Source organism: Python bivittatus, unplaced genomic scaffold, assembly GCF_059951505.1.
Source record: "Python bivittatus isolate LINGU-HERP-01145 unplaced genomic scaffold, Pbiv_v1 ctg000700_np1212, whole genome shotgun sequence".
NCBI lineage: Eukaryota > Metazoa > Chordata > Lepidosauria > Squamata > Pythonidae > Python > Python bivittatus.
Genome location: NW_028277098.1, coordinates 30,811,987 through 31,100,344, shown reverse-complemented (window position 1 = coordinate 31,100,344; position 288,358 = coordinate 30,811,987). Strand labels below are relative to the sequence as shown.

Below are 288,358 nucleotides of genomic sequence, written 5' to 3'. Positions count from 1 at the left end.
GTCATTAAAAAGGAATTAACTTAGGGGTAAAGTTGATTGTGGCTGATAGTTATCCGTATCTGTTGATGCACAGCATTCAGACAGAATAGCCCCAGCTCACATTCCGCACTGACATTCTTGCAGGGTGACTGGAAAACAAATGCTTAAGGGGATGTCTCTATTACCCATAAAAGCCACAAGAAATGTTTGGAAATATTCCAGGAAGAATTAGCTATGCCACCATCCTGTTTGAAACACACTAGTTTGTGCTGAGTTCGCTTTAGCATTGCGTTTTAAATAGGGTTGAGCTTCAACAGAAAGACATAATAAACTCTACTGGATTGAGATGTAGCCATCATTTGCTTACCCAACCCAATGTGTTATTTACTTATTTGTTTCATTTCTTTCAACCATTTGTGCCCCTCTCTTCACCTAGAAAACTGCCCCAAGTAGTTTACAGATAGATAAAGACAAAACACACACTGTTTTTTTAGGTTGATAGCCTAAAAAAAAAATCACAGCATGAACACAAACACTGAAAAGGAAAGAAAACATTGAAAAGAAAAGGAAACATTAAAAGGGAGATTGAAAAGGAAAATGAGAAAACTTAGACCCCAGTTATTTTACTATCTAGTGTGATTGAAACAAAGTGTTCAGTAAGCAATCAAACAAGATTCAGTGGGCCTCCAGAAAGTAACCTCAAAATTCTCCCCTTCTGTCCCTGAAGGGACAGTAATGCAGGTAGAAATAATTGGAATTACAGGGTGAGATTTCAGGTGCCCAGACTGTATGCTGATTTGCAATGTAACATTTTTGCATAATGATCATGAACATTTGATCATCACTAAATGCAGGAATAAAATAGAAAAAAAAAAACAAAGAAAACAGAGTTGCTTTGGATTTTATTGCTGTTGTTTTTTTCCCAGTAAAAGAGGAATGGAGGGGGAAAGGATGAATCTCTGTCTTGATCTCTAGCTATTTAAAGCAATATACAAATAGTGCCATCATATATACTTTTACCCTGGGCAGTGTTTTGATCCAAGATTTACTTCTGGGGATTTAAATGCTCTCAGAAGGCAAAGGAGCAGGCTGCTAATACCATGGTGTGTTGCTATGAATATTCTTAAACATGCATGGCTAATATCCAAATGTGGGTGACAGACTATGTATGACTGTGTCTTAAATAGCAAAACAAGTCCAGTTCTTACATATTCTGTTTTGGTGCAGTATTTTTGTATGTGTTAATATCTAACTTGTATAGCTGGAAGAATAAAGAATAAATATTAAAATGTTTATTGAAATCTTGTGGGTTTTTTAATGCATTCTCTAATTAAATGTAAGCCAAGGTTCTCATCCTGAAGGTCTGTATGGTTGCTAAGAGCCACGATTCAACATAAGAAGTAATGGGAGATTAGTAGATTGCTGTTTTACATACTTGATAATATGTATTGACACAAATAACAGAGAAGGGCATATACATCGTGTCATATATGCACATATGCATTTGCCTCATGCCCTCCCCTTTGGTTAAGCAACATTATGCAGAACACAGAAAAGGAATAGGAAATACCAAGCCAAGAAAATAAAGGCATTAGATAAGAAAAAGAAAAGAAAATATAAACTCATCTTCACCAACAGCATTCACTATATTTCTCTATAATTTTCTATCCTTGCTTCTGCCATATCCTTACACTAATTCATACATTGCCTTTTGTTCTTTAAAGCTCTCATTTCTCTCTCTGAGGATCTTATCAATGGTATCCAACCACATTTTTCTTTCAGTCTTTCCCTTCCTCTTCACACATTTGTTCTTCCTTCACATGTATGAATTCATTCTCTTAATATGACCAAACCATCAACTCAATGTACTTTTTTCATAGTGGACACTCACTTTTACAGTTGGTATATTCTCAGACTAGAAGCTAGTTTGCTTTAGGTTCTGTCTTGTGAGGCCTACAATATCTAGGCCTTGCAAGAAAAGGTTAATTTCTGAAATATATTTTTCTTTGCAAAGCTCAGTAATCATAGAGCCTGCTTAATTTAAAATCTTTCTCTAATATTTTTATTTCTGCACTGGGAATTCTCTGGTTCATAGATGTTTGAAGATCAGGGTCTTTTAAGAAACTGGAAGTGAATGTAACATCAGCAACTTGGAATAGACAGGCAAGTGGAGAGTTGCATGTAGACACCAGTAAAGCGTTATACCAAAAGCCTTTAGGACTTTCTTGGCTGGGAATACTGGGAGCTATAGAGGACATGAGTCTGCGAAGGCTGCTCTAAAACTAACCACTTACTACTACTTTCAAAAGTGAATTCATTTGTGTCCTGTAACCATCTGACATGTTCACGCAGGGGATTGTGCTTTTCTAACATATATGGAAGGCCCAGGAAAGCAATGTTAATAAATCAGTACTATGCAGTTCTGAATAAATTATACAACTATCCTGCTTCCAGATTTTTCCAGACCCTTTGGGAGTCTAAAACAAACAAAACAAAAACAAAAAGATGAAGCTGGCAAGCAAAGCAGAAGCAGCTGTTTGCCATGCCTTGCCAAATATGTACCTATCTCCTCTGTGATCAATGGCTGAACACTGAACAACTCAAGTCATTGATCACTGTACAGTGCTTCCAGATGCTACAAAGTTTATCACGCTTCAGTGAAAGCTGATGGGGAGTGGACAACAGAAGAGATGGAAGAACCCCCACAAAGAAAAATAGAAGACAAAGAAGTAAGCATATGACAATCACAGTGATTGTTTGGAGCATTTTAAGAAATGCCTAGTTCCTGTTGATCACAAAATATTCTGGATACCATACTGTCTAATCAAAATGTAAAAAAAAAAAAATTCCTCTTGCTTCTCAGATGAGGAAAAGCTTCCTTATTTCCCTCCTCCCTTAGAACTGTTTAAAGCAGGCTCCTCCACCCTGGCATCCTCCAGATATGTTGCAAACACATCCTATTATCCCCACCCACCATCTCCTTTAGTTAAGCTCTTTCTCTGAGAACAACATGAAAGATCTGGGGTTGAGGAATTGAGGATCTGGATCTGAGGGAAGGAAAAGATTAGAAGGAAGCGGCAGGAAAAAAGGGAAACAAAGTGAGATGATGATGGAAAGATGTCTATATGTTTCTGTGTATGATAAATGGAGAAGGATATATGTTTGCAAGATGGTGGTTAGAGAAGTGAGTTTGCACATGTGTGGAAAGGAAATATCATACTGAAAGAAAGAATGCGTTAGGATGATCCTAAGAGAAATAAGCAATTTTGTTTAACCCTGAGGACAGTGAGTTGCAGGTGATCTAGAAAGACCAAAAGCAAGTGAAGGAGAAATTGGAAGTGATCTTTAGAGAAGAGAGAGAGAGAAAGAGAGCAGGAGGTGTAAATGGCTGCCAAAATACCTATAGTTTGGAGACCTCTGGTGTATTCTGACTATCAACAAACTACCAAGATTTCCAGCACTATGGTAACAACTTTTGTTACCATATTCTTCTTTATTTTCAACTAGCAAGATAGTTGAACCTACTTTCAAGTCAGTTTTGTTAACCAATTTTGGACACATTATGTGAAGACCTAACTCTCTGTAAAAGCTTCTAATGCTGGCAAAGGTTGAAGGGAAGAGAAGAAGAGGATGACCAGCAGCAAGGTGATTGGACTTGTTTACTGTGGCAATGAGTGCATCATTGGGAGACTTGAAAGAACAGCTTAAGGATAGAGCATCATGGCGAAAATTATCTATGTGGTTGCTAGGAGTCGAAAATGACTTGATGGCGCATAATTTTTAGTCAGTGAATTAACAATCCTTGCAATTATTGGCATGCAGCCTGCTGAAGAATTTATTATTTTTGTTGCTTCCCAGATGGAAAAGTGCTGCATCCCAAAAAGCTGCATCCTAAAAGGCTTTTTGATGTCACCATAATTAGGGAGTAGGGTGTCTAGCCAAAACCAAAAAGACAGCAGGAGAGTCAGTTACAAGTCTGAAACCCTGGAGAGCTGAGCTCAAGCAGCTGTATTAAGCTACTGTGGACCAAGATTTTATTCAGTATCGAGGAGTTCCCCATGCTGCTATTCCAGAACACTGGATCCTTTTCCTGACAAATTATGTGGCATTGTAACATTTATGAAAAAGGTGATGTTGCTTAAAAATACCATAGCCATGTAAGTCATTTAAATAAATACATATTGACAAAATGGCTCGTACAAAGGTATAGGTGCTATAGGTGGAAAATACGATCACATCCTTCATATTAACTTGGTCCCCCATCACTAGAACTCTGTGGTTATTGGATTTTTGCAGTCCACATCTGGTAGTCCTACCCAGTATTGTTCAAAAGGCAAAGTGAAGAGCTTAACATTATTTTTTTCTTGCTATTGGCACTCTCACTGCAAAAAGTCTTCTATAGCCTACATTTGCAGTAGAGGTAACAGATCCTAAGAAGCTCTTAGATACTCACAGTAGGAATTATTCCTGCTGCTCACTGTGGTCCTTACCTGTAGGCATGTTTAAACAGTTTTCATTTCAAATGTACCTTTCCTTCTTTTTAAATTTTAATTTATCTAACAACTTAATAACCTCCTCAGGGAATATTTGTGGTATAATAAAAATATGCATAAAATCCATAAATATATATCCACATAGAAGTTTCTAACAAGTTCCTCTTCAGTATTTAATGCTTATGCAATAATCCATAATACTTTCAGGGGTGAAAAAGGAAAACTTGGGAGAAGTCCATTAAGTCTGCTGATTTCCTCTTCTTAAATAAGAGATATAATTTAATAATTGAGAAACAAGGGGTAGTTCTGCAGAGATTTTGAGAATATTCATTACCGTTAACTGTCTGAAATGTGTTAGGTTTTAAAACCTGTGGACAGAGGAATTGTACACACACTTCCATTTCATTCCAAATACACTTAAAAGAATGGTGTGAGCTTCAGACTTTCCTAACTTTAGAAATGGTACTAAATCTCTCTTACAGAGTTCTAGATGCATGCTTATCCTAATAAACCAGCTGGAACTTAAATTAAGTATATTTCTCATTAGCTTTTGAGGGAAAAGTAGAAGCAAAGCACTTTGTGCACAACCACCCTTTCTTTGTGGTGCTACCATTTAGAACAGCTGCCCCAATCAGGCATCTTCTAGAGGTGATGAATGGGAAATCCCATAACAAATTGGAAAAGACTAGAATGACTATGATTGCATGGTAATGAAATTTCTCGTCCAGCACAAACTGGATCACTGTGATATATAGTTGGGTGATAGAATCTACACACTGACTGGTTGTAGTTCATTAATAATGCTTTTCACTTGTATAATTCCAGCTTTGTGTTCTTTTCATCGCAAGTATAGATGAGAAACCTACTTAACAATGGAGAGCCACTGCCAGTCCATGTAGAGATAAGGAACCTGTAACTCTTCAGATATTGAAGTACAGTTCCTAGCAACCCTTGCTAGCATGAGCAATGATGAGTGATGCTAGGAGTTGTAATTCAGCATATCAAAAGGGCCACATTGGCTGATCTTTTATATTACCAAGGTTATACCTAGACCACTACAATTAATCTTTCTTGAGGCTCAAACCAATACTCAAGAGAAGTCAAGGACAAAGTTTGATAATTAAGTAGCTATTTATTTATTAATGTGTTTATTTATGAAGTTTGTCTGCTGCCTGAAACCCAAATAATCTAGGCAGTTTATAGAACTTACAAAATAAAACACCATACAAAAATCAATATTATAATTAATTAAAATAATAAAATCCAAAATCTATTTTCCCAAATTAGATACTAAAAGTAATGACCTAAACTTTATTTGGTATGGTACTTCTGGTTATAATGATATCCTTTGTCTTGGATGGTGGTTGAGCCCCTGTACGATGTTTTGTTGGTTATATATAGTTTATTTTTTCTTTATTTTTTAAATTTGTGTTACTTTTTAAAAAAGTATAAGCTGTCCAGAGTCCTTTGGAGTTGTCTAAATTGTATAAAATAATCAATCAATCAATCAATCAATCAATCCCAAAAGGCCTTCTGGAACTGCCAAGTTTTCAATTGTTTCCAGAAGGCCCTGAGGGTAGGAACATTCCTTCTTCAGGGGGAAAGGGGAGATATAACAGAGAATGGCTGCCACTGGGCCAATTCCTGCTGTACCTCTTGCAGGTGGGGACCCTTAGCTGGCGCTCCCTGGTTGTTCAGGTAGAAACTATAGGAGAAAGGTGATCTGTAAGATACCAGGCCCTGATTCATATTGGGCTTTCTAGGTAGTGACCAGCAACTTGAATTGCATTTGGAAAATTATTGACCAGTGCAACTCCTGCAGCAAAAGTGTAAGGTGGCAGTATCATGACTGACCACTAAGCACATATGCCATTGCATTCTAGACCAGCTGAAGTTTCCATGTGGTACTCAAGGGAAGCTCTGTGTAAAGCAAATTACAGTAATCTAATAACCTTGAACACTATCTTCAGTGCATCCTGTTCCAGATAAGGCCACAACTGGCATACCTGTTGAATCTGTCCAAAAGCCTTCCTGGCAAGAATCTTCATCTGCACTTCAAGCAGGGACCATGAGTCCACAAGGACCCCCAGATTCTGAGCTTGCTCTCTCTGGGGGAGCACAATCCCGCCAAAAGCCAAAGATGATTCAGTTCTGGAATCAGTCTCTTGATCAACAGCCACTTCATCTTGCTTGGGTTGAATCTGATCCAACTTTCCCCTATCTAGACTCCAACAGCTTCCTGACATCAGGTCATGATTTCCATTGCATGTCCCACTGGGCTTTGTTGAGATACAAAGTACCACCTTCTATATGAACCACTAGGGCAGTGTACAACAACTAAAAAGTAAAGAAAGAAAACTAGCACCATAAAAACATAAATTGATTATATATACAGTTATGGGTGAGTGATACGTAGAAAAGTGATGCATACAGTGGCCAGGTGTACAAGAATTTTAGAAAAGTCAGTGATTAACTCAACTTCACACATTTGGACAATCCTGTTTAAAGCAAGCAACCTCTATGTAAAGATTAACTACAGATGTTTTCCAATCCCATTAAATTCTTCATGTTGATCCACTGGGTGCAGCATGGGAAAAATTAGGCAAATCTAAGAGTTAAGTGCTTCATTTTGGTTTCCTGCCCCCTTCCCCCTTAAGAAGTCCCATTGGTTTGAAGGGAACATAAGTGCAACAGTCTTTTTCCAGGCTATATCTATGGAATTGGTAAACTAATTTATGTCAATACAATTATGTACATACAATAGGATTATGAATGCATATCTGCCTGAAGTAATTATGGTAATTTATAACTACTTTCCTGTTTTTCACTTTGTTGATATGTTTACATTTGAGAGTCACTGCATTATGTAGGACATGTTCATAAAGAAAAGTTTAATGGGAATGAAGTAATTGTGTTATTTATTTATTTATTTATTTATTTATTTATTTTCTTTATGGCAAATCTTTTCCCTTACTTGACAAATCTTTGTCTATGGCTCTTCTTTTTTTCAACATGACATTCATTTTTTTGCTCCTAATTACCACTTTGAAAGAAAGCAAAGATCTTATGTTAAAGTCAGATTCAGAGAATCATTTTCAGAGCTATTAGGCAACTCAGCAGGGGGAGAAAAATCAATATTCTCTCTGATAGAAATTATGTGAGAGAATGGTAACACTGCATATTATAGGTGGAAATTGCAAACAGATCATTTTTTATATTTTTCTCACTCTTGATTCTGTTTTCTTCACTCTGTGCAAACATCTTCCCTGAAGTTTCCTTTATTTTCTTCAAGTGCAGCCAAGAATGTATGAGCCAGTTCAATCTTCCTTCTTCTTCAAGAAAGTTCTGTATTCTTAACTAATTGCTAATGATGCAATAACCGGATATGCTTGCCTTGTGCTACAGAATATAATGGTGTCCACAGAAAACCATGATAATGCCAAAATGACAATTGTTGTGCAGCGACATCATCATGCAAATGTAGCTCTTACGTACATGTGTCCTGAGATCCGATGCAAGTTCATAAGTCATGCAATTTGCTAATGGTGCCATCATACCCTTTCATCATTTGTCCTCCTTGGCATCCCACCACTCATGGATTCCCATGCATGAGTGCGGTCTTCTTTCATGTAGCTCTTACATGTATGTAAAAGCAGTCAGTCTGATACTAATTCATTACAATTCCGACATTAATCATTAGCCAGGAATAGATTTCATTTGATCAAAAAGTACTCACAATGATATACAAAAAATTAGGTATATAAAACTGCTATGATGACTGAGCTGAGAGAGTTACAAGAATATTATGTTAACATCTCTTTCCAGCTTTTTTGAACCTTTCACCATTGTAGTAGTTGCCCTTTGTGGCCTGGGTGGGGAAAATGGCTTCCTTTCCAAGAAACAGGCTGATTAACTGTCAGTTCCTCTTCTCACATAAAACTGATTTGGGAGAGCCATATAGATGCTGGAGACTAGACGTTAGTAGGGTGAAATTAATAGTTTTACACATAAGTAGCATCAAGGAACAAATGCATACTCATGAAACTCAAAAAAATGCACAAGTTAACCTAGAAGTTAAAAAAAATTATATTATTGTATGTTATAGATTTTTATTCTGCCTTTTATTTTATTGCTATTACTGATTGATTAAGCATACATGTAATCTAATATTGCTGCTCAATTACCTTGGCCTGCCTACATATGTTATAATTCTTGCAAACTCAGTGGAGTTAGTTTTCTGCAAGTTTCAGCAAATCAAGCAGTAGAAAAGTTTGCTCTAAACTTGAATGTCTTATATTTGATCAGTAGGAAAGACACAGTGAACATAATTACTAATTCCAGTACTATAAGGTCCAGACTTACCATCTGTGCATTTAATAGATGGTCTGAGACATATGAAATAGCCACAGAGACACATTATGAATGGGCAACTTGCCATTATTCCTACCTATCCCACATGCAAAGATTTTTACCTTAGCTTCATTTCTCTAATAATTGCCCCTAAGACTGGATGCCAAGACTGCTTTCATTATGAGTTAGCCTAAATAGTTTCCATCATGTGACACCTTGTGAGTACAAGTCACTGTGCCAGGCTTTTTGCACACCAGAAACACATACTGTAAATAAATACATGATGCAGTTTTGCAGAACCCTTCTCTGCTGACACATGAGGAGGCTAGTTGCAAAAGTTGATAGTAAAAGTGAGAAATGATCCAGGTGAAGACAGTCAGGGATCCCTTTGCAAGGATGGTCCATCTAGGTTCTTCTCTAGTGAACTTCAGCTGGCAAGTAAAGACTGTAGGTATTATTACTATTAGCATAAGCTTGTATTCAACCCAGTTCATTCTAGATTGTTTACAATCAACAAAAGAAAATACAAATTAAAAACAGTTACAGCCTCCAATCAGCAGTTTTGCCCTTGCTCAAAAGACTCTTTTGAAATATACTGTTTAACACTCTTCTAAAAGGACAATAGGGAATGGGTTAACCTGACCTTGCGGGACATGCAATTCCAGAGTGAGGAGGCTATTATTGAGAAGGCCAGCTTCCAAGTCTCTAGTCGTCAGAATATATTGGATGGGTAGATTCTACTTGGAGCAGACACTTGTGAAGGTATAAGGACCCAAGCCATAAAGGTTTCTGTGGATTTTCATTCAGACATTACTTCAGCTGTGTAAGCCAATTTGTTATAGCCACTAATATCTTGCACTGGTTTAGCTGGCAGTTTTGTTTTCTTTTTCTTTATCTTTTTAAATGACGATGTGTCCTACCTGATCTTTCTAAGTTTTGTGTGTACTGTGTTTTATTGTGCTAAGGATATTTGGAGAAAGCCCAGTCATCAACAAGGGCTGAAAGTCAGATTATAATCTGAGACATAATTTCATTCATACATACATATATTTTCCTATTATTATTCGGAAAAATTAATTTAGCCTCTTTCTTCAATCAGTGAGATGGTGCTTGTGGCTTTAACCAATGAACCAAGAGGACAGATCTGTCAGAGGCATTAGAAAGGATAAACAGGGAAGGAAAGCAGTTGGACAGTTTCAAGTGTCAACTCTCAGGAGGAAGACCTTTCAAAATGTTTCTGTCATCCTGATACTGTTTTCTCCTAAGAAGGGTGCAGTTTTGATGACATCTCCATGATGTCATTTGAAGTGTAGCAGGAAGCCTGGGAGGGAAGTGTTGCATCTTATCCTGTTGTACACCCTGCCAGTGGATGAATAAGACTTTTGTCACCTTTCAGTGTTCAATAGAGCCCTTTCTCCGCCTGGCCATTCTATAATTGTAAGTTGTTTTGGATTAGACTCTAGCTTGGATTGTCCTGTACAATTTTCTTCTCTAAAGGAGACATTAGCTAATTTAAATAGGGCAAGGAAGAGTGGCCAAAGATGTTTCTTTAGTCCATAGCCTTAATCTAAATAATCATTGGCACCAATATTAGTCATGGAAGGGAAAGTATACAGACAGAACGAATACTACTACAGCTCTCTTCCCTTAAGTGTATCAGTGATGGGGCGGGGGAAGACACGGAATTATTTGGATTAGAAAGGGAAAAGATCTCCCCATCTTTCCTCCATGGTTCCAATCAAAAGCTGTACCTGTTCCACATTTTCTTTTCATCGAACAAAATAATGTGACGGACCCCAGTGTAATATCTACGTTAGCTCTTTTTTAAATATGGAGAAGGAAACAGGATTGATGTGTCTTCTGTTCCCATCTTTGAATAGTAATATATTCAGGAACTAGCCTAGGTGGGGGCCTTTTCAACACAGACATTATGCATGCATTATGCATTATGTTCTGTATAGGGGTGGGGGGCAATTATTTTTTTAAAAAGCTCTTATAAAATAACATAAAGCATGGTCATATTTTATTTATTTATTTATTTATTTACTTATGGTATTCATACACTACTTCTTACTTTAGAAAAACCTCCAGTGTATAGTAATTATAAAAAGCATACCATAAAAACAGGATTTTTTAAAAACAACAACAGTATAAATAATATGTTCAAAGGTAAATATTAGGGGGAAGTAATGTATTGTGATCAGCAGGACCATACGGAGAAGAAGGTATGGACAGAACCAAGCTTAATGATAAACAAAATGATATGCATCCATTATTTCATTCAGAATTAAGTGGCTGACCTTGAGCATGCTACTAAGTCCTGAATGATCTTGCATAATTCAAGTTTTGCAATACTTTTCTCCTGTGCACCTCACACAGACGATTGGTTTTCAAAGACCGTTCTAATACCATTATCATGGCCCTGATTGTGTTATTCCAATACATACAGCTAAGCAGCAAAGAATCATGATAATTGCCAACAAAAAAAATAGAATTCCTATGTCAGAAAAGGGGATCCTTCTGATACTACAAGTATTCACAGTATTATTGGAATAAAACTATGTACAAAATGGAAAGGACTTTAGTTTTCTACAACAAGCAATTCAAATGGCATTAATTTGGGGAACTACAGAATCTAATATGCTAATGTTTTCATAAACAAAGCAAAACAAAAAATGCCATCAGTTCAATTCTCAGAGGTGTGCATACAAACACATGTGTGAAACATAAACATCTCATGTACTTCATGCCCAATTGCTTGTATTTCCCCCCCCCCCCCGGATGCATATTTGAATATACCACACATTCCTATAATCAGACGGCATGCACATTTTTGTAGTTTTTTGAATGATTGCGTTGTCTGCTTTTTGAATTGTACTTCTGCTGTTGGTTCACTGCCCCTAATTATTTTTGTGTTAGCATTTGTCCCTGATTTCTCCATCAGGCAGTTGAACAAGGCCATGTCATCTGCTCAGAGGTGTCTAATCAAGGAATGAGTAATCAAACAAAAAGCTTTTGGGGGAGAGTGGAAATGGAGCAAATGATACTGTCGAGCTAGTTATGATGTTTTCTGTTCTCACTTAAATAGAGTTGCTGCAGAAACTAGAAGGGCTACCCATTAGCTTGCAGGGCTGAGCTGCTGAATACGGGATGGATGCCTTGTAAAGAGGGAGTTGTAAAGGAAACAACCTAAAAATCAGGGAAGTAGAAATGTCTTTCAAACTACATATACTTATTTTATCCTATAATCTGGTGCCAAACTCTCTGAAAATGTTTGAGTAGGTGGCCCACGTTTGGATATTTATGGATGCCCATGTTTGGAATGCCAGGATGGAAACAGGGAATGACATTCATTCCTGTAAAGTCCTGCAATATCTACCAGGGCTTGGCTATAAATTTCATTGCATAGCTGTGGTGCACAGCAATGAAATGAGTGAGGAAATATCTGATTAAAGTGTGCATTGCTGCTGAGGCAACTGCATGTTGCCATAGCAATCGAGATGAAATGTGCAAGGAGTGAGATAATTAAATCTAACCCCTTTAGAAGTTTTTGTGACAGTCTGTGCACTGCCAATAAGGAAAAAGTTATCTCCCCTATTAAATATAAAACATTCCTCATGGAAGTATTTCTTGTTGATATTTTGTTGCTCTCTCTACTAAATACATTGCTCCAGATACCTTATTTAAATGTTCCCTTTAATAATCTCATGCAGTTTTGACCTTGACTTGTAACTGACAAGAGAATGAACTGGTTTATTCTTCCACAGAAGCTGCTGTGTGAATATCCAGCTATCTGTCTTTATATATCTACCTGCACTCTCTTTCCCCCACCCCAATACAGTAAAGCCAGACTGTCTTAGATTATGATTCAATAACAACTAGAACGTGCTGCCCTCTTCAGGAACTGATGATAAAAAAAGGGGGAAAAAACTTGAATATGTGAATATTGTTTTAGAAATTTGGATGAGTAAATGTGACGTAAAAGATACCGTGAGATCATAGCATTAGTGATGCAAGCTTACACTGAATGGTCAAACTGAAGTTTTATAGGAAGAAGGACAAAATAATATTTCTGTATCACACACTCAGTTAAGGAGCCAAAGATCAAAGAAGTTGATACCTAGAATTCACAACAGAAGTTAGTAAGCTGTTTGATGTCAGGAACATTTATTTATTAAAGCTTATTTTACCACTGCGGTGTGGTTGGTGCTTTAGCACAGGCTTCCTAAACTTGGCAACCTCCCAAAATGTTGGATTCAAAGATTCTCAGTCAGCTGCCCAACAGTGTCCTCAGGCATTTGGCACTTTCAGCAGAATGACAGAAGCAGCACCATGGCTTTGTGCCACAAGTCCCACACCTTTTGTACAGGCATGTGATTATGTTGGCTTTTAATCCTATGCTTGCCACCCACTGTTGCAATTTGTGAAATGGACAGCGATATGAGGAGCATGTACAAAAAGGCAGGGCTTGCCTTGTCTCACCATGCTGCTGCTTTCATCGTTCCCTCTACTCCTACCCTCCCGTGGAGGCCACTGCATCTCCCTGATAATTTTGAGAATTATCCAAATTCTTGGGAGGCTGTAGAATATGAATGGCTACTGCGGTGTGATCAGATGATGGATTAGTAATATTTTGAGACTGGTCAGAAAACTAGCTTATTTCAGGTCAGGCTGTTTATTTAACCCACCATTGCCTGGTCTAATGGGCAATCCAAGGCCTGCAGGCTGCACTCAGATCAGCCCCGTATGTTTAGATTACTGAAATTTGCTAACAAATCTCCGAAAGGCTTGCAAGCCAGGGCATGATTTTTCACATTTGGGGGGAAGAATGAAACAAGTTTGTTAACCCTCTGTGAGATTCCATACACCTATTTTGCATTAAAAAAAAAAAAAGTTTCCCAAACTAATACAAGGAGGAGGAGGGAGCAAACGTTTCAGTCCTGTTGAAACCTCTTGGCCATCAGAAACACTTCTGAGGGGGAAAAGTGAAACTAACCCTGATCCACTTTGTTGGTAACTGCTCCCTTGGGTTTCAGAAGCACGTCACATGACTTGTTTTGTGGATGTCTTTATTAGAAATACCAGGGATTGAACTTGAGGCTTCCTGCAGGCAAATACTTTAGCTATATGCTACAATAGCTCTCAGGAATGGCCTGTAGATATGTAACATTCACATACACACATACACACACACACACACTGAGGACTTTCTGATTTGACCAGGGTGGCCTAGGCAGATGTGACTTTTATGACATACTCTGCAAAGCTTGCTTTGTATTTTTAGTCATTGATTTGTTTCATTTTTTTTGTGTGGCTGCTGATCCATTATGTTGAGAATCCCCGTGGATAAGGGCATAATAACTAATAACGTTTCTTTGCTTTCCAGGGTATTTTTGGCACAATGATGAATTTCATCTTTCCCAGAATGGTAAGCAGAAATCTATTTTCTGTATCTGACACCAATAAATGCAATGAGAACAAGCAAATTGTCATTTTAAAATAATGAAAATTCACTTAAAATAAATATGCAAGCTGATAAGGATAGTATTAATATAGCTGTAAGTATTTGCATATTTAGACCCTACAAAGCCATCTTTAAAACTCCCACTGAATTTTTGTTGAGTATTTTTGGTGGTTGTTTCTAAAGAAATCAAAAGATTTACCACCTCTGCTGGAAATGCTTTGGAAACCTGGGGTGTTCACCAATGCATTTTGCTACATAATTTATTGTAATATATACATACCCACACACATAAATATAGTTTACGTTCTATCAGTAGAGAAAAGAATTGTATCTCTCCCTTAGATTGAAAGAGGGTTAGTCCTATATAATGTTTTACTGTGTTGAATTGTATAAAAATTGATCCTTATTTATGTTCCACCAGGGTTTTGCTGCATATGTGAATTTAAAATGGTATACTTTCTGAATATAGACACTACATCTTCAGCAAGAGCTGCATGCTACTGTGTTGTTTAGGGAACAAACATACACACTAAGAGATAGTTGCAAAGTTTTTCCTCTTTCAAGACTAAATAAAAAGATGTTGACTTTATCTTTTGATTGAAACATCTTTGCAAGCAAATAAATGAAAGTTCACCATACTATACACGCAGAGTTCATTATAAAATGAAACTTTATAGAAAAGTAACCTGGATAAGATGTGTCAGTTGTCCAGGAGAGTTGTATTTAACCATTCTCTCTTCCACATCACACTGTTTTTCCACCTTCTCATTCCTTAAAGATCTAGTCTGAAATAAACATAAAGCCATTGTATAATTGAACTATTTTGACACTGGGGAAAAATACTGCTGAAAACTGTAATTACAGGACAGATACATGTGTGCGTGTTTGTGTGTGTATGCAGTTATTCAAAATTGTTAACACAAAGAAGCATAAATACAACAGAAGGTTGAAAAATGAGTGCCATGGAAGTTTTCTGTTGTCTGTAAAACAGCAAAGGTATGCTTCAAATTGAAGAAAACATAATATGAGCCATAGTTTCAAATCAAAGGTTTAACTATGATGTCCAAGATCCAAGACCGTACATGTATTTTTCAGCTAGTATATTCTTACTGACCTACTGGGAGTTCTGATTTGGCTGGCCCAAGACATTTGTATTCAGCCTGATCTGTTTCAACATTTTCAGACCCAGTGGTTGAGATGCACACAATTGTACAAGTAGAACACTGTACCCTAATAATGTATGCTCCAGGGACTCTTGAAGATACTTGAAATTGCATATAGATTCATAGTCAGTTACTGCTGTACTGATTCATTTACTCCATGAAGACTTGGGGAAAGGGGGAGGAAGAGGTTCAAAACTGACAGCAGGGAAGAGAGGGAATTGGAATTTATAGGAGTGGAGAGACATGGTCACTTTATCTTATTTTTAACGTCCTTTTATTCTCTGTTTTATTTTGCTTTTTATATTTTATTTATTGACTGTTTTTAGCTTTGTTATATGCCACTCAGAGCTGCCTGTAGTGAGATGGGTGGCTATATACATTGGTTTAATAAATAAATAAATAAATAAATAAATAAATAAATAAATAAATAAATAAATAAATAAATAATAAAAGTAGCTGACTGTTCTTCCCATGCCCATTCACTTGTTTCTTGCCTCCTGTTCTACCTTTAGATAGTTAGCTGACCACACTATGTTGTATGATCAGGCAAAAAGAATCAGAAAGAAGTTGGAAATAACTGCTCACAGTATGCCCAGAGATTCTTTTAGAAATGAAAACAAAAAAGGATTCATCAGTGCTGATCCATAGTCAGTGAACTCTGCTTCTTAATTCTTCAGAAAATCATGTACTCCAGGCAAAGCAGGCAGAAACAAACAAACCCTGAGTGTTTCACAGTCTTTAGTGTGGACTAATGATGTTATCTAGTTGGTAATGAAACATCTGCAAGCAAACAACCAAACTCAGAGCGCACCAAGAACTCCACAGTTCAACCCTGAGCTACAGATATTCTCTTCTATTAGAACAATCTTTAGTCTAATGTGAATAGAAGCAGTGCAACCCAATATGGGTTGCTTTTGTCCTCAGATATGTCCTGCAAAGAAGGTGAAAAACAATGTCTAAAAGCTAATCTACAGCTTCTTTGTGAGTAGTGTTAACTAATGTTGAGTTAAATCAACACCTTGTTTCCCAAAAATGTTATCCTCATATGAAAAGACTTCACTTTTTCATCTCATTCTCATGTGCTTTAGAATTTTCGTTGGTGAAGTTCTGAAATTACTTTATATTTTGTATGAAAAAAAACCACTTTTTTTTTGCTTGGAAAGTTATTAATGTGTGGGAAACCAATAAGGCTGAAGATTGTTGGAAAGATGGCTATACAATTAAAGAATGAATACTCCTACGCATGTCTCAGCAACTGATAAATTAAAAACCCTGCACTCCACCTATGAGAATTAACCTATTTTTTCCTTCTTTCTTGAAGAAACAAAACCCCCAAAACACAATCTGAAGCCATTTCTTTCCCAGAAGACAATATTTTCAACACAGCAGTAGCATAACTCTAGATAACTCTATTCATTCCAAAAAGTGTTGTATCAAGCTAGTTTCCATCATTTCATTTTAAACATTGAATTCAGTGTTTGAAAGCTGGAAGCAAATCAAAACAAAGAAACAAATCAGCAACCAGTTTCAAATAAAATGATGGAATCTATGACAATAACATATGTCTGAAGCCAAAATGCTCATAACCTCTGTGTACTATGTACCTATCAGCATGAGGTAATTGACAGTCCTGTGAAGGCTTTGTCTCTAAGCAAACCTCATTGTCAACACACTGCACATTACGCAAAAACATTGTGCATCTCTATTTAGAAGCAGTCTATTCTGATTTTGGCAATGCAGAAGATTCTGGGGGTGGGCAGCAAAAAGAACCATTTTCTTTAAGTGCAAAATGAATCACTTTTATCAGTGTCATTATTAAACATTGTATATAACAATGAGCTGGCTCTCGTTATAAAAAAGACCTTTTGGTTTTCTTGAAAAGGTTTTTGGAAGACAAGGGGAATGGAGAAACTGGGTCAGTAGGAAGTATTGACTTTGGTAGAGACAGGTTTCACTTAAGCATTCTTTCTGTAAGCCTAACAGAGAACATCATATGAATTAGCAGAGATGCATCTAGTGGCACTATAAACAAGTAACAGTATAAACCAATAGTTTGGCCCTTTTGAGATAGAGAGGTCATGTTCTATGGAATGCTTATCGGTTGATTTATTACATCACTGACATGTGTTTCATACAAGAACTTTGAAATGGAATGTGTGTGCGCAAAATATTTCAAATTTGAAATGCTCATTTCAAATACAAAACAAATTGTTCTGGCCACTCCAGAGGTGTTTTGAGCCTGAAAAAGCTCTGATTCTCGTTTGGAGCAAGCATTTAGAACTCAAAACAAGAATGTTTCGAGCTTTAGGTGCTTCCAAATAGTCATAAAATCACATTTCAAACTTAGAACACATGTTTTGATATATTCATACCCCTATTAGAATAGCCTTCACAGCCTCTGCTTAAACTTCGTGTTGTTTTTTTTTAAGTGAAAAGTAGTTTTAGAGATAGCAGTTGTGAGTAGAAAGAATGGTTAATATTTTACTTCTGTTTGTTCGCTCAAACTCACTACTTCAAGCTTCTTTGTTGGAGTTGGGGAAATAAGAAATGGCAACTTGTTACTTGCTCTTGAGCTTCAGATCATAAACTAACAATCTCCCTGGCCTCACCATACTTTTCAGTGTTCTTTTTTTTTTCCTAACTTTTTCTCTCACAGACTTAAGCACAAAACAAATTCTCTAACCAGAGCACTGAATGTTGTTTCAGTGCCAGGGTTTACCTCTGGTAGGTATGTAGTAAATGTGGGTGTGAGAACAAGTTGGTTGTCTTTCTCACATCAGTGAGTAAATCACAACATGCAATCTTCTATTGTACAAATACATCTACACCCTGGTATCTTTTAATTGAGCACTTCCTAAAACTGGCCGTACTGGTGAAAACTGGATCCTTCTCTCTGGGTCAACCACATCAACTTTTTTGTAATATGACTTACCTCTGCCAAATTTATTTTAACATACTACAGAAGTCATGCTGTAATGCAGTTCAAGACTTCCCAAGAATAATAAGATTATGTACTGGAATTGCTGTTTGCCCTGAGTTAATTTAGACCAGTAAGGACGTTCTTTGATTGTTTTCATTAATCACATTTTAAACATTACAGGTTTAGTCAGAGGAACAGAAAAACTGGCTTTGGGAGTAGTGTTTAATTTTTGTTTGTTTCTATCAACAAAGAAAGGTGTGTCCAAGGAGTTCATTTCAAGTTAGGGAGAGAAAATAGGATTCAGTTGACAGTTCTTGTTCTTCCATTTAGTACTTCCCAGACAAACACCCACTTTGATTTTGGCTTTGATTTCTGGTTTGTATCATAATTATCATCATTGTAATAATTTATTGTGGTATTTGCAAAATTTTAATATGTCGTAATAACTGTTCACCCTTAAAAATTAAATTCAAAGCTAGTTTAGAATCACAATAATAGAGTTGGAAGAATAGAAAGTGGTGATCTAGCCCAAATCCTGCTTAGTGAAGGATCTGCTAAAGCGTTTTGGACAGATAGCTATTCAGCTTCTGTTTGAAGACTTCCACTGAAGGGAAACATACTACTTCATAAGGCAACCTATTCTACTGGTTGAAAGCTCTTACTGTCAAGACATTCTTCCTAATATTAAACTTAAAATTTACTTCACTATGGTTTTAACCCATTGGCTCTGGTCCCAGGTCTCCAGGGTGACAGAGAAAAAAAATCCATTCTCTCCTCTACATGCCAGTCCTTTAGATATCTCATGTTAGCCACCATATCTCCCCTCAGTCTTCTCTTCTGCAAACTAAACATATCCAGTTCCTTTAACAGTTCCTCATAAGGGTTGGTTTCCTGTTCCCTTATCATCTTACTATGATTCCTCTGGACACCATCTGTAGTAAAAAAATAAAATACAATTATGAGACTTTCTCAAGGCAAAGTATATAGATGTTTCTGCCTTTTCCCCGTTTTATCTTCAGAAAAATTCTATGAGGTAGGTTAAGCTAAAAGGAAGTGAAGGCTGAAGGTCACTACTGGCCTAACACAAACATAACATAAACATAAGTTTATGTTTGAGTGGGGATTTGATTCCTCTCCAATAACATGCCAACCCTAAAACTTTAACCAGAAATGCCTTTTTGTAAAAAATAAAAAAGGTACAACAGGGAGAAAGGTAGAATGGAATGCTGTCTTACAAAGGTGTGTGTTCCCAATAGCAGCACTGGTAACCAGCCACAGTGATATCAAAATGGCATGAGTTATGAGATCACTATGCAAATGGTACACTATAATGATGTCGTGCCATCTGATAGAAGTACATACAGTATGTCACATCATTTGCATGATGATGTCATGATGCATATGTTATTTGCCCCCACCTGCCCATGCTACTCAAGCTTACTTCTCTTGGGAAATTAACCTCCAGTGTGTGTGGTGTGACAAGTCCTTTGCTCCATTCTTGTCTTCTGGTTCTTTCCTACAAATGTCCCTAGGACTAATTCCTTCCTTTCCCATTGGATTTACCTCTTCAGAACCCAATAAGAGAAAATAACATGGGGGATAAGAAGGTCATAAACTCAATTAAGCACCTCTTCTTTCATTCATGTTACCTTATCAAGTTTTGATAAGTTTTGGAATGTACAGGTGGGGGAGAGACCAGCACAACAATAGACTTCTCTGATAGTTTGGGCAAAAGAAAAGGAAGAAATAGGGTAAACAACCTTTTTCAATATATCATCTTTCCAAACTTCAAAGTAGTTACATTGGGCTCCAAAACAAGTTTAAAGTATATCTTAATCAAAATACTCCTGTTTCCAACTAATTTGGCCCTAAACTGGTAAGCTCAAGAGCATCATTATCCACCATTATATTTATTAGCACAGAATGGGAAGTGAAAGAAGATTTTTTTTTTCCTTTGAGTACTAAACAACATACAAATACAAAACCCTTCAGCTTCAGATGTTCATGATAAAGAATATTCAAGTGGGCTTATCAGTAAATTGCCTATACTGCTTAGCTCCAAATGTGTTTTCACTGTCATTAACTGAAACATAAATATCATTCTGCACTAGATGTTTTGCACATAATAAAAACTGAAGCTGAACTTACCCATATCATTTTCATCAATATAGTTAAGAGTGTGGGTTTGTGTGTGTGTGTGTGTGTGTGAGAGAGAGAGAGAGAGAGAGAGAGACCATATGTATTTAAATCACATGTAGAAGCGATAAATGTCAGATAGCCAAAGAAAATAACTTGTTGAATATAATTAATCTGCACCTTAACAACACACTTTCTCATTTCCACCTCTAGCTGTGCTTAATGAATAAAGATTAAATGCACATTACAGTGAATACTCACGTTGCATTCTAGATTTAATTCAAAGCAATTCTCCTGCACTTTTTATGCTAATAAATGATCTGATACCTGTTAACTTTTTTCTTTAAGGTTAAAAACCTTAATTCATATTCCATTCTATTCATAGTGCTATACCCTTAGTTACATGAGAGGACTTCTGCTCACGTAGCAAGGAAGAATTCCTTTTGCTCTTTCTCCTCTTTATATATACAACTATACATGGCCAAATCATCTGCAGAACAGATTTAGAGATTTTTTTAAAAAAAATATTTATTTAAACAATTTATATGGCTGCCCATTTCACTAATGTGCCTTGGCATTGCTAATAATAATAAAACAAACCACAACAAAAAAGCAGCCATCCAAAATAATTAAAAATAATTACAGTGACAATCAATATACAGTGCATCAGAGGACTAACATTTTTCTTCCATCCATCACATAGAAGACAAGCAGCTACCTAGTAGGGCCCACATATCTACCCGGTCCAAACACTTGAGGGAAAAGCCACATCTTTAATGCCTTACAGTTGTCCAACAGGGTCAGGCCCATCTGAATCTCAGGGGTGGGGGGGATGCTGTTCCACAGGGCAGGTGCCTCAAATGAGAAAGCACATTTCTTGGGTCGTGTAAGTCGGTATACTTGATAGAAGGGACATGGAGAATGCCCGCCCTTTCAGTTTTGGGAGAGCAAGCAGAAACAATTTAGACAGGTGGCCCCACAAATAACCTGACCCGTAGGACTTGAGTTGCATCCAGAAACTCATCAGAAGCCAGTGCAGCTTATGGACAGTGGTGTTTTGTGGACATATTATGTCATGCTACACCCATTTGTGGGAGGTAGCATGGAATCTTCCCCTGGTAGATTCCATTTTGCCAGTAGAATTACACCATTGGATACAACACATTGAATATATACACTTGGATGCAACTCATTTAGTAAAATTTTCAAGGCAGAGTTGATCTATTCTGTTTGTTTGCTTGTCTTTTTGCTTACACAGTTATAGAAAAGATAGTCAATCAAACTTTCAGGTGGATGTAATTAACTAAAAACCATGACTGCATTTAGATTAGGCTTTTCTTGTGCAATTGTCCTTTCTTGTTCCAGATTTTTGCAGCATTTCAGACATTAGTGTCTTCCATTTGTAACCCTCCAGTGTTTCCCAGTTCTTACTTTTTTTTTTTTTTTAATATTACAAAGTAAATAGATCTGCACTGAAGAGAAGATAGAATAGATGCCCAGTGTCTTCTAATTGGTAGTGTTGGTGCTGGAAGCTCTTCTTGTTACACTACTATTTTTACTTCTTAGGGAAATGAAAAATCTCTATCAGATTCTTATTACAATTAAAATGTCATACAATCATCCCTGTCTAATGGAGATAATTTTGGGGGTACTGAGATCACTTGACATTTTAGTTGATTTTACAGGAATAGTAGTCCCCTTAATTAAGCAAAAGCCATCAGGTGCAGAATAGGTGGAAATATCTTCCACCTATTTTACAAGACATTTTTTTTTCATTGTTCTACTTAACAGCTCCAGATGATTCTGATAAACAGCTGAGTAAGTTCTTTCTTCATCTTTGAATCCTTTTTGCCAGACATCACCTTGTTCAATCAAGCAGCTTACTGGAAGAGTAGCTTCCCAGTTCTCCGGCAGTCTAGGACAACTAGGCTAAGTGCTAACTTGAGTTCTGTAACTATTTATGGCTGTGCATGCAAAATCAGAACTATTTTGAAAAAGGGAGCACTGTACATTTGTTTTTGGAATGTATTATGAGCTTACAAGGTATAATAATTTGTTTTCTCTGCAGTAAAATACAGTCTTGTCAGTAATGATTGAACAGATCATCACCTTTTAATTTTTTTTAAATAAAAGTGGAGTTAAATTGAATGTAAGCATCTCTTTGCTTCTATACTAGAAAATAATCATATGGAGCATTTTGACAGTACAGGCAAGAGAGGGAGACAGAATGAAAATAAGATGACATGCATAATTTTTTGTAGTCATAATGAAATAATTGAAAAGAAGAACATAGAAGCTTTGAAGACTATAGTAATTAAAAAAAAATAAAACTAAATTTAAAAATTCAACTAGTCCTGGCAAGGCTCAGGTTGAAATCCCCATCAGAAATGAACCTCCCTGAGATCTCAGCCTAACCTACCCCACAAGCTTGAGTATAGAAATATCATCCTCTGTCTTCAGCTTTTTGAAGGAAAGGTGTGATATAAATGGAACAAATATAATCCCAAGATGCAAAATAACATATTACATACTCATTTATGGTTACCAGCTTCTTTTGTGGCTGGTCTCCTGCAAGTAACAGCTGCCTGACTGATAGACTTTCAGTAGATGAAAATTGTCTTGTGAGTAGGGATAGAAAAAAGTTTTATTGCTGAATTGTTGCTTATCTTGAAAGGATAAAATTCACAGGAAAATCTGCTGCAAAGGGAGAAAAGCTAAACTAGCAACTCTACTTGCCATGCTAGCTAAGTAGGCTACAAGGCAGTGTTTTTAAACTGTTTGACCCAATTACCCATTTTTGCAGTACTGAAATTGGCCCCCTCCCCCCAAAATCCCCAGGCTCTGTTGTTTTACGCAAGTGTCTCAGCAGTAGCAACCCCAAACTGGATCCTTGATCGACAAACAAGCAATTACAAATTGCTCCATAACCTCCAGGATATGCCCAAATTTCCCCTTGGGTAATTACCCCTAGTTTAAGACTACTGCCATAAGGTGTCCCAGACATTTTTTATCTTGATTATTTTTCCTACAATGCATCACAATGGATACTGAGTGACTGGATTAATTAATATGCTTTGATTTGTTTTTGGCTTAGCACAGTAGGTGAACCCAGACCTTATAGTTTCTCAATTATGAATTATGGCTCAACTTTATGCATGAATTATGGCTTGTTCAACAAACCATGATTAAATCAAACTAAAATTAGTTGATATTTGAATTGATCACGGTAGAAGTATGTAGAAGGCCACAAGGTATGCTCATACTGTTAATCTTCCCAGATGGATTCTAGTAAATATTGTTCTTGATTTAGTCCAGAAATTAGAATGCTAAAACCATTCTCCAAAACAATGTCCCAAAAGAATCAGAGTGATTGTTTTTATAAGGAGGTGCTTGAGGAGAATCATCTCTTTTAATATGATTAGCTTTTCTGAACCATTGTCTTTAGAGACTTTGAACTGAGATATAGGGTAGAGTGTAGTCAGTGTATAGAACTGGTATTGTATTTAAACAATACTTATCCTGGTTGGACTCATGTAATACACTCTGTGTGGGGCAGTTGGTATAGGATGCAGCAGCCAGACTGTTGGCAAGAAAACCCACACTGCAGAATAACATCAATCTTCAGGCTACTACATTGTTTATCTATAGACTTCTGTTCAGAGTTCATAGTACTGGTCACTACCCATAAAACTTTATACGGCATAGCACCAGGATACAATAGGCTCCACCTTGCCAGAATTGAATACTACTGCCTGGTCTGAACATCTTGAGAGGGTCTACTAAGAGTAACCCCCCACCCCAAGAGGTACTTGGAGTGTGGACAAGGCAGCAGGCCTTTTAGTAGCTTCTGGAATGTATGTTTGGTCTCATCACTCCTTGCATTTCCACAATCTCTTAATATTGTTCCTTCGGCCTTAGTTGACTGTATCCATCATAGGTAAGCAGGGACTGTTATAATTGTTCATTATATTTCTTTTACTATGTCCTATTGTTTTTACTCCTGCTTTGCTGTTCCTGTCCCAGAGTCTTTGAAGACTGGGTTGACTTACAAATATTGTAAATAAATAAGAGGGGTTATGAAAGAGCCCTTTTTGAGACCCTCACTAGTCTGAGATAATACAAGGCTTGTTCTCACATTATGGTCACATCTCTTTTTTTCCCTTGGACCTTGGCTTCCATAGGAAAAAATCTGATGCACTGAGCGCCAATATTTTGATTTAGATGTATTCTGAGGGGCTCATGAGAGGGTTCATGTCCTTTCTTCTTTAATCAAAGTTGAGGCTTATTTTACAGAACATAGTAAGTAGCTCTAAGCTCAACCAACTTTTTCTTTACACTGAGCTACTTTACCATCTTCTGTGCCACTGAAGGAATTCTGTTCTCTGTTTAAGTTTCTATACCACACCCTTCTAGCTTGGTGGCCAGACGGCGCCCTAAATGAAAATGTAAACATTGCACAACTGTGAAGAAAGAATAAAGTACACAAGATCACGGAGTCTGCCACTTAGTCTGTGTTTGAGGGCACCTTATCGTTTGGAGTTTGATGCCAGCTGGAATATAACAGGCTGTCAAAAATACTAATAGGACACACTGTTTTCCTTGCCAGTAAACCTGAAGAAATACATTTGTGGCTCTGGTTACCTCATCTGCTTTCATGCTAGCATAGTCTTTTCAAACACAGATATTTTCTTCATATATGGGTCCATTTTTTCCAACTTGGTACCTACAGGATGCAATTTCAGCATTCCCAGCCAGCTCTTCAGATGCATTGACAGTATATGTCCCAACAATCATGATGGTTGAGAGCAAAGGAATTGTAATAACAACACATCCAGAAGCCTTTAGTTAGGAATGGCTGACATAGGTGAATATAGCTGCTGGCATGGTAAGAATTGCATTAGTCTAGCAAGTACAAATAAAATCAGGGAATTTGCAAAATGTGAATATGATAGTAAAATGTGAGAGATTTAAACGGAATAACAACAGTGCAGCTTTCATCTCAGGCCCCTCTAATTTAAAATGTTCCAGGCACTGGGTCTGAATATGCTGCTGATCAGAACAAATGAGATTGGGCTAAACGGATCGGAAGACAGCATCCATACACACGCATGCACACAAACATTAAACAATCATCCATACAAGACAGCTCCATATATGATAAGAAGCAAACCAGAGGACCTTTATTTTGTGGAGTACAAATAGCAGTCAAACTCTGTTGGTGAATTAAAGGTCTGTTTATATGCCTTTTTTAAAAAAAGGTGTTACACTTAGTCAGCTAAATTCAACTTCCTCTGAAAGTTCATATGCATAACTATCACAAGGATCTACCAGTGGGCTCTTTGTTCAGCTGGCTGGACAGGAGTTTTCATAAAAACCAAACAGTTAGCATTCCATTCAGTCAGCTTCATCCTGGAAATAAGGGGAACAGTTGTTCCCAAGTTAGATACACTTTTTGCATGAATGTCTTAAAAGAAGTGGCTTAGGAGCCACATCATCTGTCTCGGCTTTGAGTTAAGACAGCAGCCTGGAGAATGAATGAAAAGGAGGGGGAAAAGTCAATTTAACCAAATGCTAAAAGCGTAGACTGTGAATCTTTATTAATGCCTAAAAGCTATGGAATGTACTAAGTGTTAAATGACAGACCTTTACTTAATTCACTGGGGGAAAAAAATCCAGCCTCTTTAAAAAAAAACAAAAAAACAGCCAGAGAACAAGGTAGAGTAAATACATCCAGAAACCTGTATTGCTCAAACAACGCTAAACAGTATTTAAATACCTACATTGAAAACATTACTTTGTATAACGTTCGCATTTATGTTCAAGGGCACTAACTAGAAATGCAATGTCACTCATTTGGTATAATGTTCACTTTAGAAAGAAAGACAAACAAAAATGATCCATCTTCAGAAAAAGCTTTCCCAAATTTATTCTAGCAATCTTCACCACAGAGGCTGGACCTTTTAAAAATGGAATACAGTTTTAATGTTTAAAGGTTATTCTCAACTCCCCTCTGCGCTGTAGTTTTCATATATAACTCAAGTAAGGACAACTCGTTATTAAAGAAGCCAGCAGGTGTTCTTCTCTCCGAAACATACTAAATAAAGAACTTTAACTGATTGTATTGGCTACACGCTCTGGAGGAGAAAAAGAAAAATTAAATAATGAAGACAGAAACTTTTCCATAGAGATCACATCAATATTAGCAAAAACAAACAAAAACAAAAAACAAAACTCAGGAGATGGAAAATTCAGTAACAATTCTGTTGGAGAGCATGTTTGTGTGCGTGCATGTATGTGTGCATTGCGCATGAATGTGTGTGTGCTAATATGGACAGATGAGACAATACTGTAGAATCTAGATGATAAGGAGTGTATAGTTCATTTGGCTATACGAGACCTTTCCTGGATTCACAGATTGCACTTCTAGCCATCATGTGATTTGGATAGTTTAGGCTTAATATGATATTTATTTATTTATTCATTCATTCATTCATTCATTCATTCATTCATTCATTCATTCATTCATTCATTCAATTTATAGGGTGTGTGAACTTGGTATCTATGGCTTAGATGTATGTATTAAGCTATTTTGGCTTGTTTAATAAACTATGGCTAAGCAAGATGTTGATTCCAGACTTTAATTGACTTTAAATGAAGAACATTCTTAGAGCAGGGCTGAGCAATATTTCTAGAACACAGGACTCTATCAGAGGCATGATTAGGGACCATGGGCCATAGTTATATCAGTGCTAGACACACAACACACACGGACACACCTCTATAGAAAAAACAGTGGGAGAGACAGGGAAAGCTCAGTGGTTGCCCCTTCTTCCCGAACCTGATGCAGACTTTTTCCTGTCATGGAGGCATGAAAAGTTCTTATGTCAACTCTGGAAGGAGCATGTCAGAAGTATTAGTCAAGGGGGAAAGAGCTCCTCATGTTCTAAAGCTCAGGGACACTTTACTTCTCTAATGAGTAGAATTATGTTTTCTGCCTTATTTAGAGGTAACGGAAAAATAAACATTTATATTGGGCTCTGCCATTTCCAGCACCAAAGGACATGAGTATAAATATGTGATTATGAAAATGTTCTAATTACATAAATGTTATACAACATAAATAAAACCACTAAATTCTATGCTTGGAAAACTGTCAAATCTCTGCTAGGAAGAAAGATCACTACTTATTCAGTAGTGGCTAGCTACTATGCCATTAATAAAACCTTGAGTTCAAACCATGGACATTATAATGTACAGAATCTGTGGTCAGTTATGGATCCAGCCAGAATGGATATCCAACTTTACCTAGGAGAAACGACTATTTGTACCTATTCTAGTGCGTCTAGTTGAAATCTGGATTAAAGTTAAAACAAAACAAAACATTATGACATGGGGGCCTTGAACTTGCCAAACAACAGTTAATACCTGACAATGAACAGGTATGAAGTTTGGAGTCTTCCCTCCTACAATGAGGCATATGATATTATTATTTTAAATATCTAAGTAATGCATATATTTGAAATATATACATTATTTCTAATTTTGCATTTGTAAATACATATTATCATTATGCAAATTTATATCAATTACATCATCTTTTTCCCTCTTTTTACAGTGGTGTCCCATTCTTGTCTTTATTGTGGGTTAATGGTCTATTTATCTGACTTGCTTTCAAAATCTATAGGCTTTTTTTCCCAAAAGTTCAAGGCTCTATTGTCTCTAACAAACAACAGAAATATTCATTAAAACATTTTTTTTAAAGGAAAAGCAGAATAGAAATGATCTCATTTTCTTTATTATAAGCATTCCTAACATTAAGTTCAGGCAACAGATTAAACTGGTATGATATTATAATAATAAGCAGTGGTATATGTGTTAATCCATACTCTCTTCCATTGGATTTGGTTAGCTTGGCACCCAAAGGATAAGGTAGGTTAGAAAAATCTAAATAAATGTCATTCAGTTGGAAAAGGGCAACAAATGAGTTTCATCTGGCTTGATCTACAATTCAGTTAAGTAGAAAAAGGTAGATATACGCTTATTTGCCAGTTCCATTAAGCTGATTTAGTCAGCTTAACTGTCTTGTGGATAAGGAAGTTCTTTAGTTAGTGTGTATTATAGCAAAAAAGAAAAGAAAAGAAAGAGGACTTCAACTCTGCAGACTGACTCACGCTTTAAATTTAAATGTAGTTGGATTCAAATGATTCCTTTTTAGAAGTGAGGCTTTAATAATAATTTGACTGTACTCACCCACATGAACTAAGATCAACTGTTAAGTGCAATTTTGCTTTTCCATCTCTTTCTTAATTGTTGAACAATGGCATAAAAATGTTTTAAAACAGACCTTTATAATAATGTACGCTATCAATGTCCCTCTTTTATTAGAAACGCGCTGTCTGCTTTTTGAAAAAGATAATTGACAGTTAACATCAAATATTTAATGAAAAACTTTCCTTGCCTTGCTAAACCAAGCCCATCTTCCTCTGATGTTTGTGGAATTTCAATAGGAGTAGGATTGAGTCACAGGGCTTATTGGAAAATAAATTATGTAAATTGTATCCATGTTAATAAGGAACCTCTTTAAGATCATATGCAACTCAGCACACTCACAATGAAGTCAATAATATGGTGCCAACAGCTTTTTAGTGTCTTCTAACAGAATGTTAACTGAAAACAATATGGAGTTTTTTGCCTACAGAAAATTCTCTATGAACAACTTAGAAACACAAATATGAAAATCCATGTTGGACATTGCTATTCCTGTTACACAATGGGAAACATATGAAAAAAAAAATTCTTACAGTGAAATCCTGATTTGGTTGTTACCATTCAACTGAGCAAAGGATTGCATGCACAGGGAATATAACAAGTTTCATTCCCTAGGATTCCCTAGTATTTTTAGAAGACACATTAGCAGGTGATGAAAAATACTGCTCCATATCCTAGATTTTAGAGAGCCATAGCTTGTCTTGATGACAAATAATCTGACTTGACATAAGACATCTTATGTTCTCATTCTGTTATTTGGCATAATCTCCAATGATTATTAATTCAGTATAGAAAGAAAATGAGAAATGAATGTATGTTCCAAGAATTGCCATAAATTTTGAAAAAAACTTTAATTCTTGATGGATCCCAGAGACCATGAATAAAAAGGATGTAACTACTGGCATTATTTCAAGAACTTCTGGAAGAGTTTGTCCTAATGATATTCTGCGAAAGAATATTGCCCCTTTTGGATTTTCCAAATTGTTGCATGCCTTTGCCACTGAATGTTATCAGAGCTTTATCTGGGTATAAAAACACAATCTGAGTGGAGAAGTAATACCAAAATTTGGTGGCTTTATTTATTTCATAGTCAGGCAACATGTGATATGCCAGTGTGAAAATAATGTTCCCAATTCAATCAATTCATTCAAAGAGATAAAGAGCCTATTGTGTGAGTATTTCATTAAAAAAAAAAAAAAAGGGCTGATTTAGGACAGGCCTGCCTCATATAAATCTCACAAAAATCTCTTCATCAAAGTGAACCACACAGATTCTAGAGGACCATCACATTCTGCTCAATATAAATTTCTGAAGATCTTCATAAATCATAAAAGAGTCATTGATGCTTATTGGTCTGAAAAGGTTACAAATGCATTTCTTGAAGATATGGGGCACCACTGATTTATAGCCAGAGTGCTTTTCCATCCCACAGTGTTCATCCACTTGTCTCCCATGGGTAAACCAGCTGGAAATTAAGTTGGCCAAAGAAATTATTTTCCAGATTTCAACCTCTTCTGCTTTGGCTATAAACACCTGGCCCGGTATTCTGTCCAGACAGAACACAATAAAATACACAATTGGTGGATTCCCCTGCTTCTTCCCCCCACCTGTGCTAGGAGAGTAAGTGCCAACTGCTTTCCTTTTTGTGGACATGTTTTTTTGAGGATTGGGGAGGAGGGGGATGCAGAATATCAAGAGTTTTTCAGTTCTTCCCATTATTTGAGCTAGAAGGAGAAACTGGCAGAGCACTTGTCAATTTCAGAAGAAAGAAAGAAAGAAAGAAAGAAAGAAAGAAAGAAAGAAAGAAAGAAAGAAAGAAAGAAAGAAAGAAAGAAAGAGGGAGGGAGGGAGGGAGGGAGGGAAAGAAAGAGCCAGCATTTTATCATTAATCTGCTGCATCCCTCTCCCACCCCCCACCCCCAAAAAACTCAAGTCACCCTTTCATAGCAGGGTACCTAGCAGTCAGTACAAAATGGCCATTGAAGACAGAGAGTGGGAATAGAGGGCAGGGTATGTGCCATTTGAAACAGACATTTGTATCAGATAGAATAAGGTGCAGCAGGCAAACAGGGCTGCCCTGCTTGCTCCATTGGAGAGGGAAATACATTACCTTTGATGAAAAGAAAGAAAACTTGGCTGGAGGTAATCTCAACAGCCTAAATATGGGCTAAAAATGATATTATTCATTCCTTCTCCCCCAAAATGGTAGGTGGAACATCCTCATATTGAGATAGGCAGGAAGTGTGGACCAGTCCAGGGACCCAATCTTGAAATGGAAATGATTTGGGACAATAGTGCAATTTCCCAAAAGTGGCTGTCCTGTCAATATCACTCTAAATAAAACAGTTCAGGAAGTCACAAACAACCCCAGAAAAACATTGAAGGATCTTCAGGCCTGTCACAACTTGGCTAAAGTAAGTGTTCATAACTACACCATTAGAAAAAAATAGATAAATATAGGATCCACAGGAGAGTAACAAGATGTCATTGCTCATTAAGAAGGACCTTAATGCTTACCTCAAGTTTGCCAAAAAGCACCTGGATGATCTTCCGGACTTCTGGCAGAATGTTCTATGGGTAAATGAGTCTAAAGTGGAACTTAATTAACCCATTTAGAAAAATAGGGAGTCAAAAACATCCTTACTTATAAAACATTCTTGTTTTAGCAATTCTGAAAATGCAAAGATCATTTGGACAGCATGCTAACAAAGTTTCCTGTCACATTATAATAAATCGACAAAACTTTGATCAATTATATTGACTGCAGACTGTGTATCATGAGTCTAATAAACTGCTTTAGTTTGCAACTTGCCTAAGATTTCATATATTGGAGAAAGGGGTTGCAAAAAGGCCACTGAATATCTGTTTGGCTTGTGGACTTTATTTAGCTTGGAGGATCACAATTGATGCAGACCTGTTTTATAACAAACATGGGGAAAAGGAATTTATTTATTTATTTGATTTCTACAATTATTAAATCAAAGATGTCAAGTTTTAATTATGTTTCTGTATATAATTGAAATGGGAAGATTACTTTTCTTAAACTTAATTAATTAATATAACCTTAAACAAAAGAATAGTTTTAATTAAAACTTAGTTATGAGATCATAGTTTCTGACCAGTCTTTAGAAAATCTAAAGGCCCAAGTCTATCATGAGTTGCACAGCACTATAATTACATTTCCAAATAGTAATTGTTTTGCAAAGTCCAACCCACAGACTAGAGCTTCTTCTTATGACAGACTACTCTGATTATCTGGGTCAGTATGTCCTTGAATGACATCTGCTTCATATTCTAATATAAAATATAATCAGTTTGTTGCTGTAAAGTTTAGCATTATCCTATCTTGAAGATATAAAGGCAAAGAAAGAAACTGTTGCAGTGCTTTATTTCAGAATTAAACTTCATGGAAAGAGGAATTACAAGGAAGTTACTTTTTTCTCCCTTTTCTCCATGTGGTCTGAAATAAAACTGACACATCTCCTTCGCTTGAAGGAGATGAAAGTATTAATCTGGATAAAATGGAGATTCCAAAGTGTTCTATTCCACATATCATCCTGCCAAGGATGACTAGCTAAAGATATCTGGACATACAATCCTTCTCTGTCTGGAAAATTGCTTATCTTGTTTCTTTACTGTTCTACTGTTCTACTGTTAAATACATGGAAGCTGATTTTTATATATAGATGTAAAAAAAATGGAAGCAAACAAACATATTACCACTTCCTGAACTGTGATGGAGAAAAACATAAGAACGCTGCTGAATCAGGTTAAGAGCCCATCTACTACAATGATTTATGCATTAAATGGCCAACCCAGATATATTCAGGAAGCAAACCATCAAGGGTGGGAGGGTTAACTTCCACTGTTGCTGTCTTGCATCTCATATTGTTATATTTATTTATTCACATGTCTATACAATCACTGGATTGCATCCATTGCTGTGTTAGAGGAAGACACCCTTATACAAATGAATACTGCTACACTTACCACTCCACTGCCTTCCCTTATTCCCTAAAGATACAAAGTCTTTGGATATAAAATGGAGCTACTGCCTTATCCAAAAATCAATATGGTTTGGACAGAAATATTGTCTTCACCAGCAGGTACTGGCCAACAACTCAGGTCCTTAGAGATGGTTTTTTAATTTTCCCAAGAGATATTTTCCAGGGACTCAAAAACTCCTTAGCATGGGTATCTCTTCCATTAGTATGTATGTATGTATGTATGTATGTATGTATGTATGTATACACACACACACACACACACACACACACACATTTAAGCAGAACTGGAATCCTTTTTTCTCTTGTCCTTGGGAGAAGGCATTCAGGGCCCTGATACTTTGGTAGTTGTAGAAAATGTGATTTAATAAAGGAAAATACTGTGTATTATGATTTTTTTTTCTAGTGCTACAGAATGTATGTAAGTTCCAAATGTGCAATTCTAAGGTAGCACTGAGTCAGTTTTATTTGATGGAGCTACAGCTTACATTTACTTGGGAATCAACCTTCTCAAGTGTAAGATTAAGCTCTGAAAAAAACAACCAGCCAACTAACAACATATAATATATATATATATAAAAAAATAATAATTAAAAGGGTAATTTTATACATACAAGTTCTTGACACCAAACACTAACTTTTCTTTCTCTTTTTAATGAAACCTGCTATTCATTTGAGAGCTGGCTTTTAGCACTGTATCAGATACAATGGGCTGGTTTATTTTAAAATTAGGAAAAAGTGGCAAAAAATGTAATGTTCATATGTATAAAAGAAACATCCATGAACAAAGAAAGATTTTCTAAATTTTTGTCATTAACAAAGACAACTGCATTTTTAATCAAACAAAATGTAATAGCTTTCTAATGTTGTTTAAAGTGTTGCAGTTCTTACACAAGCCAGATCAGGTTATTGTAAACCCAGAGCAAATTAAAATCATTGGCCTCTGTTGATGTGTTCAAGGGTACTATGTAAATCATAAATTTAATGGCATACTAAGACACACATCTGTTTCTATTTTGCAAAAGTTAATAATCTAACTACAAGGTATTTAAATAAAACTTTCATCAACTGGAACATTGGAAAAAATAGAGTCTTTCCTATAAATTGTGCATTGTTGTTAGTTACATTATGCACAAATTATGCCAACAGATTGCAAATCTCAGGAGTTAATAACAATATATCATGTGATTTTTGCTACCATCTATTGCTCATTAGTCGATTCCATGTTTAACAAATCTTTGCAGCATCACTAACTGGACTTACAGATGTTTATTGTTTTACTAACAGAAGTATCATGCACAATAGGTTAGGGGGAAAAAGGTGAGTGTTTCTTAACAAATATGATGATGAATATGTGGCTTTAATTATATGTATATGTATGCCAGAATAGTTTTGCTAATGGGATTAAATGTATACATATATACATATACATGTATGTGCCTGCATACACACATACACATGTACAAACTGATAAGAAAAGAAAAGAAAAGAAAAGAAAAGAAAAGAAAAGAAAAGAAAAGAAAAGAAAAGAAAAGAAAAGAAAAGAAAAGAAAGCAATATGCCAGCACCAATTAACTATTGTAAGAGATGAAATTGCAAGTAGTCATCGGGGGCATATTTACATTAATACACATGATTACTACTTTGGCTTGGTACAAATATAACATTTACCACTGATTAATGCTAGGTTTTCTTTATATATCTGATTAAGTCCCCACATGTTCTGATACCTCTCTTTCTTACTACTTCACAGAATTACTGTGAAGAAAAATCCTGCTTTAAAAGCCTATACGAATTCCAATACCATGCATAATTATATACAGTATAATGTTAAGACTACTGTGAGTGAAATGATAGAGGGGAAAAATGCCCACAACTTAGTTCAGGATTGACATCTATCAGCCAATATGATGTGAGAAAATGAATGATTTTCCCCATCTCTGCTTCAAATCACAATTTGGTATGGAAACTCTAATTGGTTTATTTCCCTTTTGTCCATTTGCTATTTTTAACACAGGTTCATGGTTGTAAAAGGGAGTATCTGTAGGAATCCCCTCTTTTAATTTTTTGAAGAAAATAATAGATCAAGAATCCACCACATTCTATTTGCCAGTTTTACTTTACTTCTATTTATTTTCTATGTCACTTTTTTTTCTTTTTCATGCAGCGATTTCCTTTCCTTTTCCCCACAAAAACTATCTGGCCAGTTCTATCAAAAATATATTGTAGAAAATCTTAGGAATTCCTTTGTATCTTTGCAAGTACCACATGGATAAGAGAACTGATCATAAAGGAAAGTTTACTGTTGCACTGGAAGTTAAAACAGACAAATCATGGTAAAATAAATCCGTTTCCAATTGAAATCATTTGATTCAATTGAATTATATTATAAACTCAATACACTCAGCATAAATTATATAGACTTCATATATTTAATCCAATAAAATAAATTTTTGTTCCAGTATTTTTCTTGCATAGTTTTCATCCATCTGGCTAAGTCTCCAACAGATGTTGGAGACATAGGTAATTCTATAGAATATAAGGATGAAGGTTGAGAATATTGATGAGTGTTGGACTGTTCTAATATGATTGGAGATTATTTATTTCCTGATTTGAAATAATTTTCCTGTTGGTAGTTGCAATGATAGGGAATATATTTTTATGAGTTCTTGGAATGGTTTGAATTTTTCAGGAGTTGGGACTGGGATTTGAGGTGAGATAATAGCATCTTTTGGATCCCACACCATCACCTGACCATATCTCTTTTGAGGGTTTCTGGGGGGGGGCGCTATTTATAAAAGCTGGCATGGAACTTTTGACTTTGGACAGGATAACCTAACTACAGTAGTCCCATGAACCCCAGTATTATGTCCCAGGGACAAAGAACTGCAGATTAGAAGAAATAGTATTTCAAGTACTCATAAATGGGATAATACTGGATAATATTCTGGCAGCAGAATTTTAAATCAGTTGAAATTTTGACACTGTTTCAAAAGCAACCCCACATAGAACACACTGTAATTTTACTTAAATGTATTGATAAATGAATGACTGTCACCACTTCTGATTTCTTATGGAAAGATTACAGCTGGATGAAGCTGTTCAAAGTTCCTCCTAGCCTGAGGAAGAACTTTTACAATGTGAACCTTATATTTTTCATGCTGCAACACCATGTAGAATAGACCAGATGACATTTATCAGATCACCAGAATATATTTGTTTATACCATTTTTAAAATAATAAGTAATAGGGTAATGTGTATCCTAATTAAAGTCTGTAAACTTGCATTGGTATTGGCTGAGCTGCTTACTTTCCTTCCACTGAATCAAACGTAATAGATCCTATTCTAGTTAGTTATTAATTTTACTTCAGATTGAACATAATCTGAACAAATTGTGAGAGTTAAATTGGGCTCCTTTAGTTCAGCATGTAGGGCAGTAATAAAACACTTGGTATCCACATTGCTGACAACAAGATAAACCACTGTTTGATGTCAGAAATCCAATGATTAATGCTGCAGTAAACTCAGAACACAATTGCAGCAAAGTGCCAAGGTTAAAGCTTGTTGCAAATTAATTTAAATGGCCATTCATGAAAATGATAATGATCAGCATTTTGATAGGTCATGAACAGTGATCTGATTTCAAACAAAATGGTTCTTATGAGTGAAGATTCAAGCCATGAATCAGTTCTTCACTAGTTACAGATACAACTCACTTTATTATTCTGTATATGGATATGACAGAGAGAGATAAAGAAATACCACAAAAGTGTACTGACCACTCATTTCTGAGCTATGATTCTTATTCTTATGTGTCTGCTTTTTTATCCATCTCTTATCCATGTGTTAGATATACTCATATATGCATATGATCAACAATCAAATGAGACAATTTGTATACAATTTCCCTAAAACAAGAATACTACAATAATAGTATTTGTTGTAATTACTTCAGTTTTGTAGCTTCTTTCTTTGGGAACTTATCAAGGCCTCAAGTCTTTTTCCCTGCAGCACTTTAAACCAGCATCCAGCAGCTAAGAACTAAATCATTATGGGCTTGCTTTCTTTATTGTAATTTATATTTTAGTGAATGTTTATTTATATTATTTATTAATATATTATAACATTGTATATCAGTGGTTGTCATTGTAGGAGACAAGAATCCACATCATTTAAAAAATGAAACTGAAAACAATAATAAAACATAAAAATAGTGCCATTAAAATAGACTGTACAGAATAATAAAAAGAGGGTGAGTTAAGACTGAGCTATGTTTCTTTAGGCTCCAAATAGTTTTCTTTTTAATTATATAACCCCAATAATTATAGGAAATAATATTGGATAAAAATCCTTAGCAAACATTATTTTTATTAGCAATAATAACTCCCAACAAGAAACATTGAAACAGTGTGACCTGGATTCTTAAAAGAAGCTTAGTGTGTTTATTTGTTAGATTTATATCCCAGCTTTCTTTTGGGAGCTCAAAGCGGCATACATATCATTCCAATTTTCTCCAATTTGTGAAGTAGGTTGCATTGAGAGAAAGGGAGTGACTGGTCCCAGAACCATTATTTCTCCTATGACTTCTTTATAAAATTACAGCATTTGGGTGATAAATTAGAAGGTGCTTTGGTAATTTTTGAAGCAGAAATCTTCAATAGCATCTTAATGAACAATTTCATGTGAGTACTGTATATACAGTAATTATAACTATTACTAGGTGAATGACTGATGCTCTTTGAACTGACATGGCATTGGTATCACTCTTTTGACTGCTGTTTTTAAAAAGGCATAACCAAGCACATTGGAATAGTTTTGGTCAAAAACAAGAATGTTTAAAAGTAAATGCTCATTTAGAGTGAGGGAGGAAGTGACAGGAGATGTATTATTTTGGGCCTTCTATACTTAAGTGATATTAATACCCTTCTATATTAGGCATTTGTAATGTAGGAAAATAATTATGGGAACAGAAGTCTTTATAACTGGTAAAACAAAAATATGACAGGTCTTGCGGCAGTTAGATTCACACTGGGTAGTTTGAGAGAACTATGGTAAATGTAGTTTAGATGACTTTTTGCTCCAAAGTAGGAATGGATCTTTCTCCATTTGATCGCATGAAGACTTTATATCAGTGAAGCGTCTGCATGATGGCATGTATAGATTAATATTGTTGAATCCATTTTATTTCTTAAGAAATAAGTAGTTAAATACAGTATGTGGTCAAAGAACTATTACTGATAAACAACAGATAATAAAATAAAAGGCAGTCTTAAAAACATCACTGCATAAATACAAATACTGTAGAAGAAATTAATAAATTGGGACTATATGAAGGACTCCAGAACTCAGGAGAATGATAATAATCTGCCTTATCTGGTAACTGAAGAAAATCTAATGAAGAGCTTAGAGCTCAGGTACATAGATTTGTGAAAAGATGTTCTTTTAGTATAAGGTGGTATGCTTTTTAAAGTTATGGATTTAAATCCAAAGGTAGATACTGAAACATTGTGTGGCCTCAAAGTAGTAAAGGATATTGCAATGGACAGAAAGAATGAACAGGAGGAAGAGCTGCAACCAAGACAATGGTCAGATAAAAGAAATCTGAGTCTGGGGCAGAAAAAAATAAAGGGAGGGAAGGGGAAGTGCATTCAGACTTGCAAGAATCTGTTATTATAATCTTATAAATACAAGTAGTATTAGCTTGCATGTCTTTGGTGTCTTTCTTTTTCTTTCTTTCTTTCTTTCTTTCTTTCTTTCTTTCTTTCTTTCTTTCTTTCTTTCTTTTTTTGTTATAACTTTATTAATTTTTTAAACATGAAAGATAAAAACTAACAAGAACTAATATTTAAGATAAAGGAAGAAAAGAAAATACAGAAAGAAAGAAGGAACAAAGCCAAAAGTGCAGAAAGAAAAGAAAGAAAAAAGAAGTATAAGGAAATGACTTCTGATTTTCTTTTATAACAGCTATAGATATAGATTTAAACTGAACTGTTACTCTAGGGTTACAACTTCATTTTCATTTTTTCTGTCATCTAATATTTTCTCTAATCATCAAACCTATATATAATTTCATTTTTTTTCTGTTGCGTGCAAAAAGTGCAAAAGAGGTTTCCAATCAGCATTACATGTTTTTGGTTTCCATGTTTGGCCTACCTTGGAGGGCTGACATCAATCTTGCAAGTCTGAATGCGCTTTCCCTCTCCTTCCCTTTATCTTCATGACAACTAGAGAGGGTCAAGGCTTAGACACTTTCTCAAATTACATTTCTGCCCTGGACTCAAATTTCTTTTATCTGATCATTGTCTTGGTTGTGGCTCTTTCCCCTGTTCCTCAAAGTTATTTCTTCTGCCCATTACAGATATGGGGACTAAAATCTAAGAACATCCATAGGGTCATATATACCCCATTCTTATTTAAATCCATAATAATCTAAAATATTGTGCTTAAGAGAAAGATTTACCAATGTCTTAACTTTATCCTGCTTAATGGTCCCCAAAGCTGGCTTGCTTTAGCTGGCATCATAGTTAGGATGCCTCTGCAAAAGTGCCAAAAACTATTATTTTGTTACTTTACTTCTTGAATGTAAAACCAAATATAACAAGGTAGACTCATTGAGTCCAGCAATGTTATATATTAAGTGGGTTGAAGGGATCTTATATTCAATAACTAGAGCTAGGTATTATGTGGAAGAAAAATGTTGAATTGTTTTACATTTTTTATACCCAGTCAATCTTAATTTTCTAGTTCCATACTATACAAAATAAGGAATTTGGCATGGGGAATAGGATTCAGTGTTTGTCTCTCATGTGCTTTTTTTACTGTTAAAGTAAGTCAAATTTGTCCCTTATTACTGTACTGTCTATCCTTTGTCTTTTTAAGCAAGGTTCTTTTTGAATATTAGTTAATTAAAATAGTAAACTTAATTTTTGTCCAAGGAACAAGGCCTATGCTCAATAAAATTATCTTCATTCTCCTAAATCTATTTAAATTAAAAACACCAGCCTCTAGCACTGGAAAAAGAAAATAAAAAGTCTCCATCCATGGTTAAAGTGTTTGAAGCCCATCAATCTCTCTAACCACAAAGCTAATGTGTTCCTTCTGTTTTCTTTGAATGAAATCACCAGAGTGGTTAGATGTTGATTTAACATAAAACAAATGGAAATGGGTGTTTCCTTAGTCATGTATAGAATTTGCAAAGGGCGGGGGGGAGGGTAAAGAAAGAAAATAATTAGTAAGTATTATAAGTAAGTCAATGATTTTGCCAGTTATTAAATAATATTTTAGACTGGGAGTCATTAAGATAGACTTGTATAGCTAACCATGTTACACATAATGAAAAATATTAGTTGTTAGGAAATTGTACTGTACCTGTTGCTTTAAATAAATAAATAAAACCAACCACAGGATTTCAAGGAATCCTGCTGGGTGACTTCATTTGAGTGAGCAATGTAGGCTATGACTTGTGAGCTTAGAAATCACAGCCATAGCAGATTTGATCACTTCTGAATACTCTGGAGAGGATGAAAATTTGCCATGCCAGAGATCCCAGCTCACAACTTGCACTATCATGTGATTCTAATATTAAGAAGGCACATGAGAAGGGGAGGATGGAAAAAAGAAGCCATGTGCAGCATAAGAATCAGTCCTAAATTAAAAGAGTTACACTAGAGAATTTCGAAAACTCAGTAACAATAAAAATAATTTTGTTTTAATTAGGTAGTCCCTGCAGTGTTTGCAAATAAGATAAGAGCCTCTTTACACATTGCAATAAGAAGAGAAATATACCACATAAAAAAAGGCCAGTCAATGATACCAACATAGGCAGTAATATTAGAGTCCTGCCAATGGGCTATACTACATATATGTAAAAACTAAACATGACTGTTTATGAAGTTTATGAAGAACAGGGCTGAGGACTGGATCAGGTGCAAACAGCAAGCAAGAAGGATAGATGACATAGAAGCCCCATCACACTGAAATCAGGAAATCTTTAACCATTACATAAAATTATAACAATGGTAGTAAAACAATGGGGTGAGGGGAAATATGAATAGGTAATCTCCTACAATTGCCATCCTTGTTAGCTTATAAAAATAAATTTAAAATGCACTATTTTGTTTATCTTAAAACTTGTATAATAAGTTTATTATTATTTTTTTAATATTAGACATTTTAAAAGTATAGGTCTGTAGAGGAGAAGAAACAGAAATTAAATAAATGTGGAGAAAAGTATGAAATAAAGGCCTGAAAAAAAAAATCAAGAGAGTCTCCAGGAGAACATATGGCTAAAGATGGAGAAGAAATGTACCTGTAACCTGCACTTCCCAAATTGGACAATTATATTTCAATATTCACATTTATCCACATTCTGCTATAGAGTTCATCAGTAAAAATACATGTACATAGTATACACATGTAGTATACAAATTATAGCATACACGCAAAATATACATTTTGTATTTTAAATGAAGGGCTGTAAAAAACTTTTGAAAGAAGTGCTTTCCAGTATCCAGGACGGCAAAGGTAACATCTTCAGTCACTAAAGCAGCCATGTGCAAGGTCCGCACACCTGCTTCTAAAATTGTTCTTGCTTGTTCATGTTCTTGCAGCCACTTTAACCATTTGAAATATAAGGTGCCGTGTTTGCGTTCCTGCAAGTTCAACATATATCTTTCAAATGTTTGCACAAATATATTAAAATGCATATTATATAGAAATGAAAAATGTGTATATTAAATAAGAAATATATTAAATTGTATATGAATCTTATGCATTTTTTTTAAATTGATGTGGAAATGAGGAGGAATGAAAACAGACAATCAAAATGAATAGATTCAGAATAACTGTAACAAGACATTGTATTCTGCACGAGGGAACCAAAACAATATCAATATTTAACTAAAATAGGCCAGAACCATGACTCCACTGAATTCTTTGCAGCCATTAAATACTAAAAGATATGATTTTTCAGATGGAGTATTGTATCCATGACCAAACAGCTTAAGTCTGTCATTCAGAATTTGGTAGGCAGATTTTAAAAAGCTCGATATAAAGACAGAATGGAAAAAGTTTCCTGAAAATATTATACTCTCAGTTTTAAACAGAACCCTAACACTTAGAATATAAATACGTAATAAAATATATATCTGAAGTAGTAAAGAAGGGGGGAAAAGCTATTATTATTTCTTTTGCAGTTACAGAATCAGGGCTCTTTGAATCTCCAAATAATGTTCTGTGCATATCCCTAATCACTCTCTCATTTCCCCTTCCATTTCCATTCCCCTCCCCTCCCCTTTCCTGTTTTTCAGAATTTGGGCTAGAGATATGGTTTATAAAAGTAAAAAAAAAAAAAAAAGTAGACTTGGGTCTACTATAAATACCCAATTAGAGTATATAGTGGTACCTCGGTTCACGAACTTAATTTGTTCCGCAACTCTGGTCGCGAATCGAATTGGTCGTGAACCGAATCAAATTTTCCCATAAGGTTCAATGTAAATACGGTTAATCCGTTCTGAGCCCTCCGAATTTGGTCTCGACCCGATTTTTGATTGTGTCCCGAATCAAATTTCCCCATAAGATTCAATGTAATTATGGTTAATCCGTTCTGAACCATATATATATTTTTTTTTAAACCGCAAAAATATGACACAAAGTACAGTACGAAGAGAGAGAAAGCTAACCTTGCTCTACGTGACTTCTGGCGTGGAGGACAGGAAGGCGGGTGGGGAGGCGGTTACTGCTTGGAGGGAGAGTCCCCCTCCCTACAGGAAGCCGTGACCACGTGTCATGGGAGGGAAACTGGCTGCGGATCCTGTTCGTCACCCGATGCGGAGTTCGCGAACGGAGGCAAAATTTTGCAACCGGAGCTGTTCGTGAACCGAATTGTTCATGAACAGAAGCGTTCGTGAACCGAGGTACCACTATAATTGGTTTCCCTGGCCCATATCTCAATGGTAAAGTACAGCCCACTCCCCTGCCATAAAATTGCATATCACTTCTGTAATGGGACATAGATAGTCGGTGACAGCAGACAAAGGGCACTGGTTCCCTTCTTCAAGAGGGAACCTGCCCAAGGCCCCATAATGGAGGACAGCATGTATACTTAAGCCAGTTGAATCAACATGATGTCATTCAAGTTGTGTTGAGTCTTTGAGTTTCTTTGAGTGGTTCATTTCCATTAGCATTTTCAAAAACTGAGTTAACAAGAACATGCATGTATGTATGTAGTTAGAGTATAGAAAAACGATTTCTTTGTCTGAAAACAAAAAGCATAAAATATTCAATCAGACCAGACTGAAGCCAGACATAGTGGCCTATTGGGAAGATCTTTTGCCAGAAAAAGACCCTTACATTTGGTTCTGAGCCTAAATGTATTAAAATGTGATTCAATGTTTATTCTACCTTAGTAAGCAGAAATGCATCATGCAGGTCAGTTATTTACTTCAAAATAGAGCTAGGAGGTATTGTAAACTTTTACAGTTTATTGTAAGACAGGAGACTTAAAAAAATGAATGGGCTAGTTCTTCCACTAGAATAACATAGCCCAAATCCTATAAAAGTTATGGTCCAAATAGCATTGTCCAAAGTTCAGCAGGAAATATAGGCTTACCATGCTATCATGGAATCCTCAAGGCAGCAATGCCTGAAGCAAAAAAAGAAAAAGAAAAAGAAAAAGTGGAAGCATGGGGATAAGCCAAACATATCAAGTCAGATAAGCTCATGGTAGCAAGAATTAACCATGAAGTTGTAAGAACACTTGTTAGGCCAATTCTGTCTGAGACAGCTAAACTTATGGTAATTTTTCCTCATTGTTTGGAAAGAAGAAGTAGAATGTCTTTTCCTAAATAAAAACCTAAATAGATTTCCAAATATTGTGCAGCGTTTGCCATCTCTGCTGATATTTTTTTCTGCAATGCACAAATTCAGGAGAGTGTTGGGCATTATTATAGGGCAGCGAGATCAACAAACTGGTTGGTACTGGAGATAAACTGTGTTCACTCTAATGAGCCTCAGACTTCATAACATTGTTCAGAGTTCAGACCCTCAGGAATACATCTGCAAGCCTAGAAAATGTTTCCTGCAGGTATAAAGTTTCAAGATTCCTGCCTGTATCTTAAGAAAGAAGTGGTTATGTTGATCTGTGCAGTGCAGTAAAATAAGGTAATGTGGTAAGAGGACCAGAAATAAAGGCTGAACTTAGAAGATTTCAAGAATGACACAATGGAGAATATGGCACTATGAATGGGTTGTATAAAAATGCAGTTCTATATCTCAGAATCTATTGTCAAATATACTGGGAGATGAGAAATTGAGATGGAACCTGAAATGCCTACTCCCATGATATGGTTTATCAATAAATCTCTAGAATACTCTTTAACCTGTACATGACAGATCCTATCATCTGATTTTGTGTTTCACTTCTAAAAGCATTATTTAAATGGTATGTTCAAGCTGAGAAGAGATTGTTTTGTGACACATTTTTAAGCTTTTATGTAGGATATACCTGGGCTTCCTGGAGCTGTTTGTAAGCATTTTATGTAGGTTCTCCCACAAATCCCATTTTTACTTAGTGCTTTTCTGATGGTGGAGTCCTGAATGCTGATTTTCAGAGAGGCCTGTAGATCCCCTGATGTTGTTCTGGGGTTCTTTGTGACCTCCTGTTGCCCTCTTGGAGTGATTTTGACAAGACAGCCACTCCATTTCAAGACAATGCATCTGACTGTGGATTGGTGGAGCCTCAAGGCTTTAGAAGTGGTTTTGTGAACTTTTCTAGACCTATAGGCTTCAATGAGTTTTTTAATGCTGCCTTCAGAAATTTCTTTCAGTTGGGACATGACATGCCTTTGGAATCTGTAGATGAGTCCCCATGAGGAAAGCCAAAGTTTGTGAGATGTATATATGGTTAGGCTGCCCCAAATCAGGCCTGATTGGTTAATGACATCCTTGCACATCTTTAACTGACGTGATTGAACTGAGGGGGGAGGGGAAATTACTTTTATACACTTGCACATTGCATGTTGCATTACTTTTTTTTAATGAAATAAATGAAACAAGCACCAGACTTTAGTATTATTTGTTCACTCAGACTGCTAAAATTCAGAAAATTGGAAAGGAGGTAAATACTTTTTCACAGAACTGTATATCATGTACCAAGATATGCTCTCACATGGTAGTTGGGTATTCTCAACAATTTCTCTGTGTAGCAGAGGAAACAGCATTGTATGGCTCTAACTGGAAGGGCAATTTAACCCATTTTGTCAGATAGGTTCAATCTCCTTTTGGAAATGTACTCTCCCCAAGAATGCAGCTGTCAGGACAATTGGCTAAAAGTGTTGTCGGGAACCCTTTCATTAGAGCCTATATACAGTGAAGCTGTACACAATTCCTTAAGAGACATTGCAATAATCCATAATGGCTGGCCATTAGTCTTCAAGTGCCTTATCCAGTAGGTATATGAATAGTTCCTACTGGCTTGACTAGAACTGCATGTATAACAGATATGAAGGCAAAAGAAAAACCTAATATTTAATAGAAGTGTATTAGAGAAGGTGATTTGCTGCTTTTTTTCTTTAAATACTAACACAAGCATCCCAATTGTTCCAAATTATTTTGGTGCTATGGTCTGAAAATCAGTGGTCCCCACTCTACACATTTGGTGTGATTTTATTTCTATGCAACTTTTTCCCTGTTTGTGAGACAGTCTCCAATCAATGCAGATGATATGTACACTGCAGTGTTCCGCTGTGCTGTGACAATCCCAAGAACTTCAACAGATGAAAGCGGAATTCATACAACAGAACAGTCATGAAAATGTTGCATTATTCACACTTGCATGGACTATGATAGCATAAAGATGTGCGTCATATGAGAAAGTTGTTAGTGAAATTCAAATTTCATCATTTGATCAAATATGACCAAGGTATTACCAATGAAAATCAGGCAAGGAGTGAAAATGATACGCTGCTGATTTATCAATCACTTTGCTTACTTTGTTAGTATATGAATTTAGGGACCAATACTCAATTAAACTCTAAAATAATATTTCTGGCTGGCATATTTTTTAAAGTATCAGAAATAATAGGTCTTGCTAAAAATGAAATCTGTTCAGTGCCAAATGGTCTGTTTTACTGATTAAAAATCAGGTACATTTACATGAGTGGAGGAAAAATGGCAAGCAGCTTTAAGACAAGACATAAATCACTTTTAACATGAAGCCCAAGTGAAACAAAAAGAGGGGTGGGTGATAAATATGATACAAACCTTTTCATTTTCTGATAGGATATAAGCAAAGATAGTATATAGACATATACATGGTAAGGACTATGCATATAACCTTATGTAAGAGCACATTCAAGATAGATATAAGCTCTATCATATATCTTTTATTCTATTTTTCACATACAGAAATAAAAGATTGTGATAACACAAAAGTAGAATTAATGTTGGGCTGAACATTTTACAATACTAACAAAATACTTCTGGCTGAAATCAGAGAAAAAAACTAAATATTTGTATAATTTTCTTAGTATGAAAATAGTGGGGTTGTAAAAGTAGTGAAATATATAATTAGTGGCATGCTTTTAAAATCAGTATTGTGAGACAGCTGTCTTGTTGTTGTTCTGATCCCCTTAATTAGGATTTAATCTACATTAAGAAACACAATGAAGATCTGTGGATATTTCAGCCCAATTACATTACATGAAGCAATCCAGCCCAAATCACACCCTTTTAGGTTGCATTGATTGCACATGCTTAATTCCCCTACTAAGATCAATAAGACTATCAACGTTTAGCTACAGCTGGATTGTGCCCTATATTATAAACAATTGCTTCAATTTATGTAAGGTTACAGAGAGAGAGAGAGAGAAATGTTTTCTGACCTACAAATACTTGTCCTCTGGGCAAAACAAACAAAACACAGAATGTCTGTAAGGCATACTGAAGTGCAAAACTTTCACTCACATGTGAGTTTTCTGTAATTCCCTGTCCCACACATCTCTGTCTCTCTTTCTTTCCTGACAACTAATAGATAAGAAGGAATTTTTCTTCTTTCTCCTAGCAAAAGAAAAGCAAACACAATAATCCCTGTTTATTGTTGCAAGGTTTGTGACCCAGTCTTGCTCCCAGTCTCTGACTGCACAAAGGTCAGCAGCAGTCCCTATGTCAGGGTACTCCCTGTGCAAGTTTCTCATTTGCACTGGAATCTACCTTTGAATTACAGAGATATATTTTATGTAATAAGATATAGGTCAATGTGTAACTTAATGTATTTGATCACTTTATATATACCAACTTTGTTTTTTTTAAAAAACAAAACAAAACAAAACTCTGTAAGGATAATACTTCACAGCCCAAAGGAATTTAAGTTAAAGGATCAGAACCAGCTTGTTTCAGTTTTCAGTCAGTTGATTAAATAATCTAGTTCTGGTATATAACATTCACTTTCATGTTGCTTTTAAACAATTGGGGGTGGGGGTGGGGACTGACCCTTTAGTTTTCTTTTAAGAGATCAGTGAGGTTCTCTTTGAAAAGCAAGAGGGTAGTATAAACACTGTTGTACCTGTAGTAAAACTGATTATACCTAGGGAAAACTTAGCCGCATGTAGCAATTTCGTCCTATAGCACAGAATCAAGAAAGATTCAGTGATCTTTCCCAGAGATAAACCATGTCTTTTAGATCTCAAGGTTGTCCGATCTAATATTATTTTTCTGTTAGCTTTTTGGAATTCCATGTGAATCAACTAATAGTCAATGAATTGTGGAGCTCCCTCTTCTTCAATTATGGTGCATATTCTTATTTTCCAATACGTGAATTCCTTGTCCTATAGACTCTTCCCCCCCCCCCCCGAAGAAAGCTTCACACATTCTGGGATAGGGTCATTGGATAACACAAGACCAGAAAAGGCCAAATCTGTACATCATGGGATTCTTTTATAGTGCCCATCTTTTTTCATAAAATCCAGGCAATGAGATGGTTTTTCTTCTCCAAAGCACATTTTCTTTCTGTTTGAACAACATTTTGCTTCCAACTGTTCTAGACTTAGAACAGAGTTTTTAAATTCAGAAAGTAAACATAGAAAGACCATAGCATTTATAAAAAAAACCTTGACAAATGTCTGACATATATTCTTCACTCCGATTTTCCATTGCTCTCTTAACATTAATGCATTAATCCTATATTAATTGGTTATCAAAAAGCCTCTGAAATGGATCCCCAAAATAAAAATGACCATGTTGTTTATCAGGAAAAAAAATACAACCTTTATCAGGCCTCCTCAATGGTCACAAGGTATGTGAGAATTTCTCCACCTGGTATGTTGTTATAAGAAACAAATAGGAGGGGAAAATAAGTCTGACTTCATGTTGAAGTCATAAACCTTGTATGGTCAGATTCTCAGAATGGAATTAGTGTGAACATATTAAAATTAAAGTTTATTAGGTGTGAGTGTCTCAGGTTGAATTTAGGATTTTCCCTCAGGCTGATGGGATAAGGAACAAATAAGCAATGGCTGATTCCCTTATGATGAAGAATATAAAATCCAGCAGAACTGTCTCTAGTATCAGGTGAAAACACAGGTTATTTATTAGACAGAAAACAGAATTGGATAAATTAATTAAATTTTTTATAAAACCCTATGATTATTTATACACAAGGAGTCAACTCATTTCTGTATTAGCATGCTATGACAGAAGAGAGGATCATGGTCTGCACAATGTTTTACAAGAATAATGAACAATATTACTGCCTTTTAAGGCCTCATGGATTATTTTGGAGAAAAAAAAAAAGACTAATTTTCAAGGTACAGGTTATTTAGAGCATTGAATCACTTTAATCGCTTTAAATTACATTTAAGACCACTATTTTTATGTTATGAAGGGTAATTATATTCTTAAAGCAGTTTTTGTTAAAAATTTTAGCAAAAATTGTTGTGCCAACAGATCCAAAGGTTATTATAACTTTGATAGTTTGCAAAGTTAAAATGCTGCATATCTGTTTTTCTATGCAGCTTCCCAGAATGTAAAGGACTCCATTTTTTTCAGGTGTGGACTGCATGAGTCACCCAAGGAGAATAACTCTAGGACGATTTGAGGTAGCACGGTGGAGCTAATACAGGAGGACTGGCCCTTGACATAATTCATTTCAGAAGACTGATCCTAAGGCAATTAATGGTGGCAAACAGAGCTAATACAGGAGGCTTTTGAACACCAATCTGGGCTTTGTAGTAAATACAGCAGGAAGGGGGGGGGGAGGCATGGCTAGACAATCAGGATATGGGTGTGTTATGGTTGTATCATATATGCAAAGCTGCAATTATTTTGTATCTGTAACATTTATACCTGTAAACACATAGTATCTTTGAAGTTAACATATATTGTACTTCTAAGGCTGCTTTAAAAACCAAAATATTTTTGTAACAGTTCATACCACCCAAGTTTTGTCTTTTAGGATTTACTGTATGACTTAGTGTCCTTTTATATTATTTTTTATGGGATGGAAGTAGACCAACTGAAACTTGAATTATGTCATATTATATTGGTACACTCACTTATCCTTTTTCTACAACTACAATGACATCAGTGACCTGAAGCTTTCCACATCATTGTCTATCAGGGCAGAGGAAACAGAAACACATGGCAAAAGGGTGGATAATCTAATTTCTATCCCAGATTCTACGGGTAGGGGAAAAAATGATGAGACATGTGGTGGCCAATTTTGAAAGCAATAGCCAGAGGGTGTGTGGGTAATAATGTATGGGTCACATCTATTCACTGATCCAAGACTTTCTTCGTGTGTTACAGTTATACAACCTGGACTGAAAGATACAATTATGTTGTACAGATAGTCCCCAGTTTAAGAATGAGTTCTATTCCCAAGGTCTGTCCTTAAGTAGAATTTGGGGGGAGATAGGCAGGGACAAATGTAATAAATAAATAAATAAATAAATAAATAAATAAATAACATCGTATAAGTAGTATTGTGTAATTAACTTGAACAATTGTGTATTTAACTCAAATCATTGTGTATTTACTTGAATTTTGCTACAATAGACTCTCTTCTTAATTATGAGTTGTCCTTAAACCAGGCATTCTTAACCTGGCGACTACCTCTACCTATGGTCTGAACACAGGGTATCTGTATTATAAGCCATAAATTTTATAACTATGCAACCAAACTTTTGCTGTTGTAAAAGTCTGCACTGTCCAGAGTCTTTTGCATCTGCACCTCAATGTCAGGGCATTTAAGTTTTATCCATGTGAAAAATGAATCATGTTCAGTGCTTATGCATATTCAGGCTAGTAAATGGTCTGCAATATAACAAACTACCTCACAAAGTTATTTGATGCCTTGAAATTTCATAGGGAAGGTGAAAGAGTAACCATACAAAATACTTACAACTAATAGACAATATAATCTCTGGTATCTACCTCATATGAGCAATAGCTAAAACAGTAATTCTTTCCTTTTTAAATAATCATTTAATGTAGAATGGGCAGACTTCAGGCTTATTGGATCTACAAAGAATCAAGAATAACTAATGAGAATGAGACAAAACGCTTACATAACAAATTAAATAATATTATGAGTCTAGGATTCCTCCTCCTGTCAGAATTGAACTGGGCTTGCATTTCTTCACACAAAAATCCATTCTTGGTGAACTCAAAGTTTCTTAATTCCAATAAACTAATCTCAGTGGTGAAATGCCTGTAGTTATGATTATTATATGATTCAGAAACTGTTTCCAATATATTACAGATAAATGAGATACACCTTTTGTATTACTGATGAAATGTGTAAATTTCTTTCCTTTATAACATCTTTAAAAGTGTGATCAATGTACGTTATGCAGGGCATCAGATCCACACGTGCCATGAGGTACATGGAATCGGATGTGTGAACAAATCATAGACCAGCATTTTAAAAACATCGGGTTTTCAGACCAAATAGCACTTCCTGAAATGAAGTTTGTGCCTGTGTCAAAGTCAGCGAGAGAGAGAGACCCTTTTTATCTCCGAAAGAATTTACTGAGGAAATAAAAAAGTAGTCCACCCCCTCACATTATTTCGTGAAAAGTACACCTTCCTGAAATTATTTACAAGGTTTATCTTGCGCTGGCACACATATTTGCACACTGACACGAAGAAGTGTTCTGGAAGGAAGAAATCTGGGGCTCAGCGAGAGTCGTTGTTAGTTACGATTTTCTCTTGACCTCCCAGTTGCTTTCGCTCAGAATCAGTGCTGCAAGTTGGCAACTTCTCAAGCCCTCTCTCGCTGTCCCCCAACGTGAAGTGCACGAGAGCAGGCGGGCCAAACCGTCAGAGTGAAGAATGGCGGACAGGCTCGGCGTTTGGAAACTACTGGCGGATACTCGTCTGCACGACTAGGACTTCGCGAGTTGAACTTTCAAAGCCTCCCGCCGCCTCCTCCTTTCCCACGGCGTTCATTTAACCTTCCTCCGTTTGGAACCCTGGTCTTGCCGCTTCATCTCCCCCAAAGCTGCCACGCGATTGTCTCGGATTGTTGGCTAGCTTTCCGACCGGGTCGGGTGGGATGGGCTGGAGTGGCGTGGGGAAAAGAAGGAAGCCGGCGACTAAAGTTTGAGGTGCCCGACGCTCGCTGCCACCCGCCCGCCCTGTGCACAGAAACGGAGAGGGCCGGGGAAGCGACGGCCGAGGCGTCTGTGAGTCTGCAGCGCCGCGACCGGCTGGAAGGTACCCCGGCCGTCAACGAGCCTTTCCAGTCGGGACCCCGAGATGCGCTCTCGCTTCGAGGTTGCCCCAGAGCTTGCAGGCTCCATTGGCTGAGGGGATCCAGCGTCTCCTACTGCTACCAGATCGGCTCAAGCCAACACCGACGCCGCTTCCTCCTCCTCCTCCTCCCTGGATTCGTGTGCGTTTCTCTCTCTTTCTCTCTCTCACTCCAGCCCACTTTCTTTCCCTCTCCCCCAAGCGGTGCAGCCGCAAGCAGCTGAAATGGACTGGAAAATGGCCAGTGGTGGCAGATCGAGCTTTTAGATTATCCGTTTCACGTTTGGTACTTAGCTGCCTCTAATCTCTTTTTATTTGCCAGAACTCCTAGTTTTGGCGGGAGAGGAGGGGAAAAGGGGGAAGCGGGATAGAGGGGGAGGCTGCCGCTGTCGCCGTTTCTCTACACGATAATATGTTTATATGATTAGCTGAGCCCAGGGGTGGAGAAAAGAGAAAGAGAGAGGGGGGTGGAGATTGGAAGAGGTGGAGGCTGGAGGTGGCTCCAGTTCAGAGCTAGTGGAGAGTCTGTGTCAGGACTTCGCAATCCCCAGTCACACACGGAGAGGTGCATGAACGAAAAGGAGCTGGCAGTACAATTCATTGCCCCCCCCCCCTTTCCATTCCTTTCCTTCTTTGTGGCGATTTCATGCCCCTTCTTTCCTCTCCCCGTTGCTTTAAGCGCGGCCAGTTTGGCTCTTGATCTCTGTTCATGGGGCAGTAGCAGAGCATCTGAGGAAAAAGCGAAGCTTCAAGAAGGGCTGGAACTGGATCCTGCCAGAAGCCAGAATGTCATCAAGGGTGATGCAAAGAAGATGGAAGAAAAGGACGGAGAAAGAGAGGCTGCCTTTTTAAAAAAAAAGATTTGTGTTTTTTAATGCCTGTGTCTCTCTGCGCATTGCAATTGCATCCCCCTTCTCTACTTCGCCTCCTCCCTGAAGAAGAAGAAAAAAACCCGAATTGATTCTCCTGTTGGCATCGTGGTTTTGTTTTCTGTTTTTTTCTTCTTCTTTCCAATCGTTCCAGTTGCTTAGAGAAAAGAGAGAAAGATAGGACTCTTGGGCTGGTCACATCCAAAGGATTTTGCACCTAGCTCTCTTTTGTTGTGGTGCTTTTAGAGTACCGGAAGAATTGTTTCGATTTTCCTTTCTGGCTTGCGCCGTTTCTTTCCCCCTCTCCCGAATAATTTTCCTTCCTTCCTCGCTTTTTTTTTTTTTTTGGAGAGAAAGCAGCGCGCGTTGGGAACTGCGGGGGGGGAAATGTTGACTTAACCCCTCCAAAAGCCCCTCGGCTGGCTGGGTTTGCTAGGAGAAAGGGAGGAGGACGAGGAAGAAGAGAACCCGCCTTTTGTACGTTTTGTCCCAGCTCAGCGAGCTGCAAAGCCAGCTGTTTCCCCGGCTTTCTTCACTTCTACCCAGCCCAGCTATTTTGCCTGCCCGGCGATCCTCCTGCCCGATCTGGCTTTCTTCTTCTGCCGCTTCCCAGGCCCAAGCCCTCGTGATCAGAAAGGGACTCATCCTGCGCCTCCTTTCTGGGGCACCCAGATGCAAGAGAAACCCTGCCCCGCAATTGGCTGCAAATCCAAAGGTAAGCGAGGTTGGGGAAGATGAGCTTTTCTGTACTTATAGTACCTGTTTGCTTGCTTCGGTTGCCCCTCGTTTTGCAAGCCATTTGCACGCGAGGGGGCGGCTTAATTGGAGAGCGGGGGTGCGCTGTAGAGATTCGTTGCTAGTCCTTTGTTTTCCCTGTGGGAAGTGAACCCCTCCAATACACCCGTAAGATGCCTGGAACTCTTTTCTGTCCCACTCGTTTCTTATTCGCATTCATTCAAATATTTCTCTTGTCTCATACCTTAAAAAAATCTGTGCACTACATAAATCAGAGTATAATTATGACAAGGGAAGGAGAAGCAAAGAAGTGAGACCTTGGACCTGAGGCCGATGTAGGGGTGAGAGTGGAAGAAGATTGTCATGGCCACTTCTTCCAATATCTACCCACTTCCGTCCTCTGGCAAAGGTGAGGGTTAATGCCAAGGGGGCTTCCCCAGATCCATGAAACACAGGGACGGGGAGAGAAGGCTGACCTGAAAATGCAATTAGATACGAACCAAGGCAAGTAGATGTGGCAGTCCTTAGGACCAAAGCATCTTGGAAAAAACTCAGAGTCCTGCTGGAGGAGGGCCAGAGGTGTTTTTAAGACTTTGGGAGGGTCAGGCATATCAGATCCAAGCCACGGGAACTGTCCTGGATGAAGAATGCACTGATAGGGAACTGTCCTGGATGAAGAATGCACTGATACCGCTTAGCAAAGAAGCTCTTGTCAAAGAAGCTTGGAAGAACACCTTCATATGGGGATGGTGGGGGTGGTCTTTCTCCTTGTTTTGCCTGTTCTTCTGGACATCTGGCATCAGATTCTGGATTTGTTGGGTGGGTTGAAGGAGAGGGATCTGACTGACTTGATAAACTTTGTCCAACCCTTACAAACTCATTTGATCTGGCAGTATTTATCATCAATTTCAGTGGAACTTTATTTTCACTTAAAAAAAAGTGCTGCATAATTGTCAGCTTGTTAGAGCTGTTCTTAAGTTCCTGTGATACTTCACTATAAGGAGGCATTAGGTGTTCCACTGATTTTAAGTAGCTTCACTTGCAAACAAGCCTGCCAAAGTGAGCAGGTATAGTACTGAACAAGAAATACTGTATATGGAAGGAGGTACAAAACTTTCCAGCCATCTTTTTCTAACTATTTTCTTTAAGTTGGCAGCTCTTATTTCGCCATGGAAAGAAATTGGTGTTTGTGGGTGTGTGTGTGAGTGAGTGTAAGGGAGTTCCTTTAGTAATCCTTCTTGCTTCAGAGATGGCAGAAAAAGCTTCAAAAGCAGCCTTACAAGTTTCGTAGTAACAGCAAGAGCCATCTGGATCCTGTTACTGTAAGATATTTTCTCCTCTCTGTTTTTGGTTTGCTCCTCCAACATTCTTTAGTGGAAGTACAGATTCCCCAACTCAGGGATTCTTTTCAAGGAAAACGCCTGGCAGTTGATTTCATTAATCTGGCTGCGTGAATGCCTAAGCAGGCCTTGCCGGCTCTTGTTCCTCCTCCTGCATTTAAATTGTACTATACATTGAAAAGGAAAAGTTGCAGTCCTTGAGTAAAAGATCACTTGTTGCACACATATTTTCACCTATCACACAAGGAAGCAGAAGGGATATATCTGTGTTTGCATGTCTCCTGCAAAGGCTTCCACTTAGCAATAAATAACAGTCCTTTCCCGTTGTGGCCTAAAGACTGGTTTCCTCTTTGCCTGTACTGTAGAAAGAAGTCTAGGGCCACCTGGAGACAATGCAAAGAAAGTGTGTGGCATGCTAGAGATGTCTGAAAGGATATTTGCTTTTTCTTTTCTTTTTAGTGCTAGAATACTAAAAATAAATGTAATGAAATTTAGGGGAAGGTGATACTGGATATAGTTCTTCAGTCAAGAAAAAACTACCTTTTCTAAGGCTTCAGGTATGGGGAGATTTCTTGCTTGCTCGCTCATATGTTGGAGATAATTAATAGCTTCTGATAATACTAGTGATGGTGTTAGTAGATGCACATATAATTGGTATGGCAGAAAGGAAAGTTAGCTTATTTGGGGCTTCAGGTGTGTTTTTCTTTTCCTCCAGAAATTATTCTCGTTAGAAAGAATCCTGCAGAACAAATGCTCTGTTGTTTGGTTTCTTCAGATACTCAGATTCCCTCTCTTTTGTTACTTGCTACTAAAAGAGGTGCCATTTCACATCATTCTGCACAAATTGTTTGAATTAATGCAAGTGTGAATTCTTACCCTTTGAAGGAGCCCATTAGCATATCAAAGGTTTCTTAGCTTTCAGCTCAATTGAGAAAACTTCAGTCTGTCTTCCATTTGCTTCCAAAGCAGAGGCCCAAAGGGCAGTGAGGAATTGTAAAGGGGTAAAAAGGGGAGGTAGAATTGGGTTATATTTCTGAACTTTTACTGTTTTGTAATTATGCCAGGGAAGAACATAGTCTGTATGCTGCTGGCCCTTGTAAGCAGCCAAACAATTATATTCCATTGATTAATGGTTTATACTAAGAAAAAGAGTGACCTTTTTCTATGGTGGCCACTGTTGCATAGTTTCTGGTATCTGCTAGTTATTCTGTTAGTGGGATTTGCAAGGCCTTTTCTTCCTGCCTCAGCTTTGGATATGGTCTACATATTAGTGCATTGGGAGGCTCAATGGGAAAGAACTTTTAATTACTTAAAATGCACACATACACACAAATCAATCTTTAAAATAAAATACCATTCTGTTCACAGCCTTTGAAACAAGCATACATTTCTTTCAATACATGTACTAGGAAATGCATTGTTTTTCCATAGAACTGATGCAGAATTTTATTTTCTAAACTATTTATATTTTTGGCAAATTTATTGACAAATTTCCCAAGATAATAATACTTAGGTGGTTTCTTGATTAATAATGATGATGATCCCCAATATATGTGTACTGATAGGTACTGGTTTTTGTTTTGTTGCTGTTACTGCCATTCTCAAAAATTGTGAAAGTAGTATAATCAATATTCTTCAAATAGTTATAGCAAGGACTGCCTGTGTCATCCGCTTGTAGAATATTCATTATTGTATTTTAAGATAGTTTGTATTGCTGTTGCATCTACACCCTTTTATTCATTTGTTAAGTACTGGTTATCCTGTGTAATTAAAAGAGATAGCTCATTTTACTTCTTCACTATCTTTAAAAATCAATATTCACAATCTGGCGGACATGGAGAGAAGCAGAATGCGGTTCTCCTTCAGTAGATCATTCATAGGAAACCAAAATTTAGGAGATTTCATACTAGGCTTCTCAAAAATAACTTTCCTGTCATCTCTAAGTTCTCTTGGAGACTTATTTTTGTTTCTTCAGTTTATCAAGTCTATATACAGGTCATTTGATACGACTTCTGAAGCTTGGTTTTAAATACAGTTATTTTATAATAAGACAGATTTCTGCTACAGAATTGTTTCTTCACAAAAAACCAGGGCTGCCTAGAAGTAAAATGAGCAGAACAAAATCTAATGTAAGATGTTTTGAGACTTCTGCTATTTTGAAATAGTCAAAATATTTCAAAATTGTATAGTGGATATCTTTTAGCATAATGTGAAATTACATAGAGATAGTTTTCTGAAGTTGCCTTTAGTTGCATTTGTCAGTTACTTTTTTGGTGGTATAGGAGCATATTGATCACTCTATTATTAATTACTGTATTATAATTACTGTATGACACTTAAGTTGCTTTTAACTTTTCTGTTTTGGATATAAACTGTTGTAGAGGAAGTAGATTATCCTGTAGTCATTAGAGATAATTTAAAACTTGTCTTGATATCTTGCACTTTGGCTTTGATTTCAAGATTTGACAAATTTCAAACACTGGAGAATGTCACAGAATGAAAACTTTCAGCATTTCATAGAGCAAAATTAGGCCACATAGACAGAAATTAATGTGCTACAGCAGTGTTTAAGCTGCCATTTTTAATCATAGTGGGTTACATTGTGTTGGCAACAGAAATTGTACATAGATTTTAGGTTGCTCTGAAGTCTAGCAGCTGGAGAAATCAGCCTATTGCATCAATATGGGGTAGAACAAACCAATTATTTAAGGTTTTGATTTGAAAGATTCCACTAAACTTTCATTCATTCACATTCTCTCTCCCTCTCTCTCCCTTACATGCATACACACACATTTACATATTTAGCTTCCATATTCATTATCAGAACATCAAAGCAAGTAGCCCATTTTGTGAATGTTTTAAAAAAATACACAGATAGTGATCTTGCAAGTCTTAATTTAAGACAACAATGGGAGGCTTTTGGATGTTTCCTTCCTTAAAATAAGCAAAGGAAAATATATATATATATATATATATATATATATATATATATATATATATAAAATGAAAATCTGCCTAGCAATCCATAATTTGTACTTCAGAATTATGTGGCTTCAAGTTTCCTATGCCAGGAATGGGAATTACTAAAATGGGGTACCAAAGAAATACTAAGAAAAGTTTGCTGAAATCATAGTAAAAGATAGATATAGATATATATAATATATATACACACACATACATACATACGTATATATATACACACATATACATAAACACATATATATATAATAAATAAAACATCTCAATAAACTGGTTTTCAATCATATCAGTATCTATCATTTAATCTGTCACTTATTGTATTCTTAAGTGACAAAAATGCATATTCCAAATGAAATATGTAATTTATAGTATTTTGCGCCTACTTGCAAAAGAATGAATGTATGTACCATTTGGGGTTCCTAATGACAAATAGAAGCATATATTATAATAGATGCTACCTAAAAGAAAGTTAAGAAAAATATGAATTGATATTTAAAATAACAAACCTTCCATTTCCATAATGTGTATTCCATAATACATGTCACAAATATAACTGAACTTACTGTCATACTGAGATATTTTACCCTTTAATGTCTTTTGTTTTTTTAATGAACTGTTTCACAGTACATATTTCACTTAATCTCGGGATTTTAAATTTATTTGGGATTAATAATTTCAAATAAATTTTGGAACCCATTATTATTCTACCAGATGAAGGCTAGGAAGGAATAATCTGGGATAGAGTTATAATTTTTAATCCATGCTCAGAAGAATAGTTATGGGACAGTACAGTTAGACTTCATGTCACTCTTAATGGAATTAATGGAATTACTTTACCCCTAATAGTTATGTATAACATATTGCATATAACTGTTGTCTGAGTATTTCATAGAGCTAACAAGGCATGTATGAGGGAAAAAAACTAGTACAGGTCATTTGATAGTACATTTAAAAAACAAACACACCCTAAAGTTAAAGGATATAAAATATTATAACTCTGCATAAAAAAAATGGAAACCCAAAATTTTATGTTACATTGATTCTCAAAAACATTTCCTACTGTTGTTTTCCTGTTTGGGAAAAAAAAATGCATTTAGTTCTGTAGATTGCTTAAAATAAGAAAGTGACCCATTCTGAATGGATAGGAGCCAGTGATGTTAATGTTATGTTATGTTATGTTATGTTCATAAACCTGCATGAAGTAGTTAATTTGCTCAGTTCTTTCTGCAATTGGATATTAGCTGAACTTCCGGGAAAGATATATTTTTAAAAAGATCTATTAAAGATGTTAGCCTTGTATCAATTTAGTGAAATAGAATTTGTTACTTCTTACTGCTTGTTTCTTTATTTCTGATGAAGATGACTTGTGAAGTGTTTCTGCATGTGCATATTTACTGATAAAGACATGACAGTTCTTTAATGGGAATTGAAACATGAAGTGTAACTTGATCCATTTAAGATTGATTTTAGAAGAAATTGTTCTTGATCAGATTTTGAATTACACTGCAAGAAAGATTATGGACCATTATCACAAAGGCTGCATTTTATAAGTTGAAGAAACAGTACATAATTAGCATCTGCCGTTATTTTCCCTCTTGTGTGGCATTTGTATCAGTGACTTCTTCAGAAGTCTGCTATTCTCTCATACACGGACACACACACACAAATTTTATTTAGAAAGGTATAATAATCAAAAACATAGTTGACTGCAGTAAATACAGAGCTAACACCTGCAGGGAAAGTGCAGCCTACACCAGCAACAGAATGGCTATTGATTGTTTTGGTGGCAGAAACAAGTTTAAATGCAACTTGTTTAATTATACAGATAAAGTTTTATGAGTAATATACTTCATCTTTGTAGAAGATTTTATATGTTGTGTGCTGGTAAGTAAAATACCATCATGGTTGTATAATTTTGTTCAATTATCAGAACAGCTAAGAAGGAAAAATCAATTTACACTGAAAAACCACAGAAATGAGATTACCTTGTTAAGCAGGAACTTACCCACAGTGTCTAAATTGCTTAGGATGATCAAGAATAGCAGTATTTAATGCACTAAGAAGAATATAGAGTAGTCTGCACATTCAACCATAGCTGTTTTCTTTCTCCATAGAAGAACCCTAGTAGATGCAAATTTATACTGCTTTAACTTCCTCCAAGTGCAATAATATGTTTCACACTATACATATGTTATCTATGTATCTGAGATGTTTTGTATGTGTAACTATAGATGTAGATATGAATATCAATACAGTATTTAACTTGTTTTTGAAATGGATAGACAGAAAACCATCATATGTTTCAAGCAAACATAAAGTCTAAAGATAAATTGTATTTCACAGAGTGCTCTTAATAATATACACATTTATGCTGGCAGTGTAGGAAAACACTGTTTATTACTCCAGAAATTATTGTTCAGCTTTAGTAAAATATATATTTGAGAATGCGATAGTGTTTTTGGTGGTCTTGAACATGCAAATTTTGTCTGTTGATTATATGTTTTGTATTTCAGTAGTCTGAAAATATTGCCTCTGTAGAGGAAGCTAGAATTTTTAGGTTTTGCGATCTCATTGAACACCTGCCTTAGTTTCCTAAAGTACATAAACTCCTGCTTCACTGAATCACTAGAACTGTCTCAGCTAAAAGGGGAAGGCAACATAACAATGTAATTCGTGGGAGTCCTTTGTGAATCACAAAGTTATCTCACTAGAATTCCTGAATAAAATAGCTGAAAAGGGAAGACAAATGCCAACTGAATAAAGATGTTAAACCAGATCTTTGCCTCAGGTTAAAATTGAGGTAAGCTCTAGTCCAGAGGTAATGTCTCCCTCTACAGAGCACAAAAATAATCAATGGCATGACAGTGGAGCAGCATGTCTTGAGAGGCAAAGAGGGATCTTTGGATGGTAACATCTTAGAATAAAGAGATTAGAAATATTAAAATATATTCAGGAATTTAAATGACTGATAATGAAATAAACTTCTTTTACGCTGCGTCTTACAACTGTTCTTCAGCTGAAGGCATATGAATAAAGAGTATACAACTTAATTGTGAATTGTGGTGAGTGTGTTATAGACAGGAATTATTCTCTGCAAGGTATTTGAAAGCAATTGCAGGAATGAAGCAGGCACCCACTGTTTTAATATTTAAAATATGGACAAGAATTTGACATCACTGCAACTCTTGCAACATGCAAGAGAGATCTTTCTTTCTTTCTTTCTTTCTTTCTTTCTTTCTTTCTTTCTTTCTTTCTTTCTTTCTTTCTCTCTCTCTCTCTCTCTCTCTCTCTCTCTCTCTCTCTCTCTCTCTCTTTCTTTCTTTCTTTCTTTCTTTCTTTCTTTCTTGTTATATAAACAGAAAATGTATTGCAAGAAGTGTCCCTTTGTTTTCTCTTAGGTGAAGGACTAACTAACCTTTAACTAGATTTGTGCAGCTAAATGTGACTCATGATTTATAAACATTTCTGCTTTAATAGTTCAGTATTACATTGTGATTTCCAATTTTTAACCATTTTCACAAGAAGCACATAGAAAATGAATTGTACGCAAATGAAAGACTGAGATCCAAATCTTGTGTTTTAGACATTACACTGTGTAATTCACTTGTTTTGCCAACAATTTGCACAAAGGTTAATTCAAATAAAATATGAATTAGGGTCCTAACTCAAATGTATCAAATGGATTGTCATTAGCTTAGAGGGTTTGTGGCTAAAACATACTTTTTATATCTAATTTAATTTTTATATCATTTTTGCTAATTTTGCAATTGTATATTAATTTTTTTCATCTATTTAAAAAAAACGAGATCTTAGGCTGAGTTTGCACTAAATGTCTTCAGTTAAGAAAATACTCGCTATCCCTGCTGTCACCTTCAGCTTCTTCTTACGTTATTGTGAAGGTTGGTAAATGTTTCCATTTCTTTTGTGAATATTCTAGTTTTTTCAAAACAGGGAAAGCCATGTCACAGTAATAATGATTCTACGATCAGCATTTGTTTGTTTGTGGATGTACTACTAATTCAGTGTATAGGTATTCATTTTAAACAAAAGATATCGCATCCTGTTATGTGATCATAGAGAGGTAATATGTGTAAAAAACAGGGACAAGAGATATACATTTATTGCTATTACCAGTTTGATTCATGATTTGTAAAAGTTTAGTTTTATAAGGTTTAAGTGTAACTTCTGTAAAGATTTGGAGAATACTTACTGAAACTTTTCAGCATGTTACTATCCACTGTGTTTTAAAGCCTTTACCCTTCAGTTTTTTTCTATGATGCAACATTAAGCCTCATATCCACCCTGTCTTAGAACACCATATTGCGTCTGCTGCATTTTTGTATCAGTCAGGGCTGCCTTATGATTATTATTTTGTTCATTTGACAGAATACCTAAAGTTCCATTACTGCTAAAATTGTTCTTTGCTGTTAGGTAAATGAAGAAATAAGACTGATCTTATTTTGGCTATTTTGATTTCTCCTTGCTTGCTAATATTGGTGATAATTAAATTGGGGTGGAGTTTAGGGTTGATTTTGGAGCAAGGTTTAATATAACTTACAGTAGGTAGTCATAACAGTCCCTCTGAAGAGGGAAAGAATTCTTTGTTTTCACCCCTAAGTAATCATAATTCACCCCATAGTTAAGTAGTAGGCTAATGGTTTACTAGACATCAAAAATTCTTTGAGCCTACAACTACAAGTACGATCTGCAACAAAATGTTGTGGTATGAAGTGCAGGTGTTCAGGAATTGAGCCATTATCCCCTCTCATTGATTTCCCATTTTCCCTGTGAATCAGGCAGCACTTTCTAGCCACTGAGCAGTCTTAGTTTTCCCTGAGCTGTTTTTTAGATCTCTTGCTCCCCCCGCCTGCCTCCCACCTTAAGGATTTTATTCTAAAGAATTTTGTGCATTACTACAAATCTCAGGATTTCCTCAAGTCTGCTGTTATTCTGTTGTGTACTTGATTGTATTATTTTGCCTAGATAAGCAGTGGCTCTCATAGCTAGAATGTTAGAGGGAATGATATTTTTACTGGCATGCCAAGAATTTTTGACATCCACTCCCACCCACCCCTTTTAGTGAGTGAGTTCCACCAAATTTGTTTGTACAAGAACACACACAAGACGCACAACACACACGCAGTGAAAGTAATTCTAAACCAGTTCAGATTCTGCTGCTGTTCTGTTTAAAGTGTTTTTGGGTGGCATTTTTTTGGCAAGTTGCTCAGTCTGATTTCATGATAGAACATGATTGTTGGTATGACTCAGCCATTGTCTTTGCCATTTTCAACATGTCATAGCTTGATGCGAACTCCTTCCCTTTTTGTCAGGTTTGAAAGGAAGGGTCTTGTTGGCAAAATGCAAATAATGATACAGGGACCTTTTGAACTAGGTAAATAAAATGGGTCCCCAAAGACATACTTTCTCTAAGAGGTATTTTTGTTTCAGTAGCATGGAAGGCTCAGCAACAATTGTGATTGCATTTTAATGCTGATGAAATATTCTTTACTAACTGACAAGACCTGATTCCCTTTGTGTTCAGCGCTGGTGCATATCTGGACTAGATGGATGTCTTTCGAAATCATTGTCGCTACGTTAGTATACATGGAAGAAATAACTGGGTTCTAATTTGCCTGGTGTTTTAAAGTTAATCTTGCTCACCTTCAGAAAAGCAACTAAAAGAAAATACATCGTTGCTGATGGACAAAATAAAAAGACTAGGAAAGAAAGACAGAATTTCTATAGTGAATGGTCCATTTCTCTTTTGGTTTATATTGGTTGAGCGTGGGAGATTAGTTTTCCAACTTAATATTTCAAGATACTCAGTTTTTCAAAATTGCTACCTGATTCATTTGTTTTTGAAATAGCTGTTCTATATTCTCTTCCTCATTACTTTGTCCTTCTTTCCTGATCTGTGTGTTGGATTGTAAATCTTATCCTGTAATTTTGATTCAGTGTTCTGACTTGGAATTATGTGATTGCAGTCCAACATATCTGGCTCTGCCTAGGTTTGGTTAAGATCCTCAAGATCACATCATTTGGAAATAAAAGAAAAGAATCAGTATATGACTAATAACCAAAATAACTGCTAGAAATATTCCTGTGTATATGTGCTTAAATCTCTTTCTATAACTACTTTGTTTTTATTTTTTTTATAACTTGACCCATAAAAGCCCTTATGAATTTGTTTTAACAATTTTATTTAACTGTCTTTCCTATACTATATTCTTCATAAATAAAATGTAGATCTCTCTTTCTCTTGGTCTGTGTCATTTTATATAAACTTGATTATGGCTTTCATTTTTCTCCCCTTTGGTAACATTGTCTACATTACCATCCATATTAGAGTTTGGTCCTTATTCCTGTAATTTACATGCTGATCCTGACTGCTGGGGTTGAAATTTTATAAGCAAGGAAGTGAATTTTAAGTGGAGACTGCAAGTGATTTCCTGATTAATAGAGAAATGTATGCCAAAAAGGTAAACTAAGCTTGAATGTCTAAAGTCAATATTCTAAACCAGAAATCTGGTCTGGTTTATATGAGTAGTCTTTCAGATTATGAAGCCTACACATTTATCTCATGGAAAGCCTTATTGAACTCAATAGAAATACATAAAATTGTATTGAGAAATAAGAACTGACTCTTTCAGAAAGGCAATTAAATATTCTTCCATCTGGGAAAAGTTATACTATAGTTTTCCAGTAAAACATTAGCTTCTTCAGATTGGTTACTAACCATAGTTGGCGTGTCTAGCACTTTTGGCACAGCATGATTGAATTTTATTGAGATTATACTGATCATTTGATGGGGACAATACTTATATATATCTCAAACAAAATAAAACTATTTTCCCCCCTGTGGAAAAGAACAGAACTATTTCCTCTGTAAGGAAAAAAAAAAAAAGTTTATGAGAATGAGTAACTTTTTCCAAAAATACTATTCTCATTTCAGATTATGTGCTTATTTTTCTTAAAATGCTCACTCTTGTATTCAGTAAAATTGATGCTAAACTTTGAGCCAGCGAGTTAATCCCAAATGGAATCAGTTCTGGTTTAGGTGGCAGAGGGACATTAAACAGAGCCATAGTGCTGGATTTGTTTATTTTGGATAAGAAGATGATTTAGCCTGGAAGTAATGACTTGTTTTGGGTGGGCCCTCTACTTTAGGATGGTCCGGTGTTGGTTTACTTTTAGCCATAAAAGCCTTTATGAGGCTTTGGAAAAGAGACTTTTGCATCTTGGTATGCAGAAGTTGAAGCAGCTTAGCTGCTTTGAACTGTATAGAGTCACCAAGAGGGCAAAGAAATCAGGATGCCTCCTTCGGGAACTATTGATGTCAGGTAATGCTTATGGAAATGAGATATCCTTCAGCATTTTTTAAAATATTGTCAATTTGTTTGAATTCTTTTGCTAAACTTTGCATTTCCTACGTAGTTTTTTGCCAACTCTTCACATTACCTGCAGAGGGAGCTTGTATATATGATAATCTAAATAATCATGGTATTTCAGGAATAAAAGTGTTCCCTCCCCCTTTCCCAAGCATAAATGCAGTTTCTGTTTGTTAATAGCATTCCTTGTTAGATTACTCAAAATATAACTGTTTATGTGGAAACATGCTAGAGAGTGAGAGACTATATTTTGGTGAAGGCATATCTTTAATGGTGCACAGCCTCTTGCCAAATATAATCTTAAATAAAAGATTATCACATTACCTCTAACTCAATGCAAAGGCTGCTCTCTCAGGTGTTGTAAGTTGTTTTAAAATGTAATTTTATTAACTCTTCAGTTGTCTTACAATAAGTGTCAATAATTGTAAATAGTATTTGGAAAAATATTATTAGGCAGGGTACTATTGTTAAATAATTTTTTATCTTCATTAAAAACACATAATTTTATTACCTTAATTTAGTGTTATATTTTTTGTGTTTTGTAAACTCAGTTTCTTTTTCATTAGATTTATTGCAGTACAAATGCAAAATTAACTCCTCATATTTCATTTGTAATTAAAATATAACTGACAAATTAATGTAAACCATAATTAAACATGACATCCAATTGCTAAACATTTAGAATGCAGCAGTAAACCTTTTATTATTGCTTTAAATACTGAAATTAAAGATAACAGAACAACTAATAATATTCAGTTATGACTAATAAGCATATTTCTATAAATATTGACTGTTCCATCTGGTACAAGGAACTAAATCAATCAAATATTCCTCTTTTATAAATTAATATAACTTTTTTTAAATGCACAAATGGATTGTTTGTACTTGCTTTGGTATTTGAACACTGTTCTAAATCTAGCAAGTCTTAGGTGATAAATCCATCATATCATCCATGACATAGAAGAAATATTAGTAAGACAAATAAATATGACTCCTTATCTTACTTGTTGATCGAGGAGGAAAATAGTGAAGGCATTTCAAATAAGTATTGCTGAGGCAGAAAAATGGTGGCATTCTTTTTCATTTAAAATATTTGTAAAGATGATCTGTTGTTCAGTATGATGTTGATGCAAAGTAGTTTGCATAGTTTCAAATTCCATAAAACAGAAACAGCATTCGGCAATATCCTTTCTTGAAATAAATCCTTCCAGAAAATTGGTTTGACAGTTCCTTTTTCTATAGCTTTTCTTACCTTGTGCTAGATTTCAGATGTCAAATGTTCAGGAGAATACAGTAGAGTATTACTGTATTTTGGATTATAAATACAGTATTATTGTATTTTGGATTATAAAAAGCAGGTTTTTCGATGTTGAGAAAATATACCAGCCTAATATTGATTCACTATTTGAATTGACTAATCTTTCCTAATATAAAAATCAGCTTATTATAACACCAAATGGCCATTTAAGTAGAAAACAGTGAACACTTGCAATAGGTCATTGTCTAATAAAGAGTTTTACAGTATTATATAAGGGCTATTGTATAGGAATTACCCTTTCACAGCATGTTTATGTATTATTGTAGCAATATGGTATCATATTTACATGGAACATTTTCCTAAGAGAGTAAGAATATTAGCCACAGCAATTACACTCCAATAGGATTATGGTAGTAAGATTTATTACAGATCCAGAAATACTAATAGAGTTTTTGGAGTAGTGGATCTTAGAAAGTTTGATCCATCCTTTCTTTTTATTAAGCAGATGAATATAAGTAATACATTTCTTACATGTATTGGCTGTTCATATTCATGTCCTGTATAGAAAATGTGTTCTTTTGCAGTTGTGTGTACAGAAGGATTTTTCAGAATGTTCCATGGAGCGCTAGGGTTTCATGAGATCTTGAAGGGATTGTGTGAAAGACAAGGAGCAAAAAAAAAAAAAAAAAAAGCTATCAGGGGAATCCATAGCAATTTTTCTGCGGTACCACAGAAAAGGCAGGCCTTGTCCTTAGATAAAAAAACGCCCTGGCTGCCATTTTGCAGTTCAGGGGTTCCGGAAATTCTAACTAACAGTTTCCACAGCTTAAAAAAGTTTGGAAACTCCTGCTCTAGAAGTTTGTTAGTCAAAGAGAAGGTGAGATATAAGGTTTATTACTTCTTTTTGGGACTAACATTTCAATATATTTTTCCCCCACATTGGTAAATGAAGGACATTATCTTAGGGAGATTGCTTTCAGTCTTAAAGGGCTGTGTAGTCCCAATATTGTGGTAGCAAAAATATTAAAATTCAGATTTATTTGTTTGTCTTGTTTCTTTTGTGTGTGTATGTGTGTGTGTGTGTGAGAGAGAGAACTGCTTCCTCAAAGCTCTGCCTAACCCAGAAAGATTATAATGAATAGTAGGATTTGAATACTGTATTATATTGTTATAGATAATAATAATAATAATAATAATAATAATAATAATAATAGCAGCAACAGCAGCAGCTTCCTCTTCCTAAATGTAAAATAACAATACTAATACAAATCCCCACAATATACAAAATTTGTAAAGACTCGGTTCAAAATTGAGTCTTTGCCATAACATCCTTTCCTTTCTCTGATTTCCTATTGCTGTCTTTCTTGATGGGTACAAACATTATGAAATAGTTTTTTTGAGGGCTTAGCTGGAATAAAGAATTGGCAGAAACCTGATATCTCCCTTTTGCAAAAGTGGAAGAAACTTACAACGAGTTTTCACTGGATCTTAGCTATTGTTATATATATTTGTCTGTATTGTATTATTATATATGTATTTTATCTTTATGCATGCTATTTTTAATATGTTGTCATTTTATTGATTTCTTAATTTGGTAGAATTTATAGGTAAATGTTTTAAATAAAACTGACGAGTCAGCTGAAATTGCCACCTTCCTGACTGTTCACTGATTTACATAGGAGGAAATCTTGTATTCTTTCCATTGTTCATGGAAATCTGCTTTCTAGAAGTCCTTGCAAGACTTTCTTGTTTGTGCTGGAGCATCAAGCTAGTTTGGAGTATATTTAGTTTACAGATGTGTATTTTATTTTGATGATGATTGGGTATGGTTGAATCTAGGATGACATAGTAGAATTCTGTTTATATTGGAAGAAAGGCACAGTCTCTTTGTCTCCTGAAGAGAAGTTTTGGAGAGTTGAGTTCTTCACAGTTCTTACTTCCTGCAGATGCCTGTATGACTTCACATGTTAACAGGGACTACAAAAGGAAAAAGTATTGTAAAGACCATTTGCCTGGCCCCTGCAAGATCACATTGGTTTCTGTGAACAGAAAAGTCTGTTCCATTCACAGAATACCAAATCATACGTTGATACTTTATTTTGATAGATCTAATGTATTTGTAGATAGCTGAATATCTCAATTATTAGAATGATTTCTGATAAATTAATCATAATTACATAACTAAGATATTTCTGCATGCATTGATAGCAAATATAATGGCACACTTCAGGTATGAGGTCACATAAGACAAATGTTGGGCTCAAAGTGTTCTGTTTATAGTATCAGCAGTAACAGGTAGAGTTGTGCAAATTATTTGATAAAGTGCTTTACTTGTGAGTGAAGTGCCCCTCTGGATCTCTATGAAACTGAATTAGCCACAGCTGTTTGATATAGCTACTTTGAAGTTCTCCTGATGCATTAATCAGCAATCTCAGTAGAAGGAACTTTGGTGTATGTATACATGTACCAAATACCCAGAAGATTTTGAGAACATTTCAAAGTAACTTTATTGTACCTTTGGCTGGCTGGGGCTGCTTCATAACCCTAAGGAGTGAATTCGGAGAAGTGGTTCACTCGCATGCAAAATGCCTATTAGATTACTTACACAGGCCTACTAATGGATTCAGATGCATGCACTTTATGCATTTCTCTAGTATAGAAAACAGAATTACTTTCCAAACTTTTGCTATTGTAATAACTTCTGCATACAATGACCTGTTCCTCAAATCTGTATAAGTTATTTTCTCCCTATCCCTTTCCTCTTAGGTAATGGGTTAACTTGCAGTGGCCATTCGTTAGAATACGTAGGTAGAGGAGTTTCCCTGCACAAAATAATTCAGCAAATTCACCGACCCAGTTTGAGCATCTCTGCTTGTGTATTCCCTGCTCCCTACTTCTGCAATGTAGGAGAAGAGTAGAAGCGTCTGCTTCCTGGACTGACCTTGTTTTCTCCAAATTTGGGAGGAACTCGCTTGAGCAGTAGCTTCTTAAAACAAATCAAGATCCAATTTAAGGGTGATTTTTGTTTGTTAAAAAATATAGTTTAACTATATCTTGACCAGAAGGACTTCTCTCCCCTTCTTCGGTATTTTTTAAAATTTTATTTTAAAGATTGACCTGTAGAAAATTAAGAAATGAGTTAAAATATAAGAACGTATATGCAGAAAGGTTTTCTTCAATAAAAAGAAGAATACTATGCCTCTCAGCTCAAAATCTGAATATACTAGAAGGACAGGAACAAAAGTATAAATGGATTTTATAAATAGCTATGCCTGGCTTTAACATAAAATTTGTACAATTGTTAAAAATCATAACAATTTGGGGTTTACTTGTCCTACCCTCCTTGGCATATCCTCCAAATTTTCTTCATGAAAATGTGGCCTAGAGCAGTGTTTGTTAAAGTGTGGTCCTAGGACACCTGGGACCTCTCAGGAGTCCGCAAAATCAAAATTATTTGCCAACCTATGTTGAAAAATAATACAATATTAAAATCCTATCAAACAATTGTGAGAAGCGGTAGCGGCAGCGAATGCGTCAATTTTAATTTTTAATATAGTAAATATCAATAAATATAACCCATACAAACTAAAGCTCTTTTGGGCTCCTCTATAATTTTTAAAAGTGGGAAGCGGTCCTGAGAGAAAAACGTTAAAGAAACACTGGCCTAGAGGGTTGCAGGATCCACTTAATGGAAGAGGCCTAGTGCATGGCACTGAAGGGGAAGGATTGATGCCTGACAGGAGTGGAAAAACCCATTCTCTTTAGCATTTTTAAAGCTGTTTCCCCACTGAAAACCTAAATTTAAATCCAGCACAAGCTGTAGTTCCATTCAGATCTTTGTGTTTGGGGGCTATAACAAGGTAGAGAATGGGCTTGAGTGTGCAGTTCTGCCTCTTCTTTCTGTGACCTGCACATTCTTCCAGAGGTGTGAAGGAATACTGCATTCAACATTTCCTAGAGTTAAAGTACAGCCTTTTTTTGGTAAAACCAGGATCCAAATTGTACAGAGTTTGGGTTTAGACAAACTCAGGATTGCTCTCCTTAAGAATGTCATTTGAATGCATGGAAATTGGGGCATGCCCACCCATTTTCTCTCTGGCTTAAAGCAAAAGTCTTTCTGGAATCCTAGCAAAAAAATGGCTTTTTATAGTACCCCCTCACTGCTGTTCATTATAATTGTATCTGTTTTACATTGAGAGTGGTAATATGTTTTGAGATCATTCTGATAGCTTTTACCTTTTGCACATGTTGTCAGTAATTAATAGAGTGCCTGTACACACACCATAATTTTTGGAGCACTTTAAGGTTTCAGAATGTTGAGATTAACAAATGCAACTTTGAAAAAAGAATTTCATTTGGAGGTGGGAAAGCTATTGAAATAAAGATTATTGGATTTTAGAGATAGAATTACTTCTCTGAAACAGGGGTTTTTATAGAGCTCTCTGTTGGGAAGGGGTATCAGTGCTATAACTCCTGCAGCCTGATGACACAGATATTTGCTCAAAAAAAGAAGTCCATTGTATTCAGTGTGGCTTTATCCCAAGTAAATAAGAATATAAAACATAAGATCACACTTTTTCATAAACATGTTATAAACATGTAAGAGACAGTAAGGAAACATAATAAATAGGTGAATCCTGATTAAAATCCTGTACCATGGGATTATTTTTTATATAGCCATTTTTAATACCTGCTCACAGAGAGAGAGAGAGAGAGAGAGAGAAGGGGGGGGGGGCTTATTCCATATCTTTCATTTAGATTCAACATGTGCACCTTTGAAGCCACTGGAATCTTACTTGTTTACAAACTTTGCAACTGAAGTATAAGGGGAAAACAAAAGAATGCTTTGTGGCAATTTTAAAAGTTGCATGCTATTATCTACTTTCTTCAATTGATGCATGTATAATTTCTACATAATAAATATATTGCCAAAACTGAAGTTTCCTTCAGTTGCTTTTTTATGTTGTGTGATGTGCAACTACTGAACTGGACTGTGTGTTAAGTGTGTGTGTGTGTGTGTGTGTAATGCTATATATATGTGTGTGTAGCATTTTCCTGTTCAGTGAGATCATAAATTCAGTCATGAGCCTGCGCTGTAGCCCTTTTGCTGGCCATGCTCATTTTAAATGATGATGCTCTACCAGCGAATCACGATGGGAAAGCGTTTCTGCTTATTATGTATAGAGGAGTGATTTTTGTTCTTTGTTTTCTTTGGGAGTTTCTTCTCTGCCTTTGGAAGCATGCCACGAGTATGACTAATAAAATCTTTACTATTTGGCAAATGGAATGTAAGTGACAGGAGTGATTGGTTGAGGAATGAAAACCCTGCTGCAGAGTCTACATCAAAGCCGTGGAACCTTTGAAATGTACCTGTAGATGGAAAAATTTCATTTTAACTTGTCAGCAGCATAGAATTCAAATTTCTCTATTACACAGCAAGATATTTTGTTAACAGCATTTTTTTAACAATATGTCCAGACTGTGATATTTCCAATCAGGTTAGTATTATGGCACTGTATTAATGGGTTATAACATTTTCTAGATTAATCAAGATTAATGAGATGTTTAAAATGACGACTAACATTTATACTTTAAGAAGACTGGCTATTGTTTTTACCTTAACATGGACCTTACATGACTATGTTTTATTTTGCCTCTTTTAGGCAATGTATAATAGATTCTGTGTAATTTCTTGTTCTTAGAATGTTTTCACTGTTTGTGACATTCAGAAAGTATGCTATTTTCCTTGCATCTGAATAGAGCATTGGCTATATTTCTAAAAGTGAAATTCAGTACACAGGTTAGCTCAAAGTCAGAATATTTTTCCATTTTCATTGAATTAATTTTGCCAGTGTTTTCACAGTAATTAAATTCATAAATGAATACCATTTTTAAGAAATAAGTTCATTATTTGGATCTAATGATTTTTAGTACAGGAACATGTAGATTTTTCTTCCTTTTAATTATTTTTCTTTAATTTGCAAATTAATCAATATAGCTTAACATGCTAATATGAAACATCAAGGTTTATAAAATTAGTTAATTTTGTTTTCAGGCAAATATGTATCTTTCAAATAAAAATTGTCTGTGAAACATGAAGAATTATAAGGCTGTGATTTTAGAATCAAGAATTGTGCTAATGACTATATATTTACAGATGAACCAGACCTTAATTTCTAGGAAATAAATGCTTAGAATTGCAAAATATGAGCAAAAACCATTAGTTGTTTCAGAATTTCATACCGTGTGTAAATACTGATTTGTTACATGATTTTTATTGAGTGGCCTTTTTTCAAAAATGAAAGACTAACATTAATTTCATTACTTTTCTATAAGTACCTTTAAAGGAATAATACAGCCTCAGTAATGTTTTGTGGGGTTTTTTTCAAAAAAAGAAAAAAAATGATAGTGAATATTTTATGCAAATGTTTTATGCAGAGAAATCTTATGCATGACCACTCAAAAGTCACTACCAAGGAGAACAGTGGGATTTAAGTCCTGATTAGCTTGTATGGGAAAACTGCCTAAAATGTAATAACTTTTCTAATTTAAAACAAAAACAAAAATATTTCTGTTAATTTTCATTCATGCAATAATTCTGCTAATTTTGGTTGTTTTCAGTGTAACAAAGATAGAATTGGTTTTGTTCTGTTTGGTAAAAAAAGAAGCAAATGTAACAATCCCCAACAACACTTTATGGGGAAAACGATTATTTATGAAACACTGGATTCTGAGAATGTCCTAGTTCTAATAGCCATTTCTGTACTCCTTTGTAGCATTTTTATAACGTTACCAAGTCATCACTAAAGTGATTAAAAAGACTGTCCCTACTATAGTTCTTTTGGCATAATAATTGTTGGATAATGTTATAAATTGCTAGTGAAGAAATAATCTGAAAGAATATTCTGAGAATTTAAATTTTTGTTTGTTATCATTTGCAGTAAAAATGTCAAATACAATAAAATAGTAGTATTTAGAAATAATTTGCAAATAACTTCTGTTTCTTTCCGCTCTCCTCCCCACTGCTGCCCCAATCTTTTCCATTAACTTTAGCTGAGTTTACTGGTACTAGCTTTTAACAATTAAAAACCATCACTACATAATATATTCTTGGAACATCATTAACATTAAAACCACTTCCCCACCAAGGGAAGCTGGAAACTCTAGCACTGAGTCTTAGATAAAAGAAAGTTAAAATGGCAAAAAGTAGAATTTTTAGGAATTAAGAGGGGAAAAAAAGGTGTAAATTCTTGTCAAATATTTTTTGACTTCAGGGACTGCATTGGGGATGCAGAGATTAGAAATTATAGTAGCTGTGGTCCAAAGAATTATCTAATGGAAGAAGCTTTGGATGTACATACAATTTCAGAAGTGGACTACCATATTATGTGACATAACTTTTTTACAAATGAATTTTCAAAAATCTGTTCTTTCATTTAATAATAATAATAATAATAATAATAATAATAATAATAATATGTCTTCTTTTCAGGAATGATTCCAAGGGATAACGGGTGCTCCCCTGAAATATTTCTTGCTCCCTTATTTTTGTCTGCTTTCAATCACATCAAAATGACATGGAATAGCATGCACCTTTCTACCTTAATAATGGCTGTGTCATCCTTTTTTCCATCAACTAGTTTTTCTTAAAACGTCCCTTCTTCTTTTTACCCTTCTTTTTTACACACAGGTGTCCTCAGTAGGATCACTCTGACCAACATAGTGACCACACGTGTATGCACTGATATATTTCAACTAAATGTTGTTGAATCAATGCTGCTGCTGCTTCTCCTTCTCCTTCTCCTCATTATCATTATTATTTTGCTCTTTGCATAAAAAAAATGCACTCTTGTAAATAATCAAATGAAATTATCCTGAGATGAACATTTGTTTCATGTTCACTAAACAAAATCCTATTAATGTGGAACAATTCTTAGTATTAGAGAGACTTGTTTTTCTGCTTTTAAAGTTGGAAGCAACTCTGTCAGTAGGTCCAGGAATTGAAACCTCACATTGGAATGTCACTAATGTATCCCCAGATTTTCTGACTATGTATTCTTTGCAGTATTCTTTATTCACAGTAGCAGTAGTCTGTAGGTTTTCTACATGAAAACATTCTCCAATATATTTAATGACTACTGCGCTCCCAATGCTAATAACTATGTTTCTCATGTCAACACATTTGATAAGAATTAGTAACACTGTTGGAATATCTACACGTCTATAACTACTGCAAAATTATTTTGTTTATGAATCTTTATTAATAAGTTTCTGTTGTAAGGAAAGTCTGAAATTAAAACTTTCTAAAACAATAACAGAATAACTGCAGTATTAAGTGTTTGAGACAAGTTGGTAGTCTACTTTCAGATATTGCATAATTCTGCCTTTCTTATCTGCAGGGAATATCTGACAACAGCATCTGAGCCAAGGTTGCACTTTCCCCAGTTTGATGCTGTGCAGTTGTAGTGGGTTTATGATTCCCACACTTTCCAGGCAGTATGGCCAGCTCGTATAGCTTGCACACATCTAGAAAGTTCCAGGTTGAATAGCTGTTGTCTTAATTCGTCAGACCAGACTGGAGAATTGTAGACCCAACCCTTAGGAAGTGTACCAGATAGTATAAAAAATGATTGGTGGATTCAGACTTTTCACTAAGTTAAATGTGATTGGCTGCCTATATAGTTTTATTCTTTTGAACCATTAGTGATTTGGGCCAGTCACTCTCTCTCTGCCCAATCTACCTCACAAGGTGGTGATTGTGAAAATCACAAATACAGGAAGAAAAAACACTATGTATACTGTCTTGAGCTCCTGAATCAAAATCTAAAATATAATAATGTAATATAACATATCATAACATAATAAATACATAATGTATGTCCCCCTTATTTTTATTTACTTGATTTACACAATCACCCACCTTACTGTAGGAACACCAGGAAGCTAACAATATAGAAAGTGCAATACAAAATAAATATCAAAACAACAATGTTTAACACTTATACTGACACGCAAGGTAAAACCCAATCTACAAACACACACACACAAACACACACACACCTCCAACTAACTTCCTGACCTCCATGCCTCAGAATACACCCAAATCTTTAAGGCTTTCTGAAGAACTGGAAGGGTTAGGACCAGTCAAATTTTGGGAGGAACGGTGTTCCAAAGGGCAAGTGCTGCAATAGAAAAGGTCCACTTTCTCAGTTCTGCAAGGTGACATCCTTTAATTGGCAGCCCCTGCAGTTTTCTTCTCCTGCCAGACCAAGACCTCCTGTTTCTAGTCCATGTGAAGATTAAGGTATCAGTTATTGTAATTCATTTGGGAAACACAATTCAAGGAATTAATTTTTAAGAATGCTGGACTAGACTTGAATTGTGTTTCCCAAATAAATTAGAATAACTGATACCTTAATCTTCACAAGAAGTATGATTTTACTTCTGTTTCCCTACAATAGCATTTTTATTTAATTTTAATTGGTGCAAATTTAATTAGCTTCTTAATTAGAAAAGAACAGTGAAAAACAAAAAAGACTAACTTGTTTGTTTAATGTACCTGTATTTGAAAAATAGGTAGCATAATACTTAGGCAAAGACTAGATCCAAGATTATTGATAGTTTATTGCAAAAAAGTAATTAAGAAAGACATTGTTCAATATTGGATGGAATAATTATATTCCGCACTCAGTCGTTACCAATTCTGCGGCGACTGCCTGGACGAGTCCCTGCAGTTTTCAAAAGCAGGGTGTTTCAGAAGTGGTTTGCCATTGCCTCCTTCCTAGAGCAGAGCCCAGCTGGCGAGCGCAGGAGGCGGGGTTTCCGTTGCTTCGTGCCTTTTTCGGGCGTGCGAGGCTTCCACGTTACCGGCAACTGCTCCCATCTCCCGTGCAAGCGCTGTCAGCATTTTTTCTCCCACAGGGGTGAGAGTCCCCATTTATCTACTCATGTAAGTTTTTGAGCTGCTGGGTTGGCAGGAGCTGGGAAGGAAGCAGGAGCTCGCTCTGCTGCGCGGAGCTGGGCTTGAACCGCTGAAGTCTCGACCGTTTCTGGCTGGCAACTTTCAGCATCATTAAGCCGCTACACCACTGCATCCCCCATATACACACACACACACACACACACACACACACACACACATAAACAAACTATTTCATCCAACACATACAAACATATTCAAAGATGAACATAACATTTACTGTTTTATCGATACAGCTGAAAAGACCTGTTTCTTTGAAAAAATTAATTTTGAAATTGGGATAAAATAAGGCAAAAATTCAAATTATGCTGTAATAAGTCCTTGTAGATTGTTATATTATGTGCATCTATATGTGCGTATGCAGTATTATAGAAATTATGTAATGTGGGAATCCATAAATTTTCTGGAAAGCCAGCAGCATTGGGCCATCTCATCTCAGGGCTGTGGTCAGTGGTGCAGTGGTAAACGTGAAGAACCAGCTCTGCTGGCTCCATTGCTGCCGCCACACCATGCTGCTCGCCGCTGAACTGCTGATTGGTGCGCTAGGCATAGCAGTTACGCTTTGTTCTCAAACAGCTCACAAAATTCCAGAAAATTTAACAATTGCCCCCTGTGAGCGGGTGTATGCCGGCTTCAGCATATCACTTGGTATCATGTTCTAAAGGGCAGGTGCTGCGACTGAAAAGGCCCATTTTCTGGGTCCTGCAGAATGACATTCTGGAATGTTTCACTGTCATCCACGGTATAGTAGAACACAAAACAATCAGGATGACGGCTTCAAGGTAGCTTGTGTCAAGAAACCACATGTAACACTACCCAGGTTTGTCTGTCTAAATGAAACAGTTAAGCAAAGGTAGAAAAGAGAAAGCTACAATAATGATAGACCTCCCTAATGATGTCACTAAACTATAGTTTAAGTTTATGTTTCAGATTGCTATATCTATAACACTAGATGGAAAGACTGAAATCAAGGGACATAATTATTCTACTGAATCTTTTTAGTATGCCACCATCTTATTTCAACATTGTAGATTGTAGTGTGCACAGTTCTCCAATTCACTTCAAAGGAGAGATGGATTTTCATGTGGAAAGGAATGCTTGAATAATGCTACTCTTTCTTCTGTGGAAAGCCTGTGAACACAGAAATGTTTCTATTTGCTAGGCTGCCCGGGGAGCTCTATGTCATGTCAGAAGTTTTTGCCAGTAAAAAAATATTATAGCCACATTTCCGTTGTCCTTCCAGTATCTTATTTAGATAAGCTTTTAGAAGCATTATTGCTTCTCCCTCCCCTTCCTCATTGTATGAAAAATAGTGAAATTGTGCTATTTGCTAGAAGAAGCTAGATTGGTATTATGTACTATTAATTGTTTCATATGCTTTCGTTTTGCTTTTGAAAACTGCTTCAAACACTGCAGATGAGGTAAGGTAACATTTTTAAAAACTACATAAGTAAATGTTCTGAGAAAAGGCAAGAAGCAATGTGTGACTGATGCAGATGACCTTTAAAAGGAGAACTTGCACATTGCTTCCCAGAAGAAGAGAATGTTGCATATGTGTTTTGAAGCAGTGCATGGGAGTTTTCATAACAGGTATGCACAAATCTTTGCATGTAATTTGAAAGTTTAGTTGTCACTTGCTCTGTGCCATTTCTCAAAAGTTTGAAGAGCCTCTTGGCTAGCTATGTACATTTACTTGTATGTCCTGTTGAACACATTATTTCTGAATAAATGTGAAATTGTGAGATATATAGATGTTGGGAAGCATAGTGGAGGGGCCCTATCATCTTCCAGTCTGGGCTTTAACCTTCCCAAATGCATTCTATTAGCCACTAGCAATAGATACTCTTCAAGGGCTGCTCTTATTTCCCATTTGAGATATTCAGATAATCTGATGTTTCAAAGGACCAGAGTAAACTAAAGTCCTGGGCTGTGAGCCTTAATTTGTTACCTGGTGAAACTCTATTGGTGTTTTCTTTATTTTCTTTATCAAATTTATATGGCCACCCATCTATCCAAAGAAACTCTGGGCAGCAAACAAAAACAAGGCAACAAACAAAACTTTCCATTAAAACCAAACCAAAGCAAGTTGAGCTCCAATACAATATCTGTAATCACCAATCACATACAGTACAGGTAGTCCTCACTTAGCGACCACTTGTTCAGCGACTGTTCGAAGTTATGACAACACTGTGCCAAGAGACTTATGACTGGTCCTCAAAGTGGTGGCCATTGCAGTGTCCCCACGGTCACATAATCACAATTTGAGTACTTGGCAAACAGTGCACAATTATGATGGTTGCAGCGTCCCGTAGTCATGTGATCACCATTTGCAACCTTCACTGCCGGCTTCTGACAAGCAGAGTTAATAGGGAAGCTGGCAGTAATCTGCAAGTAGAGGTCACATGACATTCTGCTTAACCACCACACATGAATTTGCTTAACGAGTATAGCTGGAACTGCTGTCATAGGTTGGTGCGATCATGTGATTTTTTGCTTTACAAGCGTGTTACATAGTGATGGAGTTGCTAGTTTCAGTTACGGTCATTAACTGAGGACTACCTGTACATCCATGCCAGAGCTCCATCACTAACATCCTGGCCCCATTGTCTGGGGAACAAGCCAGATCTTCACAGCTTTCCGAAAGGCCAATATAAAATTAGAACCATGCAGATCTACGCAGGCTGTTCTTATAAGGTAGGCACCACGGCAGAGAAAGCACACTTCTTGGGTCCCACCAGGTGACACTTTTCACCAAGGGTACCCAGAGAATACTCATTTTTTCAGTTCTGGTGGGATGAACAGAAATCACTGGGGAGAGGTGGTCCCACAGGTAACCTGGTCCCATGCCATGTAGGGCTTTAAAGGTTCAACTAACATCTTGAATTGTACCCAGAAGCCAACTGGGAGCCAGTGCAGCTCACATAGCAGCAGTGTTGCATAGGCATACATGGTGCAGATTTATACTTTTGGTTTCTTTATCATACTGTACTAATGAGCAGTGTTGGTTTGCTATTGGAATATTATGAAGTGATAGTTGCAAATTTTGAATATATTGAATAAACAGTTAAAAAAAAAACCCATAAAAGAAAATGGCTTCAGGTCAAGAAGCATTGCATGAACTCCTGACCAATTACACTTTTTAAAAATAGATCAGAAAAGCCTTTTTTGAGACAAGGTATATTGACACATGCAGGAGTTGTGCAAAGAGGCGTAATAAGAGCTGACATATGAAAATGTAAGATCTATTTTTGTATCTTATTACAGCTCAGATTTATTGAACAGAGGATCTTTAAAAGCTTTTTTTTTCCTAATGTCTCCTGCATCCTATAAAAACAGCACCCTCAGCCAAGTATAAGCTAGGATTTTTTACTACAGTTTTTGCACTGCGGTGTGAGTTTCTGCAACAAATCTTTCTTCTACAACTAATATCAGTCCTGCTAGATTGTAGAACTATATGACATATACGATAGAAATGTTCAAAAATAAACATGGGATGATCCAGATGTAAATAAGATAAGTGTAAATTGCTATTCAAATGCACTATTTGTTCATGTATATATCTAGGTAGTGTAGTGATGAGGACAATGACACAGGAAGGAAGAGCACATAATGCGCATCTCATGCTCTTTCAGTTCCAGAACTATATAACTTTACTAATGATGTGATGGAAGGGTCCCTCCTTGCTAAGTTTCAGCTACCTCCTCCATACTAAGAATGTGGATAACTGTCTTGAGCAATCTTCTTTTTTCGTGTACCTCTTTATTCTGCCAGGTGGTGTTAAAAAAAAGTTTGTCAATTTTTGATTGGATACTCTACTGCATTATCAAATCTGGGTAAACTGTAGTGAATTTTAACCATGTTTTCTTGAAAAATTCCTATATCCAATTATAACTCAGAGATAAGCCCTTTAGAAGTTGTGGGTGTCAACACTCATCCACCTGAATTAGCATGGCCATTGTCAAGGAACTGTGGGAGTTGCAGGCTGAAATATTTAAAGGACACTAACTGTTACTAATTCTAGCTCAATACTAGAGAAAAGCTCAATATTTCCTCTCCTACTAGTTAATGATTGAAATTTGTTAAAATGGATTATCTTTTGCTATCCTATTCCTTAATTTTTGTTTGGTTTCGCATATTAGCTATAAATGAATAGATTATGAGCGTCTTGCTGGAATGATCATTATAATGTAACCTTAATTACATTGATTATGGGAAAAGAAAATGTGTGGTCAATCAATACTTTTCAAACGATTCAGTAACAAGCTTTGGTTTTGACTGGCAATCATTGAAAAAGTTTAAGTCTAAAGTTTCTTGCAGAAGGGAAACAGCATTTTTTATTCATTTATTCAAGTACTTTATTATCCTGATTCTGAGGAAAAGGTAGGCTTAGTAGACATGAATAGTGTTTGCTTTGACATGGTTTGCTGAAAACATTTGTAATGCCTTACAATTGCATGTATTTATGTGTGGGTTAAATCTCAATGAGATCAGTTGTCCAACAATATAACTTGATTTTTACATACATTTTTCTACTGTGAAAGAGATTTTGTTGCCTAAAACTTCTGTCAAGCTGACAGGAGTTCAGTAATGGTATAGATCTTCTCTGAGGCATATAAAGTAAAAGTAAGGGTGTTCCTGTCCATATGCAGTATTCAACAGCCGGCTCCAGCTAGTAGGAATTGAATTACATTGAGTATGAATTCAGGTCTGGTTTTTTAACATTTAAAAATTTTGTGGTGGTTGCAGAGTACTCTTTGTCGTCCCTGTATAAGGTTATTGTAGATTTCATTATGCAAAGCTGAATAATAGTTTGATTTAAGACATTAATAAACTCTATATATGCACATTCTTGCAGTGGGAATCCAGGATTCTAATTAAATGAAATGCCAGAACAGGTCTTTTGTGTTCTGTTTTGAAGAGTGTTATGTGCAAATTCTAACCTTCTAAATTATGCCCAGAAGTATATACTACATCATTTGGTAACCCTGATTATTAAACAAGTTTAATATTTTTGAGTGTTCAAACAACTTTGTGCAAAATGGGTAGCTTGTATTTATGACCTCCTGTATTAAGGCTGATTAAATATAAAAAGTTAACCAATGTAACTATGGTCACTTGGATTTTGCACTTGAAAATAGTAGTAAGTCAAGCCCAAATCCTAAACAAACCGGCTTAGAAGTAACTGCCCCCCTCCCAAATCACATTCTTGACTAAATTTTATTAGAATCCTCTTCTTCTGTAAGCAGCAAGTTTATCTGTACTTCATCCCACAGATTTCATTTTTCCTGCCCTTATTTTGTGACCTCTGGTTGACCTTGCTGATGGTGGCTGATCTTAAAAAGCTAAGCAGGGAAAACTTGGTCAGTATTTGGAAGTTGGCTGAATGCTTCCTTGATGGCATTCTGTTCTTAAATGATGTACTCAAGGGGACTGTTTGGTGTGTTTCATGGTAGACTCTGCGTTCTTGAAATGAAAAGCACTAGAACTGGTATGTGTATGCCAAAATTGTGGGTTAAAATCAAATTCGTACATTTATCCATTCAGATATAGACCCACCTGTATGCCCCACATATGCTACTCTTTATACTCACACGTAAGCCCATCTGCATATAAGCCAACCCTCAAATTAGGCTTAAAATGGCTTTGGCAGCTATCACATTTTGACCCTGGTTGTCAGTTCCTGCAAGGCAGTGCAACTCTTGGCTTTTCTTTTTTAATAAAAGCTGTTCAACCCTATTATATTAATAATTAATAAGACCTGGTTACTTGAGGAACCACCCATCTCCAATAGTATTTGCTCGCTGATTCGATCTTGCAGGGTTGGTATGCTGCAGGTTCCTTCGATTAAACAATGTCATATGTTGGGACCTTGGAAGTATGCCCCCTCTGTAACAGCATCAGCCACCCCAAGGTCTGGATGGTTCCCATTCTGGTGCTGTTTAGAAGAGTCATGAAAACCTGGCTCTTCACCCAGGCTTTTCGCGAGAAAGAGCGAGACCCCTTGCTTCATTCATTTGGTCTCTCATACTCGCCATCTTCTATCTTTTATTGGTTTTACTGTAGTTTCTTTGTTTGATTGTTGTGAACCAGCCAGAGTCAGGAAAGCAACAATGCGGAAGGGTTCACCTGGAAGGAGTAAGACCCTCCAGCTGTTGTGTGCCCACCTGGCCATCCCCAGCTGGTTTGCTGTCTGGCTGTCTGCAACAGTCATATATAAAATAACATTTGACTTGGGCCTGGCATGGTGCATTAAGTAGACAAATAATACCAAGTGCTTGTGTGTTCTCTCTCTTTTGAACCTGAACACAGTGGAATTATAACTTTGTCATTTCAGAACCTTTGAAAGACAAACCAAGTATTGAAACAGAGTTTTTTTAGCATCCCCATTTTCAATCCTATTTTACTATGGGATATTACAGATAGTTTGTGATATTCCATTGGTTTGAATGAAAGCAGCAGAGGTTGGGTTATTTTGGCAATACAGAGCAAAGACATTTGGGCAGTGTATGTCAATAAATAGTATTTTTGGAGTTGTGTTAGAACTTACCATTCCAGATCTCTCAGGACTTTCCAACTTGACTAAGGGCTTTGCTTCTCAAATCCTTGATGTGGAATGTATTGCTTTAATTCTTTTCATAGAGGCAGGCACACATACAAAACTGAAACACATATCCTTAGGCAATCATTTTTTTTTTTAATCGTCTCATAACCTAGCACTGTAGAAATTAGTTTCTCTAAAGTAATCTCCCTGATGTTAGTGGGAAAGCACCAAATACCTTTACTATGTTGATGATCATAAAATGATATCATTACTGAATCCTACTTTTGTTCCAATTACATTAACAAGAAGATTGTATCAGGAACAATATTGATATTGGCATGTTGCTTAGAAAATCAGTCCAATTTATTAATAAGATCTTAAAGCATAAATAAGCATTTTAAAGAGAAGTTGTCACTCAAATATTAATCCAAAGTATATTTCTATAGCTGAAAAAAAAGTTTGTTGAAAACATGTTGGTGATTACGAATCTGACTGGAAATGCTTAGCATTTGGCGTATAATTTACTTTTTCAGTGTTTGGAACATTGCCATACTGGAAAATAATAGTTCTGTCTAGCATATATTTTCATTCTGGAGTTGCTGTATAGTAATACTTTGCATTGTTGTCATAAAGTAAAATCACCAATCAAATGATAAAACTATGATTTATACTAAACTGGTGCCATTTTTTCCCTCTCAGAGCCCTGCAGTTCAGTAAAAACTGCTTTTTATACTTACAACTATACAAAATGCTTATTAATGGTAGCAGATGTTGCACTTTAATCCCCTAAAATGATTGTTTGGTACCAGCAGGAAATTTATTAAGCTTGAGTTGTGTGAAATTGTGTGTGCATAAGCTGCTATTTAGATTGTAAAAATGCTGTTGAAAATTGTTGAAAAGTTCTGCCTGTAATTGGCAGAAAGGTATTAGCTGCTCCCAAAGAAGTCTGTGTCGAATACTGCCCTTGTGCTCCTGCCGCTTTATCATTTATCTTCTTGTATTAATGTCACTGAATTATTAATTTATACATTGGGTTGGATGGGGTGAAGGCACCATTTAAACGTGTGGCAAATGTATCCTTATCGCAGGAGACATGAAAGGAGTCATTTTGTGTTATCTATAAAATGGAAAGGACATTTTAAAATTTCATTTACAGTAATCCACTTTGCTTCCAGTAAAACACCTAGATTAGTGTTACCATAATATAATGTTCTTATTAAAATTTTGTAATCTTCTTTACTTCTTTCACATATGCACACATTCTCTCTTCATTTGCACATTAAAAAAAAACACCAATGTTTTTTTACTATCTGATTGTTAGTAGGCAAATTGAGTGTGCTGTTAATTGCAGTTCAAAAATGTAATTCGTATTAGTGGCATGTTGCAGCAAGCAAGGCTAAAATTATGAGTGTACTTATTAAGCCAAGCATTCGGAGTAGACAGAATGAATTTTGTATATTGTGAAATATTTATCTCTAAAATACGAAATGGCCAAATAACAGTCTTATCAAATTCCGAAAGATTTTAAGAATGTGAAAAATCACAACATGAACAAAATGAACTTTAAAAAAAAAATAATGAGGGCAACCAAAATCTATGAATGCTTGAATAAAGACCCTCCAGCTAGTCTTGAATTTATGTTGGCTATACTACTAGGATTTCATTTTATGGTCAAGAACTTTTGAGTTGAGAGTTTTAAAGTTGGTCTGAATTATGGGAAGCTAGAATCCATGAAGAATGGATAAGCAAGTAATACATATTTGTAGCACTTACTTTATAGTACCTGTAATGTTACCCATAGCCAGTGTACAATAATGCAAATTTAAATTTAAAAAATGTAATTTAAAATGTGCCCATCAACTCTAAATTGAATAAAAAAAAAAGTGTCAAAAATGGTTTAAACTTAAGTTGCAAGACCTTTGTAATTTCCTTAGATGCCTTTGGGATAGTGCCATTCCTGTATGCACAATTATTTCCAGGCAACCTTAATCTTTTTTCATGATAATAGTCTTAACTTCGATCATATTGGCATCTTCACTGGATTGCCAGACCTTAGGCCAGGCAATCCTTATTTAAAGAAGAGCTATGGTTGGCTTTTGAATTATATGAAATATGAGTGGAGCCAGGAGAGGCTCATTGGAATCTACACAAGGTTTTGGAAGCTGCAAGTTGTTTAATGCAGCCTTAGAGATTTTGTGCCCAAATAAAATTTGTGTAGAAAAGCCCATCTGCCTTCCTGTGATCACCTTCAAGGCAAGAAGCTGTATATGTACCCTCAGTGAAGCTCCAGTGCTGTTTCCATTATAGGCCTCTTCCCTCCATCTGCTGAGCAGTCTTGGTACTGTTTTTGCCCTCCACACCATGGGGCAATGCTAGGTAGTATGGCTGCAGTTAAAAACTAGTACATAAGATTCAGTCAGCATCGGTGTTTTGCCACTTCTTAATGTTGGGTGGGGGGAATGCTTAACTGTGCAGCTTTCTATCCTGCTATTTGTGAAATCTTCTAATGGTCTAGAAAGAGAATGAGAACAAACTGGAAAGCCAGAGAGTTGATTCTCCCCCTCCATTATTTAAAAAACATAATTATTATAAAGCTTCCTAAATGTGCAGCTCCCCTGCTGTGTAAAGTGGTATGTCTGGAAAATCACTTTATGTCAGTGACTGGCAATAGGCACTGCTTTTTCTGCTGATGATATGCATAGTAGTGGGGTTAGGTGAAAAGCTAGCTGATAGTGTTCCTTTCATAAACTAGGCTTGCCCCTATGGATTCTCTTGCTTTGTTTTGGTGGTAATTTAAAGATCCCAAGAAATTGATTTTTTTTTTCCACTAAGTAATGTATCTCAGCCAACATTTTTCTCTTATTAGAGATTAAAATAGCACCATAGCCCACATCTGGGATACTAGAGAGAGATAGAAAGAGCTCAGTAGCTTTCACGTTTGTCTGCAGAGAGGCGTTCCACTACCTTGAGATAATTAAATGGTCTGTAAAGCATTTGGGGAATAAGGCTTCACGGAAAGCACTCTAATAGTTTATTTTATTTTTTGTTGTTGGTTTTTAATGGGACTAATCTTTGTTCCACTGGGACTTTGGGGCTATCGGAATGAGAGTAAGGAGTTGAGGAATTCTCTTTACAGATGTACTAATGGTGCTTTTAAAAGACAAAGAGAGGATATAGAAGAGAGGAGGGGGATTCAGAACGAGACAAGATAGCATTTAACGATCGTATGTTTACAGTCTAATTAAATATATTTAGTATCAGCAGTGTCACAAAAGCTGACTTTTCCTTAAATGTAAATTTTCCATAAACTATCAAGCAGGTAAATGGGTTTAGGACTGTGCTTATGAACATATTCATGCCGTATGGGGAGTTAATTTTTTTCCTTTTACAGATTTTTTTTTTTTAAATCACATTTGTTTTATCTTCAATTACCTCATTGTTGCCAAGAAATCTCTGTTGGTGGTATTGATGACCTAATATATGACAGACCTTGGGTCATTATTATTTCATTTAGTGGTTGTATGTATAGACCAAGAGGGAATCTGAATATTGATTCTCTGAATGGCTAGTAACAATGATTTATGAGCTAGGAATTCAGCACAGTGAGCCAAATAGAGTAGCAAGATTACGTCTTATGAGTTACAATTGATTTTGTTTCATATTTCGCTGCACAGTGATTAGACCATGATATCACAAATATTAGTTTTGAAGCTGTGTTATTTGTTGAAGAATCAGAATGTAGAATTAATTATCAATAATGCAGATACTTGTTCATCTGCACAGCTTTGAGAGTTGCTACTAAGAATGGTTAGCCTAAGCTGTTCTTTCTTATTCTATTTGTGCTGTTATCATTTTAGGTTGTTTTCTGTATCTTCTGTCCCAACTTGATGTGAAACTGATTTCTTAATACAGTGCAAAACTTTACAGTCTGTCTTGCACATTTAGCAGAAAAAACATGGTTGGGTATTTTTGACTGTATCAAAGGTAATAGTAAAGACTAAGGTAATACCTATGCATAGAATATTAATATATCAGTTACATTCTGGGTTTTTCTTCTCCCTGATATACATTAGTCTTTCCCCAGTCCCTGTTTTATGTATGAAAAAAAGTTGTGCATGGAGATACATTATATCTGCTCAGTTTTAAAGTATAATAGGTGCGTGTAGAGTTTCATGAGAAAACATTTTGTAACTGAATAGGCTGGGCTCTTTCATTCGTTCACCACCATAGAGAAGACCTTTAATTATTACCTTAGTGTATGGACAGGTTAAACCTGAACTAGGCAACACAGGTTTCATAGTATTTCCATTTTGGCACTGAACGTTTCCCTGTTGAGTCAGAGAGTCCACCAATACTGCTCCTCCTTCTCTTCCTTCAGGATTAAAAAATGATAATTTTTAAGGAATAACTTTATATTAATCACACTTCTTTAGTCACTGACAAAAGGCATAGAAGGACATCAGCACTGGGGTAGAACAAAGAAAATAACTAGTTGAATAGTGTGTATGTGATCCTTACAGAAAATAAATAGTTGATATATATAATTAACCTGGAAACTAAGGACTGAAAAAACCTTACTCATGTAGACTATTAAAAAATTGCTTTTGTGCATAATATATTTCCAGACTCATGGTATTATTCTAATATAAAGTATTTAATTGCCAGTTTGATTTCATTAGTTGTTAAAAAATTAAATGACTTTATTTTTTTCTGCATGACCCACATAACTCCACAGTTATATGGGGGGTGGGGGGGTGGGTAATCCTTTTGCAGTGTGATTGGTCCCAGGCCTATATAATCTACAGTTGCAACTTGCAGTACCTTGAATATAAGACTTTATTTAACCCAATTAATCAATAGGGTTAAATAATCAAGGTGCTATTTGTAACCCACAAAGGTATTTGTTGTCAAATCTCCATGCTTGGTTTTACTTTGCCAGGTGGAAGTTGGATATTGGGGAGATGACTATTTACACTGGGATTGTCAGGTATGAATGACGTGTGTACTCAGTTTTTCTCTTAACTCACTTATTCTTTCTATTTCTGTTTTTTTTTTTTTTATAGTAAGAGGAAGGTCATAAAGTGTATCAAGTACATTCACATAATATTTCATCCAGAGCTGTTGGCATGTCTCATCATAGTCTCAGTATGTTTGTCTACTTATTCTTCTAATAAATTCTCTGTCTTGCATAGAGAAAACAGACACTCACTTAAATTAGATTGTAATCCTATGTCCTCTTGATTGATTATGTGCCATCAATTCGGTATCAACTCTTAGTGACCACATAGGTATATTTTCTCCAGGGCAATCTGTCCCAACGTGGTAGTTGAGGTCTTCCAGTGGTCTCCTGCCCCAAACGTAAATGAGTCCATTGACCTTGCCACTGGACATCCTCTTGTTCTCTTTCTTTCCACCTTTCTCAGCATTACAGACTTCTCTGGAGAGCTAGGTATTTGCATAATGCGTCTAAAGTATGATAATTTGAACCTGGTCATCTGCCTTGAGTGAGAAGTCTGGACTGATGTCTGGATTGCTGTCTACTTATCTAGGAGTTAATGCTATTGAATTAATGGCTACTTTTCTTCTTAACAGTAAGCCTAGTTTTTTTAGGGGGACGTGGTGGCGCAGCGGCTTAATGACGCTGAAAGTTGCCGGCCAGAAATGGTTGACACTTCAGTGGTTCAAGCCCAGCCTTCACGTAGCAGAGTGAGCTCCTGCTTCCTCCCCCAGTTCCTGCCAACCCAACAGTTTGAAAACTTACGTGAGTAGATAAATGGGTACTTTCACTCCCCAGGGAGGAAAAATGCTGGTGGCGCCTTGCAAAAAGGAGTCGGGAGCAGTTGCCGGTAAGCGCGGAAGCTGAGCTCGCCCGAAAAAAGGCACGAAGCAATGGAAACCCTGCCTCCTGCGGTTGCCAGCTGGGCTCTGCTCTAGGAAGGAGGCACTGGCAAACCACTTCCGAAACACCTTGCCTTGAAAACTGCAAAGGACTCGTCCAAAAGCAGTCACTGCAGAGTCGGTAACAACTGAGTGCAGATTAAAAAAAAAGCCTAGTTTTAACTATGGTTTGTTGAACAAGCCATAACGGCCTGGCTTGTACAAAATATAAGCAGGAGTGGGAAAACTGTGACCCAGAAGCTGCAGGCAGACCCTGATCCCCCTTTTTGCAGCCTCTAGAATATTTCTGATCGTACTTCCAAAATTCAGTTTCCCAGTATTCAAAAGCTTGAATAGGTTAAACCTACTGACCATCTACAAAGGTAAAGAGGAAAACAAAACCGCATGGAAATTAGATGACTGAAGAGATAACTAGACAAAGAAAGAAAGAAAGAAAAAAAGCAATATTCAGTAATATTTATTTATTTTACAATAAAATGAACTTCAGACAAGCAGAAGAGATTACCGTCACTCTTCCCAAGGGTGGTGATCTAATCTTCTAAGGCTTCCATACTTACAGCAGCTTCCACCAGCAGCTTCTGAAAAGTTGTCATCTGTACTGTTTGAGTAGTGACTTTTAACTGTTTTTGTAATGCTTGAACAGGATCTAGGGAATATCTGCAGCGAAGCAAAAGAGAGGGAGAAGCCACTGCCATTGGTTCTGTCATTCTGTTCATAACTTCATTTTTCCAGGGCCATTTTTCCAGAGTCCGCAGAGGCATCTCCCATTTGACAGTGTTCACCATTAAGCCTCATTGTTTTTTCAGGTAGCGGTGTACAAAATATTATGAATTTAAAATCCCTATTTTGGGATGTTATTGGTTATGCTGCATGCATACTATTTTGTCTTCCCTTCCCTTCCCTTCCCTTCCCTTCCCTTCCCTTCCCTTCCCTTCCCTTCCCTTCCCTTCCCTTCCCTTCCCTTCCCTTCCCTTCCCTTCCCTTCCCTTGGATAACCATGAAATTTAGCATACATAACATTTGAAATGAGACCTATGTATTTTGTAGTTCTTGCACAGACTTAGGAGTGTTTAATGAACAGAATGGTAAACGTTTTCAGATTGTGCCTCTGGTGTCCAAAGTATCAGCATATTTAACATGCTCAGCATGAGGTTAAGATATTACAGTTGATAATAGTGGTAATTGACTTTCTTGTGCATTCTCTTTCCTCTCTCCCCCTCCAATACAAAGAGTCATCATGAGGGCAAACTGAATGGCTGGTTAGCACACACAGGACATCCCAACCGTGTCTTTTTTTTAAAAAGTCTGGGAGATCACTCTGAGTTAATATGACATGCAGTGAATTGGAGCAAAAGTGTAATGAACATTGGTAATGCTCATGATATTGATAATCTAGAAGGCATAGAAAGAAAAGGAATATTGGCAATGGAGCATTATTGTTGCCTCATTAGCTCAAGCAGAGTTTACTTTGCTAAATTGTTAATTTGAGATACCATTTTGTATGAACAAGAAGACTAAATCTGTGAGGGATTGGGGAGATGTTCTGTGTGGAAATGATCTCTTAGAAAAAGAAGCTCAGCTCTACTGGCACGGTGTTTGACAGTGACAGTCATTCTTTTTTCCCATTTCTCTTCTCTTGCCCTCTCTTTTCCTGGAAGTAACTGAGGTAGACTTCAGTGCCAATGTGAATGGAGAGGATAAATTATAAAGCTTGAAACACTTGTGTTTAGTGTTTTGCTTGTTTGGCAGTAAATTCTCCTTTGTAAGTAAACTGTTGTAATGATTAACATAGGATCCAGTCTGTTGGGACTCAAGCTTTGTGATCTCACTTTCAGCTTAGATTCAGGGTGCATATGTATTTATCTCATACTGTTTCAGGCATTGCTAAAACATTGATCTATCACTTCAGAGCATATAGTACCTGAGTTCATAAATATGTCTTTCTTACTGTAATATAGGGTCTCTTGGTCAAGTCTCATACTATGCTATTCCCTGATATGTATTCTTTCTATATGACTTGCACGGAAATTCAGTGTGTTAATTAATTGAAACAGTTGAGATATAGCTTCCTCCCTGTTCCTTGTTAGCCTTGAACAGGGCAGTATTTTTAATGAAACACCAATTTCAGGTTTTTCCGTTTCCTTTTTCTTTTCTTTTTTCACTAATCTAAGATCTTTATACTTAGATCTGACATATGACTTTAAAAAAGGTTCTTATGAGATTACCCCACTTCAAAATGCAGGGAAGTGTTAATTCTTCTGAAAAGCTAATCAGTCAGGAATAATTTCGCACCAAGACTTTTTATTAATATGGATTTTACACAAGATTTTTTCCAGTGTCAATCTGTGCATACTAAGTTCAGTCACCTTGATTTAATGGATTCTCTGTTTAACTGACCTCAGATAATATGGACAAATTTGGAGAAGGGGACATTTGTGGAAAATAATGGATTAATCCTTTTGTTTCTAAAGTAGTCCAGATGATTCATATACATTTATATCATTTGTGTAAATTTACATATATTGTATAATTATGCAAATGACATAAATTGATGCAATGACATTTAATGAACACTAGGTATAACGGACATCTCCTTACCCCAAATAGTCTGTTAAATTGAGAGTATACTCTATAGGTCTTTATTATGTGACTTTTATGACTATGTGGATTAATCTTTAACCTGTTTATCCTTGAGTAGATTTTTACCATATTCACAAAGCAGGTACATAAAATGATGAGAATATTAATTACAAATATTTTCCATAGTGAGATTGTTTGAATACTTAATTAAGATATGTAAGTTATTCTAGCTATATTAAAAGTGAGGTAAAAGGCTGCATTGTTATCACTATGCCATGCAGTTAGATTTTACTATTTACTTTTGGAATGTGGCCTAATTTGTAAAGTATAAACTAAACTGTTAACTGATTGTAGTTTATCAGTGTTTTATATATTTTTTTTGGTTTTTGTATTTTTTACGTTGTTTTTATATTTGTTTTTTATCTGATTGTTGTACGTCACCCAGAGTCGCTTTTGGTGAGATGGGCAGTTATATAAATTAGCTTAATAATAATAATAATAATAATAAATAATAATAATAAATAAAGGAAATAAAAATATCACAGCTCCTTTATTACTTCTTAGTCTTCCTTTGTAATGAGGACTATCAAGGTTGATATCTTGATTCAATTTTAACTGCTGCTTTGTAATGATATGTGGGAATGACCTTGGGAGACAGGGAAGAGATGCTGCCTAGGGAACAATCAGATAAGAGGGAAGGGCGCCTGTAGCTGCATAACAGGCAGAGAAAGAAACTCAGAAAGAATCCCCTCTAACTTATCAGGCTATAAAAAGACAGCAGAAAATTTGACTTTCAGTCTTGCAAGATTCTGTTAATGTAGCCTTACAATAAAGTAGAATTCGCTCATCTGGTTGTGTTTCCTGTCTGATCTACCTGGGAAGGCTGACATGTTCTTATTTAACCTTTAGAAATAGTGATGCATATGTAGTGAAAGAAGGTGGCAATATATATTGCTGGTCCCAATTTATTTGTTAATTAATTTTATATGTAGATTTTTATATGTAGTGTTACATAAAACATTTGCTTATAGTATGTTACAGAGTTAACATAAAGATGCCAAGTCCCTTTCATTGGATATTCCCAAATGAATGTGGATATTGAGGTATAGCCTGCTAGCACTGTCTTGCTTTCCTCATATGGGGCATCCAAGGGTGTGTGTGTGTGTGTAAAAAAATCAAGTTGGTGGTTGTGACTGCACAAAACCCCACCCCTTTTTTACATGCATGTAATGTTGACACAGGTAGAAAAGAGGTAGGATTTCAATTACACAATCATGACCAGCATCTTGATTTCTCTGATCCTCTCTGTGGATCCCCCTGTACCCATCATGTTGGAATCTGAATGAACCTGCTTCCTTGCTGTCAGGACTGGAAAGCTTGTCTAACAGGAGACTAACTATAGAGGACTAGGCATTTCTGTCTAGGTTATCCTAACTCGTCTTGGAACATAATAAAGCCTGCTGCCTTGAAGGCTGCTTTGTGGAGAAATTGTAGCTGGTTCACATCAACCTAAGCCTCAGGTTCTCAAAATGTGTATCATGACCCTCTAGAGGGGGTTCAGCAAATTTGAGGAGGTTTGCACTGGCTCTCATCCTTCCTGGACACTAGCAGCCTTCACTGAGTTTCTGGCATTGGACCAGATTGTGTGCAAGATCTAGGCACTGAGTGTCTCCTTTGTGGCTTTTGCACTCATAGCAACAGCTCCTGAAATAGCCCCAAGCAACTCCTGAGTGCTGCAGAAGCCAGTTCAGCCAGGATTAATTGTACTTGCCTAGACTCATATTTTCTCTTTATGAAAGATAGCTTTTCCTGACTTCTGGCGTTTACACTCAGTTCTGGCACTGAGTCTGTGAGCCTGCTGTAAGTAGCCCAAGCAAAGTGGTCTCCTAGTTTGGGTTGTCACCATCATACCCAAAGTAGAAGCGCAGCATTTGGGCAAAGGCCACTGAATCAAAGACCTGGTTCTGAAAGTGATTTTGGACAGCGATCCAGCTTTGGGTATGCAAGACTAGCTTACCCTTGCTACCAATCTATCCTGACAGTGAGAAATATATTACAGTACTACAATTATTTTTATACTACTTTTAATTTTATAGATTTTGAGAGATTTGGGGATAGAATAAAATGTTTATTTTAAAGCTATAGATGCACTCTTAAAAGTACTTATTCTACAAATGACTCTGTGCTTGAAGAAGGGGTTGGCTGTTCAGTCTTTGAGTGTAAATAAAGACAATGATGATGATGATGATGAATCTTTGTTGATTCATTGTTCTTCTGTAGACTCTTAGTAACCAATCAGTATGATGCAATGGCTTCCAGGGCCTCCAAGGACAGCACCTAAGGAGACATTCTGAGATTATTGGCCTATGCTTTAGCTTAATTCTAATTGAGATCCAGTCCTCAGATTGGAATTAAAATACTGCAGTTTTATGAACAGTTTAACAGATAGTTATATCTAACATTAAGCTGAAATTTAATTTTAAGGGGATTTTTGTTTGTCCCTAAAAATCCTTCCTTCCTCCCCCTTCCCTCCCTCCCTCTCTGTTTTTACTATTTGTATTCCTTGTTTGTTTGTTTTAAAAGTGCTTAGGATATAGCCTCTAATATTCCAAAGTAAAATGTTTCTGATGGCAGACCAGGCTGTTTCCCAGAGGGAAGGATTTAAGTTACAAGTGAAGTTTTCCAGGCTGCTTTGGTTGCATTGAAACCTAATCTGCTTTTTGGCTCTAAAGGCTGTCTCCCTTCCCCACTGTTAGGCCCAGCTATGTATGAGGTGTTTTTTTTTTTTTTAAAGTCTGAAGGGAAATGGGCTATTTGCAAAGAATGACCACTTACTATGATCTACATTTTCTGTATGCATAGAGGTAACTTGATATAGCTTTTCCTGCTGGTGTTTGGCTGTTTTGGGTTTTGTTGATGCAAGATTCTAATGATTGTGTCTCCTTATCTGTGCAATTACATGGTCTGAAAGACTAGGCTGTCAGCAACATCCTTGGTTCCAAGTATTTTCTGGCTCCAAGATTTATACCTGCTAATGTTTGTGGGGGGTGGGGGGGGGGACTGGAATAGAGGGTAGATAAGGCATGCTGCTATGCTATAGTAAAATTATTCGTAAATTGCAATAGAAAGGAAACTCTTCTGTTCTTTGAGACACATTAGCCAATTCTTTGAAAAAGTAAGGAATTACGGTTCTCATTCATATTTGAAGGTTTTTCTTTTGTTTTTTAATAGGTATCTATGTATAGATAATAGGTGTACAAAAAAAAATTGAAAACTTGTTGAACCAATTTTACCTAAAATCATTGTATTTTAATACCGATGGTTAGATGTGCATTCCTTGGTGTTAATGCAAGAGAGAAATAGTCCAATAAATACTAATTGCTGGTTTTAAGGTTTGCCATTATATACAGGAGACAAGAATCAAGATATATTTTGCTCTTGCCAACCTCATTCCAAATACCTCATTCCACACAGTCATACCTGCTTGTGTTACACTCCAGCCCGAAGCTGCTGCTGTAATTTCTGCATTGTACCTGATGTAGCTTCCTGTTATTTTACATATTCCAACAATTCAGATGGGGCCAAACCTTACCATAAATCTATCCATATTGCCACCTTAAAACAGCAACAACAACACACTCTGGAAAACTGCCCCCCCCCCCGAAAAGTGGTCTTAAGCCTTCCAGGTTTTTTAAATATTTGCTTTCTTTCCTTGTTTCTTCAAACACCTTACAGTAGTGAAGTGACATGCAAAAAAAAAAAAAATCACTTAGGCTTTTCAATGTCCATCCCTTCAGTGCCTTTCTCATCTTTGGATGTGTGCAGTTAAGCACTGTGCTTTAAATCCAAACAAAAACAAAAAACAAAACCACAAACAAATCTCAAGAAATCTAAAGATCTTGTGAATCTTTCAGTAGTAATCAAATGTTAGCTTTATTTCTCTTGCAATTATTAGTGTGTCTCAGCCATGCGCTCATATTACTCTAATGATTGCATTTGTTCACCTTGTATTGTCCAGAAAGTGTGTGAAGTGAGTCTGCAATTATTATCCAGGGTTTTGTCAGATAAAGAATTAATCCTAAATGTGCGTTATTCTGCATCTGCCCGTCCATGTATGTGTGCTGTGTGTATAAATGCAGGTCAGTCCACCATTCTTTGCTTAATAGGTTTATCTAATTGGGAATAGTTTTTGCAAAGGAGAAAGAAAAATAAAAAGACAAACCATCCTTTCAGCGATACATGCAGCTTGTTCTTTGCAGATGCTATAGATTTTTTTCACCAGAGAATGCTCTTTGTGCTGTGGGTGTAAGACTTCAAGATGTAACATAACTATTCCTTTGTGTCAGCTTCAGGAAACTCCTGCAGCAGCTGATGTGCCACCTCTAGATTACCTAGCAATAGATTTTTTTTTTACCTCTAAATATCTGCTATGAACCTCTTCTGTCACACCTTTGAAAATAGCTGGAGAGTTGTCCATTTGGGGGGAAAAAAAGAAATGATCCTACTGTCAGAACCTTTGCTTTGGTGCCCATCAAAAGTAATTTTCTCATATCTCACTAGTATATTAAAGTGGGAAAAGCTGAATCTAAGTTTGGAGCTAGCCTGATACTACTTCTGAAATTGAACTGACAACATGAATAATTTCTGGATGATCTCTGAGGAAGCATCCTGTCTTCCAAGTCAGCCTGAACTTTGACCTATTCAGAATTTTCCTTTTCAGTGCTAGACAGGGTGGCTATGGCATAATCAAATATAATAGTATAAAATTAATAAAATGGATTATACAGGGGAGTTAGAAAATAGTGAGGATTTGGGAAACTCCTCCTTTTTCCTGTTTTCAGTTTCATTACAACTGTCTTCAGAATTGCAGGGCATACACATGTGATTAGCCCACTTGTTTTCTTCATTTTAAAAGGGGTATTTGTTAATGTGGAGCAGTGATTAACAGCAATGCAAACCATCACGTTAAACAACAAACAACAGTTTACTACTTTCCTCAAAGGAACTGTTACAGTGAAATTCTAGGCAAGCATGTATTTCTCAAAACATTCAGGAAACAGACAACAGTGATTCTCTAGTCCTAAGCATACTTCAGAAATAAAGAACATTGAAATAATTTCTGAGCATTATCTTTAGGATCAGACAGAACCTCTATTATGATAGATTTTCTAATCCCATTAGGCACAAATGTTACGTTGAGTGAATTTGATCATTTAGAAGCCCAAGTAACAGTAGACTGGATTTGGCATGATCCATATTTTCCCGGCTACTTGCAAAAGAGCAAGTTTGGAACTGACATTGTTGGTTTGACTCTTCTGTTCTTTGGCAAAATAGTGAGCCAAACAAAGGCTATGAGAGCAGTTTTAAGAGTTCACAGCATTGTACTTATTTGTTTTCATTTCCAAAGTAACTTTTGCAGCCTTAGCTGTAGGCAGTGTTTTGAAAGAGAGATTAAAATTCACAGAAATGCACAGTGCCTGGCCTCCTGCTGTGCTGTAGAATGCAGTTTGCTTCTTAGTATGGAGAAGATCCATGGATGTATAGCAGTTTCTTGTTCCTGGGTGGAGCTGGGTAATAGTTTTGGACAGAAACATTCAATAGTAGTGGAGAAGTACATGTGGCATGTTCTTGTCATATTAATGTGGAAGGTCTTTGGGGATGAGGGAAGGTGGCCTAGTAATTGGTGGCCTAGTAATTAGTAATTGGTAATAACAGGTTTAATGAAAAAAATAATGCATAGTTGCATGAAAGCCCTGTCTAAGTTCAGTTTGCATACACTTGGTCTATAATTACTGATTGGGAATGGTACATTCTGCACATCCTCAAAGGCATGCTTTTGCTGTTATTATTTCAGTAATATCCTGGCATGCCTGGCAGCCATTAGTCCCCTTGGGATAAAAGCTGCAACCCTGTTTCTGTTACTGGAAAAGAATGTGAAGACAAAGCACTTTGCTCCAAGAAGTAGTGTCTTCACAAAATACAGATTTTAGATTTAACCCAGGAGGGGGAAACCCGCTACCTCAGAAAAGCCTGTACCATTTCAGTTCCTGCTCTTCGTCTGAGCAGATATAGAGCTGCACATTACCCAAAGGATGGCACTGCTCCTGCAGATGTGAAAGCAAGGGGGCCCTGAAGTATTGTCTTCCTATTTTGTTTCTTTAGGCAACTGCCCTGCTTTCTTTCTGCCAGTATTGTTAGATGTCTCTTGGCCTTACAGTGTTTTAGCTTGAGAGTTCCTAGAAATCCTGGAATTCTTGCAAGTATGTGCCATCACCCTTCACACTGCATGTTTCTTTCTCATGGTTTTCTATTTGAGGTCTCCCTTCAGATATTAACTGGAGGCAGACGATTGTCTGTCTTCCCTCACTGCCAGTTTTCTCATCAGCATAGAATCTGATCTCTACTGTGTCATTTAATAGTGAACATGAGTTGATAATTTTCATTTTCATTTCTCTCCCCAGTTATGAAGATGAATGATGTAGACCACCCTCTTGAATGACGCTGGGCATTTTATATCTGGGATCGTTAAGGAATAAAAAGAAAACACTTTTAAAGGGGGGTCAATAATGGTGGCTTCTGATTGCAGAATGAAAAGGTTTTGGCTGCTTCTGATAGTCAGCTTCCTGCAGTGTTCAGAAGGTAAGATATGTTAATGTGTAATTTGTAAGAATAAAGAATAATTCAAATTTGAGATTCATCCTTGTCTGAAAGGGCAATATAATTCATTTTGGAAATGATGCTTCATATTTCTGCTGCATGTATCCACTGGAGGAATGCTATTCAGTCATATTTTGGCACACATTGATGCATCTTGGAACTTTTAAGTTTATTTTTTGTCATGTCATGTTGCTGTTATTACTGTTATTTTTGACATATTTTGGGGTTATTCTTTCTTACGTTTTTCTACTCTTTTTGGGGAAGCAGTTTCCCTTTTTTTAGAATATCTATCTATCTATATTCTAAAATATCTATATTTAGAATTTCTATATCCATCTAATTTAAACTTACCATTATATGATTCAAATGTTAAGTATTTGCCATGTATTGTACAGCTATGTTTTATTGTTTTACTTAAGTGTTTATAATGAATAGTCTCCAATATTATATGTTGTAGTGAGATACATTAGAATGGAACATTGTGTAGCAAATGAAATGTCAGTCTGACTATCCTTGAATGGCAGTTGGTATATTACTTGACTCCCCTTCTCAGTTCCAACATAAATTGTTATTCAAGGAGGACGTATATGATGGAGCTAAGAAAAGAAATTAAGAAATAGAAATTTTATAAAAATATATATAAGATTAAGATAGTATAGGTTTAAATATACTTGATCCAGTGTAAAAAAATGCAAGGGTGAATATATATATACTCAGAGACATGCACAGACATAAGCACATCTATGCATATATTGGTTTTTAGGTTTTGCTTGCAGAAGTATAGTAAGTTGAAAATGAGCATAATTCATTTCAGAGTTGGGTCCCTGAAATTGAAAATCAGCTATGGTCAGACTATATCCTGTTCCCACTTAAAAATTATTTTCCAACTTGCACATGCAATATTTAAATTAGAGAAAGGAATAAGCTACTTTTTCTCTTTTAGAACATTGTACCCGTTGTAAACACCTATGAACAGATGACAAACTGTATGGTAGTGTCATGACATGAATCCTGTAGCTGACATACTTGGATCCAACATCAGGAAGCAAATCTGAAAGGCCAGAGTTTGAGTCATGAGAATCCTAAGCACACTGTGGTTTCTACTGGACACTTATGTCTGTTCAGTTTCCCTAGCTTCACAGACCTAGGATATTTCACTGCAAATCTAGCAGACTATAAGCACAGCAGTGTTACAATGTTCTACTTGTACAGTAGCTTAAAAGTACTGTACAAAACATCATTTATCCATTTTAAGTCCCACTGAAATGAATGGAGGTTTCATGTTTGTGTCATTAAGCAATTTGAATTCCATAAAGAATAGTATCATATACCTTACTGAAAAAGCAGGAAATCAGATGCAGTTTATAGCAGCACTTAAAAGAAGATGATTCACAAACTGGTTAATGATGCAATTTTATATTCATGTCTTCTCAGAGGTAAATCCCACGGAATTCTATGGAACTTAATTCCAGTGTGACCAAAGGTGCAATTTTTCTGGCTTTTTAAAATTTATTTCTTTTAAAAATGATTTTATTGCCAAAGAAACCTTAGCCAAAAGATGTCAGATTAAAGAATAGAGTGATATATAACCAGAAATTAAGTGCAGTGAGTAGGTGTTGGACTTGAACTAGAGACCAGAGTTTGCTTTCCTTCTCTGTCAGGTAATTCATCTTGGGTTAGTTATCCTTTCTTCTTGCACAGTCTTATCAGGGTAAAATACAGTAACCCTGTTAAGCTAAAGAAAGGACAAGATAATCAAAATGTATATTTTTAACTCTCTGAATTTGTTGTACTGAATTGGGTATGCATAGAATTGTAGCTAAAACATAGGAAGTAGCGTTCAGTTTTTATTTGTTTAAATTAAGGACACTATGGGATCGTCCATAGAACCTCCTTGCCCAGGCATAAAGATGTCCCACTTACTTTTGGCTGAGGGCAAGTTTTCACAGGGGAGATTCTATCTTGTAGCTAGCATGCTGCCAAGATAGGCTGAAACCACTCCAAGCTATTTCAGAATTAGTATTTTCCCTGGAAAAAAACAAAAGAAAATTTCCTGTGCACATACCTGTGTTTCATGGAGGAAGAATCCTTGGAGGTTGATAAACTGCTGGACTCCAGTTGCCCCACTGTCGTATCACCCCTACTTGTCCTGTTGTGGGTCTTTGTGCCATGATGACCATTTATGCTTTGGCCGCTGGAGAGAATAGAACTTTCCCCAGCAGCTCTTTCTCTTGTTTGTATGACTTTTCTGGAAGAGGAAATGCAGCGGTTTCATGAGGCCAATATTCCCTTCAGTAATAGGAAAATAAGATCATCAATTTGTTCAATTCCTTTTTCATATCCCTGTTTGTAAGTAGCAAGCAATAGAATTCTTGGCAGAATTAGAGAACTATAGTGGCCTTGACTATATTTTGAGTTCTTCTGTGAAACAAAGAACGAACTTTGTTTTGGGCAATTTCACCCTATTCTCACTGGTGATTGATCTTCTATTATACAAAAGAACTCAAACAAGGAGGAAATGATGAAATTGACCAGACTGGAATGTGGAAGGAATTTCTGTGTGCAGGCAGCAGTACTGATCAGCCTTGTTGTTGAGAATGGTAAGGCAGGCTATACAGACGTACTTTCCTCCCATATTAAGAATAGGAGGAAAGCATATTGGTATGGCTATGGGAATGAGCCCTAAGTTTTTCAAATTTTATTACAGTTTTCAAGGTCCCTTCCAGCTTGTAAGTCTTACAGGGCCACTCTATTAGAGATCTGGAAAGGCAATATATCCAGTTTACGTACAGAATTCTTCCATTTTATTTTCTGAAAACATATTTATTACCCATTATTGCACTTGGACTCTCATGATAATTACTTGTGGACAGAGGGAGGCAGATTTGAGAGCATCTTGTGTTTTTAATTCTATAGGTAAGGAAATGCAAGGAGTTCCATGCACTGATTGTAAGATATGGTTTGGACCATAGTTTGATAAAAACATCCCGATTTACCCTGGGCAAATTTGGAGGTCTATTGGTATGACTTGGCTGAATCCAAGCAATGATTAAAACAAAAACAAAAAAAACCTTTATGTGTCCCTTTGAGTATTATTGGAAATAATAATAATAATAATAATAATAATAATAATAATAATAATAATAATAAGCAGCTATGATTTGTGTTGTGTTTGAAACCATTAGATGAAATCGTTCCTAACTGTAATGGTTCCTAATGAAGAGATGAATCCTGCCAATGCAAAGTATATTTTTTTCCTCCCAAGATCAGGCTGGGTTCATTGACCTATTTTTTTCCCTTCAATTATTATGAAAATGACATATAACATAGAGACGGCTCAGTTACGATACTTGAAAATGTTCCAAAGGTTAGATCTAGTAGTATTTATGGAAAAAAAGAAACATCAGAACCTTCTATGAGGGGGAAGTACAGATTTGCTTTCTTTTCTTTTCCCTCCATCTAATTTTACATTCAATATGGTACTGCAATTGGGATTTGGCTAAAAGTCTATATTAAGGACATGAAATGTGAAATAATATATTCCCATTCACTTCTTCCTGAAGCCTGCTGAATGATAAACAAACTGTTTACTCCATGAATATCCTGCAAAAAGCTTTTACATGCAATATCTATTTAGTTTAATGTTGGCTCTGTTCTAAGACACGGCTCATGGGCTTGAATTGAAAAAAAAAAAGTATAGTAGGAACTCTAATTTAGATTTCACGGAATGAAGACCAGCAATCTCTCTCAGGGGATATTGCCCTTCAAAAGCCTGGTTTGCCTGACCAACTTTTAAGACTGCTTTTCCCCTCCCCTATTGGGTTGATAAAGTATTGAAGGCCAATTCTGACCAGAAAAAAACACATTTCTCACATGTGGTTTGTTAAAAAATCATTGGGATTTGTTAGAGATAATTATCTACATATGTTCTTGGTGGTCTTTACAAACCAATATTGAATGAAACTTTATTTTTCTGGGGAAGTGCAGTTTACAAATGAGAAGGGATGTACTGAGTTCTTTGTAAAAAGCTAAATTTCTCACTTGAAAGAAAACTGGGGAGGAAATTGGAAAGAGTAGACGGAAGGGAGCCACACTAATTAAACATTATTAAAATAAATCAAATACTGTGGTTCTCTATCCTGGAAAGGAATACTGATGTGGAGGTAGCTTCAAGCCAAAACAGATAAATTAATCTTATTTTATTGGACATTCTTGCAAGATACCTGTCTTCTTTTGGTTTAATAGATATATAATAGGGCTTAGATGTAGATGTTTTCATAGCTGGCAAAAGTCTGTGAGAAACCAACCTCAACAGAGCTGGGCTTAGCTTTCAGCTTGAGTAAGGAATGTATAATCCCATCGTCCTTGAATATGTGAGGCCTTGAATAGTAGAAATTATGAATAGAAATGGTAAAAGTGTTCCTATACCAAATTAGAGCAATCCTGACTTGGATAGTTGCTTAACCTTCTAGCCATGCTTGTGTGCATCCATTTTATCAATGGATGCCAACACTAGAAAACTTTAGTGGCTCTTAAAACTGAAAAGATTTTGCATTCTCCTATAAATTCTTAAATACTGCATCCTGCTTTTTTTTATTTTTTTATAATAGGATCGGGGAAAAGGTGGATGTGGGAGTTTTTCTATTAACGGGGAGATGTGTCTTGCAGCCTGGGAGAATCTGAAGTACGGTGTTGGGCGTGGAAGATATATAAAACTTTATTAATCATATTATTTGAGAGAATTAACATATATAGGTATTGGTAATATTCATATAGCTAAAAACATATTGCATTCATTTATGCTTGACTACAAGAAGATGTGGCCTTGTAGGCATAGATTTGCTAGCTGGGACAAAACTGGATTATTTGTAAGAAAGAGTGACAATCTGTGTATTCTACCCAAAAGCCACTTTCTCAGCAAGGGCACAGCGGAGGCTTTTGTTGTGTGACCTACTCCATCAAAACAGACATTATTTCCTAATATGTCAAGTAAAACAAGCTGTACATAAGACACAGTGGCTAGAAGAAGAAAACACAATACTTTCTGTAATTTATTGATAAATATTGGTAGGAATTTGTTATAGATTAGCTGTTGGGTAGGACTTTGTGGCTATTGTAATTATTTATTGATATCTGAAGATAAATCAACAAGGCTTTCCACAACCAGATTAAATGAAAAGAGAATACTTCAGCGTTCTCAGGTTTAGAAATCTCCCTGTTGCTTTTTAAAAGAGTAATAACAGGTTTTTATATTGGAAAATTGTAGGCTTTGTAATCAATTACATAAAATAGGAACTATCTAACCTGAAAAAAAAGTGGAATGAACTATACTGTACTGTTTTACTTAGCTTTCAGAAATGATACATCTCAAATACTAAGGAGATGTTTTGCCACTGATGTAGTTGTTTCCACAACAGCTTTGTGAAGCAAATTGGCTTGAGTATGTATGGGACTGCCTACTGATATGAAGCCTGTCCTCTCCACAAGATCTGTATTTCTTTTTTTAGGAAAGGAGTTTAACTCCTTTCTCTTTGGCCAGATTGTTCTCATTAAATTTGTTTAATAGTATTTTATCAGATTTTTATTCTTTATGTTTTATTGTGAAATATGTTCTTTGAGTGGCCTTTGAGTTGAAATCTGGTATATATATATCAACATTGTAAGAGTAAGTTTTGCTTGACCAGGGTATTGGAACTGAGTTCCTCCATTCAACATTTCCTACATTATGCTCTAAACATTTTTGTATCAAATTTCCTGGCAAAATTATCAAAGCATTAACCAAAATTACTGTTTTGGATATTTCCTATATAGGAGTAAAAAAAATTGAAATGTTGGTTATAAATGCTAAAAATAAATTTAAAAAGAGAGTCTGAATATATATTTGTATATTTCTGAAGGCATAAAATAATATAATTTTGTAGACTCGTTTTATATGACACTCTTCTTCCAGCAAAGCTTAAAATATCTTTATTTATTTATATTTAAGGTCTGTGTGTGCATGTGTGTGTGGTTCCCTGAAGCAAATGTTGCTTAGGGATTTATTAACAAAACCTTGTCTTTAACCAACAAACTATTCAGTATTATAACTTTTCTCATACATTAAGTTAGATATTCAAAATTTTGAATTGAAAGGAACAGTGCAACTTCCTGGTAAGAGTTATAACCATTCACTTAAGCCTTTTATGAGAACAAAGATACATTGAAGTCTAAGGGACTCTTTACAGAACAGACATACTTTAAAGAAAAATGCTAATCATAGCTTCTTAATGTTAGGTTCAGTATTAGGTTTTGTTTTGTTTTGTTTTGTTTTGTCCTGTATAACATTGTGTCAGTTTCAATTGTAATAACCTTGTTCAGGATTTTAAAGAACAGCTTCATGATTGGTCACAAAGATGAGACTGTACTGGCTGTATTACCTTGGTTAGACAATTGTGGATGGTTCAGAAATGATTTGAAATGTGAAAGAGTGCAAATGCAGTGCTTCTTTAAAACAGACTTCCATGTGAATGTAAAAAAAAAGCTGTTTTAATGAGTTCCTTTAAAGATGTGGCTGCTTTAATAAATTGCATTTATAAATGTGGTTGTTTTAATGACTGGACTTATTAAAACAGCTATATGTTTTTCTAGGGTCATACAAAAACTTGGGAAAAAGGGTAGCTGCTTGTGCTCCCACATGTTCTGAAACACTTTTCCTGAATAATTTTTGATGTATGGATACTATTCTGTTTAGACAAATTTGGATCCTATTTTAAATTATCTGAGGTTTTCAGACAGTGACCTGCAGCAAGCTGTCATATAAAAAAGGGAACATTATTTAAAAAAAAAAGATTAAAGTGTTTTGTACACAAAGTTAGACAAATGAAATATGTAAAAGAAAGGAATTATATACTGACTTTAAATTGGGCAGTCAGCACTGTGATCCTCCCAGATAATATAGTATGACAGTCTACAGAAAAAGAAATAGACAAACTAAATGTTTCTTTAGTATTCTGCTAGGAGCACAGTTTGTATTTGTGTGTTGTGTGTTGAAATGTTATGCTTCAGATCAAATTCTTAAAAGGAATAAAAATTCATCTCATCAAAGTCAGTTATTCTTTCTTATCTACTGTTCTCCACCGCTTTATATAGCATTAGTTTATCCCCGTATAATCTTATCGAGTTCTGCAGATTCATTGAGTGGCCAGGTGTTGCTGACCTTTGGAATGCTGTATAAAGATCTCAATAGCTATTCTTATGTTCAGCATCTTATGTCATTTTTAAACCCTTTTGCTAGAAAAAGGCATAGTTTAGATCCTGTAATTCTTATAAGCAAATCAGCAGTAATCCAGAAACTCTTAAAGCCAAACAAAAACCCTGTGGACTAAAATAAAACAAACCAGCTCAGTTCTATGCTAGCTCTGAAATTTTTATTCTGCTAAAGCTTTTTGTAATTTCTTTATCAACAATTTTTTTTTTTATTAGAGTTGTAGCGCTTTTGACTTACTTGATGTGGCCCCTTTTTCAGTACCCCTAGATCAGTGTTTCTTAAACTGTGGCCCTAAATCAAAATTATTTGCCAGCCTATGTTGAAAAATAATACAATATTACAATCCCATCAAAGAATTGTGAGAAGTGGTAGTGGGAGCGATTGCATCAATTTTAATTTTTAATATGGTAAATATAACCCATACAAACAAAAGCTCTTTTGGGGTCCTCCATTATTTTTAAAAGGGGGAAGGGATCCAGAGGAAAAAAGTTTAAGAGACACTGTCCTATATCATTTCTTTTTGACCAAGTCCAAATCACCTCTTGAACACTGCTTAATATAGAAATACATTCAGGCCTTTATATGAGTATTCACAGTTAAGAGTGATATGAATGCATATTGTCAATTAATCTTGACCACTTACACTTGAGTTTAAGATTAATAAATAAATTGGAGATCCATTGTAGTTTAAGAAGATGGGAAAATAATGTTTACCATTAAATATAGACAAAATTCCTGTGCAAGAATCTCTCTATCTGAATTTTGCATTTAATTGAATTACCAGGAATGTTCTGTTTCTTATGTATAAGTTGTGTCCCTTTGATTTTCTGTCTTCTAAATTTTATTTTGCAAATAAAATTTTGGGCTAAAACTTCATAATTCCCAATTATATGTTGCCATTTGAAGTTCACCATATTGGTCAAATTTATTCAGCCACTGATGAATGGAAACTAATCTTTCCCCTGTAACATTTCCAAATACCTGTATTTTTATCCTGTCTTCTTCAGTGGAAATGAAGAATTGTTCTTATGTTTGTATCATGAATAAGGTAGATATAGAAATAAAACGATACAAATGTATACATATGTACATACATGGATATACGCTTTTTTCTGCCTCAGTTGTCAAATGATAATGTTACTGGAACAAGATGTTTCTAAAATGAATTTCAGTCATATAGTCCAAATTCACATGTGTATTCAGTATCATAATTCTGTTTGGGAAAATGGGGTTTTGTGGCCATTTAGAATTGATTACGCATTTCAGTGTGTTTGAGATAAATCTGGTCTTTGTAAACAGTAATGTACTGTTTGTTTCTTGCCTTTTTCATTAGTTAATTTATAACAGATGAAGTTGGCATGCAACATGGAAAGGAATAAGGAACAAACTAATGATTTGTCCCATTCAAGTTGATGGGAGTTTTGAAAATGTGTGTGTGTGCATGTATGTAGGGGGATATGTGTGTGTATTTCTGCCTTTCTTAGTGATTCACAGTAAATGATTACATAAAAAGTCATAAAATAGTGTTAGCTTGATACCGTGCTTAAGAAAGGCTAGTTAGGGTAGACTTAATGAGCTGTAAAACCTGCTGTAAAATGTATTACAAGTAAACTAGTAACCTTCAAATTCCACTTTGAATAATTTCCTTGAGGGACACATTATTTAGATGTATTATTAAAGAGAGAACGTAAGAATGCAATTAAAAAGAAAAAGCTGAAGTTAGATTGTATCTACTGTAACTCTGAAATTAAGATGCCTTGCAGTATTGTCAAGTTGTAGGCTATCTAGTTTAAAAATCTTGTCTTCTGGTATATAACTGCATCTCAAAATTTTCTAAATTACAGTGCATATTTCAAGGATTCCCAAGCCTGCTGACTGTTACTTTGACGAATGGTTGGTAATGTGGCATTTGCAGAATACTTTAAATTCCCTTTTTTTAAAAATGACAAACATGCAAGCACCAGATCTTTCAAGATTTCAGTGTTCTTGCATGACAAACTCAGCTTTCCACACAGAAACCATAGATATATATATAGGTCTGAAATTTCATAAATTAGTAAATATTGTAATATTTTAGTATTCTTATATGAAATCTTGCAATATTTTGAGAATGACTACACAGAAATCTTGTGATATTTGGTACAGTGACATTTCAGACTTCCTATTATCATTTGTGTTATATAGTCTTTTCTGAAGAATACTCAGCAAATGCTTTTAATGTAGGGTCAATTCATGTTTTGTCCCAAAGCAAAGAATTGTTCAGATATTGCCATAATATATATGTGGTTCCAAGCAAAAAAGGGGGGGGGAGGAGTTGGTAAATGAAATGTTGTGAGGTCAAATAATTCTAATTGTTTCAGCTGTTTTGACAATTTCTTTGTTATAATTTCTAATGCTCCAATAAGCTTTGTCAGTTTATTCCATAATCTATTTCAGTCCTGATATTTTACAGCCTTCTCTAACTCATTATGAACAACTTTAATGTTATTTAGTATTGTCACATGATTCAAATTCTCTCCCCCCTCTCTTTCTCTCCCCCCCCCCCCTTAGTGCGTCATGTAACCCTTGTGTTCCACTGAAAATAGTTTGGAAAACCCTGTTCTACATGTTGGCCTGTCTGAATTTGGAAATCCCATAACAGTTTTACATGGCAATACTGGAGAACTTTTTCAACATTATGACCATACAAATATGTATTAAACATATATTAGTATACTACTGTTTCACATTTGTTAGTTTTAAGTTCAGCACAAATAGGGTAATGCATTTGTATAACACAAGAGCAGGCTAACAGTGTTTTTAGTGAATCCAGTAAAGAAGTAGCAAATATAGTTTACTGGCCATTCTCCTATCAACAATAGTAGTAGGAATGAAAGCAGGAAAAAAAGCCTACCTGTTGAGTTCTATTGAGCTGTGCAAGGGTTTGTACAATGGCTTGTGGAACAACTTGTGGAATTGCTTATATCCTGCTTTATGCATGAGTTCTAGAATAGCTCTACAACAACTTGTGTATCACTTTGCACGGTTATTGGTTTTGCACTTGTTAAAGTACAAAAGGGAAGAACAAATCCATCTATCAGTATTAAATTATAAAACTTCAGAATTAATCATTGTAACAGAAAGCAAAACAAGAAATAAGAGAAAAAGTCTAGAAATTGTGTTACAAATAGAAATCTTTTGCCTATATTGCACAAATGTAATCTTCCTTGCCCCTTTGCAAAGCAAACAAACCACCCTAATTCAAATATTAATAAATGCCAGATCAGCAGGCATTTTCTTATGCCACTTAATAGAAGTCAGGAAGCATATTTAATTATTAGCTTTTGTTTAGTATAGTTTGAAGTTAGAAACTTTCAAAATAGACCATTGTGTTTTTATTTTTTGTCTGATGCAGTCAGATGTTACTTGATCAGTGTCAGTTTTATTTACCTCAATACAGCTGTATTTCATTTGCTCTGTAGAATTATAAATTGGCTTATTGAAAAGCTCATTTGACAATAAATGGTGAGACTTTTATGAAAATGGACTTCATCTGAGTGAGGCCCAAGCAATGAAAGAGTAAATCCTTAAGATGCCAAGCAACAAGCAAGGTCCATTTTGAAGACATTCAGATACGTTAAGCAACAGTAATACCCCGTAACCATTTAAATGACAGCAGCTGACTGTTTGAATTAAATTTCTATTTGGCTTAATTTGGGTTCCTAATTATTCTTAACTTACGTGAGTAGATTTCAATTATAGTATACTATGGGGATTTGTAGCTAAGGCAACTGAAGGAATCATTTTACCTAAAGTACTTTTGTTAACAGATTAAGGCAGGTTAAAATGGAAGGATAGAAAATTGAAACTGCTTTCTAAGACCGACAACGTTCTTTCAAATGATATCAATGGAGGGAAATGGTAAAAGAGGAAGTCTGTGTCTGCCCAGCCTCTATTCTAATAATTCAACGAATTTTTCTAATGTACCACATCTATAATCCCTGTTACCTTATTCTTTTCCCTACATACATACACACACAGATACATGTGTATGCATGTATGTATATGTCTTTGTGTCTATGTCTATGTATATTTATCTGTGTATGAGTATATATGTATGTGTGTTGTGTGTGTGTGTGTAAAAAGATTATATATATCTTAATTAAATAAAGCTGATGGCTCTTTATGTTTCTGTTTGTTTGCTCTACCTGTTGCTAAATTATAGAAATCTTAGGCTGTGGTCAGAATACTCTGGCATTAGGTGACTTTGAAAAGTTCCCAAATACTGCCATGAATGATTACGAGGGGCAAAAAAGAATAATTAAACTTCTCTACTCTTTCAGGGTTTGCTTGGAAAAAGTGAGAAAAAACATCTATTCCCTTTGTTAGCAATGAGAAGGAATTTATTATGTCAGCTAAATAACTGATTAAGTATTTCCATCGGCTAGAGGCATCAAATGGAATTGGGTGGATTTCGAGTTGACAGTTGCAAAGCTTCACTCATCCACAATTACCCAGCTGCTGGCATGCCCTCTTTTACGGAGTTCCAGGATTAGGATTTTCTCACTTCAGAAAGTGGCAGTGATGAAGATTGATAGGAAGAGAGGGACACTCATGACCACCTGTGCTGTCCACAGCTGCAGCCTTGTCTGATTTTGGAAAGGAGCAACTGAGGAAACCAATGTCTTAGAATGCAATTTCTGGGACTGCAGAATTCTTTTTAAGACTGCTAGTATAAGCCACAGAGATGGATAAGATACTAAGTACTGAGATGTTTTTATAGCACCAAGATCTTTTCCAGGAGTTGCTAAGATAAAGAAACAAGCAAGGTTGTTTACTCACTTTTTATCAGCAGACTTAGTTCCATGCATTCATTCACATATGCACACTGTACGAACAAATGCAGTATAGTACCTATGCCACTGCAGTTTTAAATTTAGTGTGTAATTAATTAGTGAGTACTAGCTACATTTGAAAGTAGAAAAAGGCTTAAGGGATGAAAAAGATTGTCCCGTTCCATCCTCCAGTTGGTGTTTTTGGTTTTCTCCTTTCATAATATTCAAGATAATTTCTATGTTTATACCAGAAGGTAGGAACAGTAAATCACCAGATATTGTTACAAAAGAAGATAGGAAGCAGTCAGATACCTTTGAAGATTTGCATTGTTTACATAATTTTAAAAATATTGGATTCTTTTGATCATCCTATTTCTGACCTTTCACACTTCCAGTCTTCTAAGAATTTTTTTATTTGGTTAATGATTAATATTATACTCTGCAACTATAACCATGATAATTTATGGAATTTTTCCACTTACAAATCAAAGGAAAAGAGAATATAGAGATTTTCAAAAACATAATGACCGCTCTTAGCAATTCCTCATCTCCTAGTTTTTTTAGGTGTGTACTATAGATGTCTAGCATTTTTCCATGTACTTGCTTATATGCTCTAAATTCCTAGGTTTATCATATTGTTGTTGTTCAGTCGTTAAGTCGTGTCCGACTCTTCATGACCCCATGAACCATATTGCGCCAGGCCTTCCTGTCCTTCACTGCCTCCCTGAGTTTGCTCAGTTTCATGCTCATTATCATATTAGTTATTTCTTTTAGTATCCAATTTAAAATAAATCACAATTGTTTTTATGAAGGTTTTGGACCATCCTTTGATTGACAGCTTGCTTGCTGTTTTTGTTAGTTCATGTATTTTTAAAGCCCGTTCTTCCCTGATTTCTTATTTCAATAGAGAAGCCATTCTAATCATGTAAGCAAAAAAAAAAAAAGCATTTGTAGCTGGTGTCTGCTTTGTTCAGGGAATCTCCATGTCAGCAATTGGACACGGTATTGTTTCAGGGTATCTGTGTTATCACTGAATATGAAACTGTTTCCCAATGACAGGCAGATGGAATGTTGTGCTGAATGTGTAAATTGGAATTATCGCATCTAGCATTTCTCTTTGCCAGGTGCCAGCTTGCTGCTGTGGCTCGACACTAATGCTGAAGGGCTGCCAGGAGTGGTTTTATTTGCTAATTATCTCATAGCATCTCGGGCAAACATCTTGCCCAGGTGTTCTCTGAAATACCTAGCAGGACAGTGCAAGGCAGCAGATGGCTCATGTAGTGAGAGGACAGCATATAGAATACTACTAGTATTTACATTCATCTGTGTAATTAAAAAACAAACTCAAATTTCTTTGAGGCTAGAAATATACTTGAATGTCAGACTTGTACTGATATTATTGAGGCCCCTGTTTGGGAATTGTGTTGGTTGTGTCCTGTCCTTTTCTTCTTTGGAAAATAAATGAAATATTTTTGAGGATGAGCAAATCAACAGGTAAATTTCCTCTTTGGGGCTGCTGTTGTTAGGGAACTGCAACATGTTTTTATGTAACCAAAAAGTGAAAAAGAATCCCATATATGTATTGTGAATATGAAGGTTTTGATAGAGGACTTTCAGCTCACATTTGAGAAACATCTGGGTACATCCTGTGGGATAATTCATCATATTAGTGAAATATGTCAAGGATTTGAAGAGTGGTAGGAGTAATGAATTAATCTGTTCTTTCTAATACCTAATACCCGGAAACGTAGTTTTAAAATAATGATGAGGGTAATATAATGAAAAATGTGTTATATTATGTAGAAATATGCTAAAAAATGATAGCTGAAATGTAGCAACTGAAGAACATATTTATATATGTTATGATCCATGCCAAAGTATAATCTAATTCTAGGCAATGATTATTATCTATATAGAGTTGTTACATTACTGGGTACATATTTCTCTTGAACCCACTTATTTTTCTGGATTCCTTAGAGAAAGGGAATATTAGAAATACTGTTTTTTTAGTAGTCTGGTTACAAATAGTTCTGTGATGGAAAATATCTCTACATGTATATTAAGACAGGGATCCCTAAGCTTTTTGGTTAGAGGCACATTTGGAATTTTGAGAATATATTGTACATACATCTCCCAAAATGGTTGCTGGGGAGGGGCTTGCTGATTCACAAGATGGTAACTAAGCACTGATTTCCTAACATTTCCCCTGTGATCCCTGTAGTTCCTCCTCTTGCAGGATATTCAGAACTACTTATCAGTATTTTTGACCTTTATCTGTGGTTATAGGCATCCTCCCACATTAAGGACCCATCATTTTTAATTTCTAAGAAATCCTGTGGGGCCCATTTTGGATTCAGAGGTGTTCTTGGGATTAAAGAAAATGCTGGAGACTAGTGCTTTGTTTTACATTGTTAAAATGTGCAATATGCTACTCCCCATATTTTTAAAGTATTTTCTTTAAATAACCAGTTGACTCTGAAAAGAAAATATGAAAGTAAAAAATTGATGGGTTTTGTCTGCAATGAGTAGCTAATGACATATTGATTAATATACTGCACTCTTCTAATTACGTCTTTAAAAAAGTAGTTTAAGCGGCACAGTCTAGTAAAGAAAAGAAACACAATGCAAGTGGAACAACACCTGGATTTCTTTTTCTTTTTTAACCCTCCTACTCCTCTTTCAACATCACATTTAAAGAGATTACATAATTCTAGTAATGCTGCTTTGATCTGCCATTGGCATAAAGAAGTCTTTCTGAGGTTCTTGCCATGCCAGTTCTTTGTGGTCTGTAGGTAATCACTAGCAGAACACAATTGAATTGATTTTTTAAAAAATGCTTCTTTTTTTAAAAGTGCTATTACAGATTATTTTTAAATGGCACTGGTATGATAAGAGAGAATCATTTTGAGCATTTGGGGGAAAAGGTATCTTGTTTATAAACTAATAATGCAGAAAAATGGATGAACTCTTCCTATGTCTATTAATTAATGAGACCCAGCTCATAAATGCACATCCCAGCATCTGTCTGCTATCTGTTATCCAAAGTATGTGATACATAATTTGGCTTTGTTGTGGGAAGATAAGAAATATGTTCCTTTGTACTTTTTTTTAAGTGTCCATATCAGGAGTATTGTTTCTGTTACTTTCAGGAGACAATCTATTGCCACAATTATTAAAATGTTATTTCAAATTAGCACGCATAATTTGAAATTCAGTTTATGGTTTGAACTTCTAAACATTTAGGCAAAGCAAAATTAATTTGTTAAGAAATCCAACCTTTTCATTATACCATACTATGCTTCAGCTCTATATTTTATAGATGTTACTAAAATTTTTACTGAGGGGTTAGTCTCACAAAGAACTTAGACTTATATGCTGTTGCATTATCACTGGCCAAATAAGTTTGTCTAAAGGCTAGCTATACATGCTCTTTTAAGCTTGTATTTCTGTATCTCTCTCTTTGTTCTTTCCTTGATTTTTTCTTTTTGTGGAGGGATAATGTTTTTCCACAACTTTCATGCTCTAAAGGAGAGACAGGTGAACTAGAGTTCATGGGCATTTCTCTTGATGCCTGCCAGACTCTCTTCTCCATCTTGAAGACCACCAGACTCACTTCCCCATCTAAATTTAATATGGCCATTTAGCACCTTTCGGCCTAGGTGAAAGCACATAGCTGGTTTCTTGTATGGGGACAAAATGGTACTTGTCCCCATTGTACTTGAATGGGGACAAAAATGATACGCCAAGGCTGTAGACTAGGCTGGAAAATTGGGAGTGTGGAAACCAAAAGAAAGACAATGACAAATAACTTCTGTATTGTTTTTTTAAGGAACAACATGGTAATATTCGTGCAATTATCAGGAGCAGAGCTTATCTTGAGGGAGGTTATATTTTTTATGATGCTGCTAAGTAAATTACCAGCCTAACATCTGCTTTATTTACAAGAATAACCATGACCCATGTAGGTCCCATAGGCATTCTTAAAAATGAGGTAAAGACAAACTGGAATAGGCCTTTGTGCTTGTTTGAAATTATTTCCACTAGTCCAGAAGAAGTGTCAAAAAGGTAGGAAACGTCAGAGAACATCTGAGAACGAAGGGGTAGTAAAATGTGCAATCTTACCAGTTTGCCTTGTCCCCAAAGGTCTTCAAAGACTTAAATCACAAGGCAAATTCTGTTCAGCTGCTTACCAAGCATGTTACCATTGCAAAGAAAAACAAAACATGGTGATGGTGTTGATTATAATGTGCATGTGTATATGCTATCAAGTCAGTGTTGATTCTTAGTGACCACATAGGTTTTCTCCAGGACTATCTGTACCCAACCTGGTCCTTCAGGTTTCCAATGGTGCATCCATAGCCACTGCAATTTAATCCACCCATCTTGCTGTTGGTCTTCCTCTTCTTTCCTTTCCTTTCACCTTTCTCAGAATTACAGATTTATCAAGGAAGCTAGGTCTTCACATGTGTCCATAGTATGATAATTTGAGCCTGGTCATTTGTTTGGGTTCATGTGTTTGATGATCCATTTGTTTTATGATCAGTTTGTTTGTTTGTTTGTTTTGGTTGTCCACTGTATTCTCAGGAGGTTTCTTCAACACCAAAGTTAAACAATGTCAATACTCTTCCTTTCCTGCTTCTTCAAAGACCAACTTTCACTTCCATAAAGTGTGACAGGAAAATTATTGCTGGTACCATTCTGATCTCTGTAGGTATAGACATAGATTAAAATCAGAAAGGTCTTCCGTGCTTGTCTACACCATATTTCTTGACTGCTTGTTCCTTTACTGTTGATGGTCAAGCATGAAAGGCAGAAGCTATCCATCACTTCATCTTCAAGGTTGGTACACAAAGTGTAGGAAGATAGAAATCAAAAGCCTTGCTTTTTTATCATGGAATATTATTGTATTTCATATTGATTTTATGAAATTTTATGTAACTAGTCTGTCTTTGATTTTATTTTATTATCTGACACAATGTAATGAATCTTTGATGCTGGTCTGAGACTGCAATAAAATTTGTTGATCAATTGATAAAAACACTATAAATTTTAAACATTTCCTGATACATTTCACCTCCCTTCTGTTCTCAGGGAATAGTGTAGCAAGGCAAATTTATCAAGTAGGGAAGAAATCCTTGGGCACTATTAGCTGACCATTGTGGGGTGTGTCTTGGTGGGAATTCAAATAATGGCCAAATGGTGTTTGAAATGAAATGCACAAATTCGTTTGGTTTGTTTAGAATAAAACAACCAATCAGAAAGTTGGAATTACACTGTTTGGGGTACAGTGTCCCTGATTCAGAATTTATATAAAAATAATGTAAAATCAAAGGTGTTTCAGTCACTTTGTGAGAAGGGAAGAAAAGTGGGGTATAGACTGCTACTAAAATGTATACACGAAAGGGACTAAGACTTTGGGTTTTGTTGTTGTTTTCTCCCCAGTAATTTCCATGGCTGTTTTACCATTCAGCCATCTAGACATTTGGTACATAAGTGGGCTTGGGTTGGGCAACATGAAATATACAGCTTAGCATTTTACAGGGCAGACCAAGCTGCTGATAGTGTGTTAAGACATGTTGTGAAGGGGAAGAATAGTGTGTGGTCTGACTAGACATTAATTGTGTTAAAATTCTTGTTGATTTTATAAAAAATGAAATACATGGTTTACTGTGTTTGTTTGTTTTTCTGGAGGGGTGATATCTGACACCAATCATAATTTACAAAACTACTTTAAAGTGGAGCTTCAGATTCTTGTTTGCCTGCTGACTGCCTGGTGTGGTTTGTCAGCCTGAAAATAGCACATAAACTTTGTTTCCCAAACAATGCCATGCCCTGGGATGATATCTGAACTAAGCAGCTAGCGGGTTTCTTTGTGAAAAGAAGTATTTCTTCCCATAATCGATATAAACAGCAAAATAAAAGAACATGGTTCTCTCTTCATTACAATTTATACGTTTATATGCTTGCAGCATAAAGCATTTCTTTCTTCAAATGACATCAACACCAAGTATTTATTGTTTGCCTTAAAAATGCATTTTTCATGTTTGCTTCTACATTAATGACAATTAATCACATAAATAACTCTTAAATGTTGGAGAAATAAGCCTCTGATACTACAAACACCTTTAACTGAAGTTGTCTTATTTTGCACGAGTTACATCTCAGTACTAAAAGGCCATAAATGTGTAATCAAGAAATGCCATTTATGTTCCAGTAATTCAGATGTCTTTGACCTGGTTTATTGAGAGCTACAGAGTGAATCTCCTATGATGTGAGCAAGGGACTCCTAAGTTCAGTGCCCAGAAGACAAAAGAAAAGCAAACACTCAAATTTCTTTTGTTAATGAGAATTAAGGATTTTGTGGGGAAAAAGTGCCATGTGCGTGCATTGTGCTGCAAACATTGCTTCTGCCAGCAGTTGCTGTTTGTTTTCCTTTTAATGATGTGTGTTTGGAATCAGCAATCTATAAAAAATGTATGCATATTTGCATTTAAAATTGTAAATATAGAACACCTTTAAATTAGAAACAGCTTAATTAGCACAGAACACATGGTAGCAATTTGCTTATAATTTATGTTGTTTGTAAAGATAGCTGACAAATTAAACAAGCTAAAACCAGGAACACAAAAACATTTGATTTGATCCATTGAAGGAATTCTTTTTCAGCAGTAGTTCGTGACACTTCTTGTGCAATATAGATATTAGTACGGTGAGAGGTGTTTTTGGAATTGCTAGTTAAAGGTTCTTATAATGCCTACTATAAATACAGCTAGATAAGTTAGGAAGAAATTTAATGACTTTGTGATGCATGGAATATTAATATGTGACTACTGCTATTTATTTGAAACTTTTTTTTTTTAGTTTCACTGTAAACAGCACTGTCTTTTTCTACAATACTCTTTGGAAAAGTTCCCTATACAATACTACCGTAATAACCTATTCTGCTCTGTTGCTATCATTAGGTTTGTACCAATGGCAGGAGAGATTTTGCCAGGTACCGTTTAGTCAATAAGATGTCTCATCCTATTTCTGTATTGCTTTGACATTAATCTCCTCTCTTTTTTTGGTTTTTTAAAAGAACTTAATCTGTTATTATGAGCATCTGGGTCAGAGACCAACTTTGTCAACTGAGAAGAACATCCTTATGGTATATAGTCCCTGAAAGCCTAGTAAATTTGTTAGTATCAGGTAGTGTAAGATTGTTTTTCCTGGTAGCTTGGAATTATTAATGAACTGTTTTGATAAGGGATAATTTTTTAAAATAGGTATCTGTTATGCAATTGTTTTGAGCTGGCTTTTGTCAGGAGTTGGTATAGGTGATTTTTTTTTTTTTTACTATACTGCCTTGTGAATCACTTTGTGTATGATTTATAGAAAAGACAGTATAAAATTATAATCTTATTCAGTGCAGCCTTAGCCAAGATAGAATCTGTGGTCTTCATTTTTATCCTTCTCATACAAAGCAGGAAATTCCTAAGAAAGGTGCTATGCTTGCTTATCTGATTGTGAGTCAAAACTTTTGTTTGACTAGGAATCCTGGTAAAGCAGTGTGTATTTGAAATCCCCATCTGAATTCCCTGCTCTGTATGGATTGAGGACAGGGCCAGCATACCTGGCTTTACGTCCTTCAGTCAGTACATTTCTTTGTTTTAAGCATATTTCCTGAACAGGGGTCAAGTTTATTAGTGGGATTAAAATTCATCCTAATAATCCAAATATCTATTTATTATTTTTAAAGTAATTTTATCTCAATTTTATGTCGAAGCTAAACTTCGAAATGCTAGGTTTTTTTTCCCCATAGCTCCTGTCTTTCCTCATGTCTAGTAGAAACAGACTCAACTATACAGAATAGATAAGGGTGTCTGAATGTTTCTTTTTTTCTTTTCTCTTTCTTTTTTTAAAACCCAGAATCCTGCTTTTCTTGGCACAATATTTGGCTTACTTTGGCATAGAATTTTATAATGTAGAGAAGATAGATTCTGGGAGAGTTTTCCACCAAGATTTGAAATGATTCAAGCATTACTATATTTTAAGTAATTTCCTATGTCTGTTAATGGTTTTAGATATGTAAAATAGAAGAAGTCATTTTCAATAATTATTCTTCTTTTACCTATTCAGGTAATTTGTAGTTTCTCCATGATTTTATCTGAGCAATTAAACCAGAGAAGTAATTGCATAAAGCAATATGAGAAAGAGAAAAAGTGACAAAGTAGTGGGGGCAGGCAATGTTAACAGACAGAATTTCTGTAGCTTTATATGATTTTTAAGCCACGGCATCATCATCATCTTTATAGCATTATTATTTTAATCATTGCCATTAAAAAGAAGACCTAATCATATACACATTTCCAGCTTTGTGAAAAAAAGACCACATTCTTTAAATGAAACACTGCATTTTTGTCAGCTTTTGAAAAGTGAGCTCTCAAATTAGTCTGGCTGCAGCCGTATGAATTACGCATTGAAGTCAAGTCTTTAGCATAAGACAACTGCAGCCCAGGCATCATCTTTCATCTTCTTTCCCCTCCGTCTCCTTGCATTCCCACGCTTGTGCCTGCATTTTCCAAAGGTCATGCCTGTTGGGGATGGCCTTGTAAACCAAGCTCAGTATTAATGTAGCAAAGCACTACTGATTTTGTGTAGTATGAATAGAATGATCCAGGGCTGTTGCTGTGCTTTTATGTTTGTTATAACAAGTAGTGATGATTTCCCCCTCTGCCCACAAGAACTGTTTTACCCATTTCCCTCAGAATAATAATTCTTCACCTTCAAAAGCATTCTTGATGTAAGAAATAAAGCTCAGTCCAGTTTTCTTTAATATGTTGGTTTTGACATTACAGAGCGGGAATGTAACTTTTTCATTGTTACTCATGATATGTTATTAAAGAATATGGTCGGTTGAACACTACTTTAATTGTACATTTAAAACTTGGGTAACTAATTGCCAACCGCTGGTAAAAAGGTAATCAATGTTGATGGGCTTGCTACAAACAAGTAATGATTATTCTATAAATGGGTGGTTTGTAGTTCCTTTATTTAGTTAGTCAAGAGACAATTTTATTCTTAATTAAGCATTGTAACTTTCCCATTAATGAGAATCTTGAATATTTGTTTGAATGAGTTATGGGACCAAAAAGTTTCAGGCATCCAGATTTCCAAAATGGAAGACTTGAGGAGCTTAGGATTCCTACATTGGGTTAAGTTCAGGTGGAAACTTTTCATTCATTCCTTCAATCCCAGCTTCATTTTACTTAAAAAATAGCTTAAAACAGATTGCAGAATTAAGTGCAAAGAAAATAAAACAGTTCAATAATTTGAGCCAAACACTCATATATATTTAAATTGGCATGAATGTTTTGAGTTCATATGAGAAAAGATGCTTGGAAATCCTGTTTTGTGGAGTCCTTGGTGGTCTCTGAGCTTGGTTGTTTGCTTGCAGACGTGTCATTACCCGACTAGGTAACATCTAGCATCTAACATTGATGTTACCTAGTCAGGTAATGAAACGTCTGCAAGCAAACAACCAAGCTCAGAGACCACCAAGGACTCCACAGTTCAACCTTGAGCTACATATATTGTGTATATATTCTCTTCTATTGAAAGCCTGTTTTGCTGAAACGTCCAGCACCAGCATTATGTCAGGACTTAACAGGCAACTGGTGAAGATGCTTCATGTATTTGTGAGTGATTTTTAAGGTCAGTTGAAGCAGCAATTACTAAGAAAATAGAATTAAGTTATTGTACACATTTTAATGAATGCAAAAGCACAATGCAAATAAGAATGCTACACCTATCAGTTGTCATGACTAAAACAGGACATTTCAACTTTTGTCACTGCTGGATACATTTGGAATTTTGAAAATATGCTGTCAATTTTTATGCTGTTGTGGAAGAGGAGTTTATCTCTTTACAAAATAGCTGTCATGAAAAAATACCACTCCTTTAGTTTTAAGAAAATATATGGAAGCTATTTGGAGCTCAGTGAAAGCTGGTGCTTTGCAGCATGCCAGCTTTGCATTGTTTCAAATTAAATTAGGTGGAAGAAGCAGCAAGATGGGTGCCAAGAGAAGTATCTGTAAGTATCCTGGTTCCCTTAGATACTATATTAGACTCTTCAATTTTATTACTTTGCAACTCTAAATGAAGGTTTATTAAAAGTTTATTCTAGTAGCTGATCTTCAGTACAGGTAGCCCTTGACTTACAATCACTTGTTCGGCAACTGTTCAAAATTACAGTGGCGCTGAACTGGGAGGACTTGCAACTGGTCTTCGAAGTTGCAGCTGTTGCAGCATCCCCATGGTCACGTGATTGCAATCTGGGCACCTGGGTGCCTGCCTTGCAATTAGGATGTCACAGTAAGCCTTGGTCACACGGCCATCACCATTTGCGACCTTCCCTGCTGGCTTCCCACAAGGAAAGTCAATGGGGAAGCCAGCAGGGAAGGTTGCAAGTCGCTCCCACTGCTTTTTCTCCTGAAGACTCCCACTACTTCCTTAGAACCTGCTAGATTAGATGTGGGGAGAGGAATTGCTCTCTAGGAAATGAGCCTCTGCTTTCAAAGAAGCTGCCTCTGCAGAAGGTATACCTGGGTCTTTAGAAGTTAAAAAACATACAACCACATACAGAAGAGACATACTTAATTCAGAACATAGATATAACACCCATAAGACTCCAGTGAACAGTCAAATAACAAAGCCAATGATATATGTTATTTTATTTGCCAGTTATTTGTTAGTTTTTCAGCATTTTATACTGCCCACTTGCAAGCCACTGGCAGCTATACGATAAACGTTGTCTGAGCTAGGATACTGGAGAAATCCAGCACTTCGTTCCTCTTGCTGTCCTGGCAGAAATGTCATGGGTATACATATGCAACCTTTGAGCAGTTGTGGCAACTTTGTGGAACAGATCCAAAAAGGCACTTTGCCTTGCTGAATGATTTGCACAGCCTTCCTGAAGAACATATATCAAGCAGAAGTTTGCTACAATTTGAATAATCAACTGGCAAATTTATATTATCCCTTCAAGCTTTAATGGAATATTGCCATATAGATGCAGATTTGTGAGAGAAGGATTGTGTGCATCCATTCAGAGCGCACCAGTTTCCCTGAAATATACCTTTATTTCATTGCAATAAACCTTTTCTTTCCAAAAAGAGATTTTAGAAAAAAAATACTCTTGTAATTTTTAATTAAAACAAAAGGAAAGAATGGAGTTCTGACTGTATTGATTATAATGTTTGATGAGCATGTTATTTGTTTGCTTTTTCAAACCTGGTCTAAACTTTAATGTGTTTCTGACTGATGGTAATGCTGTTTCCTCTTGTATTCTGGCAATTCCCTGAAGCATTTGGATGATTTAAATTAAAGGGCTACAAAGCAGCTGGCATAACATGCATATTAAAATGGAAGTTTTACAAGAGTGATAAAGTTTTACGCTGGTCTTTATCCTGACATTTCTGGGCAGCCAGGTTTAATTATTTGGCTCAAGTTGTTAATTCTGTTCAGTTGAAGTAGTAGTAGTAGTAGTAGTAGTAGTAGTAGTATCTGGATGATAGATGTAGATGTCAGAATGCCACAGAGGGTTCTTCATCTTTGATTAAAGGTGTTATTGTGATCTTAAACCCAATTTATAAGGGCATCTTAAATTCTCTTGGTTCTGCCAGCTTTGTTTTTAATGTGTTACTTAAAAGTCATGTTGTAAAATACACAAACTGAGGAGAGAAAAAGAAGCTTTGAATGTCATTGGGCTTCCCCCAAAGTGCCAATTTCTCTTATACTTCCTGAGAAACTATCTGTGTCTATCATGCAAGAACTCTGTGAAGCAGGAATTTTGGTTGACTTCAGCTGTCTTTTTTTAACTTCCATTGTTTGGTTATACATGTTTCAGTCTTGTCAGGGCAATGTATCAGAGCCTGTTCCTGGGGGTATATGCAGCTGTCAAGCATTATTCAAGATAAAGCTGTAGTTGCAGTATTGCTTTTTCTCCTTAGTGTAATTGTCTCATACATAGTTATCATGTCACAAAAGGAGTTTGGACCATGAACTATACTGAACATTTTTTCTACTCATTTAAATTCTGAAATGGTCATTACCTACTTCTGGTGTTTTGTTGCCCTGTTGTTATGACCCAGGACAGATAGTTGCTCCCCCATTCCTTTCCACTATCTGCAGCCTCCATGGAATTCTGCTGTTCTCAGTGCTTTAATATGTAACAATTCCAGGATTCAGATCACAATGAGTCCCATTTAGGTATTTTATCTTCCTCTCCTCTCCTCCTCCCCCCTCCCTCTCCCCCCCTCCCCTTCCCACCTGCCCGCTTGCTTGCCTGCCTGCCTGCCAGTGAGAGAAACAACCATGCTGTAAGCACTGTAACAATACTGGGGTTATGATGTTGAGAAAATTCTGTACTGGTATATAAGGAAGAAGCTTCCTAAGGCATTTGTGTGTGTGTGTTTGGAGAGAAACCTGTAATTGCTGAGAATGAGTAGATTTAAATGTGAAGCATGTAAAAGACAACCGTCCCTTATACAGGCAGTCCTCTACTTATGAATTTTCAAGTTATGAACTTTTGTCAATACAAACAAACCTCCAACAACTCCAACAATAAAGATCCTGGAAGGAAAGTCCCAGAGGTTTATGGCACACATGCATACGTACACCTGGAAGTGTACTTATGTGGCACGCCGTAAAGTTCCGGGCGTATATATGTGGTGCACTGTGGTTGGACTTACAGACAAAATGGACTTACAAACAGCCTCTTGGAATGTAACCTATTTGTAAGTGCAGGACTGTCTGCAGTTTCAGGCCTTAGTATATGTTGGGAGAAAAATGATTAAGCCAATTATTTTTTTGGAAATCAAGATGAATTCTTTAGTTTTTACATAAATTTTATTAAAAGTTTTAAAAAGAAGATAAAAACTACCAAAAACTAATATAAAGTAAAGAAAGAAGAGAAAAGAAAAGAAAAGAGAAAGAAGACAAGAGTGCAGAAAGAAAAGGTGACAAGAAATATAAAGAAGATGCTTCTGATTTTCTTTGCAGCAAATATGAGTATGATTGCAAAATTATCTCTTACTCCATGGTTACAAAAAGAAAAGCTCTCTTTTTTCTATTATCTAGGGTCCCCCCCCCCCGAATCATCAAAACCAAAAATCATCAGTTCATTTTTTTGTCTCATGCAAAAAGTCTCTAAGTCCAGTCAGCAATAAATGTAGATACTTTTCTCTAATCAGGGAAGTTTAGCTATCTCTGCAAGTTCCATCATTGTTGAATTCTGAGCCATTATCTGGTGGTGTTTTGTTTTGTTTTGTTTTGTTTTTTGGGGTGCAAAATATGCTGTTGGCAGCCAGACAAATATAGATTTTCCATAGAGAGGCATTCCATAATGTTGGTATAGCTGAGTTTAAAGTATAAAGGGAACACTTTCTCCTTGTGCTAGCCTACATTTTAGACCTTGCTGTGAAACAGAGCATAGGATTCTACTCAAAGAAATTATCACTTAGAATGCTTTTGGCACGAACTGCCTTTTCAGATTTTTCGGTCTGTTTTTCTGTGAATTGTTTTATCCACTATAAACAAATTTCCATTTAGCTATCATTCAACAAAGTCTTGTAAGCCTTGTTTGATTTGAGAAATGAAGGCGTTTCAGAAATTACTCAAAATTTATGTTCTAGCATGCCAAGTTCTCTACATTTCAGCAAGTGAGAAGCAACTGCAAACTGAAATACAAGTGGAGTACTTATAAAGCTCCAGGATTGGGCTAATTATCTGAAATGTTTCTTGAGCAGAAATGAAGGAATGAATTTATTAAAGTTGAGCTATATAGAAAGTAAACGTAATGACAGCAATATTGATTGCAATATTTAAAACAAAAACATGTTCTCTATCTTATAAAACAAATACCCATTAAAAAAATTCTAAAATAAGTGTTAAAGAAATACACTCTATTAGTCCAACAGGAATTCACAAAAAAAGTATGGATATTTTTGAATTTATATAATTTTTAAAATTAGAGAATAGATGTAATTCAAAAATGTAAATTGTGGCTGTTGGTCTCTATGAATTTAATATTTCATTTTTATGGAAAGGTAACTCAACATCTTTCATAACTCAGGTGCTTGCTTAAATCCATCCAGCATATCAAATAGAATTTAAAACCTGTTTTTTAAAAAATGATGTGTCTGATTTTCCTTATGCATTTTTGTGGAAATATATATATAAATTAAAAGTAGTTAACATATGTGATTTTAATCTTAATACATTGTTTTGCAAAGTGTACATCTGGAAGAGGACAGATAAATAGAGAATAGGAGGGGGAAGAGAATAAAAGATTCCCTCCCTTCTCCTCATGCTTTTAAGTAGCTGCTGGGAAAGAGGGAATAGTTTGAAAACATCTTGTAATCATGAATTAAAATGAATTATGTCACATAGCTGTGGAGGCCATTTAGTATTTCAAAAACACAGCAGGGGACCTTTTTTAAACACATAATTAAAAACAACAGAAGATATAGACCGTTATGGATCTTAAATTTCAGGCTTCCAGAATAATTTCAGCTCTTCTGAAATACCCCTTGTTGCTGTCATACAGAATGAGTGTGATGTTTTCCTGTGGTCATTGCAAAAATAGGGCAAAAAGTTAATAGGTCATGACTACATTTTGGTCAGCATTGAGAGAATTTTGGTGAAATGCTATTTGCTTAATTTTAGATGAAAAGGCACTTGAAAAGAGAAAATTTGAATAATATAAGATATTCACTGCTGCAAAATAATTTATCTTTAACAAGAAAAGACTTTGTCAGTTTGGTTGATACATGTATATTGGTGTAAATAAATGAAAAGGGTTAGGTGGGAGCTTTATCTAAGGAAATTTCTGTGAGGAGCCTACTTACATTGTTGGACAATTAAAGTTTGCATGTGATAGTTTTGGCTATTCTATGAAATGGATTAATTTTACTATCATCTCTCTAAATGTGTTTTCTACTTAATTTCCATGTGCCTAAAAAGAAAAGAAAAGAAAAACGAAAGGAAAAAATGTTGGGAGCATTCCCATTCTATGGTAAACCCTTCATATGACTCAGATATGTGTATCGTGACATTTTCAGATGTCTAGACTGAAAAAAATATTTTCTTTCCAATAATGTCTCTGTCTTAATGGCTGTGATTATGTCTGGCAAATAATATATCTACAGACATTAAAGGTTTTGATATCTATGATTTGATTTCCAAATTAAATTTATTTCTCAAACATAGGAAGTATTCTTATACCATTTCAGATCTGTTTCAGTATTGTCTACCTGAGTCTTCCTCAGTCTGGTGCTAACTAATGTTTGGACCCAGGTTCCATAATTTTCAATCTGTATGACTTTTGGCTAGCACTAGTTTTTCAAAGTTTTACAATGGAGCCTTTTGTTTGTTTGCTTATTTGTTTGATCCTACCAATGATGTCAGGGATTAAGCCTGCAATCTCTGGTTTGCAAAGCATGTGCTTAATTCCTGTCAGCCCTTCTATAGTTCCTGACCTACAGCTTTCCCATGATAAAGTGTGAAAGTCTTGAAACTTAAGCTTATCAGGAAAGGCCCTTATGAAATAACTTATTTCACACAAACTAATTTACATGTTATTATTTTGGCTATAACTTTCTTTGGTTCACCATTTTTTATGGTGTTGACAAATGGTTACCTGCTGTCTTCTGAAATCAAGTGGCATAGTCCCAACCTACTAATGAGTCAGCTATGTAGGACTGTAGCCATTGGCATCTTTAAGCAGAATATTGTCTAATACAGTTTATAGTGTCATTCTTTGCACACACTCAATGCTTTATTTATGTAATGGTGCATCAGTGCCATTAAGCATGAATACCCTGGTGGACTGGGAATTAAATGCCAAGTAGGGGTCAGAAGCTATGAAAGCTGAATAACACTCAGCAAATATTAGGTAAGATACACTTCCCTGATGCAGAAGAAATTGAATAAGCACCTTGCAATCTCTAGATGGGACATAAAGACCTCTTTTGTTTGTCTCAATAACTTCCACTAGGTCATCAGAATATTCCCTCACTGAGTGAGTTGGAGGGTGGCTTATTAAGGTGAAAGAGATATTTTGCTTTTCCAGATTCTTTGATGATACTAGTATATTCCATTAAAGTTATTTATTTTCTTGACTGGATTGTCTGAAGTGTAACTTCTTAATAGGTATTTTTGTGCTGTCAAAAATAAATGTAATTCAGATGTTTAGTCCATGTTTTCTTCATTTATATGTATGAAATCATGTTCCTTTCAAGCATGATCTCAAAAATTTGAGATTTATATAAAAATTAGATCTACATTTTTAATTAATATGTTATGAATATATCCTTAGATTTAGCGCCCACTTTTCTAATTAAAAACAAGTGCTTAAATGAACTAATAAGCTAAAAGATATGACAAGATGAAAAGGTGATGGGAGGAAGAGAAAAGCAAACAAATCCAAGTACCAGGTAATAAACTTCTTATGGTAATAACCTTGAATAAAAATCTCTCAGAGAGAGGATAAGTCAAATAAAACTATTTCTCAATAAAAATAATGGAGTGGGCTTCTGTTGTTGTAGTGAGGCACAGTCAGTAAGTCAGACCCGTAATGTATTTAACTATACTTTGCTTGAATGCTAAAATGTCAGTGATTTTTACATGGTGACTCTAAAATGACATAATAATGAGCCTATTTAATAGTTGGCAGGCTACCAACATATAGGACTTATCTTAGAATAAAAGGACATGAGAATTGCCAAACAAATCCTGAGGATATGTATGTATGTATGTATGTATGTATGTATGTATGTATGTATGTATGTATTTTCTGGTCCAACCTATTTATTTTTATCCCATATATATTCTCACTGTTCTTAATGGAGACTCATAATCATTTTTCCATTTCTAAATCTACAAAAAATTAAAAGAATTCTGAAATAGAAAATGACCCAGTTTTCCAGACTTCAGTCCTATTAAATCAGACTTCAGTATTAGATGGATAATGTCTTAAATACTGACAAAATAGTGCCTTTTTGGTGTTTTTACCTCTCTTTTTTATTTTGAATTAATTTTGTGATACATCAGACTTTTAAAGCAATTAACTTTATACTTGTCTTAATTGGAACTGCTTTTTTAAACATAATATATGCACCTGTGTCCCAAAGTTACAATATAAATATAAGATTAAAATTGAGGAGTAAATAATTCACAGTAAAATTGTATAGGAAGATATCAAGAATACAACATGTGCTTGTCTCAATTTTTAAATGGAAAACAAAGCATGACTCCAAAAAAGCCAAAAGTAAATTAAATAAAATTATTGAGAATTAGTTTTTTGAGAATAGGCCTTGAGAACCAGTGGTCCAACTATCTTATTTTTAAGTTACGGTGCTGAAGATAATGTCTTTGGGGGGCATTCACAGGTAGCTGTAATTGAACATTCCTGGCAATTATTCATCCAAAGGAATAATTATCCCTTGATTTAGTTTTCTGAAGTAAGTCACCTATTAAATTTCACTCTTAACATAGCCTTCTTAATAAAGATTTTTGTCTTTTCATTTTGGTTGCTCATAAGAACATCTGTAGAAATAGCAAAAATAATCTTAAGGTAATAACCGGAATAAATTATTTTATGCACTTGTACAGGTTTTATACATCTTTATTATTTTGAAAGACAACACTAGCCCATGGCTAAGGTTTTTTAAAGTAACTTTTGTATTTTCATCAATTCTTTGACATTTTTTCATTTGTATATATCGCTCCTGTCCAGTTGACAGAGGTAAAATAACATAGCTTGGCATTTGTTTTGGATAATGTTGGCTTATTTTTAAGTCCAGGTTGATCTGTATATATCCCGCCTGATTTGATGCTGTTGTCAATCCTTAGGAAAAACTGCCATGAGCTTACTTAGGCCACACAAATCTTTATACTTTATACAAAACTGTTGGACAATAGTAATATGTTGCCTCTTAAACCAACTCCAGGATGCAGTAAGTATCTCAGCATCTCTTTATCTGTGGGCTATATATCAGCTAGCTTTAATACACAGTTTAATTTTGATAGTTTCACTGAATAGCTATCATTGATTCTACATTATTCAGGCCAGTTGTATTTGCTTCTTACCCTTGCAGATAATTAATGAAATTAAACATTTTGGATCATCTTAAGATCTCTCCAAAAGTTATAATGGAAGTTAGTGCTTGGAATAATGGACACCCTCAACTGTGCTTTTGTAGCATACAGGTAGTCCTCAACATATGACCACAGTTGGAACCGGAATTTCCGTCACTAACCAGTGGCAATCTCCCTTGCCGCATGTTAAGCAAATTTCACCAGTTGTTAGCCCCCCCAAATCCAAGCCATTACGGACTTGGTAACTCCCAGCCCTGAACCTCAGTAAGGTAAGGGACTGCCTCCAACTCCCCAACCTGTGTCTCCCCCCCATCTTTGCCCTTTTGGCCACCCTGCCTTGTGGCTCTGGGGCTGCTTGCCATGCTGTGGCTTAGAGGCTTCTTGGTGCACCACAGATCTGGGGATGCAAGAAACCCCTGAATTGCATGAAAGCCGCAGATGCCCCTGGAAGCCCCAGACGCACCAGCCCAGCTGAGCAAGTGCCAGCAAGCTGCAATACCCAGGAAGCCCCAACAAGCGCCAGCAAGCATTTGTTCGCCCAGCTACCTTCTCTTCCAGTTCCCCACACCAACCTTTTGCTTTTTGTGTCCAGCTGCCATGGCCGAAGCAGAAGCAGGGCGCTTCAGCTTGCTGGCACTTGTTCGGGTGGCTGCGGCTTCCAGGGGCGGCTGCGGTTTTGCACTGCAGCTTAGGGGCTTCTTGCAGCCCCAGAACCATGGCGCACCAAGAAGCCCGTGAGCCACAGTGTGGCAAGCAGCCCCAAAGCCGTGCGGTTCTGGGGCTGCTTGCCACCCCGCAAGGCAGGGTGCAGGGCAGCCAATGGTGATGGGCGGCAAGGTAGGTGGGTGGGGGGAGTTGAAGTGCCCCTACAGTGCTAAGTGCGGGAAGGCTGCTTAGAGCCCAAATTTTGATCATATGCCCACGGGGGCGCTGCAGTGGCTGTAACTTTGGGGACCAGTCGTAAGTCCATTTTTTCAGCACTGTCATAACTTTGAACAGTCGCTGGACACATGGTTGTAAGTCGAGGACTATTTGTAATCCTTAGTTCAAATAATCTGCAATCTCTACATTATACTGACAAGATTTTGACTTTCTTTGAAATTATTGTGATTAATTGGGCTATTAAACAGAAGACATATCACACAGCCATGAGGGCAATCTACTCGTCAGATTTTAGATGTACATCATGGTAACCTGGGGCCAAAATAAATACTCAAAGAACCTTATCTGATGAAAGCGAATATATTTGCTTTGTTCCCTAATGAACAATGGTAAGAATGATGCAGTAACGCATCATTAAAAGTAGCAAAAGTTATTTTTAGTTCTAAAACATAAATTGGCATATTCAGTTACAAATCAATTGCATGGTTACTTAAAAACTAGCATTGTGAACGTTCAGTCTTTGTTTTTCTGTGTTCCTAACAAGAGTGAGGAAAATGCTCCCACAGAGTCTTCTTATAGATAGAAATGTATCTTTCCCTCTTAGATTTATCTTTAAATTTTGGTCCAAAATTATACAATTATACAATAATTTTTGAATAGATAGATATAGGAAGTGCAGGGGTGTTCTTCATAGTTTATCTGTGTTACATTATTTGATACCATAGATGTGAATTCAGTTATCATGACTATGCTTGTTTAACTGTGTTTCCAATTTAATGTTATACTAACTTGTTTTTATTGATTGATAGTGACATTTGTTTGGGAAACAAGTTTTCCAATTAGCTTCAGCTGCATAAAGTATTTCGTGTTTTACTTTCATTCACACTTTACAGAAAGCCAAAGCTTGGTCTTTTTTTTTTTCAGAACAGAAAAGAAAATGTATTATGTAGCTGAGTCATAAATCTTGTCTTTGGATGCTAGCAGGTAGAATTTGAAATCCAAAGTGCATTATATACTTTTAGTTCTCACTAATTTTGCTAGGGTATAAGAACAACTTTCTGGGAATAGTGCCTGTAATAATGTCTGCGTATAATAAATGTATTTAGCAAAATATAACAAAAAGCATTAGTTTATAAAGACTTGATGGAATTGCTTAAGTCACAGATTTAAAAAATAATATATTCAACCATATTTGGGACCAAAGTACAGGTGTTGTATAGTAGAAAAGACAGTACTGCAAGGAAATCCAACAGTCACAGACATGCAATAAAGTTTACATCCTTTGCTGATTTCTCATAACAGCCCTATGATGGTGTGTGCTTAACTGAAATGTATTTGGTCTTTCAAACAGTATAGCCAATGAGATTCAATGCAAATTGGAACCGAATTTCTGAAGTAGTAGGCATATTGTTAAGTAGAGAAACTGGCTGGTATAGCTGTAATGGGCTGTAAGAGTAACCTTGAGGAACATGAGGAAGGGCTGCAGCCAAGGTAGCAGCCAGACAAAAGAAATTTGAGTCTCAGGCTTGTAATTTGATGTAATTTGAAAAAAACATCTCAGGCTTGATCCTCCCTAGTTCTCTTGAAGATAAAGGGAGAGAGGCGGGAGGCGCATTTAGACTTGCGAGATTCTGTTACTGTAACCTTATAATAAAATTAGTATTAGCATTCATAATTTTGGTTTCCTAGTCTGGTCTACCTTGAAGGGCTGACAGTAAGATATCATAAACAAGCTTAGTTTGCCCTGGTGAAATCTAATTTCACCAAGAAATAAATTATTGACATTTATAATGGACCTGAACACACTTTGAAAATTTTGGGTGTACAAATAGATGTGCTCTAGGATCTACTGCCAGACTGTAGTTTTTAAATTGTGCACCAATAGTTAGAGTGAATTATCTCTTTTATTTTTCCCTTAGGAAGACCTCTCATATTTCTATATTGACTGGTCATTCATTAATATTAATAAATGTAATGTGATAGTGAAATGAATAACCAATTTAGAGCCAGTTTTGCGTAGTGCTTAAGGTGCTGGCCTAGAAATCAGGACACTGTGAGTTCTAGTGCTGCCTTAGGCATGAAAGCTGGCTGGGTGACTTTGGGCTAGTCACACTTTCAGCCCAACCCACCTTGCAGGGCTGTTGTTGTGCAGAAAATAGGAGGCAGGAGTATTAGGTATGTTCACCGTCTTGAGTTGATTCTTTCTATAAATAAATAAAGGCAGGATAAACATCTAATAACAATTTTAAAAATTTGCCTTTTCATTTTCATAAAATTGAAAATCAGTTAAATTTAATGAAATCAAATTTATTTTTTGTTCTAGCCTCAAATATTTTTTTGGAGTATGGCCTCCAATATACTACTTAAAGACTCTGGATCCCAACTCAGAATAACTAGTTTATCCTTGTAAGAGTTGGTGAAGATGAGTTCACATGACCTTGTTTTCATCTGAATGATTCAAACCCCATTGCCTATGATGGTATATAAAGGAAACCAGGATAATACATAACTAAATGTATTACTTGTAGGTTTATGCCAAAATCATATATTACTTCACCTTCCTTTTATATCTTGAAAAGAGATTTGGTCGTATGGGGTCAGTATAAAAACATCGGTATGTTAGAATTAAAATAGTTTATCATCTTACTCTGTGATCATGCTTTTAAATTTGGTAATGCTTTTCAAAGCTTGTAATATGTTTAGCTACAAACTTAGTGTGACCATGCAAGGCATCACAAGATTGCATCAATTTTAGTTCTGCTTACTCAGTTTTATTTTAGTGGATTCATGTTACAGATTGCTTTGACTATACTGTTTCATAAAACTGAATGCACATAAAAATCCAAGGCTTGTGTGGCCAGCTAATATAACAGTGTGCTTTCTCACCTACAACTGACCCTGAAGAAGTGCAGTGTGGCACTCTAAACTCTTTTGATTTTGGTCTTGCTGGAATATAAATCAATAAAGTATAATTGCTAAATAAAATTGAAATTAAAATCAAGAAATAAGCAGTTTAATGTGAGCATATTATCTCCAAGGCCATGTTAATTCACCCAGCCCATTTCATTTACCATTTATCCAGTCATATTCATTGTTTCCTGTTGACTGTTGTGGTATGTGATTTTCTGAGAAAGTGACCATGGTGAACAAAATATATTTAGAAAGGTATAGGCAATCCAGTGCTTACCAGAAATTTTTTACTTCAGTTCCCATCACTTCCTGCCAGAAATGTCAATGACAGTATTATAGGATTATAGTCTAAAACTTCTAAGGGTATCAGATTGCTTGTTGTACATTTAGATAACATTTGCATATATTGATCTCAAACTATATGTTTTCAACAACTTTTATTCACTAGGACTTGCACTGCTTGTAGTTTGTCAGTGCCTCCTGGATTTTGATCCTGCTATACACTCTCCACATCAGATGAGGAATCATCCAGCCTTTCCCAACCTGGGATCCCAGTTACTTTAGTGGGGATCGATGAGAGTTGTAGATCATAACACATGCAAAGACTTCAGTTGAGGAAGGCTGGTCTGTAGTGGCTGGCAATGGCCCTTCAGTACAAGCTTTTCAAGCACTTGCTAAATATTCCCAGCTCACATGTCAGTTTATCAGAGCTTTATTTCGGATTATCTACTTCCTGCATTTGGATACACTGACCCAAGTCATTTCTGAGTTAAGATCTGCTAAGAAATTTTAGTTATTGTTTGTAGAAAAATAGGTATATAAAAGGGAAACTCCTGGAACTCAAAGGAAATGTATCCCAGGGACGGTTGCTGCAACTTTTGAAGTCAGAGGAAAAAGGCAGGCTACCTGTTTATCCTGTGCCCTCTCATGGCAGTCTTTAGCAAGGCAGTGGATTCTGAAGTTTATAGTGGAGTCAGCTACTGCATTGGTTTCTCACAAACTGCTGTTGAAAACCATTTGACTTAAATGCAAGTCAAATGCAATGTTGAATAACCAGCCCAATGTTACTGTCCCTGAAACAAGTGTAATAGTAATAGTAATTCCTTTTGTTATTGCATATAATGTATTCTTTTCATTATTACATATGTTAAATTAATTCAGTGACTGTGATCCTGCAATGGTCTCAATATACATATTATTTTCAGGAATTACTAAGTATGCCTGTTTGAGGCCAGCATGGAAAGGAAAAAGGGTACCTTGGATACTTTGGGGATATGGAATGAAAGGCGGGTGGAAAGGGAATATATCTCTCTCCTCATACATTTTGATCCTTCAGAGTCTTCTATAATCTTCCTGGACTGACAGAGACCTGTTGTGGATATTAAACTTTACAATTTGCACTGTTTTTACACACACACACTTCATGTAACAAACCAGCAATGAAGTGTTATAAGGTCAAGGTTTCTTGAATAGTTAATTGCAGCTGGAGTATTAAGCTACTTAATATGTTTGAGAATAAAAATATATTGAGTGCAGAATTGCAGTGAGCAGTTCTAATGTACAATCAGGTTGTTTAGATGAGACTTTTCCCTTCATGTATTCAAGGAACCCAAGTAGGAGATATGGCTACTCAGCTGGTTCCATACCCTTTCCATGCCTCTTGCTGTATGTTGAACATTACTGAAAAAATGCACATGAAGCTGACTGGGATTCTAACCAAACATGAGGAAACAGGATTGTGTGTGTCTGTGCCTGAGTGCGCACACATCTATAGCAGTAGTATTGAATGCATGGAAGGAATGGACAGTAAACTCATAGGCATTTTTATAGAAAATGAATGTTAAAGGCATTTGGGGAGGGTGATTCTGTAGTTGATTCCTTTCTAAGCTGGGCAGAATAAAAGAACATTTCCTTTTGAGAAGGATGATTTCTGTTGCTTGCAAATATATTATGCTCTTATTTCACATTAGCTGAATAGTATGGTCTTTATTCCCCAAATTTATTAAGTAGATTTTTCTGACAGGAAACACTGGGTGTTTGTCTCTTTTGGCCTACTATTAGTTCAAATATTAATGGGACACATGTATCCTTGGAATTGTACAATGATTTTAATCTCACTCAGTTTGTAGTTCTCAACTGGACAACAAGATTGCACTGCAGAATGTTTCTAGTTTGAAAGATTTAATTAGGAGCTAAAATCAGTTTAATGAACTAGCAAACTTTAAGAAATCTTTGGTGCGGTTCCTAAATTTTTAAAGGATTTTCTCAGAACTTTGCAAGCAATGCTCTTATTACAAAGGGAATGTAATTTAGCTGCAGATTTGGTCTTTAATCCTGAATCCAACACTCTCCTTCTGTTGTTAACCCACAATTCATCATTTTTACAGGCATTCCAAATAAGTTCATCCAGTGTGTTAGCCAAGGGGAGGGTGAGAGGAGAGAGAAGGTTGCTTTTTCTCATTTAAGAAACATATTTTGCCAGCTGTCCCACATGATAAGACCTGTAATGAGTTTAATCTACATCTCCCTTTGCTAACCTACAAGATTATGTTGGCTAAATTCATGGTGCAGAACCACCTGTGGCATTGTGATTAAGGTTATGCTCAAAATCCTACAAGCTAGGCTTCAGCAATATATGAACCGAGAACTACCGGATGTACAAGCTGGGTTTCGAAGAGGCAGAGGAACTAGAGATCAAATCGCCAACATTCGCTGGATCATGGAGAAAGCACGAGAGTTCCAGAAAAATATCTACTTCTGCTTCATTGACTATGCAAAAGCCTTTGATTGTGTGGATCACAACAAACTGTGGCAAATTCTTAAAGAGATGGGAATACCAGACCACCTTACCTGTCTCCTGAGAAATCTGTATGCGGGCCAAGAAGCAACAGTTAGAACCGGTCATGGAACAACCGATTGGTTCAAAATAGGGAAAGGTGTACGACAAGGCTGTATACTGTCACCCTGCTTATTTAACCTATATGCAGAGTACATCATGAGAAATGCCAGGCTGGAAGAATCACAAGCCGGAATTAAGATTGCAGGGAGAATCATCAACAACCTCAGATATGCAGACGATACCACCCTAATGGCAGAAAGTGAAGAAGAACTAAAGAGCCTCTTGATGAGGGTGAAAGAGGAGAGTGCAAAAGCTGGCTTGAAACTCAACATTAAAAAAACTAAGATCATGGCATCTGGACCCATCAATTCCTGGCAGATAGAAGGGGTAGAAATGGAAGCAGTAACAGACTTCATTTATTTGGGCTCCAAGATCACCGCAGACGGAGACTGCAGCCATGAAATTAAAAGACGCTTGCTCCTTGGGAGGAAAGCTATGGCAAGCCTAGATAGCATATTAAAAAGCAGAGACGTCACCTTGCCGACAAAGATCCGCATAGTCAAAGCTATGGTTTTTCCAGTAGTAATGTATGGCTGTGAGAGCTGGACCATAAAAAGGCCGAGCGCCGAAGAATTGATGCCTTTGAACTGTGGTGCTGGAGAAGACTCTTAAGAGTTCCCTGGACTGCTAGGAGGTCAAACCAGTCAATCTTAAAGGAAATCAACCCTGATTGCTCATTGGAAGGATCGATAATGAAGCTCAAGCTCAGATATTTTGGCCACCTAATGCGAAGAGAGATCTCTTTGGAGAAGACCCTGATGCTGGGAAAGATTGAAGGCAAAAGGAGAAGAGGACGGCAGAGGATGAGATGGTTAGATAGCATCACTGAAGCAATGAGCATGAAACTGAGCAAACTCAGGGAGGCAGTGAAGGACAGGAAGGCCTGGCGCAATATGGTTCATGGGGTCACGAAGAGTCGGACACGACTTAACGACTAAACAACAACATGTAAGGACAAAACAAAAGGCTTGTATGTGTTGTGTAATTTGCAGTGTTTAACTGAAATACATAGACCTCTCTCTATATTTTAAACTAATTTTTTCAAAGAATAGATCAACAGCCCACCTGCTGTCAACTCTTAGAAAAGAATAAGCTAAATATAGATGAATTTTATTAGATTACTTCCTTAGAATATAAATAACCCAAACAGGCTCTCTGACCTTTATTTGTGACTTGCATAAAAGAGAATATGTGTTCAGTAGATTTTTCTTGGAATGTGAGTTCCTACACCATAAATGATAATTAGGCTCTTACTTATTGAAGTAATAATAGACTTAAGGGTCAACACATTGGAATACAAGGTTTATTCCTGTCAGCAAGGAAGTTGACAGAAAGGAAGTGAAAATTATTTCAACTGGATCTTTTCTTTTATACAGAAATGAATTTCAATACTTATATAATCAAAACAGTAAAGAAACAATATAAGGGAGGAGTAAAATTCTTTAGAGGTGGTTCCAATGAATATTAAGCATGTGAAGCCAAAACCAGTTTAATTAAGAGGACCTGGATCATGTCCACTTCAGCTGACCTCATCAGATGTGCAGAAACATGGAAAAAGGTTGTCCTTCAAGTCTTCAACCCTTTTTTAAATAACAGGAAGTTGAGAGCATCCTGCATCTCCAGAGGGAGGTGATCCAGAGACCAGGGAATGTGAGGCATGGTTTCGTACTCATATCATTGCACACAGATCAGGAACCCTAGGCATATCCTCTCTCAGAGAATGACAGGGAGTGCCAGACCTAGCTAGGAGAGGCAGTCCTGCAGGGTGCTGAGCCATGTGTCATGTAAGTGGCTTTAAAGGTAATTACTAGCACTTTGGATTCAATCAGCAAGCAGTGCAGCAAAAGTAGCATAGTGTGATGGAATGTGAAGGTGGCCTTGGAAGATGGGGGAAAGAGATGCCACCTAGGGAAAGATCAGATAAAAGAGAAAGGAGTCTGCAACAGGATAATGGTCAAAGAAAGAAACTTAGGAAAGATCCGCCCTAACTACTCAGGTGGTAAATAGGAGGGTGGGAGATTTGTGCTTTCAGACTTGCAAGATTCTGTTAATGTAGCCTTACAATAAAGTAGAATTAGTTCATCTTGTCAGTTTTGTTTTCTGTCTGATTTACCTGGGAGGGCTGACACATAGCTATAGCATGGCTGTCTACAGTTAGGAGCCAGATTTTGGACAAGCTCAAGCTTTTGTCTAAAGATTGAAGGGCAGCCCCATGTAGAATCGATATAAGAATTACTCTTGGAGAAAACAACTATGTTAATTTAACCAGAGTGGACAGTAGCACGTATATCCTTCCATCCCAAAAGAGAGCAAAGAGAATATTTCAGTTCCTTCTATGCTTTTGTTAAATTTGAAACATTTTTTAAATGTAAATTGCAGATTTTGTGAAACTAATATTTCCCCTATTTTGGAATAATATAGTTTTGTGATATTTCCATTGCATAGAAATATTCAAATATTCATGTTTGTATATTGAATGAAATATTCAGTATACATACATAGAATGTGTAAAGCGAAACTCTGATTTACAACTCTATCGCTTTATTGTTCAGAAGTATACTACAGGTTGTAATCAGGATGCAGTGGACAGAGTATTTTCTAAAAGCCCGGTAGTATCATCCACTGCCTCTATGCTTGTTTTGCTGGTTGGATTGAAAATGGAACTCAAGAACCTGGCAGTGTAATGGATTCTTAGCTGCTGTTACTTTGCTGAGAGAGGAATTTATGGGAGCTCTGCCAATGTTAGAATTTAGAGTTAGATATTCTTAGCTGGAATTCCCAGTCAAAATCAAGTCCCTCAGGTTTCCTTCCATACCAGTCTAGTTCCTTAACAGCAGGCAGAAATTTCATGCCTTTGTTCTTAAAAGAAAAAAAATAATATGATGATGATGAAAGCCTACAGTTAAAGCTTAAATTTCATTTTATTGTTTTGTTTTGTCAATTACCTCAGACAGAGGTACAGGGAAGAACACACACTATAATATTCTGTCATGGAGCCTATAAAATAGAGCCAAGCTTAATTCCTAGTAATTTCATGGACATATATTTGCTCTCTCTCACTCTCTCTCTCTCTTTCTCTCTCTGTGTGTGTGTGTGTGAGAGAGAGAGAGAGAGAGAGTGTTCCGCTGTTTTTGTGTAGTTTTTTTTTTCCTTTCTACATTAACTGGCATTGCACAAGAAAGACTAATAGTATATTATAAAGAGCTGAAATGTTATTCAGCTTGAGATATAGAATAGGATAATAGTGGTCTTTTGGAGTTATGTAGGTAGTGACTGAAAGAGATCTTTAAGAATTATCTCTATTCATTGTTTTGAATGGTCAGTGATGAAGAAGTCAAAAGAATGCTTAAAGTAGCCCCTCCCTATTCTTTTATTTGTGTGAATGTTGAAAATGGGCTACTCAAACCCATTCATGCAAATTCCACAGGATGTCTCCCAGTATCATATCTTCCATTGCTTAGAATACCTTCCATTCATTCTTGGCTTCATGCCTGGCTTCAAAGGCAATGTTCAAACAAAGGGATTGTGTACCATAATGTCCATTTATTTTTTTGTCCATCCTGAGATCATAGGTCAAACTCTGGTGGGAACAAGAATCTAATAAGGTCTAGTTCTATATATAACATCTGTACATTTTCGGTGTCATTGGCTGGAGTCTTAGTTATCTCAAGAACAGACTCAAGAAGTACACATTTTCCATCCCTTGAAAAGTCTGTCTGCAATCCATTTAAAAGTCAACTAGTATAATAATTTTTGTTTATGAGAGTCTTGTCCCAAAATTATCTAGGGAGCTAGTTTTTCTGAACAAAATTGGCCCAGTCTTAAAACAAACAAAACATTAAAGCATTTTTTTAATCTAGAAAAAAATACTTCACATTGTTTGCTATGGTTGCTATTAGGTAGAATCATGTGTTACAGTGACAACCAAATGAATAATATTACATTAATATTTCTTGTTAATCCTGTTTAACAATTAAATCCATCTTTTATCAAACTTTCATTTGAAAGTTTTATTTGAAAGAGGATTTATGAAAATATGGTTTGCTTTTTATACAATAGTTGTTAGAATTATGAAATCAGTATTAGGAAGAGGAAAATTGTGTGACTTGCTCAGAGAGAGATTTTGTCTTCATTATTCTCACTTTGCTGATGCATTAAGGGAAATATTTTAACTGGGTTGTCTATAGTTTAAATGTAATTCCATAGACTCCTTTTCCTTAAAATCCCCTCAGCAAGTGACCTTGTCAAACAAAAGCAGGGCATAATGGGAGCCAGCTCAGAGACAGTGGTTCATTTACAAGCAGCTGTTTGCTGCTGACAGAACAAAGGGAAGTCAAAGTTTCATTAATGGGGTATGACAGGCAGCTCCTCAGTAGTTAACATGGTTATGGACTTGGAACTTTTAAGAAAAATGTAGGCAAGGGGCTAGCTCCAGGTTTCTGTGAGAGCCTTTCAAAATGTACAGATTATCTCATAAATCGATTGAGTTGAATATGCATACTATATGTTCAAAGCAGTACAAGATGGTATGATTTGCATTTGGAAATGACTGCCAAGCAGAATCCTTTAATGTAATAGTTTATGATGTCAGGCAGGCAACCTGACATTTTATTTCATATTGAAAGGAACAAATATGGCTTCTTTAATGAGTAACCAACAGGTGCTGTATTCTTACACTTATGCTCCAAAGCAGCTTTTTAGGAATGAATTGGATGCATTATAAGGCCTTGCTGTTGTATTTCCAAAACTTTCAATTTGCATGCAGTTCAGTTTTATTTACCTTATTGTGCTATGACTTTTTTTAAGGGTATGATACTAAAATTAGTCATTAAACTGCATCTTTTATCAAACTTAATATATATAAACAACTCAGTATATAAAATTATTGGGTGAATGAACGTAGTGAAACAGGAAATATTTTTGAGAGATCAAATCTTGATGCTGTTATTAATATCTGTCCCCACTGGATTTGGAGATAAATAAAGTTGGTTGTCATACAGTATATTCTGTCAATCCCAAAACTGAACATCAGTTTTATTGCTGATAATTGACACAATATGTTTGTTTCATAAAAGTGGATGTATTGAAACAAACTGATGGAAGCAGTCATATTATCTATCTGAAACAACTCCAGTACCAAGCCTAAGAGATCTGTCCAGTTCAATAGAAGCTATCCTATGATATCAGTAGTATTTCATTATTCAACCTCCTCCTTTGTGTCGATTATTGATATCATAGTTTACATCATGTATTTGTTTGAATTTTCCAAAGTTTATTGATGCTGGTTTGGATATGTTTAAACAGTAAGTTCTTTTCTTAATGAAAGAAGAGCAATTTACTTGGGAGTAAGCAGCGTATATGAAGACACATAGCAAACATCATGCATCCTAGCATATATTGCATCTCATGCAGAGTTACAAGGCTGAATGAAGGCAGAGTGACTTTATCAGTCCCAGAAGGGCTATATTCCCTGAGAAATACATGATAGAAAGTGCCTTATTGCTGTTACAAAATGTAGTTTAAAAGGAGCAAGGGAAAAGCAGTGACATCCAGGCACTTATCAGACATCTGGATGTATGTATCATTTCATTAATGGTTAGTCAGCAATATTCAGTAGTGCCTAAAAATTCTAGCATCATTTCATGAATAAAGTACACTTGGTTATTAGAGTTATGGGGGTGATTCAGTAATCACTTCTAGTAGCATAGTTCTCTTGGCTTTAGTGGGACTGTACATCTAAAAGTTGCCATTGAGTTTGCTTCTTATTCTGATGTGTTTGGTTCAGAAATATGCCACCAATAATGTAACTTTAACTATATTACTAAAATGTGAATGTTTTAGTATTTAGAAGTAATAATTTACTTTATTCTGGAAGTTGTGTCAAAATTGATCCCTTGGATCATAATAATCTTAAAAATTTTATGATACTGCTATTCAAAGTCTTTCCAACTGAAGCATGTTTAACTTGGTATACTAGCTTGTTGCGTTATTACTGCTAGTGCTCCTTGTTCAAAGTTCCTGTTTGTGGGACCTCACCATGAAATGGTTTATATGTTGGTACATCTTGGTTATTAAGTACTATGCAGTTGGTAATATACAATATGGAATATTGTTACATGCAGATTAATCGGTACTGGTATCATATTTACTAAGGACACAGTTGGAGTTGTCAAAGGGAGAAGGGCAATACATTTTATTTATATATATATATATATATATATATATATATATATATATATATACATACACACACATACATACATACATACATACATACATATATATATAAAATTAAAAAAAAAATAACATAGGACTTTAAATAGCATACTGCTATATTATCTTAAAAACTGATGTTTCACAGGCTCCAAAACGCTTCATTTCCATTTTTAGGAGCATTATAATGACTCTGAAGGCTGTTGAACTGAAACAGCTTTGGTTTCCTTGATGGATAATATACGCTGACAAGTAGGCCATTGGTTCTGTTAGAGCTCTCAGTGGCTTTAACCATGACATTTGCTGGACCACTTAGTGATGATGAGTCTAAACAACACCGTTCCACGTGTTCTGATTTTATGGTTTAGGTTTCTGGTATAGTGCCTTGGGAAGGGTGGGGGGGTGACCGTATGCCCACTGTCACATGTCTGAGATTCTTTTAATTAAAAGAAAATAGTAGAAAAGTAGTATGCTTTAAAACAAAGCACTAGCCTCAAGCACAAGTCTATTTCTAACAGTTCCATTCTTTATTTCACACCTGCAGGGGTCTTTTAAGAAGGCTACCTAGGTGAGCACACATGTGGCTGGATACTATATAAATACCTAAAAATATACACTATAATATGGGTTCTCCATCCTCTAATAGCCAAAAGAGATCTCTTCTCCTGTGTTCTGCCCTGGCTGAACTTATGCTTAACAAAACCAGGCCCATATCAATAGCTATGTAGATATTTTTGGAGCACCAAGCTTTGAGATTCAACCCTCCTGTTGTGAAACAAGACACTTCTGGTCTGCTGGTTTTTACTTGCTAAGTTTGTGCTTTATTGAAAAGCTGTTTTGTTATTATTTTGCCTCTATTTTATTGTCCTTTTAAAAAATTGTATTGTATTGTATCTCATATTTGTATTATATTATAGCTTAGAATTCTCGTGAACTAACTACTTTGACTGGTGAACAGGCATTAGAAGGGCTGGATATGAATATCTATATAAACAACAGAAAGAAAAGTGTTTCCCAGAAGAATTTGAGGTTTTAAATTACAGCATGCATAGTGCAGCTGCTACAAGCAGTGATAGTTGAGCTGCTACCATTCAATGTTTAAATAAAATCTTATCACCATAGGCAACACTCAGCAGTGATTTACCAGGATGTAGAAATAAGATAAAAAGGCAAGAAAGTGTATGTAAAAGTTAAAACCAATATATTATTATATAACATTTCCTATTATTATCTTCAGTTATATATAAAATTATATGTTATCAGCAGGTAAGATCTAATAGTTTCATTCTGCTGGTGTATACCTTTGAACTAATAGGACAAATTCTTATTAACGCCTACCTATAGACCGCAGATCTGCTCCAGTTATTTGGGAGGTGCACCTGGGCTGATTTGATGTGTGGAAGAAATGGAGGACGACAATAATGAGAAGTCCTGTTGTGCAGAGTGTTGCACTTGCTTAACATTGCTTGTAGCCTGCTGCCAACTGTAGTCCTCGTATTCAGAGTTTTTGACCTTAGTAGTTCACCTCCTAGTTAATTGCTCACAATTGCATAACACACTTATAGCTATACATTGTATATGACTTTAAAAAGATGATTTTGCCTAGTTTCACCACTGCCTATGTTGTCTGAAGGCACTCTCATGGGTTTCTCAGAAAGTCTTTCCTGAGCAAGAGAGAGAGTGACTCTCTGATTTTCAGATTACTCTGAAGAAACTGAAAGGCATGGCAGAATATTATTAGATTAAATTCAGAATATGAATGGTAGGCTAGATTGGAGACATAGGTCTTTAGCAACCAGCCCAGTTTATCCTGAGGTTGCTTTTCTTAGAGACAAAGATGTGTAGAACAATTTTAGTCTTTTTTAACAGCCTTGTGCAATGTTTTGGATTAACTAAATAAAAGAACAGGATAATAATCTGCTGGTCACTTTTTCTCATAACAGAACCAACCCAAATGTTCATATTCTCTCTCTGGAATTCAGTTGAGAGGATGAGATAAGGATACAGTTGAACAATGACCTGAAGACTGATTAAGAGTAGAATCTGTCTGAACTATAAACTGAATAGGAGCTGACTTGCATTATCTATTTTTTCTGGTAGTATTTTTATATCTATCTATCTCTCTTTCCATCCATCTATCCATCCACCCATCCATCTATCCCTACATCAATATACACACACATTTAAGCTCCTTGATACTAAGGAATAAACAAGTAACACAGGGTTGGAATCATCCAAAACAATTTCCTTTGGAGAGACAAACAGAATATAGTTTCTTATCAAACAATTATTGACACATAACTGACAATCCAAATGATGAATGAAAGCTTCAGGGGACTTTGATTTAGACATGTCTAACTTTTGTTCAGCTGAGAATACCAGTAAACTGTATAATTTTATTCAGAGAATTATGGCCACCAAAACGTTGCTTATGTTTCATCTTTTCGTCATATGTTACCCATAAATGTAACAATAGTCAAAGAAATGGAAGTGTAATTTTGTGGGCAATGGGGAATCAATCAGTTCACCTCATGTTTTTGTTTTAGAAATTCCTTTCACTTAATGGGCCTTCTCTTCCCGAAAATGGAGGGCATTTTGTTCATTATTTTCCTTGAATAGTACTTGCTCGCTAGCAGATGGTCACTTTCCAACTGATTTGTCTTGAAAAAAGGAGATTAAATTGTTATAGCGCCAAGGAGAGATGTTATAATGTGTCCCTTTCAAATTAACAGGTCGTTTTTTAAACTACTTCATGAGTATTAAATAGCTCAATGTTACATAAAAGGTTAAAAGCTGGTGTAAATGGTATCATGGGAATTAAAAAAAAAAAACAGGGTCTCCAATGGTTATGGGTCTATACTTCGCTACACAAGGAATATAATTATTCTTTTGAAGAAGGCATTTTATTAGGGCTTGTCATGTGGTCCATGATATCAACAGCTTCTAATTAAAATACTTTAAAGCTGAAATAATACTCACATTTATCTGGGGGTAATACTCACTAAATTCAATAAGACTTTCTTTTCAGTAGACATGCATAGGAATGCACTGAAAGAATGTAATTATTTGCATTCTTACATGGAACTAAGTCCAGTGAACCAAGTAAAATTTGCTTCTGAGTTCACATGGAAGAGTTTAAACTGATAATTCACAAAATATTTTTTTTAATTCGAGAATAACATACTGCAAAAAAGATTTTTCTATACATTTATGAAAGTAGTATAGGGGAAGGGATAATTCCAAAATGTAAATATTATCATAGAAATATTTTTAATTGATTGTATTATTCTTATTCTATCTGGGTGATTGCATTCTGAAAAATTGAAATATGTAATTCCAGGTTTCCCAAATATAAAGTATTACTGTATCAACATTCTTCTAATATACAGTAATTCAAAATAATAATGATTAGTGATGTGAAAGAATCTGATTATGCTTTGAGGGAAATATAAATTTAAGTGCAGTAATATTTGGCAGACCAAATATAGAAGTACAGTGCGTGCTTTAAATAAAACCCAAATATGTTTTCTGCATTTCCCTCCTTTTTTTGGTTTATCTCAAGTACAGGCCTGTCTGATTTTGATACCATGGTATCAAGAAATGATTTTGCCCTATCAAATATTCTAACATTTGTCTGTAAAGCTCAATGAATATTAGTACATGGTTAGAGGCAATTCAGGCTCAAGTGTTAACATGGAGAGAAAGCTTGAAAGCTTATGTTCAAGATTGCAGTGGGGGAGAAAAAAAACCTGAAGACTTAAGAGACAATGATTGATGGCTTGACTGCTAGTCTAACAGATGATATACTAAAGATTTTAAAGCAATGACAAATTAAATTGGCCACCTGGAAAACTGTTCAGATTAAGAAATACCAGGTTTGCTGGGTCTGCTACTACCAGGTAAAGCTGAACTACTTTTTTCACAGTGGATTATGAAAATGCTGGTATAGATAATTTTGAACTCATTCTGTAGCACATTGTGCCTAGGAAACCAATAAGATGGTGCTTGGTATAGTGGCTATGGAATATGAAGCTTTGGAAGAGAGAGAAAAAATAAAACATGAAAATCTAAGTGGTCTTCTGGGTTCAAGTATATGAAGGGAATCAAGAAGGAGGAAAATATGAGTATAGTTCTAAATTTCCAGACAGATATTCTTAGAACACAGTTGTGACTCTTATCTTCTATGAAGTGTACAGATTAGATTATGTTGTCTGCAGTAGACCCCAACCACAAGAGAAGAATGTAGCATGTTTATATCTCTAAAATAGGCTGAATTATTTCTGAGGATGCTTCTGTAGTACACTGTTTAATCACCTTCTCTTTTTGTAGAACTTACCAGCACTCACAATTTGGAGGTGAATTTAATAACAGAAGTACAAGCATTTACCACACAGTTACCTATATTATACAAACATACTTGTTAATGTTGTTTTAATCAATAGGGTTTTTTTCCCTCTTTCCTAATACTTTTTTATATATTAAATTTCTGCAGAAGAGGTTAGTGAATCAGCTGTATTTTGACATGTATATAATCAATAAATATAAATAAATCCAAATTCTTTTCTTGTTCCTATTCCATATCATCTAAACAGATGGCAGCACCTGGCTGGCCTTGTCTAAGTCATCTTGGTTAATACTTACATGGGAGACATCCAAGTTGTCCCAGTGCTGAAAGTTAGATTGTGAAGTTGAAAAACATCCTGGAAAAAAATAGTGGCAAACTGCATCTATATTTCTGCCAAGGAAATTACATGGATGTGACCATGATATCATCATGAATTGCCCTCATCTTGAACAATGAAAGTCTCCCTCATTGTGGCCATTTAATTTTCATGTTTCAGAACTGGCCATCTGTTCTATCAGCAATCTGGTTGAGACATGGAATGCTGAAGTCTTCTTGGTGCTTGATATTGTGACTTCTAACACCCACTACCCTGTAACAGACCCGTAGCATTCTGTGGTTTATGGAACTTTTGTAAGTGATGAAATACAAGAGCAAAAGACCTTAATGACTGTGGTACAGCATAAGAGATAAATATGAGTGAGTAGAAGGCAGCTTCACTGCACCAGCAGTCAGAGAAAAGAAGCAGCATTGGATCCCCTTCTTGATTACATCTAAGGAGAATCACCAAAGGAACTCTTTCAAGTTGTTAGAAGATATCCAAGGCCAAAGGCAAATTTCCATCTGAGCCCCATTGTGAGAAGTTTAGGGGGTGCTTTATAAATAATAAGTCTACTAGTCTGCTTAGACCTGGGTTTGGCATGGAAGAAGCATTGTTTTTTTTATCTGTGCGTGTGTGTGCGTGCGCGCGCACTCACATGCACTCATGGTCAGGGTGGGGGGAAATCTCCAGGAAGAGACAGAAGAAATGAGAACCTATTGATATTTCTGGATGACTGTCTCAGTGACTGTTGATATAATTTAGAATAGTGTCTTGTTCAAGTCCTTCAGGGAGCTGGGGATTGCAGGTACTGTTAGTAGTGGTTCTGTTCCTTTATTTGCAGCCACTATCAGAAAATAATATTAGAAGACTTTTGCTGGATTCTCTGGGGATTATCCTATGAAGTTCCACATAAGAGTTACGGTTCTGCTTATCTCTTATGGTATTTAACATCTGTATGAAACCCCTTGAAAGGATTCATAGATTTGAAGGTAGTACAAGTGGTTAAGGTGTGTTGTACTGGCACCAGAAGTACCTAGGTTCAAGCCTCACCATTAGTCATGGAAGCTCGCCCAGTGGTTGTGGTAGTCATCTATTCTCACCCCAATCTACCTCACTGTAGCTGCTGTTGAAGGGAAAATGGGAAGAGAGATTACTATGTATGAATGAAAGGTAGGATATAAAAATATCACATACTAATAAATTAGCTCATCCAACCCTCCCTCCCTCCCTCCCTCCCTTCTTTCCCTGCACAGTCAGAGTTGGATGACTCTAGGCATCTGAATGTCTTCAGGCTGTAAGGGACTGAATGTGAGAGAACAAAACTGAAACTCAGTATGAGTAAGTTGTTACTGATGATTATGGGGCGCGGACTTCAGGATTTGGGAGAAATATCTGTTCTAATGGGGTTGCCATCCCTTATAAGAATCAGGTTTTCAGATCCTCAATTCACAGAATAACCACATAAAACCCCTTCCTTGCTATTCGTGTTATCAGCTTTTGCTGGTAAGCTAATTGTGTGCCTACCTTGAGGAGAGATACCTACCATTAGTAACCTCATAACATGTTCTTTATTGGGACACCCCTCCAAAACCCTTTTGCAGCTGGTTCAGTAATGCTTTAAGATCTGTTTTAAATGTACTGTACATCTGCTGTTTTAACTCTATTCCTATAGATTGCCCTGAAATGTTAAGGAGTAGGTAGTATACAAATACCCTAAATTAATACATATTTTTCAAGAGGATATAAAGTACTTTAGTCACCTGTACATTAGTGATAAAAGCTTGATATACATACAACGGATATATTCTTGATTGGTACTCATTATTTGTGTACTGCAGTGTCTTTTGCTAGAAGATATTCCCCTAATTATTATCCCTAAAATATATTGTATTATAGTTAAAGTTCCATTTCTGTTTTTATCATACATATTAAATATGTTCCGTTCTTACAGTCTTAGTGTTCTCTTGTCATATTGCAGTAGAATCCATTGCCCTAACAATGGAACTGGTATATTATTCAGAAGTTACTGTAAAATGTCAAAGAAGTAAGTTTTGAGGATCTAAGAGATTCTAAGTGATCCCACCATCTGGGCCTAATTCAGACACTGTGGATGACTAGTTTGTTCAACTTTCCAGTGGCTCTGCAGCTTGAAAGACACTGTTTCAATATCAGCCACAATATAAATTCTTTCAGCCATATCTTATAATGAAGATGAAATGATGATTGACAGTTTACCTAGCTGTGCTTATTGTTGTCTTTGATTTGAGGCCAATTGAATAAAAAGGAAATACATGAAGAGATTGCCCTGGGACTGTGTAGAATGTCAAAGGTTGAATGCAGAAATTCAATGTAAAAAAGACTTTTTATGTGTGTCTGTGCCCCCCTTACCCTTATGCTATTATTAAAAAAACAATAATTGCCTTTCTTATTTCCATGTTTGAGAATGTATTATGTAGTAACGGTGACTGCCAATAATTTGGAGGAGTACGTGCATATTATTTTCTGAATTTTATGTACACTGTTTGGCCAATTGGTTTGAAACTGCCAATTTAGTAGTCCTCATTTCTGATCGGCAGTGAAAAAAAATTGAGATAGATTTTTCCTTATTCTCTGCTAATTTCATTGAGCATGTGGTTTGTTCACCTTTCAGGGGGAAAAAAAATTAGGAGATATAAAAGAACTATCCCAGCAGGTACATGTAATTAGCTACTTATCAAATGCTTTTCAGGAAGCTAATAGAATGAAACACTACAACAACAAATATTAATAAATTAATATGTCACTAATAATAAACAATGCAAAACAAACCCAATGTGTCTTGGGGTCTGGGTAGATGACTTTCCAAAATAGATTTGGCCCACCCAACCCAGTAACCAGGGGATGCCTGCCTTTATTGTGGTAGGAGGCTTGATGGTGACATTGTCTGTGGGGTCTCCCCTCCTTTAGAGCAGCTTGCCCCCCCTTCACAAGGGAGAAGTAGCTGCTACTCTCATTGCTTTCCAAAGACTAGTCCAAAGTCAGCTTTATCAGAAGAGATTGATTTTACCATATTGTATTATTGTTGTTGTTGTTTCTTCTATTTTATATTTCTACACTACCTTCAACTTGAGGTGATCAATAAATCACGGAGACAGACAAACAGAATATTAAGATACAAGGGAAAACGCTTTTTCTGTGGTGGCACCTATTTATGGCATGCCTTTCTCAGAGGGAGTCAGTTGGTGCTCACAGCAGCATCGTTTTGGCACCTATTGTTCCAGGATTTGTCATATTAATTTTTAATTGCATTTTAATGCGTATTGTTTTAGATTTTGAATTATTGTCTTGCTGCTGCCTAGCTTGTATGGTGTCTTTATTTTGTATTGTATGTGATTGTATATGTTTTAACTTTAATTGTATTTTTTAGCATGTTTTATTGTAAGTCACCTAAAGAGCTTCAGCTATTGGGTGATTGAATTTTTAAAAATAAAATAAAATAAAATAAAATAAAATAAAATACTAAAAATCAGAAGCCGTTCATTAAAAAAACAGGTGGTGATATTCTTCACTAAATGAAGTTTGCAGATTGTTTTAAAGACAATCTCCAATAGAATGCAGTCTGGAAGTGAGGAGGGATTATCCTCTTTATCCTGAACTCCTTAAAAGAGTACATTGGACCTGCCTTAGTAAAGTCTTCACTGTGCAGTTGTTTTGGGAAGGGCCAAGGGAAAGCATTGGAATGTCCATAACCTGCCAGCTGCTTCTTGGCCACTGCTGGAGCTAGGTTAGTTTTTACTAGCTCAAGGATCCAGTTAGACTTTTTGCAACTCTAGGATGCTTTATCATGATTTCTTTTTTTTTTTTTTTTTTTTTACAACAAACACAAAACAAACATGAACAAACAAAAACATAAAAAGGCATAAAAAAGTATCTTCCATTTTATACCGTGTGTCAACCAGTTAAACTCGTTGGTGCCCCTTTCATAATCTTAAATTCTCATATCATCTATTCAAAATATACTTGTATACTTATCAATTAACAATCATTAATCATTCATAGCTAATCTATAAAATCATATATTACAAAAAAATTTAACTTTCAATAGGATTAATAATACATTTCCATCTATCTATTATATGTGTATATATATAATAATTAATATCAAATTTCTATTATAAAATTTCCTAATCTATTACATTACTATATTTTCTCATCTAATCATTAATAAAAGCAAATCCCGTGTCATATAAAATTACTTATCTTCTTACTCTAGTTTCAAATCTCAGTTTAACTCATCTCTGCACATTCCATAATTTTCAATAACTTCCTCCTGCATAAGTACTTTTTAATTTTTCCAATTCTTAAGAGTTACAGTTCTAACCAATATCAGTTACAGTATCAATTACAGTTCTAACCAAGTTACAGTTCTAACCAGATTCATGTTATACAATTTTTAACTATATATCTCAGATTTATACTTTATTCCAGCGCTTGCATAATTTTGAGTTCACCCTTTTCATTCAATATCCCAAGATATCTAACTGTTCATCCCTTTTTCTATATTATTGGATAAGAGAAAGCAATAATAAATGTCCTTTTGAACATTCTGCTTTTGGAAGCTTCTGTCAGTTCCATCATTGTTGTATTCCCCTGATTTTTTCTTTAAACATCTCCAGTAGTTTCTTTCAATATTGTTTTACTTCTTCTTTTTGTGCATTCTCTTAGTACAATTTTCCATTATGATCTTGTATAATCTTTTTCTCACCCTCAGTGCCAAGAACAAATCTGTCTCTTCATTTATCAGTTGATTAACCCTTTTAATTCTCAGTTTATAGGCCTCACAATAATTCTGTTTAATGTTTCTGATTTCTTGTACTATTTCTTCCTTTTCCAATGATCCCGGTTTATATTTAATTAAGTCCATTTTAGCTTTAATATCTTTTTTTCTTTTTTTTTCTTTTTTTTTTGAGAATTTCTGCAGCTCTTCTTCCAATTTTTTATAGTCATCCTCAATAGTTTAAAGATCTTTTTCTGCATTGTGTTTCTCGTATAGTCTATTATCTTGATAAACCTTCATTGAGTCAAAGGATTCTTTATCTTTGTTCTTGCCAAAAATAAGAGAAAAAAAGAAGCAAAAGGAGAAAAAAAAAAAAAGGAAAAATAAAAAGAAAAGGAAAAGAAGGGAAAGGCTAAGCCTCTTTAAAAAAAAAATCCATCTGGGGGGGGAATAGAGAGCAAAGCAGAGCTTCTAGCAGAAAAAAGAGCTACTGCCACTAATCAAGGCTCTTGTGACTAGCTCAAACTTTCCATCTTAATATTTTCATAATCGCTTTCAACTCCACTTTCTTGTTTATAGTTACGGATGGCACCTGTATAAACATGCACATCCCACTATCTTTTTAGAAAGCACAGAGTCCTTGAGCGTGCGTCACAATAAAAAAAGAAAGCACTAAATCGAGCCTCTAAATGGCAGTGCAACTTTCTTTCATTTACTTTCTCTTAACTCCACTTTCCCCATTTCAAAGTCAAAAAAATATAAATTTCTTATAACAATAAAGAAATCTTAGTAAAAAAAAAAAAAAGGCTTAAAATAAAGAGTTATTGAATATTAAAAAAAGAAAGCCAATCCAGTTAAAAATATATATTTTTTTAAAAGAAAAACATCTTATCAATTCCACTAAAAAGGGAAAGTTGAAAAGAAAAATTTTCTCCCCCTTCTTTTTTTTTAATAGGGTTCAATCTCGCCGCTTAATCCACTTTTCTTCACTTTTAAAAATCTCTTTAAGTTACTTAAGGTGTTCTCTAAGAATAGTTGAATAGTAAAAGTCCATCTCACCCAGTTGACACCCCTCTCTTCCATCTTCCTTTGGAGCTGTCCTGGCTTTCGCAGCCATTTTTGGCTGCCTCTCCTCCGCCGGCTTCAAGAGCTTCTCCTGGGATCGATCTGGGACTTGCGGCGTCCCTGAGATCCGCGGGACGCGCCCTTTGCGTTCGCCATCTCTACGGGACGGCTTAGGTCCATCGGGACCGTCCGGGGGAGGAGATATCAGCTGCGATCCTGGGAGCCCAGGATCGCCCGCCGTATCGCCGCGACGCCAGCTCCGCCCTCCTCTTTATCATGATTTCTGTGTAGCAGCTCACAGAACAGACTGTTCCTCAGGCATCAAGGTGAACAGGTTGTGTATATGAGCATAAGGAACAAGGTGCTTCTGCAGGCCGTCTTTTGGCTCATATTTCCTGCTTTGCCTTTGCTGTTTCCAAGCTGGGCACCAAGTTTGGAAGGATGGCATTTAAATGCTTTTTCGAGTGGTGACACCTATTTTGATGACAAGGGAAGAAATTTAAGGAAATGGAATAGAAAGAATGAAACTGAAGTAGTTGCAATTAGTTGCCAGCTTGCACTGAATGTGTAAGCAACATGAAAGTGCATGTTTTTCTTTTCTACTGACCAAAGTAGAAACAATCATCAAAATCTTCTCAACAGGCAACTGTGGGAAATGAAGGCAGTAAGATTGCTGATTGGCAAAAGTGGACTAGGGGATTAGGAGAAGGGAAGCAGAAATCCAATAGTAAGAATAATTTCATTTATATCAGTGTTGTAAAACTCATTGTGCCTCATTAAAATGACAGCATTTTAATCCTGAAATGCTTGTTTATTAAAGCTTTTCATAACCCATGTTTATTGTTTATTTTTCTTTTTAAATATCAGTGCATTGTAAACTGCACTGAAGATAGATGTATTTTACCTACCTTTTACACCCTTCCAATGATTTTTCTCTTGAATTGAAAGAAAAAGCTTTACAGAAAACTATGACTAAACAGATCCCAAATATTCAAAATATTTTTCCTTCTCCCCAGCCATGATGACAACAACTGCCATCAGAGGAAAGCATTCTGTTAAATCCAGTTGCTGAAACCTTCCAAAGTAACATCACTTCTAGTTCCATCTCTCTAATGTTAGGGTTGATAGTGGCATTTACTAGGGAGGGAGGGGAGGGGAGGGGGCCATTGTTGAATACTACAATTGTTGGTAGCATTCTTTTGTTGAGTCAAACTCTGTCCATGTTACACAACTGCCTGTGAGGAGCGGAAAAGCAACTTTCTCATTCTCTGACCGGAATGCTTGATAAGGCTTGGTGTCCAAAAGGGCAAATGGTGCTCACAGCAATTATGGCAAAGGCATGTCGGTTTCCTTGACAACCAGATTGCAGATTCTTTCTGATTTATTATTTACCACTTCAAACTCTCATTCTATGATTTAATTAGGAATAGGGATTTGCACAAGTCTGTTCCTTCCCAAATCGGAATGTCCCAGCACTGTTCTTAAAAATGGCATTGTAACTGCTTGAATTGATATGGCTCTAAAACATTCAAGATTAAAGTCGGTGAAAATTTTGGCAACGCATTTTGTGTGTAATCCTGTACTCAGAATATGGTACTTAATGGATTATAAAATTTAGGTACTTTGCTTGATTGCTTTCTATTATTGTGGTTGAATGATTAGGGGACTCTAACTGTATATGGTAGTATTTCAGGAATCTTACATTGATTCCGGTACTTGGCACTCCTCCAGCACTACTCATTGTTCAAACAAAACAAAACAAAAACAAACAAACCAACAAACAAAAACAGACATGCCTTTTACCCTGTTGAACCTTAAACACACATTTTATGCTCCCAAATATTGTGCTCTGTGGCATGGGAACACAACCTTCAGCCCAGGACTGCATGCGTCCTTCCAGGAGGGCAGATGCTTCCTCGTCTCCCCCCACATTCTGCTGCCATAAGTAACAAGTGCCTCTCTTTCTAATACGGGGTGCAGAGGAGTCAGACTATGCAGAGTTTTGATACAAAGCCCCAGTTCAAAGGTAGTTGGACTGAATTGCCCCCTCAAATCAAATTACCAAATGGACTCTGTGCTTTTCGACATGTGCACGTAGCAATTTAAAGAGAGAAAGCTGAGATAAGTCTGTTTCTTGGTCTGGTCTTGGACTTGATAAATAAGTCTGAGATACATTTGGACTATTAAATGTTACATTGTGTAGTCAGGTTGTATCCCTGATTTCCTAGACCAGCCAACCCTTGGTTTCAGGTCCTTTGGAAAGAGCTGTCAATGTTAACAATGATGTGGGGCAGGAAGGGGGGCTTCCTGTAAATGTTTTCATAGGTTCATGTGGTCAAGAAGGTCCCTGCCATCTGTTCTTCCAAATTAAATCCCTTCCACACTTTTGTGGTGATTCTATTATATTTAGCAGTGTGTTGACTTTGAAGAAGTTTCAGCTGTTCAGATATCTGAAGAACTTTCAGCTTATTTTGAAGATGAGATGACCAAAGTCTGTGAATGTGCAGCTTTGCCTACATCAAATAGCAGCTTGGCTATCCTTACAATTATAATTTGGGACAGAACGTACAATACATAAATGGAATTATTTAACAGCCCAAAGAGAAATTTGAATGGGAGATTTTTCTGGAGCTGAATTAATACAGCTAATCACTATTTAGCTAGACTAGCTCTCAAGGAGTGAAATTAAATGAATATTAAATAGAGTGGAGTAACACTGTTTATGTCTTTAAAAATGTCTGATTGCAAGTTGTCATTGATGATAATAGGTTTGTTTCTCTTAATTATTGAGTAAATTTGCTGTAAAGATGCTTAATTCAGAGCCTTTACATAGGGCTTGAATGTCAGGAATTTGACTTTATAAAATTAAATATCATATAGAGAAATAAGTAATAAGTTTAACAGTGACACTCATATAGGACTATTCATACATTGAAACATTTAATGGTTAAGTAGAGCAGACAGCATTTCCCCTCTCTGTCATCTAAGAGACTCATACACAGCAAATTGAAGGGAATTGGATTTAATCTGCCTGAGAATAACAACATGAAGTGAAGCCTGCTGGGAATTGTACTTCCAGGAAGTTGCAGTTTTTCAAAGCAGATGTTTGTCGGAGGTCTCCTTGTTACAATAGGATTTTATAGCATCCTACATTTCTGTTTGCATGTATAGTTTTATTTGGAATAGGGGAGAATGGAGTTGACCTTTGTGGCTGTCTTGTAAATTAAAGAATACTCCAGTTAGTCATGACTGATAAACACATAAACAAGTGGCACAGTGTCATAGCAGGTGACAACTCCTAGCTGACGTAGCTGATTTTGAGAAAGCTAAAAGGGCCAGATGGATGAAAGACCACCAGGAAATCTCAGTGTTGTAAAGTTCTTGTATTGTTAGCAGTATAATATGTCACAAGGAATCAAGCTCCATTTGAAGGAGATTTTCTGCTTCTCACAGCAAACAAATCTGTTGCACATAGAAAGCATGTTTTCAAGTTGGAAAGGAAGGCTTATTTTATCACTTCCTGCATCCAGAACTGGAGTGGCATAGTTTTCAGGGACTAAGCTATGTGATCAAGGTGTAAAATGCTGGGGCATAATGGAAACATATACCTAAGCTTTTCACTATATAAGTGCTGGCCTGCTTCTGTGGTTACTTTGTTAGAATTGTTTACAGCAATTGGATTCAGTATTTGAATAAAGATTTCAGTGACTTTTGATATGTCATACACAAACACCTTAAATAATTATTCTGCACAGAATGCTCTAAAGCATCTGCAGGTAGGTAATATATATAGATAGTTCACGCTTAACGACCATTTCAGCAACCAACGTTACAACTGCACTGAACAAATGGTAGTTACGAATGATCCTCAAAGTTACAGCTTTTGCAGCACCCCCGCGGTCACGTTATCAAAATTTGGGTGCTTGCCAACTAGCCCGCATTTATGACCACAGTGTGCACTTTAACTCCCCCCACCTGCCTATCTCCCCCCATCTCTGCCCTTTTGGCTGCCCTGTACTATGCTGCCACTGCCACCCCTGCTGCCCCTTACCGCCCTTAGCTGACATTCACCATCTCCTTCATGCTGCTGGCCCAGGATCCAGGCAATGGGGGAGGGCGCAGCCCTGGGATGTGCGCGGTGAGCACAGCAGGGCCTCATCTGCCAAAGGGAGCTCACTGGGCCTAGCTGGGGAGGAGGCAGTGGGACAGAGCCAGCGGAGGAGGCAGGGCATCTGAGTGGGTGGCAGCTCTCCAAGCAAAGGTGGCGGCTGTGCAGGAGGCGCTGTTCAGGGTGGTGGGGGAATTAGAAGCAGAGGAATATGGGCTTCTCAGAGGTGCAGCACACGCTCTGCAGCTCATGTTGCAAGCACTCCTGGAGAACTGGCTGCTGGAGGCCCTCCGGGCAGTGGAGCCACTCCCGCAGGAGGAAGAGTGCACCTGGCTCAGACAGCTGTTGGCCCTTTGTGAGGCCTCAAAAGGCCTTGCACAGCACTAACAGAGCCTACCCCCAGGCCCTCTGCTTGCTTGGCCCAGCTTTCTTCCTGCAAGGCTTTGCACTGCACTCCCAGGAAGCTTTCGTCCCTCCACTTCCTCCAGTTCTGCCACCTCCCATACAGTCACCACCTTTGCCCAGGAAGCCACTGCCTGCACCATTGCCCTGCCTCCTTTGCTGGCTCCATCCCACTGGCTGGGACCACAGAGCTCCCTTCAGCAGAAGTGTCTCCACTACTGTGCTGCTGTCATCACGTGCATCCTGGGGCCACGCCCTTGCCCAGCACCTGGATCCAAAAGGACAGATGTGGGGGGAGATAGGTGGGTGGAGGGAGTTGAAGTGGAGGCGAGCGTGGCAAGATGGCAGAACCTTGTCTGTTGAAGGGAGCTCGCTGGGCCTGGCTGGGGAGGAGGAAGCAAGATGGAGCTGGCAGTTCGTGCAGGGCAGGTGAAGCATGAAATACTTGCCTGATGCTGATGCAGTTCTCACCTAACAGCTGCAACTATAACTGCTGTTACTAAGTGGTGTGGTCACATGCTGTTTCACCTAACAATTGCTTCACTTAGCAACAGAAATTCCAGTCCCAATTAGGGTCATTAAGTGGGGACTACCTTGGTATGTTACATACTACCATTCTTTTTCATATGTTATGCTATTTCCTTTAGGGAGTACAACTAGGTAGCAGCTAGTCTACAGTGCTGATCTTAGAAAGTGAAGCAGCATCAGACTTGGTTAGTATTTGGATGGGAGACTACCAGGAAATACCAAATGTGTAGGCTAGACAGATGCAGATGCAGTTCTGTGTTCTGTTTATCACCTTTAAAGCCTTTCATTGCATATAGCCTGGCTATCTGAGGGACTGCTTATCTTCAGTCATCTTTGCCTATCCAGTTCAGTCCAGCAGGATGGGTGAGCTTTGGGTACCATGAATTAAATATCATCTGGTGGGACCCAGAAGATGTCATTCCAGCCCCTTGGAATGAGCTCCCCCCAAGAGATTTGTGTATCTTAAAGACGTGGTTGTTCTCTCAGGCCTTGGGGACAAGATGACTGTGGAGCCCCTTTTTTTGTTGTTGCTGCTTTTACGTTTTGGTATTCTGCTGTTCTGATCAATTGTGTTTTCTATATGTTGTTGTTGTTGTTGTTGTTATTTTATTTGTAAGCCACCCAGAAGCATTTGGGGGCCAGGCAGATTATTAAATAAATAAATAGCTGTTAGCCATCCCCTGCTCTCATAATGTCAGCTAAAGAGATGCCAGAGACTGAACCAGGGATCTCTACCTTTGGACAGAATGATAAAGCTGGAACACACTTGCCAAGACGAAATGCCAGAATATACAATAAAAAGAGAAGATTGTTGGAGACAAATCTGTACCCAAAATGCCATAATTATTATATTTTCCCCCAAGAAACAGGATACAGGTAGTCCTTGCTTAACAACCATTTGTTTAATGATGATCTGGAGTTACGACAGCCTTGGGAAAAGTGCTTTATGACCCCTGCAGTCACACAATCGTGATTTGCAACCTTTTTTTACAAAGTTTGTTAAACAAATCATGTCATTAAGCGAATTCTGGCAAAAAAAGTCCATTAACGACCATATGATTTGCTTAATGACTGCGGTGATTTGCTTAACAGCTGTCATAAAAAAGATAGTAAAATCTGCTCTGATTCACTTAACAACCAAATCACTTAGCAACCTAAATTTCTGTCCCTATTGTGGTCGGATAGTGAGGACTACCTGTATCTTATTTTAGTAGCAATTAATTTAAAGTTATTAATTTAATTTTTTCCTGCCTCCTGCCCATTTTTGGAGTGAGGCCAGTAACTAATACAGACATGCATATGTGCACACACATATGCACACACGTGTGTCATGTACACATTTCATTGAAGGAGAAACTTCCACAATTGATTTGAACTGGACTTGTCAACCTTCAATTATCAAGATAAGGAAATTAGGCATTACAAAGGAGTTTTGGATATTTTCATGTGTTCCCCCTGCTTCACTTTCCCTGTTTTGGAGAATCATTTTAAATTCAGGATGATTTCTTTGGGTTAAATATAGCATTTAATTATTTATATATTTGTTTAACTTGCTGTTTAGCCAATACAAAGCCTTCCGGAGTGGTTTACAATTATCAGTAATAAGACAGTTCTTGCCTTCAGGTTTATAATCTAAAAGACATGATGCATAAGCAAAATTAATAGGGAAGAAGGAGAAGAGAAGCAAAAGGCAAAGCACCGATTCATGACATATAGCTGTTGCAATCACTGTTTGGGATGGAAATAGTTTCCCAACAGTACATTTGCAATTCTTCATCACAGGATGAAGGTGAAAATGATAAAAAAAAAAAGGCTCCTCTTAAATAATCAATAAATAAAAATTATTTTTAAACACAAGCAAGCACCAATTTTTTAGAGCTATAATAAAAGCAAATTTGCACAGGCTAAGGCTATTTATTACACAGTGAATGCCACTAACAACACAGAACAAAAACCCCCATTAAAAAATTGCACATTTGAGAGAGAAAACCTCATACTGTTGAAAAGAACATTTCAATTTATGGGAAAATTCAGAGACAGGCTGAAAACAAAACAGCACTCCTCTTACTTGTGGATTCCTTAAATGGGATGTATTAGCATATGCAAACATTTCCTTCCTTTAGTGTTCAGTATTGTGTACTCAGTCCCCCCCCCCAAAAAAAGATAAATATATTTAAATACAAACCTTCTAGAGGATGCACACTAATAACTTGTGTCTGGAGGTTTTGGCACTGAAAGGGTAGCATATATGCTATCCTTCTGTTTTTAGTTTCTCAGCTAGTGCATCTGTGTACTATACTTTTTTCCTATCAGTAAGATCCCAGCAGTGAATACTTTTAAGTATCTCTGGAGCATATATCACTGTATGTGCAATTCTCACAGGAAGGGTGATCTTTTAATTAAGACAGGAGGCTGGAAATCAGGAAGTGGTGATAATGCTTGCCACTCTTCTTATTTTCTAACTCACTGTGGTTAAGTCAAGTCATAAGATTTCTAGCCTTGGGAGTTTCTGATCGTCTTCTTGGATCTTCAATTCTTTTATTACAGATGCTTTGCTGACTAGTCCCATGTCTGAAACTATGGAAATATTTCTGGACCTGCTTGTAACAATAGTAAATTTAAACTCACCAACTGATAAGCAGTCGAAAAATAGAATTAGCATCATAGAAAATTCTCAGATCTACATGCACTATATTATTTGAATCATACATAAATGCTGGTTAAATTTTTAAAAAGGAAAGAAAAAAACAGGTGGCTTTTGAAGTAGACTTGGAGATTTCACTAATTCCAACTTTGAAGTAACATTAGACAGTGTCCTTTGATTAATCTGGTCTCATCCCAATTATATTATTTTAATTTCTTAAGTATATTTGGTTAGTGTGAAATAGATGGTGTTGTCACACATTTAATGCTGGGTTATATAGGCAATTATTATTTCGCTGCTTTTGCAAAGCCACTGCTTCTGGGCTCTTTCTGAGATCAGTGTTAGATGGATAACTTCTTACTAATATTAAAGTGTACATATCTGGCCCATAAAACTGATGGGAAATTTAAATAATACCAACTGCTTTACTGACATATAAATGACTTTAATGTGGAACATCTTTACATTATCCAACTTAAAAGCTAACCAATAAGAGAGAGAAGAGAGAAACCTAAAAGTATATAAACTATCTGTGCTGCACCTAAATTTAAATGTAACTTTATAAAATAGAATTGGAGACTTAAAAATGCAGTCAACATTGTTAACCGTAACCTTGGCTGCAGGAATGCTACTTAAGTGATGTTTCACATGAGAAGCACTGTTTCAGTCACATGAATAAAATAAGCAAGGATTGCTTACTAGTAAGCTCATTTGAACTGGGTTTGCACATTATTCTACACCATGTTTTGCTGAAATAGTTTACTGAATATAACCTAATGGCTGGGTGAACTCAACTCACTAAGCCATAAACTATTATTTTCACTGCACGATGCCTGGGTTTGATGTGGCTGGGTTTGGTTGAGCATATTTGCTGCCATAGATTTGGGAGATTAAACTAAATCTCACCTGCCTCACAACGTATCATAGTGAGACGATAAAATCATATATACTGTCTTGTTCTTTGAGAAACTGTGGAATATGCCTGCAATAATAATAATTAAAAAAATATTGCTATGCATTTTACACATGATGTAATGAAAATTAATTACCTGATGTAATACATTAAAGTTTTGTATAGTAAATGCACCACAAAATTATTTTGTATAGTAAAAGAAGAGCAATTAGAACAATATGGCCAAAAAGCATTGACATACACATAGAAAGTTAACCTGACCCCATTTGAGAATATAGCTTGAGTCAACATTTTGCAAATGCATTGTTTTACAGTAATAATCGTCAACAATAGCGATGCCTCTGTCATGGTTTAATGAACACTCTAGAGAGTTTTACTGGATAATCTCATATATTATAGCTATCAGCTCCTATGAGAATGTGTAGTTTCAGTTCACTCCATTGGGCAAACGTGCAGATCAGAGTGTTACATTTGGGGAATTGAAATCCAGCCCTTTGCTGCGGAATACTTAGCATCAGGCTTTAGGATTTTGACTGCAATGTTAAGTTGTTAAAACTATATATCTTTTGAGGTTTTGTGTCCATTTGATCTTATCAACTTAGCTGTTTTCCTTCAAGGCAAATGTAGAATCATGTTAGCAACCAAGTAGCAGTATTCATAGTACATATCCAGAGGGTCATTTGGAAGACTCATGATACAAATTGTTACCAGTAATCAGGGTTTTTTGGGGGCTTGCCAGAGGTTTTGCCTTTTGAGTGTGGGCAGCATCTAATTGCTTTCCTGGCTTAACCATTGTGATGCACACAACTGATTGGGGCATTTTAGGATTCAACAGCTTATCCAAATGGATCCACTACCTTATCATTCAAATCTGTACTGGAAAAAGAAGATATGCTGATGTTAAAGAATTGCCAGTCTGAATTAAGTTCAGTATTTTTTTTTTTTAAACTGGCTTTTAAAAAGTCAACTTTCCCTTTATCTTTTTGTAGCTAACCAGAAGGGCATTTTCACATTGACAGTGTTCTGGAATGGGTCCTAGCGAATCACAATGGGTCCTGAAATATTATTAGGTTGACTAAAAAAGAGGTGTGGAGTAATCTGTAAGTATTCCTGTTTGCAAATGATCACCTTCATTCACATTCTGAACTAATATAATGCAGTAAAGCCTGAGAATTATATTTAAAAATGTCACTCACTGATAAAAATATACTTTATAGGACTAGGACAAAATCTTTTTCTTCTTCGCAAGAGGAAAAAGCCTGGCACCACGAAGTTCCAAATGCTATGTTAGATTATGTTCAAATGAGAATGCTGGTTGTCTAGACAATGTGAACTGGGACAAATACATTAAGACTGAATTTAACATATTTGTGCCTAGTTACCTGAAAGAAACCCTGACTGAACTTAGTGAATCCACAGGTACATACTGCAGAATGTTATTAATTTACTAGAATATTTTATTATATGTTGCCAAACAACAGTATTAAACGTTTAGATATAAAACTCGCTCACCAAAAACAGTAAAAAGATAACTACTTAGTATTAGCAGACTTTTCTGCGTTCATATCTTTAGGGCTCAACAATCTTTAAACCATGAGAAGTAGTAATATGCTTTAGTTCTTTTCTAAACAGATTTTTTTTTTCAAAGCAAAATAAAAAACACACATTCTTTGTGCCATAGAATCAACCCTGTTTAGGAGAGAAGGAAATAGACATCTTCCCCCCCCCCCGCCAAGTTGGGGGGGAGACAAAGCTCATGTTTCAGAGTGTTTTGTTGCAAATTTGGTTTACAGAGCCTGGGAACAAAGGCTTTTTTTTTTCTTCGTTAGTTTATGAACTCAGCAGTGGTTCTTTGAATTAATCTTGCTTAGAGACAATCTTGTTTTGTTTTGTTATGTTCCTCCCTTTATCAGCCTTGTGTTGGTCATTCATTCAAGCCAACAGGGATTGTGTGAGAATTTAAAAGAAAAGTGTTTATTGTGCAACTCTAATCAATAAACAATTTTAGAATCTCTAGAACGCATAGCTTTGTTTTTGCTCTGCTAGAAACTTCTGTTAAGAGGATGTAATGCAGCAGGAAATTCTGTTGACTCATAATTTATCACTGACAGATACCACTTTTGTTGTTTCTGTGATATACTTCCTTCTTGAACTGAGAACATTTTCCTTCTGAACAAGTAGCATGCTCAGAAGGGGGGAAAAGACATGTACCCTTTCTGACATCCTGAAAGTTTTTAAGATGCTAAACCTCAATATGCATTTCGGAGCTGAATATTGGTAGCAATGGCTGAAATAAAGATTTTTAATGGATTAATTTTAATTATTTATGGGGTATTTTTTAATTGTTTATGGGTTTTGGATTTTAATTGTGAGCCGCCCAGAGTCACCCGTTGGGGGAGATGGGCAGCATACAAATGTAATAATAAATAAATAGATAAATCGGATATTACAAGAAACATTCCCATGCCATAAAACATAAAGAGAAAAAAAAAATCAGCATGCTCATGTTTCTCTGCATTTCAGTTTCTTGCTAGAACCTTATTTGCTGACCATGCAGTATATTATCCCTTGATTTTATATGCTCTTGTTTGCATGTATTTGTGCATGTATGAATGTATACATGTCTACATATGTAGAAAGCACAAGTTTGTCAGGGTCCATATAACAACATATTTATGTATTTATATCTAGCTGTCTACTTTTAAAAATCTACAAGTTAGCTTACAGTTTAAAAGCTACAACAATAAAATCAGAAACTGTTCCAAGGTTTAAAAGCAAGACTAGCATTATGAAACTAGCAGGTAAACTAGCAGTTTTTTCAGATACACTAAAAAAAACCCCATTGTTAATCATTATTGAATGTAAAACGGCCACCAAGCGTGGCGATAGGCATAGAAAGGTTTCACATGGATTACTTTGCTAAACAGTCAAGTTCATGTGAGAAAAGCACACACATAAACATTATGGCAAAATACCGGTTAATAACCTAGCTACTGTATTTTGAACAGCCTGAAGTTTCTAAAACACCTTACAAAGTAAACCTTTCATAACATGCTTCAGTAACCAAGTCTGGATATTATATAAGTGTGTAAAACTGTAGCATGACTATATGTGAAAAAAAAAAGTGTTTTACAGTCCTCTACAACCAAATGCCTCTGATTTTACTGAATTATTTTACAAATTGGAATATAGGATGGTATCCAAAATTGTAAGGAATAAAGTACTGGAGAATTATACATGCATTTTCATAACATTGTGTCAGTAATTTAAGCCCGTTTAGACATATGTTTAACAGCATTGTGTGTGTGTGTAATATATTTGTTTTTAATATGTTAGTATATTCTGTTCTGATCCAATGATGCTTGCAAAAACTGTGCACATAATTATATGATGTCATGTATAATGGAACAGAGATGTTAGCTATTTTTATCCAAAAGCAAACACTTGAGCCCCAAATCTTTATTATGTGTGGGCTTTAGTTTACTTCTCTTGAGAATCTTTGTTTTCTTTGTGTGTCATGAAGCCCTGTTGGTTTATATGAATGTGGATGAGATTGTGTTTCTACTGTGTGCATGTCTTTATGACTGGTCTTTGTATTTTGTACTTTGCAATGTATTCCATGCAAATGAGAAAAGTACAGTGCTCATTTCATGTTCTTTAATGGTAACATTCTGATCCATTTACCAACGAGATGGAGACTTAATTTTAAAACATTATATATTTTGATTATTTGCCAACATTTTTGTCCTTATTGGAATCAAATTAAATTTTTCATGAGTTCTAATTAGGGCTGGACAGTGAGGTAGGGGTTGAGCTGAAGTTGATGAGTGTTCTATGCTAGAAGCAGTACTGTTTAAATTATATTTTTAAAAAGTTGAGATGTTTGCTTTAGTTTAAAATGAAAATTCCTAATAATTTTAATAATAGAACTCATGTATGAATGTTATATGACCTGTATTGTCCACTGCCCCTTGTTTCCCTATTCCTTGTTCTGAATTCAGAGTGGTAAATACCAGATCTAGTTTGGGTGATGGATAATGGTGTACTGAATGTGTTTCTCTGTGATGTGTTTTGATTCATTAGTAACCTAAAAATTCCCTTTTCTTTTTTATGTAATTACAAATTACAAAATTACAATAAAAAAGACAAAACATCTAAATACACTAAAAAAAAAACCCACACAATTAAATGAGACCAAAAGAAAGAAACGAAGATTTTTAAAAAATGGACCAAAGAAGAAAAAAAGAAAAAAAATTGACCTTATATATTACGGTAAACTTATCAGTAGTCACTGGTTTACTAATAAATATCATATGCTGCTTAATATAATCAATACAAAATATAAAACAGTGCATCTGTTTAACAAGAAGCACTGAAATGTGTTTTTGCAAGTTACTTCATCAAGTTTTTTTGGTGCAGAAAGATGGTCAAAAAGATTCTAATCTTTGAAAAATATGATCTTTACAAAAGGATTTTTCTATTACTACAAAATTAGCACAAGTTTTCTTTTAAAAGGCAAACATTTCATTCTTGACAGAAATATGATAGAATAAAGTATTTTTTATTAATGCTGCATCCAGTAACTTTTATACCATTTCTTGGAGTCATGTACAGGAAAGAAGTATGTGCACATTAATGCTTCTACCCAAGGTTTTCTTCTATTAATAGTAAGCAGTATTAATGGTAAACTGAAATGGCATAGCCTCTTTCATTTGCTTGTTTGGGGGTAAATTCAAAGGTGAAAGTTCTCCTTCCCCCTAGAGATCCCATGGTAACAATTTGCAGTTTAAATGATCAAGGGCATAAATAGTTGTTATTATTTTTATATCTTGATTAATGTAGATCGTTTTTAACTTTGGCACATCTTCAGTGGAGAAATACAGTTAAACAAATGTTGGGGATAATGAATGGAACAAAGCATGCCATTTACTAAATCTCTGCAAACAATTTTAATTCTTTATGAAAGCCGATTTAATGTTTGTTGCAGAAAAGCAGTTTATTTTAGCTGTTTTGTCTTCCTTAGTGGACACATCGTTACTAAATAAAAATGGGTTGGGCAGAAAAGTTTGTATCAAGCATACCATCTGTTTCATAAAGATTTTCAGCAGTATCAAGTACAAATTTCTGAGAGCAGCATAGACAACTGGTTTATTTATTGGATAAATACAGTACATACACATTTCCCCTATTTTAAAAGAAAAATGTGTAAGAGAAAGTATGTTTGCCCTAGAACTTTTTTATATGTTGAGCATTTCCACCATTATTTTTCCTCATTCAGTTTCCCTTTTCTCAAATTTGGGTAAAGGATCTTATTACCAAATAAAGTGCAGATGAATAAGAAGCTGTGTTTATGCTTACAAGGACATTCCTGTTTGCACTGAAGTGAAATAGTTTTTTTTTTCAAATAGATTTTCTAGAAAATATTTTAGTTCCTAGTTTTTCCACAGAGTAGTTTCAGTTTCATAATTGAAACGGTTTATTTGTTTTCCATAATTAAATGCTGTCCCCGATCATAAGACTTTGGATGACTTACATAAATAAAACAAGCAGAAAAACCTAAAGCCACAACGCTATTAGTAAAAGAATAAAATGTAATGAATAAACCCAGAAATTATTCCATGAAGCTGGTCTAATGGGGGGAGGAGATGAATTACAAGAGGCTTTCATGTCTGGGTATAGGATAAGCAGATTCTACCAGGAGCAAACAGTCCCAAAGGTAACCAAGACCCAAGCTAAGAGGGACTAAATTTATAAGTGACATTCAGTACTACATATTGCAAATACAATGTACCACAAGTTTGGTAGTTTCCAAATTTAATTGGGGATGGGGGGAGAATTATTTTTTGCAAGTGTGCAAAAGAAATATATTTGTCATTGATCTGTAAATTTACATATGCAAATGACCCTATACAAATTAGCCTAATTTACATGGGTACATTTTCTACAAATTTTTCCTGAAAAGCACACATTACTATGAATGTCAGTGCAATCTCTACATGTCTGCTTTGTAGGTAGATTCGTATAACAGATATGTAAACTTATTACTGGGTTTAATGGGACTTACTGAAGTGAAGTAAGTTTAGAAATGTTCTACTTTGTTTCAAGCAAACCAGAACTGATTGCCTTTCACAATTTTATTTATTGCATGCAGCTGTCTTCCAACCACCAAAAATAGTGGAATTTCCTTTTTTTCTTCCTTTAAAGAATGAGTTATGCATCCATCTTTTAAGTAGATGCCAAACAAATTATTAAAATCATTATACATATTTGATTTATTTTACAGTGCATTTTAATTATGCTAGCACTTCTGCCTTAATTCCCATTTTAAAGTGTTAAATACACTTCACATGTATTATCTCAGTAGTTTTATTGAAATTGGTTTATGTACAGCACTTAAAGATTGTTTCGGAAGGACAGGTTCATAGTCAATTACAGTACTGAAAATCTGAAAGGCTGGTTTGACATCTCAGCATTAGCGACAGCAATATATTTTGATTATTTTTTACTCACAACTGAAATGGGTGGTGCACAACTGGAAACGAGGGCCTTCATTGACCATGCTTTGAGTAAAGCACCCTTTTTTGATTGTGGTAAAGCACCTTTAGAAGGTGCCTTATTCTTCTAAAAACGTGTTTCTTCACATTCAGTAAGCAAAAAGTGATTTCTTTGCATACTCAGCAAAAGCGCCAGGGGAGGCTTCTGCATGTGTTTAGAAAAAAAAGCCTTTTCTGATAATTAGATGGTTTGGAAGAAGCAAAGACAGAATAGGTTAGTGAGCTTTGAGGAAATGAATTAGGGCGGCTTCATACAAGCCTAATCTAGGTTTTGAAATGATACAGAAATAAGGAGTGAGATCTAGTCCTAGGCTTTCCCAAATTGTATGGTGGAATAACACATCCCTATATTAGAAATTGTCTTCTGTATGGAAATGTACTTAATCCTTAAATTATTGGATGTATTATAGGAAAGCATTGATCCAGATAACTCCTGTAAAGCACTGGGAGGTGTAAGATGGTATTTTATTCATCAGTGCCCCATATCCCCCAGAAAGCTGCATTTTCAACATCATTTGTTGGAGAAAAAACATATAGAGCAATTTAGTTCAATTTACCTAAGCCCTGGCCAAAGCCTAAATCTCGGTGGGTTTTGCCCATCATCTTTCCTGAGCACCCCCACTTGGCCTGTTTGTTGCTGTTTTTAGGGATGCAAAATAGATTAAATTACACTTTATCCCTTAAAATTCTTACCTTTGTTGTAAGGGTAGAAAACTTGCAATTCACAACAGGCTTTTAATTCATACTTACTCATTTATGTATTCATTAAAGGTATATACCTTCCACTCTCTTTCTGTCTTTTAGAATAACAAAAGAAATTAGGATGTGGAAGAAAGAAAAAGTCCCTCTAGCCATACTCCATTACACAAAATCCCAAACAAATAATCACCCAGCACTTCCCTTATAAGCAAAATCCTGTCCACCATTTACATAGTAATTTGCTGTCCATGTCAAGCCCTGCAAGGCTGGCCAACACAGGAAAGGAGAACCACTTGGATTTATAGAAAGATCATATTACTAATAGGGTAACATAACAGAATCTTGAAAGCTTGTCAAAGCTGTTCCCAGCTCAGCTTACACCTAACAGAATTAAGGTGGAGTTGCTCTGAATCTCTTTCCATAGAAAGATGTGTCTTTTGCAAAAATCCTGATTCCTCCTTCACTTTCCCATGTTCCATCACAGGCCATATCTCCAGTCCTCCCCTTCCATGCTCCAGCTCTCACTTGAGAGGTAAATGAAAGCAACCCCACCAGTTAACCTACACTTTTACCTGCAATATCCCAGCTGTCCTTCCAAGCAATTGCTGCCCTCCACCCAGTTCCCAAACGAAAGTAGGAAGGTGCTTATCCTTGTCATTATAGATGGATATTTTTGCTTATTTATTGCTAACAACATGTTGGATTTAATAGCAAGATCTCCCCTTCTCATCATTTTGCACAGCTTGTTTCCCTATGACACCCACTCTCTTTCTTCAAAAATGAAAAAAATAAAAATTGTGTGTGGGGGGGGATTGCGCTGCCTCTGTTGTGAATTCACCAAGCCTTAACCTAAGTATTTTTAGCAAGAACCACAAATATAGAGCACAGATAGCAATCTAAGTTAAAGGATAATCTATTAAGAAAGCTCTCTGTGCTCCCATCATTTTTTTTTCACTCTCATATTGCTGCATGATAAATGCACAGCCATTTATAGAAAAAGTGTCTCATGATTCAATGATTGTGGTGTCCCTTAATATTAAAGCATGTTGCCATGGATTTGCTGATAACTTTGTCTGATTTTGAATACTATAGTCCTGACAACCTCAACTGAAATACTGTGACAGTTCTGAATTCCACAACAAAAAATATATGGTAGAATTGAAAAGAATTCCAGAGAAAGCATCCAGATTATTCATTTCCTCTATAAGAAAATTTGGACAACAGTATTTGGTATTGTAGTTCTTATTTTAGTTTACAGAAAGACTTGTAAAGAGGCCTGTCATGGAAGCAATTAATATCATGCAAGAAAGTAGATAGAATGTATTCCTTTGTCATTACAGAGGAATTTAGCTCTGCCCTTGAGAAGTGGGTGGAAGAAGAAAAACAGTTACTGGATCCTGAGGAAGTAGAAAGGCTAAGAAAGAGAACAATCCCATCTTGGCCTGTTGTCCTTAAAAAGGGCAGTGAAGGTTTTGGACAGGTTTTCAAGATTCTGTTGCTACGCAGCAATAAACTAGCATTCCTGGAATTCCTGTGGTGTCTGTTTCTTGACCTGGCCTACCTCGAAGGGCTAACAGTCATAAAACTGGAATCTGGATTCCAGGTAACCCATGGAAACTTGATAGATGATCATGGAAAGATAAAATAAGTGAGTCGTTACAAAGTATATAGTTAAACTATTATTATAATGGCTAACAATTTGATGAAGTTAAATAATTGATAGACTCTAAAGTTATTATGGCTTACTGCTTGGTTACATATTACTTTCCGGATGTCTCCAACTGTGTGTTGCTGGAAAATATAAACAGTGTGTGCCATTGTACTTACCTTATGCATCTAATAGGGAATTGAATATTAGACTAGGTAGATTTTGATTCGATCCAGTACTGTATACTGTTCCTAAATGGAGATTTCACAATTACAGGTTCTGTTGCAGTAGGATGGATTCCCAGTGAGAGACTAAAAATAAAAACACTCAGTCGATAACCTGAACTAACTTTCTCCATATATTCCGATGATTCCTACATGTGTTTTAACAACACTGAATAATAGTCAGGTTAAGGGAGGCTCAAACCTCAAACAAGAAATAATGCAAAGTTTTGTAAGTAGAGGTCAGAAAGCTCTGTGTGTGTTTTTTTTCCAAATAAGGAATAAAAATGAGATCTATGAGGTATAATAAAAATTTGAACACATCCTGACAACTGCTGAAGATAAACAATACTTGCATGTTTGTTTTTGTTAAGAAAAGCAATGCTTGAGTACCTGGTAATTGAAAATTCTGTATAAAAACTGGCTACCTTTCTCCATGCCCAGCTAGATAGGTCATCTGGAAGAGCTAAGCAGGTTCAACCTACTTAGTACTTGGATGGGGGACCACCAGCAAATTCCAGGACTGTGAACTAGACTGGAATTGGGAGGGAGCGGATAGAAGGTGAAGTCAAACCACTTCTGTATTGTTATCAAGGAAACTTCATAGGCATGTCCAGAAAGTACCAAAAATGAAGTTTGACCCTAAGACTTTACCTTTGCCTTACCTTTTCCCATGCCCAGAGTATCACAGGTGGGCATTTCTTGAAACTCCATGGTTGGTTGAAATCATGCATAAGTGTTTTATTATTAGTATAATTCTGACTATTATTAAGTCAAATAGGTTATTTAATGAGAAATGTTTTAAGTTACCTCTAGTTCAAGATTCAGCCATACACAACCTGGTGCCCTATAGATATGTTAGACTACAGCTTAGTCATTCCAAGCCAGCACATTCAGTACATCTGAAAGCTACTGGGAAAAACTGGCGGTTGTCCTGTGTTTCAGATATTACTGTTTTCGGATGATTTGGTTAGGGCAAAATATGTGTATCCTAACTACTGAGGTGGGAACCGGTTTGATGTAGTCGTCAAGGCATCAGGCTAAAAACTGCGAGACTATGAGCTCTAGTCCCACCTTAGGCACAAAGCCAGCTGGGTGACCTTCGGCCAGTCATCCTCTCTCAGCCCTAGGAAGCAGGCAATGGCCAATCACTTCTGAAAAACCATGTCAAGAAAACTGCAGGGACTTGTTCAGGCAGTCACCAGGAGTCAACACACACACCTACTGAGGTTCATTTGTCTTTATCATAATCATAATATCTCCTAAGCCTTCCAGACCCCCCCCCCCAAATGAAGAGAAATAGTATGTAGTTAAACGTAATGGTGACGTTTCTCCTTCTTAGGCCCAGGCTATGCTGCTCGTGTTATACTCCCACCTGTTTTTCATAACTGTTTCTGTCTGTGTCAGTTGTATTTTCCAGTTAGCACATGCTATCAGTCAGGCGCAGAGCTGCTGCTAACTCAGTTGTGTGTATAAGAAGATGGTATTCAAGGCTGGCAGAGTAGCTGGCAGCAACTTGCAGCTGTCAGAGGGTAAATATAATAAGAAGAAAAGTGCTGAGTTTAATATTGACTCAAAGTTGAATCTCCTGTTGTGGAAATAGAAAGTCTTGATTTTAAGTGCAACTGCTGTGGTGCTTTACCAGTGAAAGAACTGTGTGTTTTGTGCACGCTTGGAATTTCTTTTGTATTTTGTTACATGTCCCATTACTGTCCTTGTAAAAAACAGAAATTGCAGCGTTCAGCCTTCACAAGAAGTTTTTCCTCTTGGCTCAACATAGCCCTTGCATTCTGCTTTCACAGAAGCTCACTTGGTTCAAATAGTTTCATATCTCATGACAAATACTCTAATTTTACAGAAGTGTGAAATACAGTCAGCTCATCACAAGGTAGTTTTTCTGCTAATCATGCATTTACAGCATCAGATAAAAATGAAAATTCCAATTTGTCTGCTCACGTATCATACTTAATGTAAAATGGTTGCATGACAGATGTGTCCACTGAGAATCTTGCACATGGCTTCTTGCCATGGTTTAAAAACCACTTCTAGTAGTTAAGTATGCATGTTAGAATACAGGCTACTTTCAGCCACTGTAGGCCACAGAATATAATTTATGATGAATGAATCAGGACTGAAATAATGCATTTGGGTAATTACTTCAGTATTAGAAATGGTTTACAAATTACTTCAGTATTAGAAATGGTTTACAAATGGTTTTCAACACTCTGGCCATTCTTGGATCTCCAGGATGTATATTTGCCACTGAACCATTTTATGATTAAATTTGTTTTGTGAATACACTCATAGTCTCTATGAAAGCAAAAGAAGTTAAAATTAACATGGAGCTCAAAAAACACTGAAAAGCTCATTCAGCAGAAAGTTACTGCACACACAAATCCCACACACATAGGCACCAGATCTGAGAAGAAAGTAACAAAATGGGCAAAAGAAACTGAAGAATTGAGGAACACACTGATTTTAAACTGCCAAGTTTAATAAGCCTATTACTTTTTATTGCTTTTGTTTTTTCCACAAGCAGATGCCCTATTTTTCTGTTATTTTTTGGCAGGAAATAATGGCCTTGTTGTGTAAACTTCTCAGGCTCTTCTGAGTTCAGCAGTAGGCTATGAAAGGGAGAGAGCATTGAAAATAAATAATTCTTGTGACATAGTGCTTGAATTTAAAGTGAAGTTGTGCAAAGGCTGACCCAGGATGAAGAAAGGCAATCGTAAACATCTGGTAAAAATAATTAAATTAGTTACAACACAAACTAGGGCTCATTAAGCAAAAGTCCTGTCTGAAAGCATGGTTGTAAACCTGGTGGCCAAAAAATGACCCAGCCACTCAGCCGCCACAGCACGCTTAATGTGAAAATTCCATTCATTGTTCTTCCAGAGTTTGACTTGTTTAGACACTGAATTCTGCTGGATATTTCCTGTAAGCTCTGAAGTTTATAATTTATTTTTTAAAAGAACAAATTTCAACCATGTGTTTATTTATAAAATGATGCATTCAGAATATTGGCCACATTTAACCAATGACTCGAGAAGGATGTGAACAAGCTGCTTTATTATCTGCATACTCTCATCCATGTACATAGAAAATCCTGGATGGACTGTGAGCAGTACCCATTTTCTGAAATGGTGAAAGTCTAAAAATGTTCTCAGGTTTACAAAAGTATATTTTAGCCTTCCTCTCTCTGATATATATGTGAGGGAACAATTTTATAATTCAATATGTTTTCTGATTTCCTTTTAGGTTTTAGTCGAGCAGCACTACCATTTGGTTTGGTAAGGAGAGAACTGTCCTGTGAGGGCTACTCCATTGATCTTCGGTGTCCAGGAAGTGATGTCATTATGATAGAAAGTGCTAATTATGGACGGACAGATGACAAGATCTGTGATGCTGATCCTTTCCAGATGGAGAACACTGAATGTTTCCTCCCTGATGCCTACAAAATTATGACACAAAGGTAAAAGCAGTGCTAATTAAAACACAATGAAAAATAATACATTGATAAAGATTTTATTACATGTATATATCTTGGGAAACTCCAATATACTTTCCAATGAGATCTCCCCATTTCTGGAAAAAATACACTCATGAAATAAAGCTACTAACAAGGCTAACTGATTTTTTTTTTTAATCTCTGGGAAGGAAGGAAGGGAGGGAGGGAGGGAGGGAGGGAGAAATATGATTTTTATTTCTTAGATGTTAAAGATCTACTCATAAGTTTTCTATCCAAAGTCCTATACTTAGGAGAAAGTCCCTTACACTCAGCAGAACTTACTTCTGAGTAGATATGTATAGGTGTGTACTATGAATGTAGGGAACAAACAATTCATCAACCTATAAAATACAGCAAACAGAATAAGATCCTTGTATATATACATGTAACTTAGTGGAAAAATTGATCTTAAGTCTGCTAATACAGTTCATTTGAACAGTGCTTGAAATGGCATTAAGCAGAACATGAGACTATCCCACTTGTTTTCCTTCTCTACCCACTCTCATTTTGATTTCAGTTTATAAATACTTGTTAACATTCTTTGAAATTGACCAAAAAGTGTTCACATTCTTTACTACTACAATGAAAGTATCCTTACTTGTTTGAAAAAAATATTTTACTTTAATATATTTTTTAGATTATGGTTGGATTCCAAGTGAATTCTGAAGATAATTAAATATAGAATTTGAAATTTCATTATTACAGTGGTACCTCGGTTCACGAACTTAATTCGTTCCGTGACTCTGGTCGCGACCCAAATTGGTCGCGACCCGAATCAAATTTTCCCATAAGGTTCAATGTAATTACGGTTAATCCGTTCTGACCCCTCCAAATTTGGTTGCCAACTGATTTTGGTTGCGACCCAAATCAAATTTTCCCATAAGGTTCAATGTAATTACAGTTAATCAGTTCTGAACCATATGTATTTTTTTTTTAAAACCACAAAAATATGACACAAAGTACAGTACGAAGAGAGAGAACGCTAACCTTGCTCGACGCGACTTCTGGCTTGGAGGACAGGAAGGCGGGTGGGGAGGTGGTGTTTGCTTGGAGGGAGAGTCCCGCTCCCTACAGGAAGCCATGACCACGTGTCACGGGAGGGAAAATAGCTGCGGATCCTGTTCGTCACCCGATCCGGCGTTCACGAACGGAAGCAAAATTTTGCGAACGGTGCTGTTCATGACCCGAATTGGTCGTGAACAGAAGCGTTTGTGACCCGAGGTACCACTGTATTTTATTTTGCCTGAATTACTCATAAAATAAATTTTGTTACACAAATTCATGGAAAATTGCAGCCACATTTCAAAGATCAGAAAAATCATTGAATGAATAAATGATGCATGCCAAGATTCAGATTGTTCTGGTAATTTCTTACAATTACTGTAGATAAGCTTCATTTTCATTAGAATTAAAACTCAGGAATATCCTACCAAGTTACTGCATTAAACCTAGAAATTACTTACCAAATCAGTACCTAAATTGACATAAGAATAATGCTAGGTTTGGAGGAATAAAGAACTACATTTTATTATTAGATAAATAGACATCAGTTTTGTACACTCCACTCTCATATCTCAGGAACAACTGGGAGAAGATTAAAGTTCTTGAGTTCTTGCTTCGTTTGGTATTGTATCTGAACAAATTATTGTTAGTCTTTATCAGGGAAAACATATTTAAAAATGTCATTCATGGAAGATGTTTTTAGTAAATCATAAGTAACATTAACCATAGTTTAGAAATGTAATTTAGAGTATAAATTGCAGTTATCTAAAAAAAAAAATGAAAGCTTTGAATTTCATTGCTGTATAGAAGGAGGACAAGGAAGGGGGAGCTTGATTAGAGGTTATATTCAAAGATAGCCAGTATAATTCAATCTCAAATGGTATCTTCATCTCTATCACACAAGTCTATGTGGATATTTCTTGATGCAGCATATTTAATAATATTTAATCTGCACCCTCACTTTTCTTTTTTAGATTTACAGGTAGATTTAAAATGTTCTCTTACTCTTCTGTATTTACTTAAACCTGAATTTTCCAATGAATTTCCTCTGACTCACTCTGGGCTGCTAATTCATTCATGTTTCTCCCTCCTTCATTCTTTATTCTAAGTGAATTGTGTTCCAGTTACTCAGTTTCCTTCAAACAAGGCATATGAGCAAAATTTCTTTTTAAGTATTATAGTTGTTACTTGAAAGCAAGGTTGTAACACTATTATTGTTTGCTACTGTTATTTCAATTTCAGCTTGTTTGCTGTTATGATTTCAGTTTCAGTATATGAGACTGCTTAATAGGGATGTATAGGCCATTTGCCCATTAGTGACTAATAGCATTTTCATAGCATCACCCAGGCGTTCTTGAAGATGAGGTCTTCATTACTATTATTTTGTCACACCAATGGTTGGATGTCTCTAGAAGTTACACGTTGCTAGTAGGAAAATGACCATCATCACAAATTGTTTGCCTTTACAAATGAAATATCATCATGAAAGTGTATTCTGTAGATGAGGATACCAAGCCTAGTTTATTAAGTGTATTATGCTAGTATTAACAACTGGACACCATGTTACATTCTCAAACTGCAGGCATTCCTTTTCTTTCATTATGCCAGTCATTCATTCTTCTTAGAACACAGCTGTGCCCGTCAAAGCTCAAGACAGGAGCTGTTTGCACTCCTGACCTTTCTATTTCTAAGCAAGCAGGCAGTCTATTTAAAATTCTTAGAACTTCATTGAAGATCTGTCTGTCTTTCTGTCTTTCTGTCTTTCAAGGAAGAAAAAGCAGGAGCTGAAGTTATACTCTAAGAAACAAATAACTTCTGTCATTTGATGTTTTTAATAGCTTTTGTCAACAAGATTGGCACATGGCTAAAAAAAAAACTAAATTACTTTTCTGATCCAGATCCCATTCTAGTGTATTTTACATGTATTTCCTTCCTTGTCAACCTTTAAAAAAAAAAAAAAAGTACAGGTTTATCAGATGAGCTTCCTGCTTCTTGCTAAAGATAAAGAATAAATAAATAAAAAACCAGAGTCCGGGTTGTGCCAAACTTCTTCCATTTGAGAATTATGGAGGCCACTGTGCTCTTGAGAGCCTTCAGTGCAGCAGAATTTTTTTTGCAGCCTTCCCCAGATCTGTGCCTTGCAATAATCCTGTCTCTGAGCTCTGCAGGCAGTTCCTTTGACCTCATGACTTTTGCTCTGATACAGTATGCATTGCCAGCTGTGAGGCCTTCTATAGAGAGGTGTGCCCCTTTCCAAATCATGTCCAATCAATTTAATTTACCACAGGTGGACTCCAATCAAGGTGTAGAAACAGCTCAGCAACAATCAAGAGAAATGGGAGGCACCTGAGCTAAATTTCAAGTGTTGTTGCAAAGGGTCTGAATACTTATGCCAATGTGATAGTTCAGTTTTTCCTTTTTAATAAATTTACAGACATTTCTAACATTCTGTTTTCACTTTGTCATTATGGGGTACTGAGTGTAGATTAATGAGAAAAAAATGAATTTGAATGATTGTAGTATCAGGGTGCAACATAACAAAATTGAAAAAAGTGAAGGGAATCTGAATACTTTGCGAATGCACTGTCATTGACAAACCTCTACTGTACATGATTATTAGAGCCAGATGCATTCTTCTAGATATTTCTTTAGGTAGAGCTGGCTTCAGTTTACATCAAAATGGATGTAGAAACACAGACATTCTTTCTCCATGGTCATTTCAGAGAGTACATTTGTAGTTTGATGTGGTCTTTGCAAAGTGCTTTCTATTTATGATTAGTTTTTAATATTGGTTGCATATGAACTCTTTTTCTTCAGGGGTAAGGAATGATGGTGGCTAGATTTGACCAAGCTGTCATATATGACTGAATAATATTTAATAATAATTGGTACCTATATAGAATTTCAGTGCTTTTCCTACAGACTTTTCCTTCAATGTTATCATTAAGCAAGCTTATGCAGAAACAGTGACAATTTTATTTGAATTTCTTGCCATTCTTAACCAGAACTCTTTGAAGTAGATCAGTAGCTACTCTGAAGTGGCTTTTTGAAGGACATGCCTTTATAGTGTTATTTATTAAATTTATATCCATTTTAATCCATTTTTTCTCCAGGAACTCAAAGTAGCTTACATGATTTGTCCCAGTCCTTTTTATTCTCTCAACAACTCTGTAAGATAGGCTAAGTTGAAATATGGCAACAGACTCAGAGCCATCTGATGAATTTCATGTGAGTGAAGGTTTGAACCAGGATCTTCACAGTCCAGGACTAATGCTTCCCTCATCATCCTTCGCTGTAATGCAATTTATCCAATAGGTTAGCTTTTGCGTCTTCCAACTTTCTACACAATGAATTAGCAATAACTCGCTTTGACTCAATAGGTTCTAATAATTATTAGTCCAAATAATTGACATTTTGTGTGAACAGTGAGATTTATTTATATTGATAATGGAAAATTCTGTGTTAGTGAAGGGGAATTACTCTATAAACAAAAGTTTGTGATAGTGTTTAGCTCAGAGTTAAAACTTGCTTTACTATAGGAAAGTAATTTATTATTTTATAAGTATTTCAACATAGATTTTTAATGATAAGTTCACTGATGGGCCATAATATTTTCTACTCAGCTGTATTATGCTCAGCTGTGGTATAGTAAAACAGTTTCTGTTTATGCTAGAGCCTTCAAATGACCAAATACCTGCTGATGAAAGACACCTGCCTTGACAGAAAATAATGGACGGATCTAGCAGTTGTATGAATTAGCAGTACATTAATAAAAAAAAAATGCTTTGAAAAATAAGAGCTTTAAATTGCAGGTTGGATTCTGTGCCAAACCTCAAGGCTCCTGAGGGACTATATTGGTTCCATAGCAAATCTAATTCCTCTCTTCCCTTCACCCTTCCATTCATCGCAGCTGCTGAATTTTGAAATTGAGACTAGTACTTTCAGTTTAGAATGAACACTTAAAGAAATTGCTATTACCATCACCACCATCCTCTTGCTGGTTCATTTCAGCTTATCAAAACACATCCTTCTTTCCCTAACAGTCCTACTGGACCTCAGATTCATGATTTATGTTATTTGATATTTATTATACAAAATGAACAGACAGCACCAGCATGCAATAATTGTGCATAGTAGTGCAAAACCCCATCATGGCATAGCTAATTATATTACAGCTCTGGTTGGTGCAGTGATGAAAAGTGATTTTAGGGTTCCTGTAGTAAGGACAGCTGAGCCATTTAGCTTACTCCCTTTCCTAAAGAGACCTCTAGTATGCCATAATGGCTGCTGAATAGGATGTATAACCACAATTATTTTCATTCAAATACAGTTTAAATATTAAAGACAATTTACACTTGTAACTGACCGAGAATATTAGCATCAAAAATTTATAATTAACTGCAATGGTTATCATGAAGCAGAGTTAGCCAAATAACCACGAGGTCAAATTGCTCTGGAGTTTCCATTGCAGTACTTTATATATTATATGGTGGTTGTGGAATTAAAAGTAATGTGTTACCTATGTGAAGTAATTAAAGCTGCCTGTTACAGTTCATTGCCTTATAGGAAACTTATGGAAAATCACATAATAGATAGAACTGATACACTAAAGAAACAAGTGAAGATGTTAAGTCAATAAATATCCTAAAGTAATACTTTTACAAGCTAACTTTCTATGTTCAGCTTCAAGCAACATTTTAAAAAATGGTGAAAATGAAATGCTTCTTAAGAATTACTGTAAAATTGTTTGAATTCAGTGCTAGCCTACATTCAATGTTGCTGCTAGTGCTGTCTGTTCTGAGTGTGCCTATGATGCTGTTATGCATGTAGAAAAAGGAATAGGTTTGTGCCACAACCCTGCCTTCATCGGTGTGACCCTGTTTCGCCTCCCACAAATGGGTGGGTGAGTGGGTAGATAATACTGTATAGATGTGTGTATGTATATTTCTATATATGCCATTGTTTTCTGATAATAATAAGCACCTGTAGTACTTGTCGTTTAAAAAGTCCTATCCTGGCCTTTTGAATTCTATTAACCCTTTGCAGTAAATTTTGAGAAAATATCTTTAAAATATGAACTATACATTCTTGCAGCCCATCTGGTGTTGAATTAGTCAGTTCTGATGACATTTTGCGCTACAAAAATTGCTGAAATGCAAAATAGTAAAAGTAAATGTAAGAACAATAGCATGTTTCTGTGGTTCTGTTTTTCATTAATGAAATCGTAATTGCCAAAGAGGTTTGCCAACATTACTCAAAAAGCCTAAGTAATTCCAGGCTTATATCCTTCTCTTAAAATACAGAATTTATTCAGTACCAGAGAACAAAAAGGGGTCTTCAATTTTTCTGCACAGGAATTTCATATTTGAATATGTTTGTGTATGTGCATTTCTGTTGAAAAAGAACAGGAATTAAAATAAACTCAGGCTGCCTTCCTGTTGCTTAGAAAAACATTGCTGGTGTTATACATTATTTAACATACGTACCCTGTTTATATCAGTGACATAAGAGTGTGTGCTAGTTTTTCATAAGAGGACGGTTTTTTGCCGCTTCATAGAACACTACCTTGTGCTCTCAGGCCTGTGCATGGTGTTAGTGGATATTTAAAGCATTTCTGCTTAACATTTTATAGGTCATGATCAACTGAACTCATAAAGCAAGTTACTTCTATGGAGCTAATGTGGTTTAAGAGTAATGTAGACTAAATGCTTTATTCAGAGTAATAGTTTTACCTTGCTACTGAAATATGAATTGGGTATTTCTTTAAAATGTAAGCTCTCAATGTCAATTTTATATGATAGCATTGCAGTGCTGCTGCACTATTGTACAGATCTGTTATTTTCTTGAAGTTCTTGTCTCCCTTTTAAAATAATACCATAGGAGCAGAAGCTCTTTGCATTCCCAGTTTATACAGAAAGAAGACATTAAACAACATTCCAGTTTAATAGGCAGTACAGTTGAAAGATTGCCAACTAATACAGACAGATGTCTCTTCAAACCCCTTCAACATATAGAAGCTAAGAATGAAAGCAAGGAAATGGAAGTATGTTGGGGCAAAGCCAAAGGTGTGTCCCCTTATAATTTAATCTCTTGGCTCCTCTTTACATTGATAATACAGGAAGAGGGCTATTGTTCTCCATGAAGCTATTCTTGGGAGTTCCAGTAAATGTCTTCAGACATTTGTCAGTATAAGCGGAGAAGAGCTGTGGAAGTGGCCTCCGATTGTCAGAGTTTGACTGCATTTGGCTGAATGTAGTGCAGTATTTCCACAACTGGGAACCCTATTTGCTCAGGAATGCCATTCTCATGTCAAATGAAATGTTCCGCTGACAGGATTGGAGGGAGCAGGGCCAGAGTTTGTGTCCTCATTTCACCTTCATGTGTTTTTGAGGAAGGCCTGGAGATATCTGCAGTAACTATGAATTAGGTGTGAGGAAATTCTTTGTATCTATTTGGGTGGGTGGGTGGATATGCCCAAACATTTCACATCACTGTAAGGTGTAATACAGCATACCCTTCTGTTATATTGTGAACCATGCCCACGTTATACTTAGTACTGTCCTTGTGGCAAGTGAGAGAAAAACTGAGTTGGGCTGTATTTCATCAAGCCAAAGACAAAAACATACTCTCAGTGTTAAAACGTCTCTCTTAGTAGGTATAAGACTTATCTTTAACCTTACTCTTCAGCACTTGTATTACTGCTTTCTTGCTGTGATTTCTAGGTAAACGAGGTAATGATGTTGAACATGTCTTTAATCTAAGCATTTTATGAGCTTTGCAAAGCTTTTGTTTCACATAAATCAAACTCTGTCCCCAAACGTACAGCTTGTTTTCAGTACTATTTATATACAGGTGACAGGGAGGCTTGCAGTTCATTTCTTTCTCTTACTTGAAACAAGCCACAACTTACCTACACACTGCAGAGAAGATGTTAACCTTTGAGTGGTGAACTCGGGGATAAAAAGATACTTCCAGATCTGTAGGTTTACTTCTCATGTCAAATATATCAGCCTTGTAAGTCCATTATTCCTTTACTTGTATCACAGATAAATGGAGAAATTCTCACTCCCTCTCTAAGTCTAACATTCCTAGATTTTATTTTATTTTTTTTCCTTTTGTGACTGAGATATAATGTAAAGTTGCCTCAGAGCATTGCCACTTTTTAAAGAACAATTTAGATAACATGCTATAAAGCGATCGGGTGCTCAGTTATGAATGCCATCAGCAATGCCTCCTCCTTTTCTTACCATTCACTTCCTGCTGTCAACCCAGCACTTATTTCAATAGGGAAGGATTTGCATCCAGTGCCTTAGTTAGGTCAGGTTAAAGCGACCCTTTTTAATTACGCAAACACAGACCCTCTTGTGGAGGAAGGCAGTTTGAAAAAGGATTAGATTATGAACATTTTCAGCTTAATTAAATATCAGCTGAGAGTGGTGAGCTGGTAGATCGCCTCATATTCTGCTTGTACTTCTAAACTTGCTTTTGATTGAAGAGGGAGAGAGTCAGTGCACAGTTTGCAGCTATGGTTTTTTTTTCCCTTTAATAAAAATGGATTGTAGCTTATGAATGAATCCTGCTGATTCTAGCAAAACATGCATAGAGCCTGTAATGCTCCCTCCTCAAAGATTATGCTTCTTTTGAAATGTAAGAGGTTGTTTTAAAAAACAAAAACAAGGAAGGGTATTCCTGAAAGTTTTGTAAATTTTCCAGGCACTAATTGTGGCCAGATACTACTGTGTTGTTGATAAATAATAATTCTTTTTCTGGTATCCAAGCTCTGTCAAGAAAAGAAAATAATAGCACTCACCCAGTGCTTCTAGCACAAACTTCAGAGATACATTTTAAGAGAGAGAGAGAGAGAGAGAGACTTTATTGATTAGTCAGTTGACCATATCAAAGCATTGGCATCAGCCACAGAAAGATGCAATAAAATGAGGTAAAGTGAGATACAGTAAAATGAGATAAAATAGACTACAGTAAGATAGAATAAAATAAAATATAGTGAGGTAAGATAAAATAAAGATAAAAGAATAAGATAAAATAGTATAAGATAAAATAGAATGCAGAGATATATAGTAAGATGAATATTAAAATTCAAAAACAGTGTGTGTTTAAGTGAATTCATTACCTTTGCATGCAACCCCTAACCCTAACCACCAGTTTGACATTTAAAGCCACAAATAGAAAGTTACTTAAAACATGCAGTCCAGAGAGTGATTTGTACTGATCTCAGATTTCAGTCTAATCAGTACAAGAAGAAAGGCAAAGCTGAGAAGACACTTACATCATTAGGAAATAACATGAAAATTAGCCATATTATGATTTTAGCTGTTTTTAACATTTTGTTTCCTATTGGAATAGGCCACAATGTTTTATAAACACAATGCAGACACTGCAGGGCACATGAAGAAATACCCTTGCAAATGGGATGGTCCCATTACACAAATATGTTAAATAGGAATTCTTTTAACAGCTAGCTTGTCCTCGACCCTAAGGTTTGTATGTTGATTCTCCATACCACTACCCCCATCCCAGATTTGAATCATTACTGACTATAATACTCTGAGAGGGTAATTAATGGCCTAGAAAAACTATTTAGGGAAATCCAGAGCTGTGAGAGTGAAAAATACCTCTCCATGGAAAGATCTTTAAGGAATAAGTAATTAGAAGTGCCAGAGGTTTGCAATGACCAATGTAAATTTGAGCGTAATTAGGAGGAGCATAGACTGAAGATCGAAGTGCTCGGTATGCACTGTTGTCCTCATATCATACTACTAATTAAATATTTAAGGGCCCCCTCCTCTTCTCTCCCCTCCCTCCCCAATGAGAGAAAAATAGCCTGCCACACAAGGATGGGTAATTTCTGCAGATAATTTACAAGTTGTGGGGGGGGGGGGGATGCCAAGGTTTTACAAGGTTATGTCTTATTATTCTCTATCTTTTATAAGGCCTGGTAACAAGTTTCTTGCTAATTTAAATCTTAACTAGGACATCCCATAGCGATTTCCCATTTCCCCTGTCAAAATGGGAAGTGATAGTATCTGTATGTGCAAACTGCAATGGGGAAACATTTTCATGAGTAATTGGCCCTAATTGACACTGGCCCCGATATATAGCAATACATTGTAATTATCCAAGGAGAACTTTCAAAACTCTAGGCATCCTATGAATGTTTAAATAAACAAGTACATACACATTTATTCACTCTGTATATATGTGATAACTGTGCCCCTACATTATGTTTTGACATGATGACCCCTTGAAATAAAGGGAGTCTCAGTGGTCTACTCTGTAAATAAATATGCTTTATTTTGCTCCTAAAATTAAGCCACTTTTATGTTGAATGTGCATTTTTGTAAACCAGAAACTTGGGCTAGATTAATAAGACTCTGGGTGACTCAAGCCTAATTTGCATTAAACTGACCCAAAGGTCTTGTAAAATGGCTCAGAATTATCAAGGCTTCTACCATATCAGAGGTTTTATTAACAAATTGTTGTTGCTATTTTTAAATTGCTTATTTTGCTAATTAAAAAAGATTAAAGGAGTTTTAGAGGCAGTTTCAAATTGTATTTAACATATATGCAAATAACATTATAGAAAAGAAAATGTGCATATTGTTAGTATTGTAAATCCTGGCTAGTAATCAGAGAATCATTTTAAAACAAAAAAGGGGGAGACCATCTTGTCACTTTAAAATGTTTAACCCTTTGTGTACATTTAAATGCTAAGATGTAGATATAAACAAATTTGGTGGCACACAGTGTTTCTTGCCAGATTTGTTCTCAGTCCTTTTTATATCAGTCATTACAATATTATAAAGATTAAATCTCCCATCCAGTAAAGGGTAGCTCCTGGCTACTTCGTAGACATACCCACATAATTTTTATTGGCAAAAATACAGAGGTTGTCATCATTGCTTTACTGGAATGTTGTTTTGAGCCCTGGTAGTTCTTGATGGTTTCCCATTTAAATACTAACCAAATTTGACTCCGCTTAGCTTTTGAAGATCAGCCCAGATTGGTTAGGTATTCTTACTGCTACAGTATATATAGTATAAGAAAGCATGTTTGAAATAAGCAATCACATTAACTAGCCATTCAGTATTTCTACAGTAGGCAGACACTACTTTTTTTCTTCCAACATCAGCAGTCCAGTTCTTACAGGATTGGTCATATTTAAAAGACTGTAAAATTTGTTGTGCCTAACTCTCCTTAATATTAGGCATAGTATCAAATACAGAGTAATAGATATCTGATAGTTTTACATTTAGAGTGGAAATTCGTGGGAGAGCTAAGCAGATTGTTTGTGGAAAATGCGCAGGGAAAGGATAAAGCTTTACACTTAGGAATTCAACTTTCCTGTTTTAGATCATAGGAAATGTCTCATTGCTTGAGAATTTCACCTTTTTAATTACTTTATTTAAGAATTTACATGCTGTCCTTCAAAACAAGAAGTTTTTCAGAGTGGCTTATAATATATTTTGAAAGCTAGTATCTAACATTTTAACTAATAAGTACAGCATAAAACCCAGAAAAACATACAAATATACAAACAGATAATTAAAATGATTACTAGGTAGCCAAGATGAGTTGAATTAAATGTTTCTATTCAAGCATAAATGGAGAATTAATATTAAAAATCCTGGAAGGATAAAAACTTTGCTCAGAGTTAAAAAGACAATAAGGTAAGTATCTGACATGCCTTATTAGAGAGAAGAGGATTGCCAATAAGAAGGCACATTTGTGGACAACCACCAGCCATAAGAGAGCATGGATCCAGAGTAGAATTTATAGAGGAACAGAGAAAGAAGTATTATTTTTTGTCTTCACACCCTAGGCTAGTTTATCTGTTTTATCTTTTTTATTTCATTTTCACTTGATTGATAGTACATAAATAATAATAAATAAGCCATTTTGTTCATATAGGAACGCATGTTTGAAATAACCATCTGTTGCGGCACCTTTCCTGTGGACATTAGGGCAAGATTTTAATGTAACCCAATATATGTGCACTTGTACTGTATTATGAGTTAGTTAGGCAGTGCCTTGGTTATTGTATTTTTAATTATATTGTTTGTAGGGGTTTTATCATGCTGTTTTTCTCTTGTGCATTGGTTGTCGGCCATCCAGAGTTGCTTGTTTAAAATGGGCATCCATATAAATTTTATAAAATAAATACATGAGTATTTATACATGTATTACATACAGACAGACAGACAGACATTCATACAGGTCTTTTAGGTTAAGCAACTAGCATCTACATGGGGTCCAGTAATGAATTCGAAGCCAGTGGCATCATGTAATTGTAACTTTTAATTGCAGCCGGTATTCTGCTGTCATATTTTGTAGTAGTGGAAATTAGATCTAGCTTGGTTAAAAAAGTGCCTTTCTTAAGTAGAAAGTCACTTTTAGAGTGATCTCTTGTTTTCTGTTGATTGCCTCATTCAGCTATTACCTAATCCCCTCTGATTCTTTCCAGTAACTATTTGTGGCACCACTGATTTAAGTGGTGTTTGCCAAAACTTCACTAACTGTGTAGGATTGTAGGATTTTGTTTACTGGATTGTGTCTTTTGGTTCTACTTGCAGAAAATTCATATGGTTGTTGCATGTCAGTATGCAATTACCAGTTCACTTTCATGTTAATTTGTTTATTGATTTTCAGAAGAACAAAAACAAAAAAGATAGTTGTATTTAGTATTTATATTACATTTTAAAATATCTGCTACAAGCATTATTTATTACATTAATTATGACAAATGGGATCATTACCAGTGCAATACCTCCTATGCCATATTAATTGCACCTCATTTAGTTTCCTAATATTATGTTTATTTAGTAATTAATAAAGTCCAACAAATCATTAGCTATTAAACATTTAAAGAAAACTGCATCTATGTTTCTCCTGCTTTATTGAAAATTGTTGGCTTTTGTACAGACCTTATTTTTTCACTGTTACTTCTCTGTGATGTTTCAAGCTACTAGTATCTGTGTGCATTTGCATAAACAAAAACATACATGTATGTACACGCAGAGCCCCAGCCACCACCAAGCACCTCATGCAGGCCCAGATTGGCTAGATTCCCTATTTTCTGGCAGATTTATTATGTCCGAAAGTCAAATTTATTAAAAGTAAAATAAAATGTAGTCATGTGTGTTTTGATGCTTGTTTTTGCAATATGCAGAAATAACTATTATTACATCTTGGAACAGGGTTGTTTCTTTTTTTCTTTTTCTTTTTTTTTAAAGAACACTATCGTTCCTTTTAAAGAGTAAAATGTCACAATCTGCCCAAATAGACTCAGACTGGAGCCCACTAGCATCTGTTGCTGTCATGTTAAATATGTAATAAAAACGATGTGTATTTGGGATAGCTGCATATTGAAGAAAATCACACACATGCACACACCACATATTAAAAATGTGTTCAGCAACAACAGTAGATTTGCAAGAAAATAATTTTTGGAAAGTACATTGCATTACAGCACAACATTGTGAGTATTGTCAGTACTATTTGAGTCTAGATGTAGACTGATGCACATTTCAGTCGCATAAACATGACTTCCATTGAGCGAAAAGGGAGGCTATGAGTCCCACAGCTTTGAAATGAAGCTGGTAGAGCTTATATCAGACTTGCGTTCCAGATGTGTTAAGACCATAGCTCTCAGAATTCCCAGCTGAAATGGATGTTGGGGATTGAGATTGTAGAATTCAACTGTCATTCAGAATTAACTTTGTATCTGTTGTCCCCAGTTTGCCTGTTCCATGTGATCTGTAACAATCCCAGTTTGTAGATTTCCAGATTCAGTCTTACTTTCAGTTAGTGCTAGTATATTACCCTTGCCGTTGTACACCAAGCTTTTCATTTTAACGCTGGAGTATTTGTTCAAGACTGTAGATTTTGCATTTTTAATCTTCCCTAGAACAGTGGTGAATAATGGCCCCTGGCAGGAGATAATGAAATTTTCTTAATTTATATTTTGAAGCGGAAGCCTCAATTGAAAATGGCATCCAATGGCCTGGAGACATAGCTCTAGTGCAAGTTTCAGGGGAGCTATAATAATAATGCAGTGCCAATGGTGATGGGAAATGATAGGACAGTGAAGAAGTAATTTAAGGAAGAAAAGGGAATGTACCAAAGCTTTATTGTAGCATATCTAATGATCTGCAGAAGATTCCCAATGGCTTTTGGAGCATGACTGGAGAAACTAATGTTATCTTGCCAAAACAGAAGTCTCTGCTTAATCGCCAGAGCAAGACCATTGATTAAAACACCTCACCCAGATAGATTGCTCCTGGAATCTCATCTCCATACTTTTCTCTTGGTAAAGTGTAATAATGAGCATACGATAATCAAAACAAGGGCAAAAGCAATTTGTTGGGAATTGTACTAGTTGAAATTACAGCAAGAATACAAACAAATTAGAATGGAAACAAAGAGCATTTTTAAAGCCAAGCACAGATGGGACAGACTTCCACAGTGATAAATGAAAAGTGGCAAATGCAGTGGAGATGCTGCACACTGCCTTTCTTCCATATTATATTATATTATATTATATTATATTATATTATATTATATTATATTATATTATATTATATTATATTATATTATATTATTTTTAGAGATTTTCCTTCACCTAAAATGTGAAGAACCAGACCTGCATTTGCACAATAATTTGAAGCTGTTAATTAGATGACAACTTTTGATTTCAAAATTTCCTCAGTATCATAAAGCTCCAGTTTGTCTGAATGTTTTAAAATGTTAAAAATATTAAATAAATGACAGAAACAAATCTATATATCTTAAGATATAACTGATATATAAAATAAATGTATTAGAAGAATCTTGGCTGTTATTTACACATTAGAATTTTTCTTGTATTCTAAGGAACTTTCAGATTTTTCTAGAGTATGCGCTAATACTTTTCAAGAACAGTTTTTATACATTGACTGTCTTTGCTTTTGCAGTGTTCACATTATAATTCCATATTTCTTCTACCCCAAGAATTCTCTGTCTATACACCCACACCTATAGCTCTAGCAGTGTTTGAAATACTGGCCTTGGAGTGCAACAATTTGGCAAAATTTAGTTACAAGCCTTCTAAAACCAATGTTTCATTTTATGATATTGTAAAATGACAGTCGACACCTTAAGTAAGAGATAACTGCTATCCTGCTTGGCTCATGCAGGATTTCAAGAATTATTTATTTATATTTACCAAGGTTTTTGTGCTGCTAAATTCCTGTAGGCTGTAGGCAGCTTACAGAAGGTCAAAACATAGGTTTGAAGACATTGGACATATAAAGCAGCAATCAGTGAGCAATAACAACACTACCCATGGGTGCAGGCTAAGCCACCATATCCCCAAGTACGTTGCTAAAAAGACACATCTTTCTGGTTCTTAAGATGTCTGATAAGGTGAAGGAGGACCAGATTCCCAGGGGTAAGCTGTTCCATAGAAATATTACAAGATACTGTATAATACACTGTTTATCTAGAGGAGGAGGAAGCTCCTACCACAGATGAATATTATATACTTCTTTACCCTGATTGTTCAGTGATTTATATCTGCCTAATAACTTTGGCAGTTATAGCGAATCATATGTCACATTATGCAGGTTTGATAAAATACAACACAGAGCATAATAAGACCTTTTTCTGCCTCCTTTTTAAAAATATATATATTTAAAAACCACTAAATAGCATACTTATTCTGGCTGTTTCAGGTAGGATGGCAAATTACAAATATTTTTTTATGATAAAGTCATAGAAAAGAAAGAAAAATATTGGAATTTCTGGGTGTTTTTCAACTAATCTTTCTCACCCATAAAATAAAGGCAATTCCCACCCTCTTGGAGTCTCATTCCTACTGTCAAAATCTGTTCCAGATGGTTGTGAGATCCAAAGGGGTGGAAGATTTTCCAGAGCAGATTTTTAGGGATCCAGGGGAAAAGAAAGAAGAGGAGGTTTTCTTCTAAGTAAAACCAATGAACAAAATCACACCACCAATTGTATAAAATAGTGTTTAAAGAAACTCACAAATACAACTCTATCAAAACTTTGAGCCAATAGAGGAATGAGTTTAAGCAATATAGTATCCTAACAAGCAATACTATTTTTATTGTTAAACTACACTTCCATTGGGACTGCCCATGAAGCCAAGCAGCTGTTCATGTAGATGTGTACAGAGATGACCCAAGAATGCTTTCCAAGCAGCCACACCAAGAGTTCCAGAGGTCGTCACTACCACAGCGCTTAAAGGAGGGGCATTTTGCTTGCACCAACTTCTTTTATAAAGCTCCCCTTTGAATGCTTTGCACAGCCTAGCCTCTTTCAACCAAATCATTTCAAGTGTAGAAAAAGAAATTCAACAGATGCTTTCAACTAGAATAGTCATGCCTTTTCTGTCTATAGGACTTGAGATATGAAGCAGTTAGTTTACATCTCTAACTACTGTTATGGAAGTACCTCCTGAAGTTATAAAGATGATGTATATGTATGCATAATTTTTTGTTACGACATTTTATAAAAATGTAACAGCTAACTATAGGTTACTACTAATGTGTTTGTAACCACTACACTACTATGTGTTTACAATCTGCTAGTTAAGGTGGACACATTTGTAAGGAAAATATGAGAGTCACAGTTGGCTTATTCTGTGAGAAACTGCTGAATACACATTGTCTGGTCTACAGCAGTAGAACTGAACCAATAGGCAGCTAACAGTGTTGTAGGAATGAGACAATCAGCCTGACATCTATCACGGATTCCCATGGTTTTTTATCTGTTCTGCAAAAAATTCTGATCTTTCCCTCTGAATGTTAAAACTAGGTTCTTTTCCAAAGCCAAATACTAAAAACAAGGGGAGATGCCTGATGTATCATTTAGTAGGAACACTCAAGTTATTCTGAACTGCTGCAGTTAGGCTGACTTTAATATTCATATTACAACATGAATTTAAAACATGGCTTGATCTTACACCTGTTTTTCAGAAGATAGATGTCAGAAACTCTCTAACATAAGACAGATCTCTTCAACTTATGCAAGGGTATTCAATAGTATGGGAAGTGCTAGTAATGCAATAGTTTGATATATGGCTGGAGTCAAAGGCTAGACTATTATTTTAAGATCTGGCTGCCTTTCCTTCAGTTTACTGACAAACAGAACTTGCCCAGGAGAGCAGCCAAGCTTCCTTTGTTTTAGTTACCAAACTCTTCATGACCTTTTATTTTGCTCCTTCCTTTGACTTCACAATGGAAGGCTAAAAGTTGTTTTGTTTAACTTAGTTTTATTCTTAGTTTTGACAAATACCAGTTCATCCATATTCAAAATTAAAGTTCAGTTTGAAACACCAAGGCTTTCGTATTGCATTTATTTACATGCTGCCAGACTTACATAAACGAAGAGCTTCTGATTAGCAGTCATTTTACAGGAAATGGATCACAGTAAAATTTTCCTTACCAAAATGTAATAATCATGGCTTGATTTCTTGTACAGATTTGTGTGCATGGGTGTGTTGAGGGAGGATATGACTTGAATGAAATGCCAATTTAGAGAGATGCCTTATATATGGACACCTTCAATCAGTTTTTCCAGTACGAAATCTGGTGTCTTTTTCATGTTCAGGCATGCTTTCTTTTATTTTTAATACTGCACACTTTTTAAAAACATACTCTAATTTTCTATTTTTTTTCTTTTTCTTTTACAATTTTATTTATAGGTGATTATTTTGTTCGTTAGTTTATACTATCATACAATTTTATGATAAGTGTAATCCTCCTGGAAATTTGCCAGTAACACTGTGGGTGGCACAGTGCTTGTCACACCTCCGTAATACCATAAAGGGTGCTGTAGCATTTCCCTCCTCAAAAACCTGGCCCCTCAGAGGCAGGGCACAGGTGTTGGAAAATGCCCAGCTGTGAACAATATCATACAAGTAGTTAAACTGTGATGTTTTCTAAAAATACTGCTGTTAATTATAATAATGACTGAAAATTCATCAGTTGTTTGCAAAATTGAGATTAAAATATAGAGTAGTACTTTCACCACTAAAAAAAAAAAAGAACCCAGACTTTTGAAAAAGGACAGGAATTATCTGTTATTACTCAAACTCTTAGTCATGATTGCTGTGGATCAACATTCATTCTACTAGTGACTAGAAGTACTGAATGAATGAAGTACTCACATTTCCTATACTTTGTGGTTAAAAACCATTGCATCTGGAAAGCATCAAACTATAGAGGGTTACAGAAATTACAACTAGGAGATAAAAATAATGAGAATTATTTTAAAACTCTTACACTGACTTTCTCCTGTTACAGGTGCAACAACAGAACTCAATGTATAGTAGTTACTGGGTCAGATGTGTTTCCTGATCCTTGTCCTGGAACATATAAATACCTCGAAGTCCAATATGAATGTGTCCCTTACAGTAAGTATAAACTTTTTTTTTTTCTTGTTCCCTTACTCTAGCTTTCACAATTGATGCTGGAACCATACTAGATGGAGAAAAGAAGCACATGTTTATGGCCTGAGAACCATTATGCATGCAGAGCACTTACAGTCTGGGGTCTCCAATTAGCTTCACAAAGTATGGAAAGGAGCCATGGTGTGATGCTGGCCAAGTGTCTGTCTGTGTTCTTAAGTGTTTGGCTTTTAAGGCTACTTTGGTTGATTTTTTTCCTCTCACAAAAAGAAACTTGAATTAGCTATTCAAAAGAGTCAGTAGGAATTTGTACTTTTGCCCAGTACCAGTTCTTGACAAATTGGCTTGGCTTGCAGTTCTGTAAAGAAACTTCTGACTTCACTATTAGTCTTTGAAAAGGCTACCTGCTGTGGTAACTTTGGTTCATGAATTGGAGTGTGCCATGAAAGTATCTGGGAATAATATACCAGGTATTATTAAATTTAGCACAGTTTATTTTCCTCTCAGTTTAAATATCATGATCTTTGTTCAATAATACATCTATAATTATGCATTCATCTTTTTTTCAGCAGAATTCCATATTTTAAAAACTATATATCTGTTTAGTTATATTATGTGGGGCTAAGTGATATAGCTGCATGCAAAGGTTCAGGCACCCCTGGCCAAATTTTATGTTTCAATGAATCCACAAGTGAACAGAAGCTGACACAATCACTACATTGTGCAAAATTAAGTACTGTATCTTTTTGCAAATTTGAATTAAATGTAAGATGTTGGATATTTTAGCAGTCTGAAGACAATCTGAAACAACCCTGCAAATCAGTCATGAGCTACTAACAAATAAGAAGGATAAAGGTGTTGGATTGGCCTTCATAGTCCCCAGACAAAATATTACTCAAAATCAGTGAGGAAATCCCAAACATGCTATGTATACAAATAGACCTAAGAATATTTCTGAACTATAAGACTTCTGAAAGGAAGAGTAAGAAAAAATCCACAAGCAAGAATAGGATTCTGAGCTGGCTACAGTGACATTTAGCAACTGTTAATTTCTTTTGCAAAAAAAGGTATAGGTAGTCCTTGCTTAGCGACCACGATTGGGACCAGAAATTCTGTTGCTAAGTGAAAAATCACATGACTGCAGTGAGCTTATGACCTCACTTCCCCTTCAATGAGGGGGAATTAAGCAAATATCCGTGGTCATTAAATGAAACATCATGTGACTGCAACTTACGTTATTACACATATCTCCTCTATTAACTCTGCTTGTCTCAAGCCAGGTGCAAAGTACTCAAATGGTGATCACATGACTGCAACGGTCATAAATGTGTACCGGTTGCAAAGCACACAATTGGCAATCACGTGACTGCAGGACACTGCGACGGTCATAAATGCAAGATTGGTTGCAAAGCTATATTTTTTTACACTTTTATAAATTTGAATGGTCATTAAATGAGGCAGTAAGCAATGATTACCTATATTGCAAAATACCGACTGAAAGGGTGTCCAAAATCTTTGCACCTGCCATACTTAACTATTTTCTAATTCTGAATCCGTAAATTACTACACATTAATAGTATGCATTCAAATTTGCAGAAAGATTCATTATTAATGTACCATGTTGGGGCTGTGAAACTTCCATTTATTTAGGGATTCATTGAAATGTACAATTTAGGGGTGCCTAAATGTTTGTGTACAACTGTATCTCTCTATATCTAATCCTTTTACAGAGGTGTCTCCAGTCCTCCTCCGATAACAACATCCAATTTATGGATTAGTCACCATTCAGCAGCAAAGTGCAAGTTCTTTGGCTGATCAGATGCTGTCCGCAAATCTTGCATTGCTTGGTTCATCCACTTTCTGAAAAGTTTCACTTTTCTTTTTTAGAATTCCATCGTTAAAAGTACATTCAACTTAGTGTCATATTTTTCCATTAGAAGACACATTTCCTACAACTATAAAATTCAGTGGTGCATTAATTGTGCATCCATTTGTTGCTCATGTCTCATTTAATGATTTTAATATTCACAACCTTAAGCTTTTTTATAGTGAAAGGGAGGTACATATTCCATAAAATGAGACAATTTTGGATCAGTGCTGTTCATGTGTTAAAAACAAGGAATGAACCATGTTAACAACCAAATAATATCTAGACTTCATATTTAGATTATTTTTTTCTTAATTACTTCATTAAAAAAGACTATGATATAATTTGCACTGGCAATATTTAGTATTGAATTCTTATATGAACTTTACTGAGAAGCAGTTAAAGGCCAAACACAGTTCATAATTTCTTTCCATTCTTGCTGTGTATTTCTACCATTGTGTCATTGCAAAACAGATGCTTGTGGTTTTATTTTTCTGTACCATCAGTAGATTTGACACCTACTGCATATGCTGAATTTTAGTATCTGTTTTCCATTGTCTCATCACTGGTGGCTCATTATATCATTTTTCTTGTGGCACATTGGGAGTAATGCATTTTCCCTATTAAGAAAAAAATAATTTTACCTTGAAATTACTATTTTAATTACCAGAAAGAGGCTATGACACCATTCAAATGCCACAGTTCTTATATTTCTTGGAATCATTTCCTGTAGCAGGAGGCAGTGTTTAAATATATGTAAATGTTATTTTCAGATCATTTGCTGGGCTGTTTTAGGGCACAAATGTGGATGCATTCCTGCCAGTCAATTTTTTTTTTCTGTCTACAAAAAATTGATTTCTTTTGCAGTTAACTGAAGGATACTCTGCATGGCATTGCAAAATACTGTTTAGTGCTCATTTATTACATATTTTCTAAGTTTTTCTATGCAGGAATAATATGGATAAGACTTTTTTTCTAATTGATGGACCAAATACAGAGTTTAATTTTGAATAAATATATTAGAAATTGATATTGGGTGAATATTTACATTTTTATTACATGTTATTTTTTAAAATCTCAGGATAGCATGATGATGCTTCTTTGTAATTTATACTGTATTTAAAGCATAAAAATATGTTTGTAGCATATGCTGAACTGAAAATAATTATATAACTGAATAGCATGCATAATCAGGTGCAGAACTGCAGCCTTTCTCATGACTGATCAAGCACCAGCTGATTTCAACTTGCAGATTTAAAAACTAGTGTGGCCAATGGAGCAATGTTAATGTTAATAACTCTTAATTGCAGCCAAAATATACACAGTGCTGCTCATGTTGAGTACCTAATTTTGGTATCACTGCCCTTTATGCTGCAGCCAGTAGGATCTTTCTTTCTTTCTACTGAATGTATCTCTAATTCAAAACCCCCACTCTGTCCCCATAGTGACTGTAAGTTATACTGCCTTACTCCCTTGCCTGCTATTTATAGTGGGTGGAGAGATTTATTCAAGCAAAAGTTAAAGCTATGAGTAATATGGCTGTTCTTTTTCTGTATTATCACTTGCGCCATTACAAAATACTTATTATATCATGCATATACATAATAATATGTAGTAATGCCAAAATAAGGTACATATCTGTCATATGAATGTATCCATATTTCTGATACATATTCAGAATGTTCCTAGAAGCTTTATTTGCTTTTTTGAATCTCCATTCTTTTCCGTACCAACCTACTTTCAAATTTCAACTTTCTTCTTTCTGCAATGCCCAACTTCTTTTTCTTTTTACATTCTGTTTGCAATGGGATTGTAAACCTTTTTGTACACATTTTGAAGGTGTTGAAGGCTTTGCAGTGATCATTCACAGCAACCACCAGTATCTGGGATATCCAAAATTCATGTTACTATTGTTATAAAACTGTGCCTATTGCACATACCATTGTGCATCCTGTTTATTTGCAGTAAAGCACTGTACTGCATGGTGTCTCATAGTTAATGCACTTAAGTCCATCGTATGTTTCAGGTTCAAGGCTATGGACAAAGGAAATAATCCTTATCAGGCAGTGCACATTGCCTTCTGAGCTAATTTACTAGCAATACAGCTACAGTATAAAGCACTGTCAGTTATATTTTATTAGAACATAGAGGGGTGACTGCAGTTTCTCACTGCAGTCTTAATTTTGTATTGTTGACCCCACTTGGCCATTAATGGATGACTCTTTCATGCTAAGATGGTACTCTAGCATTTTGTACATGCAACATTTCATTTTCTGTCACAGCAAAGAGATCCAAGAGAGATGAGTAGGTCTGGGTCTCCTACTTCCTTGCAGTGCCGTTTAACAAAATCATTGCTTAAATGATCAGTAATCCAAGAACCAACGTTTTTTAAGAATGAACTAAATTATGAAAACATCAGGGTTGCCGAATGGTAACACTGGAATATATGAGAAAAAACAGTAACCAACCATATAGTTACTGGTCTACATTCAGTTGGAAGCTCCATTGGACCCCAAAAATATGTAGAGCTTTAGGAAAATATGGCACTTTTAATTTGTTACTTTATTTCTGGAGACTTCCTCTAGGCATATATTATTGCATGCAGAAGAAAGAGGAGAAGAAGAATTATCTATGGCAGCCATTGGCCCTGCTAACCCAGCTTTCCAGTTATCAGTTTTGTGACATGCATGGAGTAAAGTAGGGGTTTTGAAACCTTTTCAAGCTATGGAAACCACTGGTTAAAAAAAAAAATTGGAACCCATGATCAAGATACAAAGCTCTAGTGATAAAAATGGGCTGAGTTCCAGTGAATGTTTTCCCCCCTTAGTTTCGTCAGAACCCATAAAGTTCTCAGAAGACTCTAGGCTTCCATGGAATAGATTTTGAAAAATCCTGGCACAGAGTATTTTCTGAAAAGTTTATCAAATGTGTAACAATAAACCAGTACAGTACTTGAATACAATGGAGTTTATTCCTAGATAATGGAATAAAGCTTCCTTAATAAAAGAGGACCTACTTAGAGACATGTATTTTCTAAGTCCATATCCTGCCATAACTGCATTTGCTTAGTTTCCTCTGCTCACTTTGGGATTTCCTTCACAGAACAGCAGGATAGCACACTGCACAGCACTCATTTGTGACCCTTATTTTAAAAATCACTACTCAAAATTAAAGTACTGGCAAACTTATTCTAACCCCATAGAGGAATAGAAGGCCCTGTGGCAAGCCAGATGTTTAGTACAGGAATAATACATTCCAGTGTTCATACACTTCTGTTATTGTTCAGATGTCAGTATATTGTCTCAGTTGACCTCAATCTATCCATTTATCTATTCATTAAATGAACTCCATTTATTCATCAGTTTATGTGGTAAATTATTTGGAGACTATATATAACAAATAGGATAAAAACCTCTTCTGTTGTTTGTTGCTTTCTTCATGTGATTAGGCTTGTATTAGATATAGTGTGTGTTTTGTTCTGCTTCCCAATTTTAAACAGCCATCTAAAATATATTTAATGAGAATTTTCTTCTTTTGTTTTCAAAAATACTTTCTCCTGCCAACAATTCATCTTCCCCACCCCCAAAAACTCCACATTTCCAAGAGAGATTCCTTCAGATGAAATGCTGTTAATATCAGAATTCTAGAATAAGCCTAAAATGCATTGCTTCATCCTTGAATAAGAGTGTTATTGATTAAATTACAGAGGAATGGAGAGCAGTCCACTTGACATTTCTCTGAATTGTGAAGAATATGTTGATACTCCAAATAACCTAAGTCAGTCCTTTTAGGATTAATAAGCACATCAGAGACACCACTTCATACATCTGTGCATGGTGTTTTATTTTAAGCCTTGCTTGGACCCAGGAATTCTGTGGAAAATACTCATAGGTATTTTATTTTCTAGCTGTACTATTGGACCTTGCAGTTTTATTATTTTACCAGGCTGTCCTCAAAAATGTACAGCTGTACTCAATGTGCCCACTGTGTACATGACACTAATATTTGTTTGTTTGTTGTCTTTATGCCATTGTTCTGCTATTCTGAACAGGTACAGTGTTATTTCTTTTAATGTGGAATATGCTCACATCCAGAAACATCAGGAAGTGATGAATTACAAACCTCTTTTTAATTTTTTGTTCTATTTACAGGTAGTCCCCGGGTTAAAAACACCTGGTTTACAGATGACCCATAGTTAAGAACGGAACCTATTGTAACAAAATTAAATACACAATGGTTTGAGTTAATTACACAATACTACTTATGCAGTGTTATGCAATAATACTGTTCTAGCTTACATAAAAATTGGACTTAAGGCCAAACCTTGGGAACAGAACTTGTTCTTAAACTGGGGATTACCTGTACTTGATTATATTCTATTCCCTGGGATATTAAATTGACCTAGATTGTTCAAATCTAGTAAAAATGGACACTGTCCAGATGAAGCTGCATCTGAGAATCGTTAGAATTAATAGAAGTAATTAAACTGTACATTTTACAGTTAATGACGGAATACAGTGCATGAGATTCATGTGGTAGACTATGGTATTAAAAAGAAATGTGATGGTTCCAAATAATTACTGTCATGGAAATGTTTTTTGGATAATGCCAACATGTTTAAAGTAAATTTGGTATGAAATATGTAATAAATTTCCATGGCATTGAGGCATGCTGCATTAAGAATGCCATGACCAGCATTTTTCAAGGTAAATGATTTTCAACCAAAGAAAAAGTAAATAAAGCAATTTTATAGCTAGTAGTTATTTTGCAGCAAGTTGCTTATATATTTCACTCCAAGTCTTGCATGTACTCTGATATATATGTAGCCTTCCCCATTAGTTTCAATAGGGAAAGAGCTATGGATGCAAGTGTATGTGGACACAAATCAGCATTTATTTAAACAAATGGAAAAGTCCTACAGGGGAGGGAGCTTTATGGAAAGCACATAGTTGTACTGACTGTGTTATCTTCATATATCCCTGCCTTGAATAAATTATGATAAATGATAACTCCTTTTCCTGATTTTGGGATAATTTGATGCAGAATATCTTAAGTTGCCTAAATGTAAATATAAGTCTGACTTTTGTTTCTCGTTATTGACTATTGTACTTTGCTTCTTCCTTCTAGAGTGTTATACTTATTCCTTTTAGACAGAAGATTTAATTCAGGCCTGAAAAGTCATTCTGTCTCTCCAGAGTCCAATTCAACAGCATAAAGTACCAAGATGAGATCATGCAATTGTATAACTTTGCTAATAAGGGGAGGGACAGAGAAATAGATAATTGCATAATAGTCATGTGGAATAATGCACAAACATTATTTAAACATATTTTTAAACTCCAGGAACAATTCTCTCAGTAAGAAGAAATTGCAGTTGTGAAAGTCAAAATTGGCCAGATTTTAATGTGGACCTTACCTTTTTTTTTTTCCCCCCTCTGGGATATTGATTACTTTTTCTGCTCAATAAAAAGTCTTGCCTTTCTTCTTCTTTTCCTTCTCCTTCTCACCTCTTCAATTATACAAACCATTTTATATATGCGAGGAACATTTCAACCAAAAATGTTTCTACCGTTGATCTTTAAAATGTTTCTAATATTGGTTTTATGTTTGAATAAACCACCCTGAGTCTGAGTCTCTAGTAAGTGGGATAAAGTATCGTTGGAGCAGATGTCTCCATTTAGCTGCTTTAGTGAAAACATTTATTATTTCTAAACATTTATTATTTCTGAGAAATCTCAACATTCCCATTTCTAAGCAGTGGGAAATGAAACCAGGGTAAGTTGTATAATCTACATTAAACCACTGTAGCAAATTAAATGATGAGGTGAACTAAGAGTTGTAGGATCTGATGGAGTCAAGGTAGTGAGTTTATTCCACTTTTAATGCATAAAAGTCACCTGCACAGGTATCTGTTATTGAGTTTGTGATTCTGCATATGTATGTGGGATGCGGGCAGAGAGATTTTCATTGTATCATGTTTCTCGGCTATGGAATAGCTGGTAGTAATCTATCCATTCTCCTAAACAAATTACCCTTTTTGCTCCCCTGCCCTCTTGAACCTCTATTCCTTTAACCCTAGTACTTTCAACCAGCAATACAGCTAACTTGAAGAAGAAGGTATCATGATGAGAGGGGAAAGTATGTTCCATGAGGGAAAAGAGTATAGTTCTATCCTTTCCAAGAAGTTCTACTCTTACTTGTGGGGTTTGTCAAGAGGAACACACCCACTCACTTTGATCTAGTGGAGCAAAAAGTACATATATTCTGTCTTGAGGTATATAGCCAGGATTTTCTGAATGAGAAAAGACATTATCTCTCTGAAGATGGTTTTCTATAATAGTAATAGCCAAAAAGAGAGAGTTCAAATAATAAAATTGGTAATCTTATCTCCCACTTGGCAGAGTGGGAAAGGTCATCCTACCTAAAGACTTGTCTAAAATTGAACAAGCCTATATGAACTCAGAGAAGACAGCTGTATTTTAAAGCAAAGTAAGGAAAGTTCATAGTTCTGAATTATAACACGAGTGTGAAAGACTATGTCTCTACCTTTGTATGGTTCAACTTCACTTTCAATACTTGTAATATGAAAACATGTTTTGCACAATGCCATCTAGATGTTCAAATTATCTGCTTTCTCTGCACTCTTTGTTCTTCATTTGTATTATTTTAGGCTGAACTGCTGGAGTCTACTGTCATTTTTGAATTGGCTTTCAGATACAATCAGTAGCTATACATATTACAGGCTGGAATGATCTGCTATACAAAAATGTATAGCCAAAATAAGTGGTTTCATTCAATTTTATAGGCTTTTCTTTTCCATTCTTTTCTTTTCTGAAAATTCTACAATTGGGAAATCTTTGATTTAAAGAAAAACTCAAAGCTCCTATAAATTCATTAATTCTGAAAGGCATAGACTTTTAACACTAATGATATATTGGGTGGATGCACACATCATGTTAAGCTCTTACGTAGTTTGTTTAATCTTGGGTTAGGGTGCTGTATAAAATCCCAGCCAATTGTGTTCCACTCCCCACCCCAGTAGCTCTATTCCATAGCTCAATCCACTGTATTTATTCTTAAGAAATATTCTTCTATGTTGTAATTACTTGTATGCATGCCCAATTTTATTTGGAATTTTTGTCCAGTTCCTCCTTAACTGAAAGGTCCAGAGAAGCTAAGGACCACAAGAGATTTTTTTTTTAAATAATTAAACAGATTTGTATTTGGAAAAGTAGGAAATTAAACTCAATATGAACTGGTGATTTACATAAAAAAACAAACCAGTTGAAAACTCTTAAAATGCCCAAATATATTGGGTTTACTTCTGGTTCAAGATTTGGGTTTTGCAGTTTCAAAGAAGCTTTGCAAGAGGCTAGCCAGAATTAAATATTTAAAATGTAAAGGCTAATCTAATTTTACTAGTACCTCCTCCAATTTCAGTGACACTTCTGTCCTGCAGAAGAATAGGATTGGGCCCCCAAGAGGTACCCACCTATGCAAATCCATTTATCCTTTCCTTTAACCAAAGAGGTTTCTTTATACTAAAATGTGTTATATAATTATATAAAACACATATATGATAATAGCATATTAATAGAAAGCCTTTTTACATGGACTTGTTAAGGCTGCTTGGGTAACAGAAGGCTATGTATATCATGCATTAGTCAAGTCTTTCATTATTTATTCAGGTTGACTAAGTGAAACTACATCCCAGCATTTTCTGTACTGCCTCTTTAACCTACTAAAATGATTGATCCATGTTCACTTATGTAACTGTAGAATCTTTCTCCAGCTAGGTTTTCCTGTTGTCTGTTTCTCTCTATCCAATGTTGTGCAGTTCTTATTCTCCCTGTGTTTAACATCTGTTAACTAATTTAATCTTCGCCTAATAGTCAATTTGTGTTAATCTTCTTTTTTTTTTCCTTGCACTTTTTTTTTCATTTTTCTTCCGATGCTTGAAATAGAAGTGGAGCAAAAAGGTAAATAACGTATATAGTCCAAACCCCTCAGCTCCTTGTTATGTGCCTTATGGATGTTAACCTCCTCCCCTTACCCCTCCCCACAACACTCTGAAATTATAATAATCAGCAGGATCTCATAAGTATCCCTCCTAAAGAAGTTGATTTTGCAACTTTGCAATAAACTGACTTGGCTGCTAAACTGACTCTGCTATTTAAAAGCAGGTGGTGGGATTTAGTGTCTGATGCACCTGCTCTGGGATGAAGACTCCCGTTGCTTTCTTCCTCCCTTTCTTTCTCTTTCCCTGTCTTTCTCTCACCCATGACTACTACTTGTTAATAAAAATGTCATCTTGCTTGGCTTCCAGAACCCTCTCCATAGCATGCCATAATTACAGGGTTCCTGGTCTGTTCCATCCATTGCTTTGGTTGCTCTTTATTTTTGTTGCTCTTGATGAAGGTCTATGGATATGATGTTTTAATTTTAATTTTTCCCCCTTGTATGTCAAAGCAGCTTTATTTTCAGTCTGAGGGTTTCTTAATGTTTCTTGAAAATTTAAGAGTTAAAGAAATCACCAATCAGTTGAACTGCTGCACATCAGTTAAAAGGTCTGGAGTGTAAATGCTGTTATGCAAGGGTAGTTCTATTTTTCCAGATTTAGTAATATGTCATAGAACCTTGGTTTGTTGTTAGAGAAAAGACTGCACATAGTGGTTACTATTGTAACTTTAAGAACCATGACAAAGTATAATACATGCATTAATTACATATGAACTATAGGCATTGTTATTAGTTAAAGGATCTTTTTTTTCTTTAAAGTCATACAGACATAGAGTGTTTGCCTAGACTTTATTGATTTTGTGAATTTTATTTATTTTTTAATCCATCTTGTCTTGCTTCTCTCTGTGACTGCCAGTTTTTGTTTGCCCTGGGACGTTGAAAGCTGTGGTGGATTCCCCAAATTTATATGAAGCTGAGCAAAAGGCAGGTGCTTGGTGCAAAGATCCTCTTCAGGCTGCAGATAAAATATACTTCATGCCATGGACTCCATACCGCACTGATACTTTGATAGAATATGCATCTTTAGAGGACTTCCAAAATGGACGCCAACAGACAACATATAAGCTTCCAAATCGAGTGGATGGTACTGGATTTGTGGTGTATGATGGTGCGGTCTTTTTTAATAAGGAAAGAACCAGAAACATTGTGAAATTTGACTTAAGAACTAGAATTAAGAGTGGAGAGGCTATTATAAATTCTGCCAACTACCATGACACGTCCCCTTACAGATGGGGGGGAAAGACTGATATTGATCTGGCAGTGGATGAAAATGGCTTGTGGGTAATTTATGCTACAGAACAAAACAATGGAATGATAGTTATTAGCCAACTCAATCCATATACTCTGCGTTTTGAAGCAACATGGGAAACAACATATGACAAACGGGCAGCCTCTAATGCTTTTATGATATGTGGGGTGCTTTACGTTGTGCGATCAGTTTACCAAGACAATGAAAGCGAAACTGGTAAAAACTCAATTGATTATATTTACAACACCAGGTTAAGCAGAGGAGAATATGTAGACATTCCTTTTCCCAACATGTATCATTATATTGCTGCTGTGGATTACAATCCAAGAGACAATCAGCTGTATGTATGGAACAACAATTTCATCCTACGATATTCTCTGGAGTTTGGTCCACCTGATCCTGCCCAAGGTAGGAATTCCCTTTTAATTATTTAAAGTACCTGCTTACTGAAATGAGATTCTGGGGTATTTAGAATTAGCAATGAGTGTCCTGCTCTGCAAAAACAAAACAAACAAAAGGAGAATTTTGATTTAAATTTTACCTATGCTAGAGCAAAATAAGGACAAGCGTTACCTCAATACAGAAAACTCTATTCCTGATACTCCATCTATTTGTAATGAGAAATATGTTAGCATTGGTGTTTTTCTCTCACTTCAGAATGAAATATATAGAAACCATGTTAATTATTTTGTGCTAGCACGAGAACAATATATGATTGAAAATCATCTTGTAGAGACTGGGTTTTTTGTTGCTTTTTTCCTTTGGCATGGATATTGTGAAGTTTTTCATTTCAGTTTCCATTTGAGCTCCAAGGAATGTTATTTAATATTTTTCTAGCAAGTTATTGCGTACTCAGATTTCCAATTATGTGGCAAATTCAGAATAGAATAAGTATAGGAACCTAAAAGATAGTATCATTATATAAACTGCCAGTGAGCAGACATTTAGGAAGTTTCATCACTGAAGAAATGTCTCCAATATACTGTGGTTCACATATAGATATTAAATACTAAGAATGTTGTATTAGATAAAAAAAAATTGGCAAGGGAATGCAGGAAAAATATTTTGTTACAGTCTGCTGAAACCTACTCAGCTTAGAATATATGTTATGCACAGAGAGACGTTTGTGGACGTTGCTGTTTTTGTTGTTGTTGTTGTTTTATTCTATATCTTATTAGACATTCCTCTTCAGCTGTTGATGGACTTTGATTTTATCATTTCTGTTATGTAGAACTGATTGCATGGTATAAATGTAAAAGAACTATATGGTCAGACGTACTATAAAGTAAGATATGGCTATATACTAAAGTTGTAGAAGTACTATATACATATGAAAATGCTACTAATATGTATCTTCATTTCTGAATAGATAACAGCTCATCCTGAGTAGTAAGATCAATGTCATCAGTTGGGGGGGGAAAAAAGAGAGTAATTGGTATAGCCTTTAGCTTAATTTTAGTAGAGGTTCTAAGAATTTGAAAAGTAATCTCTTGTACCACTATTTATTTAAACATACAGGAGAATGTTTAAAGGCTACTCTTCGAAGCTTTTTTAAGGCAGAGAAGTAAAACTGTTATATATAAAAAAGGGAAAGTGGAATATTTTCTATTTTACCAGTACATGTTTAAAACATTTCATTTAGATTACTTCTCATGCTAATTTCTTAAATGGATTATAATAAATTTTCTATTTAAATGACTAACTTTAAACTTGATACTGTTTAAACCCCAAAACACACTCATACAGAAAAACCTATTCTGCTGAAAACAATGAACACACATTTTGAAGGAAAGCAGCAAAAATTGTCTGGACTGATTCACCAAGCAGTGGATTTTGTCCGGTGACTGGAGCAGCATCCATTCCTTTGACAAATTTAGACAAACTTGGATCCAACAGATTTTATGCCTTAAATCCAACATCTGTTAAACCAAGTGTTGAGGGTTTACTATAATCTAGAATTTCTAAAAACAATGAATATAATAAAATAACAATAAGGAAATACTCATGCAAGCATATTTTTCAAGTGAGGGGTTTAAATAATCCCATGCTTTATTTCATTGTCCTGTATGTAGGAATAATCTGTTATATGTTCACAATAAACATGCAGCAGCCACTTGATGTGGGTAAGCAGAAAAGAATTACAATTTATACTTATTTTTAAAAGCATAAAGTATATAAATAGTTAATTACTCTTCTCAATCCAAATGATCTTGAAAATGTTGCAGAAGGTTTATTTAAAAAATACTGGATTGGACCCAAAATTAGTATTAGTTTCATTAAATCCATTAAAGTTAGTAAGACAAATTGATTTTAGTGAGTCTGTTCTAAATATGACTAAATCTGGGTCTGATCCAATGAAGTAAACAAATACAGCTCATTCTTTGATATCAGTTTTCAAAAATGGACATTCAGGGACAAAGAAAATCAGTCAAAAAAAAAATTTTTTTTAAATAATGATTAAAGTTTATGCATACTGCTCAGAGTTAAAGCAGATATAAGCTAGTGTTTCTGCACTTTTCTGCTTTTAGAAAGGAAATTGTCCTAATATCAGACTCCTAATGATGTCACAGGGTCAGAGTCTCCATAGCAGAAGCCATGGCCTGTCCTTCTGGAATGTCTAATTTGGACCATTATGAAGAATTCAACAATCTTTCCCACTCTACTTGTGATGAGTGCAGTAATGATATGTTCACAGACTCAACCAGCCCTGTCTTTCATCTTGTAGCCTGTCAGTACCTGTCTGTACCATAGCTTCCTTCTTCAAAATATTTCAAATACTGTATTTGCCCTCTTTTTACTAAATAGAATTATTTATCTCTCCCACTCTACCTTAGCCCCCCATAGCTAAATATCATACTTAACCTCATCCATGTCAATTTCCCCCCCTAAGGTACAAGAAGAGATATTCCTCATGTTACTCCTCTATATTATACTGTAATATCTGTAGCAGTGCCAGAAATTATTTATAGACTGGTTCCATAAAATGCTTAGTTTTTATTCCTGCAGCATTAAGACCACAGCTTAATCATTCTTCCAGGCCCCATGCAAAATTAACTTCATGGAATATGAGGCGTTGTTGCCAAACTAATTCTTTTCGGGTCTAAGGTATTTCTAAGTCATTTTGAAGTTCAGTATCTCACATAACACTCAGAGGACTAGTGCAGCCCTTGACCCAGGCAATAAGGCACACTCCTAAACTAAATTAGGAGTGATTTAGTTTTAATTTCTTTTATTACATTTCTTTTTCACATTTCCTCCAATAGCTCACAATTGCATATGTGGTATTGTCTCCTTCTCCCACTGTATCTCAAGAGCTCAACCTAGTGAGATAGGCTAGGTTGACCTAAAGCTATTCAATGAAGTAAATGAAAGAATAGGAATCTGAACCTGAGTTTTCTAATTTCTAGAGTGGCAATAGTAGTAGCTGAGCAGTTGTAGATCTTACTACTACTTCTACTGTTATAACTGCTATTGCTGTTTACTATTTTTACTGTTGTTTTGCTTTGATATGCTGACCTATACTGCATTTGAGCACCTCTTTAAAAAAGTAACAAATTGAGAAGGTCTAATTTCCTTTGCATCTAAAACTGAAGAATCCATTAAACAATTATATTTGATTATTTTTTTAATTTAGTGGAATACGTTTTAAAAATTTACTGTTATATTTGTGTTATATAACAGGAAAACCATTTTCTGACTTTATAGGCAGCTATTTGATATGCTTGTCAGTATTTCAAAATCCAAGATTAAAAAACGGGTTAGCACTATCTTGTCATATTTTCTATGAATGAAGTCCCACAGTATTATAGGGCCTATTTCTGTCCTAAGTATGTTTAGGTTTATTCCCTTTGACTCTGAGGCCTTTTTTTCTTAATAACTCCCTGAATTGATCTCTTGTTGATATTCATGCATTCAAGTGCTTTCTGGCACTTTCAGACGCATGAAACCAGGGTATATAACCAGACAAATGGCAGAACATTTAGACAATATCAGCAGTCTGAGAAGATGCAATTTTCCCCAACCTATTTGCATGAATTGCTGTAGATATGTCTTTTGTTTCAACATGAGAAACTTCTCTCTCTTTTCCTCCTTAAATAACAGAGCTGTTGTGTGCAATTATTCACTGCCAACACCATGCAGATGGGAATCTTATAATCAAAATGGGTTTGGTCTTCTTTCCAACATACTACATAGCTACAAAGCAGCTGAGAAACAGTTACAAAATTTCTGTGCAGTTATCCCAAATGCAAAAAAACAACTTTTAACTAGAATGGGTGTCTGTTATACTCAGAGTTGCTGAATTGATTGATATCTTAAAATGTAGATATTGCTAATTATTTTCTGCCAAATACATATTCTCCTGCAACCTTCCTTAATTTCTGTTTTTGCCAAATCTGTTTGGATGCTTGTGGTGCCACCTTTAGGGAAGGAAGTGTAGATCTCCTCCATTCTGGTAAACAAAAATCTGAATTTGATTTTTCCACAGTGCCATTTATCATTCTAAGCACTTAGCTTTAGTTTTGGAATTTTAAATAGTTCCACAGCATAGGTAGCACTAATACTAAAATTGTGCAGATCATTTTTCAGACAAAGCAGATGTATTTCGGAATTCATTTTTAATAGCCACACTGGTGGCAATGGTATCTGTCTTTGCAAATGAACAGCTGCACATAAAGTGCTGAATGAAATTATATGCTCTTGTGATTCTAACCTCCTAGCTGGACTCAGAAAAGAGTCATCGTGATCCCTTTTAGTGATGTTAAGCTGTAGGGCACAAGGGTAGCTTAAATGAGATAGAAGCTGTCAGAAGTAAGAGATCTGTGAGAGTATTAATTGCACGATTGTTGATACAGATTTCTGTCATGGAGAATGACTTAATTAAACACATGGTGTCTAGAATATCAGTAATAAGGAAAACCTCCCCCAGATTCTTTCTATAGTGCCCTAAGATCTGAATCAGTAGTGGCTTCTTGACACTTTCCCAAGCATTTGTGATGCTTTTGACAACATTAATTGAGAAAGCATTGGAAGCCTGGCTGCATTGTAATCAAAAGAAAATTACAGAGATTTCACAAGATGCCAGGCAAGTGCTTACAGAGAAGATAGACAGGTTTGAGAAGTCTTTTTCCTTTTTTCTTTTTCAGCAGGTAGGCTGAATAGAAAGTTCAGCAAGATTGCACAGGCAGCACTCTTATCAGACTAGCAATGAAACGCGGCACTCCAGAAGTTTTTTTTGTTGGGGATGGAAAATGAGAATCAGAAAACCATGATTTTTAGAAAGAGTTCTTGAGAGTCCTCAGTTAGAAACAAGGAAATGGCTAGGTAGACAGACAGAAATGTGTGCATTCTATTCTATATAAAAACTATATAGAATGTAAAGGAGACAGGTAGGAAGACGTAAGCATATGTAGAAGCCATTCATGCATTAATCTTACAGAAGTCTGGTCAGAGGTCTTCAACAGGCACTGAATGTTTGTAATACTAGGCACCTTATGAACTTCAGGGGAGATTTACAACCATAGTAAAAAAGCATGATTTTATAATTTATATAATGTCTTCAATAAACTTGGAGTGAAACAAATGAAACGCACAAACAACTCAGGCTATCTTAAACATTCCTTTGCTTGCAGAGAATGTGGGATGCGTTCAGCTTTCACCATTACAGGAATTCAGAAAAAAATATTTTTTGGGGGGTGCAAATTCTTGTCTGCATTTTCACAGAACTAGAAGCTCCTCATCTTTTTCTTTCTCTTCCCCTTCTCCCTACCCCCACAAGAAAGAAAGAAGCATTCTTTTCAGGTTCTTTGAAAAACAGACGTCTGCCTATCTCCTTGTTTGCATTTGTGGTTAAATTCAATTTACATTCAAGAATATATGTTTTTAGAAGTTATAGCCTAAGGGTAGAAGAGGTTTAAATCCTTTTTTAAAAAAGCATAAGCCTTTAGGAAATAAGTGTCAAAGAAAAAAAATTAAACCTGAAAAGTGTCAAATCCAGTTGTTTCCAGAAGGCCTGACATTGTAGGGAGTGAATCCTTGTCACAGTTTGTAAATTCCTCCAGGCAGGGACCTGTCTCTTCTTTGTTTGGAAAAGTGGTGAGCACACCAGTGGAGATACAGGTATTAAAAAAAACAAAAAACAGAAGCGAAGTTCTGAGTTGTGTTGCTCCACCAGCTAATAATTCTTTGAATATCGCAATAGCTGGAGGCAGGTTAATACTCTGATGTGCAGATGGACTTGCTAATTCTATCTTTTGGGGAGGTATATTAAAATGCCATTTTTTAAAATTTGGATATATCTTTTGATGACTGGCTGCTTGTTTCTTTTTCTTCTCTGTAGCTTTCCAGGAAATTGTTATTTACAATTCTGATCATCTTTTATAAGCCATGATGGATCTAATCAGATCTCCTTTCCTGAAAACCAGATGATATCCTTAGTTTCATGTAGGAAATCCCATGGTTCACCCCTCTTCCCACACTGAATGATAATGATTTAAGGGAGAGAAACTTTCAGTTTCATGGGTTCCTTTTCAGGTTTTCCAAGCCTCTGTGCAAAAAGCAAAGCTGCAGAATGCCTACCGTACACATATCTGTTGAGTGAGATCATTTGGGGAGTGGACGCTCATTAATACAACAAACATTCCCCTCTCTCTTCCTTTTACATCTTATTCAGAGGAGCCAATGGGATCAGTAATGGGACAGGATAAGATTTCATTCCCATCAAGATAACTTGCTAAACCAGGGATCTCAAAGTTTTCTCTGCTGTTTGGCACATTTAGAATTCTGAAAGCATGTTCTGAGAAGTCTCGCAAAAAGGTTACTACCACGAGTGTGGCCAGTTACAAAACATTCTTTTACCAGAATGCAAACTGGTAAGATTGTTTCCAGTATGCTGTCTACCACCTCATATTCGCTTTGTCGATCTTTCTGGAAGGTGTGCGCTGTTTTGAATAAAACAATGGGCTACAGTTGCCTATCATTATATGGGACCCAGGGGCATTGCTGAAAATATTATGTTTTATTTTTAAATACCTGGCTTCCCAGGTATTTATTTATTTTAAAATATTTCATCACATCTTTTAAAAATGGAACTGGTGGGCCCATTGCTCCCACAGGCATATCAAAGAAGTCTACCTTACTGGCAGGGGGGTTGTCCCCCCCCATCTTTAAAGCCACACATTCAAATCCTGGTTACATGGTTATAAAGTCAAGCAGTGTTTTTAAAGCCATTTTGTTGTAATGTTTAAGGTTTTGGACAAATAGTGGGTTCAAATCCCTTTCAGCAATCTATCTTGAGAGGATTGATGTTATGGGGGTAAAATGAAGAGAGAAGATCCCATGTAAGCCTCCTAGATGGAAAGGCAGGATTACCAATCTAACAAATGTTGCTATCAGTCACCTCAGACAGTACATTGCCTAGTACTTTTTTTTTTCAGGCATGTTCCTGTTTTCCACTTGATATCTAGTGAAATAATCATTTTGGGATTTAGCATCTGAACCTTTAAAAAAAAAATTGCAGTAGCAAATTTTTTCTATTTTTTTTCTAGTTAATTGTTAATTTTCATTGTTTTTAACTATAGGTATTATACTATTTATTATTTTATTTTATAACTTACACTGTAAACCATAAACATATTAGTATATCAAATTATAAAATAAGTCAATATATATGTAAATACTGTGTAATAGTTTAACATAGCAACATTTTCTGGAATGTATCACAACAGAGCAGGTACATTCCAGGCATAGCAATATATTATTTTAGCAATATACGAGCTGCATCTAATTGTGCTATATTAAATTGAACTGATACTCTAGATCTCCTACCACAAATTATTTAACTCATTAGTTAGATCTTTGAAGTGCTCATGTTATTAAAGAGAATATGTTTTCCAATTATTCATTTAAAAGTTAGTGATAATTCAAAGCTACTTTAATGAATATAGAGATCAAATGTAATAACTATTCTGAGTAAATAATACTGAGGAAAAAGAGAACTACATTGCCAACTTAAACTCTTAATAAAATAGATTAAGTCAATTATGCAAGACGGCATTTTGGTGAAATTTATTTCTATTTGGAAAATAGTGTGCTAAATTTAAAAATCTAACCTGGGAATTTGTTTTCCTGATAATCTTGAAAATGACTGACAATGCTTCATTTTGTTGTTATTGTGAACTGTCTATCAAACCTGTCCATTTTTTCGTGGAGAGTTTGCACTGACTACAGTGTTTCTCTACAGACCTTGATTCAGGAAATAAATCAACTAGAACTAGATTCTAAATCTCTATTGCTATTCAGAAATTGAAATGTCTGTGTCCTCATTGACTACCACTGGGAATCAATAAATTATTTTAGCCCCCCCCCCCCAGTTTGACAAAATTGGATTAAATTTGAAGGCAGAGTAGAGGATAAACTTGCACAAGTCAAGAGGTTTTGTTCTAGATAAATGATGATTTTTCTAAAAAATAAGGAATTGTTAAGGGTGTCCATGGAAGGGGACATAAGGGAGCAAGTAATGTCACAACACACATGATGTCATTGTAGTTTTGAACCTATGGGAATTGCCATTTTCTGGAAGAAGAGCAGCCTTGAAGTTTTCATGTTTCTTTTAAAGATGCACTTATTCCCCAGTTGTTATGTGCATCATTATAATTGTTATAAATGTCATATATAACTTATCATAATTGGAAAAAAAACTGTAGTAGAATGATAAAGACTTTTTTTTTTTTTTTTGGTGGAAAGAGAATTTCAGATTTAATGAGAGAGAGTTTTGCTGCCCTTTCTCTCTGCTCTGTGTTTGCTTGTTTGGTGATCTGCATGAAGAAGTAGAAATATTCAGGCATTTAGGTGTAAGGTCTAGGGAGTTATACTGAATCAACCTTAGTTTAAGGTATTTGTTAAATTAGCAGCAAAGACACAAATTCATTAGGATATATTTCAAGCAGCACCCTCCATCCCTACCTTTTTGCCTTCATATCTGAAATGTTGCTCAGATCTAGAAAATATAGCTGGCCCACATCCCTTCCATGGCTTTACTTTTGAAATGTGTAAGAGGTGTAAAACTCCCCACACAGTATAATATTTAATAGGAGTACCTCTTAACCATGTAAATAATAATAATAATAATAATATAATAATAATATCTCATTGTTTAATTTTTAAGTGTTGGCAGGTATTTACATCATTTACATAGATCCAAAATAGCTTGGATTCTGTAGAAAATAGCTTTGTACTTGGAATGGTTGCCCTGATTATTTATGTTAATGTTGATAAAATGAACATTTCTAGAAGTCAAAAGAGAAGTAACTTGTTGAAAACTAGTTGTCTGAACACAGATGATTCAGCAGTATAGTTGCCCTTGGCTTGAAGTAGTTCTTGTTTTATTAGAAAGGGAGGTTTATTACTTCTTGCTTTATTAGAAAGCAAGACATTAGTTCTTGCTTTATTAGAAAGGGATGTAGAAAGCGCTGTTTAAGGACTGAGATGCTGAAACACTGAGATAATACAAGCATGCAAGATTCTGGTCCCCCCCCCCCCAATTTAGATCTAATCAGGTGTGCTGGAAATCTCTCAAGCGAGAATGTCTGCCGGGTGGCAAGATGTTACAGTAATTATCTTCCTTCAAGTTGCAGAGTGGGTGATATGAAGTTGGGTGCTTTCTTTTTTGGGATATGTTTTGTTTTTCGTTTGTTTTTAAACATCCTGGTTATTTATAACCTGCTTTTCTGTTGTTGGGTTTGCTTGTTTATTTTTCCTTTTTTTCCAATGCAGGCATTGATTTTATCTCTTCAATCAATATAATTCTACCATCCTTTATTAAATGCATTTGTTATGAATAGATAATTTGCTACTAGTGCCTCCCAGGCTTTAGAAATATATCTATCAATTTGTACTCAGGAGATAGTAGATATGTTACTATACATTTTCAACTTATCATCTGGGAATCCTTTTTGAAGGAGAAGGAGAATGTTTGCAGATGAGTGTTTTCACAACTATTCTTATTTGTTCTTCCCCCATATAACATTGCTTTTCCCTTTACAGTGCCTACCACAGCAGAGACAATAACTCCATCCACAGAACTATACAAAACAACTGCATCAACTACAAGCACTACCCCACACAAAGTTCCTGTTAGCACGACTATGGCTGGGGGAACAAAAGAAGATAGTAGAGGCCCCAAGCCACCACCAGCAGTTTCTACAACCAAAATTCCTCCTGTTACAAGCTTTTTCCCTTTGCCTGAGAGATTCTGTGAGCCAGATGTGGCCCGGGGGATTAGTTGGCCTCAGACTCAAAGAGGAATAATGGTGGAACGTCCCTGCCCCAAAGGAACTCGTGGTAAGTCTTTAAAACCAGATTTTCAAATCAGATCAGATAAAGCAAGAACTCTTTTTCCTTGCTCCTTGACTACTCTCAAGCCATATTTCATTTGATCTTTCTTTCGTAGGAGGATATGGCACCTTCAGGTTTTAAGCTGTAGAGGGCATTGAAGCCTAGGAACATAATAATATTACAGTCCTTTTTCTAATGTTTCCAATTGTCAGCTTTAGCTGAAGTCCTGTCAGTTTCAAAACTTGCTTACTGCCATCTTTCCCATGAACTCCACTTTGGACAGTTCCAGGACAAAGAAGAAGACAGGAAACATTCATCTTTGTTGATTTACCAGAAACTCTGACGTTTTACCCTGATATTATTAGCACAGCTTTAGTTTGCTATTATTATCCTGTATTTTGTTACCTCATCCTCAACTAGCTTTTTTTAATCATTAGAAGTTTAATATATAAACACCAGTTAAACTTCAGTTCAATATTTTTTCAGGTTTAAGAAGATATATGGGAGATTGAAAAACAGAAAAAAAAGTTCACAACTAAATAACCACATTTTTGGTATCTTTTATAGGAACAGCTTCATACCTCTGCATGGTTTCCACAGGAACATGGAACCCTAAGGGTCCTGATCTTAGCAACTGTACTTCACACTGGGTAAATCAGCTGGCTCAGAAGGTGGGTTGGAATAATATATTAATATGATAGCATTTCTATTATGAGCATTTTTTAGTTATAGTCACAGCTGTTCATCACAGGTGATAGGAATAATGAGAATTGCATTATACTTAGGACAGACTATGGAGCCTAACTGGGGTTACCAGATCTGGGGTGCAAAAATACCACCAGCCACTAGATGGAAAGAAACAGGCTTTCTGAATGAAGTTGTGATTGTCTGAACTTTTGCAAACCAGATCTGATAGCATTAGGTCTACCCACCCTTATTCTTGCTTTTATAGGTGATGTATAAAGGGCATATTTAGTTGGACTGTCCATGGGTTTAATTGTCATGACATGAGCACCTGAAGAGACAAAAAGGAAAGTTCTTCAGATGCCTAGAAAAAGAATCAAGATAAACGTGCCTTACTTATTATTATATTGTAATCTGCCATTTTCCTGTTGCCCTTCATTATGGATAGGCAATACTTGAAGTCTCAGGATCTGCAATTCAGCCTTGCAATGTTCCAGAAGCTATGGGAGACCATCTTGTAATGTATGATGATACCAGAAGAGATGGGGAAAATGTGTTCTGCTCTTTTAGGGTTCTGGGCAAGAAAGAGAACAAGAAGTCTCTGTGAGGCAAAATCATTCCAGTCCCCATCCTTAAACCCCCATAAACCATCTCCATAGTCCAAAACCATACCACTGAATTTTGACATTTTGCCACTTAACCTGGACCTGATTTGTGGGAAGGAGAGTTGCAGCCTGCATGCCAAGATTTTCTCATGTCTTCCCTGTATACAAAGGCAGTCATCCTTACCTTCAGTCAAGTATATAAGAAGAAGAAGAGGCAATAGCTGTGGGATTGTTCACTGCTCAATTAAGCATTTCTCCCCGCAGAAGTCTGCCATACCTAGCTTCAAATTAATGGTACTACTTGCTTCTGCCTTGGCATTCTTCTTCACTTGAAGTTAGGATAGCTTTCTTGTCTGTGTTTATGTGATGGTAGGGAGTGCTTTTAGACTGCAGAGCACAGAAAGAGAGTATATTTGAAGGACTATTGATTTTATTTATTTCATAGCTTTTTCATAGTTTTTATATCCCACCCAGATCCTCAAATTCTGGTCCTGCAATAGAATAAAAATTCAGAAAAATAAAAATATATACAATTAACCAAAACCTTCAGGTGTCTACCAGAAATATTTGATCTAGTTAAAAGGACCTTTTTTAGACATTCAAATAGAAATATGACATATATGTTTTTGGAGCAAATACTGATTTTCATACAGTGTGATAATTTAGGTCACGTCTGAGAGTTAGAATATTTGCCAAGGGTTTAAAAGATATTTCCTGAACTTTGCTGAATAGTTTCAGTATCTACCCACAACAGCTGCCTTGTTTGATTACACTATTTTTTGTGCTCACAAGCAACCAGTAAAAACAGGAGGTACCTCAAACTCTTAATGGGAAGAATCTATAGGTAGTAGGCTGTTTTCTGTTTGATTGCTTAAGTTAGTTTGCCCTGGTCTGGATGGATGGATGGATGGATGGATGGATGGATGGATGGATGGATGGATGGATACCTTGTTATTATAATTTCAATTGCCATTTCAGATCAGAAGTGGAGAAAATGCTGCTAACCTTGCCAATGAATTGGCTAAACACACCAAAGGACCAATCTTTGCTGGTGATGTGAGTTCATCAGTCAGACTGATGGAACAGTTGGTAGACATCCTTGATGCTCAGCTGCAAGATTTGAAGCCCAATGAGAAGGACTCTGCAGGGCGGAGTTATAACAAGGTAGATAAAGACCAAATCAGTTTTCTCAGGTGTATTCTAAAACATGTTTGTCTTGTGATTTGTTTATTTCCAGAAATGCCTAACGTCTGCTTGTTTTGCACCTGAAGTAGGGATGTTTAGGAATTTAGTAACAAATCTAGAGAGATGTGTGGATGTTGAAGCTATATCACATTGATACAAGCAACAAATTGCTTCACTTTAAAGTGTAAGAAGAGAACTTGCCCCTTTGTGCATTTTATTCATTTTACTTTTACAATATTGGGTGGGAGAAAGTTGTGAAGAAGAAATGCCTGTTTTGCTATAATCATTTTGATCTCTATCCCTTCCTAGAAATATTTGAATATACTAAGTAGTTGATTAACCCATAATTTATTAAAACATCCCCTCCCTTCATTAGGCTTCCCAAAAAGAGCACATTCATTGAGAATAATTAAACACACTATGATTATTATATCAGCAAAAAATATTTCTCAAGTTTACACTTAAGTGTTCAACAATCATTAAATAGTAGCATTTCTACTGCACTTTTTTGTGTCTAACCTCTGATTTTTTTTTCCTGACTTACTAACAAGCTCCAAAAGCGAGAGAAGACATGCAGGGCTTACCTTAAGGTATCTCTCCTGTCACCTTGCTTTCTCCCTGCTGCTACATTTCTGCTCTTGCTGCATGATCCTTTCTATTTCAGTCTTTCGATAATATGTATATTGTATCCCTCCACAGCACCTGTGCAGAGTGTTATGTTTGCACAGACTCCATTTCCAAGACTAAGCCAATAATAAAATAAGCCAATAATCAATAGTTCCTTTCCTTCCATGTTTTGTGTAAAAAGTACAAGGATGGTAATGGGTATTAAACTAAATCCAAGATAGCAGTTGGTTTGTTTCCTTACAGTATTTTGCTTTGAGCCCAAATGGTTTTATTTATGTAGTTCTGTATATCACAAACTGTTTAATTGTAGCAAAATCCACAGAGTGATGCCACTTCACATCCCCATTTGCCTCACTAGAACTTATGAAGCAAGAATGTCATATGAATTCCACCTTGTGTTTTTGCATAACAGCCCCCCTCCTTTTTTTTTTCTTTCTAGTATACCCTTTGATTCAAAACAATAGCTATTTGTGTGATTTCAGTGATACAGCTAAAGGTAGCTTTAATACTTGAATACACATAAACTGCAAGTTTTTCTGTAACAACTGCTGTTACTGGAAGATCATCCTGTTTTCTAGAGCTGTAAAATAATTCAGAACTTAAAATATCTGGCAAAGAACATTCTTGTTCATGCTGGTATCTACACATTATACCTCTGACTGATGGTACTTTTTGGGTGGAAAAACAGCATAGCACTTTTAATTTTAGAATTGCCAATTAGTATTAACAAAAAAATAATAAAAGTTTAAATTGAAGCTGCCCATAACAGAACAAAGGTGGTTTTTTTATGAAATTACTAAGTTATTACAATTGTAACCATCCAAATTGCTTAAGAATAATTATGCTGTTCAAGATTAATTCACTTTCTGCCCCATTTCCACTGAATCTATAAATCCATTACTCTCAGAAGGAACAGCTGAACATTATTAGTATTACATCTCCAGCAGTGCTAACTTTGTTTAGATCTACTCAGGTTAAATTGATGCAAGATCCTGGGGATAACAGAAAATCAGGTCCTGGATTAATGTGAATCTTAATCTTAATCATGGTTGTAGGCATGAATAAAGATAAAATGGGAACACAAGAAACATATGCATACAAGTGCCACTCCCAGCTGCTTCCAGTGCTGGAAGAAATACAGTTTTAGAGTTATTTGTACCTTTAGCATTTAAATTTGAAAGGAAATTAGTGCCTTCAACTGAAAGTACATTCTCATCATAGATAGGGGGATAAGATTTTAAATCTTAAACTAACAGAATGTGTTGTTATATTGGGAATAGACCTTGCTTGGGCATGTCCATATCTTATGGATAAGATATACATAAGTTATATCTTACATATAAGATTTATTTTATTTATTTATCATATTTATATTACATAGCTATAATTATGTATAAATTAAAGCTTGTATCGAACTATAATTGTTCATAATCATTAAAGCCAATAGTGATAGTTGTATTCCAAAAGAGATGGCTAGATTAGAGTAGATCCACCATCATATTGCTTAGTCATTGAGAAGCTACATCTTTGTAGGTCAGTGGCATCCTCTTTTTCTTGTTTTATATTCAATGTTGGTAAAACTTTTGGGAAAGATTGAAAATTGTTCAGTAACAACAAGACAAAGTCAAATGAAAGAAGGGGGAGTAAGTCACATCTTAAACAAGTTAAGCTGGGAACTATCTGGTCTAGTGGTTAAAGCACTGGACTAGGAGTGGGGAGACCTGAATTCTAGTCCTACCTTAGGTACAGAAATTAGCTGGGTGACAATTGCTTTCTCTCAGTCCTAGGGAGAAGGCAATGGTAAACCATTTCCAAAAAATGTTACCTGGAAAACTGCATGGACTTGTCCATGTAGTTTCCAGAAGTCCTGACTTACTCAAAGGAAAGGCATAAAAAATAAAAGGAGGGGAATGGGGAAGCTAAGCAAAAAGTACAGTTCATTTTAAAAGATAAATTTCATGGTAAAATGTAAAGTGTGACTGTATATGTAACTGCAGTGACTGTGAAATTGTAAGGCATCAATAATTTTCATTGATTTCTGTGAAAAAATTAATCTCATGATTAACTCCTCAGAAATCAAAAGGGTCTCAAAAATACTTAAGCTTATAACAGTTGTACTCTTATGAGTTATTTTGCCTCTTCCTCCCCCCCCCCTTTTGACAAGAGTAAGAGTTGTTATAGGGATGACTATTTTCATACCACTGGAGAAAAACAAGTCAGATGACATAAAAAATAAAGAATCAGGCAAAAGGGCTTAAAACACACATACACATACATAATTGACATAGCATGTATAGACAAAAAAGGCAAACTGCAGCACAACCTTAATTTCTGACTGGGATCATTTTTAGTAGGTCTCAAATGAGCTCGTCACTTTGGATAAGACTAACAAAATCTCTCAAAATTACAAATCAAAATCTAGCTGATGCTAAGCAAATAAAGCAAGTTCTCATTCCTCGATAGAGGATTCACTTGTAGTTCAGATGAGAGGCTCCAGTTCATAGTTCTTGGTGACTAATGAATCTAGCCTCCACAGACCAATTTCTGTGCCACTCTCTGTAATGGTTGAAGCGGTATCAGTGTGAGCAGTTGACTCTTCTGTTTCCCATTAGAGAAAAGAGGAAGAAAATCCTTTCATGTCACTCAAAACTATTTTCCACCTACCGTTGTGGAGGCTCACCATACAGACATAAAGAGGATATTAAAATGGATTAGGCGAATTCATTTTACTCCTGACAATAATCCATACTACTTTCCCTATCCATTCAGACACAGAGCATAACGTTCTGGATGTGACATTGTTTTGTTTATGTAGTGCAGTCTGTTTTCATTTCCATCGCTTTTGAAACTGATCAACCACATTATGTGTGTGTTTAATGATATATAACTAGGTAAATGAGACAAAGTAAGCATGATGTTTCAGCAATGCATAGCATTCTCAGTGCAGGCCTACATTATCCATTAATGTAAGAGCTTCCCTTCAACTGACTGTTTGGTGGGTGTGATTGTTTTGTTTATTTCGCCTCGTGAATGTACAAGGCTGCCATCAGATGCTCAGATCCTGGCTTAATCCACAGGAATCCACATTTGCTGCTGTTTCACTTTGCTCTTAATAGGAGTTATAAACAAACTAAAAAACCCTAACCTGACATACTTCCCATTACATGCAAATTAGGACTATAGACAGTGCTATCCAAGCAAGACAAATTTGAAGCCAATTTTAAACTATAGGCATAGCTACTGGGTAGCAGTTGACTAGAACTTCCTGACTTCTTCAAATTCTTTATAAAAAGATATATAAAGAATCTGAGAAAGTTACATTCATTCCTACTCTGCTTTGTTAAACCATGATTTGATCATCAGAGTTGAGTCGGTGTTTTCACTTTGGTTCCTGTATCTCACATTTAGTTTTATATTATTCTGTGATTGTTTATTTATTTGGTTGGGTGTTTAATTTATTTGTTGGATTTATATCCTGATTTTATCCACCAGAAGCTCAAGGTGTTATACATCGCATTCTTTCCTCAAGTTGTTTTTAAGACAACAATCCAGTGGGGTAGGTTGGATTGAGTGAGGGCGATTAGTTCAAAATCACCCATTAAGCTTCCAGGTTCAGGCTGAACTTGAACATGGATCTCCCCAGTTATAATCCCAACAACTTGGCCATATACCACACTGGCTGTCATGTGTTTCATACACATATAGCTACATTTGTGGGATAAGGCCAATACCTAACATTCTTCAGTGCTCAATGACTTGAAAAACTTCTGCAGATTCATGCATGCCTCAAAGCCCCGTGAAGCTTTAGATTTACACCTAGGTTTCCAAATTAAAGCCATGAGCATTTGCCTTTTTGCATTCTTCAGTATGTTAATAAGTTCTTTTTCATACTTGCTCTAAGGCATGTTATGCTGATCCTCTTTGTTCTAAAGCAAAGCAGTAGCTTTTTTGTCTTTAAATCACTGTAAATCACATTGGCAGTTAAATATTGCAATTGCCATCTGATCATCTTAGGAACTTTCTCTTGCTGCCTAAGGCAATAGAGCCTAATATTTTTCTAATGAATGCAGGCAATCGTTGACACCGTGGACAACCTCCTTAGGGCTGAAGCTCTAGAATCATGGAAAGATATGAATTCTTCTGAACAAGCTCATGCTGCAACAATGTTACTTGATACATTAGAAGAAGGAGCTTTTGTCTTGGCTGATAATCTTTTAGAACCAACAAGAGTTGCGATGCCTACAGATCACATTGGTAAGTTGTTGCATTTTGGAAAGCTAAGCATTCTGCTGTAGATTAGAGGAACAACATGCTAAAATAATGGTTTGGGAATAGTCATATATACCATGTTCAGTGGAAAGTATATTTGTCCAGGTAGTAATTCTACTATTCCTACTTTAAAATATAGGAATAGAAGAATTCTATATAAACCTCTGTAAAATTGATAAATTAGTTCATATTCATAACTCCTAAAATAGTTTTTTAAAAAGAACTAGATAATGTACATCTTATAAAGTAGATATACTATAGCAGCTAAGTCAGACATTTTTAAAGTTTTTCTTTACTGAAATCAGCATTACAGAAACTTAAGCAAATCATTTTTATCTTAACCTTATCCCATCCTGTGCAGTATGAAGATAATAGTACTGGCCTGTGATAGAGATTCTTATCAGGGCTGATTAAAAATTGTGTGTGTATCTATGTAAGTAATTGAGATGCTTGCTATGGAAATTCTTTTCCCATTTATTATAATTTCATACTGAATGTTACTCGTTTTGGGGGGACAATCAGGCCAATTTTGGCCACATAGAGTAAAGACTGTTTATATTAAATGCAACTATCCCAAGGTGAAAATATGTTCAGTGAGCTATATTGTCAAAATACAAATTCTGACAAGGAGGTAAAACAAATCTTTTTGAGACATGCAGGTATCTTTCTCCCACGTTTGTGCCTTACATGAACTTAAACAGCTTTCTGTGTAGACTTTAATCCTTAAGAATTCTTCCACTTTATAGATGTTAAGAAAGGTATTGAAGCAAGTGCTAGAGACCAAAGATCTAATTAATGACAGAAAAAAACTTGTTGCTTGGATTTATGAATGAAATTATCTATGTTTCTGCTGGTAAAGATGAAACGGTTTAGAGATATCTAGTGATGTACTTAGGAACTTGATGGTGCAGTCCTAAATATAGATCAAAGTTTCCTTTGTTAGATTCAGTAGAACGTTCTTTAGTTTATAGTCTATGTTTTATCAACAAATTTTCTCAGTATTGAATTCACTGAATTTATGTAGACAGTTCTATCTCCTTCCATGTTAAGTGAATTCAGCATTAAAAGGGATATAGCTATCCACATAAATTCTTTGAATTCCAAGACAGAGTTCATCATCTGTAGGATTTAACAGCAGTAATGACAGCAACAGCAGCTTTCCTGCATATTTATAAAGGGGAGCATTTCATCATTAGGGATGCTTGGCACAGTTATCTTAGATGAGAATGAAGCGCCCCAGATTCTGTTCCAATTAGCTGTTGCTTAACTAGTCAGGATGGTCATAAATTAGTCAGTTCAGCAGGTGCATGTAGAAACCTGAGGCAGCAAGAGACATGACTTCTATAATACTTTACTTATGCAGCAGTGGCTTTTGTCCAGCCTGGGAATCAGTACAGGGAAGTTTTCTCTGCATGCTAATTTCCCTTGCCTTGCTCGATCGAGATGATAGTGCAGTTATTTATACCCTCCTTTCTTCAGCGTCCGTGGTTGCAGTGCTTTCATCATTCAATTGCACCATTGCACCTTTGCAGCGCAAGCTCCGGAGTGTCCAGTATGACACTCAAGGATGGGTGGAGCTTGTGTTGGCACAAGGCTGCCTTCATAATTTGCCCACCCTTGACATGCACTCTCTCCCTTCCTCTCAGCGGGATGCCTCTGCTTGCTTGCTTCCCATTTAATTAGTGAAAATACTGAGGTATTAAATTCAGAACATTATGCTCTGTGTATATGTGTGAAGGAAAGAAAGAAATAATAAACCATGCATAGTTCAGTAAAATAGCCCTGCTAAATTTTTCAGAAGTCTCTGTGGGGGACATTGGTTGACCTCAATTAATAGCACATTTCATGTGGGTGTAGAAACCTTTATAATAAATTGTACCATTACTCTTGTCAGACTTTAGGTATGTTCCTTTTAGTCTTTTTTTAATTAAATGTTATCCTTCCTTTGTTTGAAGAAACTCAGAGTAATGTACATTGTTGTGCTTCCACATCTTTACAACAATCTTGTGAAGCAGCTTAGACCATGCAGTGTTATCTAGTGCATTGAGTGAGGATTTAAACAGGATGCTCCTTGTCTTTATCCAAGTTGCTTAACTACTACACTACAATATATATCTCTTACTAAGATACTTTTTTTTTTTCAACTGCTGGTAGAATGTATGTCATAAAAATCCATGCAACACAACTGCATTGGTCTCATGGTCACACATTTCTTCCAAGTAAAATACTCAGATTTTTAAAGTGATACATTTTAGGCTGACATCAAAACCAGGTTGGATGTCATGTTCTCTGAACTGTTCTTTTCATGGCATCTGCACTCAAGTCAATTGAAATTTAAAGAAAAAAGTATTCCATGAAGCTGAAACAATCAGTATACATCTGTCATGTATAAACAAAGACTATCAAATGCCCTCCAAAAGAAAGGCAAATTTGACCGTATATTTCTTTCTCCTTTCTTTTGCTCCACCCAGTCCTGGAAGTTGCAGTGCTCAGCACAGAAGGGCAAGTGCAGGACTTGAAATTTCCTCAGGGCAATGCAGGTGGCAACTCTATCCAGCTCTCTTCAAGTACTGTGAAACAGAACAGCAGAAATGGTATGTCTTGATCAAGTTGTTTTCAACACTGATATGGCCTCTTATCACTTCTCATACTAAGACCCCCTTGGCAGCATTAAAAATTACTCATCATTTGTACCTAAACCCTTTGGCTCCCATTTTTCCTTGGAATCCATTATTCTGCAGTATAGATATTGTGACTAGGAAACTAAGGTGGAAAGGCTGTTGAACTTGTGCACTTTCAAGTCAATATAATGGAAGGTTTCTGTTTTCAGGGTTAGCAAAGCTGGTTTTCATCATTTACAAAAGCTTGGGCCGGTTTCTTAGTACTGAAAATGCAACTATCAAACTAGGAACTGAGTTTGCTGGCAGGAATAGTACCATCGCTGTGAACTCTGATGTCATTGCTGCCTCCATCAACAAGGAGTCCAGTCGTGTCTATTTGACCGATCCCGTTCTTTTTACCCTGGCACACATTGATGTAAGTTATGGAAATGAATTAATGGGAAGGTCATAAAATCAGCAAGAGCAAAGAGTGGATGGGGGAATCTTTCTATTTGAATTTTAAATATCGGAAGGTCAGAGGCATAGGTTTATTTAAGTCTGCGAACATAAAATTAAATGAGCCTGGTTCAGTGATTATTAGAACTTAAGTGTATTCTTAATGAAAGCTAATTCAGTAATCAACATGAAAATGTAAATGCCTCTAATTTGTTCCTAAGTGAAAATTAACTCTTACCTTAGCAGCAGGGCAGAAAACACAGGCTCTTATAATTTTGCTTGCTTAATGTAGCAAAATTTAAATAGCACTTAGAGCATTTTGCTGTAATTCTGTACTATCTTCTGGAGCCCATTTACCAATCACTCAAGTAGGTTTTATTCAATAGAGCAAACTGGTGCTCTTTTCTTTGAATCAGATTGACACTGTTTTCAGCTGACTCCTGAAGGCTCTGCTGGTCATATCAATATGCTGTTGATTGTCCAGGTTGGGATTTTCCATTTACCTAAAGCAGTGGATTAGAAAAGCCTATAAAAAGAAAAGATCTATCCCTGTTCATTTTTCTGAGACGTTTTCAATGCAATTTAATCTGGGCCGAGAAGCTGACATGTCTCTTCTGCTCTTTTAGATCTGATTAAAATTGAGACTGTATTACTAAATGCTAAATTATTCAAGAAGTCTGTTTAAAATTAACCTGTTTAAAATAAAAATAAAATCAACTGCTACAAGTTGGAAATCAAACAGCCACAAGTGGACAATGTGAGCCCCACTTAAGTGGAGAATTTTAGTTGCATAAAATTAAATCTTAAGTAATGTCTGTGTTTTAGCATGCTTCTAACCAAATCACTGGTTTGTCCAATACAGTCTGCCTCTTTTTTTTATTTCTGGCACAAACCACATACCTTTTCTCCTGGGTCACCTTAATTTGCTATGGTACAAAGAGCTGTATTGGATTTAAATAAACTTACTTTAAGAAGCATTAGTATGCATACAATTCTAATTTCTTTTTAATCCTGATGTCTCACAGCCCAACAATTATTTCAATGCTAACTGCTCCTTCTGGAACTATTCAGAGCGGACTATGATGGGATATTGGTCAACTCAAGGCTGCAAGCTGATTGACACAAATAAAACACATACCACGTGTGCATGTAGCCACCTAACAAATTTTGCAATTCTCATGGCCCACAGGGGAATTGTGGTAAGTAATCCTGACAAATAATATATATTTTGAAGACCCAGTAAAACTGCTGATCTGTTGGACTACCCAGAGACAGCTCTGATCTTATTTACAGTATTCTGTAACCTTTGTATTTGAACCAGAGTTCAAAAGAAAGAAAGAAAGAAAGAAAGAAAGAAAGAAAGAAAGAAAGAAAGAAAGAAAGAAAGAAAGAAAGAAAGAAAGAAAGAAAGAAAGAAAGAAAGAAAGAAAGAAAGAAAGAAAGAAAGATATCCACACACATACGTGCACACACATACAGACACATAAACACACACAGTTGAACGTGACCTGTTTTGCTGTCTATGCCCACCAGGAACAAATCTGCATTATAATTTCAGTATATCTACAATAATCTACATTACTTGATTTTGCATGTAGTTCCTACCCATACAGAACCCTTTAACACTTGGAATAAAATTCTGGCTATTGAGCTTTAAATTGTTGGAGAAAGTATTATATAAATCACCCCCAGCCTGTTTATCATCAGAAGCTAGTCCTAAATTGGGAAGTTCGAAGCTAGTAAGAATTTGCAAAGAAGCTTTTGAAAATTTGTCTATCTACTTATTTGTTACATATCAGAGGGTAGGCCCTCCTGAACTAGGAAGTGTTGCAACTGGCACACCAGCCAAAGTTGGGCAAAGGCCCCTTTATCCACAACCTCCACCTGTTGTTCCAGTATGAGCCATGAAACCAGAAGTGCCCCCTGATCCCAAACCTGCTTCCTCATGTGTAGTGCCTGCCCATCAAGAGATAGTGCTGGGTATCGACAGAGAACACTGATATACAAACAGTAACTCTGTCTTACTTGGGTTCATCTTCAGTCTGATCTCTTTAATCCAGAGTATTATAGCCTCCAGGTATCAGAATAGGACATCAACAGCATCTCTCTTACAGTCTGGAGTGGTGATGTAAAGTTTGTTATCATTAACATAGTAACTATACCGTACCTAGTGGCTTTATGTAAATGCTAAAGAGCAAGGGAGAGACAACTGACCTTTGCGGTATCCCACATATCAGAGGCCATCAGGCCAGCCTTTCATCCCCCACCAGATACTGGTGGAGATAACAGTAAAATACAGCCGTTCCCTGGCTGCTAGGTTCATATATTAAGGTAAGCAGCAGTTTTGAAACCATCATTTATTGACTAAACTAATATTAAATGTATACATATGCAACATGAACTAGTCATGTTCTATGGTTACCAAGTCATGAACTATGGTTGAAAAGTCCTATAGCTCGGTTCACATAAATTGTAAACCATTATGGCTTATTGTGATGTGAAATGCAGACCCATCCAGTTATGTCTTTTATTTAACTGAAATGTTTAAAGATACGAATCTATTTAAGAAACATACAGTTTTACTAAAGAACTCCATTGTACTTCAACTTCCTTTGGTATCATAAACAGTGTTTTCTTTGTACACCCAAACAAAGCAATTTTCCAAAATGTGTCTTTTCAGTTTACAATGCAATATGTGGTTTCTTCTCCCCCTGCTTTATTGGTTTTATTCACTTTTATCATTGTTTATTTTAGCATTACTCTTACCAGTTCTTTTATAATTAGCAGACTACAAATGATTTTATAGATAGACCAACAGATAGATTAGGCTATCTCACGTTGCTGTCTCTTTGTTGAAAAACAAATCTGTCTTTTTACCAGCTAAGCTGTTGTATAAAACAAAATCATGATTCCTTAGTGTTGGATGTAAACCTGATATTTTAGTTTCCATTAGTCAGTAATGACACTAATTTTCCTCCATCTTCATTATTTCCAGTACAAAAATGGAATGCATGGCTTACTCCTTACCGTCATCACCTGGGTAGGAATTGTCATCTCCCTCGTCTGCCTGGCAATTTGCATCTTTACTTTCTGTTTCTTCCGTGGTCTTCAAAGTGATCGGAACACAATTCACAAGAACCTTTGCATTAACCTCCTCATTGCAGAATTTATTTTCCTAATAGGCATTGATAAGACTGAATATAAGGTAAGCCCTCCACACTTGCATACATGTGTGGGTTTTGTTTTCTAAGCTGAAAAAATACATCTTAATTTTATACTCCACTTTTCCCTCCGAACTGGATGATCGAGCAGACAACAATAGAAAAACAAAACACAATCAGCGGCAACAAAAATGTGGTGAAATTAACTGTGTTTATGATACATAAAGAGTAAACCCTTCATAGAAACAATTTTAAAAAGGGATTTAAATAATTTTCTGAAGGTGGAGAGAAAGAGAGCCATAATTCTATACATAACACCAGTTTTATGTTATATGGCTTAGTTCTGGTTCTCCAACCGAATGGCTTCCAGGATGGTTGAAACTGTAATTCAACACAGCTGAAGGAAGGGGCTGACTAGATGCTCATGTGCCAGAACGATTAATTTCTTTAGAAGAGAATTATTTATTTTTAAGCAGTGTTGTCCAGATTTAAGTCATGTTAAAATTATAGCTATTTTAATTAACCAGTCTCTGCATGATACAGGGAAAAAAAAGTGCTGCAACAGAAACTGTTGACTGAAAGGCCTTAGGCAGCTACATTATTCTGATTTAGGGTCATGCATATGTATTTCTAAGAGGCAGAGGTCCTACATGTGCATATAGCAAGCATTGCAATAATCATTCATGCTGGCATATGGCTCCTTGTAAAAGTTCTATGATCATACTCCTCTAACAATCAAGTGCGAATAGAGCCAAATAAAATAAAATTTATAGGAGTCAAATAGAGGCAGTACCACTGATATGAATAGAACCAAAGCAGTACTGTTAAAGGCTTAAATCCCTGTTGGGTTTTGTGGTACAGAGTTGCATCTTCTTGTCAATATGTAGATGCATTCTATAGCTAATGACGTGGTACTGCTGAAATGGTTTCCCTTCATTATCTTCACTTTTCATGATGGAAGAGTTTTTTTCTTACGTTTCAAGACCTGAGACAGAACTTCAACTTTTCTAAAATAACCTTTCCTCAAGATTAAGGATTTCATTCTTAACCTGGTTAGTGATATGGCACTTTGTCTTTATATAGAAGAGGAGAAATATGTAATATTAAAGGAAATGGAATATCCTTGCAATGGCATATTTTTTTTCAACAGAAGTTATAAATAATACATTTAGCAGCAGTGTTTCTTTATCTTTCTGTACCAAATCATTTGCAGTATAAGCCTTGCAGCAGACTGTTAAGATTTCAGTACCAAAAATTAATAGACTGCTTTCCATACTTGATATTTCATTACACTGAATAATGTTAATAGGCACGCATTTTCCATATCTTAACTTACGGAGTGCAGCGAAGGACAGGGTACAGCTACTGAGAACACACAGAGATTTAACCATGCTGAATATAAACTTCTTTGGAGAAGTTCTTTGAGTCTGAGTCTGTGTGTGGGCTCTCTCTAAAATCTGAGCACTACGTTGGAACCATATTATTCTTATTTTGGAAACATCAGATTAAAAAGAAAGGCTGTGGTTGTAGTTTGCATTTGATTGTTTCTGTTTCTTTGCAGATTGCATGCCCCATATTTGCAGGCCTCTTACACTTTTTCTTCCTGGCAGCCTTTGCCTGGATGTGCCTAGAAGGGGTACAACTCTATCTTATGTTAGTAGAAGTATTTGAAAGTGAATATTCTAGGAAGAAGTACTATTATGTTGCTGGCTATCTCTTTCCTGCTACTGTTGTTGGTGTTTCAGCAGCTATTGACTATACAAGCTACGGAGCAAAGAATGCGTAAGTAAATGCTAGCATCTAGTATTTTTGATGTATTGAATTATTTTATTAAGTGTGCTAGCTATCAGTTAGAAAGCCAAGAGATTTGAAATAAATGATGAATGAAAAACAACAAAGTAAAATAGCGTCTGAAGACATTATTAGCAGCGAATGGCAGTGTGATTCTATTTAAGTCCTTTATAATTTTTTATTTATAAAATATTTATACGCTCCGGATTCTAAATAATGGCATTACTTTATTTTACATTACAAGAAGCTGAGCTGGAATAATTAGAGTGGAAAAAGGAGTACATATTTTTTTGAAGGAAGAGCTCCAATGACTATTAAGACAACAGATCTTGGTCACTTTTATTGAACAGAATGGAGCTTACTTGAAAGCAGAAGTGTGGGGAATTTTGCTGAAATCAAACTATATTATTGCAAAATATAATGCTTTACTTAAACTTTTTTTAGACATCATTACTTAGCTGGTCTTCTGGCAGGATGTCCTCTGAACAATGGTAGCTTAGTATTTCAGCACATATTTTTCAATTTGATAATATTTTATCAGGCACGAACAAAGAGATTAAAATTAGCCGTTGCCTTCTGTTTATAAAATAGGGTATTACAGAAAGTAATAGAAGGTAGACACAAAATATTTCTGAGGATTTATGTGGCTGGAGACATAAATATGCTTTCTAATAGTGCTTGCTTTGTCCAGTGATTAAATGCTTACAGCATGGTCAGATATTGTTTAATACAAGAAGTCTGCTTAATTTTGCTGTTGATGAAAGACAAATAAATGTGATTCATTAGGGAGCTACTTGTGGTGTATAAAAAGTGAATCAGTAAATGAAGTGAGTCCTCATAGCTGATGCTTAATTTAGTTTAATGCTATTTGCTTTTAATTGTTGAATATCCAGTTGGGAATGGTGGCTTTTTATTGATGATCTATTTTTTTTGCTGAAAAAGTAGGATATCTAATTATTTTGGATAGGCATGTTTGTGATGATCCGATAATAAAGTTGAATTAAGCTTGATTCCTGGTGATTGAATAGACATGTTCACACTGTTTTCTTGGCAACAGTGTAGAAGATATTTGACACTGTCTTCTGAGATGTTCCTTTTTTTGATTTCCTGGTTTAGCTTTCAGCCTTGGAATTTTTTAATAATCTTCCTTCAAAGTACTAGTCAAGACTGACCTGGCTTGATGTTTTTTGAAATCAGCCAAGATTGCTAGGTTCTGCCCCTTGCTGTAGTTAAATAATAGATTAAACAGTAGCAGTTTTTAAGGCATTGTGCAGCAGGGAGATGGACCACACTTCTGTTTAGATCTAATAGATGTGTCAGACACATAAAAACTGGTCCATAAGAACAAAGAATTGGAGGAGATTAACGTCATCTACCATGCTGTTTATTAACATAATGTTTATGGCATTTTCTTTATTCTCCTGGCATCAACACTCAAGTTAATTTAAGAGAACAAAAAGTAGAGAGGGACAGAGGGAGGGAGAAGAAAACAAATAATGGTAAAGAAAGAATACATACATATTTGTGTATTGTATGTTGAGGTTAGATGGACTTGAGGTCTCAAGAACATAAACAGAACTGTGACACAACACTGAAGACCTATTTTTTTATTATGAAGTTACAGTTTTTAAACAGTCCTCCAACAGGAAATGATCAGTTAGGATAAAGTTGAGAATATGAGCTGGTAATCAGCACAAAAATATGATGAGGAACACAAAGAAAGTACATAAAATACATATAGTTTATTGTTCAGATTTCCACACAAAGAATGTTTCATGAACAATCCACATAACTTATTTCCGCAAGGGGAGGGAGGGAGGGGGGAGAGAGAGAGAATGAATGAATGAATGAATGAATGAATGAATGAATGAATGAATGAATGAATACTGGTAGTCTAAATTAGATTCTCCTTCTGTTTGCTCATGAATTATTTCTTATTTTCACTGATTTGGACAGCCTCCTCAACATTCCAAACTTAAGGTATCAAGAGATACCAGTTATTTGCAAGGATAGATTTTAAATGGATTTTCACTTAATGCCATTGCTAAAAGGGATCTCATAACCAGGAAGTCTATGAGAGTTAGTTCTTTGCAGTTTCCATAATACTATTTGTTCATGAACTTTTTTTTCCCCCCTTTTCTGAAACAGTTGCTGGCTCAAGGTTGACAACTATTTTATCTGGAGTTTTATTGGGCCTGTTACCTTCATTATTCTGGTAAGAATATGGTCGCTTTCATTTTAGACATTTGCCTGTCTTTCTCCCAGGTTCATTTGATATATTGGGATAGCAGTGATCAAGTATTTGGTTGCTCGATCATAGTATTTGTTATAAAAATACCTATTGTAAATGAAACAAAAAAAATGATTTGCCACTTTTCAGGGACATTGGTGGCTATCTTTGAAATGAATTAGGGCCTATCCACGGACATCTCTTATATACAATAAATGAGGTTGCATTGCTACTTAAATTATAAATGTGAACATTAATCCCTGCAGATCTCTGTCTCCCCTTTGGATGTCACCTTTTGGATTTCTGAATTTCTTTTTGATTTCTGATACCTAGTGAACTATGAAGGCTCCAAAGATTCTGCAGAAAAGAGCTGTTTTCTTTCATTTTCCTAAACAACAGAAAGGCAGAGGCAAGCTATTTCACAGTAAGAAGGTAACCACTGAAAAAGTTATTTTTCCAGGCCCCAGCTGCCTTGAAGTCTCAAGAACTGGTATTTGTGCTATCCTCTCCTGGTTAGACTCCAGCCCAGGAAACTGATGGGTGATTTTGGGCCTGGCACTGACTTTTAGCACAATCTATATCATAGGGGTTGTTATTGTGGGGAATGTTGGCGGAGAGAGATATGTTCTCTCTTGTACTCCCTGAGAAAATGAATTATGCTGTCATTAAGATCATTGAAAATCATGTTCATAGTGTATAATGAACAGTAGACCAACAGAAGTTTATGGAGAGTGGAGATTGGGTATAAAACCATGATAGGCTTACAGTGGTTTCTGATTGGCCACACATTGGTTCTGTTTTTGTCCTTGGAGCAAGTAGAACATGATGCGAAGATGAAGGACATTAACATCATTGTTCATGGTCAGAACACTCTCTGGCCACCCTGAGGCTTGTGGTTACTTCCATATTCCATATGGAGTCATTAAGATGGTCTAACCCATACAATTTATGTATCCAGTTTGGTTTCAGTAGGCACTTGGAAAAATTTCCAGTGATTCAGTGGATACTTCTGGAATATGAAGACAGTAAAGAGACTTGTTAGGGTTGCTCTCAAGCAGCTGCTTCTTGGAAATTGATCCAGGTGCGCTCCTTGTTTTACTGAGTAGCTCCAGGAGGTGAACCACCTGAGGAAATTCCTGGATCAACACTGGCAGAAGATGAGGAGTGAAGATGACTGTATCTGTTTATGAGCCCAAATTCAGGCCTACACTATGGCAGTGAAGGTTGTGAAGCATCAGTATTTCTCTGCATTTATTGTGTCTGAAGAATGCTGGCCATCAGTGCTTTTTAAGGTGACCCAATCCTTTCTGAGTTCTAGGACCTAGATGGGGTGATGCTCCACTGCTTGTCCTATTCGATCTCTCAGTGGTATTTGATTCTATTGACTCTGGTCTGTTTTTGCATGGTCTGCGAGGATTGGGAATTAGGGGCACTGGTTTGCAGTGTTTTCACTCCTTCCTAAAAGGACCATTCGAGTCAGTGCCCTTCAGCTCTTCAATGTATAGTGGTCCTCTATACAACTTAATATCTACATGAAGCCACTAGGGAAAATCATCCCACAGTGTAAGTCAGATATCATCAATAAGCTGATGATACCCAGTTTTACATCTGTATCAAAAGATGAGCAAAAGATGAGAGAGAAGTCCTTAGCCAGTGCCTGGAATCTGGGTCTGGGTCTGGGTCTGGATGGAGTGAAACAGACTCAGATTAAATCCCAGCAAGATGGAAGTACTATTTGTACAGACATCTCATAATTCCATAAATATTCCATTTAATGTTCTAGATGACCTGCACTTCACCTGACTGAACTGGTGCACAATTTAAGGGTTCTCCTAGACTCAGGCTTCCCTTTACTGCTGCAGATGGAGGCTGTGGCTAAGAAAAACGTTGGCCAGCTTTTCTGGTTCCTAAGTTGCACCCTCTCCTGGACCAAAAGGCATTGAAAACAGTAAATCCCCTTGTTATATCTCAGTTAAACTACTATCATTCACTTTACATGGGGCTGCCCTTGGGGACAACTTGGAAGCTGCATGTGGCCCAGAATGCTGCTATTCACTTGCTAGCCAGTTCAGCAAAATAACACCTATTTTGCAGGAGCTACACTGGTTGCTAGTAAGTTTCTGGGCCCAATTCAAGGTGTTGTGATTACCTATAAAGTCTTCTACAGCCTGGGCCCTTGTTCTGTTCGCAGCCGTCTTATCTAGGTAGAAGCTGCATGCCCTACACAGTCTAACCAGGAGAGGATAGCACAGTTCGTGAGACGTCAAGGCAGCTGGGGCCTGGAAGAATAACCTTTTCAGTGATCACCTTCTTACTTGAAATAGCTTGCCTCCACCTTTCTGTTTTTTAGGAAAATGAAAGAAAACAGTTCTTTTCTATAGAATCTTTGGAGAGAAGGATTTTTAATTGAAGGACAGTAGTTGATACATTTTAATTTTATAGGTGTTATATGCTGTTTTACTCTTTGAATATAGTTTGAGGAGTTGGCAATATACAAATCACTAGAGTAATTAAATAATTAAATGTGGATAGTTAATTTAATTTATTTATAGTATAATTCTTGTATGTCTACTGAGAAAAAAAAATCATTTGAACTCAGTGGCACTTATACAAGGAGTGTTTGTTATTCCTTTTATTTCAACCTTGCTATCCTCTCAGGAGTTTAAACCATTTTATATATGTGGTTTCTAACTAGTCACCTGTTGGAGTCAGATCCTTTAGCTTTAGGAGTTAGAGTAGCATGTTATAACAGTCTGTCACATACTGCACATTTAAAATGGAAATGTCTAATTTCTTTCCAACATCTTTCATCTGAGATGTTATTAAGTATAATTATATCAACATCAACTTTTATACTCTTATACAAAGTTAATTTATCTTGTACTGCTTGTGTACCCTGATTCTATTAACTATTGTATGATTTGCAAGATGTGGTATATCTCAGAAACAGCAGTGACTGTATAGGGCTTTAGTTCCTTATCTTCTAGGAAATGCTTACCAGCTTTGCCAGTACAAACAGGATGGTATAGTGTTGTTTTTTTTCAAAAATACAGTGATCATAACTTATTGTAAATGAAGCAAAGCAGTCATATTATCCACTACAAGCTACACAACTGAGATCAGTGGCTTGGACTTTAGAACAGGAACAGAACTAATATAACAAACAATCCAAAAAAGGGGGTGGAATTTGTTGTAGTTGGCTAGAATGAAGGAATGCACACTTCCTGTTTGTCCAAATTCCCCCTCCCTTTGCATTGCTTTATCACACCTCATGTGAATTAGAAGAGTCATTTGACCATCTTGATTACCTTTTGAAAGGCACAATGTTAAAATGGGAAGGAGAGGTTGAGAAAAGCTGTTGAATTCATAAGTCTCTTCATGCTAATCTGGACCAAAGTGAATGGTCTTTCCCATCAAATTTATGAAGAACTATGAAATCAATTTGTGTAGTAAGTTACATAATAATGATTCATTAAACCAGCAAACTTCTCTTTCAGCATTTAGGTAAACTGGCAAATCTAGCCATGCCAGCAGTTAAAATTATCTTGATTGGACAGTAGAAACACTATATTTATCATCAGCACATACTGTAGTATATAAGGGCTGTACATAGGCAGCCTTACATAGGCAGCCTGAAGAAAGACTGATTTTACCTGTATCACAATACAGTACAGTTGAAGATTTGGTTGACAGGTAGTAGGTAATTACAAACAATCGCCATGAATGAGTTCATGGTTATTATGGTATGAAGACTATTTGTAGTTTCATTGTTCCTTATTCTTCTTGGTAATATATATTGAGAAATATTTATTATCACATTAAAAGGCTTTCTTACCTAAAAAGAAGAATCTATCTCCCATTTTCATTCTTTGAATCCTCCTGAGTAGCATGTATTGTTAGAGGGACTTGTTCTGTAAAGTTATCACTCTGTCTTCTCAAAGGTCATGACTGATGCAAGTGTGTATGGAGGACAGATGAAACAGCAAAACACACTGCGCTGCTCCTCATTTAATGTTAAAATACGTGTGACCCTTAGCAAAGCCTCTGAGTTCATATACTCACTCTCTTCAGCCTCTCTTTTTAAGTGGCCAAAAAAGGTCTTTGCTTGCATTTTGCTTCACCGACTTATTCAACTTGCTGATATCAAAGGAACATGTTTACTTAACTTGTTATCAACTTCATAACTCATTGATTGAAGCTGATCTGAACAAATTCAGTGGAGATTTTTAGGTGGTTAAGTCTGGGTTTTTTTTGTTTTTTGCTTTTTGCTTTGCACTGAACAGTAGTTTAACAAAACCACAGAAGTGTAGTATTAACAACAGGGAATAGTAAAAATAACACTCTGGATATGCATATCATCATTAAAAATGGCATGATTAAAAGAATTTCAGCAAGTCTGTTCCATCTCTTCCTCTCCCTTTCTCTTCATGTGGGCATAAAGCATGCATTTATAAATATACATATATTGATACATATGCGTGAGTGTGTGTGGATGTGTGTGTGTGTGTGTGATATATAAAAATTGTTTACTGTGCATACTTCTTTGTTCAGTTTGTTCGCTCTCTCTCTTTCTAAAACATTACATTTTTTTCTGAGCCTTGGGCATTGCTGCAGATATTGCTGTTTTCTTCTAACCAGGTCAGAATAGAAATCAGGGTGATGGACATTTAATCGTATTGACCATGTACAGTTAGAGTCCACTATTATTTACCAGCCATGACATTATTATCCTGCAAATCATTTAGGCTGAGGAGTGAAAGGCCTTTGGGAACAGTATTCCCAACTTCAGAAAATATGAAACAGCAGGTAGCAATCACTGCAGAGTTCCTTGGAGTAATTCTTCTCTGGCAATTGCTTTGCCCTCTAATCGTCCGGACTGAAAAAGAAAGGATGTATAATGATTCAGGAACAGTTCAGTGTGAATACTGTAGCTAAAAAAGAGTCATAAGCACAAATGGACAAATAGACATAATCAACATAAGTCAAGAATTTAAGATTACTATCATTGTAAAAATATGTTCATGCTTGCATTATCACTTCAAAATCTGCTGTTAGTATGTATTTATATATGCCACATATTTATGAAAGCATTGGTTGGGAGAGAGATGGATTTCATGAAGAATATGCTACAAAATAATTGAGAATTAGAGGTTTTAGCTATTCTTTTTTTTTTAAAAAATCCTCATAGTTATGTAAACATTTCAAAATGTGTAAGCTACTGCTAATGAACATGCAGAAAATAGTTGAGAGATTTTGTCAGGGATGAACATTAACAGTTAGTAAAAATCCTGTTGCCTCCTATGAATATTTTACTTAAGCTTATATTGTAACAATCCACTCCTGTGAATTGCCAGGACAGAAAAGTGTCTGCTTTTTACGTATTCAGTAACATAAATTGATGTCCTACACTTACAATGTAATGATGGGTTTTTGTCCTTGTTTTTGGAAGGGAGAATTAGTCACCCAATAATAAATATTTAGGCATCAGGAATTTTTTAATTCAATACAGAATTAGTAGTCTTAAGGTTAAGATCTGAAATAGCAGCAACTTGTATAATTAAAGTACAATTTTTATATATTTTAAAATGTGCAAACATTGTATAAAATTTGTAATTCAAGAAAAATAATGTGGTGCAAATATTTTTTTTCACCATAACCTAATACAGAATTATGTATCACCTTACTAAAATAACTGTTGTTTTGAGTTCATGAGATAGGCAGGTAAATGTTCTATGTTTGACCTTGCTATGATATTTATTGTAAAAAAAAAAAAAAAAACTGGAATAAATGTATATGCTTCTAGTATAATAGATTTCTAAGAGGTTAAAAAAAAATCTAATACCCCAAAATATTTTGTATAAAGTATGTTGTATGAAGATTTTACAATTCAGGATTGTAATTTTTTTGTTTTTTCAATTAGCAAAATATTAATAACATACATAAACACTATTAAAATAATATGACATAGAAATTTAACATATACCCTGCAATTTTTTTAAAAAAAGTGGGGGGACTCCCACTTTTTTCTTTTTTTTCCCACTTTTTGTCCACATGGACAAAAGGCTCCGAAATTTTTGACCAGGTTACTGATATAATGCATTCCATTTTTTGTTTTTATCACTTTTGTAGAGAATAATGTGATTTGTCCTTGTCTATTCTGGCTTCAAAGAGCTGAGGGGGAATGAAGGGGAAATGGGAAGTTAAATACACAGTTGTTCCTATAAATTAGAAACAAAGAATTGCTGAGAAAGATAGGATAAGTTTAAAGACTTTGGAGTTGGAAGGAATTCTTCCCCTTAATCTGTTGAGTTTCCTCCTGAAATCTACATAACTCAACAGCCGAAAGGAGCTGAAAAATACATTCTATGCTTAAAAAAAATTAAAAAAAAATTCTGAAGTCAGTTGATTAAATTAATTTAAAAGGAAGAGGATATTTTCATAGACAAAATAAATAGTAAATGATTTTTTTTAATTAATATGATGTTTTGTGTCAAAAATCTACAATCCACCCTTACTTTTTAAATTTAAATGTAAATCATAAAAGGTAATGTTTCATGAGCAAGACAAGTAATTCATAATATGATTTACACTGCTATAGTGTTAAATTGAGTTTAGATATGTAAAGGATGATACATTTTCAAGGTTTTTTTCCCCTCCTTGTTAAAAAAGAAGTATTTTTCACTTCATCCCAGAAGTGAATTTCCAGAATTTTTTATGTCTTTACCTATGGGAAACCAAAGTTGTTATATCTATGTAAAATTCTGTGTATAAGTAATGAGTGGCAGAAAACTATTAGTATGCTTGAAATGATTTAATGAGGCCTGGATCATGACACGTCAGGAACTGTTCTTGTCATTTGGGTAGCTCCATCTGCAATTTTAATAATTCATTCGGTTCGGTGAGAGTTCAGTTTGCAACTCATTTAGAAGTCTTCTTCAGTCTGTGTGTTCTAGAGAGGAATGGGGCTTGCATAGTTAAGCAGGAGAATCTGGAGCCATTTTACAGCTGTATTACTCATTATTACTCATTATATAAGAGAATCATCTTTTTTTTTTTTTTTCCACCCTGGATATTAGGTGAGAATGGGAATGGGAATATATATATACATACCTTCTGAAATGCCTAAAATCATGCTGTTGAAGTTTGGTAAATATATATATTTACACACACACACGTATGTATATCTATATATCTATATCTCTCTATATGGCTGAATTGTGATAGCATGATTTCACCCCATGGGAATGGTGTAGTTTTTGGAACAAGTGTGATCTTTCTCCTAAAGGCCTCCTATTTCCATTCCCATCTTTAAAAATTACCCCAAATTATTTTTAAAAGCCCAAAGTCATTGGAAAGCTTCCTGCAGGTCGCAGGAGTATGTCCTGTTAACTCAGAGAAAGGTGCCCACTCCTATTTAAATATACCACCTTTTCAGGCTGTGTTCTGCATCCCATATTTCACAATACTATAGCAACCTGTCCGAAGTTAGCTCATAAATGTATCCTAGGGTTCAGGTTTCTCAAAAGAGGTTTGTTTGCTTGTTTTCTTCTCTGTGACTGAAATTATATAAAAGGGACAAAATCATAGGCCTATATGAGGGGGGAGGTGGCAAAGCATATGTTGTAACATCATAACACAAACCCCTGACTTATATACCGTATTTTTCTGACTATAGGATGATACTTTTTTTTTAATCCTTACGCTAAAAATTGAAGGGCGTCTTATGCAAGGAAGTAAGCCGAGGAGAGAACCGTGCGGTTGCAAAACTGCTCATACTTTGTCTCTGCAAACAGGCTTCCTCCTATCACGAGCCTTATGTAACTGATGTCAGCTGATGCTGAACAAACCAATTGGAGGAAGTTTGTTTGCAGAGACAAGCAGTTTCACTTGTGATTAAATGTAATCAGTTATGCAAAAGAGCCTGGAAATAGAGGTGCAAAGAGATCGTTTGGACCTCCTCCCACCGAGTGTATCAGGTAAATGTTACCTAATTACTAAATAAAAATGTGTTCTGCACTATCTTTAAAATATTGATTTCTTAATTTTGGGTTGGAAAAGTGGGGGTCGTCTTGTACATGGAGGCTTCTTATTGATGGAAAAATACGGTACTAGTGTTCAGGGTCAGGATAAAGTATGGAAGACTAGGATTTGCCTTTTGTCCTTGTTGTCATGGTTTATAACAGATGCCTAAGGCAGATGTCTTTCTGGAGGTTCTGCCACATCATGATGATGTTCTTTTGTTGGTGACAGTTTTGGCAAAGGTTGTATAAATGCCTTGCTGATATTTGAAGGGTTTCTAAGTGTTGCTTTTCAGGTAATGAACCTGCGTTTATTGCTTTACGTTACTGTCACTAAGATCTAGAGAACAAGCATCCTATTGTCATAGGCACTTCATCTTGGATTTATAGTACTTTTAAAATACTTTCATTCTCCTCCATCCACATCATTTGCAGATTTATCATCCTGAATAAAATGCCTTTTTTTCCCATCCATCCTTTCTTCTTTCAACTTAGGATTCCAAATGTATTGATTCAGTTGTATTTGTTTATTGCACCCAAATTTTGCACAAATATTCCATTTTAGGGCAATTCCATTAATTAACAGTTTACTGACATAGATAGTATGATGTGAACTAAAATGCCATATATCAGGAGACAGGGTATAGGTGTTTTGGACTAAAACCACTAAATTATCAATACTGGCTTAAGACAGAAAATGTCTGAAATAACTAGATAGTACTACTTATTTCTGCCACACATTGTAGCTGTGGATGATGTTTGTAGTCTGAAAAATGAGGTGTGGAAGACAGCTAATGTGGTCAGTAGTTAATGTGCTGGATGAGGACAAGGAAGGCCAGGTAGAAGCCCACTCCCAGCCTTGGAACGCACTGAGACAACCAACCTCATACGGCTGTTGTTGGGAATTGTGCATTTGTTCCACAGCATTGCGCTTTTTTTGGGGGGGGGAATCATAACTGCTTTCCACAATTAATAACCATGAATACCAGGGTCATGTTATTTACCTTAGGTCAGGCCTCAACTTCAATAAATGAAGAATCAGTTGAATATAACATTTTGACTTACAGATCTTATTTATATCAGTGGCAACATTTAGTTAATGTGGTCCTAGGCAGTCTAAGAAGCAAATTACAAATAAATTGGAAACATGAAAACAAGAGATGAAATAGCTACATTTATACCCACTTAATAACTCTGGCACTATTAAAAGTCACAATATTCACTGATTGGCCCCAGTGGGGCCTTTAAAACAAACAAACAACCCTACTGCCTTAACCTAAACCATGTACACTTTAAGCCATAAAAAGGGACGTCATGCTATGTGATTAATATAAACACTTGTGTCAAATACAGCTTTAAATTTCATTGCTGCCAAAATGCTGACCAGTCATTCTACAAGCCGTTCTATATCAGCCGAGGGTTCAGTTCCCAAGAGGCAGCCAATGCCACCATGTAATAGGTAGAAGGCCTCTTGGTTGTAGTCTCTCTACCCATTGGGGCCAAGAATTCTAGACAGGCAATATGAATAGCAATACACAGAAATATGTGCAGTTCTGTCACTGTAAGTCATACAACAATTTTGCAAGGTAGAAAGAGGACCAGTTATACCAGGAAGAAGCCACAATAGCAAGACCATGGAAACAGGGGACCCTAGAGTTTAATTAACTAGCCTGGGAATAACATATCTACGTTTTGAGAGCCTGAGTGACAGTTTTACATGGAAAAAGGCAGAAAGACTAGGCCACAGACTTCCTATTTTAGGAAATAGGCCTGAGTCAGATGGACATCAGAGAAGCAGAAAAATAAAAGATGCACAATTTAGACTTTGTAATCTATTATTCTATGGCATGCCCTTTCTTTCTAATCTCATGAAAAGAATGCATGTTCATTAGAAGGCTGGCATCAAAAGAGTTAATGAAATAATAAATAAGGAATTTATAGAATGCAAAGGAACCCATAATTTGTTCTGTGATTTGTACAGGGAAAGGGTTTTGGGTTGTTTTTATTCCTGCAGGGATGGGGGATGGTAACTTTGTGGATATATACCCATTAGATGAATTAACTGTTTATAACTGAATTACTTTTTTGATGATAAACCATCTCAGCCAACATCATGCTAAAATAATTGCCTTGTATTTGTCTTCTATATTTTGTTATTTCTTGATTTTGTTATTCAGTATTTTAAATATTTCATTTGCCAATTTTATATGGGATTCAGAAATCATTTTGTAATTTTCACTGTATGAACAGATTAAGTAGATGGCTCACTATCCATTATGGAAACTGCAGTTATGAATTTGTTTATTTGAATTTTCTTACAATATTGCTTTCAATTTATATTTTATTTTTCTATAATGACTTATTCTGGATATATCAGAACTGTGTTTAATTATTACTTTGTGCCATGACATAGAAATATATTTACCTGAAAGGGAGACAATTCAGAATTTAAGGCATTCCTTCCAAACACAGGAAAGAAAATTAGGCAGAAAGGAAATTATCAGCAAAAGTAAAAATCCTGTTGCAATTAATTGTGGATAAAAGATTATCTCACCTGCAAGACAGACTTTTTTTTTTCTATTCACACTTCATATTTTAAAAGGATATATGAAGCACCTTAAGTGACCAAAAGGGGTAGAGATGTATAAGCATATTGAAATATTTTGCTTTGTTTTTATTATTATTACATATAAGAACATTTTACACTAGGCATTATACATATTGTACAAATAAACTGAAAGAAAACTTTAAACAAGCATTTTATTGATTTGATTTGCAGTGGAAAGAATGCAAGATGTGATCTGAAAAAAATATTAGCTGGATTTTTACCATTGATCTAATCTTTTGTTGCAGCCACTTTGCTGAGAATATTCAGTCACATAATAGTTCAGAGAATGATAGCTTTTCCTTTTTTTTTTTTTTTTGGTAGTCTGGAGCATCGTCATTAATCAACCTGTTTCTTGAAGTAGTTTAATTTTATTTGTATCTGTTTTGACAGCTGAATCTTATCTTCCTGGTGATCACACTGTGCAAAATGGTGAAGCACTCAAACACTTTGAAACCAGACTCTAGCAGGTTGGAAAACATTAAGTAAGTGCTGTGTGTTCAGATCCAAAACTGTGATGATTTGTCTGATTGTTTCAGCTGATTGAAAGCTCCCCTCCATTACGAACACATGGCTTTGTCTCCCAGGAACCACAGATGTCAGTTAGAAATGAACAGCACCAGCCTTGCTTTCAACACATTTGTTGCTCTAATGTTACAGACAAGGGTTGAAATTAAATAACTTCTCCTTGGAATGGCGGTCAAGGAATTGGTTTGGTGCCTTCCTGAAATTCCACGGCAGCACAGTCATTTCATTTGCATTTAAAATGCACCTCGAAATTGCATTCCTCTCTGCACGGCTGATGTTGTTCTGCTGGGTTTGTTTTGTTAAATTATTCTCAGCAGTTAAGGGTTCTCAGCAGTTTTCCCAGTCATAATTCTGACCTCCTAAGAGAGTTCCTATTACTATGGCTATCTTGATGGTTATCTGTTCCTTTTCATGCTAATTTAACAAATACTTATTTTTATCTTAATACTCTCTTTTCCAGAAATTGAAGCAATAAGTTTAACTTAATAAAGATCTTACAGTGGTGGATCACACTTTAGGCTGAGCTAGGCAACATAAGGTCTTCACTTCCAACTTCAGTCCATGCTTTGTTTGTGTGGACAACGAATGGAATTGATTTAAAGTTTTCTGGTTAAAACCGTTCCGTCTTGTGTTGCCTACTGCAGCTTTATACCATTCAGTCATAGGGTTATTTCAGGCTAGGTTATTGTCTGATGCTGGAGGGCTGAATATATTTTATCATAAGAACCAAGCTCTAATAAGTTCCAAGTGATTGTGCTGCAGACTGGGTTTTTTAATTGTCTTTGAAAATAGAATGTGACAAGGGTAAATTTGCTAGATATCTAACATTGCAAACTAGATATTGCTTAGATAGGTCACAATATCAACTTCATTGCATGTTGCATGTTAAGAGAGAGAGAGAGAGCTAATCTTTAGCATCTCTCTCTTTTCTTCCTTTTCTTCCTCTTTTTGTCTTCTCATCTACACCAGTAATTACCGTGTTTGTGATGGCTACTATAATACGGACTTACCTGGGTAAGATAGAACCCTATATTAACAAATTTAAAGCATGACTTTAAAAAAAGAAAAAAAGAAAGAAAAAAGAAAAAAAACCTGAAAATTTGGACAATTTCCTGGATTGTCCCTAATTTTAATGAACAACTTCAGAAATATCTAATTTGCTAAACTATTTTCAACTCTTATATGCCTTTATTATTTTAAATTGCTTGCATCTGCACTTTGAATTCTCTCCTTTTGACTAATTTTTGTATGAACTTTACTAAAATGCTTTTTTATTAATTTCAAATTAAATTCTGTCTAATAATTTTGTTTCTCTTTTCTGCTTATAATGCTTTCTAGCTATGAAGATAATAAGCCATTTATCAAGTAAGATCATTAGTTAGATGTGGAATGCAATGAATAAATCCCCTTTCCCTTTTCATTCTGTGCTGTCCTCTGCAATTTCTTTCTTTCTTTTTTTTTTTACTCCCCTGAAACTATTCATTATGAAATCCTTTAAAGATTTTATTTTGTGGCTAAATCCACACACTTATCACATTCAGTAAGACACTTTCCTATGAAAGTTAGAAAATGTAGTCTTAGTTTAGCAGAGTTTTTGAGCTTTAGGTTATGGGCTACTGAACTAGGTTATACTGCCATATAACCTTGCATATCTATGTTATCTGTGTATGTTATGTCAAATTTCAAGCATATTTATTTAAAAAAAACCTGGCTTCCATTAATGATTAAATATTTGTTATAAAATGCACATGCACACATACATACATACAGATAAACAAAGGGCTTACAGGATCATGGGTTCTACTTTTGCATTTCAAAATAGTACTGACAGTTTTCAATCATGAATAAGAGAAAGAGCTCATCTACCACTGCTGCTTTCACTGAAGAATAGTACTGTTCCTTTAATAGATGAAAGGCTAAAACCAAGGTTATTTTTTAAGGTTTGAATACAAACCTAGTAGCAGTCAACCACAGCAAATAAAAATGTAATACATAAGTTTGCAATGTACTTTTTAAAAAAAATTCAGCAGTCTTGCTTAATTTTACTTTATTTTTCAGGTCTTGGGCTCTAGGTGCATTTGCTCTTCTTTGTCTTCTTGGCCTAACATGGTCTTTTGGACTGCTTTACATCAATGAGGAGACTATTGTGATGGCATACCTCTTCACAGTATTTAATGCTTTCCAAGGAATGTTTATTTTCATCTTTCATTGTGCACTGCAGAAGAAAGTGAGTCATCACACATCTCCAGATTATTTCAGATACATGTGTTTACCAGTAATGAATTGCGAAATGCATACCATAAACACGAGAAGCTATAGAGCAAGTTTAAAGCATAGAAGGATAACAAAAACAAGGAAAAAAATAAAACTCTTATTCACACTGCACATTGTTTGCAGGGAATATTATGGAGCATAGAATGACTAACTCCCTTGTCATAGTGTAATATTGGTTATAGAATCTGATCACCACCTATGACGTTTTGCTAGATAAATGTTTATGAGCTACTGATCAATCTCATTGACATAAATGTTAGTCAGTGATTGCTTCATAATGGAGTGAAAATATTCTGTTGCCTGTCAATGTGAACCTTGCATTGGTTGCCTCCATCTCCACAAACTGAATGTTAAAAATATCTGCGCAAAAATGCAATTTAAGTGTTTTTGAATTTTTTTCCCCACAAAGTTTGCATGTATAATTTTTTGTCACAAAGTACACATTTCTAATGAGCATTATACATTTTAGCATATAGTTTGTTTTTTTGTGTTTATTTGAGCCAATCCACACAGCAAAACTCTAAATGAGAAATCTGGAAAAAAAAAAGGATTATATGTTAGTCTAGATGGTATTCATTAGATCACTGTGTATAAGAATTCATGAAGAATGTTTTCATCAAAAGTTGATTACCAGCAAGCTGTTTAAGAGACTTGGTTGCTGTTGTTTTTTCCACATATAAACAGAATACCTCTTTTATTATAACATGTAATGCTCTGATAGAAAATATTGTTGAATATAATTTGCTATAAAAATAACAATTGCTGGTTCTAGCAGAGACTTTAAATTTAAGTCAAATATATTCTTTGCTTGTATCAAAGTAATCTATGCACTTAATAATAGTTTCCATTCTAGAAAAAAAAGTGTATTTTCATGTCACCAATAAAAAAAGTTGTGTCAAAAATTAAATGAGAAAAGGTCAGAGATTTTAAAATATAAATAATAAAAGAAGAAAACTAATAACTCGCAAGTGACATTTTAACCACACTGGGATTATATTTGGGGAGTCTTGATTCAAGAGTATTGCATTATTTTAAGATCTTTAGATAAAAAAGACATGCGGAGTTAGTTATTTGTAACATGTCACATGCTATTTAAGTAAACATTGAGAGAGAAATAACCTTTTGCATTTAAAATCAAGATGGCATTTCAGAATTTGTTTGTAATTGTAATGCCATCCAATTTGTATACTGAAACTTTTATACGTATTTCTATAAAATGCTTTTTCATGAAACGGGATTACCATCTGAAAGGATAACTTTGTCAGAATTAGAAATTACCAGATGAAAATATGATTTTTAAAAAATGGACAACACTGAACACTTTTCCAGAGTAGGATATTAGGATTTTTGTTTTCAGAATCATAAATCGAAAGGTGCACTGTATTTATGTTGTTAATATTTTGAAACATACCTTATTTTTCTAGTAAGCAAAGTCAGCATAACAAAGTCATATCAAAATGCCAGTCAAGTGTAGGAAAAATACTTAAAGTAGCACAAGATTATTCAAACTTCCAATGACATTCAGGTTGTCATTTGAAGTTTAAAAGCTTCAGTCTCTTTTGCTGGATATCGTTCCACTTTTCTATATGTAGCTAATGCAGTCTTTTTATTTGGTTATTGCTACTGGTCACTAAATTGAGCAGAGAAATAAAATTGGGAAAGTGAAAACGATTATGTTTCCAATCCTGACAAGATGATAGTTCTGTTGCCTCCGTTTTCAGCAAGCTGTAATTTAGAAATGATGGCAGTGGAATGTGCAGTCTGACAGAAAATGCATATTTGCAGCAGTATAGACAATTAGACAAAATCAGCCCTGGAGAGTGATATTTGGGAGACAATGAAAGTTTCTGTTGAGTAGAGTTCCGTAGCAGTTAACATCTTTTAATTGATAGCTATGTGTTCCCATGAAATATTAGTGTTATTTATCAGTACAGGGTTTTAGTTCTGTTTGAGTTGTTTTTCTAACAACTGACTACTTTGAACTTTGAGAAGAGTTTATGTTTGCTACCCAAAGTTCCAAATGAGCTCAGCCACAAATATCTTCCCTTGAAATCAGTAGTCTCATTCCCTTTCGTGTTCTGATATTTTGAGGCATATTCGGCACAAATTTAGTTTAGTATTGTTTGGCTGGGTCTGTGTGAAAAGCTATTTGTAGAATGGATTTGAGTAGAAAGCTTGCCATCAGAAGGACTAGTATAAGCAGACAATGTCTCTTCCTTCACACTGCATTCATAAAACCCAATCTTCCTTGCTCTCTGCTCATTGGGAACCCAATACTATTTATTTTTCTTATATTTATTATCTGTCTTTCTATGAAATATGAAAAAGTGTAGCCAAAACCAATAACATCTGAAAATAAAATAACATAGTAATCTAAAACCATCTAGATGGGTTCAAATGAGAGCTTACCCAAAGAGCAGGCAGTAAAACATAATTGAATGAAATACAGGTTAAAACAAAGAACAGTTGAAAAAACAAACCTGTTCTTTAAGTTAAATACTTGTTCCATTGCTAACAGGTAAAAGCTATGAGTAAAGGGGCCTCCCTTGTTTGGGATTTCCCAAAATCTTTGTGTGCAGCCATAAGAAAGATCTTTCTTGATTTCTAGCCAAATGTACATCAGATGCTGTGACAGAGAGAAAAGTGCCTGGATGATCTCAATATCTGAGTAGGTTTATACAGATATCTGCCTTCCTCAATCAGTGTAATGTGAAAGCCAAACCATGTTTAATGTCTTGAAACGTTGATTAGTGACTTAAACCAAACTACATTCAAATAGCTATTTGAAGCTATTGAATTCTGCCTTGAATCTTCAATATTCTGTCATGACCACAGTGCTTAAAATAAGAGGAATGATCATCTGTGTATCAGCAGAAAATAATATTTAGTTGATACATCAAAAGTGTTAATATTTGGTTGTACCCAAATACTGGCCAATGGAATAGTATAAAGGTAGTCCTTGATTACTGACCACTCATTCAGCGACCGAAGTTGTGACAGCGCTGAAAAATGAGATTTACAACCAGTTCTTGACGTTGCAGCCATCACAGCGTCCCCATGGTCACATGATCACGATTCGGGCGCTTGGCAACTGGCTTATATTTACGACAGTTGCAGCATCCCACGGTCACGTGATCATCATTTGCTACCTTTACAGACAGCTTCCAACAAGCAAACTCAGTGGGGAACCTAGCAGGAAGTCACAAGTTGTGGTCACGTGACATCGCACTTAACAACCCGCGGTGATTCACAACCACTGACAGAACTGATGTAAGTTGGCACAGTCCCATGATATTTCATTTTACAACCCTTTGCTTAGCAACAGAGTTGCCAGTCCCTATTGCTGTTGGTAAGTGAGGACTACCTGTATTTAGGAAACATACAAATGAGTTACTGAAAAATATGTCATGTTTCTTTTTCTTTCAAATTTATTTATATATTTATTTATTAAAATTTGCAGGTGGTCTGCTAGTTTTCCTAAGGAAAACTTCTGGAGCGAGAGGTGCCACATTATAATCTGCCCCCAAAGGTGTCACTATTTTTCCCCTATAATCAATATTTGGGAATATAATTGGGAATGTATTGTACAGTTCCTCAAACATACTAAGTGTTGAGAAAGGTTCAATAATTTAAGTACAATATTCATGTGTGTTTAATTGAATATCTAATACTGGCCCCATTCTAAGGAGCTATATGGTTCATTTTTATTATATAGAAATCAAAAAGGAAAACATGAATGTATCTGATTATGAGCACTGTTATTCACATATAGGTACGCAAGGAGTATGGCAAGTGCTTCAGGCATTCATATTGCTGTGGAGGATTACCCACAGAGAGTCCACACAGTTCGGTAAAAGCATCAACAACACGAACCAGTGCCCGCTACTCCTCTGGCACTCAGGTAACAAACATTCTGATGGTATCTTCTAATGACAGCATCTTTTAATTAACCTTGCTTATCAAACAGCCCTTTGAGATATGTACTGTTTAGATGCACTAATTGTATTCTCATTATTACAGCCTTGTTGACAGTCATTTGATGCATACACACAGACACACACACACACTGTATGCCAATTCAAAAATTTCTCAAAGTTTGGAATTTGTGGTGGTAGTTTTAAATTCTTTGGTGGTTACAGGTCCATCATAGATTTAGATAATAATTCTCTTTGATTAGAGAATAACTGAGTGCAACTTTATAAAATAAACCAAGTCAAATATGAAACTAAAGTATGCTTCTTATAAAAAAAAAAAGTTTCAGAGAAGATTTCCAGATGGATTTTTCAGATACCTATTTCAAAAAAAAAAATTATTATTATTTTGGTATGTAAAATAAGGCTACCTTTAGGGTAACTTACTGGGAAATCACTTGCATGGCCTGCTGTATATTGGTTATTACTTACACTTTTGCTAAATACAAACAAGGCCTCACTGTTAGAAGTAAAGAGTGTCATTTATTTGTGGGGTTTTACTTCTGATTATGTTTGAAGATATTTGGAGTATGTTTGTGTATTTTATGCATGTGAAAATGGTAGATGAGCTTTTGCATATATATATAAAGTACATTTTTCCAAGGCCTTACTATCCACCTTTTTTTTTTAATCTATGGTTGTTATACTGGAAGAGAACCCCAGTCACCTACAAGGACACCTGTAACTAGTAATGCATTTGTATTTAAGCATAATTGTTTCCCTGAATAAGGCCCTCGCGTTTATATTACATTATGTTTTTTTCCCAGATTTATGTGGTGTTACATTTTTTTTCCAGGCAGATGAAAAGAACTGAGAATGGGACTAGGCCACTGCATTTTATCTGTGTGTGTGTCTGTTTCTATAGCCAAGTCTGTTTTTTCTTCTAAAAGTACTGATGAATTATAACTTCCTCAAATAGAACATAACTGAAGCCCCACAAACATTTAACTCCTTAACTTTCCTTCATACTAGAGCTCAGCTTCTCTGGAAGTATTGGGAAGTAATCATAAAATGGCTTAGAGGAACTTCAGTAAAGCATATAAATTACATGAAAATGTCAGGCCTCAAATTAGTGGAATGTGGCTGGAGGACAAGATTGTTAATACCTCTCTTAGCATCAGTTGGTCAACCTGGAGAGAAAATAAAGCACCACAAGCTAAACACTGCCTAAAAGGCACCAAAACTTCAGAAGCTAATTTGAAGCCAAGCACATCACAACCTGTCCTCTGTAACTACTCACTCTTTGTCGGTAGCACAATAATATGCATGACATATAATAATCAAAAGGAAAGCAACAGCATAGTCTGAAACACATTGACTTCGAAGTAAGTACTACTCCGTTCAAGAAAAGGGCTTACTTAGGAGATCTCATTAGATGATTGCAGACTAGTAGCGAAGTAGTAGTTTTCTGGAGCGGTGTGAGATGTGACAGTTCCACCTGATTTTCTTTACATTTAACAGAGCCGAATAAGAAGAATGTGGAATGATACTGTGAGAAAACAATCTGAATCTTCCTTTATCTCAGGTGATATCAATAGCACTTCAACCCTTAATCAAGGTCAGTTATTTGATAGATTTCACTCTACTTTTTTAATGGTATTTCTTAAATAAAAATGTTGAAGTTTTAGATTGCAGTAATTAAACAAAATAAACAGATGTGCTCTGGGAAGTTACTGTAGGCTAAAGATCTCAGCATCTGAGTGAAAACAGACACATGTAAAGAAGACTGTTCAAAGAAATTGTAACTCAGACTATTTGTCTTGAATAGATTTAAAACTCAGTTCCTTCATCTCCTTCCTTAGGATGAAAGTTGACACTCGCATTCATGGAAAGCGTATTTAAATAAGTCTCATCAATAATTTAACTTAAAAGCAAGAGTATAATTTTAAAACTTTGCTAACCTATATATTCTAAAACTGAAACAGAACTACCAGCACAGTAAAATTTTAAATGCATTAGATTACCATACCCAGTTTGCCTGTAAAATCAAATTAACATCAGCTCGCTATAAAAGGCATCTGCAAATATATTTTCCTTCCAGTATAGTTCTGATCATGTCTATAATGTAGAGCATTTCTATGCCACATGACAGTCCCAGGGAAGGAGGTAAAACTCTGCTTACTTTTCAGATCTTGGGTTAAACCTTTGTCACTTTAACTCAGAGTTAATATTTATATGCTTTCAACCCTCTTCAATAGATATGTTAAACAATACTAATATGTTAAACAATACTAATGTCCCATCTGAAGGTAGCCAAAATGGGATTTTAGGGAAAATGGGATATTAATGCACAATGTTTGCTGTAAATTTGAAGCCTTAAAATACTCACCCAAAAATGGCAGGATCACTTACTCTGTTCAAACCCAGTGGATGAGAAGAGTCTTGTCAGTTGAATGGTCAGAAAAGCTATTGGATAACTTTCAATGCTAGGGTCTAATTCTGCCATGACAATGATTGGGTGATAAGATTTATTATGCCACTTCAGTTTTACAAAATAAATGCATGACTGTGGTCAGCATTACAGGAACATTGCACAATTAATAACATGACTATTTCAAGCTGAGCATCTATTGCCAAAGATGTCACAAGCTACATTGGTTTAAAAAGTTGCCATTTGCTTGTAGATTCTTCCAGTGCAAAAGAGGATTTTTGTGCGAAAGAGGACCATTCATACTTTGATTCAGCAAGAGTTGGTTTCCATAACAACATTCTCCACACATGCAAATGTTTCTTCATTGTCTTGAGAGAGATCTGTATACACAAAGCAAATATTCTTAGATAGCTATTCCCTTATGAAGTCATTAAGAAGTACAAGTGTCCTCTTTGGAGAGAAGGAGAAGCAAATGATGATACGTGCATCATAACATGATGCAAACTGCATCATGACATCATTAAATAATTGCACTATCAAGATGTCATGATCCATGTGCCATCATTTTGATGTCATTGTGCCTTGCTACAGACACCCACATTAATTATTGTTGCTGCAACAGACGGAGAATTGGAGTCAAAATGCTATTAAGTCTCTCTCTTTTTGGTATATAAAAGATTATAAAAGCCATTTCTGAATTATCTCTAAAATAAAGTACAAAATCCAGTCAGGCTGAGTAATCTACCCAAACTGCTTTTCATTTTAATGACTATTTTTAATGTTCATCAATACTGTACACAACAAAAACCTAATCCTTATGTTCAAATGTGTGTAGTGCTGGTATACCCTACAAGGGATTTCTAGTTGTTTGCAGCTTCATACATCATTTTTTACCCTTGCTGTAATGTATGTATTATCCTTGATAGGAAATACGAACCTCCCTTCACCAAAGCCAATGCTCTGTGTTTTTCTTCGCTAATTGTTATGCAATGCCAAGTAATTATGTGCAAAATGGAGTGATCTGTCTTTGCAACATTCTGTTTTCCCCCCAGAACTGGTCAATCTGAGTAAGCTAAAAGTGGTTTGTATATTTCTGCAAGTGTATCTTCCAGAACAGGAAGTAGTTAATGGAGTTCTGGAGGTGGTCCAGTCCCCAAATGAGCCAAACTGAACACTGTAGGAGAAAGTGAAATGTTCCAGTGATGAACTGATCCTTTATGCATATCTGTAATACCAAGCAACTCAACTCAGATGAATTTCAGGAATTCTTTTCCTGCTTTTCTGGCAAAATAAAGACACTGCAAAAAAATTTTCTTTGATCTAATCCCAATCATTGTCTAAGGCTCCCTTCTACCTTATGTGTTAGCAGCTCTTCCTTGCCACAACAATAAACTTTTCCTGGAAGTGGGAGGGGGGAGAAAATTAGGAACAGGGAGCAGAAAAATACTACATGTTAAACACAAGCTGAATAGTAATAGAAGAATCTGAGAGAGGATATTTCTCCCTGGAAAGTAATGTTGCCAATAGTGTAAAAGGATTTATTGTCAGCTAAATATATAATGCCTCTTTCTATCATTTCCATAAAAGGAAAAAAAATAGCTAATCAGATGTACTAACCTGCAGTTCATAGTCTTGATTCACACACCAGCTATAATATGTGTTACACTGGCCCAGCCATTTGGCTTATAAACCATGGTTTGATGTACTATGTAAACTCAGATTTATTCAATCAGCCATGGTTAAAACAATCTATGGCTTAGTATGCTACGCAAGTCCAATAATAATTTGGCTTCAACTATTTTTACACCTGTGATACTGGTTGGGCACAATTTAAGAGATGCTGTGAGATCATCCCAATGAAATGTGGATGTGCTCAGTAATACTAAGAAGCATGGGTGCCGGATTCTTAGTTTACAGTGAAAAAAGGGCCATGCTTTGGAGTACTCAGAATTAGGGAATTACTGTTCAACTGTACTGTGGTGAGTATACTGGAAACAGTATATGTAAGAGGATAGCAAAGAACTATAGCCAATTGTATGATTCAACTGAAACTATAATGCTTAGTTATTATAGTACTAATTCTATGATATGTAATATAGTGAAAAAAGGATTTAGATTGCCTTTGCTCATATTTAGAGTAAGCTTTAAAAATCAAATAAATTAAATCAAATTGCAAATAAGATTAACATAAGCTGACAGTATAGCAGTTCCCTAAACTCCAGGATTTTTACTACCTACAGTAATAATATTTTGTGTAGTGATAAAAGCATTAATATTTAAAATGTAATATCTGCTACTATTGCCACAATGAGAACCTAATCAATTTAAATTTTGTAAATACATTTTTAGACTGCTCTGTGTCTCATCTTGGACCTGTCAGACAGTATCAGACTCCCCTATATACTTTCAGACTGCTCAGTAGAAAAGCACTTTCACCTAACTTTATTGGCATGTCCACAAAGCAGTAGAGTTTTTGTATCTACTTAGACAACTATATTAATATAACAGACCCCAAATCGGTGTGATGTTTCACATGCTGAGTTCTTACCAAGTAATGTTGTATGTGGCTGCTTCATTAGAAGCTTATTGAAAAGTGTTGATGCATTAGGACTGAAATTGCAGAAAGCTTTTGGGTGAGCTTTCATTGTGTTCATTTAAGATTCTTGTTACAGAGAGAGCAGAGATAACTTAAAGATAATTGACTTTACAAATCCTCGCTGATAGTGCAGCATGAAGCCATTTGACCTATAAAAATATATGAATGATTTACCTTCGACCTCTCCTGCTGCTGCTCCTTCAGCATGTGTTCGTTGCATATAATGGAATAGACTTCTTGCAGCTTGCCATCGCTTACCTTTACTTTGTTTTAAACTATGCTAGTGACAACCCTTGACTGTTGCTATCAGAGATTGCCCATTGCTCTGAATTAACAAAATGTTGATGTATCTAGACTGGTGCTTACCCATGGTTAAAGTTACAGACATTAAGTTGTAACATCTTGAAATAGAACATTGGTCTTTGTATTTAATTGCAATTCATGTTTTAATAGCAATTTTGTATAAATTAGCAAATGTCATTCTCAGCAGGTGTTTACTTTGGGGATTTGGCCAGCACCTGTGAATTACGGAAACCTAACTACATTTTCACTCTCTTCCTTCAAATTAATAGTTCAAATACATTCAGAAATGTTCAGCTGAATTAAATTTGATGGGATATACACGACTTGTGATGAAATTAAAAATATATACTTTATTGGAACTGTCAGCATCAAATGAAAGAGCTGATGTCTCTCTTTCTGTTTCTTTTGCTTTAGGAGTGACTGGCAATTACCTACTAACAAACCCTCTTCTTCGACCGCACGGCACTAACAATCCTTATAACACATTGCTCGCTGAAACCGTTGTATGTAATGCCCCTTCAGCTCCTGTGTTTAACTCACCAGGTGTGCCCACACTTTGGGATATGTTGATTTTGCATTTCTTTTTAGATTATGCTTTGCTCCAAGCCTCTTCTCTTAATTTAGTTGGAGCTAGAGTTTCCTTTAGAATTCTTCTCCTTCCGATGCTACTGATAATGCCAGGCTTGTAAAACTGCACTATATTATAGTGTTAATCCTTTACCATAATAGTATTTGCCAATAATCATCCATGTTTTTAACACAGGTGGCATAAATCTTAATATACTATTGCAGGACTGACACCCCATGCTCCGAGAGCCCATCTTCAAGATATATATCACTTAGAGGTATCACATCTATGAAATATAAATTGAATCAAAAGCTTGCTGAGAACAATCTGCTTATGGAGTTGATTAGACCATTAAACCCGCACAAAGGCATCTTGACATCTGCACTGTCCTGCTGTGGGAAACTGCATCCGGAGTCACATTTAGAGGCCAACTATAGTATAGTGCAGCTTTATAGGAGCACTTTGTTTTGCTGTGTTGTGTTTTGCTTTGTTTCCTTAAGAAAGTCATCAGATGGTGGCTAGTCTTAGAAGAGCATAATTGTGTGGGATATACAGCCTGATTGCTGGTGCTAAACTCAGATGCTTAGGACAGAGTGTGTCTTCTGCTGTCCTCTGAGCATTTGTCACCTAACTTGACATTGCTCTGATCCATTATTCAGTTGTAGAGAGAGTAATTCAGTACAACAGGCAGACCTGTCGTGATTCCAGAATGTTAGCATTAACCGCACCGTTGTTGTACTATACTGGCCAACAGCTTTTCTTAACTAATGAGGCATTTAAAAATTAAAAAATGCACCTGTATTATTAGTTTAATAAGTGCTAGTTTTTAATGTAAGTGAAATCCTGTCTTAAGCATTATGTAATATGCTTTAAAAAAAACTAAATGTATAAGCTGTTATATCAGTTTTCCTTATTTTTAAAAGTGAACTGCAGTTTCTGTGTTCATTCTCGTGTTTTCTTACTTTCCTTATGCTCTCCTCTAGCAACCTACAGAGAGACAAGTATGGGAGTAAAACTTAACTTTGCCTATCAAATGTAAATTTTTTCAGCATGATTTTTAATGGGCACAATTAAAACATAACTAGCAGTCATGAAGTAGACTCAGCGGGCAAGTGGTTCACAATTTCCAAATTAAATATTTCCACACTCAACAGTACATGGGTACTGCTTTTTGGAAGAACCCCCCAAAAGTCACTAGGTCTGTAGCAAGCCCTATTGGTCACTGATGATATCCAATGCTGAAATAATTTGCTGCTTAAAACCAGAGCACTGTTGAGCAAAATGCTTAATAATTGACATAATATTTTTACATTCCCACAGTAATCTTGCTACAGGCTAGGAAAGACTTCAAGTGAATTACCTGATCATGGGCATCTAAACTTGCCTCTTTAAAACTGGCTTAAGTGCATTGGAGTGTGCTTAACTCTGCAGTATATCACAGAAAATTCTTTAAGGATTATTGAATATGCTTTAATATTTATTTAACAGAATATGAAGAATTAGATTATTAAGAAAGAGAGAGAGAGAATACCTTTATAAAGGAAATTAATATCGGCATGTGGTCCATGCATTGGTTCTCTCTTATGAATGCCATATGTTCCATATGGATAAAGCTTTTGCAAAAAAAAAAAAAAAATCTAGAAATATATATGAAATTACCCACCTACCAAACTTGTTTAATCGAAGCCTAGAGCTTTTCAAAGACTTGCTATCTTTTTAACTAATTCAGCACACACGAATGGCTGGAACAATACAATGTAAGATTAGCTGCAGCTTTTTACTTTTCAATTAGTATTCCATAACCAAAGGGGGAAAAAAATATCTGAGGCATCAACCCAATGTTTCTATCTTTACAGAAGCAACTTTGAATTTTCTTGGTTAAGCTGCAGCTTTAAGTACTGGCTGAAAGTAAACCTGGAAACATTTTTAAATGCACACACAACCTTTTTATTTCTCCATAACTACTCCAAGCCTTGCATATAATGCAGCAGCTTCACAGTGGTCAGTTTCATTCAGACAACGGTACTTCATTCTTCCTTAATAGTTCCAGACATTGGTCTAGAACAGTAAAAGCAATTCTTCCAACAGCTCACTAACAAATCATCTAACTTTCCATGATCCATGCCATTCAGTTTCTTTAAGAACTTTTTTTTTCTTCCTTTTTGTTTGGGAAGCAATGTGATGTCTTAGTTTACATGTCTTTGTGTCTCTAGAAAAATGAATTTCTTTATCTCCAGTAAAAGAACATTTCACCATAAAATTCCAATTTCTCTTTCTCTCTCTCCCTCCCTCCCTCTTCCTTTCCTAAACTTTGTTTCATCTTTCCAGCAGATGTACCCAGTTTTTCCATTTCTTCAGCAGTTGAAAGTTATCGGCTCTGACTGATAATCTCCCATTCCACAGCTAATATTTCTTCTTTGGTTAATTTCTGTGACCCATGCTTAGAGAAATTCCTAACATTTCTGCTTTTGATTTCCATATGCCCATGATACCTATGGGCTTAACTCTGAATAGACTATGTTGGTTCATACGGTTCTGTCACTGTGACTGATGCAAACTGCAGGGCTGCAGGTAAACTTTGACTTTCTGAAGCCTGGGGCCGTTGCTGGCACTGAGAATATGAAATGCAACCCCCCCCCCAAAAAAAAGCACATTAAAGTGGGAAAAAGCTGTTATTGCTAGTAATCTAATTTGCTGAACCCTTGCTCTGACTAAGTTGCTGAGACGCTCAGTAATTCTTCATCTTGTTACAATAAATCATTTTACTTTCTTTTATATATCAGCTACTCTTAGGCCAGATAGCCTGAGCAGACAGACATGATGTGAGTTGTCCAAAGTGAGTCATTCCACCTGCTGTCTTTCCTGTGTTGGATGGTGCCTGTGGGCCTCAGTCCCTTTCCGTGTGAGAGATGGCTGTCTGTGCTTAACATAGAGTCTCTGTATTTGTCCATTTTTTGGTCATTCTTTTGTTTGTTCCATCTTCAGCTAAAGAAACACACAGACATAAGGAAATGTTAGAAATGTTATATTAAAGTAGCTGCTTGCTAAATATGTGGGTTTATTGTTACGCATTTACCTTCTGTTTTGTACGTGACCTGATTTATTTTTTTTCCTCCCTCCCTCCCTCCCTCCCTCCCTCCCTCCCTCCCTCCCTCCTTCCTTTTCTTTTTTAATTTAGTGTTGTTTAGGACAAATTCTGTTGATTTTGTTTTTTCTGAACCATGATGTTGTACTTATATGCTAAATGTTTATGAATGAATTGCTTTGCATTCATATGCAAGGACATGGAGTCACTTTACTCTTCCTTGCAGGAAGAATTGTAGAACTGAGTCATAAATTGGTACATTAGAGCTTGTTAAATTTGTTTTCAAATTTCAAATTGAAAGTATTATTGAAGCTCCATGGAAAAGCAGTATTACTTTGTAAAATTCTCTCTCTCTTCTATAAGGTATATAACTCTTTACCCTTGGGAATCTCCCAGTCATGTCACAAGTCTTACTTCCAAGTACAACTTTGTCCTGAACTACATTAAAGATTTTCATAGAATAAAATTTTAGCTCTAGGAGAGATAGTAACCCATGGGTGTCCCTTCTCTGTTGCAGGACATTCACTGAACAATGCCAGGGATACAAGTGCCATGGATACTCTACCGCTAAATGGTAATTTCAACAACAGCTACTCTTTGCGCAACGGAGACTATAATGACAGTGTGCAAGTTGTAGACTGTGGACTAAGCCTGAATGATACTGCATTTGAAAAAATGATCATTTCAGAATTGGTGCACAACAACCTGCGAGGCAGCCACAAGAACCATAACCTGGAGTGCACATTACCAATCAAAGCTGTGATCGGTGGGAGTAGTAGTGAAGATGATGCCATTGTTGCTGATGCTTCATCTTTAATGCACAGTGATAATACGGGCCTGGAGCTGCACCAAAAGGAACTTGAGGCCCCTCTGATTCCTCAACGGACTCACTCTCTTCTGTACCAACCACAGAAGAAAGTGAAGATTGAAGGAACCGATAGTTATGTGTCCCAGTTGACAGCTGAAGTTGAAGACCACCTCCAATCACCCAACAGAGACTCGCTTTACACAAGTATGCCCAACCTCAGAGACTCTCCATACCTTGAGAGCAGTCCTGACATCGAGGAAGATCTCTCTCCCTCCCGGAGAAGCGAAAATGAGGACATTTACTACAAAAGTATGCCAAACCTTGGAGCTGGCCATCAGCTTCAGATGTACTATCAAATCAGCAGGGGGAATAGTGATGGCTATATCATTCCCATTAACAAGGAAGGATGTATTCCAGAAGGGGACGTTAGGGAAGGACAAATGCAGCTAGTGACAAGCCTTTAATAGTGTAGCAAAGGAATATTGAAGGCCACATGCAAGTATTAAACAGACTTAATTGGCTCCATGCAGACCCCCTCATATCTGCTTGAAGTGACAATTCTCTTGTCCCTGTGGTTTCTCCCATGTAAAGGAGTTGACTGGACCTTTCAGTTCTGTGAATTTTTATAAAACAAAGCTTTGTATATACACAGAGTATACTAAAAGAATTATTTGTTACAAAGAAAAAAAAAAGAGATACCATCAAGGTATTTTAAGATATCTTGCTGCTGACATTAAAAAAAAAAAAAAGATTGTGAACTAAACACACACACACACACACACACACACGCAAAGTGTTCCAGCCATTTTACAGCAGCAGTTTGTGAACTAAATTTGTAAATATGGCTGCATCATTTTTGTATGCCTGCATTGTATTATATACAAGACGTAGGCACTAAAATCCTGTGGGACAAATTTACTGTACCTTACTATTCCTGACTAGACTTGCAAAAGCAGGAGAGAGATTCTGCACCAGTTTGCTGTTCATGGCAAATCTTTCCCACTAAGGCAAAGGTTGAAAACATGTCTAACCACTAGCAATCAAGCCACAGGCCTTATTTCATATATTTCTTCAACTGTACAATGAACTGTTCTCATGAAAAAAATGGCTAAAGAAATTATATTTTGTTCTATTGCTAGGGTAAAATAAATAAATACCTTTGTGTCCAAACAGAAATATAATTGTCATTAAAGTAATTTTAAAGGATTTGAAGAAAATATTGTGAAATGCTCTTGGTTGCACATATGCTACAAGCTGTTTCTTCTTACACTTGGTAATATGTTTAAAATGCAAACTCTACCCATTTTCCACTTCTTTTTCACTGTAAACAGTGTTCTGCTTTGACATGACTATTCTTATGGCTTAAACTTGATATTGCCAAAAGAACATATTTTCTGGGAAGAATTCTCTTAGATGCCAATTTATGCCAGGCCTTGCACAAATTTGGTTAGAAAAAAACAGTCACCCACATCTATTCACTAGTCATAGATTCAGTTCCCTTTTTGTTCTTTGATTTGGAGAAGGAGGAGGGAAGGTGGGCTAATGAATGAAAGGTGCCTGACCCTTTTAAGCTAAGAGAAAACATAAATATTACTCTTCCATATTCCTTCTGCCTATATTTAGTAATTAATTTATTTTATGATAAAAGAGCTAATTAAATGTACATTGTTTCAGGTTTTTTTTCTCTTTTTCCCCAAATCCCTTTGTGTAAACCTGTTAATAATGAGCCCATCACTAATATCCAATGTAAAGTTTAACACCTGTTTGACAGTAAATAAATGTGAAATTTTTTCCAAATAGGTAAAAATGCGCTTTCTTGCATATGGGTCATAAGCTCGATTATTGATTTTGTGAGCTGGTGAAATTCTACTTAGGACCACTCCTTTACAGTGTTCAGGCTATGTGAAGAAGATTGAAGGAGGAGTCAGTTCTATGCTGCAACTTCATAGTCGCATGTCATCAAGATGAGAAGCAGGAGATTTGTTTAAAAAGTTGGCAGCATACTCCCCCTTTTATATGAGAGATTTTTTAAAATTCAAATAATCTTATTTATTAAAAGAAATAGAAATTGAAAACTGTACAGTCATGTTTCAATCAACTGCAATTATAGGACTACAGTTAGTGATAAAGATAAGCTCATGTTACTGAGAACAAAAAAAAAATACTAATTGTTTTATTTGTAAAAAATGCCATGAATATTCAAGCCCTTGTAAAGATGGTAAAATCACAACATTTTTGTGATATGTAAATTAGCATGACTGTTATTACTACTATTAGCAAAAAGGGAATCAAGGCAGGAAGTTGATACTATGCCCAGAGCTTTATAGTATGTCAACAGCAAACGAAGGATTTAAATTTCACTAAACTATTTGTTTATTCCTCAACATTGGATTGTCTATAAAGCACTCCAGATTCCAATTTTCATTCGCAGTAACTCAGATTTAAATAATGTACTGATTTTTTCATTCTTATTGCTAATTTGTTGGATTTTTTCCTCCCTTTCGTGAGCGTGCGTTGTGTGTATTGTGGCCCTATTAGATAAAACCAACATTATACTGGCAGTCCCTGCCAAGGTTTTCATTAATAATTAAGGCTACTGGGTACAATCCACATTGAAGTTCTACAGAAGCACCACTGAATTGACGGAAAGTTGCATAGCCAAACTTCCCAGTAGCCTTTACATGATGATGAATGGAATTTAATTTAAAGAAAGCTTTTGCTGCAGCTATGTATGGCATAGACTAGCAAATATACACCAAGGTTTGCTGTGATCTACGTGTTACTTCAGATCAGCATGATTTTCTCAGATCATTTTGCCAGGATTTTCACCCTCCTGATCCAGAATGGTGTATGCATCCTGGTGTACAGCACTAGCCTGGATAGCAGGTGCGGACTGTTCCCCACTGCTGAGCAGTGTGTAACAAGAAGGCGGGTCTTTGCATAGACCAGCTGCTACCAGTAAGTGGTAAGAGGGCAGGGGGTGTGTGCCGCATTACGCTGGCTTCTGTTAGTGTTTCTACTTTGACTTTGTGTTCCTTACGTATTGGGTTTCCCTTGTTTAGATCTCGTCTTCCTGCCGCTATATTTTGCTTGTCCCCACATCTGCTCTTCATTTCCATCTATATTTTCTTGCTGCCTACCGTCATGTGAACTCTCTGCTTCTTCAGGACCTTATGCATACCCCTGCTATCTAATGTCTTCCTGGCAACGCATCTATAGTTAGTACTTTATTTTGATAGATTGTTGTGCATATGGAATATGATTGGAATTTGGAATATTTATTTGGGGTGTCCACAGAAGCTTTGTAGAGGAGCCTGCAAACTGTCCTGAATAAATTCTCAAAAATCAATTGGAAAGTTCACAGAGTTCTTCAGAAGAAGGGCAATGAATCAGATATACTTCTAAGCAAGTACATTGGATTTCTAAGATCATACTAGAAAAGATTTCTCATACTGAAACCACTTGTCGCTGAATGAGTTAACATAAGTTAACAAGTAACAGTTATAAATTGCAGTTTAAGTTTACCCATTTATATAAACATTCATTTTACTTCCATTGAGCTCAGTGGTTCTACTCTAGGATGTGATTACAGTCTGGGTCTAACTTTATATTCTTTATAAAGTTTGGGTCTAATTTTATATTGATGAAAATTTAAGAATTGTACATATGTGAACAATTCTTCCTCCATTCTTTCTTATTAAATAGAGAAATGGCCAATATACATTGGTAAGTCTGAGCCTCATAGAAGCTAAGTCTACATTCCCATTGTGGCACTTTCTGGCTATGCTAGACATCAGATCCCATCATCTCCCCTGTCAGCATGGACAGTTTGGTTGCTGTACTCTACCAAAGCTAGAAGGCTGGGTTATTTAAATAAACAGAAGAAAAGTGGAAAAGGCAAATGGAAACTGACAGCACTAAAAGGAATTTATAAGCATATGTAATTAATGCATGATGTTCACTTATTATTCACTTAATGTTCTATACTTCGATGGTTTATAATCCCCACTCTGTAACTATTTCTTGTCTTCCTTATTGTGAAAAAAAAGACTTGAAAATTAGTCTAGCATCTTCCAAAATTTCAGGACATTTTTTGGGGGCGGGGAATCTACTTAATTATCCTTTCTGCTACAGACCTGTATTAGAGGGTGGAATAAATTTCCTTGCTGCTATTTGCAACCATCCTTTATTGATCTATGTATTAAAAGCCCATCTAAGAGGGTTGCTCGGTGCTTTGGATTTGATGGCAAAACCATGCTTTGGAGCACCTGGAGTTTGCCTCTTTGGCCCGGATACAATTCTTTATAAACCGCAGAAGGCCGCCATGTTGTACTCAGGATGCAGTAGCTTTAAAGAGCTGCAGACAGGTGCTATGCGGGGAACCTCGGTGCTCTGACAACCCTTTTTGCCATTACTGAATCTGAAGCCCTGCGCAGTCTTAATGACTATACCATTTCTCATAGTGCTTTTCAAGAATAATAAAACCCTTCCAGAAAATAACATCCAAGATAAACAAAGGGAGAAAAACCCACAAATATCGGAGTTAGTGGTCCAGAACTGCCAACTTAAGTGGTTTTTTAAAACAGAATTAGAACATTAGCATTGGGATATTTATGAGGGCTTCTGTGCTGGCACACACCAACAAGAATGAAGTGGTAGAACTAGGCAGTAGCAAAGCAAAGCTTGCTTTTAAAGTTAAAATGCTAGAGTTCTGCTGCTGCAAATCAAACACTGACTTGCCCAAAATTTTATTTAAAGGTGTAAACAAGGAGGTTTCTTTACTGATTGCAAATGTCTCTAACTCTGACGTGATAAATGAAGGAGCTAGATTGGAGGAGGACTTCTTGTTTGTAAATGAAATCTTAGATTTGTCAATCCTGCCTATTTTCTTTAATGCTTATACTACTATAGCTGGGTTGTCCTCGACAGAGATTGAAGGACAAAGAGCGTTGTTCAGTGCAGGCTGGTCTTGAATCTCAAAGCTCGTCATGTCCAGTCAACCATGAAGGTTGCTGGGCACTGCCCCTTTCTCAAAGTTACTGCCACCAGTCCACGCAAGGTAAAATGAGACATTTTTCTTAGGCTGCTATGCTTCATGGATCTATCGTTCATGGATCTTGACCGTGTGACTCTGTGTGTGTGTGTGTGTGTGTGTGTGAGAGAGAGAGAGAGAGAGAGAGAGAGAGATACCACTGCCCATTTCATTAATGCATAGAAAACTACCACAGTACCTCATAATACTGTGTGACTAATCCAGCAAAATATAAGATTGTTATATATCAGGACAGAATTATTTTTCCATCAATCCTATAGCATCTACCCTAGAGCTTCAGGTGGGATGTCTGTCTGTCTCATAAACTGAATACACCAGAACAGTGTTCCTCATCATCCTCATCTTCGTCATAATTTGTTAAACTCATATGCCGCCCAACAATTCTGGGTGGCTCACAACAATCAGACAAATTGCAATAAAATCGATAAAAGATAAGTGTGACCAACCAGATGGAATTAAGGAAGAGGTCTCACTGTCCTTCACCAAAGGCCTGGGTGAAGAGCCAGCTCTTCACAACTCCTGAATAACAGCGGGGGGGGGAGGCATCTGGATCTTTTATCTTCTAAATGTACGGGTATTGAAACTGCACTGCTGTCTGAAAATTCTGTTTTTGGCATTTAAATCCATCTATAGGGCATCCAACTGGAGAGAGCGCTGTAAAAACTCCAACAATTGGGATTTCTCCAGAGCGCTTGTCCCTCCCAACCATTATATAAGCAATATGCCAGGAGGAAGGCTAAGCCATAGTGGACCAACTGGGCAGGAGGCCTTTCTTTGCTTGAAGTTAATCTTTTAATGGAGTTGCTTAGCAAGTAACTTTTGGGCTCTTAAGACTGCATTTGGCATGCCATGCAAGATGGTTGGCAATTTATTTGAAAGAGAATTCTGCTATTTCTGTTGCGTGTCACACTGTGTGTTAAAAACAGACGTTAGCAGCTTTTGAAGGAATCCTTCTGAGGAATCTTTTGGAGTCATTCGACAGGCAGTTTCAGCTGTGAGTTTTCTTAATAGAGTTGAACTCTGCATTCCCCACCTGCGCAGTTGAGGTAACGTTTATTTCCATCTCGACTTTCTATCCTCACTTGGCAGAAGATTCTTCCACTCTTAACTCAGAGACAAAGTAGAGAGAGCAGCTGTCAAGGGAGATGAAAGCTTATCTCTGGCCCTCCCTTTCCAAGGCTGCAATGGATGGGGAACAGATTAACCAACCCAAGTCATGCTGAAGGATTATGTTCAGGATGATTTTTGGATTTTTAGTATTGGATGGGTGGGTAGGGAGAATACTCACTTTTCATGGCCGGAGGGAGGGAGGCCACGGTGAGACATCCTTTTTTCTTCCAGATTTCCTCACAGGGCACACTTTGGGTTAATGCATTCCTGCCCTTAGAAGCTCTCTTTCAAGCCTTTTGTCCTAGACAGAAAAATGAGAGGATGTTACTTAAACATGCATTTTATGGGGGCACCAGGATAATCTACATTCAGACAGTTTGCCTTTGACTGTGAATTTTAATCCTTGATACTGTTTTTATTGGTTTGTATTCTTGATTTTGGTTTTTAGTGTTGCTAGAAAACCTTAAGAAGTTCTGTAGAATTCTGCAGGCCTCCAGTACCTCTTCAACATCAGCCATTGCACTGTGGGTTAATTCATATCTTTTTAAAGCCTTAAAAATATGAGGGCTAGGAACTTATTTTCCTCTGAGGATGACAATGATAGATTAATTAGATTTCCTTCCCACCTTCATTCAGGAGGTAAGGCAGCATACATAGTGCTCCCTCCTCCTATTTTTCCCCACAACATCCCTGTGAGGTAGATTGGGGTGGGAGGACTATTTAGCCCAAAGTGGTTGAGGGTAGAACCCAGGCCTCCCCAATACCAGTCTACCAGCACCCTGGCTAGAAAACATGAAGGAGATGAATACTTGCATATGCGCAAGCAAATCGTTTGCCTTTCTCCAGTATCATCTCATTTGTCGGTTCAACACAGCAGAGAACGATAGCACGATGACAGAATTAAAAAAGGCATTTCCATTAACATTGCCAGTGATCAAGGCTTTGGGGCATGGGGATGTTAAAGAAAGCAGAAAGTGGAAATGGGCATCGTTTTTTGCAGGCTCTTCGGGAATGACTTGACATCCTGAGGTGAAGATGGAGAAAATGCAACCTGCTGAGAGTAGTTAAAGAGAGCACTAATTGTATGCTGTCCTAGTGATTGTTCCATGGACTGATAGATGCTACACACTTGGTCTAACCAAACAGAAGCTCAAGGTGATTTGTTCCCTGACAGCAGGCTCCTGTCTTTAGTGTTCTTTGTTTCCTTAATTCATACCCTCTCTAGTTGGTAATTTTAATTAGCACCTGCTTCCATTTCATGTGGGAATGGCAGTGGATTTCACAACAAAGAGACCTGGGAAATCTGGGTTCTATAAACTGCAATCCCGACTAAACCTGGCATGGAAGTAAGTTTCATCCCAGGAAATGGGATCCAAATGTGTTGCGGGTTATGATGACCCCACCTTTTCTATGGGTGGTGCCTTCTGGAAAAGCCTTTGGGCACCTGTGTCCTGATCTCATGCGATTGATTGATGAGCATGTATACTAAAGAGATATAGATTAAGAGATGTATACATTAGCAATAGGAAGTGCAATATTCTACTATATGGCAGCATTATTATTATTATTATTATTATTATTATTATTATTATTATTATTAAAAAACAACATCCATTTATTGTTTACAACTTCCCTTAACATATAGGGCTATGTATGCAGCTTCCCCATGGGAATAACACAAATTAACTGGGATTACTGTTTCATTTTTAACACACATTTCCTTGATATCATTTTTAGATACATACAACTGATTTTTTAAAAAATGACGTGTTTTAAATGCAACTTTTCAGAAACATGAACTTTTTCACACGTAGCATACTCAAACTTTTGGGTATGGAGGTATTTGGACTGAAGAAAGGCAAATGCTTAGGAGATGCTCTTTAGTGTCATTATCAATGCCACTGAGGGCTTCACTACAACATCCCTTGAAAGTTTGTGGCAGATTTTGTTAACATCTCACAACTCTACTCCACACACAGGTTTTCTCTAAAAAGAGCCGAGTTCTGTTGCCCTATTAAGACTAAGCAAATTTACTGTGATGTAAACTTTTGTGGCTACTCCTCAAAATGATTTTCATTGTCACTGGGACATGCAGAGAATTGGAAGGAAGCGGGGGGGGGAATCACATGAAAAATTGCAAAAAGACTTGACCTTGTTCTTGAGAAGCATAACTGGAAGAGATAAGGCCACAGGGTTGTCCTGAATTAGAGTTTATTCCTGTAAAACAAAGCAAATATTAGCAGAAAGGCTAAGGGGTTCCTTCTAAAATCATCTCCTCAAAACACTGAGTTCTAGAATTCTTGTCCTTCAGGGAAGAATTCAAGAGACAACCTTCTTGAAATCTATATTCATTACCCCTGAAAATCATGTGGAGATTGTCACATCAAAACCGGGAGGTTTTGATAATTAAAGGTGCTTTTTCTTTCTCTTTTTTCCTATCCAGATATTTTTCTCCAGTTCTTTAGCGGAAGAAGAAAAACAGCTTTTTAAAAATATATATATTTTTTCTTCTCTATCTAGATTCTATATATTATAATATTAATCAATTTTATCCTGTTCGGTTCATAAGCAATCTCTCTCTCTCTCTCTCTCTCTCTCTCTCTCTCTCTCTCTCTCTCTCTCTCTCTCTCTCTCTCTCTGTCACACACACACACACACACACAGAGTCTCATATTGGACTACATATCCAGCATTTTAGATTTGCTCCTTGAAGTATAGGCAAAATTGTTGCTTTTATTTCATTGCTTTCTCTTAACTCCTGAGAGTCAGGTTGTTGTTAAACCACCTTTCAATTTTGAATCATAGCACTTTTATTATTATTTTTTTAAACTAGCTTCATTTGGAGACAAAAGTCTTCAGGAAAATGTTACTGAATTTACTGAATTTATCATCAATTTCCCAAGTCAGTGGGGTTAGTTGAATAATTCTGATTTTATTTTGAAAAAGTTACAATGCAGTAAATTAGATAGAATATCCTTAATAAACAACTTTAACCTCAAGGCACTGTCTTATTTTAAGGAAATGTCTTCTCACCTCCCCAATAACTTGGTGAAACTATTAGACAGCATCTAACAAAGTCTTATGCTGAGATAATTGTCTTCCACAATAATTTGTCGCCCTGTGCTCAGAAAAACCGTGGTCTTAAATATATAGAATTGTTGAATGTCAGGATTTTTTTTTTCCTTGAATGTCAATAGCTGGTATTTCAAAAAAGCAAATCTCCATTCCAGCCTCCCATAGCTGGGCTGCAAACATCTGCAATGGTCCCTTAAGTGCAGGAATTAATGAAGTTACAATAATATGTGAAACATTTGTGTAAACAACCATGGAGCTGAGTTTTTCAAAAAAGATACTGAAAGAAAAAAACTTAAGATCATATTCATGTCACTAGCAAATTCCATTCTTGAAACCTGTAACTCTTTCCAATTTTTGTAATTAAGCAATAAATTCCTCCTAAACTGGCTTCTGAATCTGTTTCATGCACATAATACAAATAGTTTGTTGCTGGGATACTTTTTAGAACAGGGATGATCTGTGGCCTAGAGATGACATTTTTTGCAGCTCCCCCCACCTACCCCCAGCTCCCAAGATTAAATTACTGAAAATTGTTGGCAAATTGCCAATTTTGGGGGATACCATTTATTGATTTATTGATTTGGGTCGTTAAAAAAAAGTCAACAAGCCTGTAATCCCCCAGCCCTTCCATCACCTCTAGAGGCCTGATGACCTAAGCTATCAGCCCAAGTCCCCCAAATGCTGTTGTTTTTTTTTTAATGTGTCCTTTAGAGAAAGGGGAACTTTGCTCCTGGCTTGGGTGATGCAATCCAAAGTGAAAGGGTATCTGTAGGCTATAGTCAAAAAAGTCAAGTTGATAGTCACAATGGTGTGATTTAAGCTCTGCCTGTTTTTTACATGTGTTGCTCATAAAAAATGGGCAGAACTTCAATCACATTGTGGCCACCATCTTTTGATCATACCCTCCAGACATCTGTGCTTGGGAGGACTGGGGTAGGTGGAATTATCCACAAGTAAGCTTGACATGCTTCATATTTGCCTCCCCGCTTCTGAAAAATAAAGAATAAGTTGTTGATACCAGAAAAAAAAAGTCCATATCATTTTCATTTCCACAACTGAGAAAGTCTGGGTAGGATCAATGAATAGCGTTACACGAAGAGAAGGAGAACTAAAATTCTGTTCCTTCACTATTTGTATGGGAAAGGGCATGTTCTAAATGCAATCTTCACACTGGACAAGGAAAGCTGTACTTTCTGAACAGATTTTGTGTCAACGTATATTCTGAAGGGTATAATCATACCTCATAAAAAACAAGGAGAAAAGAGAAAGAAACAGCACCAAGCATAACAGACTGCAGCAATATCCACAGCTAGAGTGCCTCAATGGCCAGGCAAGTGAGTCACACACATGACCTCATCAGACTCTGCGACAAAATTACATAATGGCTATGACATCGTCTTCCAAATGTCAACATTTCTGACTGCAGATGCTCTTGAATTTCTCCTTCATTTTCAGAGATTCCACCCCCTGCCTCCCCCCCCCCCCCCCAATGATTTGAAAGGGCCATTCTAGGTTCCTTCACTGGTAGCTTTGCATGGCTATTTCAGTTCATGGCAGGAGCAGGAGCACAGCCAAATGGGTCACTCATTGCTCACCCGAGGACAACTGTTAGTATCCTATCTCCGTCTCCAGTTCATAATTTAACCTGCTCTATTAGCAACCATCTTCCCATTTTGTATTACTACCACCTTGGCTAGCCCCTTAATTTACTTCTAGTTTCCAAGGACTAAGCAAGCACATCCCAGCTTAACATCTGAGTGCAGACAAGATTGGCCATGTGTTCTCATCTGCTGAATGATGGATGCCAGCGGACAGCAGATATTAAGGAAATGTTTTCATATAAGTGTTCCAGATCTGCACACATTTGCCTCTGCCTCTATTGATCCTCATATACTTTATTGCCAAGATTACAGGTTGGTTGTTTTTAATGTTTCATTCTGCATACATTGCAAATATATTTTGGCCATTTTGGCTTCTTTATGACCAAAGATTTAAAGTCATAACACAGTGCATCTCCCATAAAAAAGAAAAAAAATGTATGAAAAAGAACAGTGATACTCAAGAAAGCTGAGATTTGGTCATGCCTCTACTAACACTGAATCTCATGGCATGTAAAAACCTGAATGGTAACTTGAAGCTATATATAATATCCACAAAACTAGCCAGTTTCACACATCCTTTTTCCACTCTCTTTGAAGTAGGCAACTTGTATGAGCAACAGCATTATGTATTAACAACAACATAACATAACAGCAGTCTTATGTACATACCATTAACAATGTTGTATATTAACAAGAAGGGGATGTATGTGAGGTTTAAGATACAAATGTGGACACTCAATGACAGTCAAATCCAATTGTTCAGCAACCTTGATTCAAAATCTAATCCAACCCAGTTTAGTCTGAGCTGAATCCAAAGTGAGGTTCTAGCATCCAAAGCTTCATGCCTCCCATTGGCTGCTAAAGCAAACTTACAAATGGCTGCCACAGTTTTGCTTTTTCATAGCCTGGGAGAGAACTACCTAGAAGAGGTAGGCTCATTTTTTAAAAGAGAGTTTAGCTTCCATTTCCCGACGTCGTCTGGTAGGCATGAATATCTAGGGTTGCGAAAGGCCTTCAACTAACATGCTTCTCAATGCCAGCAAAGTGGATATGCACACACGTGTGCAGAGATGAGCAGGTGCTGCTTCCAAAACAGTCAGAAAAAAAGGGGTATTTTAACCATTTGAAATGTCCTTGGGAGGAAAGCTATGGCAAACCTAGACAGCATATTAAAAAGCAGAGACGTCACCTTGCCGACAAAGATCCGCATAATCAGCTATGGTTTTTCCAGTAGTAACGTATGGCTGTGAGAGCTGGACCATAAAGAAGGCTGAGCGCTGAAGAATTGATGCCTTTGAACTGTGGTGCTGGAGAAGACTCTTAAGAGTCCCCTGGACTGCTAGGAGGTCAAACCAGTCAATCTTAAAGGAAATCAACCCTGATTGCTCATTGGAAGAACTGATAATGAAGCTCAAGCTCAGATACTTTGGTCACCTAATGTGAAGAGAGGACTCTTTGGAAAAGACCCTGATGCTGGGAAAGATTGAAGGCAAAAGGAGAAGGGGACGGCAGAGGATGAGATGGTTAGATTGCATCACGGAAGCAATGAGTAAGAAACTGAGCAAACTCAGGGAGGCAGTGAAGGACAGGAAGGCCTGGTGCGATATGGTTCAGGGGGTCATGAAGAATCGGACACAACTTAACGACTGAACAACAACAATTTGAAAAGAAGTGCTTTGCACAGACCACCATGAGTTGCAAAGCCTCTCAAAGGATTTGCATAGCCCCTATTAGTGTCATTCTGAAAGCATTTTGGGCAACAGTACATAATAGGGGGTCAGGAGCATCATAAGGTGAGCCATCCTCAACACATGTCACTGATGCACATCTTGGATGCACTGGAGATCTCCATACTTTTCCAGCCCCTCTCTCTTGCACATCAGTCAGATCCTTGCCTTGCTCTAGCATGATCTGCCTCACTACACAGACTGGGGCTGTTTGATCAAATACAGGAAAAAGTGAAGGCTGTTAGGAGGCCCTAATTACATCCACCTGCTTAGCAATTTCCTTCCTTGCAGCCTGAAAGATAGCATGTAAGTGAGCCTTGGAAATGGACTCAAAATGGACTCAGGTGACTTTTCTCTAATTTGGAACCGTTATAGAAATTGGCTGCATTAGCAAAGGGGTGGAAATTCATGGGGTGATTTGGGACCAATCATGCACTCTCAGCCCAGGATTGTCTAGGACAGTGTTTTTCAAACTTGGCAACTTTAAGATGGGTGGACTTCATCTCCCAGAATTCCCCAGCCAGCATTCAGGCTAGGGAATTCTGGGAGTTGAAGTCCACCCATCTTAAAGTTGTCAAATTTGAAAAACACTGGTCTCGGGATAAGGAAAGGGAAAACCCTGCATAAGCCATCCTAGAGAAAAGGTGGAATAGATCTCTGAGAAATGAAATACATAACAGGACAACTAATAAAATAATAGATACCTTCTGCCCTGTACTGTATTGGCAGTCATCATTGGTCAGCTCAGTTTCTTGTGAGATGCTGTCCTCTTCCACTAGCAGAGGTGCCATTGCTGCGAGTCCAAATATATACAAATCAATTTGGTGCAGTGGTGAAAATGATGGAGATGGTGAGTTCTAGGCCTACCTTAGGCATGAAACCTGGCTGGGTGACTTTGGGGCCAGTCACTCACTCTCAGCCCACCCACCTCCCAGGGTTATTGTTGTGGAGAAAATAGGAGGCAGGACTATTAGGTACCTTTACCACCTTGAGTTATCTATAAAAAAGGTGGGATAAAATAATAAAAGCAGTCAGAATCTCCAGTTTCAGTTGAATCAGAAATGTTTCTACCAGTCCATCAGTGGAGAGACTGCAATGAACCAGCCAAAACCTGACAAAGAAAAATCAGTGCAGTTTGGGGCACAGCTATGGGACAACCCAAAAAAATACAACAAGAACACAGCTTAGATAACGGAAATGGAGAAGGAAAAAAAGGAAGAAGCTGAAATGAAAGAACTTGTAATAACAGCAGAAATGGTGGAGAAAAGGGCAAGAGAGATCAAAAATTGGTCAGTACCAGGTGAAGATGAACTGCATGGTTTTTGGTTGAAACATCTGACTGCTCTGCACCCACTCATTGCCAAGCAGTTTAACAACATACTGCAAGAAGGTAAAATTGAAGATTGGTTAATATCTGGCAAAACTTACCTGATAATGGAAGATCCAGCAAAAGGGGCAGCACCAGGCAACTACAGGCCAATTACTTGCTTACCAACAACTTTCAAATTACTAACTGGTGTGGTAGCTGATGCAGTCCAGCAGCATCTACATGAAGCACTTTCCATCTGAACAGAAAAGAAACCGCCCAAACAGCAGGTGGACAAAAGATCAGCTCTTAATTGACAAGATGATTTTGGAAAACTATAAGAGAAGGAAGACCAACTTGAATGTAGCTTGGATTATTTACAAGAAGCCATTCAATTCCCTGCCACATGACTGGATAATCAAGTGCCTAGAAAAAACAGGAGTTAACAGAAACATCAAAAACTTTGTGCAAAGATCAGTGGCACAATGGAAGACACAGTTGCTGGTCAATGGTGATAAAGTGAGAGAGGTTAACATCAAGAGAGGAATATTTCAAGGAAACTCACTGTTTGTCATTGCATTGATTCCAGTGTCAACAATACTGAACAAGTCAGGCCATGGTATCAAACATCAAAAACATCTGCTAGGCTACCTCCTTTACACGGACAATCTAAAGCTGTATGGAAAAACACCATCTGAAATGGAATCGCTGCTAAACACTGTCCGAATATACAGGCAAGATATTGCAATGGGGTTTGGACAGAAAAAATGTGCCACCCTTACCATCAACAAGGGAAAAATAGTGAAAACTGAAGTCAAGAAGAAGGTTACTAGCGAATACATCAGAAGAATGAAGAAGATTTAAAGTCCAAACTCAGTGGAGAAAATACCATCAAGGCAATTAAAACTTGGTCAGTTCCAGTATTTAGATATAAAGCTGGAATAGTGGATTGGACTCAAAGTAAATTAGAAGCCCTGGATAGGAAGGCCAGAAAAACAATGACAATGAATCATGCCCTTTACCCATGCAGTGATGTTGACAGACTCTATTTACCAAGGAGTATTGGTGGGTGTGGAATGTTGCAAGTACACCAGACAGTTGAAGAAGAAAAAAGGACATTGGAAGAATATCTGAAGGACAGTGAAGAAGATATACTAAGCTAGTACACCATGAAGACTAACTGAATACCAAAGAGATCAAAGTGGCCAAAAGAAAGACCAAATGAAGAACAGAAAAGAGACATGGCAAGACAAAGTATTACTTGGCCAGTAATAAAAAAACTAGCAGGCAAAGCAGATAACAGCAAGACCTGGTAATGGCTAAGAGCAGAAAAGTTGAAGAAAGAGACAGAGGGGCTAATTCTGGCTGCACAAGACCAAATCTTAAGAACAAATGCATACAAAGCCAGAACTGAGAAGACAGCAACAGACAGCAAATGCCATCTCTGCAAAGAAGCTGAAGAAACAGTGGACCACCTAGTTAGCTATTACAAGAAGATCGCACAGACTGACTACAAACAATGGCATGACAGTATAGCAACAAAGGTGCATTGGAATATCTGCAAGAAATACCACTTGCCTGCAAGCAAGAACTGGTGGGACCACAAAACAGACAATTCTACACCATGTTTAGAATTCAAACAGACAAGCATCTGCCACACAACACCCCAGGCTTAACAATTGTTGGTAAGAAAGACAAAAAAGTCTGGATAGTGGACGTTGCAATACCTGGAGACAGGAGAATAGAAGAGAAAGAACTGGAGAAAATCACAAAAATATAAAGGCCTGCAAACAGAAGTAGAACGACTGTGGCAAAAGAAAGCAAAGATAGTACCAATAGTTATAGGCTCCTTGGATGCAATTGCATAACATCTGGAGCACCACTTGAGCACCATCAGCTATGACAAAAACATTATCAGTCAATTGCAAAAGGCAGCTTTACTTGGAACAGCTTATATCCTGTGACCTTTAACACCATCAAACAACACCTGTCTATCCCAGGTCCTTGGGAAGGACTCAATAGATGGACAAAAATGCCAAATCCAGTCTAAACATCTGTCTGACTATGCAACCAACAATAATAATAACATATTGCTGTCTCTGTAAAAGGCGGGTGCTTGTTCCCATAACAGCAGCCTTGGAATGACTGGGAACGTGCTGTGTCTCCTGAAATGTACCTTTGATTTGGTGGCTCAGCTGGGCATAGACAACAGCAGCAAGACTTCTGACTTTACCATTTCTTACCTGATGCTACTGTAGCCAGCACACTTTGGTAACAACTGTCCATCTCAGGACACCCAGTAGTGGGAGGATGTATGAAAAATAAAATTCACACAGTGGACTAAGGGATGTAGTAATACACAGTGCACCTACAACAATACCATGATTAGAAAGCCCCTTGAAGAGAAGGTAGAACTGTCAATCACTCAAAAACCCCTTCCCCCCTTCCAAAATTTTCCATATACAGAAAAGGAAAAATAATGGATTTATTTTTTGTTTCTTATTGGCAACAATCCCTTGAATGATTGAATTGGTCACAAAGATCTGGAAAAAGTCAGACTTGGTTTTTGTCACTTTGGGGGAATCCCATTGTATTTCTCAGAGCTTCAGAAACTCTTCAGAGCAGCCAGATATTATTCAGATTCACCAAATCTAGTCCCTTTTGACTCACACTCCTGCTTTCACCATGTACATGTGAGGGTAATGGTGAACCCAGTACTACAGAAATGTCCATTCTGAGGATGGACACATTCATAAGAGTCTCTTAATTGCAGCAGGTAAAAAAATGGAATAAACTAATACATAAATAAGTACAATTCTCTCTTTTACATTAAAGCCATCTGGCCATCACTACATTTTCTTCCCCTTCTTCTTCTCCTCTTCCTCCTTGTCCTTCTCCTGTCATAACTGTCATCGCCCTTGGTTCAGAGAATTATAATGCATGTAACTGGCAAAAAGATGCAATGGCTAAAATGCTGAAACTCAGCAAAACAAAACCTGTTTCCAGGTCACCCTTTCAAGGGCTGCATTCATTATCAAGGGTGACATCCTGCTGTTCCTAGGGCATCCTGCCCTTGAGTCACTGATGAAGGATTGAATGCAAGTCAAACAGAAATGCCAGCAGGAGAGCAGAGTGAAAGAGGCGCTCAGCCTGGCAAAGATTAAATTAGAATACCTGCCTTTCATCAAGTTATGGATTCGGTTTGGTGAATTAACATTACATAGCTCATTATATGTCCCTGGGTGTAAAGCTGTTTCAGTGAAGCCACAGTAAAATATGGAAGAAGGAAGAGGAGGGGGGGAGGGGAGGGGAGGGAGGGTAATAATAATAATCATAATAATCATAAATAGTTTCAATGGTGGAAAGGCTGAGGCTAGACTTTCAGTATTTGTGCAGTGGTAAGAATCATGGTAAGAAAAAAAAACTTAAGGACTTAAGGTCCTATATCAAAACTGAGTTGAGAGACAGGAAATTGGTCAATCAATCAAATAAACAAATCATTAATAAAAAGCTGGAGAATTTGAGTCTCCGTTCTTTTAGATAAATCAGATTTTCCTTGCCTAAAGTCCAGATGTAATCTCCACAGAAAGGGAATTTAGGTCGCAAAATAGGAGAAGAATTCAGTCTGAGACCTTGGTGAGGTGCCATCAAATTGTAAATAACTTGATAATTTCATATGTTTAACATACATGGTTAAACTAAACCATGGAAATGATTTATTAGCTCCAACTTGTTCTTACAGATTAATTTAATTCTTTATGAAAAATCAAAACAAAACAAATAACATCTAATCAATGATTTCACCCTCTGCAGCCTTTTAGCTCGAGTACCAACAATGATGGGGCTGGAGAAAGCTACCTCTGAGGTCAAACAACCTGTGCTTGATCTCGAATTATAAGCAGACAGAGCTAAAGTTCCAAATTAATAATCACTAATACTGCATCCTCTTTGCTATTTCAAACTACCATTTTAAGATACTTTCCCCCTTAATAAGAGGGAAAGCATTTACATTAGCTAAGCTCAGTGCCCTACCTTCAAACTGGGTGGAGGGGCAGTTTAGTAATATTCCTGCTCTAGTTCACAACTCCATATTCCCAGATGCAGCGCTTGGAACAATAGCTATTGTCCTGTTGCACTACTCGCTATATCACGATTATGCACTACTCACTATATCATGATTATGCACTACAATACTCTACCCACTCCTTGCTAGGCCCAAGTGCTAGCTCAAATCTGAGATCATACCATTCTCACTAGTGGATATTTCACCAGAAACTTTACAAAAGTTACTCCATTCTGCTGCTGTCAACCCTTTAAGGTAGTCCAGGCAGGAAACCAAAAGTACTACCTTCCAGTAAGGTTCCAGTAACAGAATCTTGCAAGCCTGGAAGCATTTCTCTGCTCCCTCGCCTTTACTTTCCAGAGAACTAGGGAGGATCCCTTTTGAGACACTTCCTCCACTCCCATTCGTGCTGTGGGCTGAGATATCTCTTATCTGGCTGCAGCTCTTCCTCCTGTCTCCTAAGGTTATTCTCACAGCCCATTACATCTCTATTGCAAAGATCAATGGGCTTAAACTTAACCAGCAATTCAAGGTGATGGTTATTACCTTTAAAGCCCTATATGACATGGGACTAGGAAAACTGTGGAACCGCTTCTCCCTAAGAACATCTGCCTGTCATACCAGATTGGATAGGGTAGGCATGCTCCTAGTCTCCTCCATTAAATCTTGCCATCTTACGGGACCTAGGAAGTGTGCCTTTTCAGTGGCAGCCCCCGCCCTATGGAATACCCTCCTCACTGAAGTTTGGCAGGCCCCCACACTTTTAACCTTTCCAAAAGCACTTAAGTCCTGGCTTTTCCCCCAAGCGCTGGGATAGGGTGAGATGTTCAGATGAACTTCTTGTGGGCTGCCTGTGCAAGTTTAGCTATGATGTTTGGTTTTAGTTTTAATACTTGTGGTTTTAATATTTTCTGTTGTACATAGATGTTGTTTTATCTTGTGGTTGTGATCCACCCAGAGTCTGGTACAAGATGGGCAGATATATTAAACAAACAAACAAACAAACAAACAAATAAAACTCGCCCTAGCCTGAACTGATTAGCCACTGTTTAGGAAACTAAGATGATAGTTTTCTTATGCCAATTGCAGACTTATTGCTTTTGCTCGTTTTATCATTTTACTGTTTGGATGTATGCCTGTATCTTATTTGATTCCATAGGTTTTTAATTTACTCTATTCACTTTTTATTTTTTAAAAGGTATCTCTGACCCAAAATGAATAAATAAACAAAAATGAAATAAACACTTGTAAGGAGCATGAAGTGGCTAAAAGTAGCATGTTAAATGCTGCAATGAATCCATGGAATCCAGTCTCTGAGCATCTGCAGAATGCTTTCCCATGCAAAGGGGTAAGAACAGCTTCTCTCTGTCCCCTGCGCACCTTGAACTCTGAGGAAAATGACTTCTGAGGCAGTATTTTCATTTAAAAAGCTGAAGCCATAATTCTCTCATCATCTTCATCATCATCAGTCATCATCCTATCAGCTCTTAGTTTCATCCACATCCTCTTGCCTTTTTCTAGCAGGGTAAAAAGGATGGCTTTTAATTACTCAGCGTGATGATAGAAAGCACTCCTCATGTTATTATACATTATGTGGGCAAAGTCTGACTTACGCGATGTTATTGAATTGCAACTTCCAGTAATGCTGGCTGAGGAAACTGAGAGCTGTAATCCAATGCATTCAGATTGCATAATCACCCCAATTTGTCCTTACTCTTGAAAGAGGGTTTTCTTTTCCTGTCCTTAAAGCTCACGTTAGGATTGAAAAATGGTGAGAAGGAAGCTGTTCTTTTATTTTCCTTGCTTCAGTGATACAACATCCCTGGTTCACCAGAGCTGGATTAAAGCATTTAAAGCAGAGGAGAGGGAGGTTGGCAGTCTCCATCCACGTGATCAGTATATGAGAGGATACTGTGTGCAATTATTGTACGACTGATCACATGTTGTGTAGTTAAACTCAGGATAGAAATGTGCCTCCCCTACGGTTTCAGAGCAACGCTAATAACAAAACAGCTCCATCTTGTGTGCCAGATGCTCCCTTTCCTAAATTGGAGGTACTTCAGACAGTCGCTCATGCCCTGGTCACTTCACGGCTTGACTGCTGCATTGTAGTCTATGTGAGGCTTCCCTTGAAGACCAGCCACAAACTTCAGCTGGTCTAGAATGCAATGGCACTGGCAGTGAAGCACATGCTTCGATATGCCTATGTAACACCTCTGCTTCACAAGCTTTTGCCAGTTTGTTTCCAAGTGTGGCTCATGGTGCTGGTTGTTACCTATAAAGCCCTTCATGGCATAGAACCCCCGTCTCCTATAGAATCTGCCTGACCAATTTGATCTGGCACACTCTGGGTTCCTTTGATTGAACAATGCCATCTGTTGAGTGCCTACTCTGTAGGAGTACTTGGCCTATGGAATGAGGTTTCCCACAAGATTTGAACAGTCCCCAGCCTTCTGGCGCTTCAAAGGGGTTTGAAGACCTGGCTCTTCATCCAGGCCTTTGGGGGTGAGTCAAACCTCCTTTTAACTTCGGTTGTTTTCTTTGGTTTCCACCTGGTTTGTTATTCTGCTATCTCTACCCTTTTATTTTTCTTGTTGTTTTCATGTTTTAAATCATTTGTAACCCACCCAGAGTCACTGGGAGTCAGGCAGCATATAAATTTAATGAAGAATAATAACAACAAAATCTGCCTTTAGCAACAGAAATCCTGAGTATAAAGTGGTGGTACCAATTTCATCCTTTCCTATCGTCTTGTGAGAAAGGAAAAGCATGACGGAGGAAAGCAGCCTCATTGCAAATCCTTAAGAGAGACAGAGGGAGGGCTAGGAAAGAAGCAACCTTTTCCACAAGCAGACTGTAGGAATGAGGTACCCTTGACAATGGCATCTTCTCAGGTAGACACAATGCACAATTGACCAGGTGTTAAAATTAGAAACAGGTTATTTTGTAACCCTGTGACCGTTGTCATTTAATTGAGCTGGATCCCTCACCCTTAATACTAAATTTGATTGTCTTCATATGTATATATCAGTTGATGCCAATGGATCACTGAATTCAGGTGGATTACATGAAACCATGGCCAAATATAAACTGAATTTGTTCCACGGATTAAATCATGGATCATGCTATTCTTCAACTTCCCTTGGATTCTCTTTCTTTTTGCCCCACTCAAGCTTTCTCATCAGAGCTCATCATAAAAGTAAGGGAGGGAGGGAGGGAGGGAGGGAAGGAAGGAAGATATCAAGGAGCATGAGGTATTAAAGTGGTGTAACTCAGATAGTAACATAGAGTTGTTCCATCCTCATCCTTCAGTTCTACATATTAAAAAGGGATAGCTTAATTCAGCTGGCCTCATTGCTGTGATGAACAAGGTAATCTGGTGTATATGGGCAGAAGCTCCTTTAAAGGTCTGGATAAAAGCTGGTCAGCCCCTTGATCTGGCATTTTGAAGAGGAATGCTGCTTTGATGCAAAATGACTTTTTAGCTGAAGCTTTATCACACTGAAATGCTTCAACACTCTGCAAAGCCCCAGAAGCTTTATTCACTTTTGAAAGCCAGCAAAGTTTCATACTACGGTATTGTTAAACAGGCGCCGCTGCTGATATCAAAGATGATGAAGCATGCTCCATGCAAAAGTAACAGAATAGTTTCAGGTAAACAAAACAAAACAAAACAATGATAACTGTTAATAACTAGTCCTATGCAACAATTCTCAGCAATCAACAGCAAAACATCAATGGCTTGAGGGAAGAGGAAAGTTTTTTGCAGTTAGCATAACTGCCACATTGAAAATGCATCTCCAAAAGGAGGAACTTGTATAGTAAGAAGCCACAAAGGAAAAGATTCTGATTCAGCATCATCTGTCACAAGTACTGCAAGCAGGGACCTCCAAAAACTTTGAAAAGCTAAAATGGAACATGCCGAAGGAAAAGTCCTAACAATTACTCAGATGCAAACCATTTGGGCCTTATTATAAACTATGAAATGGCCTCTGAAATGAATAGGAGGCCAGCACAGATTACAAGGACAGTTGCAATATGACTCCAGACTTCCATGCCACACCGTAACTGGTTGATGACATTTTATGACATCTGAAGTCTCCAAACAGTCTTCCAAAAAAAAAAGCTCCTATTTTCTACCTCTTCCTTCATGAGAACCTTGGTAGGTAAGGATGAATTTTAAAACAACAATCACAACTGAATTGGACTGAAGTCCACAATTAAAAGAGAGGGGAGAGAAATGTGGATACATAACTGCTCTGAAAACAGATCTCTGTGAAAACATTTATTATTATTATTATTATTATTATTATTATTATTAGTAGTAGTAGTAGTAGTAGTAGTATTATTATTTAATAGACTTGTCCCTGCCCATCTCCCCACAATGGGGGACTCTGGGTGGCTTACAACAAACTAAAATCAAAATACATCATTAAAAGTTATAAAAACCAGACATTACAAAGATAAAAAGGCTAAAAAACACATCAAGAAGGCCCAGATGCTGAATATACAGAATGGAACTTTAACACAGAAGTCTTAAAAGAGACAATCAATGAAAGTTTGCTGGTGCTCAAAAATTTAGAATATATTTCACACACTAATTCTTCACACACATACACTGAGAGAGAGAGTTATACTGTAGGGAGTTATTCTAGTTTTCCACCTATACTGTTGAGAGCTAAGCAGATTCCCCTGTATATTAATGGCTCAGCTCTTCTCGCATATCTCTGTGGCTCTCCCCTGCGTTTCATTAGCTTATCATGCAGCAAATGCTGTTCCATGTCCCTATGCTCTTTCTTGAAACTCTGCTGGTAAATTTAATGCTTATTGCCTAATCACATTCTTCTCAACAGGTATGGAAGAATAAAACAGCTGGGGGAAAATGACAAAATATAGTACACATTTTCTGGTAGGTAAGCAAGCTGGCCCCCAACTTCACAATCAGCTTCTTCCAGCAGTTTAGAAAATATAGATGTTCAGGGCGGGGGGGAGGCAAGGAGGGTTGGTTGTGTGGAATGACCAAAATCCATTCATTCATCAGATACATATTGAAGGGAAGTGATCAAGCCCGGCTCAAGAGGTATTAAAAAAAAAAAAAAAGGATGTACTAGGGCAGTGCAGATAATCTGAAACAATCTGAAGATAATTTTATCAAATAAATTTTCCTAATTGAATCAAAATATCATTATAAATCATTCAGTTGTCTCAGACTCCTCCAGATCAATTGGTATGTTTTGGGAGTTTCAATGCATGCTTTAGCACACTTCATCAACTATGAAATTGATGATGCCATCAGGGGCTGGGATCTGCCTAGGTCCTATTAGCTACTATAGGCAGTTGTGGGCATGGTCCCCTCCTCCAGTCATTGGGAACAGCCTTCCATGGCCAGTTTGACTAGGGCTACAGGATAGGACAGATACCTGCCTTCTCAGAGGCAGCTATCTAGGTAGTGTCCGAATGGACTTACTGATGAGTCTGTTGTATCTTCTGCTGGCTCCTTATATACATGTTTTTAAGAGAGAGAGAGAGAGAGAGAGAGAGAGAGAGAGAGAGAGAGAGACAGCGCAAGCCAGTATATTTCTGGTGTTATGATCAATGAGTACAGTATGTTATACTTTTTTCATTGCTTCTCCTAATAAGAGGTTTTGCATAACTGTATCTTTAACTTGCTTGGATTGCCTTGGCAATATTGCATTTTGCCTATTTCTATGCCTATCCCATATCCATATGCTGCCAGCACTGTCATTCCCTTGCAGCACTAGTCACGGATATAGCTCACTTTCTATTAGTTACTCTGTCACTTGGTATTAGTCTTCTTTCTCTGCACCTGGAAGCTGTCAGCTGGGTTCTTTCTGGACATGGGTTTAGCATTCTTTAAGAAAAGCACTAGACCCAAGTTCAGAAATATCACAACAGGCAGGTCACAGACATAGAGTACCTCCAAACACCTGCAACTGTTACTCTATGTCAGCCCTGCCAGACCACCTGTTAAGGAAAGTGATTGCTGCGTGTATTAGCAGATGGCACACCGTGGGAGGGGAAGCCAGAGGAATCCACTAATCATTTCCCTAAATTGCCCCTCACTGAAACCATATAGGGAGCACCATTTGTTGATCTTGTGACTTTGTCTTGAGACAAAGTAGGGGCAGAGCAAATGTTATGTTGCCATAGTTTTCTGCCAGATCAAGGACTGTTGATCTGAACTTTAATTAGCTATCTGGCTGTTGCCTCATTCACAGAGCAAGCCTGTACACTGCTGAGTTTCCTCTGAGATCAGCCAGACATATTGACTGGAAGAAGATCTAAGATTGTCTTCTCAGCTATCTTGTGGGTTCGCATATATCATCAAGCATTTGATTTTACTTTGGAAGAGTTGGATTTTGCATTCTTCAGCATCCTGGAGTCCTAATGTCAAGAAATGCAGTTCTTTTTTGCAAAATGAAAAATTGAAATCTGTGTCATTTAGCACATTCTGTATTTTACCTGTGCCTGTGTACATATACATCTGTTGCAATATGTTCTGTTCAGACAATAGTGGGATGTATGAAGCATAAGACTGCTAGGGGGCAAGAAAGATGGGTTGCTACAAGCTCCACATTCTCTAAAAGGGAACTCATTAGACAGAACTTAATCAGAATGTAATGAGAAAGGGATAGCACCAACTAGGATTTATTTAGCAAGATGGGGAGGGGAAAAAAGAAGCCAACCAAAGAAATGAACAGTTTAAGTTGATTCATTGAAATCTAAATGATGGCTACACATCTTTGTGGGTTTGCAGGCTACTTGTGAGTCTTGGGAAATGTGCCAAAGTCTATGTATGGGTATAAGCTGAAAATAGGAAGGGTCAAAGCAGAAAGTGAATGTGTAGAATGAAAGCCTTATTTTTATGAATGAAGTTTAGAGTTTTCTTTTCCAAAATCAATTTAAACAAGTCATCCTTCCTCTTCTATCCTTTCAAGTCTCAAAGCCATTGATTTTGATGTTACTTACTTATTGAAAACCTGTGGCAAGTAAGGGGGGCTTGGGGGAAACTGAACACATAGACAGCAGGTTGCAGATTTTACACTCACACCCTTAAAAAAAGGAAGTCCTACCAACAATTTACAGGTCAAAGATTTGGGGTCACTTTATCTTATTCTAAGCTATAGATTTTTAAACTATGTTGGGGTGTAGAGCTTTGAAAATTGAAAGCACAAGGCTGCTATATTCTCTTTAATTATGCCTTCTTCAGTCTTCTCACTGGTCTTTGGAGGAAATCAGAGGTGAAACAATTGCCCACTGAAGACACATCAGACCAAATCTCTGAATAACATCTCCCACCAGTTTCATGTGGTTGTTAGACAGCATGGGGAAAAAGATTGTGTAACCCTGAAGAAGACCCCGGGGGTGAGCTGTAAGCACCAAACCACTTTCTGGGAATGGCCATTCAAGAAGTAAGACCACTGCTGATGCCTCTAACCCCTGATCCCCAGCACTTTTTCAAGAGAATTTGACAGTATCCGTGGAAGCTGCAGAAGAACAAGAGAACGAACAGTCCTATATTTCTTTGACTAGCTCTAAAAATGAAAAAAAGATCACCCTGCAGGATGACCAAGGCAGCTCTTGTTCCAAACCCCAAAACCAATTTAAAAGGAAATGGACAATAACCGTTTTCATGCTAGTGATTTATATCATCTTGTAATGTTAGCCATCCATTGCTGTGACAATATACAGCCAGTCTTTATTAGTGATATTTCACCTCAGGGATGGTTGGACAATGCTATAAAATGCTATAAATTGCTACCACAGAAATGACCAGCCAGTGACTGGAGTTGTTCAACCATCAATTTATCAGCTTATCTAGGAAGGACATATTAGTTACTAGCCTACAGGTGATTGGTCCTATTATCTAGGACCAAGTAAGGTTTCTTCAAGAGACTTGAGTTATAGTTTAAAAAATAAAGAAAATGAAATGGTTCCTTCTCCCACTGAGACACATGCTTCCACCTGGACAGTTCTTGAGGATAAAGTCCAGGGTAGCTGCACCAGATCTGAAAGCCAAGCAAGTTCTGAAAACCATCCAATTCATCTCCAACTCTTTCAGAAGCACTTGTCAATGAACTTGCTCAATTTCTTGAAGGTTTCAGAACCGCAACAAGGAGTGGAACAAAAGTATTTATTTAAGCTATTTTAAATACACACACACACACACACACACACACATTTCAGATCAAGGCAAAAGCGGAATGCAGAAGATCAACGGTTCCTTGAACATCTTGCTGCAAAACAGAAAAGCGTTTCTCCTATTCTTTGTTTGTAGCTCTTCTATTGAATTGTTCTTGGCAACCAGATTTTTCCCACCATTCATGATGAAAGGATTGAATAAATCAGTGGGAAGACAGATATAGTTCCCTACTACCTCTTTTGTGAACGTCCCTAAAGGTGCTGGAGAATCCTCCTTCATTCCCCTATTCCAGTTATAGGTTCCTCCCTTCCTTTCATCTTTTATCTGAGGAGAGCTGAAAAATTTACAACCACACATGCACACACACATCCATTCATTCCAGTGAATCTAAACATTAGTTGGGTAGGATGTGACCTCTTCCTGCCATCAGAAAAAATAAAGAAGAACAGAAATTCTTTGGTGGAGGAAAATAAGAGAGTTGGAGGCTGTCACAGGATTGATTGCCAGTTGGAAGCAATTAAGCTGCCAAAATTTCATTCAAAATGGACCTTCAGTTCTTCAGCTCAGCTCCCTTCACTGAGCAAAAGGTTTGCCAATACAAGGCATATAACAAAAATACCTTTGCAAACTTTTTCAAATGACTGAAACCTACCTCCCATCTGAGACTTTTCTAGAAGTTTCAGTTTTCCAAAGATTCAGCAGATACATTGCTCACAGAGCAGATCTGGCACAGTGGGAAAAATGTGAACCTATTATTACACTTACCTAGCATGTCTTAACAATGTGACTAAAGAAGAATAATGCACTTAGCAGTTTTCTCTAATGGTAGCATTTCATGTTAACATGCATGATTTTCAAGTTCACATTGCTTTATGATTGCAGGCAGTTTGGTACCCTGAGATGGGATGGGTGAGAGGACATACAGTATACAGTGAAGAGAAGCTGTCTGTGTGCTTCCAAATGTGTAGTACAGCAAGGGTTAATGCTTCTTTTGGTGGCTTGAGAGCATCCTACCATGCTTGGAGCTTGGAAGAGGGGAGATAAGAGTGATCAGATCATGATGCAGAAAGAGAGGAGGGAGATCATGTTAAGATTTCCTGTTCCCACGTCCTTGGGATGGAAGGTGCGAAGGGTTTGTGTGTGTGTGTGTGTGTGTGTGTGTGTGTGTGTTAAGCTCCCCTAAATCTCTGAGACACGCACTGCAGTTTTCACGTTTTCCACCTCAGAATGGCAGGAAACTGACATCTGAAAGTACCATTGCACGGTGCTTTGGAGCATTACATGATGCAAGGAAGGTGTAAGCTGAGTCACGGGTACATGGTGTGGCATGCCAGCTAATAAGTACGCCATTTCATTCTAGACTAATTGAAGCTTCCAGGAGGTCTTGAAAGGCAGCTTCATGGAGAACACATTGTTGTAGTTGAGCTATGTGATGATGATGAGGGCATGAGTTACTGTTGTAAAGTCCTCCTCCTCCTCCAGATAGAACCGCAAATGGTCCACCAGCCAAAGCTGAGCAAAGGCTTCCCTGCCTGGCCTCCACGTGACTATAAAGCTTTGAATCCAAAGGGCCTCCAAATTTTCTCTTTCAGGGGCAGTGCCACCACATCAAAAGACAATGCCAGAGCTGTAGGGCACCTCAGTGAGCAAACAACTCTGTCTTACTGGGATTCAGCCTCAGCCTCTTTCGCCCCATCCAGGTTTTCTGCTTTATGTCTTCCCAGCATAAATAACCATATAAAAAGATGACTGGTAATAATTGGATTAGTGGTATTTTCTGGCATGGGCTTGCTGATCACCAATTCTGTTTAGTTATTCATCACCGCTTGTAACCCTGTCCCTGGGTTTTCCATGCCCTGGTAAGTGCGATTTCATGATTTTTTGAAGGCATGTGAACCTTTTCTTTATTCTCCAATTCCATACTTGTTTGGAAGCATCTGCTCATCTGTGAGGATAAAGCTTCTGCTCTTTGTCTTCAGTGACCTTTTGCTCTACTCTCCAACATCACCTGCTTGTTACCTCGGGTTCGTTTCCCTCTGTCTCCTGAATGCTATTTGTCCCCCTGGGATTGTTAGAAAGCTAGAGCAGGAGAGGTAACAGAGATTTCCTGCGTCTAATTAAAGGAAACTGCCAGCTGCAAAACAGAAAGGTAAAAATTACTGTTTTACATTCTGGATGCAAACATGTTCCAACACTTGTTTACGAACAGCTGAAAGGAAAGTTGGAGGCAGTGATCAAACAGGGGGGAATTATGCTGAGTGTTGGTGTGTCTGTTGAGAATTTTGGCACACTGACACTGCGGCAAAGGTAGCGGCAGGCCTAAAAGATAAGTGCTTGAAATAAATCCTGGAAAAAAGCAAGAAACAATCGAAAACACTATTATTGAAGGAAGAAACAATACAGAGAAACTTGCTATTTCTTTCCTCTCTTGAAGATTTCTGAGATCTCTTGAGAGAACATTAAGGCCCTCCCCCACCAAATTCTTGTTGAAGATCAGGTACCAGAGGGACTTTTATGGCACCCTTCTTTTCTCACCACAATTTGGGGGAAAGCATATAAAGAATTTATTGATTGTACTAAAGGAAGAGTTTGTTAGTGATTGAACTTTTTTTTTACTTCTAAACTGCAAAACTGAAACATTGACAGAGTCCTTTGTACTGGGCTACAAGCACTAGGAAACCTATGCGTGCTTTGGACTAACTCGCATTGAGTTCAGAAGCTTTTATTCCAAGGTGAGCCTGCTAAGTTCTGTTCAGTACTGGTCATCTTAGGATACATCCAGACAACCAGTTTAAAGTGTTTTTTTTTCAGTCCATGAGGCACTACAAAAGAATGATGGCATCATTTCTTCTGTCTTCATAGCTGGTTTCTACTCTGGGTTGATAATGAGGTCAGCAAGAGGACAGCCAATTTGTGCTTGTCCTGAAAATTTACTGCAGAGCAAGTTAAGGTCCAGTGATTGGTGGATTCTCTCTTGGCAAGAAAAACATCCATCAATCACTCTTCTAATGTGGGCTGAAAGTAGGAGTGGGGAAGTGGCAATTTTGACAAATAGCTAGACTTGTATGTTTAGCCATCTGTCCAAACCTGGTCCGTGGGATTGGTGAGGGCTTCCCAACAAAGCAAGAAAGGTTGTCCTCTCTAACTTTATTGGGAAGCTGCCCCACCCAATGATATGTGTATTCAGTTGGACTCAGTAGGAGTGGGGTGGCATCAAAATCAAATAAATAAATAAGCAAACAAACAAATAAGTAAATTCTTTTCCTGCCTCACATTTTCTCTTCTTCTGTCATTCAATCACTTGTTGTATGGTTTGTTATAGAGCACTCTCTCTCTTTTTCTGTCTCGCTTGTCTTTCTATCTTACTTGCACCACAACCATCTCTGTTTTCTCTTTCTCACTTGTCCTCCTCACTCACTCATCCATCTTGCGCTCTTATGCTCCAAAGTTGCTTTACCGCTCGTTCTATGTCTTTCATGCTCTCAAATGCTCACTCATCTTTCTCTGTTGCTTGTCTGTCTCTTACACTCATTCATGTGTCTTACTCTATTACACACAAGGTCAATCTCTTGCTCCCCCAACACTATTTCTTTCACTTTGTGGTCAATTGTGTTTACATCTCAATGATGTTGAGTGATTCACCTTTTTCCTTTTGGATTTTGGGTTGTGGGGAATTTAGTAGGATGCAATTTTGGAGGACTGTTGTTATTTTTCACATAGCATCCAAAAGGCTTTACTTCCCCTCCCTCTAGCATAAATGGGCAATACACACACTGCAGTTAAAGACAAGATAAACGTCCCAACTGGCACTAAGGAGGAATGACAGGATGCTTCAAGGACATCAGTCATGGGACTTGTCCCTGTTACATAGACCCAGTCAAACATGAATTACACATAAACATTGTACTTTCTTAGAAAGTGTCAGCCTTATTAGGTAGACCAGACAGGAAACATGACAAGATGAGCTAATTCTACTCATTATTTATTTATTATAAAACTACCTTAACAGAATCTTTCAAGTCTGGAAGTAGAATTCTCCTGCCATCTCCCACCATTTCACTCTGAGAAATTAGGGAGGGTCTCTTCTGAGCTTCTTGCCCTGCCCACTATCCAGCTGCAGACTATGCTGTCTCACAGCATTCCCTAGGCAGCGTCACTGGGCCCATTCCCACATACCATTATAGAAAGAGGTGGATTCAAAAGGCTTAAATATAGTTTGGTGTTATTAGGAGTTTTTTAGTTGCTGCTTGGAGGACAGGTCTGGAGCATGGCAGAAATGGTGTGATGGAAAAATTGCTGTTTGGGGGTGGGATGGGGTGGGGGAAAAGCTGATGTGTCACTATGTGACAGGAAATTAGGCAGAACTTGAAGGGAAGAAACAAGACTTCCAGAAATATGGCTGTTCAATGAAATGGTGGATGTTATTCAAATATCCCAGAAAGGAAAGAAAATGAATAGAGCAGTGGACAAGGAATAAAGAGTGATTGACAAGCCTGTAATTGTCTGCACTGGCAGAGTTGGAAGCTGATGGCAGGGAGGGGAGAGGTAGCAAAGAGCTCCAAAGTCTGTCTAGCTAATTGAGAGTACAGAACTTTCCACACAAAGTACCAGGGCAAGGAAATAGCTGTAAATAAAAGCATCACCTTGTAAGGAGTTACTTAGCAACAGAAATAAGGGGAAAACAAAACTAACAGGCTTTTCAGGTAAGAAGACCTGAAAATGGTATTTGGTGGAAGGGAAAGAAAGTAGGCTCCCTAAAGCAACAGAAGAACAATTTAGAAAATAGGATGATTTGTAATATAGACTCACAGTAAATCATTATGCAAATTTATGTAATCAGTCTCATTTTTAAATAAACCTATTTTGGGAATAAAAGTTGTTGATCCACCGGATTGATTTAAGTTTACAGCCTGGTTTGTTACTGTCACCAAATCTGAGGCAAAATCAAACCCATGCTTTTAACTTGATGTTCCATCTATACTAGATCTCTCCTTCTCTAGAGAGCTAGAGAACTAGATAAGCAACTAGGGAAAAACATGATCTTTACATGAACCCCTTTAGAAGAA

General features: G+C 36.3%; 1 protein-coding gene across 6 annotated transcripts; it reads left to right on the top strand.

The window, feature by feature from the left end:
• Positions 1–51,458: 51,458 nt before the first annotated feature.
• On the top strand, positions 51,459–258,374 carry ADGRL2 (adhesion G protein-coupled receptor L2). Of its 6 annotated transcripts, XR_015798463.1 has the most exons (22): positions 51,459–53,109; positions 97,554–97,731; positions 172,312–172,525; positions 190,888–190,997; positions 201,734–202,534; positions 212,168–212,464; positions 213,026–213,129; positions 214,726–214,911; positions 219,630–219,813; positions 222,300–222,422; positions 222,659–222,864; positions 223,910–224,083; positions 225,880–226,089; positions 227,607–227,827; positions 229,985–230,051; positions 241,083–241,174; positions 243,276–243,444; positions 247,264–247,392; positions 248,924–249,020; positions 253,496–253,577; positions 256,084–256,136; positions 256,903–256,968. XR_015798463.1 is itself a non-coding variant. In XM_088153883.1 (21 exons), exons 2-20 carry the CDS (start codon positions 97,659–97,661, stop codon positions 256,119–256,121), a joined length of 3,495 nt encoding a protein of 1,164 aa, XP_088010009.1. In that variant the 5' UTR covers positions 51,459–53,109; positions 97,554–97,658; the 3' UTR covers positions 256,122–256,136; positions 256,903–257,040. The 6 variants fall into 6 exon arrangements, 5 of the variants coding, with proteins under 5 accessions (XP_088010009.1, XP_088010010.1, XP_088010006.1 ...); XM_088153883.1 differs by lacking the exon at positions 253,496–253,577 and having other exon boundaries at positions 256,903–257,040; XM_088153884.1 differs by lacking the exon at positions 256,084–256,136 and having other exon boundaries at positions 256,903–257,040.
• Positions 258,375–288,358: the final 29,984 nt, after the last annotated feature.

Coding starts and splice junctions, on each gene's coding strand:
- ADGRL2 (XM_088153880.1), top strand. CDS start 97,659: ATGGTGGCTTCTGATTGCAGAATGAAAAGGTTTTGGCTGCTTCTGATA. Junction 219,814..222,299: donor GATGCCTACAGATCACATTG/GTAAGTTGTTGC, acceptor TGCTCCACCCAG/TCCTGGAAGTTGCAGTGCTC. Junction 222,423..222,658: donor GAAACAGAACAGCAGAAATG/GTATGTCTTGAT, acceptor TTCTGTTTTCAG/GGTTAGCAAAGCTGGTTTTC.